Genomic DNA, 288358 nt, shown 5'->3' with positions numbered 1-288358 from the left:
CATTGCTGGAAGAGTGCATATATCAGTTTCATATCTGTAAAAGCGTTTATTTCATACGGAAGAAGTTTCAGATGGTTCAAATGGCTCTGAGCGCTATGGGACTTAACATCTGATGTCATCAGTCCCCTAGAACTTAGAACTACTTAAACCTAACTAACCTAAGGACATCACAACATCCATACCCGAGCCAGGATTCGACCGTAGCGGTCTCGCGGTTCCAGACTGAAGCGCCTAGAACCGCTAGGCCACAGCGGCCGGCACGGGAGAAGGAAAGGGCGACGTTATAGGTTGAAGGTGCACTTTTATTAAAAACATACCATTATATCAAAACTCATCGATGACGTTGACCAAGTGACTAACGTGAGAAGCCGAATGTTAGCCGCTTTCAAGCACGTCCGATTCTTCAGTGAATGTAGCAATCGATACTTAGCAGGTCGGTGCAAGCCCTTTGCGAAATTAATCTTGGGGAGGACGCGCTTGACGTGGCTGCGGGCCGCCAGGTCTTAACTTCAGTGACATGAAATCTTCTCACTTCCTTGACCAGACAAGCTCGCTCTTTCAGCCGTAGTCAAGGTGTCCGAATCACGTTCCAGCAAATTCACTTTTCATTTTGTTTCTTTAACTTCGTCCAGAGAACCCTCAGTCGGTTTCCTTAGACGTGATCACGCGCAATTCCGCTTCATTTTCTAGTTTAGTGCGACCCATTTCTAATAACCTTGTTAACAACAAGGAATAGCACAACTCACCCACACACCTATCTTTACTTCCTCCCCACCCGCACACACACTTAAACACACAAAAAAAGCAGTTTCTCTTTAATATTACCGCTACAGCTCTGCTACGAAAGATTAGTCATGATCTACCCACTATAGCACTACCACCTTTCTATTTGTAGAGTGGTAGTAACTGTATTCTGTATTTTCAAACCAAGCTTTATGTTTTCTTAATTGAGACTATATATATATATATATAGCCACGTCACGTAATTTCGGTGGGGAAATGGGTTTTTTAAAGCAAGTTAAATATCCACACAGGCAATGTGACGACGTATGGAGCACCAAAAACTGTCAGCACAGTGACTAATGTTTCTGCTTCCCATTACGCGGCAGCATAGAGAGGCACCACGTCAGTGGTGCACCCAATGAGAATACTGGGCAAAGAGTGGCACCATGTCATTTTTTCAAACGATTCATGTACTGGGTACAGCATCTCGATGGGATCATCCGTATGAAGGACGCCAAGGATAACTAAAGTTCTGAAACTGCATTCGTTATCGTTACACATGCCCAGTACCGGGCGTATCGTAGGTCGCTGGTGCAACGAAAGGTACCTAGCAAGTGCAAAAAGCGCACGTCATTCCCGTTTTCAGGAAGGGTCGTAGGACAGTTGTACACAATTATAGGTCTACATCGTTCACTTTAATCTGTTGTAAGATTACGGGACACGTTTTATGCTCAAGAATTATGAAGTTTCTGGAGAACAAAAATCTCCTCTATAAAAAGCAACCTGGATTCCTAAAATAGAGATCTTTACGAAACTCAGCTCATACAGTTCCTCCATGAGCTCCATGGCGCTATAGACAACGGTGCAGGTTGATGCCCTTTGCTTTGGGAAGGCATTTGACACCGTCCCGCATTAGAGATTAGCGAAAAAGATATGAACTAATCGAGTACTGGACAAGATCTGCTACTGGATTCAAGACTTTCTTCCAGATAGAACTCAATAAGTCGCTCTTAACGGATCAAAATAGACACATGTAAAAGTAATTTCCGGATTATTTGGAAATTTGTGGTAAGTTCCTATGGGACCAAACTACTGTGATCGTTGGTCCCTGTGCTTACACACTACATAATCTACCTTAAACTAACTTACGCTAGGGACAACACAAACACACACACACACACATGCTCAAGTGAAGACTCGAATCTCCGAAGGGGGGGGGGGGGGCCGCGCGAACCGTGGCAAGGCACCCTAAACCGCGCAGCTACCCCGTGCAACTCTCCGGATTACCCCAAGGAAGTGTGGCACCGCCGTTAGTGTTTAAAATGTACTAAAATGATGTAGTAGAAAGCGTCAGAATCTCTTTAAGAATGTTCGCCGATGATGCGGTTGTCTATAAGAAAGTAGCAAAGCGAGAAGAGAGAATGAATTCTCCAAATGACCTACAGAAAATTGATGAATGGTGCAGTCTCTGGCAACTGACCCTCAACTTAGTTGCATGTAACATACTGCGCATGCATAGGATAAGTAATCTACTGCTGTACAGCTACACTTTTGCGACAAACTGCTGGAAGCAGTATCTACAGTAAAATATCTAGAAGTAACTATCCAGAGAGACGTTAAGCGGAATGACCAAGTAAAACAAATAGTAGGGAAAACACATCCCAGACAAATTTGTATGAAGAATCATAAGAAAATGTAACTTATCCACGAAGGAAGTGGCTTACAGAACGCTTGTTCGACTGATTCATGAGCGATATTCATCAGTATGCGACCCTTATCAGGTAGGACTAGTAGAGGAGATAGGAAAGATCCAACGAAGAGCGGCGCGTTTCGTCACGGGATCGTTTAGTTGACAAGAGAGCATTACAGAAGTGCTCAACAAACTCCATTGGCAACGTTGCAAGAGAGGCGTTGTGCATCACACAGAGATTTACTATGGAAATTTCGATAGAGCAGTTTTTTTCGGGAAGAGTCGGATAGCATATTACTTCCTGTCACACACATCTTGCATAATGAACACAACGAGAAAATTCGAGAAATTAGAACTATAATATTGGCTTACCGACAATCATTCTTCTCATGCGCTATTCACGAGTGTAACAAGTTAGAGGGTAACAGTTAATGGTACCAGAAGAAATCTCCGCCACACACCATTAGGTGGCTTGTGGAGTATGAGACAGACAGATTTAGATGGCATACGATGCCGTGGGGTCCACTACGCGACCACCTATAGCTCGTATAGCCGGTAATACGGACAGCAACCGTTTCATTTACAATTTGATAAGGCCGGAGGCTGCGCTCTGTCTTCTAGATTTCAATAACTTTATCTTCAAACAAGACAACGTAAGATCGCATGTTTCCTGTGCCGTCCCAGCCTACCTCGATACAGACGGTCTTCGATTGTTGCCCTGGCCAGCACGTTCTCTAGATCTCTTACCCACTGAAACAAATCGAGTCATAGTTGGCCATGAGACTGGCGCACACCAATTTCCAGCCGATACAGTTGATGAACTTCGGCATAGAATTGAAGCAGCACGAAGTGATATTTCCGTATCTGTCATCCAAAATCAGTTCGCCTCGAAGCCCTGCTGTCAGAGGTGGCAGCCCTGTGTGCTAAATTTATCACTCTGTTTACTCCAAAATCATCTAAAATATTTATCATGCATTCTTTCTACTATATTTTATAAGCAAAGTAAGTAAGGTTTCATTACTGATTTTGTAATTTTAACGGCCAGCATGTACGTTCACGGGAACTGTATAACTGCCGCTACGTAGCATCGAAAATATGCATGATTAGCTAATATACAGTCAGTGTATTATTTCTTGCTGACATTACTGAAAATTGGTGAAACAATGTAATGCCTGAAGGGAAGCGATTTTGTTTTAGAGAGCGTATGGGTTATTGCGTTTCGAATCTGTAGTGCTGGTAGTGCTAGACATACTGGTGTTATTATGGTGACGCTATTGTGCCCTTACGAAGCTGCAATTTCTACATTTCACAGTCAAAGTCGACATTAGCTTCCTTCGTACTTTTCTATCAAGAAACTCCTTAGAGTGGCTAAGATGCTGGACTTGGATTCGATAGAACTACAATCAAATAATGCCCGAGCACCTTGATGTAGATTTTTTATAAGTTCCTTGAAACGCCTGAGGAAAATGTCACAATAGTTCTTTTGAAATGACCACAACGAATTGTGTCCCCCACTCTCCTTCAGACGAATTCTACGCCTCCAGTGAAATCGAAGAGATATTCAGTTGTAGTCCCACTTCCATTTATACTTTCAGATTTTGATTACCTGTGTATTAAGGTATTTGATGTTCTTTTTCGGTTGTGGTCATATGGTGGAATACAATTATCCACGTAAGCAAGTACGAATATAGCACTCGCACGATAATGATTTCCGTCCTTCAGAAAACATAAAATACGACAAAAAGACACACAAAACGATGTCCGTTAGCCTTAGTGTAAGAAGTGTTAAAAATATAGCTACATCTTTACTCCACAAGCCACCTTAAGGTGTCCGGTAAAGGGTACTTTTATGTACCACAGTCTCTGTCCCTATTTTCCTGTTCCAGCTGTGAAAGGTATGAGGGAACAACGTTTGTTGATAAAGCCTCTGTGTTAGCTCGAATCCCTCTAATTTTCCCTTCATGATCTTGTCGCGAAATATACGTATGAGAAAGCTACATATTGGTTGACCTAAGAACGTACACTCACGGAATTTTAACAGTAAACTACACCGTGTATCACATCGCCTCTCTTGTAGTGTATCACTGGAGTTGGATATGAAAGAACACGCTGCTCTTCATTGGATCTTCTCTATGTCCTCTGTTAATCCTACTTGATAATATTCCCCGACTGACGAACAATACTCAAGTATCAATCTAACGAGGACTTTTTATGCGGCCTCCTTCGTGAGTGGATTGAACTTCTTGAGAATTCTCCTAGTCTGGCATCTGTTTTTCCTGCTATTTGATTTGTGTGGTCACTCCACTTTAAATTCCTTCGTCAGGATACTCCCAAATATTTGATGAATGTGATCCCTTCCAGTGACTGATCGACAACTGTATATCATGCAATATCCACAGCACAACACAATGAGCGGATCACTTTTTTTAAGCCGCGTAATTTCTTCCATTGCGACGTAAGAGTTTGAAATTTGGCTCAAAGGTTCCTACAATCTTCCTCTATAATGTTAAAAGAGCATGGCGCCCTGCGAATTCACCCTCGGGCTAGGCGACACTTCAAACTGCAAGGTGTCGATAAACGCAAATAAAACGCCAGAGTACATAATTTCATGTGAGCTGTAAGGTGGGTTAATTATAGCACATTGACACCAAATTTCAACAGAATTCTGCCCAACGCCATTATGGGAGTGTCACATGATGGGAAGGTAATTACGCCCCCTCTTACCTACGCTTTGCCCTTTCGTTTGGCAACTCTGCGATGAAGGTCAGAATCTCAACTACCAGCGTTGAAATCACGTGGTTTTCTTATGGGTGGCCAAGGAAAACATTTAGAACACACCACAGTTCAGAATAGACACGAAAAGGCCTCAAGAGGTGGCATAATTGGCGTCAATAAAACTACCCCTTCCATACGGGAGTTCATTTTCACATATTTCGCTATCGAAAACGACAGTCTGCAGTGCGATATACAACAGGGCCACATTTTTGAGAAATTTTGTCACTGCTGACACGCATCGGACGATTTAACTCCTTTCTAAGGACATCAGAGGGCTGCAACTCAATTGAAAGTGATCTCAGTCCTTTGGAGTGTAGCGCGACCTCAAGATTTGCTTTGATATAGAATGTGGAACCACTAGGGACCGTTCAAAATCATTCGACGAAATTTGAACGTGATATGAAGCAGAAAAGGATGTTTATGCTTATTCATTCCATCTTTTTCGCGCCCCCCTGTGGCGTATGTATGGGGCTATGCGACATTTAAACAGAAGTCTCTCCAAGACCATCCCACTCCCCCTCCCCCCCCCCCCCCCCCCCAGCTCGGCAACACCATCGGTGTCAAATGCGCACCTTTGTTGAGCACTTTAAAAATCTCTTTGTACACAAACATGCGAATACTGATTTCTACCCGCTGACCCTTTCGACAATCCCCTGATTTCATACGCGGCTAGTGTGGATTGGGCTGCTTGACCCACCTGCGGACGCGGATCATTGAATGACTATCACTGTACAGTGTCATTTGTGAAGTGACACCAAGGGTACTGCTGAACTGGAAATCTTAAGCGGACCCTTCGCCATTCCACTCACATGCATTTCGGTGTCACACCTTCATGTACACGCCACAGGAGAGCGTGAAAAAGGAGAGAGGAAAAGGCATAGACGCCATTTTCGGCTTCTAATCACATTAAAATTCCGTCGAATAGTTTTGGACGACCCCTAGTGGTTCCACTCTGTATACCGCAACACATTTAGCGATCACACTACACTCCAAAGGGGTGAGAGCACGTTTCAGCCCTGTGATGTTCTTAGGAAAGGGTTGAGTCGTCCAGGAAGTGTCGACAGAGGCAGAAACTCGTCACGAGCGCCGTGCTGTTCTACATCACACTCCAAACTGTCATTTTCGAGGGCTAAATGTGTGAAAATGAAGCCCGTAGGGATTTTTGGCCTCATTAATGCCCTAAAGAGACCGTTTGACCCTTTTAATGTCGATTCTGAGTGGCATTGTTTTCGAAATGTTCCTTAGCAGTCCGTAAGAAACCCGCCTGATTTCAATGCTTGGCGTCGCCGTTCTGACCTCCATCGCAGAGTCGCCAAATGAAGGAAATGTGACGACCTTTCCGACGTCTGACACGTCGTCAACAGCGGCGTTAGGAAGAATTGTGGTGAAATTTGGTGCCAGTGTGACATCATTAACCCACTTTACAGCTCACATGAAATTCTGAGCTCTTGCCTTTACATCATATGTGTCGACACTATTTAAAGCGTCGCCGAGCCCGACGATGACGCAGCAGGACGCCATACTTTTACCCCATTGTAGATGAAGCTTGAAGGCACATCTGAGCCAAATTCCAAACTTTCGCGTCGTAAAGGGAGACAATTATGGGGTTTCGAAAAACGTAATCCTTTGTGTTGCGCAGTGTACCTCTTATTTCGCATATTGCACAAGAGTGTCTGGTGGGAACTAGTTCATCTTATCGTCGACGAATAGTCTCTTACTAATACAGTGCAAAATTGTACATTGAAAGATGATAATTCATCTTTGCTTGACTATTGTAGCAAACAGTTGTATGCTGATGATGGTTCAAATGGCTCTGAGCACTATGGGACTCAACTGCTGAGGTCATTAGTCCCCTAGAACTTAGAACTACTTAAACCTAACTAACCTAAGTACATCACAAACATCCATGCCCGAGGCAGGATTCGAACCTGCGACCGTAGCGGTCTTGCGGTTCCAGACTGCAGCGCCTTTAACCGCACGGCCACTTCGGCCGGCTGTATGCTGATGATGTCCAGTTGTACGTAAGTGCCAGCCAGAAGGCCACTGCTGATGCTGTGTCAGATATGAATTGCGATCTTTGTTCAGTATCACTATTGGCCTAAAACCTGGATCTTAAACTATATCCTGAGACGTCACAGTCCATCCTGATATCTTAAGAAAAGTTCGTCATCGGGGATTTTCGTGTACTACCCCCTCCAGTACTTCTCAGTGGCATCTAAATGACAATAAAAAGTACCACTTTAGCATAATCTCGGATGAGCATCTAAACTGGAGAGACCAAACTGTTGTAACTTACAGGAAATCTCTGTCGCGTCTACATGCAGTCAAAAATCTTAGAAAAATTTTTCCACTTCCAGTTAGACAAAAATTCGTCCATTCATTAGTCCTGTGAAATCTTTACTGCTGTGATGTAGTTCAATATGGCAAAAATAGTGAAAACTCCAGACGACTGAACCCTTACATAAGATAAGTGTGCAGCATTCGGTTGTTTGATCACATTAGCACTTCCTATATCCCTTACTCATTAGATTAGATGCCACCGATTTTCACAGGCTCTGTTTTCTTCACTGGTTTCTTAGTCGCTGCTGTCCTCAATAAGAACTGAATGTATAAAATAAATAAGTAAATAAATGAAAAGTGGCAGTTCCAGGGCTCGCTAGTTTGAAAAATAAATTAAGAGTAGAAAATACTCTCTCCCAGTTTCCCTAATATATATATATATACGTAAAACAACTAATTTAAGAATAACAGAAACCATTTCTCTGCTTCGGCAACTGTTCATGGAATACGTAGGGTAATACTTTGAGGAAGAAAACATTACAAATAACAGACTCGGAGTCACAATTTGAACACAAGTAATGAGTGCGAAGCAATTCGTTTCGGATAGCCGTGAAAATTAGCTGTCGCCCTCCATCTCGGCGTAACGGACAAGCAGTAACAGTGGAGTTAGTCGCCTCGCAGAGCTACACGGCCATTTAGGCGGGCGAAACCCGCGAAGTTTGTGGCCAAGGTCGGCAGGCTGTCCTCTGAGCGGAGTGGCGGGTCCTTAAGTGTTGGTAAACTGGCGACCGCTCGCCGCGCTTCCTCGTCCAGTCGTAATGCTGAGGACACGGGTTCGAGTCCCGTCTCGGGACTGGGTGTAGGCTTTAAATGTGCCACTGCTGCGGGTTCGTGTGTGGACCTGACGAGCTAGGATCAGCTGCACACAAATGAACAACTTCCCTCTGAATTTAAACTGGTTGCTTAACACTTTATGAGCTCGCTGAATGACTGCGTATTTGACAGAATAAGTAAAAAAGTAAAATAAAAACGCCCGTTGTGCAGTATCACGTCAGTAGATGCGGCTGGCAGATAGTTTTTCATATAAACTAGGGTACACTGCGTAACAGAGCAACTCACGTAACACGGCACTCAGGCTCATCATTCATTCTTAGGAACATAGCAGTAAATGAAAGCAAGAGGAAAACAGAGTGAAACATAATATTTAGAGAGCATCTTATTACCAAGAGAACGTTACTAGCGTCTCATAGATTAGAATGAAACAGGCTCCAATAATCACCTGAGACTATTAGATGAAATATAAGAAAGCTTACAAACAGTATCTTTCTACGCAAATCTTGTTTTCCGTTTTGTTATTGTCCGCTTATTTAAAACTGTTGTTATGGAATAACGAATACATGTAATTTATTCTTAAGCTTTTAACCACTGCTGTGGAAGCACTGCATAACGACGTCATGATTCTCCGTGTAGCTACGTCTTGCAGGTAAGTGAGTGACAGATTATTCATGCATGATGGTCATTCCAAAACTAAAGACAACTTTGTTGTAAGTAGGTAATAATCTGCAAATTTACACAAATGAAGTAAACAACATTTTGCCAAGTATTAGCAAACACCTCTACACGTAACTGTTTTGCTTTATCTTTACCGCTAACAGCTTGAGTGCCAAAGTTTGTGGATGGGGCGAGACAGTATTTCGGTGATTTTACAGGGATATGTTGATTGTATTTTAGTATAAAAGTCATGTGATTTCCGGTAGGTAGTTACACAGTAATTTTATTTCGATTGATATCTTATTCCTATTTATTTTTGTATCGGCGTTGCACTGAAAATATCTTCACAACATTGCAAATGTCGATGGTGTGCCGGTATGGCCGGCCGAAGTGGACGTGCGGTGTACTCTATGGAAAGAGATAAAGGACAGTGAAACTGCCACTGGGTGCTAAGTGGTTGAACGTCCGCAACTCTTCACAGGACGTGGGGTTCGGAGGAGTGTCTGCTCTGTCAAGTAGGAGAGATGGTGATCTATGGCGTCTCTGTTGAAAGAGCATAGTGCTGGTGCACGCACGAGTGTTTCGGGGCACACCTTTCATCGTACATTGTTAAACATGTACCTCCACAGCAGACTACGCCTACGTGTTCACATGTTGACCCAATGACATCGTCAATTACGATTTCAGTGGGCATGAGACCGTCGGGATTCGACCGTCGATAAACTGAAACGTCTCGGCTCTTCAGGGGAGTCACCTTTTGCTACAGTAGATCGATAGTCGTCTCCACAAACGCCGTCATCGAGGTGAACGGCTGCTCGAAAAGTGCAGCGTGCCACTCACGCAGGCCGATCGGGGTAGTATTATGCTATGAGAGACATTCTCCTGCGCTTTCACGGGGCCTGTACTAGTAATCCAATATACGCTGACAGCTGCGAACCATGTGCATCCCTTCATGCTTGATGGCTTCCTCGACGACGATGTCGTCTTTCAGCAATATAATTGTGCTTGTTTCAGAGCTAGAAACGTGCTACAGCGGTTTGAGGAACTCACATTGATGCCAGGTATCCAAATTCATCTGATGTAAATCCTATGGAACTCATCTGGGTCGCTATCGGGTGCCATCACCACGTAACGAAATCAGCGGCCAGTTATTTACGCAAATTACATGACCTATACTTACAAGGGGAGGCCGCCACTTGCGAAATTTTGATTCGATTCATACTGCGCATAATAAAAGCTCATGGCCAGAGGTGTAATGTGGCAAAGCACCAAGATGCACTTCTCAGCCGTTGTCGAGAAAATCGACAGTTAAAAGAAACCGTTGCAGTGAAATACTCTCAACAACTATCAATTCTCTACAGCGTCGTGGCGCAGCGGTAAGCTCTCTGGTTGGTAATCCGAAGGTCGCCGGATCGAATCTCGCGCTTTGCAACTTTTTTTTTAGTATTTGTTTTTTATAATTCATATATATATATATATATATATATATATATATATATATATATATATATAATTCCCGGCAATCAGTTGCAACAATTATGCATATAATAAGTTGTTGAAAGTCGTTTGTCGTGGAAAAACTGGCGACTTCGAACATCATTATGTTTTCCGCAAACAAAGTTGTATTTCACAAATGTTGTTAATTTGTCTTCATAATGTTAAGCACGCATAGTTAACGGAAGACGTAGAAACGATATTCCGAAACGAATACGTATAGCGTAAGTCAAACATTCGATTTAGAATAGAGACCCCACGAACACAAATTTGCTGTGGCCGGTATGAAATATAAACTCCGTTACTCGCTCGTTACACTTGAATGACAGATGTTGAATGGGCCGAAACGAGCCGCCGCATAACAGCGTAGTTGCCTGCTAACTTCGAAAGAAGGTAGATGCGGTCCCTAGCGCAACTTATAACATTGTCGAAAATCAGTGCGGACGGAAGAGCTTTGGTACACCCTGTTAAAAAAAAAACGGAAAAATGGAGGCGGTACAATTGGAGAGCGATCCGCCTTCATCAACATGCATACGCAACTCATTAATACTTTATATATATATATATTTTTTGTAATTCAAATATATATATATATATATATATATATATATATATATATATATATATTTGAATTACAAAAAACTAATAATAAAAAAAATTGCATGGCGCGAGATTCGATCCGGCGACTTTCGGATTACGAACCCGAGCGCTTACCGCTGCGCCACGACGTTGTAGAAAAGTCCTAATCGTCGAGAGTATTTCACCGCAACGGTTTCTTTTAACTGTTGGTTTTTTCGACAACGGCTGAGAAGTGAATATTGGCGCTTTGCCACATTACACCTCTGGCCATGGGCTTTTATTATGCGCAGTATGAATCGAATCTGAATTTCACAATTGGCGGCCTCCCCTTGTTAGATATCTAATGCCACGTACCACCACAAACCTAGCAAAAAAATGTCGGATCCCTGATACACAGAATCAGTGATGCAATAGGTTTCAAAGACGGACAACCAACGTAGTAAGTAGGTTGTAATAATGTTTTGGCTCATCAGTGTCAAGTAACTAGTGTAAATGACAAAGGCTTACGATAAAATTGTCCGCAGCTAGTGGTCTTGCGGTAGCGTTCTCGTTTCCCGCGCATGGGGTCTCGGGTTCGATTCCCGGAGGGTCACAGATTTTCTCTGCCCCATGATTATTGGGTGTTCTGTCTTCTTCATCCTCATTGACTCGCAAATCGTCGAAGTGGCGACAACTAAAAAGGACTTGCGATACGACGGCCGAACTTCCCCGCATGGGGCCTTCCGGCCAACAATGCCATACGATCATTTCATATTCTATTTCACAATAGAATTAGAAGACGTGGAAACTATTTAGAATAAACTTAACGTTAAAATTTTAAGATTGTATAGAACTGTAAGAAGTATTAAACGGTAACATTATAAAAGTGTAAATTATGAGAAGTAATTGAACTTCTAGAAAACAGCGTGTGTTTATTTTTCAGAAATAGTTGATATCCTAACTAAAAGGCTGTTCTCAAACTATGAATTACCAAACTCTGCGTATCGTACAACGAGCGTCGCTTCCAGGTCTGGTTGTTTTCGTGAAATATTCATTACGTAGTGAATCAAGTTTGCAATGAGCGTAACAAACCAAAAACTCTCATTACTTGTAATTATAAAACATAGTTAATGCAAGAGGCACCACATCTCGTATGTTATCCAACAGCTAGAATTAAACAGATGTGTTAATAATAGTGGTGTTTACAGAACCACTTGCATTGGCTGTAACAAATCGTTTTATGGTCAGCCAGACGCCTATACTGACCGAGCATGAACGTAGCTGGAGATGTCACAAGTCAGTCTCCGCCTTTTCTGAATATGTGCTGAAGAAAAATCAGAGATAAAAAGTCAACACAGAAGCGCTACAAATAGCCAACAAAGGGGAAATGTAATTTAACATCTTTGGTGCATAACACGAGTGATGAACGCTCAATGTGACATTTCTCAACTAATGTGATAGTCAAAAATTCTGTGTGTATTGCTAGTGTCTCTGTTTCTAATGTCTGATTTCCTGCACTCTTGTGTGTCTTGCGGAAGCTTGTCAGTTCTTTCCTGACGATGGCACAATAGGCCGAGGAACAGTTCGAAGTAAACAAATGTTGGCAGAACAGAAACGCATTTTGTTCATTTTACAACTGAAATATGAATTTTTTGTGCCAAAAAGTGAAGGAAAAATCCAGAAGTATAATGTAACAAGATATAAATTAAGTTCATGTGAATTAGTGTGATAGAAGAACGCCGGCCGCTGTGGGCGAGCGGTTCTAGGCACTTCAGTACGGAACCGCGCTGCTGCTGCGGTCGCAGGTTCGAATCCTGCATCGGGCATGGATGTGTGTGATGTCCTTAGGTTAGTTAGGTTTAAGTAGTTCTAAGTTCTAGGGGACTGATGACCACAGATGTTTAGTCCCATAGTGCTCAGAGCCATTTGAATCATTGTTACAGACTCATCTTACCGAAACCAGTGTTCACGTATATTTAATTCAAGATCAGTCATATGACTCATGTCCAAAATACTGAGAACTGCTGATTAATTTTTCTACAGTCACCATTTCCTAATCTGAATATTGTCATGCTTCTTCCTCACCTCCTTATCCATTTTAATTGTTCATATGGTTTTTATTTTATGCTTAAGTTGTAAAATAAACCAACGTTTACTGTTATGAATTTAAAGAAAATCATTGAACGTTCAGTATCATTGGGGTTAGTTCATAGGTGGTTAATCGTACAAAATGGATCTGTCTTTCCCCATATATCATCCGTCATACCGGTAACCAAAGCATTTTGCTACTCTTAACCCAATAAACACAACTCAGCTACAAATCGAGGCAATTAGCGGCTCCTTCAAATTGATTTATTGCTTTAAGAATGCATCAAAATTGCAAAACGAATTAAAAATTTAAAAAAAAAGGAATTCCCATGAAGAAACTAAATATGAATGGAGTCCCCACGTAACAATTACAGCTTTAGGTACTACCTTATTGGTTCAGAACTCCCCATGTCTAGGAGTAATAGTCTACTCATGTGGCAGCAAATAGAGCGATGGAAAAACGACTGTTTGAAAGCTTCACTGCGAACCCTGATTTCTTGCACCTTATCTTTTAGTCTTTACGCGGAATGAATCTTTCTGCAGTCGGTCTCAAATGCCTGTTCTCTAAATTTCTTCAGTGGAACCTTGCGAAAAAGAGAGCCATCTTCCTCCAGGGATTCCGATTTGAGTTCACGAAGCGTCTCCCTAATACACCCGTGCTGTTGCAGCATTGTAGAACATCACTAGAGAATTCGGATGTAAGGACGTGCAACAGATATCTGATGTACTTCCAACAGTCATAGGTTGCTCAGCTTTCCGTTCTTGTTTTATGTGTAGGATCTTAGTAACAAACTTCGAACTCGGGAACTTTCCTTCGTTTATCAGCAATCGCATAGTTATTACCTTCGTATTATCGTCGCACAGAGACGACCGAACTACGTCGGCGAAGTGTGTACTGCCTATGACAATCGACAGATATTAGTTTGATCCGTAGACATCAAATCTTGTTTCGTGGCTGTCTACCGATTGGTTAGTAGTATTACTTCAGCACAAGAGAAAAATGTTACAATACATTTATGGCTGAAAAAGGCTAGTTATATAACTAATTGCAGCGGGTTTTAGCCACTTGTTGGCGGCAGGAGCAACGAGACTCAGAAACGGATCGGATGCGCTCATTTGCTGAACAATTACATGCACATATTTTGATTCCAATTAACGTATAGTTACTGCCCTAACTCAACTGAAAATGTAAAGATTAGTAGCCGTGCGGAGTGGTCGCGCTGTTAGAGGCGCAGTGTCACGGATTGCGCGGCCCCTCCCGTCGGAGGTTCGAGTCCTCCCTCGGGCATGGGTGTGTGTGTTGTTCTTAGCATAAGCTAGTTTAAGTAGTGTGTAAGACTATGGACCGATGACCTCAGAAGTTTGGTCCCTTAGAAATTCACACACATTTGACCGTTTGACCAAAGATTAGTAATAGAAGACAGAATGAAATTAAAGAAATATTAAATAAATGAGGAAGAATGGGGTTCAACGTCCCATCGATGACTAGGTCGTTAGAGAAGGAGAAGAGGCTCGGGTTGAGAAGGATTCGAAGAGAAATTAGCCGTGAGTTACTGAAAGTAGCCATCCTGTACATTGCCTTAAAGGAATTTAGGAAAATCTCGGAAAACCTAAGTCTGGATGGGTAGAAGGGGATTTGAAGCGCCGCCCTCCAGAATGAGAGAGACGGCGCAGCGGTTAGCTAATTAGACTTGCATTCAGGAGGGTGATTGGTCAGATCTGCATCCGACCATCTCGAGGCAAATGACGGAATGGTTCCTTTGAAAGGGCACGGCCAGTTTCCAGCTGCATCCTTGAATCATCTCGTGCATGTGCTCCGTCTCCAATGACTCTGATGGTGACGGGACGTTAAAACCCTAATCTTCCTTCGAACACGTGTCCAGTGTTTCACCATTTCACCTCCTCGCTCTATAAAGAAAACTGAAGTTCACATGGGAGAAAGACTGTACGGTGTGATCATTAAAAATTCGAGGAAAGAGTCACTGTATTATTGCGTAACTACCTGGTAGTATTTCGTACATTTCAACAAACAAGAATATCACAAAACCTATTCTCCGAATTTCGGAATTAAATATATTGTAAGACGGGTATTTGGCAAAAGCTTCTACTAACAATGTTTAATTTGTTTGTTTATTCGATTTATAACAAACTCTTGATTTATTGGCCCAAGAAAATTAATTCAGAAGTGGGAAATTGAAGAGGAGAAGGAGGAGGAACCACTGAAAGATTGTGGTTCTTGTGACGCGAGGTGTGGCGCCAACTCTATAAACCTTCCCACAAGAAGTCTCATATTGTTATACATTGTGAATCATGTAAAACTTGCACCGAAAACTAGGCGGAAATGTAAAGTGCTATTGATGTGCGCTTTCCACAGAATGGATTGGTAGTCATGGTCTCTTTGGCGTTAACTAATAAACAGTAGCCGGCCGGAGTGGCCGAGCGGTTCTAGGCGCTACAGTCTGGAGCCGCGCGACCGCTACGGTCGCAGGTTCGAATCCTGCCTCGGGCATGGATGTGTGTGATGTCCTTAGGTTAGTTAGGTTTAAGTAGTTCCAAGTTCTAGGGGACTGATGACCTCAGAAGTTAAGTCCCATAGTGCTCAGAGCCATTTGAACTATTTTGAATAAACAGTAACAATACTTAGAAAGTGTACTGTTTTTCAAATATACGATTTTTTAGAATGAAACAATGTCTGTTGACATTAAAAGTAGGATAAAATAGAATGTCAGTGACGCTTGTTGCAGGATTGTAGTGGAAGTCATTTACGAGATATAGTATTTTGGAAAGTTTCCACACCGACACTTGTTTGTGCCATTCAACTTGCACAGTTGTTAGATAAGGTGTTGTTATGTTTGCTTAGAGTGTGCATGTTTATTCCTTGAGTACATTGCGAGTTGCTGGTCGGTTAGTGTGAGACAGACCAAGCACTAGGTCGTGAGTGGACGATGGGATTTACCAATGCAGGAAAAGTCGACATGATCGTGGTGTATGGATAGCGTAGGAAGAATGCAGTTCGTACTTGTCCTGTGTAAGCGGCAAGATATCCCAATGGACGTCAACCATCTCGGTAATTATTTATCAGCCTCCTCAACCAGTTACGTCAAAGTGGTAGCGTAACAACTAGACAACGTAGCATAAGGAAACAATGACGTCAGAAGGGGGGAACGTAATGTTGTTGCTGTTGTTGCAGTTGATCGGCACGTTAGTTCCCGCGCAGTCGCAAAGGAAATGACATGGGTCATGCAAGTGTCCTATGTGTTCTCCATCTACATACGTTCCATTCATCACATCTCTTCGTTCAAATGGTTCAAATGGCTCTGAGCACTATGGGACTTAACTTCTGAGGTCATCAGTCCCCTAGAACTTAGAACTACTTAAACCTAACTAACGTAAGGACATCACACACATTCACGCCCGAGGCAGGATTCAATCCTGCGACAGTAGCGGTCGCGCGGTTCCGGACTATAGCGCCTAGAACCGCTCGGTCACTCCGACCGGCCATCATATCTCTCTCCATCAATAAATACATGGAGACGGTTATGAGAATCGTATTGTCTTCTGTACTTGGGCATTAAGACAGGATCTTCCAGATGTATCATTTATGTTGTTTAGTGATGAAGCCACATTTACCAATCATGGTCAGGTAAACGGCCGAAACCGTGTACTATTGGTCTACTGACAATCCCCGTTGGCTTCGTCAGATGTAACGTGAGCATGTGGTGTGGAATAGTGAACCGCCAGCTCTTAGGCCCGATTTTGATAAACAGGAAACCTAACCGTATTGCAGCCTCCTAACAGAGACAGATCGTCTTCCACGGATGCTGGAAGACGTTCCTCTGCAAACTAGTAGAAACCTGTGGTATCAACATGATGGCTGTACAGCTCATAGTGCACGAAGTACTAAAGCATGTCTCCACGATTTGTTTGCAAATCATCGGATTGGACGCAGAGAGCCTATACCTTGGCCGGCCCGTTCCCCGGTTTTGGCGCCTGTAGATTTTCTTCTGTGGGTAAAGCTGAAAGAAACTGTCTACTAAGACATACCAACTACACCGGATGATATGCAACGACTTATTGCATGTGTTGTGTTGTATGTTAACTGAGAGCCTGGAAACAACGGAAAGGCCCAATAGTCAAAATGGCTTTACACTCTTCCAGGGTTATTGTGCGGTTCGGCCCCCAGTGGACCCCCCCCCCCCCCCCAGGGAACGTCTCACACCAGACGAGTGTAACCCCTATGTTTGCGTGGTAGAGTAATGGTGGTCTACGCGTACGTGGAGAACTTGTTTGCGCAGCAATCGCCGACATAGTGTAGCTGAGGCGGAATAAGGGGAACCAACCCGCATTCGCCGTGGCAGATGGAAAACCGCCTAAAAACCAACCACAGACTGGCCGGCTCACCAGACCTCGACACATGTCCGTCGGGCCGATTCGTGCCGGGGACCAGGCGCTCCTTCCCGCCCGGAAAGCTGTGCGTTGGACCGCACGGCTAACCGGGCGGCCACAACGACGTATTACTGTGGCCTGCTCGGACGTCTTCACTGAAATGCTAGCACGTGTGCAGCAGTCGTTCCATACCAAACTGAAAGTGTGTGTTGCTCCTGCTTGTGGTCATTTTGAACACAACCTGTGATGGTCAACTGTCTCGTTACTAGTCAGAACCCACATAACTGCTATATACTTCTGTTGTTGCTTAGTGTGTGCTACCACAGAAATTGTACAAGTGTCAGTGTGGGAACTTTTCAAAGTACGATAAACCGTAAATGACTCGCATTAGAATCTTGCAAAAAACACCACTGACATTCTAATTTACCGTACTTTTAGTTTCTTGAAGAATAGGTATTGTTCCATTTAAAAAAGTGTATGTTTTCAATCGAAATGCACTTTCTCAGTATTCTTACAATCTATTGATTGGCTAACAATACGAACCCCTAACTACTAGTCCATTCTGTTGACACCGTACATCAATAACACTTTCCATTTTCGCAATATTTGCGGTGATTCACCCTGAATAACTGGTCGAACTTAATGTTAGACATTTTTGACGTATTTATGGAGTACGTATGTGATTCCGTACACCTAGGCTCTAACACACGTTAGTGAATTGGTGCTCGACTTGCTGTAAAATTAATTGGAGTGAGGGGGAAGTGTTAGTGAACAGTTCCCGATGGCTAGATCGTGCACTCATTTCCAGACCACTGAAAAGACGGTCGAAACGTCGACATTATAGTCGTTTTCGTGTTTCATAAAGACGCTGCTTAGTACCCAAAAGGGTTTTATACAAATTGTCATTGGCCGTGGAAGATTCTGTACTTTATCAATTCCGTTGGATGCCCATATAACTACCCCGTTCAGTAATGAGCAGCAAGATTCATTCACACGTAGTAAATAAACATATATCAGATGCCTCTCCAAAGAGACGTCAGAAGTATTTTCAGATGTTCCTCAGATATTTGCAATTTAGATCTTGCAATGTGCAGCTGGTGTCAACCAAGAAAATGCTTTTCACCACATCTTTCTTGCAACGCCCAGTGTCAACGGGAAGTGTCGGGTTGTTTTCCTCTACAAACAAAATATTTTTTAAAAGCGGAATGAGACGTGCCCTCGATAGAGTTGTCCTAAATTTGTCTAGTGTGATATTCAGTCTAAAGATACGTATTAACAGGACTTACTCCATTTTCTTTGCAGCCCTGGCAGGCACCGACTACTACCGCCACGTACCAGGACTATTCAATGTTTGCTGTAGTATTTTAATTCCCTGTTAATATATATCAATGCACTGAATATCACAACAGTCTAATTTTGGTGCGCAAAATTCCTTTTTAGAATCATTTTGTTTGTGACTGATAGCAAACCGACGGTTTCCGATGGCACTAAGCGTCGCATGAAGTGATGAACAGTATTTGTCTGGGCCAACTTCAGCTACGCAAGGTAAAACCTAAATTAAAAAAAAAAAAAGAAAAACTACCGAAACACTAAGGAAAATGCACCTGATGACTCTTCGAAGAGACACGCTGCTTACTTTTTTCACGGAACCGTAATCCTGGATTTATCTATACACTATGTATCCGGACACCCCCAAAAACATACGTTGTTCATATTAGGTGCATTGTGCTGCCACCTACTGCCAAGTACTTCATATCAGCGACCGCAGTAGTCATTAGACATCATGAGAGAGCAGAATGGAAACCCCCCGCGGAACTCACAGACTTCGAACGTGGCCAGGTGATTGGGTGTCGCTTGTGTCATACGTCTGTACGCGAGATTTCCACACTCCTAAACATCCCTAGGTCCACTGTGTCCGATGTTATAGTGAAGTGAACAAATTAAGGGACACGTACAGCACAAAAGCGTACAGGCTGACCTCGTCTGTTGACTGGTAGAGACCGCCGACAATTAAAGAGGGTCGTAATGTGTAATAGGCAGACATCTATCCAGACCATCACACAGGAATTCCAGACTGCATCAGGATCCACTGCAAGTACTATGACAGTTAGGCGGGACGTGAGAACACTTGGATTTCATGGTCGAGCGGCTGCTCATAAGTCACACGTCACGCCGGTAAATGCCAAACGACGCCTCGCTTGGTGTAAGGAGCGTAAACACTGGACGATTAAACAGTGGGAAAACGTTGTGTGGCGTGACGATTGCGGGTACACCATGTGGCGATCCGATGGCAGGGTGAACGTCATCTGCCAGCATGTGTAGTGCCGACAGTAATATTCGGAGGAGGTGGTGTTACGGTGTGGTCGTGTTTTTTATGGAGGGGGCTTGCACCCCTTGTTGTTTTGCGTGGCACTATCACAGCACAGGCCTACATTGAGGTTTTAAGCACCTTATTGCTTCCAACTGTTGACGAGCAATTCGGGGATATCGATTGCATCTTTCAATACGATCGAGCACCTGTTCATAATACACGGCCTGTGGCGGAGTGGTTACACGACAATAACATCCCTGTAGTGGGCTGGCCTGCGCAGTGTCCTGACCTGAATCCTACAGAACAACTTTTGAATGTTTTGGGACGCCGACTTCGTGCCAGTCATTTTGAGCCAGGTGTCCGGATGCTTTTGATCACATAGTGTAGGTGATTCGTTCTAAAATCGTACTAACCATAACAGTTGGTCGCAGGAAGTCGCGTTTTAACTTCAAGCAGTAATTCGGTGTCACGTCTCGTCATGTTGCTGTAGATGCTTGTTTACCTGAGTAAGACATCTGTTGCGTGACAAGTAACAGGTCTGATAAGAAGAAACTTTAGCAGCTTTACTAAGAAAGAAGGCTATTCCCGCATAAAACCTGTTACACTTGCTTAGCACTAGTTTGCATTATCCGGTACTTACTAACAATGCAATGCAAGTAGATTCACTGGAGCTGATGTAAGTGGCGCTGAAATAAAGGGCGGTGTTGAGTCAGCGGCGCACAGCTTTTCCTCAGAACTGGGCCGAATATGCGATAACAGCGCCGACTTTGGGAGGCCCACACGTACTGTCGCTATCGCAACGGTCAGTCTCGCAAGAGCTGACCCCGGAGCACTGATGTAGACGCCGTTGTACGTCTCGTGCCACACTTAGTCATCTGCGCCTGTCCCCTGTCCCACTTGTGTAAGAATCTTGATGAATACCTGTGAAAGTATTCTGTATTTAAGAGTTTCCTTCGCTGCCGACCTCAGAATAATCTCTGTCTTCGTCCAAGAGGAGAACAGTCCTGATATGCTCACGTGACAACCCTGTTATATTATTTAGATGACAATGCACGTCCATCCAGACTTTCCACACACATCCGCATACACACACACACACACACACACACACACACACACACACACACACACACACACACAGCACCAACTTTGAAAGTCTGTTGTAATATGAATGTTTAACAACTGGCGCTCTTCAAGATTTCGTAGTCCTATGCAAATATGTAAAAGATCTCTCCCCGATAATAAGTTTCTGTCAGGTCTTGTCCAAAACTGAAAACAGCAGAAAATATTTTCCCATGGCGCAGGTACTAAGAACAAACTGTTGAACTTTCAGGTGTCCAAAACTGTTGAAAAAAACATCGGACTAATCTCCTAAGTTGAATGTTGAAGCTTTTTTACCATTTCGAGAATAGTGTAGTGGGTTAGTCGTAATGTCCAAGATATCTGTATCTTACGGGTTAAAATAATTGCCCGCCAGATAGGCGTGCGTATTAAATCGGCGCTTCCGGGTCAGGGAGATACACCGGCCCCGGATCGGATCCTCCCGGCAGTTTCACGATGACGGACATCCTGGAAGTGGCGTTTAGGCGGTTTCCCACATCACGCTAGGTGAATACCGGAATGTACCCAAGTCCCGACTCAGTAACACGATTCGTGAACATTTATAACGCTTTCTCTCATTTTCACATAAATAACAGTACACACAGATCGTTGAGGTAGACGTATTCCGTCCAGAGGGTATCGAGGTGACGAAAGGAAGGGCATCGCGCCACCTCATAAATTAACCGTGCCAAGTCCGTTAATGGCCACGCCGAGCGTGCGCCGATGCGGGATAAAGGCAAAAGAAGTAGATGAAGATTGATGCTTTATGGTTATGTTTTTCCTCGATAAAGTATTGATGCTGTCTGCATTTATTAAGAACTCGTCTGACGTCGAATAAAAGACATAAAATGTGACGATAATATTCACTTTTATGCCCAGCTACTAAACAAAACCGTTCGAAAAGTTTCGTCTCTTGTTTGCATTCACTGTATAGTTGTTAGAGACTTCTGCAAGAGAAAAATGCAAGAGAACAATCATTAGATATGTCCGGGTATAGACGGCCTCCAACATAGACGCCAAGAAGTATGGAAGCTACAGCTACATCTGCGATCTACGTCGCATATGAGACTATCATGCTGTGACATCCGATGTAATTGCCTCTTGCTCTGCCACCAGTGAATAACACGTAATTTTAACTCTTCTTACAGGTGTCTTAAATATATCAAAAATGATGAAAAAAATTAAAAATAAAAGTTGTCGAATGATTTCATTCTTGAATATCAGTGTCTATTACTACAGAGAACCATGATTTCCTCAGGAACGACGGAACTATTAACTGATTCGTTTCCATTGCATGACTCCAGACGAATGTTGTAAGTTTGTCATTGCTGTTTGTTGTGATTAATGACACATACGCTATGAAATCGTTCTATATTTCTAGCCTCTTTGCCTTTAGTATGCAAAAGCAAAGGAAAATAGCTTGCGGGCCGCTGTGGCCGAGCGGTTCTGGGCGCTTCAGTCCAGAACCGCGCTGCTGCTACGGCCTCAGTTTCGAATCCGGCCTCGCGTATGGCTGTCTGTGATGTCCTTAGCTTAGTTAGGTTCAAGTAGTTCTAAGTCTAGGGGACTGATGACTTCAGATGTTAAGTTCCATAGTGCTTAGAGACATTTGAACCATTTTTTGTAAATAGCTTTTCCTTCATCACGAATGGCTGTTGCTCTTAGTGCGAATGTGTTATATTTTTGGTGCCTTTAAGGCCGTAAATGCTTTAGAACTAATCATACAGTTTCAAAAGTATCATTATTGTTGACAATAATATTATAAATACTGTTTTTATTATTATTATTATTATTATTATTATTATATAGTACTATTGTTTCACAATGGCTCCCTTCAATAACTTACATACTGAGTGTGATTGGCCCAGCTAGTGTGATGGCTATATTCTTTTCGAGAGCGCACCAGCAACCAATTCGACTTACATTAAGTCGTGGTAATAATTAACATATCCGTATCATAGAGTGGTATTGAGTAGATACACGCTACTTAACTGACCTAAGAAACGTTTGCATTGATCATTGTGGTTTTATTTCATTAGAAACATATTTCTCAAATATCATTTGATCACAGGAAATCGCTTCGTGTGTAATAGAGGCAAAAGTTAACCTGCCATCTTAGTGCAGTTCAATAGAAGACACTTTGTCTTCTATCGTGAACCTGACTACATGGCCTATCTTCAGTGTTCAGTCAGCTAACATTCCTTGAATGGTTGTTTCAAACTTAGACCTTGTGCTCATTGTTGTCGCTTTACCCGAAGAATGTTTGTCAGTGTAGGAGGTTTCCAGCCAATATGGTGTACACGACGATAGCATTCCAACATTCATCCTCTTTCGATAAACACAAAGCATTGGAGATCTGCCCGCAGATGTCGTCTGTGGTCGACAAGATTATCTGACGACCGCTGCCGGCAAATTATGGTTGCAGGTCGTGCGCTACCTTTTTGGAGGCCACTATGATTATTGTGTGGACCCAGACCGTTGGCAACCATCTCTCCACGTTTTTCGTTCTTGTTGCATACGATGAATCCCCTAACAGGTCTATGTTGTTTTACTTATGATTCAAGAGTGCTTGGAAAGTACCATCCTCGAAGCTGTAATGGATTTTACTCGTCTGATCGATTACCTACACATACTTTCCTTTCTTGGTGGTAGTCTCTAAAATCTCAAGAAATTCTTTGGCTGAAGCATTATTTTCAGTGCGAACTTGTAAATAAGGTCGTAATTTAACATGCACATGTCTGCGGTGTGAAAAGAGAGTTTTTGCGCCATTTCAATGTTTTGCAAACACATTTTATTAGTTTAAGTAGCACGTACTATTTGTCTACTGCATCCATAGATTCGTGGTAATCCAACACAAATTTTGGTTCAAATTTTTCGATTTAGCGTACCAGTTCAGTTTCTCAGCTGATTTCAAGGAAGCTGTATGGCAAGTCGTCAGCATAAGTAGGTCTATTTCGTCACACCAAGACATCATAGTTTCTTTTGAAATAAATTCCGCCTCTTCTCTTTGTAGTCTGGCCCGAGATTTGGCCTACCTTTCCTATTAAGACGAACATTACCTATTGCCTTTGTTAGTTTTTCATGGAAATAGTGGAAGAGAGATGGGCTTGTGACTAATTGTCCACATTCAGTAAAAATTTTCGACACATAGCGAACGTTTTATAGTGTGCATTTACTAAGAAAATCTCGAAACGTATACACTATGTGATCAAAAGTATCCGGATACTTGGCTGAAAATGACTTACAAGTTCGTGGCGCCCTCCATCGGTAACGCTGTAATCCAATCCCTTAGCCTTGATGACAGCTTCCAGTCTCGGAGGCATACGTTCAATCAAGTGCTGGAAGGTTGTTTGGGGAATGGCAGCCCATTCTTCACGAAGTGGTGCACTGAGAAGAGGTATCGATGTCGGTCGGTGAGGCCTGGCACGAAGTCGGCATTCTAAAACATCCCAAAAGTGTTCTATAGCATTCAGGTCAGGACTCTGTACAGGCCGGTCCATTACAGGGATGTTATTGTCGTGTAACCACTCCACCACAGGCCGTGCATTATGAACAGGTGCACGATCGTGTTGAAAGATGCAATCGCCATCCCCGAATTCCTCTCCAGCAGTGAGAAGCAAGAACGCGCTTAAAATATGAATGAAGGGCTGTGCTGTGATAGTGTCACGGAAAACAACAAGGGGTACAAGCCCCTTAGGGCATTCGCCATAATCACACCCTGCTATCGGATCGCCACCTTGTGAACCGTGATTCTTCACTCCACACAACGTTTTTCCACTGTTCAATCGTACAGTGTTTACGTCCCTTACACCAAGCGAGACGTCGTTTGGCATTTACCGGCGTGATGTGTGGCTTATGAGCAGCCGCTCGACTACGAAATCCAAGTGTTCTCACCTCCCACCTAACTTTCATAGTAATTGCAGTGGAACAGGATGGAGTTTGGAATTCCTGTGTGATTACACGATCCTCTTTAACTGTCGGCGGTCTCTGTCAGTCAAAAACAAAAAATGGCTCTGAGCACGATGGGACTTAACATCTCATGTCATCAGTTCCCTAGAACTTAGAACTACTTAAACCTAACTAACCTAAGGACATCACACACATCCATGCCCGAGGCAGGATTCGAACCTGCGACCGTAGCGATCGAGCGGTTCCAGACTGAAGCGCCTAGAACCGCTCGGCCACCAACAGCCGGCTCTGTCAGTCAACAGATGAGGTTGGCCTGTACGCTTTTGTGCTGTACGTGTCCCTCCACGTTTTCACTTCACTATCACATGGGAAACAATGAACCTAGGGATGTTTAGGAGTGTGGGAATCTCGCTTACAGACATATGACACAAGTGACACCCAATCGCCTGACCACATTCTAAGTCCTTGAGCTCCGCGGAGCGCCCCATTCTGCTCTCTCACGATGTCTAATGACTACTGAGGTCGCGGATATGGAGTACCTGGCAGCAGATGGCAGCACAAAAATGGTTCAAATGGCTCTGAGCACTATGGGACTTAACTTCTGAGGTCATCAGACCCCTAGAACTTAGAATTACTTAAACCTAACTAACTTAAGGACATCACACTCATCCATGCCCGAGGCAGCATTCGAATCTGCGACCGTAGCGGTCACACGGTTCCAGACTGTAGCGCCTAGAACCGCTCGGCTACTCCGACCGGCCAGCACAATGCACCTAATATGAAAAACGTATGTTTTTGGGGGTGTCTGGATACTTTAGATCCGACGTTAGCACTGCTCGCGCGATTAACTTCTGTCGCTGTATACGCGATTATCATTGGAAGCATGACGACTGTGCACGATTAAATACGTAGCTAGAAATTAAAAAATTAACCTAAGACCCGCAACCTACGCAGATATGCAGACAGTCCTAAATTATTTCTAAACATTTTACAGCACCCTTGTCACTGCGACTACCATAAAAAAAATTATTGCCAGTTGGATGATGCGTGACTGAGATTAATTAAGTGATTGTCTATTGAGCACTAACGTCTTACCAACGGTCCTGACTCGTTGAATACACCGATTCCCGTCAGATCACCGAAGTTGAGCAACTCCAAAGGTGACTAGTACTTGGATGGGTAGCCGGCTGAGTACACCATGCGCTGTTGACAACTTTCCCTTCGCGTTTCCGGCAAGAGTAGAGGAAGGATGTTTGCATAGAGCCCCTGATTACTAGACTTTGCGCCTATGTCCTGGATTAAATTCCGAACCTCTCCGCAGTGTCCTATGAAGTGAGGGCAAGTGACAATGTTGATGGTGACCCGTCCGTCGGATGGGGACGTTAATCGCGTTGGCCCCCTTGGTGTTATCCGAAAGATGTAGGTTATGTGCTGGCAGCGGGTTTCACCCTCTACCTTCTTTCATCGTCATCCAACACTAGCATGCCATGACGCGACACTACACACACACACACACACACACACACACACACACACACACCCATTACAGTCTTCTACGAGCACCAGATACATTTCACATATAACACCCACATTTCACGAAGGAAAGATGCCAGGGTGCGCAAAGGATAGGACAAACCTGTCCAATTAGGTGTCTGAACTTGCTCTTCGAGGTGCGAGCCAACCATGCTATACGACTTTAATTTTTACTACCCACTTGATCAAAAAGAAATACAGAAATTCTCCGAAATCTACTTCAATAATTTTGAAGACTCTTTAGATATTATATATCATAGTACAAAATACGAATGAATGCCGTTTTTCACGATGCAACTAAAATTCGAAATCAGGAATTTAAAGAAAAACAGAACCACATACACACATGCATGTATCACACACTCGAAAAATTTGGACATTTATGGTAAGTTCCTATAGGACCAAACTGCTGAGGTCATCAATCCCTAGGCTTACGCACTACTTAATCTAACTTACGCGAAGGACAACACACACTCATGCCCGAGGGAGGACTCGAACCTCAGACGGGGGGAGCCGCGCGAACCGTGGCGAGGCGTCCCAGACCGCACGGCTACCCCGCGGGGCTCACAAACTCGCATACGTCATATATACATATAAATGATGACACTGTGTATTTACGGTAATGACGTACAGCCTGCCACACATATATAATTTAAATACAGTGCCGAAAAAAGTGAGGTGACAGGTAATTTATCATTGTAGGAGTGAATGACAACAAATTCAGACCAAGTGAAAAACACATCTCACAATAAAGGGTGCTCAAACAGTCGCAACAATACGCAGTGTACCCCCACCCCCCATCCTTCAGCGGCAATGTAGGCGCGTATTATTACACTCAAACTATCATAAAGGAGCCGAATGGCATCCTGCGAAATATTGTGCCAAGCGTCTTGTGCTTTTTGTTGCAGTCCGGCAATGGATCTTGCAGGCACTGGTGCACGAGTAAGTTCTCACTTCATTACGTCCCATGCGTGTTTAATTGGGGAGAGATCTAGTGATCTTGTTGGCCACAGCAGTTCTTGCACGCCACGAAGAGCACGTTGCGTCACAGCAGTTGTATGTGAATATGCGTTGTCCTGCTGAAAAATCACGTCATCTACCGTCTAACAAATGGCGACCTGTGCAATGTAGCGGGCACCGGTTACTTTAACCTGTAGAAACACTAAATGTGATCGCGAGCTCTATCTGATGGACCCACACACTATCAAGCCTGGGATGGGACCTTGTGTCGTAGGCGAATGCACTCACGAATAGTCAGCTCACCAACTGTATGCCATACACGTGTACGTTCATCACCGACCTACCGACAGATCCTGTCCCCATGACGGAGGACAACATAGCGGCAGTCCACTCTCCAGTCAACTGTTTCGCCACGCCAGAGTAGCCATACATGGCGGGTCGCGGTGTCAGTGGTCACGTGGCCAGAGGCATGCGTGATCTTTATCCTGCTGCAAGTCCCTTATCTCACAGTTGGTGCAACATGTGCCCGGATTTCGTCCCGGGATGAAGACGGGTTTGCCGCCACTGCTCGCACTGTGCGTCGATCTCGACGTGCGTCTGTACCACGTGGTCGTCCAGAACCTGGTTATAGTTATGGGAATGTTCCACAGGCCAGTGTTGAAAGCAGCGACATACCAGCGATACATTGTGCCCAACATGTGCAACAGTCAGTCTATAACTCCATCGAGTAACCCATATGCCTACAATGTGACTCGATTCAAATAGCTGAAGCTGTTCAACAGGAGAATGTACTCGGCGGTGGAGCATGGTTGAACCCTAGATGAATGCTAGAACACTTTTCACGTCTAAACTCTGAACACTTACTGCCAGCAGTGTCAAAACATAGGGTGCACAGTCAGGCCTCCTGAGCACCATCTGATTGCCGATGGCCTTGAAAAATGAATCGCTAACACTACAAGACGACAGTATGCACATATTATCCCCATGAACCACAGAACACAGTCCTTGACGGAGTTGCATTTTTTCCCCGCAGTGTATGTTAATATTTCTGTCAAACACGACTGCTGTTGACACCAACCAGTGAATGGTCCGAAATGGTGTTTCTTTACGGCCAAGCAGATGGAAACGGTCGAGAGGCAGCACGGCTATACCAAAACAACTACCCACACAGACGCCAACCACATCACTCAACGTTTCAAGCCCTTTTTGGGCGTTTGCATGATCATGGGTCCTTTCAGACAGACGAACGAACATGGAGTTGAAACGTTGTGTGGTATGGTTGGTGTCTGTGAGGGTACTTGTTTTGGTGCTGTCTCTCGACCGTTTCCATTTAATTGGCCGTTAACAAACACAATTTCGGCTTGTTCGTGACTTGAATACCAGACCATTTTGCTGCTTAGAGTACGCTGCATCAATCACACAACCTGCAACACACAAGGAACACATGGCACGTGGTCAGACGAACTTCCATTCGTCAGCGCCATATACCGTTAGCAACGAAGCATTTTCGGACACATTTTCCTCCATTTCCAGTCAGGAAACTGTCCCTGCAGTTTGTCGGTTTTAGAAATGTTCGACCTGTATAGTAATATCGTCATTACGTCGTCAAAAACACGACTCGCATTCGGGAGGACGACGGTTCATCCCGCGTCCGGCCATCCTAATTTAGGTTTTCCGTGATTTCCCTAAATCGCTTCAGGCAACTGCCAGGATGGTTCCTTTGAAAGGTCACGGCCGACCTCCTTCCTAATCCTTCCCTAATCCGATGGGACCGATGACCTCTCTGTTTGGTCCCCTCCCCCAAATCAACCAACCAACCAACCAACGTCGTCTAAATCTTGGAAGCACAACAGCCTACACAAAAATTTTCTGACGCTTGTGATGAGGCCCTACGTTCAGGAGAAAAAATCCAGTAATTCACTCGGGAGGACAAACAAATGCACAGTTACATTTTGTTACTGATTTGATGAAAAACTGCGTACAGGAAAACAGATGTAGCCTCTTAATTGACTCGTGTAGAGAACAAACATATAAATAGTTATGCGATAAAATTTTTCGAAATGAAGAAGGACTGACGTCGTGCAGTATTAAAGTGCATCCGCTAGTGCGACACTGCGATCTCTATTTTTATTTTTAGGTAAATAATTTGATCAAAAATTTTTGAAAACTCTTCTTATCTCATAGAGAGAGAAAAAAGGAATCGCATACCGAGAAGTCTTCATCGAAATACATTCTATTCTACATCACTAGCTATCCTCGCCAATATTTGGCCTAATGGTGCGTTATGCGTGGTTTGCTGCTACACTATGCGATGTGAGAAAGAACATTTTATGAATGTCAACCAAGTTCATTTTTGTATAGAAACTTGAAGGCGGTCATGTAATTTTAAACATGCGGCGTTTATAACATGTGCAATGTTGCGAGTAAATTACTGCTTCTCCACATTTTTGTGGTAAATGTTACCCCAGCATGTGTAAATCGTCAACTGTAAAATAGTAATTGAATCTGATTTTATACACCAAGTTCCTGTGTACGCCTTACAATCCTTGCCTGAAAATTTGCAATCCCAAATTTTCCTTTGCTTGTCCTTTTCATGACTTTTCTGAAAATATTAATAAATACAATACATTGAGCTTTATTTGGATTTATTTGTAGTGTAAGTAATGTAAAAACTGAAAATAAAAAAGGTTTCCGCAAAGGAACTCGAGTCAGCGACACGCAGCTTACTGTTATATGCTATTGCTGCTGTGCCAACCGCTACCTGAAAACTTTGCTAACATAAATGGTTCATGACTCCCCCGACACGCGCCAAAAATTCTATTTTTTCTAAACGCTTGGTCATATGGAGCTCCAACTATTGTCACTCTCATTTGTCGCCAAGCCATGCATACTTCGCATAACATAAATTTGTTCATCAGTGATGTCGAGTAGACGCGGTCCCCTTGCCAGACAGCTTTATAGCCTCTCATCGGGGAATAGATAACACACGTACCTAAATGCCTAAATAAGATAAATATGTGTTAATTCATACATCCCTGTGTCCCAGTGTGCATTTACCATCCTCTATTGCGTCAGCAGAAATGAATTGTATTAGCTGTGAAAGATGGTGGCACACCCAGCGGAGTGTCATAGGCACCATTCCCCATCGAAGCTCTTTAGATGGAAAAAATCTTAAACACTGGAAGTGCATCGAATTTTAGTTTCAGTTTAGTGGTATAACGTTAGTGCTTAAGAGCCACCGCCACAGTGTGGGATAAACTTTCTGAACTGCGGTTTAATGCAGCTGCTCTTAATAGAGAGCCGCCTTTGCTTCGACCCTCGTCGAGCGAGCTCATTTATCATTTCAGAAAGGCTTCCACGTCACAGACTTCAAGGCACTTCCGCGTATCTGCTCCATGAGCTAAGCTGAAAGCAAGCTGATAAGTTCGCACACGCTCCACCAGAGTTCGAAGTGAGAACCTTCCCAAAAGCTATATACCAATAATTTTAATGGATCTTCGTCACAGAGAATGCTGAGAAGGCACGACATAAAATCAGGGATCGATAAGGAATTTCCAACATTAATCCTCGTCAACATCTTAGATTAAGGACCCGCCAAGAAATGAAGACTCAATAGTATCGGACTTACAGACTAAGTACTACCGATGCATTATGATAATATGGAACTTCAACGATTAGACGCACCAGCACCACATCTGTTTCGTTATATGACGGTGACGATGCTTTCATTTCTCTTCGATGGAACGTGGGTTGACCATTATATGCCTCCCATTCTACTTCAGTTTCTTCAAGCATCCTTGCACCACAAGATCGTCGTCTACGCTGAGGAGGTTTTCCCAGCATTGTGCTTTAACGTGAACATGGCTTTCATCCAACATGGTCAGTCTATCAGCACTCAACGTTATTGGGCGATCCGCCGAAGATTACGAGGAGCAATCAAGAATAACAGCCGTGACGCCGTTTTTCGGAGAGTAATTTTGTTGTAGGCCAGTCCTAGATCCAATACGGAAAATGCACTGGTAGAAATCAGACGTAACTTTAGAACAGCTGTATATACAGGGAAGAACGTATATTTTTAATGTAACACATTTTGTGTAACTTTCGAACAGCCGCATATACAGGGACGAACCTATAGCATAAAAATATAGCACATTTTGTGTACACATACAAACGTTGTGTAGTAGACTGCTTAATTCTTATAAACTGGTCGTGTAAGCTGTCGCAGACACCCCGCAGCGAGTTTTTTTTTTATGAATCTGACAATGAAGAAATAAATGGAGCTTAGTGTTTAACATTCCGTCGACGAAAAAGTCATTAGAGAAGGATCAATTCTCCTTACGTGCTTTAAGCGAACCACAGAAAATCTAACTGTGGCTCTCTGGGGGGTGGGGGGTGGGGGGGTTCAAATGGTTCAAATGGTTCTGAGCACTATGGGACTTAACGCGCGGTTCCGGACTGAGCGCCGAGAACCGCTAGACCACCGCGGCCGGCAGGGGGGGGGGGGGGGGGTCTGTATCTCGGTCCTTCCGAATGCGAGTCAAGTGCCTTAACGAAGGAGATACCTCGCTGATTCTGAAATTCAAAGTGACACGTTACTGAGGACGGTTAAAGTGTAATGCCTCATCATCGACGGAAAACAGAAAATTAATCTTATTGTAAACGGCAGAATCGAAAGCTGCGAGCTCTCCATTCGCATGCTGACATTTAAGGTACAAAAAAGGTCCCGATATCTTCTAAATCTGTCACGTGAATGTTCAGTAGAATCGAAATAGTGCCAGAGACTACGTACTCCAAGTGCCTCTGCTACCGTCATACGATAAACTACACTCAGGTGACAAAAGTCATGGGATACGTCCTAATATCGTGTCGGACCTTTATTTATTTATTGCCAAGTTGTAGATTTGTTACCTAATGTTTTAAAATAGGTCGTACATTTTACATTTTTTTTTGTTTTTCATCTTTTTTGTAGTCTTTTTCTCTTTTGTTTTTATCCATAACATTTCACAAAGAACAATACTTTTTAAAATAACAATAATTCAAGGTTGAAATATAAATAAAATTTTGTTATTTTTTAAGAAGAATATAAAAAGATGATAGGACAGAGAAGAGATTTGTTGGTGCCACCATCGATTGTGACTGGCGGTGAATACCTCGGAATGGTTTCTTAGAGCTGTTGACCGCCCGTCACAGCAAAGTGGTTAGTAGTAGAGAAATAGTATTGCTAATCCTATGTATTAACCTTAGGTGCTCATCCGTGTATGGCATTTGATGCTTTCTTGGCTAGATCCTCAGCACCTTATGCTTATTTACTGTCACATCGCGTCTTTCTCCTTGTGTTTCTCTTCGGTGTCATCATTTTCGCTGTCACTGTGGGAGTCGTTGTCCACCCTCTGGAGATTGTTGTTACGTTGCATATGGGTATGTGTATTATGTCGTGTCCGCGGTACCCTTCATGTGTTGTTTTACAATAGTGTTTGTCAATACGTTTTGTTGTACCCATTGTTCTTCGTCTCTTATTGCTGTGTATACATGTATGTCTTTTTTGTGTAGTTTAAGTGTAGTGCATGTCTGTTGTTCGCGCATTGCCCGCAGAAAAAAACAGTGTGTTCTGGGGAACCTTCTTCCCCGCATGTGCATGTTGATGGCTATCTCAGACTCACCCAGTTTAAGTGCGTGGCATAAGGTCCATGGCCGATTAACAGTTGTACTATACAGCGGCTGGGCTCGATATGTTTCATTTTCAACCGTTCCCTAATGTCAGGGAGGAAGTCGTGTAATCTTCGTCCTTTGTCACTTACATCCCAATCACCTTGCCACATATCCAAACGCCACATTTAAAGGTGACGTGTCGTCTGTATAGATACACCAGTTATAGTGTGTACCCTATCTAGTCTCCCCATCTTTAACTAGTTCCTTGCAGCTCTGCATTTGACCGTGTTATGGCTCCAGATAGCCTAAGTAGGACACTTCTGTGCCCTCCTCTGACTGATGCTTTGTTGGTGACCAGGTTCAGTCTGTGTGCCCACGTGCTAGCTGCCAAGATGAGTACTGATTCGAAGAGCGCACAGTGGTATGTCCCTGTGACTGGTGGAGGTAGTCTGTACTCTTTTGAATATAGCTTCACCAGTTTGTGTAGCAAGTTGATGCTGTGTCCCTTGGTTTCAGTAAGGCATTTGACACCATCCCGCATTGCCGTTTAAAGAAAAAAACACGAGCTTACGGAGTCTCGGAGCAGACCTGCGATTGGATTCAAGACTTTCTTGCAGATAGAACTCAACACGTCGCTCTTAACTGAACAGATGTAACGGTAATATCCGGAGTACCACAGGGAAGTGTCATTGGAGTGTTGCTGTTCACAATATATATATAAATGATCTAGTAGAAAGCGTCAGATGCTCTTTAAGGCTATTCGCAGATGTCGCAGTTGTTTATACCAAAGCAGCAACGCTAGAAGATAGTAAGAATTTGCAGAACGACCTGCAGAGAATTGATGAATGATGCAGACTCTGGCAGTTGACCCTGAACGTAAACAAATTTAATATATTGCGCACACCTAGGGAACGAAATCCACTACTGTACAGCTACACTATTGATGACAAACAGCTGGAGACAGCGTCTGCCGAAAATATCTAGGCGTAACTATGCAGAGCAACCTTAAGTGGAAAGACCATATAAAACAAATAGTGGGAAAAGTAGACACAAGACTCAGATTCATCAGAAGAATCTTAAGGAAATGTAACTCACCCACGAAGGAAGTGGCGTATGAGACGCTTGTTCCCCCTATTCTTGAGTATTGTTCATCTATCTGGGATCCCTATCAGGTAGGACTGATAGAGGAGATAGAGAAGATCCAACGAAGAGCGACGCGTTTCGTCACGGGATCGTTTAGCTGGCGAGACAGCGTTACGGAGATGCTAAACAAACTCCACTGGCAGACGTTACGAGAGAGACGTTGTGCATCACGGAGAGATTTACTACTGAAATTTCGGGACAGCACTTTTCAGGAGGAGACAGACAACATATTACTTACCCCCACACACACCTCGCGTATTGACCACGAGGAGAAAATTCGAGAAATTAGAGCCAAAACAGAGGCTTACCGACCATCATTCTTCCCACTCACTATTCGCGAGTGGGACAGGGTTGGAGGGATCAGATAGTGGTACCGAAAGTACCCTCTGCCACACACCATTAGGTGGCTTCCGGAGTATGATGTAGATGTAGATATAGATGTAGATGTAGATGTAGATTTCAGTTGATCGTCCTGTTGACGGAGATGCCATTAGTAACGGAAATCCAGACGAGGTTCAACCAGTGCTTGTGAGTTTCACTAAAATGCATACTGCTATACTAAAACAGGCGAGCATTCATCAGCGTATTGCAGCTAAAAGACGAAAGACTAGAGTTCAACGTGCCGTCAGCGGCGTGGTCATTAGAGATGGAGAACAAACCCGGATTAGGAAAGGAAGGGCAAGGGAATCGGCCGTCTCTTTTCAAAGCAGCCACCCTGGCATTTGCCTCGAGTGATTTAGGCAAATCTCGAAAAACCTAAATCTGGATGGCCGGTCGGAGATTTGAATAGTCGTCCTCCAGAATGCGAGTCCAGTGTGTTAACCACTGAGCTACGTCGCTATATGTTTAATGCGGCTGTCCTACATACATTAGACAAAGTCTCACAAACCAAGTTGTAGTATACTATGATTTCTGAGCCCAGGGCAGAAAATAAGACATAAGCAGTCAAATAGCAGCAAGTGCCACTCGGAACAGTAGAAAATATTCTGTCGCCAATGTTCTAGTGCTCAGATAACGCCGCTTGCTCGTGAAGCGTGGGTTACGGATTCGAGCCCCTTCTCATCTCTGGGTGTGCGTTTTAAATGCGTTGTTGGTATGTGTCAAACCTCACATGACCATATGGTTATCTAAACACACGTCCAATGCCTCAGTTTAATTCATTGCTCTGATATGAAATGAATTAAAGAAGCTAACGTATTACGCAACTATTGAAAGAATTACGCCCTATAAGTAAGACGTATGGGACGTTAGTAGAAAAAAGAAAAGGGAGAGAATCACAAAGTCTGGAGATATATGTAGTGTGAAGAAGCTGGAACTTTAAACCATCGCGGTTGATCCATATGCGAAATACAAACTTAAATGAATGAATGACGGTGAAAGAAGTTCAATAAACTGTATAGATGTAAATAGGCAGCTGTGGTGTGAATATCTTGAAAGTATAGAGGAGGAAAGGTGTTCTGCAAAAATATGGAATTTATGAAAGAGGAAATCCAGTAAGACCGAGGAGAACATGGAGAAAGGAAGTACAGGTAGCCTTGGAAAGTAAACATCGGAGGGATGCCGATATACAAAATACATAATTCAGGCATACTGGATACAGATAAGTGGGAATGGTGCATGGTGCAGAAGTATCGGATATCCACATTCGAGGATTACAGCACGCCCAAACGAATTGTGCGCCTAGCGATTAAGGAGCATTGTGCCGTCTCGTGTGTCACTTTGTGCACCGCTAACTTTTCATGGCGAGAAGAAACCAAAATTCTTACAAATAAGTTTACGCTCGAGAGAGTTCTAACTCATTCTGCTGGAAGTAAATTCGTAATAACCTATTTGTGATCACTGTACTACATTAAAATTTTATCAGCGTGCTATTTGTTTCCCTGAGTCACAATTTTGTACCGATAACAGTACATTAACGTAGCAATTGTCTCTTTGTGTGTGGAGGAACAGCAACAAATAGTATTTAGGGGGAGGCGGGCATCGTTGATTTATATAAGTCTACAGTGCGCTTTCTCAGGCCACACAGCAATGCATCACCGCCAACTGCGCTAGAAGTTACAGACTGCCTGTAAGACCTCTACTGAAGGAAGTCCTGTTAATTTGTCTTGAAACGGAAATTAGTGAAACCATACGCGCTGTGGTTTATCGAACCGTGAACGGCGGTAGTCGTCGCTCTGCTGTTTATTAGCAGACTACGTCATGTCAAAGAGCCATGTAAACGAGCCATGTAAACGAAAAGATATGGAAGCCATCTGCTTTAGTCCTGTTAAATTTGTTCAGTAAGAGCGTCTAAGAGACGAACTTTCTACAGCGATATTTTTTCAGAATTGATTATTTGGTGTTGTTTGTAGGTTTAGGAAACCATTCTGAAAATACCAAGAAGTTTCAATATTTTCGCTCCTCATCACATGAGTTCTTACGGGAAGAGCTTAATAATTGAAAATTTCAAAAACTGAAAGTATATCGTTAATATGCCGCTACTGACACACTAGCGGAGAATATTTGTTGTTAAGTAGTTCACAAGAAGTGCAATCCAGAGCACGTATATGTAACGTATTTTTCACAAGGGATGGCGATGGTGGTGGTGGTAGAGAAAACACACTTTATATTTTTGTGAAATATTAAAATGTCAGGCTGGAAGTTTCTTAAAATTTTGTTGAAGAACTTTGCTGTCTTTCTTCAACTTTCTTTTTTTGAAGTTTTCTTTTTGTCAGATTTAAACTTCATTGAATAACCGTATTCATTTTACTGCCTGCCAATAAAGGTGAAGCAGTCAAATGGGGAGGAGGAAACAAAATGAAACGTCACTGGTTGCGAGGGTATGTGGTGTTATTTCGGTGATTACAAAATCGAGTCAGATATGGAAAGAACACGACAGCCCACTCATCGGTATGACGTTATACCCCCCTCTGTCTGGATGCATGCACTGATTGGGTTGGGAAAGGTGCCATAAAGCAGTTGTATGCTATCCTGAGACAAACTCAACTGTTCTAACTGGTGCTTGATATCCTGGGCAAAGGCACTGGAACGGAGTTGACGTTCGAGCTGATCTCACACACGTTCTATCTGGGACACATTGGGAATCTCGCTGGCCATGGGAGTGCCTCAGAACCATACAGACAGTTCATAGAGAAACGTGCCAAGTGTGGGCGTGCATTGTCCTGATGAAAGGTGGCACCACGATACTGTCGCGTGAGATGCAACATTTGAGGACACAAGATATCCGTAACGTACCTCTGTGCCAATAGAGTTCCGTCAAGCACTACCTGTCGTGACCTGAAATCATACTCGATGGCTCCCGACATCATGATGCGGGGAGTATCACCACTGCGCCTCTTCGAAACAATGGAGGAATGTGACGTGTGCCATACTCGCCGAAGATAGTCATCTGGGATAGTGTAGGGCCACGGTCGCTGAAACTATTCATCAGTATTCCATGCTTCCCAGTCACGGCACCACTTCAAACGCAGACGTTTGTGTTCTGATGTTAACGGCAGGCCACGCATGAGACGGAAATTCCCTAGTCGGGGTGCTCCTAGTCTCCGACCAATCGTACAGGATAACACGGAACTTTGCAGGGAGTCCATTACTTGTTCTCGGATAGCACGCGCAAATCTGATTGGGTTACGATGTGCTTTGAGCAGAATACGACGAAACTCCCTTGCGGCGGACAGACGTGATCGACAGGAGGCTTGACGAGAAGCCTTCACGTTATCGTGCAGTCCAACACTGTCACCTCCGACTGTCCCACAGACCTGGATATTGTAAAAATCCACTATCCGGCCAAATAGACCACCACAACGAGGCTCCTTTCAAGCTCTGTCAGGTGCTGCTAAAGCTGTCTCACACGTGTACGCGGCGTCTCCATTTCCTTCATAGTGATCACTCAACATCTGACGCTCTTCACGCCCCTTATTTATCCCACCAAGCCTGGTAAAAAATATAAGCACGAACAACACTAACATTCTGGGGCCCGTTCTACTTGTCACAGATAATAGAAACTTTGCTCATTTTCAAACCCGCCGATGATGTGTGCGCGTACGAAGTTACATTGACATTCGACCACGACTTCTGCGTGCTTCACTTGCTTTTTAAGGCAGTGTATAATAGGTCAGTATGTAACTTACTTTTTAGCATGGTAAATAATGGAAATTTTTCTTTCGATGTATTATTAGAGTTACACTTACGAGTACTTGTTATTCATTTTACTACGGAAATGAATGGACGTGCCTTTTGTTGTTACTGTTCTGAAATGACACTTTTAACTATCCAAATACCGTGGCGTCACTTCATTTAACCGAGCGACGTGGCGCAGTGGTCAGGAATCTGGAGTTGCATTCGGGAGGATGGCAGTTCAAACCCGCGTCCGGCCATCCTGATTTAGGTTTTCCATGATTTCCCTAAATCGCTTCAGGTGAAGCCGGGATGGTTCCTTTGAAAGGGCACGACCGATTTCCTTCCCCATCCTTCCCTAATCTGAGCTTGTGCTCCGTCTTCTAATGACCTCGATGTCGACGGGACGTTAAACACTAATCTCCTCCTCCGCTTCATTTAACAAGAAAACCTGCTGTTACGAAACTGCCGAAATGTGACAATTAGAAAGTTCCTAAGTCTATAAGAAGCACAAGCAGGTAAAATTCCAGAAACAGTTGTACCTGGACAGATGTAAGATTGCTGATGGCGTCTTTTTGACGATAAAAGAATGTAAACACATATGGATTACGAAGAAAATATTTTGCTTTACATTTTGACAGGCTCTGTAATATAGCACATAGGTAATTTTGATAAACTGTGTATCGATATCTACTTAACAAGCCACTTACGTCGACCACCAATTGACGTCAAGTGGAGATCTTTATGGCGTACAAAACCGGAGAACACTGCACCATACCCTCGTTACAATGGACATCAGGTACCCACACTGAGGTTACAAAAATCATAGGATATCGATATGGACATACATAGATGGTGGTAGTATCGCGTACACGAGGTGTAAAGGGCCAGTGCATTGGCGGAGATGTCATTTGTACTCAGGTGATTCGTGTGAAAAGGTTGCCGACGAGGTTATGGCTACACCCACGGCAATTAACAGACTCTGACCGTGGAATAAAGTTGGAGCTAGAAGCATGGGACATTTCATTTTGGAAGTAGCTAGGGAATTCAATATTCCAAGATCCACAGTTTCAAAATATGCCGAGAACACAAAATTTCAGGCGTTACCTCTCACCGTGGACAACGCAGTGGCCGACGGCCCTCTCTTATCGACCGAGAGCAACATCGTTTGGTGAAGTTGTCAGTGCTACCAGACAAGCAACACTACGTGAAATAGACACAGAAATCAATGTCGGAAGTACGACGAAATTTGGCGTCAATGTGCTATGGCAGCAATGCATCGCTGTTGCTAAAGAGTAGTACATAGCCTGCAGCGCCTCTTCTCGGCTTATGAACATACCGGTTGGACCTTAGACTACTGGAAAACCTTGGCTTGTCAGATGAGTCCAGATTTCAGTTGTTAAGAGCTGATGATAGCGTTCGAATGTGGCGCAGGCCCCACGAAGCCATGGACCCAAGTTGTCAACAAAGCACTGTGCAAGTTGGTGGTGGCTCTATAATGGTGTGGAGTGTGTTTACATGGGATGCACTGGGTCCTCTATATCTTGCTTACTTGTATACTATGTGCAGAGCCGTTCATGGACGTCATGTTCCCAAAGAACGATGGAATTTTTATGGATAACAATTCGACTTGTCACCAGGCCACAAGTGTTCGCGGTTGGTTTGAAGAACATTCAAGACAATTCGAGCTAACGATTTGACCACTGAGATCGCCCAACATGAATCCCATCGAATATTTATGGAACGTAATCGAGAGGTCAGTTCGTGCACAAAATCCGGCACCGGCAACACTTTCGCCAGTATTGACGGTTATAGAGCCAGCACGGCTCAGTATTTCTGCAGGGGACTTCCAACGTTTTGTTTAGTCCTTGCCACGTCGAGTTGCTGCACTACACCCGGCAGAAGGAGCGATAATCAATCTTTGAAGTTCTAGAGTAGGAAAATACTGAACATAATCACCCGTAGAATTGAAATGTTACAGCGAAAAGTAGCCCTGCTAAACCTAGAAACCTGGCCGAGCGGTTCTTGGCACTTCAGTCCGGGACCGCGCTGCTGCTACGGTCGCAGGTTCGAGTTCTGCCTCGGGCATGGATGTGTGTAATGTCCTTAGCTTAGTTAGGTTTAAATTGTTCTAAGTCTAGGTGACTGATGACCTCAGATGTTAAGTCCCATAGTGCTCAGAGCCATTTGAACCAAACCTAGAAACCGTCTGACACCTCACTAAAATGAATAAATAGGTGACAGATCTGCGTTGAGCCTGAGTCTATAGTTGCAAAGAATTTTTTAAATGAGTTCATTCAGTCTGCTGCAGTCAGTTTTTCATTCATTATTTGTACTATCGTACAGTTGCGGCTTTAAGTACCTAAATACATTTGTTAGCTGTACATTGATCAAAATACTTTTGATGTATGCGTCATAGCTTGTACATTGATTGTGATTATGCGATGTAGCAATGTATGCGACTTGAACTTCACGATATGTTGCTACACTAATGATGCTGGTTGTGCAGTAATAATTACCCACATGACATTTGCACTCAAAAGGTAGGGAAATAGCGGAAAGGTCGGGGAAGAAGGCCAGTGTTCACTCTGTCTGCTTTCCGGGGGGTCTCATCCGAGATGTGAAGGAGGCCCTGCCGGTGCCGATAGAGAGCACTGGGTGCAACCGACTGCAAATTGTTGCTCATGTCGGCGCCAATGACTCCTGCTGTCTGGGTTCAGAGGTTATCCTCAGTTCATAGTGCCGGCCGCGGTAGTCTCGCGGTTCTAGGCGCGCAGTCCGGAACCGCGCGACTGCTACGGTCGCAGGTTCGAATCCTGCCTCGGGCATGGATGTGTGTGATGTCCTTAGGTTAGTTAGGTTTAAGTAGTTCTAAGTTCTAGGGGACTGATGACCACAGCTGTTAAGACTCATAGTGCTCAGAGCCATTTTGTCTCAGTTCATACAGGTGGTTGGCGGAGATGGTGAAGGCGGCAAGCCTCGCTCGCGGGGTGGAATCTGAGCTAATTATTTGTAGTATCGTTCCCAGAACCGATCGCGGTCCTCTGGTTTGGAGCCGAGTGGAAGGCTTAAACCAGAGGCTCAGACGATTCTGCGGAGATCTGGGGTGCAAATTTCTCGATCTCCGCTATCGGGTGGAGAAATGTAGGGTCCCCCTGAATAGGTCAGGTGTGCACTAAACGCAGGAAGCGGCTACAACGGTAGCGGAGTACGTGTGGAGTGCACATGTGTGTTTTTTTATTTTAGAGAATTCCCTCCCTAGGCCCGACAAGACGCCTCCTGAGACGCGGCAAAGTAGGAGTAGGCAAAATGCAACGGGGAATAACAATATTAATCTGCAAATAGTAAATGCAGGAGCGTCTACAGAAAGGTCCCAGAACTGCTCTCATTAATAAACGGTCACAATGCCCACATGGTACTAGGGACAGAAAGTTGGCTGAAACCAGATGTAAACAGTAATGAAATTCTGAACTCAGATTGGAATGTATACCGCAGAGATAGGCTGGACAGTGAAGGGGGAGGCGTGTTTATAGCGATAAGAAGTGCAATAGTACCGAAGGAAATTGACGGAGATCCGAAATGTGAAACAATTTGAGTGAAGGTCACGGTTAAAGCAGGCTCAGACAAGGTAATTGGATGTCTCTATAGGCCCCCTGGCTCAGCATCTGTTGTGGCTGAGCACCTGAAGGATAGTTTGGAAAATATTTCGAGTAGATTTCCCCACCATGTTATAGTTCTGAGTGGAGATTTTAATTTGCCGGATATAGACTGGGAGACTCAAACGTTCATAACGGGTGGCAGGGACAAAGAATCCAGTGAAATTTTTTAACGTGCTTTATCTGGAAACTACCTTGAGCAGTTAAACAGAGAACCGACTCGTGGCGATGACACATTAGACCTTCTGGTGACAAACAGACCCGAACTATTTGAAACAGTTAACGCAGAACAGGGAATCTGCGATCATAAAGCGTTTACTGCATCGATGATTTCAGCCGTAAATAGAAATATTAAAAAAGGTAGGAAGATTTTTCTGTTTAGCAAAAGTGACAAAATGCAGATTTCAGATTACCTGATGGCTCAACACAAAAGTTTTATCACAAGTACAGATAGTGTTGAGGATCAGTGGACAAAGTTCAAAACCATCGCACAATATGTGTTAGATGAGTATGTGCCAAGCAAGATCGTAAGAGATGGAAAAGAGCCACCGTGGTACAACAACCGAGTTAGAAAACTGCTGCGGAAGCAAAGGGAACTTCACATCAAACATAAACATAGCCAAAGCCTTGCAGGCAAACAAAAATTACGCGAAGCGAAATGTAGTGTGGGGAGGGCTATGCGAGAGGCGTTCAATGAATTCGAAAGTAAAGTTCTATGTACTGACTTGACAGAAAATCCTAAGAAATTTTGGTCTTATGCCAAAGCGGTAGGTGGATCAAAACAAAATGTCCAGACACTCTGTGACCAAAATGGTACTGAAATAGAGGATGACAGAGCAAAGACCGAAATACTAAATGTCTTTTTCCAAAGCTGTTTCACAGAGGAAGACTGCACTGTAGTTCCTTCTCTCGATTGCCGCACAGATGGCAAAATAGTAGATATCGAAATAGACGACAGAGGGATAGAGAAACAATTAAAATCGCTCAAAAGAGGAAAGGCCGCTGGACCTGACTGGATTTCAGTTCAGTTTTACACAGAGTACGCGAAGGAACTTGCCCCCCTTCTTGCAGCGGTGTACCGTAGGTCTCTAGAAGAGCGTAGCGTTCCAAAGGATTGGAAAAGGGCACAGGTCATCCCCGTTTTCAAGAAGGGACGTCGAAAAGATGTGCAGAACTATAGACTTATATCTCTAACGTCTATCAGTTGTAGAATTTTGGAACACGTATTATGCTCGAGTATAATGACTTTTTATGGAGACTAGAAATCTACTGTGTAGGAATCAGCATGGGTTTCGAAAAAGACGATCGTGTGAAACCCAGCTCGCGCTGTTCGTCCACGAGACTCAGAGGGCCATAGACACAGGTTTCCAGGTAGATGCCGTGTTTCTTGACTTCCGAAAGGCATTCGATACAGTTCCCCACAGTCGTTTAATGAATAAAGTAAGAGCATATGGACTACCAGACCAATTATGTGATTGGATTGAAGAGTTCCTAGATAACAGAACGCAGCATGTCATTCTCAATGGAGAGAAGTCTTCCGAAGTAAGATTGATTTCAGGTGTGCCGCAGGGGAGTGTCGTAGGACCGTTGCTATTCACAATATACATAAATGACCTTGTGGATGACATCGGAAGTTCACTGAGGCTTTTTGCGGATGATGCTGTGGTATATCGAGAGGTTGTAACAATGGAAAATGCAGGAGGATCTGCAGCGAATTGACGCATGGTGCAGGGAATGGCAATTGAATCTCAATGTAGATAAGTCTAATGTGCTGCGAATACATAGAAAGAAAGATCCATTATCATTTAGCTACAATATAGCAGGTCAGCAACTGGAAGCAGTTAATTCCATAAATTACCTGGGAGTACGCATTAGGAGTGATTTAAAATGGAATGATCATATAAAGTTGAACGTCGGTAAAGCAGATGCCAGACTGAGATTCATTGGAAGAATCCTAAGGAAAATGCAATCCGAAAACAAAGGAAGTAGGTTATAGTACGCCTGTTCGCCCACTGCTTGAATACTGCTCAGTAGTGTGGGATCCGTACCAGATAGGGTTGATAGAAGAGATAGAGAAGATCCAACGGAGACCAGCGCGCTTCGTTACAGGATCATTTAGTAATCGCGAAAGCGTTACGGAGATGATAGATAAACTCCAGTGGAAGACTCTGCAGGAGAGAAGCTCAGTAGCTCGGTACGGGCTTTTGTTGAAGTTTCGGGAACATACCTTCACCGAGGAGTCAAGTAGTATATTGCCCCCTCCTACGTATATCTCGCGAAGAGACCATGAGGATAAAATCAGAGAGATTAGAGCCCATACAGAGGCATACCGACAATCCTTCTTCCCACGAACAATACGAGACTGGAATAGAAGGGAGAACCGATAGAGGTATTCAGGGTACCCTCCGTCTCACACCGTCAGGTGGCTTGCGGAGTATGGATGTAGATGTAGATGTAGAAGGTAACTTCACTAGCTTGCCTCATATTTTAAGGGGAAAAAAACACACTTACAAGATATCAGCCCAAGCAATGGAGCCCGTGCGAAAATTTGGGATATAATTCTGACAACTTGCAGTTATGACCTTCTGGAAGCACAGATTTTAAACTTCACGCGCGCCAGTTGTTTGTCACTCCCCCCGCCTGTGACCAACGCTCAGCCCCACTGCCGCCGCCTAATGCCCGAGATAGTATTCTACAGCGGAGTGACAACCAGAGACATGCTGTTCGTGAGATGTTGAAGGCGTGGCAAGAGGAGGGGGGACGGGGTCACGTCTGCCCGTCTTCTTTTGAACTCTTATTCAAAAACGTATCTTGTCTTATCCCCAAAAAAGGGTAAGTAATATTAGTACGTAATATCTCAGCTCCACGCAGACACACGTTCAGTATTATTTTAACAACCTGCTCGTACTGATATTCTGCAGCAGTTATATTCGATGAAATCTAAGCAACTAAGGAATTATTGTGCAATGACGTTAACGATTTTCGATATGCAGTTTTATCATGCCAATCAAGTTGACGTGTAGCTCAACTCCGACAAGTGTACTTGATTTAAACAATGTCGTCTATACAATCCAAAGGAAATAATGCACAGCGATGTTCATAATTAAATAACTCTTCACAGTCATTCATTTACACTGCGTTAGCGAGTCGCTTCATAAAAATGTTCCAAGCAAGAAGATCTCTGGTAGCGTCTACAGATTATGCTCAAATGGCGCTGAGCACTATGCGACTTAACTTCTGAGGTCATCAGTCGCCTAGAGCTTAGAACTAATTAAACCTAACTAACCTAAGGACATCACACACATCCATGACCGAGGCAGGATTCGATCCTGCGACCGGAGCGGTCGCTCGGCTCCAGACTGTAGCGCCTAGAACCGCACAGCCACTCCGGCCGGCTTACAGATTAGGAATGTGGCACTTTGATAGGGTGAACAAAGCACGATTCCGTTGTCAATGTAGTATGTCACTCGATGTTCAGAGTGATCTAGACGGTCTCTGGTGTAGTCACTTTGATAGCAAGTGTACTGGTAGACCGGCCGAAATACTGGTGCACGTGTAGGGGTTGGACAAAATATGGAAACATCGCGAGAAATGATGCTTGAACATAAATGCAGATGTTAGCCAAGCAGGTTGTGCAGTTCTATTTGACCACGAACGACCTGTGTTATGTCTTCAATATGTTGCATGTGAGACGCAGGGGGTAGCCGCGATGTCTCAGTAGTCTTGTCACGGTCCGCGCGGCTCTCCCCGTCAGAGGTTCGAGACCTCCCTTGGGGATGGGTGTGAGTGTTGTTCTGAGCGTAAGTTAGTTTAAGTTATATTAAGTACTGAGTAAGCTTAGGGACGGATGATCTCAGCAGTCTGGTCCCATAAGACCTTACCACAAATTTCCATTTTTTTTTTTTTTTTTTTGCATGTGTTAGTCATGGTCAGAACAGTGTTCTGTGTAGTTGTGAGTGCATTATGTCGGAGCTAAGTGAATTCGAACAGGGCAAATTGTTGGTGCTCGCGTGGTGACTGCTTCCGTAACCAACGTAGCCGATGTGTTTGGTGATTCAAGAGGCATCGTATCATACAGTGAAAGAGGAAGAAAATCATCCGCTAAGTCACAACGCGCACGGAGTGTGTGGTGAATGATTGTGACGGACAATCGCGGAAGAGGACTGTGACGGAAAATAAATGGACGACCGTTGCAAAAGTCACTGCAGAACTGAAAGTCGCACTCGATAACTTTGTCAGCTCCCTGGGAGCTCCGTAAGTTGGGCATTGCCGGATGAGCTAGAATTTTAAAACCTTTCGTCGGTGATGCAATTGGCCGTTAGAGGAAAACGTGGTGCCGAAGCCTTAGAAGTTGGACTGCGGAGCAATGGAAGAAAGTAATTTGGTCGGATGAGTCTTGTTTCCAACTTGGCGAATTTACGTCCCATGAGTGAAACATGGTGGGAGTTCGGTGATGAATTGGGCAGCCATAACGTGGCGTTCCATGGACCTCTTCAAGATCGCATTACTGCCAAGGATTAAGCGACCATTTTCGCTGATTAAATCTATCCGATCGTGCAGTGTTTTTTTTCCCAATAGTGTCGCAATGTTCCAAGATGACAGGGTCCATACGTGTAAGAAACCACATGAAAATATGGGTTAAAGCACATTTTGATGATCGTTCAGTAAACAAATATATTTAGGTACTTGAAAATGACGAAACGCGTAAAAAAATGGTTCAAATGGCTCTGAGCACTATGGGACTCAACTGCTGTGGTCATCAGTCCCCTAGAACTTAGAACTACTTAAACCTAACTAACCTAAGGACATCACACACATCCATGCCCGAGACAGGATTTGAACCTGCGACCGTAGCGGTCGCACGGGTCCGGACTGCACGCCTAGAACCGCGAGACCACCGCGGCCGGCAAACGCGTAAAATTTACGATGGTACTGAAAATGAACCAAAGACTGACAGTTGCTGGGGGATAGAAACTTTTAATAATTTAGATGAATTTTGGATTGTAATTAAAGGCATTCGTCGACACATCTGGTATTCTACACAGTTTGGATTTAAAAAAAGTACTTGAATCAAGTCAAAATATGATTAACTAGTTGAACGATTTTTTGGTGTGGTTAAGAGTTTTCCGTTATAATATAATGGCTACGGCTGCCTTCATCATGAATTTTGCTCTTAGTAAACAATTTGCTCAAATATTTTTGATCGTAGTCAGGCATAGTTGCGCACAAGATATTGGACCCCATATAAATTAAGATTTTATAGGATTAACGCTTCAGTAAACAGTGTATTTCATGTAATTGCCTTCAACGTTTCCTGGTTTGTACTTATCTTGACATTACCATTTACTGTATGGCGCACTAAAAACTTCCGTGTCTTAGGAGCACGACTACACCATTTCTAGTCTGCAGTAAGAATTTCTTGGGAAAATGTACTTATTATTAATGTGAGTACTCAGTTGCCGAAACTGTGGAGATATGACATTTTCCTCTCAGATTCAAAGAGTATTGTCTTCATTTACCCCTGCGTTATTTATCTTTGTAGCTCCACGTTTCATACAAAAGAGGTACGCTCTGTGTTCCACTGAAAATGATCGCTTCCTTATAATGAACCGTTTTGTTAAGCTTTAATGGATTTTGCATTTCGTAGCGCAATTTTTTTACATTATACTTCGTGAACATGCATTTTAAATTTTACTCGCGTTCCTCTGTGGCCACTCCCAGACGCCATCTACTACATCGGCAGAGAAGATTAGCTGTACAGCCCAAGCAAATTTTCGTCTTAGAATTATTTCCTGTCTTTTTGGAATCACTGCAGGGATATTCATATCCATATTGTTCTATCTACACTCAGAATCGTCCCCCCACCGAATGTAACGTCGAGTCAATCAATTTAGACACTAATACTTAATCCTTTTCTCATTAGAGATCCTACACACATGTTACAATCACGACACATAAGAGGCAGTAACATTTCCCAGCTTGTGAGTAGTCATTGGTTTTGTTGCCCAAGGCACATAGCGACGTTTCCTTATTTCTTAACTACGTCCGTTCTTAAGTAATGCTAGTTAATAATCTTTAGAAAATTGTTGCTCAGAATTTAAAGCGCACTGAAACAATCTTTTTCACCGCTCAGAAATTCACCTAAGCTGGTCAGTAATTCAGGCGGTAACCAGATGGCGACCGATTTAATGTTATGACGACTGCATTAAACTTAGCCTCCTTACGAACTAATTATGGACAGCTGTGTGGCCATCATTCGCTTTTCTGTCGTAGACCACCGATTACCGGTCCCAATTCGCCTGTAATTGCGACAGGTTTCTTCCACTTGCAGCCTGTCCTCCATAAACAGCAATTACTACGCGACTCCAGCGGTCCCGCCGTTTGTTAACATAACAGTCGCCGCCGAACACTGTTATGACTACTGAATAATCTTACAGGGCTAAGGAGAATAGTTCTTTTTCTTATCTCAATACCTTAAAAACTCGAAAGATGTGTATAAATCACGAAAGGAAAGACCAGCTAGATATACGAAAGGACTTAATGATACCAATTTGTAAGATGAGAAACGCATAAACATAAACAGATAGGAATAAAATGTGTGATCAGTGCTACGCAAGGCGTGATGTGCCGTAGTTTCAAATGTCAGGCTGACGGCGAGGGCGGAGGAAAATTTGTTTTCGAGCTGTGGGCCAGGTGAGTGCTCGTCCCTGAACAGCTTCGTCCAAAATTCAGCCGCACATGTTGCTCCAGCTTTCCTGCTGAACGTTCTCTTAATTCCTCTAAAGGAATTTAGTAGTCTAATGACGATAATTGGAATCTCTTCGGACAAAAATTTTCATTAATGTGTATATTAAATATACTCACGGTTAGCTTACACAGCTAAATATGACTAATAAAAGTTTTTGTTCTTTATAGTTGCAAATTTAGAGCCCAAAATAAGATGACTAAGTCGCTAGTTAATATGTACATTGAACTAAATAACAAGTACACTGATCTAAAAGTGATGTGACAGAATGTTTCAAGAGCGCCTTAATTTAGCCACCAGCTTACTTGTATGCCCCATGCCCTGCAGCTTCCAAATACTTATTGAATAACGCCATCCTTGCGCTTCCGCAGCAACTGTTTTGTTTACACTTCAAAGTCTCAGACACTGTACAATTTCAAATGCCTCGACCGCAAAAGAAAAAATCCAAATTACGCCCCTTCAAATACATCAGAAAACTAAAACAAATGGATAGACACCCCTCTAAATTTTACTCTTTACGTTACACATCCTCCTATCTGCAGTGGACAGGTTGATTGACTGACTGATTTGGGGTAGGGGACCAAACAGCGAGGTCATCGGTCCAATCGGATTGTAGAAGGATGGGGAACGAAGTCGGCCGTGCCCTTCCAAAGGAACCATCCCGATATTTGCGTGAAGCGATTTAGGGAAATCACGGAAAACCTAAATCAGGATGGCCGGACGCGGGTTTGAACCGTCGTCCTCCCGAATGAAGAGAACATGATCTAACAACATAAACGCTGATACACTCGCAGTACTGTGATAGTACCACTCATGGTGTTGTAGCATTTAGGTAACGTAAGGGAACATTACAAAGTATCAGAAGAGACACAAAAATGAAATTCTGTAAGGTGATGCCTACTCGTGCTCGACTGTGTGACGGTGAAACCTAGGTTATGAAAAGAAAAGTTTCTAGCCGTGTTCAGGCGTCTGAAATTGAATATTTACGAGCTGCCAAAGGGTGTAATAAGTTAGAAATGATTTATAATGAAACCATTAGAGAAAAACTGAATATTTTTGCAGTAAATGGCAAAATAGACGAACATAAACAGAACTGGAAGGTATTTCTGGAACGAATGAACGAAACAATAATTCCAAAGGAAAGAGGGACGTAGAAGGTCAACCAAAAGACGAAACTGAGGCCAGAATAGGTCAATAGCCATAATTAGTAAAGGGCAAAAAAAGAAAGTAACAATGCAACTAAAGCACACTCTCAATTTGAATGTCAATACATTCGCAACATGTCCACACGGAATGTTAAATTCTCGTCAAAGTGATACAGTGGTTAGGACACTGGAGTCAATTCAAGTGGAGAGGGGTTTAAATTCTACATCTGGTCATCTTCAATTCGGTTTTCTGTGGTTACTCTAAATCAAGTAAGATGACTGTTGGGACGGGCTCTTGACCAACACAACAAGTTTTTTCCCTCATCACTGTCCAGCTAAGCTAGGGATCGATTTGTAATGATTTGTAGTTAAGACGAGAAATTCTAACTCTCCTTACTTTTGGCGCAATCACGCATCTTACTTTTCTAGTGAAAGTTGTGTTTCTCATTATGCTATGAGATAAATACACTATGTGATCAAAATTGGCTGAAAATGACTGACAATTTCGTGGCGCCCAGCGTCGGTAACGCTGGATTCAATACGGTGTTGGCCCACCCTTAGCCTTGATGACAGCGTCCACTCTCACAGGCATACGTTCAATCAGGTGATGGAAGGTTTCTTGGGGAATGGCAGCCCATTCTTCACGGAGTACTGCACTAAGGAGAGGTATCGATGCCGGTTGCTGAGGCTTGGCACGAAGTCGGCGTTACAAAACATCACAAAGGTGTTTTGTAGGATTCAGGTCAGGACTCTGTGCACGCCGGTCCATTACAGGGATGTTATTGTCGTGTAACTACTCCGTCAAAGGCCGTACATTATGAACAGGTGCTCGATCGTGTTGAAAGATGTAATCGCCATCTCCGAATTGCTCTTCAACAGTGGGAAGCAAGAAGGTGCTTAAAACATCAATATAGGCCTGTGCTGTGATAGTACTACACAAAACAACAAGGGGTGCAAGCCCCCTCCATGAAAAAAACGACCACACCATAACACCACCGCCTCAGAATTTTACTGTCGGCACTACGCACGCTGGCAGATGACGTTCACCGGGCATTCGCCATACCCACACCCTGCCATCGGACCGCCACATTGTGTACCGTGATTCGTCACTCCGCACGACGTTTTTACACTGTTTAATCACCCAATGTTTACGTTCCTTACACCAAACGAGGCGTCGTTTGGCATTTACCGGGGTGCTGTGTGGCTTATGAGCAGCCGCTCGATCATGAAATCCAAGTTTCCTGACCCCACGCCTAATTGTTATAGTACTTGCATACTTGCAGTATGACATGGGCATACAAAAACTGCCACAGCGTCTACAAAAATGCATCGACAGAAATGGTGATTATGTCGAAAAATAATAGCTAAATGCTCAAGCTGTAAACTGATGTAAACCATTGTAGAAATAAACAGGTCTATGTACTTGTAAAAAAATAGGAGACCTTACTTTTGGGATTACCCTCGTAGCATATGTTGCAGCGCTCGTTTGCTGTTTGGCATTGCCATGCTGAAGAAGAGGCTCCTCCATGTGTAGACGAACTCTTCGAACTTGAAACTCGATTACAGCATTCTGTTTCTCACGTACCGACATAGTTATGCGCCAAATTACACGCTACAATTCGAGCCCTCAAGCAGCAGAGGGCTGCAAACTTGTAGACATGAAGAATAAAGATTTAGAATATTAATGACGTTTGTTTTATGTAAAAATCCTTAAGAATATTCTCATAAAAAATTCAGAGGAACTGCTTTTCAGCACGCTCTCGTATCTACGTCTCGTACAATTAGTGCAGAAATGCACTGTTTGCTTATAAATCCATATCATAATATGCCGGCCGAAGTGGCCGTGCGGTTAAAGGCGCTGCAGTCTGGAACTGCAAGACCGCTACGGTCGCAGGTTCGAATCCTGCCTCGGGCATGGATGTTTGTGATGTCCTTAGGTTATTTAGGTTTAACTAGTTCTAAGTTCTAGGGGACTAATGACCTCAGCAGTTGAGTCCCATAGTTCTCAGAGCCATTTGAACCATATCATAATATGTGTGAACAGCTGATACATTAGTGCACAGATGCAGATGTGCTCTGATCTGAACGTGCTTTGCTTCTGAATGTATTATGAGATATACAAATTGTTTTATAATGACAGCCGAAAATAGTAATACTGAATCAGTTAGCTGCTACACTGTCGGGAAAAAATTAGTACAACTGGAAAGAAGACGTGAATTTTGAGACGCGAAGACATATGCCACCTTGGGTATAGTAGATGTATTGATAATAGTTTCAACGTCGTCCGCCAACGGATAGCGTAGTGGTATAACTACCATTTAATAGGGAGTGCTTACAGCCAGAAGGCTCAGTGTGGTGCAGACGTGTGAAGCAAGCAGGAAATCATGCCACGTATACCCATTCGTGCTTCCTACAGCCAGCTGAACTGGTTTGAAAAGGATCAAAATGAGGCCTCCCAAGTGGCGGGATGATCCTTTGGTAGAAATGCGTCAGCTGTGCAAAGATGTTGGTATCAGTGGTCACGTGTACAGTCTCACAACCGCTGACAAGATTCTGAACGTCCACGCAGCACAAATTGTACAGCTACCACAGCACAGAACTGTTGCGAAACATTTATTAGCAGTGGGACTGAGGGCACGCACACCTCCAGCCCATCTCCCACTTACGCCACAGCTCCGACATGTACGGCTCGACTGGTGCCGTCAGAGGATCATTTGGAAGATGGAAAGCGCAGTGGTCTTCAGCTATGAAAGCAGATTCTGCCTGCACGTAAGTGATGGTCGTTTGCTCGTATGACGTAGACGTGGTGAGTACTGTCTCGTAGAGTGCATTCGTACAAGACATACCGGCATCACCCCAGGCCTTATGGTCTGGGTCGCTATAAACTACAACTCTCGTACACCTTTGGTGTTTAAGTGGAAGTCGATAATCATCACTCGGTATGTGCAGAATGTTGTTAGACACTTTACTTTCCCATTCTTGCAACAGGAATGCGATGTGTTGCTCCAACAGGATAATGCTCGCTCTCACACTGTCCGTGAAACTCAATGTGCTCTACAAGACGTGCAGCAACTTCCCTGCCAGCACGTTCTCCATACTTGTCTCCAACCGAGCACGTGTGGGATATGATGGGATGAGAAGCGACTCGTGCCACTCGTCAACCTACATCTCTTACAGAACTATGTGAACAGGTCGAGTAGGGGTGGCATAACGTTTCCCAGGGCAGTATTCGCCATCTGTACGACGGACTGAATGCCAGAGTCAGCGCCTGCGTTGCCGCCCGTGGAGGCTGTGCCACCTTGTAATATTGGTGTTTCAGCATGAGTTGACACCTGGTACCTCGGAAACGCTTCTGCTATTGATCTGTAAATGTGATCATTTCATGTATCCCGTATGCACTGCTACAGCAACAAATCTTGAGTAAACTGGGAACCTCTAAAGGAATGCTCTAATCTCTCGGCCCCTCCCGCCGGAGGTTTTAGTCCTCCCTCGGGCATGTGTGTGTGTGTGTGTGTTGTTCTTAGCATAAGTTAGTTTAAGTAGTATGTAAGTCTAGGGACCGATGACCTAAGCAGTTTGGTCCCTTAGAAATTCATACAGGCACTAATCTCTTTGTCCGGCAGTATATTAAGATTATGTCAGTTACTCCCACTGCTTCCAAAACACTACGTGATTCTTGTACCATATGCAACTTTTTTGTATCACTAAGAGTGGACAACGATATCTTGAGCATAAAAGATATCTGCTGAATTAATTTAAGCACACAAACATGGATGTGTATCCTCCGTATCTTTTGAAACTGAGTGTATATTCTTATTGTCGCGAGAGTACAGATTTTTAAAATACGGATATTTGAATTGGAAATGACTGTTTGAGCTGTAAGCAAATTTTCTGAGTGCTGTGTTCAGTCAAAAATGGTTCAAATGTCCCTGAGCACTATGCGACTTAACTTCTGAGGTCATCAGTCGCCTAGAATTTAGAACTAATTAAACCTAACTAACCTAAGGACATCACACACATCCGTGCCCGAGGCAGGATTCGAACCTGCGACGGTAGCGGTCACTCGGCTCCAGACTGTAGCGCCTAGAACCGCACGACCACTCCGGCCGGCTGTGTACAGTCACATCAGTACATGCTTGATGTGTCATAAGAAGCTAATGAACTCCATAGACAGAGAGCGGAGAGTGATCCCGTTCTTTAGCAATTTTAGGGTTCTATATTGACATACACTTCGGAGATTAGGTCATAATCCTTACCCCAGACTTCATAAATTATAATAGTGTTTTATAAAGGTGTACCTTCTGAAAAGCAAAAGTGGTAAAATTCCTTTAATTGCTTACAAAAATAAAATGAATAGAGCTGCCAAATTACGAATTGTAAAAATCGAGCAGATAAAAGCATATCTACAGTGTTATTCTGAAACCACAATTAATAACATTCCTTGCACATAAGTATGTCAATAAATTCCAGTAAGGTCAGTAACTTTATACATATACTCCCATGCACACCGAAACAAGTTGCTGTAGTTTCTGAGCCTTCTAGTAGTTCGGTAAATCTCAATCCGTACGCTCTGCTCTTGTTACCGGAGGCTGCAGTATGCTTCTGCTTCGGCAGTGTGCGAACAGCAAATCGCATCGAGCTGCCAGAAAGGCGTGACTCTCGTTATTGTAATAGCAGCGATTATCTGCTGACGCAATTCCATTGCTCCGCACGGCAAAAACCTCTCATTCTATTACCATTCCTGCACCTGCTGGCTTCTCTACTCGCATTGCGATTCCTCATTTTGTTTGCTCGTATAGAATGCTATAGACGGAATTGGTTAAAAAGTAATCCGCGCCGTGACTACACCCTTGTCAGTAGATTTGTTTTGTATGCCCGGATACATTATGTGAAAACTATCACTGGAGACCAAGTTCTAAAATCTTACTGAATGACTAAGACTGTGTCCCGGACCGGGACTCGATGCCAGAACCTTGCCTTTCGCGAGCAGTGATCTTAGGAATTAAGCTTCTAATAGCGCCACACGATACACGACCCGCCATGCGGGCGGTTTAGGGCGCCTTGCCACCGTTTGCTTGGTTCCCCTCGTCAGAGATTCGAGTCCTCCCTCGGGCATGGGTGTGTGTGTTGTCCATTGTGTAAGTTTGTTTAAGTTAAATAATGTAGTGTGTAAGCCTAGAGACCGATGACCTCAGCAGTTTGGTCCCATAAGAACTTACCACCACCATGGGAACTTACCACCACCACCACCACGACCAGCCTTCACACCTTCAGCTGAAGTTCATTCAACCCGATCTTGCTCTTTTTTTCTGGCGATATCATTATTGATGTGACGTCCGAGCATAACATTCATTCCTTCCTTCCTTCAAGCATTAAGGTTCGGGGTATCAGTGCTTCTAAACGGATTTGTGTGCTTCAGGAAAAATCCAAATAACAACTGTAAGGGGTTGCTGTTCTGTAGTACTCAAACTTAGTAACACTTCCCCTGTCCCCTTTACTCATTGTAATAAAAAAATACAAGCCTTGGTCACTCTATATGCTGTCTTATTAGATGTAGTGTAGTAGTAACTGTGAGCATATTTAGTTATGCGACAATTTATTTAAGAGTTTAAAGAATTTTGTTACAATTTTTAAATATCATCAGAACCTACGTCCAAAAGTGCATACAATGACCTCAATTTTTGAGTACTTTCGGTGAAAAAGTGAGTTTTCAAGCTTTGTGATAACCGTTTTTGCAGATATGTTCAAAAATTTCAGCTAGGAACGTTTGATGATTTGATTAATATTCTTGAATGCCTTCCAGTTGTTATCAACAACCATGCCACTTTTAGGTAATGACGTAATGGACGAACATTTCCTCATAAGTAAATTAATGAATGTAAATAGCCTCTCTCCGTCCAGTTACGTAAAATTGGAAAAGTTTTTGATCCCGTTTGTGTACTATTTAGGGGATTCAAAATGTGGGTGGTAGGTGTCTCATACCGCGGAGGGAAACACAGAAAACCGAGAAACATTTGAGTTCTCTGAATGGAAACCCTTCGGCTTTACTATGTGGAAGTTCTTATTCGCATACGAACAAATAACTGTAAAGATAGATTTCGATAGCGATCGCAACCTGAATAAATAATTTATCAGTTCTCCTTTCGAAACCACCAAAGTTTCAGCGTGTATTCTGTTCGCTTTCAGCGAATACAGGTTGTGCGAAATTTAGTCGATAGCCATTGGAAAAGGTGAGTTCATCAGGACAGACTGACATATCAGTGCGCATCAGTGCACATAATGGCATTCTAGAGAGCATGCCCACATTTTCGTTTAATTCCTTTCTTTATTTTTTCCCTAATTCGTTATAGTGTGTCTCCTCCCTAATCCCAGTCCATAATCACCGAGCGAGGTGGCGCAGTGGTTAGACACTGGACTCGCATTCGGGGGGACGACGGTTCAATCCCGCGTCCAGCCATCCTGATTTAGGTTTTCCGTGATTTCCCTCAATCACCCCAGGCAAATGCCGGGATGGTTCCTCTGAAAGGGCACCGCCGACCTCCTTCCCCATCCTTCCCTAATCCGATGAGACCGATGACCTCGCTGTCTGGTCTCCTTCCCCAAACAACCCAACCCAGTGCATAATCAATGCTCCAGCACCTGTTTGCAGAAATTCCTTAACTAATACAACCAAGTTGCCTTTGTATAAGTACCCACGAGTTTACGAGGTCTCCACACGAACTTGCACGTTTGCCTTTTTGATACTACTATTTTTACTGGAAACTAATGGCCCTAGTATTTCAGTAACAACTCCAATGGGGCTTAAAATGTTGTTGTCGTGATTCGCTTGTTTAACGTCTTAACAATGCGATCACAAGGAGTCTTCAGTTATGCAACGTTACGAAATTATTTGGCTAAAGTCTTCCATAAGATACCTCTAAACGAACCGGTATCCTAAAAATCTTATTGGTTCACTTCTCCTCTAATCATTGTCGGCTAATGGTTGCTCCCAAAATTGTTTTAAGTAACTGAAGCAGAAACTCACACGAAATGCAAATAGACCTCACAGCTGCAACAGTCTTGAGAAACTAGAGAGCGTCATGATTAATCCAGCAATTAGTGACTACAATGTCAGTGTTGTAAAACTGAAAACCGTAATGTCAAATTCTGCCAAAAATAGATGAAAAAATACATGTTTAAAAAGGCAAATAAAATTTTCAAAGTTCGTAGTCCTGTCGTCCTCGGTTACGCATAATATTACAGTATGTTGATAATTTTTGTTTTGGACCAGATAATTATAACTGAATGAAACACAATTTTCGTGCCTTTATTCTTTGCAAGGCATCTTCAGTGACAGGTTTCGTGGATGTTGTTCTACATAACGTGTTTTTGTTCCATTTTTGGGGGTGGTTTGCTTCATATAATTGCCATTTTAAATTTTGTTTTTCAGACTTTGCAGCACTAGGGACTCAGTTCGAACACTGTCGTCTAAAGATGCCAAATATTTTGTTCAATCGCACCTACACAGGTTTAAATAACCATCGTGATAATGTGAGGAAAATCAGAGCTCTCACGAAAGTTTTTAGATGTTCATTTTTTCCGCGTGTTTAACGATAGAGAAACAGTCTGAGAATAGTTCTGTGCGTCCTCTGCCATCACTGACGGGTGAACTGTAAAGTAATCATGTAGATGAACACTGATGTTATGATCACTTTCGTGAGCAGATGTCGCATGTCGCAGTAAAGAAAGTATATTGTATAAGCGGTGCAGAACGGAATGGGAAATCATTCAAGCGATGATAAGGGCCGCAAATGAAGAAATTCACAGAAATAAACGCTTTTGATGAGTGGCAAAGTGGAACAGGCGGCAAGGTGTTGGACTCTACCCCTCATCATAGAACGTGGAGATCAGAGGTTTGCCCGCTCTGTAAACCATGGTAGATCCGACGACAACGTGCAATGCTGGTGCAGATAAAAGTGTTTTGGAACAAGACGTTCAGCGCACATTGTTGATCATAGGGCTACTAGCAGTTGACCCTTTCGTGTTTCCATGTTGAGCCAACGACATCGTCAATTACAATATTGAAGAGGGCATAAGATCAAAGAGATTGGACCGTGCATCAATGGAAAGATTTTGTCTGATCGAAATAATCACCTTTCTAGTTATAACCCGTCGATGATCGTGTCATCGTATGACTTCATCGCGGCAAACAGCGGCTTGAAACATGCATCGCCCTACGAATGGAGGCCAGTGCGGGCAGTATTATGCCATTGGGAACGTTACCCTGGACTTCAGTGGGATCTGTGATAGTAATCGAAGGCACCGTGTCAAATATGAACTACGTGACCATTATTACAAGCCTCTTGCGTCCCTTGATACTGATATCTTCCCCGACGGTGACGTCATCTTCCGGCAGGATAGCTGTCCTTGTCTCAAGGCCAGACTCGTGCTACAGTGGTTTGGAGAGCACGATAGTGAACTCACGGTGATGTCTTGGCTACCAAATTTCCCTGATTTTAAATCAATAGAATACATCTGGGACACCATCGGGTGCCAGCTCCACGCTCAAAACCACCGGTCCTTAATTTACGAGGATAGCGTGCTGTGTGTGTGTGTAGATATGCGGTCCCACATACCTCCAAAAACTACTAAAGACGTGTCAAATCCGTGCGATTCAGAATCGCTGCTGTATTTGTGGTATCATAGATTTGTACCACCCCCACTGGCGACTCATGGTTGGCAACAGAAACGCACGTTTCTGACAGACGCCGATAGCGGTCGTGCGGGGACCCGGCGGATCCAGTGATGCGCGCCCGCTGTGCCATGTCTTCAGCGGCTCTGACTGCGAGCGCCTCTGCTGCCACTGTGTAGGATTACCGGCGGCAACCACACAGCTCAGTCTCAGTAGCAGTCTTCGACTGCCTTGTGTATGTCAGCCATCGACAGTTCGCTCGTGCATTAGTAGTGGGCGCCTCACATTGCACAACACTCTTTAGTTCAACTTTATTGCTGTTTGTCCTTTTGTAAAGTTTCTTCTCAATACTTGGAGAGAGCTACAAGTTAAGTAAAACTTTTGTTTATTGTATTTGCATGTTCAATAATCATTTCTGCTTCTGTCTAGCTTCCCTACGACGTCATCTGCTGCACCACTCTATAACCCACCTTGTCTGTGTGTTGTGTAGGAAGTAGGACACAACATTACTTCGTTCGAAAGGTGGGTATATGCCTTCATCAGTGTAGATGTAAGTGTCTCTCCCAAGTCCAGCTTCGCCATTATCACTCGCGATTCAGCACACTGCACACAAAGTATCCTTTTTACCGTGTTGCTCTACAAAAAGAAAGTCGACCTATCTGTACGGAAAGCAACACAGAACATTCATCAGATTTGTATGCCATGTGAAGATGGGTTTCAGCCAAGACTTACTGTGGACAAATAAATCATCCATTCTTCAAAATTATGACAGTCTGCAGCGTTTGTCTTCTGATCGGCCTGATCTTTATTCGTATTTAGCTTTCATTTGTCTGACCGTATTGCAAGATACTGCAGGCTTTCTAAATTCGTATGCTGATGGAATCTCTCCACGAGAATGTACGAAAAAGCTTGAGATATTTGAGATTCTGAAATGAAACATTCTTTATACTTGTGCTTTAAGAAGATCTGGTAACTTCTTCCACATATTATGAGTCAGGACACAGGTATCGGTGGCAAGCCTTCAGCCCGTGATGGTGGCTTAATAAAATTATGGAATATACACTAAGAGCGACACGATAAACCCTATTCATAGATACAATTTTCGGCAGCAATGCGGTCCTTCCTTCAATATCCCGCCAATTCTCATCATTTCATGTATCACAGCTTACTATGTCTGTCAATGAAGCTCTGTAAGCAAGGCGCTCTGGTTTAAAACTGCACACGGTGAGTGTGTGTGTGTGTGTGTGTGTGTGTGTGTGTGTGTGTGTTGACAGCTTTATTTCTTAATATAATAGTCGGTGTTTTACGAGAAGAAGAAAGAAAAACTGGGGCTAAACATCCGGTCGACAGTGGGGTCATTAGAGATGAAGAACCAGCTAGCACTGGGTAATGATTCGAGAAATTAATATATCGTGGTCGAAATTTTAACATAAAAAACATGATGCGCTGCCAGGCCATAAAACGGATAACAGTAGCCCACCCTACACATTCCATCATTTAAATTAATGGAACATGAGAAATAAAGACGAGAACCACAAATGCTTACACGGAGGTGTTGAAATGCAACGGATTTGAGTATTGTGCCGGCGGTTCCCTTCAGATATTGTCGTTTCACCTCGATTTCACCACTTTCATCAATGATTAGGTACACGTGGATGACTCCTTAAGGTGTAATAGTTCCAATGTACAGTAGTATTCATGGGAATATTTATCTGTTCCACCTCTGTTGTTGCATATTATGTTAAGTTGCAGATAAATCCAATGCTATTTTCTTCAAAGCTCGGACTGTAGTGTTATTATGTGCTAATATGATATGAAAAATGGCTTTTCGTTGAAATTGATGATTATATAAGATATAGGATTAATGTGTACCTTTTTTGTTGCATAAAATCTCTCATTCTGCATCCATTCATGAGCTTCCCGAGAAACAATTGTTTTCTTTGACCTATAGTAAAAATATTCTTCGAATATGTTACTGCTGATGTTAGTCATATATAACGATGACATACAACATGACACTATCTTTAAGACGTTGCATTCGCCTCAGAATTATTGCGAATGAATAGGTGGTCAGTAAATAGAATTTAACAGATTTTGATGAAGAGCTTTTGTTTTTATTTATTTCCAGAAAATGTCTGCGATGGACTGGAACAACAAAATTTAGATTCGACAAATATCTACTTTTAATCAGAATTCGATCTCAGTCCAGGATACAGTTGTTTTGGGACCTGGACAAACATAAATTCCTTCAAACTTTTGTTTGAGTTTTATAGTAAATTCAAAAGAAAGAATTAAAGAGATTTATCTCTCTCTTATTCTTATCTTTACTGTCGATGTTACAGTGGTAACACGAGAAAATATATTAATTGTATCTTCTTGTAACTTCTACTGTTAATTTCTTATACAAGGAAATTTACAACGTGTGGTCTATGGTGTAGCTGAAAACTGATAGAAATCGTCTGTGGATGGTTATTACTTTTCATTCTTCCTATGGTGAAATTAAGGACAATTTCAGCCGGCCATAGGCTAGTGTATACCTCTTCACAGTGTTACTCGAAATCTAGAAGACGAACGGGTTCGTTTAAGAAAAGGGTACTCTGGTTTACGGCTTTATGTTAACCAATAGGTAATATGAGGTTTGGCTCTTGGGAGTGGCAAATTGCTTAGTGCGTGCTGCTGAATAAGATTTTTCTTCTTTTATCTCCTCCGTAGGCGTGGGGCGACGGACAGGTTTGTGCATGAATGCTAATATTTGCTGTCTACTTACTTCGTCTTGGTCGTAATCACTGTTGTAAACAGGACGAAGGCGGTGTCAGTGTCATAATTCATTGGTGTAAGTTACTAACAGTGTTTTACGCTGTTGTTTTACTTTAATCTTGCATCTAGAGCCCCGTAACAGCACATGAATGTTTGGATGATCTTCTGGAATCACAGTCCGATTGGCTTTACTACAGAATTCTGAATACACTCACAATTTCTCTATTTATTTCTTTGGTTTAGAGAATCGCTTCATTGCTGTTGAGCTATAACCGCGAATCCGCATTCTCTTTTGTATTTTATAGCAGAAATAGACAACATCGAATCCTTCAGACCAAACAATCCGGTATCGAGTCTTGGTCCGCCAATGGATTGCCACCAATGTCTGTTCCTTCAGGCATGTAAAATAAAGCAGTTGATTGTCTTTGTAAAAGAAATGAAATTTTCTGGTCATTGACAGTCAAAATTAACCGAAGGGGTGAACGAACTCTTTGGAAAATAGGTTTACCATCATACCCAGATTTTGCGTTTCAGAACTATTTTACCAATAAGGTCTTTGTAATTCCTCACAACCAGTTAGGCAGAAAATTGGACGTCACATCATTTGATGTTATGTTCTTTGCTACTTCATGAGGACTACGATCATCTTCAAAACACAAAGTCATAAATGAAACACAAAATTAATATGTCAAACCTTAACCATTTTATGTAAATATGAAATTAATGAGTGGTGAAGTAATACTTGCCTCCTGTATAAATATGAATTATTTTCATCATAAAATACTGCTGTTGAGTAGGTCGTATCAATCCCATCACGTTAAAATTCTTACAGAATTTCATATGTTCGGTGTAATACCTTCAAAGTGTTAAGATCTATATATACATCTAAGACAGTTCATGCAGGTGCATGCCCATTGTCTCTGAATGTTGTACACTTCCAGAAACGTCTAAGCAGTGTACGCATATCTGTTCATTTAGTCACAACAGCCTCCTTGACATTACACATTTTGCCAATTCCATTCCTCTCGTGGCGTCGTTTACACTTTAACCTACCTCAAGGCGGATGACAGTCACTCTACTATTATAAATGACTTCACACTTTTCTAAAATTCCTCCAAATACTTTCGTCTCCGAAAAGTTCTTGCGATCGCTATCTTCAGACTGACTGCATCCGATTTTCAATGGTAAGTGAGCTGCGAACTATACTGATCGAAAAAAGTTGACATTAATATCGTGCGTGTCAACTTTCGCCAATACGATGATTTGGTCCATGATTGGGATACTGTCCGTGAGGTGTCTCAATGTCTGTGGAGAAATGGCAGTCTGTTCGTCCTCAGTAGTCGAAACCACAGAAAGTGGTCTAAAGATAAATCGACATTCTAACTCATTCCAAAGGTGTTCCGGAATATTATTATCCACAGTCCATCGATCACAGATGCTGCTTTATGATAGAATGTACTGTAATGGTAACACAAAAAATCATCGCGCCCGACCTGTTCCTCTACTGTATGCAGTACAGAATGTTGTAAGAGCGTTGAAACGCTTTCGTATTTAGCATTTTCGTAAGCGCAGTAAGGGGACCTGACCCTAACCACGAAAAACGCCCCTGTGTCGTAACACCATCTCTCCCGTACTTCACTGTTGGCATTCCATATGATGGCAGCTAAAGTTCTCCAGGCATTCGTCAAACGCAAACCCTTCTACCGGGTTGTCACAGGCTACGACGTGATTAATCACTCCAAATCAGGTGTTTCTAGTCATTCACAGTCCAATGACGTCTCAATTTACACCACCTCAAACGTCGATTGGCGTTGATTACAGAAATGTGTGGCTTATGAGGAGCTGCTCGACCATTGCAGCCCGTTCTTTTTAACTCCCTACGCACATTCATTGTACTAGCTTTACTGCTGATAGCGCTTTGGAATTTACGAGTGATTCCTTCCGCTGATTTGATGCGATGCTTGACTCTCTCTATCCTTCAGTACACGAGCTCTGTCTGGTCTTAGTTTCTCGGTTTAGCTGTGGTTGTCCCTTCGCACCTCCACTTCTCTATCACATCATTAACAGTCGACGTAGGCAGCCTTAAAAAGGCTGAAATGTAGTTAATGGATCTGCTACTCAGGTGACATCCAATGAATAGTCCACATTCGAAGTCAATGAGGTTTCCTTGCTCACACATTCTGCTGTTATTGTTTCTCTGCTGACAACACAATGCCACAGTCTAACATAACAGTCGTGACATTCACTGTTGTAAAAGTTGTTACGTTTTGACAGCGTGAGCGACACTAGCGCTCCAAGCGGCGAGAAAGGAGAACGTCAGATGCATCTTAAGCATGATGTTTGTTTCGAATCCCTTTCCTACGTGATTTAGGAAATATTTGAATTATTTTTTCGCCTCCAAGTGTTTGTGTAATATCAGAAGATACAGATGTTTCTAATAATAATTCTAAAATAAGTGCAAGTAGGAATAAAAATCATGAATCCAGTAGCAACCTACAACATATTCGTGAAGGAACACTTGTGAAGGTGAATACAACCGTCGCTTACCACGTTGATATCAAAAGGATATAAACACACAGATTCACACGTTAGAAGCACAGACATATACCCCAAGGTGCAAAAGGGATCGACACCCCATTTGTGGTTCCGTAGACCTACTGTGTTTTAGTCACTGTCGCCTGTTACCACAAGTACGACCTTCACCTTTATATTTCTCTAAGTGCGACAAGCAACTGTCAGATACTGGGAGAAATATGTTGTGCGTGTAAACTATAAGTCCTCAAAGCCAATAACACTGTCCGTAGTTCTGTCATATGTTAAATTTTCCAATAGAGATATTTCATCCAATGACACATTCACTAGTTTCTCAACATCGGAGTAATGCTGTACCCTTTGCTATAAAAGGCGGAATATATTGTCACTTATCCTACATTTTATCTGTATGTCTTCCACATACCTCTGTAATTCTGTAATGTACGCACTGTTGAAAACACAAAACATTCTGACAAAACCCGAATGCCTGAGTGCTGCCGAGGACTGCCAATCTGCTATGCGGTAAATTGTCGAATGTGCAAGATCCTCAGTACACCTATGAGTGGTCAGCATGACAGACTGTCAATCCTAAGGGCCCGGGTTCGATTCCCGGCTGGGTCGGAAATTTTCTCCGCTCAGGGACTGGGTGTTGTGTTGTTCTAATCATCATCATTTCATCCCCATCGACGCGCAGGTCGCCGAAGTGGCGTCAAATCGAAAGACCTGCACCAGGCGAACGGTCTACCCGACGGGAGGCCCTAGCCACACGACATTTCCATTTACCTATGTGAGTAACTCTGTGTATTAGAGAGATACTAATTTCATGCAGATGTTTCTCTGAATGTAACAGTGTCTAACATGTTTTTTAGTCATGAGCCACAAAATTCTGTTCATAGCACAGCCGAACTCCATGATCGATGGAGTGATGTTAACGGTTCTTTTCAAATCAAAAACCAAAGCAGTCTTAGGAAGCGATTGTGCGGCTTAGCAGCATCCATTGTAATAGCCAGTAATAACAAGGATAATAGGCGGTAACTATTTGGGACTAGAATCTTCTTACAGACGAGCTATTTTCGATACAGTCTCTTCGACTACTTGCAAGTGAAGTCAGTCGGTTGTAGTCTCTTCTTCCTCCTCGGAGGCACCATAAGTCTGTAGTCTCAGACTGTAAACTTTGTATCGGTATTCTATGACCAATAATGACGAACACAACACCATGGATTTCCTGATTCACTACTATTCAAATTTATTTTCTTCATAACACTATCGAGCAATGCCCAGTTTTTAACAATTAATACTAATTTCCTTGTTATTTCACCAATAGCTCTCTTAAAACCTATCTAGTCAATTTTCATCTAAAACAATATCACGGACCAACCAAATACACCCCCCTTATATCTTGAGGTCTTAAACAAAAGTCACGCTCATTGGTAGTTCATATACCCAGTTCCTTATTGTTGTCTTTACTATGTTCATTTGCGCATTATATTACTTCGTAATTCACTGAACTAACTCTCAGCACAGTCGAAGCAATCAGCCAGTAACAAGTACAATAACCAGCTACAGCAAGGATAATTGTCCTTTACAACTATCGTTCACCAAAACTGACACAACAAATACGTGTCTCGTTATTCACAATAAAAATACGGATTCCAACACCTAGTTGTAAACTCTTTACATGAAGAGGTAAAAGTGTTCAAAACTGACCGCGAGCTTTAACACATAAATGTATGGTGTATGGCTACAGAGCTCTGATAGCACATTGTTAAATAAGTGAGTCATGTGGAGGCGGTAGCAGGTTGGTAGCTATATATTGACTCAGGATTTTTGTGTGCGGCATAGTATTTATAGATTGGTGTACTGGTATTGTGTAAACTTGATAATTACTTTATAATTTATAAAACTGCGGGGTGAAAATTCAAGAGAGTAGATGAACTACAAGTACCAACAATGATTTGCTTTAACTAAAAGATAGCTGTTTAGAAAAGAATGGAAGTTCACAGCAATTTTTCATTAGCATACTGTATGTCTCCATAGTAGATTACCAAGCAACATGTGAAATCCCCATGTTTTGCTAATTTATGAAACTCCTTAATTATTAGCCTAATTGGTTAATGAAGAGTGTTATCTGGTAAACAAACATTATGTCTATATAAGTACATTATCAAGTTCTGGAATCTAGCAAGAGTAATGGCTCAAATGGCAAAAGTAATTTTTGGTGTGGTTAGTCTTTAATTACTAATATCTTTCAAGTTAATATTTTTTTGGAATAATGAAACAGGACACCAGGAATCATAAAATCAGGACTTTCTAACTAGTGGTGTCAATCTTCACAGAAGTACTGATCAGATCGCTCGAAATATACCGTTACACACTGTTGAAACTTTGCCAGTTACCAATTTCTTTTATTATGGTTCCAAACAAAACCAAATACTTCATTATAAGCAGCCAACAGTAAATTGTCGCATGGATAATAAAATTATGTGAAACATTGTATGAACAGTATTTTGGCCTCTTCAGGTAGGCACTACCAACATAAAAATGTGTGTAAATAGTTTCAAATAAAAGAAAAGGAAGAAAAAATAATTCTTTAAGAGGAGTAAAATAATGGCAGATGGTTTAACATTATCTTGCTATATTCAACTTTCCCCTGCGAAATGAACTATTATGTGGCTTGCCTTTCAGTGGACGGATACGATAATACAGTTCATTTCTCTGGTCTTCGAGTGTTTTTAGTTTTTTATAAATTATTTGTGGTTTTAATATTTTAACGACTTCCTTCAGATTCCAGTATTAAGTTATGAGTGTGAAAATGTTTTGTGCTGCCTTCTAGCGGGTAAAGACATTTGTTTCGTTGTTTCATCTTATCCTATGAGGTGGAACCGATGTTCATAAGTTTGTCTATAAATAAGCCTTCTTTCAGAAATTGGAAATGGTAGGCCAAGAAAGATTAGATCACTCTGTAAATCGGGGAATGTGGTCCCACCTAGATAGACGTTTTTTGCCAAAAGATGGCCATGCTTAACGTGAGAACGACGCTTCCCTGGTCTAAAATCTTCTCCTTCCTGACAAGAGAGATTTGGTGTCGCTGACTGGCTCCTCTTAGGATATGCAAAGTAGATGGTTGCTACCCCCCATCGTGGGAACCCCAGTTCTGTGTCTGGATTGGCTGCCAGGCTAAAACAACAGTCAAGAGGGAAGAGTCAAGAAGTAGAGGATAGTTTGATTGGTTTGTGCAATGCAGGGACAGTTTAGTTCTTCTAGACTCGGCTCCCGCACCGAGGCTTAGTGGAAAGTGGTGGTAAGTGGTGGTGATTCTTCAAGGATTTCGTCTTCCAGTCCTCCCGTGGTGGAGAACTTCTGGTCTTTCCCTGGAGGATGAGATTTGTGGTCTATTTCTTGTGGAGGACTAAGAGCCTGTGGCAGTTTCCAACTGCACCGAAAGTGGAACTGCATATCATTTAGGATATATCGTGTGCCGCGAGGGTGAACTTATTCGTTCTGAATCGGCCGTCTGACGTTTGACAATACCAGCACGAACCGTAGAACCTATGAGTGAAATTGATTTGGCCAGAGCAGCGAATGGGTGCACCTCACACTGAAATCTGCCGGGATTTCAGGGCTCTGTTAGAGAAGTTTCCTGCGATCTAATAATCAGAACGCCAGACCGCGTAGTTCGCATATTTTCGTGGACGCGTCAGAAAATTACAGTTGCTGAAGCGACCGCTCCACGCACACAGCGCTCCGTTTTCTGCTGCCGCCCGAATCAAGGTGAAAGGGTAAAGTGTTACTGAACCGGCATTGGAATGTTAAATGATATTCACAGCTCCCTGGTCTCAGGTAACCATAATTTGTGGCATAGCTTATCGTAGTTGATTCCATTTGAACAGAATTTGTATAGCTTCAACCTCAGTGTATGCTTTCGCTATCAAACACCATTCCTTACGTGGTTTGTGTTTGTGATTTTTGTGTATGATTTATCAGCTAGCTGTAGGTACTACGGGTTTAATAAAAGCTGTCATTGCCGGCCGGAGTGGCCGTGCGGTTCTAGGCGCTACAGTCTGGAGCCGAGCGACCGCTACGGTCGCAGGTTCGAATCCTTCCTCGGGCATGGATGTGTGTGATGTCCTTAGGTTAGTTAGATTTAATTAGTTCTAAGTTCTAGGCGACTGATGACCTCAGAAGTTAAATCGCATAGTGCTCAGAGCCATTTTCTGAACCAAAGCTGTCATTATTTTGTAAACTCAAATACACCACTATTCTCATTCATACTCCCTCTACTATTCACTGTTTTTGTTTTATTGTGGTGGTACATGAGTAGCTTCACTCAGACATATATTTATGATTAAAGCGAGCGACGGCTTGCGAGGTTACCCTCTCCCCAGTTATAGAGTAGCTAATGATTGGCTACTTGCTATTGTCTTTTGCTACCAGATGAAAGTAAGATAGACTCCCTCTGACACAGACAATCGGAAAACTTCACACGATTCACGAGTAGATTTAGGACACAAATTTTCGTTTTACTGTGACTAAAACTGAAGCGGCTGATGGAACTGTTCCTTCAAAAACATAGCGGCCGATTTCTTTCCCCTCAATACATGTATCTGTGCGTGGGCATCGTCTATAATGTCATCGTCATCGACCGGATGATAAATGTCAATATTTCTTTTTTGTTGCAATATTATACAACTTTAATATCCCTACCAACAGCTGGTATCGATTCAATGTTCTGCTCTCGACGAACTTGGCTTTATTAATGGATTACGTGTTTCTATTGTAAGCAGACAGAAAGCAACTTTAAAGTTGTTTCTTGCATCCCAGCTACCGAAGTATCCCATCTCTCCAATCTTCTGCCTGCAAATTACTCTGTGACATAGCTCCTCCGACTCTATTTTCCCATGTTGTTTTCGGATGTCCTTTTCTTCTTCTATTAATTCGCACCCATTCCATCATCTTCTGATGCCATCTGACTTGACCTGAACAGTGCATGAAACTGTATTCGCAGTTGCGAGTGTGGATAATCATTAGTTGTATACGGGAATGACGACAATGCATATTTGTGCCCTTACTATTTGGTTATCTGAGGACGACTCACGGCCAGACCCAAACTTCCGTATGTCATCAACCGTCTGTCTACAATCTGTGCTCGTACATCGGTTATGTATATTTCCTTACAGGCGAGACCTTTACTTGAAAGTCACTCGCCCAGTGTCGGCGGATAAAGAGGATATTGCAATTCCTGTGTTATTTCGAATTACTATGCAATGTTCCTTTGGACATGCATGTACACATTCGTGTCCAAAGGAACACTGCGTCGTAAATCGGAATAACACAGGCACTGCAATATCGTAATGACCCAAACAGCGTGTAAGCCTGTACCATCTCAATTTTTTGCTTCGATTTTATCCATTATTGTGGTGCCTAGGTTCATTCTCTTACGTATGTCGACGGCCTGTGTGACCGTGCGGTTCTAGGCGCTTCAGTCTTGAACCGCGTGACCGCTACGGTCGCAGGTTCGAATCCTGCCTTGGACATGGATGTGTGTGATGTCCTTAGGTTAGTTAGGTTTAAGTAGTTCTAAGTTCTAGGGGACTGATGACCACAGATGTTAAGACCCATAGTGCTCAGAGCCATTTGAAGCCTTACGTATGTCTTCATTTTTAATTTTTATCCCAAATTTCTTCTTTTCTGCAAAAATAATTGCTAAGTCGTTGATGCACGATGTTTTATCATTAGCGAAACTTACCCCAAGTGGAACAAACGCTGATGAGAAGCAAGTGGAGGATGAGTGAACCGTCACGTGTTACTGCGTCTTGATGCGTCTTCGCGAGTTTTTACGTGCTTTACGCCTACAAGTGTCGATTTTACTTGCCTGTGCACCGCTTTCGGCAGACGTTGTTTACGTAAAAAAGTTGTAACAGGAGAGCCCGAAGGCTCGATGTATTTATGAGTGACGCATCTTGCCGTGGGACGGCGGCAAAGCAGAAAGAGAAGCGCCAGCGCATGACGCGCAACGTTGCCCCGTGAATGGCTTTTTAATAGCGTCGCACAGTAAACGGCCGTGTCACTGGCCCCATTAATCAGGGGGGAAAGTTGTGATGCTGGCACTGCTCTTCATAATTCGCTGACGTTCATCACGTTCTGCTGAAATTTGTATGCATCATTTAAAATTTGCAATGGAGATCATTATGTTCAAATAATTATTTACGTCCACACAATGAGATGTTTAGAACGCCCTGTCAAAACACTGGAAGCACCCAGTGATATGTTTACACAGAAATTCCGCCCTCTTCTGCTCTATCACGAATGCTTTCAACAAGGATTTGTTGTAACTCTTTCTTTGATATAGATTGTGTTTTGTAGTCACTATGTATCACCACACGGGTATCAGCTCTTACTGAACGATAGCTACCGGAGGTACTTTCCACCGATGAAAGCTGAAGGAGGGTGACCTTATTTGTTTTGATCAACAATATCCAGTTCCGAACCTGTTAAAAACCTACGTAATACCGACTTTTAAATAATTTTCTTGACGAAGAAACACCTGACCTGAATACACTCTATTTTTTTCGTTTCCCTTAGAGTTGGGGGGGGGGGGGGGGGCACGACCCCCCACCCCTTTCCTCTGGGTATGGGCGCCCTGGTATGCACTTAGCTGAGGTAAAGTAAAAAATAGAGGCGTTAGGAAGATGCTGTAAGGAAAAATCGGCTGTTACCTCCCAAAGAGAGACACTCATGTTCTGTCTTCACTAAATGCGCTGTCATGCCTTAAGCGTATCTACACTATGGGACCAAAAGTATCCAGGCAACTCCCAAAACATTCGTTTTTCATATTATATGCATTGTGCTGCCACCTACTGCCAGGTACTCCATATCAGCGACCTCAGTAGCCATTAGAAATCATGAGAGAGCAGAATGGGGCGCTACGCGGAGCTCACGGACTTCGAACGTGGTCAGGCAATTGGATGTCACTTGTGTCATTCGTCTGTACGTGACATTTCAACACTCCTAAACTTCCCTAGGTCCACTGTTTCCGATGTTATAGTGAAATGGAAACGTGAAGGGGCATGTACAGCACAAAGGTGTACAGGCCGACCTCGTCTGATGACTGACAGAGACCGCCGACGGTTGAAGAGGGGTCGTAATGTGTAATAGGCAGACATCTATCCAGACCATCATACAGGAATTCCAAACTGCATCAGGATCCACTGTAAGTACTATGAGAGTTAGGTGGGGGGACTGCGTGTGCGTATGACGAATGCCCCCTGAACGTCATCTGCCCGCGTGTGTAGTGCCAAATTCGGAGGCGGTGGTGTTATGGGGTGGTCGTGTTTTTCATGGAGGGGGCTTGCACGATGTTGTGTACATAGTTCCGCGTAGTCAGCGCGTACACAGCTTTCCCACTAGAACGCGCCCCGCTAAGCACAACAGCGCAGGCGCAGTGCTCGTCCGTCTCCGCTCTACGAGATGGCGCTGCCATAAAGACGGACCAAATTCTGCTTCCGCCGATCCGCGTATTAATATGTAATGCAGCCAATGAGATTGCTGCTAACGTAGAACCTTTTCTCCTCGCGGATCACACTCGCGCAGTGATACCTGAACGCGCGAGTTATTATAACGAGTGTACAGACTTCCGAATAGTCAGTCTGCATCTGTCTGCATTAGTCTGTACCAGTCTATAGTCAAGTTTCAGTCTGCGCCTAATAAGATTACCATATTCCTGTACATAGCCATGAAGATAAATGTACAGACACTTTGTCAACTATCAGAGATATGTGAGAATAATATTAACGTAACAAGACCAAAGGAACTTCAGATTGTCAATTGTAAATAGCATTCCAGAATAAAGTGAAGTAATTTTATGCTTTTATTATTTTAATAAATGTGTGTGAAAATTAATCAACTCCTGTTTAAAGTTGGTCACCGTCAATCTGCTACTCTAAGCGTGCAAGTGGCATTTCTATCGTCTGACCTAACGGCAGAAGACAAACACGCCACGATAAGACCACGAGACATATTGCTGACACTCGCCTACTTCATTAGAGAGACAAGTCAAATAATCTGATGGTGTGTGTACCGAAGGTCTTACAGTACGCACACCACACACCCCTTGTTGTTTTGCGTCGCACTATTACAGCACAGGCCTACACTGATATTTTAAGCACCTTGTTGCTTCCCACTGTTGAAGAACAATTGGGGGATAGCGATTGCATCCTTCAACACGATCGAGCACCTGTTCATAACGCACGGCCTGTGGCTGAGTGGTTACACGACAGTAACATTCTTGTAATGGACTGGCCTGCACACAGTCCTGATCTGAATCCTATAGAACACCTTTGGTATGTTTTGAAACGCCGACTTCGTGCCAGGCCGCACCGACCGACATCGATACCCCTCCTCAGTGCAGCACTCCGTGAAGCATGGGCTGTCATTCCCCAAGAAACCTTCCAGCACATGACTGACCGTTTGCCTGCGAGAGTGGAAGCTGTCATCAGGGCTAAGAGTGGGCCAACACCATATTGAATTCCAGGCTTACCAATGGAGAACGCCACGAAATTGTCAGTCATTTTCTGCCAGGTATCCGGATACTTTTGATCACATAGTGTGTTTAGTGCAGACGAGTGTGAGAAATGCTTGTAGAGTGTAGATTTGTGTTGGTGTTGACAATGCAGTTGACAGAGAAGAAGGGGTGCACCACGAAGTTATTCCATAACTTTCTCCTGTGGAATGGCACCAATGGGGTAGCTAAGTTTAATGCCCACATCCAGTGGGCGTGTCACCATCAACAGCATCATATTCCCTCACTCCAAAACAGACTGGTGAGAAGTCTGGGATGTAACCAAAGATACTTGTGTACGGTAGTGTGGTCATGTTATAAGCTGAATTCCAGTGATTAGTTATTTTATTCTTCACTAGGGAACAATCGGCTGTCTATGGGACGAGCAGCACAATTGTTAGGTGTTTTATGCTCCTCAACTTCATAGGCGACAGAAGTAATTTCAAGTGCCCGTGAGCGTTGCGCGGAATGTCTTTGACCATTCCAGTGAAACTCATCAAAAAGCATCATGGAATAAATGTGTACATGAATGTTTGCATATTATTTCTTGGATCACCATTGCCTACTGTTACATCGTTTAAGAGGTGGCAACGTGATGAGGAAAAACCCTGTGACACTTTTTCCCATTGCTGTTTCATTACTACCAGTCATGTGGTACTTTTTTCTGTTGTTGTATCCGTTTTCAGGCATTTGAGATTGCTTTTCAGCATGATTTAGCTTTTTGAATTTGCTAGATTTGTTTAATAACTTCATAAATATCTCTTGTCCCTACAGCTCTCCATACTCGCAGTACTAGTCCTACATCTTTTACTTTAGCCTTCTCTCAAAAAGATTAAGTTTACACATTTCACTTTTAGTAATTGTCCTTGTGGTGTCACCGCCAGACACCACACTTGCTAGGTGGTAGCTTTAAATCGGCCGCGGTCCATTAGTACATGTCGGACCCGCGTGTCGCCACTATGTGATCGCAGACCGAGCGCCACCACAAGGCAGGTCTCGAGATACGGAATAGACTCGCCCCAGTTGTACGGACGACGTAGCTAGCGACTACACTGACGAAGCCTCGCTCATTTGCAGAGCAGATAGTTAGAATAGCCTTCAGCTAAGTCCATGGCTACGACCTAGCAAGGCGCCATTAGCCTTACATAGCAATTGATAATTATCGTCTAAAGCATGTCTCAACAAGAACGATGTATACAACAAGGATGGATTAAAGTTAAGTATTCCAAAAGCAACGTACTTTTCTTTATAGCATTCATTGAGCGTCCTGTTTCAGACGTCACGATATTCTGCGTGAGCTGATAGCGTGCATATCGGCCCCCTCAAAATAACACTGTGTCGGCACTTCTGTCGACACATCAGTCCTACTATCCCTGCCGAATAGTACCATCGAGTTTATGACAGAAATACATATTCTTACCTAGTAAAAACAGTCGGAACATTAGAAGTAGAAAATACCTCGACGAAGACGAATGCACGGACATATAAAGAAACAGTGGACAGACAGAGAAACATTAGAAGTAGAAAATACCTATATGAAGGTGAGATAACAGACATACAAAGAAATCAGGTGCACAGAGAGAGCGGAGAGAAATAAAAGATATGAAAATGTAAACGGTATAATTACATACAAGATCAATGACACTGTGAGAAAACTATTGTTGCTATCTAGACTGCGTGATACTTTTCACACATTAAAATAATGAAGGGGACGTGTGACCTGCTTAAAGTTAAGGAAAGGGATAAGCGACCTCGGATTGTAACGTGAGAACGTCGAGCAAAATTACAAGGCTCTCGGTGGATACTTGTCAGCTTCAAAACAATATCATCGAGGAAGCCAGCCCTGCGTATGTCGATTTCGTAGCCATGCAGGAACAGATTTATTGAAATAAGTTACTAACTTTGCAAGAAGCGAGATCCTTATTACGAAATGGGAACAATACATGGTTAAAACGTTTTTACATTGTTGCGAACATTACCTCCTCAGTGTCTTTTTACGGACATTCAGTGAAAAATATAATTTTTTTTCCATATCCTGTGTTACCTGGTCAAGTTCAGTTTTATTACGCGTTTATTTACCACAGATAAACACTCAACTTTTTATTATGAAGACCTTGCACACAAGTGGACTGTTCGCGTGAGAACTTGGTTGCTTGCCAGCATTCTTGGCGCCTGGAAGTCCTTTAACTCAAGGGCCATGAAAGCTGGCCACAGACAGTCCATAAATTGCGCACTTTCAAGCGTCACGTATTGCTCAAGTTCCTTGGCAATATATCACTAAAATAGTGTAATCCGTATCCCTGTGGCCTCTTTATGAAAAGCACTAATGCGGGAAATGAATGGTAGATAGCATGCGCGAGATAGCTAGAGCACGCACAAAAAGTGTGTCAGCATGCTGCGGGTTGACTGACAGCTTACGACGGCCGCTGTCTTTGATCCGGGGCGCCCTCGCAGCTGAGTAATTGCGGGCTCACCCCCTGTTGTATTAAAGTGCCCTCACAGAAATGAATTACACCTTTACAGCAGGGGTCACCTAGCACGAAAATCTCGCTGTAGACGAACTGTTACACTTGTGAAGAATATTCGTTGCCGAGGTACAGACTTTTCCTTACACCGTGATAGACGGAAATTTATCTTATGTTCCTCTCCATTAATTCTTCAGTCGAACATTAAGATTTTTCGTTACACCTGGGTACAGTTTATTCCTACCACAACTGCAAACAAAACTGAACAAAAATTATGTCGCTAGTACTCGTTCTCGTAAACTTAACAACAATCTGCCTTATTTCTTTGGTGTGTGGAAGCTAAACATGGCGGTTATTATTAACAACGATCTGCCTTACTTCTTTGGTGTGTGGAAGCTAAACATGGTAGTTATTACACGTCGTCAGTCACCTAAGATGGTTTCTGATGACCTCTAGCGTCATAGCAATAGGTGTTCTCTATGTGGTCTTTTCCTGGAATATTGCGGGAGTTACGTGTCACCGAACCCAGTCATTTTCTTGTAGTTATGATGTAAACATTTCACCAAAATTACTGATGATAATACCTCCGCTCTACGAAGATTTTACGCAAAATCGTAGGGTACCCTGTCGAAAGTATCGACGGACTCAGCAATCTAGGCGATCTAATGTAATTCGTTTGTTGGAACCCCAGTGACTGGGGTAGAACCAGTTTCTGCGATCTCATTCAGTTTGATGAGCTGTACAGCTGCGTTTCTCCACACAAACGCTATGTAAATCAGCACTGATAACACAAGCGTCAAAACGTAGGGATGAAGATTAGATGTGGGTTGAAGAGGGGTATTGTGATTAAAATCTCTCCTTTTTCTAACCCTTTCTTGACCTCTCATACATATTGGTACCACGCTAGATTCCTATCTATCGTACATTAAGTTATTTTCTCATGTTTCAACAGACATCCCTTCGTAGCAAGCTATGATTAGTACCTGTTCTTTCAGGTATTTTGAAAAGGAAAAGCCCTCTAAAGTCGGCATCTGACTATGAAAATGTTTATACGCCGCATGGTCAGCGTTGTATCGTCCGCATATTACGTTAGAAGAATCCGGGCCTGTTCCTTGACGTCGGCGCAAGCCATACGCAGGAGGGCATACAGAATCGAGTCCAGCGAAGTCCTTCGCTGTATTCTGTCTCTTAAACGTCGATCTGTTGGCATTTCATACATGCTGTTCTAATAAGGATAGAAACAGCGCGTATCTACGGATTTCGCTGTCAACAAGACCTAAAGCACCTCGCAAAAAATGTTCAGACCCTCGCAGGTACATTTATTTTGTGTCCATATTTTTGGCTAGATCTCACCGAGTTATATTTATATTAGCTGTAAAGACAGTGAAAATCATAAAGAGCTTTTATTTGGAATTTAAACAGAATACTTGTGAGTCAGACCATAATCTGTTTTGAACCGGCCATTAGCTGAATGCGCTGAGCGTAGTTCTTTATGAAAAGACTTAATTTTAACTTTAATATGAATCTACCGATAGAATTACGACTTGACACGGAAAACCTTTTTGTGATACCTGTAATTATGTGCATGGACAATCTCCGCTCGGTTTGTAGACTCATACAACGACAAAATTACCCGGTACGCTGAAAGAGAATACATTTATGTTTCTAGTCGCTGGTGCGCTTCGCGTTACCTTAACAAAAGTATGAAAGTACATGTTTGCAGAACTGTGAGAGGAAAGGTGCGGAAAATTATTGACTGTGACTGAAGAAACAGCTAAACGTGCATTATAATCACTTTTTTTGTAATTGTAGTTAGTAAAATCAGTTGTAATCCCAGTTACAGATAGCAGGTATTTACGCAGCCAAAAACTGAAGGTTCAAAATACGTGACCAATTGTTACTGAGACATAACTTAAACGAAATTACCCTTTAAACATAATCTTCATCATGTTCAACTCCACATCTGACATTAATCGTAATGATTAACGAAAACCACCTCAGCCGAGTTTTTAAGCATTTATTGTGTCGTATGTAATGTTAAACACGACAACCGGACGATCTGTGACTTGTCTTCATTACAACTCGGCAACCTAAATATGTTAAAGAAATGAAACCGGTCGTAACATCATAAATGTTTAAAAATACATTTGGGGTCTTTTTCATTAATCGTTAGCATTAAATGTAGCTACAAGAGCAACCGAAAACACATTGAGAAAGGCTGAGTAGTGTCATAAAGAAAGATCTCGAGGAGCGAGGATATCGGTAGGGCCGGAACACTCCTTGAATTACCAGTCGTCCCTTAAATCAGCTGTGATTCAAGAACAGGGCTCACGAATGCCAACTAATGGCAATTCTTTAATCATAACGCAAACAAAATCGTGGATTTAGTTTTAATCGATAGTTAATACGAGGATGTGCTGCAAAGTAATGCCTCCAATTTCTTTATGTGTAAACTCTTAAACGTTTTTCAATAAAACAGTCGTTATCAAAATTCTACATCTTTGTTCTCCATGTCTACGTATTTACTTCTCAACGTAGTCATCCTGGCGACCAACCCACTTCTCCAACGACAGACCAGTTCGTTGATATTTTCACTGTAGGACGTTTGACTTTATTGACGGTGCCACAGCCTCACATCTGCTTGCACTGCTTCATCACTATCAAAGTGATGTCTTCGAGGGTGTTTTTCAAGTCTTGAAAACGGATGAAAATCGGATGGGGACGATTCGGAACTGTATGGTGGAGTATCAAGGACGGTGAATCCAAGGTGATGACTCTTGCAGTTGTCGCAGCGCATTGTCATGCAGAAGGAGAGGCTACTCCTTGTGTGGAAAAATTCTTCGTACTCGGAATTCAACAACAGCATGCTGTTTCTCACGCACCGATATAGTTACGTTATACTACGCCATGTTACACGTTACAGTTCGAAGCCCTCTAGCAGAGGGCAGCAGATGCGTAAACATGAAGAACAAAAATGTACAATGATAACAACGTTTGTAAATTTAAAAAAGCTTTAGGAGTTTTCACGTAAATATCTCGGAGGTATTACTTTCAGTACGCTCTCGTATAAAGACCAGGCGTAAAGTTAAGAGATCCCCAATATATCCCCACGTGCTACCGTGAAGCGAATAGAATGAGACTTCCGAGACTGCGCGTTTGTTTCCCTAGGAAGTGTACTGTTTGTGAGAACATGCACCAGTTACATTTTATTATTAAACGGGAGGCTCGTTGAAGGATATTAGTAACGCACACAATGAACTGTGAGACAGGTCGGTCCGTCTAATGCGCTCATAATAGGTCTTCTCTCTTCTCCAGTTGTCATCCAAGTGGTGGAAATTTACACAAAGATATTTACCCGCCAGAGCAAGTTGACGTCATATTCCCTGACCAACCACACCGAAGAAACAAGGCAATGCATGCATAGCACCTGCAGCTCGTGGCTACCAGAGAATTACTTGCTGATTGGCTAACGTCCATGACGTCATAAAGCAGGAGAAAGTCTGTAACGATGTCGCCTTGTGACGTGGCCTGTAGGGAAGAAGCTCTGCTTACATTTAATCTTTTCTCTTAGGTTCCCACCTAACCACGCCTTTGCAAATCGCGACATACTCCGAAAAAGCTAACAAATATTTGTGACAAGCGAGTATGTAAAAGTCATTGCTGCTCTTTTCACTCACAGAAATTTTATCTTTCATTTCTTAATCAGACTGAGGTGATAAAATCGAAGAAACTCATTCCTGAGGAATCGCGCTCTTACATGTAAATAATATCGAATATTGCATGACATACTTGTACTACATTAATAAGAAAGTTCAGAATCTGTTACAAACGCAAAGATGAAAATAAAACAATAACATATTGCAGGATGCAAATCTTCTTCGACCGAATCCATCACTCCATGCTTCTATTCATTATGCTATGGTAAACTCATGCAACTTCAAAAATTATCATTCGTCTTACGATGTCCTGAAGTCATTTACCACCAAGATGTCGTTCAATGGCATTTAATTTTAACACAACGTAATAAGGCTTGTCTGTGATAAATCTTCAGTCTAGCGCTGCATTGAAATGGTATTCTATCATAACACACAACCTGTAACACGGAAACAATGAAATGCGACAAAATTCAATATGGAATCCAACTGCTATCGAGGTTCCTGGTCGCATCGAGTTGCAGTACGATGTCATGAAAGCTACCCAGTCAGAAAAAAATGTTCAAATGTGTGTGAAATCTTACGGGACTTAACTGCTAAGGTCATCAGTCCCTAAGCTTACACACTATTTAACCTAAATTATCCTAAGGACAAACACACACACCCATTCCCGAGGGAGGATTCGAACCTCCGCCGGGACCAGCTTCACAGTCCATGACTGCAGCGCCCAATCAGAAAACCCAATTCCTTGGCATCCTCGATATGTAGTGCGTATGGCCCGGGCCCAAAGGCTTTTCCTGCTTCAGGTGTGTGAGTAGTAGGAGGACATTACTGCCTCAACAGATATTATCGTCTACTGAAGCAGTAAGAAAGTTATGAAATTTTACTCTCGTTTATTCGATTACCTTTCAGCACAAGTGAGGTTAGATTTAACTGCCAAGATCACCAGCGTCGGAACGCGTACTCAAATGTACATAAATAAAGATACAAGTAGACTCAACGTGAGAAGGGATTCCCAAGAGAATCCAGATATTCCGTAAAAGATTTAATGAAGAATTTTAGTTTACTGTGGCACAGCATGGGGAAAATTAGCACAATGCAATACCAGATTACGAATAACCAGTGCCGGCTGGTTTATCAGCGTATATGCCGGCGCACCATTTAAATTCAGCCCAGGGGGTAGGTTTTTCTCGCTGCTGCATCACATGACCTTGTTATTTCGAAGCTGTGCCTGAGTACATATCAAGAGACGCGAGAACGAGTACTACCAAACCATTATGTTATTGCACTTGGCTTCCGTGGCCATTATCACAAACACGCGGTGACACTACAGTAAACAAAAACCACATCAATTTTTTCGACTGTCGTACGAACCGTGAATACCCTAATAACTTCACGACAAGTTGTCTGGGCGTTAAAACAGTAGAGCACATCCATGTCGGCTTCAAGTGCACAGGTAGACACACGAGCAGATAGAAACGTCCTCACTGCCAGGTGCAGTAATATTGTGGTCCACTAATACTGTTGATGTCGTAGTGTTTATTTCCGTGCAGTTAGCTGCAGTGTCTTCCACCGATTGGTATATGAAATAGACCTCTGTCTTTACGGAGAGACCCTCCCGTTATTACGCTGCAATAGTTAAGTGAAACCACAGAAACCATCTGTCAGACATCTGGGCCACAATTTAAGTAACATGCTCCAGGAATAAGAGTCCGATGTCGGCACCATTACGTCATATTACCCTCTGGAAACAATGGAGGAAGGAAGGAAGATTAGTGTTTAACGTCCCGTCGACAACGAGGTCATTCGACACGGAGCACAAGCTCGGATTAGTGAAGGATGGGGAAGGAAATCCACCGTGCCCTTTCAAAGGAAACATCCCGACAGTTGCCTGGAGCGATTTACGGGAATCACAGAAAAAAATGCCGGCCTGGGTGGCCGAGCGGTTCTAGGCGCTACAGTCTGGAACCGCGCGACCGCTACGGTCGCAGGTTCGAATCCTGCCTCGGCCATGGATGTGTGTGATGACCTTAGGTTAGTTAGGTTTAAGTAGTTCTAAGTTCTAGGAGATTGATGACCTCAGAATTTAAGTCCCATAGTGCTCAGAGCCTTTTGAACCATTTTTGAACAGAAAAAATAAATCTGGACGGCCGGACGAAGATGGGAACCATCATTCTCCCGAATGCAAGTCTACTGTACTAATCACTGCGCCACATTTCTGGTTGGAAATACTGAAAAATCCCTTCAGTTTTTGTTGCACCTTACCACAATTTGATTCAGAGTATTTAAACGTTCCTACTCATGGGAGCTAAATTACTGTTACGATATAATGAACGGTTTTTATGCACAATTTCATGGGAAAACTTTGCATTTAGCTTTGAGTTAGACGATATGTTGCGTTTCAAAAATCCCACCCCAAAAGTAATGCCACATTTCGCTGTGACATGTGAAACAGGTTGTTGTCGCTCTCCCAGCCAATGGCTCGAAGCATTCCCATGGCCGTAAGATCATACGTTGTGTCATTTCTGTTGAACATAAACAATGAGATTTGGCATACTAATGAATTATAATTCCATAGTTGTCGAACTAGTATATTATATGTAATGTTTACAAGTTTTGGTGGCAGTCTTCTGTCTTTAGCTTTTGCCTTGTAATATTTTTTCTTTATGTTTTATTGAGCTCATCGACGTGATATTGTCTGAACGTAAAGCATGTAGTAAACAGTAAAGATGAACAATTTTGAACGTACGGATCACAGAAGCAGAATCACCTTACAGCCAGAATTTGACGTCGTCCTACGTCTTGAATACAAGATTTCGCAGTTGGGCCAGTGTTTGCCCTGAGCAGCTGTGCTATGGGAGCAGATCAACACTGCCGATAAGATGGTGTATTCTCACTAAAGCATTCATGATAAAGAAAGATATAGAATTCCTGAATGTGGTCGTTCCGCTGCCTTCGCCAACTGCTTATGAAACGTTACTGCTTTCTTTTTCCTTTTTGTATTTTTTCCTTATTCGCATCTGAAGACAGACTCAGAAAGAAATCAGGGAGATATATATCTGAGATTTTCTGTTATGCCGAAGAGCAGACACAAATTCAACAAAATTGTTTCTCTCCATGAGAAGAGCGAGTCGTCTCTGTTTTTTCATCTTCTTACGTAGAATACGAGGCTCCCATCTAAAGAACATTCTTTACTTAACAAAATACTAGGCTTTTCCCGGTGCCTTCGTGATTATGCTGTAACTTTGTTAACAGAAGCCTAGAATGAGCCACGCAAAATATTCTGGCTGTTAAGTTATTACAGGAATCGCATTCTGGAGGACGACGGTTCAAACCAGCGTCCGGCCATACAGATTTAAGTTTCCCGTGATTTTCCTATATCTCTCCAGGCAAATGCCGGGATGTCTCCTTTGAAAGGCCTCGGCCGATTTCTTTCCCCATCCTTGACCCAGTCCTAGCTTGTGCTCGGTCTCTAATAACCTCAATGTTGACGGGACGTTCAATCCTAATCTTCCTTCCTTCAAACGCTACTGTGAACTGTGTAATGTGACATGGAGCTTCTTGATGTTTGTCTAACATATTTTGTTGATGGTATTAAGTCTCTACTTTCAGATTCGTTCTGACACGTGGTCTGTTTCAACACTGCAGTGAAGATTCCAGACACTTAGCACTGTCTTCATTTGCATAATAAAATGAGATGCTTCTACGGTGAATTAGAAAACCAATAAGACGAGTTCGGCTTCAGTTCGTGATCCGTCCTTTAGATTTAGATTCGCGAGTGCTACACGTTCTTTTTTCCTCAGTGTATTATCGAGAAAAAATGTTTTATCATTATCGGGATCTGTTGAGTGTATGATTTTATACTTTCTGCATAAAGGAGTGTGATTTATGTGAAATAGGTGTCGTATGTTATCAACTTTTATTTTCACTAACAACAGATGAGATTCAATTGCAGGCTTCTTGCTCGAAGTGTTCCCCAACGTTAAACTAGAAACTGCTGAGTATGGTTGTGGGGGCAATAAAAAATTCACCAGCTGAGATGGATAAACATTCCTCTCTCAGTTATGAAGCCTCAAGCATTATGAAAGACAGATATAGTATGTGGAAGTTTTGTTAGAATACGGAATGATGTCTGCAGTAGAGTCTGTTAACTGGACAAACAGATATAATAAATGAAAAGCACCAGTTTGCTTTTGCTCTACAATATTACTTTTATTGTTAACCGGTTTTCGGCTTACAAGCCGATAACCGGTTAACAACAAAAGTAATATAGTAGAACAAAAGCAAACTGGTGCTTTTAATTTATTATAATGTTGTTCTGCCAAGAATTGAAGGAAGATTCTGTTAATTTGGACAAACAGAAGTGCCATCTCGCCGCTGCGTATACACCGCGTCAGTGAGTAAGGAACGTTTATAGACATCACATCAAATGCTTCTTAAATTTTCCCCGTGTATCTGTTATTAGCTGCTGCACGCTATTTCTACTAATATCTCTTTATCAGACAATTTAATTTTTAAACTTAGATTCAAATTTCCAGTGTTCCGTGGATTATGCGCGATGCTTCCACAGAGGTTTAAATTATTAAACTATAAACCGGGAATAGAGCTTGAAGTTTTCATTAGTGTCGCTAAAAGTCTGTCGCATGAGTACACAAAAGAAGAAACATGTGATGGGAGATGTAAGTTTCAGATTTCTCCGTGACCAAACACGATTTGCACGGATGGTAGACCGTTGTCTACTACGAAAAAAAATTGTGTTCGGGTCCTGATCCACCATAAAATTTCAATTTTTTATTGAAAGAATCAATATGAAACTTATGGACAGTGTTCTATGCTTGCAACTCTAAGTAGCATCTGTTATCGATATAGAACTAATCACGCCGCCAAATACAGTTACGAGGCAGTAAAGTAAGCGACATGATAACTGGAAAATTTTTATTATTTCCGCTACATTTCGCGTTATCTGTACGAACCACGTTGAGCACATGCGTAAAGAGCGGCTCAAAAATGGTTCAAATGGCTCTGAGCACTATGGGACTCAACTTCTGAGGTCATTAGTCCCCTAGACCTTAGAACTAGTTAAACCTAACTAACCTAAGGACATCACACACATCCATGTCCGAGGCAGGATTCGAACCTGCAGCGCCTAGAACCGCACGGCCACTTCGGGCGGCTTGAGCGGCTTCTTTATAAATAGCAAGTGGGAGTGATAGTGTGTTGCATGTTATTGGAAATCGGTTTAGATATATGCTGAGAACTGTGGAAGCATCGCTCGTGCGAAACTCAGCTTGCCCTTTTCTCTCATGATGTACTGCAAATTGTGGATGAAGAGCAACTGGCAAGTTCCATATTTTCCAGATTTCCGAAAAGTGTTTGACACGGTACCCCACTGCAGACTGTTAACGAAGGTACGATGATACGCAATAGGTTCCCAGATATGTGAGTGACTCAAAGACTTCTTAGTAATAGAACGCAGTATGTTGTCCTCGACAGTGAGTGTTCATCAGAGACAAGAGCATCGTCAGGAGTGCCCCAGAAAGTGTGATAGGACCACTATTATTTTCTATATACGCATGTTATCTCGCGGACAGAGTGGCCAGCAGTCTGTGTTTATCCGCTGATGATGATGTGGTGTACGGGAAGGTGACACTGACGAGTAACTGTAGGATGGTACAAAATGACTAGGACAAGATTTCTCGTTAGTGTGATGAACGGCAGCTACCTCTATACGTAGAAAAATGTAAGTTAATGCGCATGAGTAGGAAAAGCAAACCCGTAATGTTCGGATACAGCGTTAGTAGTGCCCTACTTGACAGTCACATGGTTCATATATCTCGGCGTAACGCTGCAAAGTGATATGAAACCGAACGACAATATGGCGACTGTGGTAGGGAAGGCGAATGGTCGTTTTCGGGAGAATTTTCGGAAAGTGTGGTTCATCTGTAAAGGAGACCGCATACGTGGTCCTAATGTGACCTACTCTTGATTACTGATCTAGTGTTTGGAATCCGCACCAGATCAGATTCGCTACGGTCGCAGGTTCGAATCCTGCCTCGGCCATGGATGTGTGTGATGTCCTTAGGTTAGTTAGGTTTAATTAGTTCTAAGTTCTAGGCGACTGATGACATCAGAAGTTAAGTCGCATAGTGCTCAGAGCCATTTTAACCAGATCAGATTAAAGGAAGACATCGAAGTAATTCAGAGGCGGGCTGTTAGATTTGTTACCGGTAGGTTCAAACAACACGCAAGCGTTACGGAGATGCTTCGGGAAATCAAATGAGAATGGAGGGAATTCGATGATCTTTTAGAGGAACACTAATTTATAACATTTAAGGGATCATCATACGAATCTGACTGCAGAACGATTCTACTGCCACCAACATACATTTCTCGTAGAGACCGCGAAGATAAGATACGATAAATTATAGCTTTTATGGAGCAACAAAGACAGTCGCTTTTCCCTCTATTTGCGTCTGCCACGCACGATGTTCTCATAGTATTCGAGTCGAGGGGCTAAATGATAATATTAATTACTGGTCTTCGGTCCTCAAGCCATGAAAGGATGACGGCTGTATGTTTCGGGCCACCAGTACTGCCCAGTAATTCCTATTAAATCCAAAAGCATTCCTACAATCGTCTTCAATATCGTCAGCACATGTAGCAACATTTCGACAGCTTCCTTTCTAGTTATTAAGCCTTTCAAAATGAATTTTATCGGTGAAAGTGTTGGATTTCTAAATAGGTGAGGCGAGTGGGTGTCTAATGCCCTTCTGAGCCCACTTTTGGCGCCCACTGGTTTCATAAATTTTTTCCATGGCTCAAGCCCTTTGTGGAGATTACGTGCTCCCACCTTTCATTTTCACCTCGCATTGTTCGGGTCAGCTTCCAAGTCCTTCACCAAAATAAAACCGAGTGTTCTCTTTCTTTTTCCTTCCGGTCGTATGTCATGAGCCATGCTTGCGGGCCAAAAAACCGACCTGCATGACATTAGAAAGGTGATCAGGTTATTTGTCTACTTTATTTATCTGTTCACGGTAATTCAGAAGCTAACCAGGAAAGCAGCAGCACCTGTTTCCGATATTATACAGCGTACCGTCTTTCAGTGTGCTAATGACTTGAAATATAATACAGTTGAAGACAGTAAGTAGTAAACTGCGGATCTACGTGACTACCGGGTCACACGTACTATTTGTGCCGTCGTCAAATATGCGTAACCCTCTCGTGATTACTTATCGAGTAGCTGAAAACGGTGTACGTTTTAGTCCAGCTCACACAAGGGTGCAAAAATTATGGCATGGCAAAATGCAGTTTAACTGCATATTTCCGAGCAACCGGAAGGCAGTACTTCAACGGGGTCCTAAATTCCCTTCTAAGCTCCTATAAAGCGTAAGTGGCTCTTGGTAGTGCTACAGGAGCAAACATGTAAAACCATGAGTATCAAACTCTCGGAAAGCTAGGTGACAGAACACCAACAATTTAACGTGCTTCTGGTAATTGTTAAATTTGTGATCTCTTAACTAATGTGGGACCAGTACTCATTGATAACCACCGTTGTAATACTGGAATGAGATGCGAGCGACCGTTGTAAGAGAAGACACCAAGTGTTAAACTGACACTTATATACGTTATGTTTCGTACATATCTTGGTAGTAGGGGTAAGTACCGTAACAAATGGTTCAAATGGCCCTAAGCACTATGGGACTTAACATGAGGTCATCAGTCCCCTAGACTTAGAACTGCTTAAACTTAACTAACCTAAGGACATCACACACATCCATGCCCGAGGCAGGATTCGAACCTTCGACCCTAGCAGCAGTGCGGTTCCAGACTGAAGCGCCTAGAACCGCTCGGCCACAGTGGCCGGCTAAGTACCGTAACAGTTGATTTGTTGCGAACGTCGAAACGATCACATTCGCAGTAGATTACTATCACTATTTAACACAGCACACGTAGCAGGGGGGAAAACATTGTTCCACATAATGATTCTTGTAGTACAGAAAAGACTGGCCTCCAGAAACGTGTTCATGTTCGGATCATTATCTGCCAGGCGCCGTATAGCAATTTGAAAGGGGAATTTAGAAACAGACTACTTAAAAGTGAGGTGGATGATTGTGTCAATGCCTTTGACGAAGCTAATAACCGTCCGCTTAGCTTTGTACGAGGAGGTCCCTTCATCAGCATATTGTTGTGAAGCGTAAGATGGTTTACAGATAACCTGCGCTTAGCACGTACAATTACAGCTGAATCTCAACACAAAAATTCCATTGTAATTGAAATAAACTGAATCAAATATTATTTGGTTACAACAGAGTCAAGCTACACGTGCATCTACATCTACATGGAGTCCAAAATGAAAGCAACAAACCCCTACTTCTCCGTCCACTGTCTAATTCATGATATAATTATACAAACTGTCAACCAGATGTCCGTACGGTGGTGTTCTGCACGGAAGTTAGCATTCTGGTCAACAGAGAACCGTGCTAACGATGACGTCAGGGCACCTATGAAACGAGGCAGTGTGTACCGGGTAGCCCCACTTCCACATTCGCTGTGTACACAGTCACAGACGGTGCACTATGACACAGAGAAGATGCCTGCCAGACACTCTGCGGTGGAAGGCCATAGAAAGGAAGTCGCAAACTGATTTGGCCCGATGGCTTAATGTGAATCGTTTTGTTGTTTCTCGGATGTGGCGACAGTTTATAGAGGCCGAAACTGTATCCCGAAGACCAGAGCACGGCCGACCACATATGACTTCAGAAGAGAGGACCGTTATTTGGCTGTAAGGACACGATGATACCGCCTTTGTACTGCACGGCAACTGGCATGTGAGCTTGCAGCATCCTACGGACGTGTTGTATCGAGGCAACGGTGTGCAGAAGGCTTCGGTAGTGTGTCCTTTATTGTCGGAGACACGCTGTATGTCTACCTCTGACGCATCTTCACAGATGGGAAAGCCTAGAGTGGAGTCATCAACATGCCACGTGGACGTTCGAGCAGTGGGCCATTGTTATTTTCCACAGACTAGTCCCGATTAAGTCTGTAGAGTGATTCTCGATGGAATCACGTCTCGAAGGAACGTGGAACACGATTTCGGGACCAAAATACAGACCGATATCGAGGAGGATCCCTAACGGTGTGGACGGGGTTTATGTCGACCACTCGATCCCCTCTTCATCACATTGTACGGGTAAATGGGCAAGATTTAACTGTTGTCAAGTATCGTAACAAGATCTTGGGACATCATTTGCGGTTGTTGCGAGGTGCTGTGGGCCCAGACTTCGTACTGATGGACGATAATGCTCGAGCCGCGCGTGATTAACCGAGTGGTCTCAGGCGCTGCAGTCATGGACTGTGCGGCTGGTCCCGGCGGAGGTTCGAGTCCTCCCTCGGGCATGTGTGTGTGTGTTTGTCCTTAGGATAATTTAGGTTAAGTAGTGTGTAAGCTTAGGGACTGATGACCTTAGCAGTTAAGTCTCATAAGATTTCACACACATCTGAACATTTTTCGATAATGCTCGGCCTCATAGAGCACGGGTGATTGATGTTTTCTTGGAAACGGAAGATATTGCAAGGTTGTCATGGCCTGCTCGATTTTAATCCCATACAGCAAGTCTGGGATGCACTAGGAAGACGGCTTGCATCACGCCAGCATTCACCAACCACACCCCAAGACAGCGAGCAGCTCTGCAGGAAGGATGGGTGTTATTTGCATCACCATGAGGTTGATGACATTATTCACAGCATCCCCCGTTGTTGTCAGGGCTGTAATGCTGTCAGAGGTGGTCGCATCCCATACTGAGCACATTAAGCAGTTGTCGGAATGTGTGCGCGAATCCGTTAAGTTATGCACTTCGCAATTGTTTAGATTGTTTCTACCATACTGTAACTTGTTTATACTGTTTTGTGGCAAAATAAATGCAACCTTGCACAATTTCCGTTTGTTGCTTTAATTTTGGACACCATTGTAGTACAACTATACTCAGTAAGCCATCTTGCAGTAGGCTGGGGCCAGTCTATTTGCCACTATCAATTTTTTCACTTTCTGTCCGATTTTGAATACTATACATACAGAAGACTAAACGTAACCACTCCATAGCAAATACTGCTTATTCATTTTCTATTATTTTTATGTCCGAACACCTTTATTCTTTGTTTTCCACTGATTAAAATCGTTTTTAGTGCCACATAGTTTCCCCTTCGGGCACCTAGTGCGCGTTCAGTGTGTTACACATACACAGATACATTATGTGACCAAGAGGAAAAGTCGCTCCACCAATGGATATGCTGTCAGTCGAAATATAACCAAACGCGCTGATAAATAGTTGTTGCTTCATTGACAAATTATACAGGCAGACCGGAAAAAATGTTAGTTATCACCAAAAGACATCTCATCAACATGGCGCCACACTACCTCCAGTTTTGACAATGGCTTTACCTCGACCAGGAAGAAGGACAGAACGTTTTTTTCTTGTGTGCCACATCCAGTCTAAGTCAGTAACTGGTGATTATATTCCGTATAGATACTAAACAGCGGGAATATTGATTACCAAGTTTAACTTCCAGTTAGAGGATTTCGAAGACATTTATAAGTGTTTAAGACCTGGTAATTTAGCGGCGCAGTCGACGTGCGTTTGTGTACCTGAATGTTCGTCAAACGAGGAACGAATGCATGCAGCCCTGGGAACACGGCAGTTTTTATCTTGGAAAACTGTAGTATCCACACCATACTCGTCATGATTATGCGAAAGACAGGACAAAAGTTGGTCGATGAGAATGATGAACTAAATATCTTGGTTCATGTTCGCGTTAATCTGAATGAGAAGGCATATGTTTGAAAAATGCCTCGCAAAATATCACAGAACCGCATCATTTAAAAAGAGGCGAAGTCGTGACTTGTCGGACCACATTATACGCCTACAGTCTACTACGGTCCAAGTTCAGTGTTGTTTTTCTCATTTAAGTCCTGCAGTTTTATGTACTGCTGTAAAAAATAGCCAATTTCCAGGCACCAGACTCCAAATGTTCGTCACATATAACCACTGTTCTTACGTCGTGTTACATACGTGGGAATAGTATACCATTGCTTCCATGAGTACACACGCTGCGCCGTTCGCGTTAATACAACGACAAATCTGGCAACTTATTCACGATGTGATCATGAGTACATTTAAACGCCACAGCTTCTTTCTGCTATTCTTTCGCGTCTCCATGTTGGTTAATCTTACTGTGTTGACTCGGTACGACTCGGTGACACATACGTATCACTTCATTGCTATGACGTATGTTAGAGTTGGAGGGCCGTACGACAACCTGTTACTGGTTCTATACCATGTACACCACTCCAAAGCTACCAGCATCCTCTTCTAATGGGACTTACTAGTATTTCATTCTGTGAGATTACGTGTGGATTCCAGGCAGCACCGTGTGCCTGTGATGAAGCCATTCGGATATGAAATTTACTGTCGTTACTCAGAATTAACTAATACTGCTCGTTAGACATAATAGTAATAAAAATAAACAAATAGTATTTACTTCGTAGTTTAAGGGTTAGCAGCTGCTGCTGCTTCTATCGTGCTCACCATTACTCAGCGATGAATGAAGTTTAAGTAAGTTACATACACTAACACAAAAAAAATCCCAGTACCAAGAAGGAGTTGCACGAAATAAACGAAATTTGGTTGGCGTGTTCCTACATCTGAAAGATGGCGGGTATTCAAATTTCGCGCTAGTCACATAAGAGGATGCAAATCAGGTTTGCTTTTAGTACGCGCGTAATGGTTGTGAACTTTAGTAGCCTTTTAGATAGGGTGTAAAAAGAAATTGACATGTTCCACATCCACGAGGATCTCCTCAGCACGGATCTATGGAACGAAAAACTAATCTAATCTAATCTAATCTAAACGTAGTGAGCTGATGTTTCTCAAGAATGCCCTTAAGTCGACGACGACGCCTTTATCAGCACCTCACTGAGTTCCAACGAGGCCGTGTAATAAGGCTACGAGAAGCTGGGCGTTCCCTCCGCGATATTGCAGAAAGACTTGGTAAGAATGTAACCACTGTACATGACTGCTGGCAACGTTGGTCACGGGAAAGTACGGTCGCAAAACGACCAGCCTCCTGACGCCCACGTGGCGCTAATGGGAGGGATCACCGGCGTATTGCTGTGGCGCTTCATACTGCGTCTGCAGCAGCAATTCGAGCAGCAGTCGGCACTACGGTAAACCAACGAACTGTCACAAATCGGTTATTTCAAAGACGGCTCCGAACCAGATGCCATGTAGCCTGCATTCCACTGACCCCAGATTACCGCCGTTTGCGACTTCAGCTATTGTCGAGCGAGTGCTCAACAGAAGGTGAAGTGGAGATCTGTTTTGTTTCCCGATGAGAACCGTTTCTGCCTCGGTGCCAGTGATGGCCTTATGTTGTTTAGGAGGAGTCAAGCTGGGTGCCTACAACCAATCTGTCTGTCTAGACTCACAGGACCTGCTCCTGGAGTTGTGTTCTAGAGTGCAATTTCACATGTCAGCAGGAGCACTCTCGTGGTTATCCCACTCACCCTGACTGCAAATTTGTACGTCAGTCTCGTGACTCGACTTGTTGTGCTGCCATTCATGGGCAGCATTCCAGGGACTGTTTTCCAACAACATAACACTAGACCACATATCACTGTTGTAAACCAACATGCTCTATCGAGTGTCGACATGGTGCCTTGGCCTGCTTGATCAGCAGATCGGTCTCCAGTCGAGTACGATGGCACATCATCGAACGAGAAATCCAGCGTCATCCACAACAACCAGCGTTAACCGTCCCTTTATTGATCGAGCAATTTCAACAGGCTTGGAACTCCATCTCATTGACTGACTTCCAACAAACCCGTTTGCATTCAACATTCTGCCGGTTACAGCAGTTATTAATGTACCAACATTTCGCATGTGCAATGGCTTTTCTCGCGCTTACATTAATCTGTGATCTTGCAACGTTAATCAATTAAATATGTTACCTAGACAAATTAATTCCCGAAATTTGATTACTCTACATTAATTATTTCTTGGTACTGGTTTTTTTTCATCAGTGTATATTTTGGAGTGGCTGATGTATATTTAACTTTACAAAGTTTAAAATAATTTGGTTTCATTTTGACTGAGATTGAACCTAGCTCTCAGCTAATCTAAAGCTCTTACGAGGTATTATGCGAGTTATTACGTTTGCAGAGGCAATTCTGAACTATTTGCAGCATCATTGTCCTAACATCTAAGGTTAATGAATTTCCTAAACCCGATATCGGGAACTTTTTTTAAAAATTGATTTATAAGTTTCAGTCCTCAATGGAAATACAATTCGCTGGGAAAGTATTTCTGTAGTTTTATAACAGCCTATCACTGAGTTATCTACTGGTGGAAGAAAACGCAGTTCAGTGTGTTCTGAGCAGTAGTTACTGGAGTGACTGATGCCAGATAGAATGCACGTCGTTTGCACATATAGTTGTGGCTTTTTTTTTTTTTAATCGGAAACCACCAGCCCGTAAGCAAATGGCAACATCTTGACGTAGAGTGCGGCATTCGAGTTCTTAGATAGGATGGTAACTAGCAGATTTTCTCAGTACCAGAGAGGATCTTGGAACATATGTGTAAGTAGCACCTTAACACAATCACAGAATCTTAACAATAAAGGAAGTAAAGATAAAAAATCCGAAAATCACATCGCCTCATACCTGGATTTTATTTACAGGTGATAAGTAATGCCGTGAAGAAGGGCTCTTCGTTAGATTGTATCTGCACAGAAGGCCACGTAAATATACGTTACTGTCAAGCAAAGCGCTTATGCTGACGCACCTGCAATTTCTCACTCGAACCGTTTATCCATTAGTGTATTGCATTGTCAATAGAGAGGAGTACACGAAAGAACTTATTTTAAAACATTACCTCCCAGACCTAATATTTCGGTAGCTCTTATTTCAGTGCGTAATTATGAATGCACAACGAGTAAAGTGAGAACACAGCAGTCTAGGTGTCTTCTGCTTTGTATCTGATCCTGACGTCCCTATATTATCACGGCTTTATAATTCATTTCCCATTATTTTATCCGTTGGGATCCCTTCCCCTTACACCCGCGCTGTAGCGCCATAATAATCCGCTTAGTTCCCACGAGAGTAATGGTAATAGCGAAAACTGTGCGCATAATAAACTTGTCTTGAGCACGCTGCAGAAATTGAGTACTGCTGTCTGAAAGATAAATACACCAATTTATTCGCAATAGGGTTTGGTTCCACAAATAACCTCGGCTAAGCGACGCAGACTCTCAGCTAGCAGGGCTGTAGAGGTACGGAGTTCAATAAACGGCGAAGTATTTCAGCTTCGATGGCCTTCGTCGGACGCTGTAGTGGATACACTTGAGATGCAATAACAGTAAAGTACAAGAAAAAGAAAGGAAGATGAGATCGACTGTAGTTGTGGGTGGAACATTATTTGATCTTTGTTTCTTCACCGACGCGTTCGAACTCAGCAGAATAGCAGCTCCAGATGAATTTACAGTAACTGAGTGAAAATTGAATTAAATTAGAAACTATAAAATTAAAACTAGATACAACGTTTGTGCACAGATAGAACACGGTTTCTTGCTTGAAATTTCTCCTGGGCATATATACATACTAAAGTCGCCTAAACGACCTGAAAAAAGGAGTATTTCTAAATGTATAGGATATACCATTTATGGACTTCAAACAAGCGTGTGTATGAACTAAACATTTAAAAGGTAAAATTGTAACTGTTTGCTTTATTTCTTCATCAAATTTAGAGGTTCCCAACCTTTTATACCTGGTGCCCCCCTTCACAACCCTGGAACATCTCATGCCCCATAATTATGTTTATTTATTTTATTTATTATTATTATTATTTGGAGCTTTTCCTCATTACAGAGGCTTATCTCCAACATAATAATTTACTTGGAAATTACAATACAAACAATAAACGTTCTTAAACTATATTTTCAAAATATTCCTCCAGGTGTTTCGATCTTGTGTGTCCTCTTCCTCTGCGCCCATTCTCCACATTTTGTGCTGTACATTTTGGAGCCAGATGGTCATAGGTCGTCCTCTTCTTCTTCTCCCCTCCGGTTCCCACTCCAGTATCAATTTTGGTATTCTGGTTTTCTCCATTCGTCGTACATGCCCGTACCACTGTAATTTCTTCCTATCCATTACGTCATATATTCTTTCTTTTATTTCCATTCTCCTTATTATTTCGGTGTTCCTTATCTTTTCTTTCCTGGAGATTCTTGCCAATCTTCTCCAGAAGTCCATCTCTAGAGCTTGTAATTTTTTAATGTGCTTCATGTTAATTTTTGCTTCTTTCGGAAAAATATTTGCTCATAGTCTGCAATCCACAATTCAGTAAAAGAGGGTTATCAAACGTAGAGTAATACAAAACGATAGTTGATTCAAATGATTTGGTAGCCGAAATAGAAATGTACCTACGTCTTACTGAAATACCAAATGCTATTGTTTTCAATTGAAGAACGTTTTTGAAATCTAACATTTTTATTTTGCTTCCATAGAGTATAATAGGCGCAATACTGAGTTAGGAATGCAGGCAGTAGAGTGTGTTGGGTCATAAATAACACGGTGATGCGCGAGGCAAAGTCGATGGTGCCAGCTCTACAAAAAAAATACATTCACTAACTGTAATATGAATATAAAATTTTTGACTTGTGGGACCGCAAGCTTCCGCTTTCTTCTGAGTTGTCTAGGTCCCCTTACAAATCTCACATGCCTCACAGGTTGGGAACCACTGGTCTAATTGAATCTGCACTCACGTAACTCAATAATTGATACCCTTTGTTTCCTGCTAGAAAGATACGACTTGAAGAGTTTCTTGCAGACAATTATAAAACATTTTAATTTACCTAAAAAGATGTTCTGAGTCATACAAAAACCTTAGAAAAGTCACATAAAGTTCCGGTTGAATGTAATTTACTGTCTAAAGAGTTACGTAACTGACTTACGTACAAATAGCTTTCTCAATATCGGACACCTTTAGCAAGTCAAAGTATTTTTTGAGCAATATGTTACTTATGGCCAAATGTTCGACTCATCTGTTCTCTTATCCTGATTATAGATGCAGTCACTTCAAAAATCCGAATGAAACTCATCCGTTATGGAAGCATCAATGGGGAAACCTCCGGATTTTTATATTTACTGCAATGGTGCGGTAATTGGAAATTTATGAACACATTCCTTTGAATGTTTCTCAGTTAGCAAGGATTCTCTTCAATTAACTTTAAACATCCTACTTCAAGAAAATAGTCCTGTTAGGTTTCTGTGAACGTTTCTGTTAACACCTCACCTGACCACAGAACTGTATAGGATCACCAACTACGTATTTTCCAACAGTGTGTTTTATTTCCATCTGATATTTCCACAGTGGTCTTTTAAATCACAATCATTTCAATTTTATTGTCGTTATGTGTTTGGTTCTAGTAACGTGCTTCAGACGACGTAATGGCGTTACTTTGATATACGATTGTGTTTCTTCTTCGTAACGACTTTCCAATGTGCCCAAAGTGCACATTCAGCTCTTAACGGAGTTCCTCGTTAAACAATTTCTCCTTAGAAATGACAAAGAGTTGTTTTGTTCTTTCACGCCTTTCTGTAAGTTCCAGCGTTATCTTACTTTCTCACTAGCGAATTCCTTTGCCTCACCTAAAGCCGCAGTTGTAATGCTTTCCGTGTTACTACCGCATTGACATTCCCGTCTTTTGCGTTCCTGTACACCTTACATTCTTCAGCTATCTCCCTTTCTATCGATGACTGAGGCCGTAGATCTGCGTTTGTTTTCTCCCCACCCCTTCCCTCCCCACCGCCTTGTTAGTTATTTACAGGCTGCTGTCGGTGCCTAAACTAGTATTCAGAGAGAATTAGTGAGAGTGTATTTAACGAACCTCTGTTCTGTGATGTATTAATAATATCCCACTCTTGTCATCGCTCACTACCTACACGGGAAAACTGTTCCATTAGAGCTTGGATCTTATCACTTACTGGAACAGAGAACACAATTTGCACATTAAAGCTTCTTAACGTTTTAAATGGATAAAGTTAATCTATTATAGAAAGAACTGTTAAATTCTGAACACAGTTGAATGGAATAAATAGAGATACTTCGTTTCGACGTTTGTACGACAAAAGTGAACTTTCTAAGGTTTCGGTTGTGACATAGGCGATCATACAATTCGCTACATAATGTAAATTGTAATTATTCAACCTCCAATGAGGAATACCGGGTGTTTCACAATGTTTTGACGATTTCAGATTTAAGTAACACACAAACTAATCTCGAAACAAAGTTGAATATTTTACACAAGTTATATCATTTATTCAACTTTACTTATGAAATACTACATCGGACGAATGACGACCATTCGTAGCTACACAATTCTCGAGGCGTTGCACCCAGTTTTGAGTATATCTTTCGTAATCGCTGGACGAATTTTGGAAATTTCATCGTGCGTTCGGTCTTTTAACTGTTGCGAGCTTCTTGGCCGGTTGTTTGGGCCCGTTTCCGTAACGAATGATGAAGGTTTGCCTGTAAACTGCTGCATTCTAGGGAGCTCGGACGATTTTCCGAGGGCCGGTTGATGGTGACATGTATGATCGCCGAAACATTGTGCCCGTTGGACACTGTAGATCGGCAGTACGCCCGTGGATATTTTGATTATCAAATACGCCGGGAGAAACTCAAGAATCACAACATCAAAAAAAGTTTTTCATCTCCTCGATCCCGAGAGTTCCGGGACCTGCACAGAAAATTTGAATAGAGATCAACGCAAACATCATTTCCGCCCTTTTTATTGCTCATGAAAACCACACACTGCATGTTGTACCACCATACAGCGAGACCTTCAGAGGTGGTCGTCCAGATTGCTGTACACACCGGCAGCTCTATAACCCAGTAGCACGTGCTCTTGCATTGATGCGTGTCTGTATTCGTAGTGGCATACTATCTACAAGTTCGTCAAGGCACTGTTGGTCCAGATTGTCTCACTGCTTGACGACAATTCGGCGTAGATCCCTCAGAGTGGTTGGTGGGTCACGTCGTCCGTAAACAGCCCTTTTCATCCTATCCCAAACATGTTCGATAGGATTCATGCCTGGAGAACATGCTGGCCAGTGTAGTCGAGCCATGTCTTTATCCTGAAAGAAGTCATTCACAATACGTGCACGATGGGGGCGCGAATTGTCGTCCTTGAAGACCAGTGCCCCGCCAGTATGCTGCCGATATGGTTGTACTGCCGGTGTGAGGATGGCATTCACGTATCGTACAGCCGTTACGGCGCCTTCCATTACCACCAGCAGCGTACGTCGGCCCAACATAATGCCACCCCAAAAACATCAGGGAACCTCCACCTTGCTGCACTCGCTGGGCAGTGTGTCTAAGGCGTTCAGCCTGACCGGGTTGCCTCCAAACACGTCTCCGACGATTGTCCGGTTGAAGGCATATGCAACACTCATCGGTGAAGAGAACGTGATGCCAATCCTGAGCAGTCCATTCGGCATGTTTTTGGGCCCATCTGTGCCGCTCACATGATGTCGTGGTTGCAAAGATGGATCTCTCCATGGATGTCGGGAGTGAAGTTGCGCATCATGCAGCCTATTGCGCACAATTTGAGTCGTAACACGACGTCCTGCTGCTGCACGGAAAACATTATTCAACATGGTGGCGTTGCTGTCAGGGTTGCTCCGAGCCATAATCCGTAGGTAGCGGTCATCCACTGCAGCAGTAGCCCTTGGGTGGCCTCAACGAGGCATGTCATAGACAGTTACTGTCTCTCTGTATCTCCTCCATGTCCGAACAACATCGCTTTGGTTCAGTCGGAGACGCCTGGACACTTCCCCTGTTGAGAACCCTTCCTGGCACAATGTAACAATGCGAACGCGATCGAACCGCGGTATTGACCGTCTAGGCATGGTTGAACTACAAGCAACACGTGCCGTGTACCTCCTTCTTGGTGGAATAACTGGAACTGATCGGCTGTCGGACCCCCTCCGTCTAATAGGCGCTGCTCATGCATGGTTGTTTACATCTTTGGACGGATTTAGTGACATCTCTGAATAGTCAAAGGGGCTGTGTCTGTGGTACAACATCCACAGTCAACGTCTGTCTTCAGGAGTTCTTCGAACGGGGTGATGCAAAAATTTTTTTGATGTGTCTGTATGAGATAAAACGTGACACTCCGCGTGACTAATACATGGCTCCATCGTTGCTTTATCTTGTTTACAAGTTTAATATCGTCAATACGTTGCGAAAGACACTATATTTCCTCGTTGCAATAGTAAACAGATAGAAGACTATGCCACATGTTGACATGTACATTCAGTATTACTTTTCTATATCATTATTTTTTTTCGATCAAATTAATGACTGCTGACATCCCGACTCGCTTATATACGTAAGAACCCTGGTTTTTGAACGTTTAAAATAATGTAATACAGTTACTTTAAAGAAATTGAATAAACAGACGCTTTGTAAGTACTTCAGAACTCTGCTCCGCTCTATTTCAAGAAGAACACTGTGGAGCAGTAGATAACTGATGCTTATCAGGGAAGAATAATACGGAAAAAGGTATAATGTAAAAAGTGATAAGCGAAAGCATCGTAACCACCTGCTTGATAGAGCGCTTGTCCACCTTCATAACCCAAAACAGCATCAATTCTACATGACATGAATTCTAAAAGTCCTTCGTAGGTTTCCGGAGGTATGTAAGCCCACATTTACGCACGGGTCACATATGTCCCATAAATTACAGGCCGATGGTTTGTAGGCGTGGAGCTGGCGCCCGATAATATCCCAGATATGTTCCATCGCGTTCATATTAGGCAGGTTTGGCGGCCACGATGTCAGTGTGAGTTCACGATCATGCTACTCAAACCACTCAGCATATTTATGACCTTGTGACACAAACAGTCATCCTCCTGAATGGTACCATCGCTGGCCGAACGGTTCTAGGCGCTTCAGTCTGGAGCCGCGCGACCGCTACGGTCGCAGGTTCGAATCCTGCCTCGGGCATGGATGTGTGTGATGTCCTTAGGTTAGTTAGGTTCAAGTAGTTCTAAGTTATAGGGGAGTGATGACCTCAGATGTAAAGTCCCATAGTGCTCAGAGCCATTTGAACCATTTTTGGAACAATCGCTGTCAGGGAAGACGTCAAGCATGAGGAGATGCAGATGATCCGCTTCAGTGTTTACGTAGTCCACAACTGTTATGATGCCTTTGAGTACTAAAACAGGTCCCATGGAAGCCCACGTCAGTGTCCTCAATTGCAAAATACAGCAACTATTGGTCTGCTTTCGTGACGCAGTGCAAGTTCGAGAAGCCGTTCGCATGGATGACGGTGTGTCTGATCGACCAAATGTGACAAGAAACGTGACCCATTCAATCAGGCGACACATTTCCATTGATGCACTGTCCACTCTCTAAGATCCTGTTTCCACTACCTGCTCCACCACTGCCCTTCATCGTCAGGTCTCTGTGCTTTGCAGAGCGGCCAAACCTCCTACATCCACGTTCCCTAACGAGGGATAGATTTCCAACACCCTATCGCTTGCTAGAGGTTTCACCGGTCGTCTCATCATTTTCCATAGATGCTCACGAAAGTATCATCCAAACAGCCTACTAATGTAGGCGTTTTCGAGATGCCCGTCCCACGCGCCGCAAAGTGGGCCAACTCGCTTCAAAATCTGGATGTAATAGAAAAATGGATATTAAATCCTACAAAACCGTTTTCTTTTTAGACTTTTGGGGACGCTGATACGAGTTTGATGTCGAAATTACAAAACGTAAAATGACGGACGCAATGTGGTGGATCAAAATTTGTAAATTTTGCGGATTCGAGCAAAACTTGTGGTAAAAAATATTTTAAGATTGTTGATAACAAACTAGAAGGGGAAATTGTTGTAATGAAATGTTTTATTCGACATTTTACTTTTTTCAATCGAAATTGTAGTTACATTCGTCGCTTGCGTCATTATCGTCATCAAAAGGTTCTCCAGTGGGAGATATATAGAGAAGGAGACCTTTCACCTCACGTGGCGTTTGTTTATCTTCTTCAACCGTCGTTTTCTGGAATCTTGAGGTGAGTGGCTCGAAACATGCCAGAAGCCGAGGGAATACGTCATGTATCGTTTTATCACGGGAATATTTGCTCGTAAAACCTTGTCGGTAATGCCGAATACACTTATTCCAAGCTTCCTGAGAATATTCACGTAGCCGCCCGATCGGCCATGGAGAAGCTTCAATTACGGCATACCACTGCATCTTAAGCTATGTGTACTGATGACGGCATCGGGTATTATTGCAGATTATTTAGAATTATTGCACAGTAATTGTCTATCTTGTGGCAATGCCGCATGGTAGAAAAAGGGCCGCCCACTAAAAAATGGCAAATATGTGCGCGCAAATACATTTTATCTCGTTTAAAGCTGGTAGGGGAGCCATTTACAATAGTGGAGTCACGCAGAGAAATTTTTCTAGCCAACGATTTCGGCTAATATCGGTAACACTTTAGTTTTGAGTTGATATACGTCACTACGCCGGTTAAAAATATTATGTATCATTTGGAGTGATAATCATCTTATTTTATCCTGTCAACTTGGCTGGATCGCTGTCATATGAAACAGGCCACACAAACAGTATCTGAGAAATATATCGTTGTCCGATACATTGTTCACTGGCAAGTAAGTGGGTTAAAGATGGAAAAGACCCTCCGCCGTTTAATAATGAAATTTGGAAAATTCTGAGAAAACAGAGATTGTCACACTCTCGGTTCAAAAAAGAACACGCAAATGTCGACTGGCAAAAGTTAATAGAAATTAGTGCGTTCGTAAGATCAATGGGCGAATCATACAACTACCACAGTCATGCCTCAGAGAAAGATCTTGCCGAGAGCCCGAAAAAATTCTGGTGATACGTAAAACCACTAGTTGCGTCGAAGGCTTCTATCCAGTCACTCGTCAACTAGTCTGGGGTGGTGATAGGAGACAGCAAAAGGAAAGCCGAAGTTTTAAATTTTACGTTTAATAAATCAGTAACGCAGGAGGATCGTACAGACATAACGTCGATTTGTTGTCTTCCACACTCCCGCGTGGAGGACATAGAAATAAACATCCCTTGTGTAGAGAAACACATGAAAGATTTTATGTATACAGATTGAAGTGGCGAGCAAAACTTAGTACCAAGGCCAGGAATCGAACCCGAGTCTCCTGCTTACTAGCCAAGCCACTAAGCCACCTTGGCATAGCGGTTCACAGAACTACACGCCTCGCTCCTGAATCCAAATTCTCACTGTCGCCCCAGTCTATTTTAAACTCCCCCTAAACCAAGGTGGTTTACTGGGTAACTCACCTGCCTAGTAAACAGGAGACGCGGATTCGATTCCCGGCCTTCGTACAGGTTTTCACTCGCCGCTTCAGTCTATGTACATAAAATGATATGCGTATGAGACAAGTAAAGTCTCTGAAATTTTGTCATTTCATTTGTAAAACTGAAAGAATTGAAAAAAAAGTAGCTAGGTCCAGATGGAACCCCATTCGGTTTTACAAAGTGTACTCTACGTCAATGGGCCTTACTTGCTCGCATTTATCGCGAATCTTTCACTCAGCGCCAAGTCCCAAACAACAGCAAAAAAGACTCAGGTGACTCCTGTGTATAAGAAATACAGAACGTACCCGCATAATTACAGACCAGTATCCTTGACCTCGGGTTTTTGCAGATTTCTTGAACACATTCAGCATTCGAATATAATAAATTTCCTTGGGACACAAAAGTTTCTATCCACAAATCAGCATATATTTAGAAATCATCGCTCGGGCGAAATTCAGATTGCCTTTTTCTCACATGATATACTGCGAACTATGGATAAATGACAAGAGGTAGATTCCACATTTCTGGATTTCCAAAAAGCATTTGGTACGGTGCCCCACTGCTGGCTGTTGACGAAAGTCCGAGCATACCGATTAGGTTCTCAGATATGTGAGTGGCTCGAAGACTTTTTAAGTAATAGGATCCAGTACGTTGTCTTTGATGGTGAATGTTCTTCAGAGAAAGGGTATCGTCAGGAGTGACCCAAGGAAATGTGATAGGACCACTCTTATTATCTGTGTGCATAAGTGATATGACGGACGAGATGTGCAGCAATTTACTACAGCCTGCTGGTGACGCTGTTGTGTACGGGAAGGTATCAAAAAATGGTTCAAATGGCTCTGAGCACTATGGGACTTAAAATCTGAGGTCATCAGTCCCCTAGAACTTAGAACTACTTAAACCTTACTAACCTAAGGACATCACACACATCCATACCCGAGGGAGGATTCAAACCTGCGACCGTAGCGGTCGCGCGGTTCCAGACTGTAGCGCCTAGAACCGCTCGGACACACCGACTGGCCGGAGAAGGTATCGTCCTTGAGTGACTCTAGGAGGATAAAAGATGATTTGGTCAGAATTCCTAGTTGTGATGCATGGCAGTTTGCTCTAAATGTAGAAATATTTTAATTAATCCGGATGATTACGAAAAACAATCCTGTAACGTTATAATACAGCATTAGTAGTGTGGTGCTTAACACAGTCAAATCGATTGAATATCTAAGCGTAACCTTGCAAAGCGATATGATATGGAATGTGTACCTCAGGTTGGTAGTAGGGAAGGTGAATGCTCGACTTAGTGTCATTTGGTGAATTTTGGGAAAGTGTAGTTTATCTATGAAGGAGATGGCGTACAAAACGATAATGCGAACCATTCTTGAGTACTGCTTGAATGTTTGGGATCCCCACCAGACCGCATTAAAGGAAGCAGTTCAGAGGCATGCTGCTAGATTTATTAGCTGTAGGCTCGATCAGCACGCAAGTATTACGGAGAGGCTCCATGAAATCAAATGGGAATCCGTGGAGGAGAGTCGACGCTCTATTCGCAAGGCACTATTGCGTAAATTTAGCCAACATGCATTTGAGGTCGACTGCACCACGATTCTACTGCGGCCAACGTACATTTCGCATAAGGATCACGAAGATAAAATGAGAGAAATTATATGGAGGCTTATAGACAGTTGTCTTTCCCTCGATCTGTTTGCGAATGAAACGGGTGAGGAAATGACTAGTAGTGGTACGTGGTACTCCCCGCCACGCACCGTACAGGGGCTTCTGGAACATGTATGTAAATGTAAATGGGAAATAAACTGTCCTGGCGTTTGCCTTAGGTGATCTGAGGAAATTAGGATGACTAGACGGGAATCCGAATCAACTTTCTCCCGGATACGAGTCCAGTGTCTTGCCATTGCGTTAGCTTCCTCCGTTATTGTCAGCGCTAGGCAAAACATCAAATATATTGGTCAGACATATAGACAATCCTATCACCCATTTGCCACATACAAGTTTTTCCAATCTAGGCACGACTAGCCAGACAACTTCGGATGACTTAAGTTCCAAATCGACATACTCAGTTAATCAAATGGGCAACAGGAGAGGCTAGCGAGCTACGCGATGGCTTCGTGACTGCAGGACACAGCCTTGCCGCACCATCACCAGCGCACTTCGCAGGCAGCAGACAACTCGTCCATCAAGTTCTAGTACGGCCACAATCCCTAGCCACGTCTACTGGTGAAAGGGAAGAGATCTATTGTAGCTAGCTTTACGGGCTGACAAGCAAGGAACTACTTTCTTATAATCATATTACACAAATTACTGCGCTGGATAAGAATGGTAGCGATACGAAACTCAACTGAAAAGCTACTCCCGGTATTGGACTTTTGTGAGACAATACTATGATTTGAAACTTTAACTGTAGTAAACCGTTACACTATGAATAATCCGCTCTGAAGATGCATAGCAACATTTGATTTCAAAGGAAGTCCTGCAACAGAAAACTAGAGCTAAACTTCACGCAGTGAATAAATATAGAAATTTTACAAGAAATTACTCTATTGAACTCTGACTGATGGTAGCCCTAGATAACGTCTCAACACAATCTCACTAGAGCCACCATGCTTTCAGCTAGCCAACAGATGCAGCTACCGCAAGATATTTCTAAAGACTCTCACTCATTCAAGCGATGTTAATGTTGCCTTCTCAGACAACAGACTATTTCTAATATATTGTGCACACTGCCCTTCAGTATCATCCAGATACGTGTATTTCCGAATACATTATACCAGTCAGCACAGAATCATTTAAATAATAGATTCCGCTTATGTCGAGGTATTTACACACACCTGAATTTCAATGACTAAATTTTAGTTCTAAATAGGGACAAATAACAAATTGAGCCAATTGCAATAAACGTGCAGAAGTGGACAGTCACGTTTAAAGGTTGAAATCAAAGGTGAGTTATACAATGATGTGATGCGTAGGATGTAATATTGGGTAGAATACAGGTTCAGACCCCCGTAAAATTTACATTTTCTGATGTTTCGCTAGATCAGTTCACGAGACTGTCGAAATTGTGTCAGTTGTAAAGCCACGACCGATTGCTTTAAGTTCCCTTGTGTAAAAAAAATGGTATTGTCGAGATGTTCAAACAGAAGACAAGCACTAAATTATGCTAATGGAGACACCGAGTTAGTTGACTTTTTGGTAAGACACTGAACTGGGATTAAGGGAGACGTCGGTTCAGACCCCTGTAGGACCATCAAGATGTAGGTTTTCTACGGTTACCGTAAATCGCATAAGGCAAATGCTGGAATTCTTCCTTTTAAAAGGACACACCAGATATCCTTAGTGATCAATCCCCAATCCGAGCTTGTGCCCCTTCTCCGATGACTTCGTTGTCGACAGAACAGGAAACCCTAATTTTCCCTTTTTTCTTCTGGTGACACCGCCTTATTGCTTGATTATTTCACAGTCAGTGATTAGTACAGCTTTAAAATGGCCAGACACATGCAAGAATTGAGGCAGTATTAACGATATTGGTCTTTATAGATCCACGTCTGCTACCGCAATCCTTCTTGGCTAAGTTCGTCCGCCTGACGTAAAACAAGATAAGCTATGAAGCTAACTACAGTAGCCTGAAATGCTGGTTATGACTACTGCAATGTCGTAGTTTCTTGCTCAACATTGCTGATCAAGCTCATGTTGTAGTGACGACGTTAACTGTGAAGCTCTCAGCAGGGATGAAAACTTTAACAGCTGCGTATTTCTAGTTTACTTCTATTAAAGAAACAGGTAGCGTCGTTAACACAATATAAAAGAAAGCGGAGTGTATTGTATTGTCAGTAGAGAAGCAGTAAAAGCAGAACTGGTCGGTGAGAAGAGCTCATTGATTTCGAACATGGACTAGTTTCTGGATGTCACCAGAGTAAGAAATCAGAGACATATCTTCTAAAGCTGCTCACGCCGACTGTTGGTGATATGATTGAGGCGCGGAAATGCGAGGAAACAACCACCGCTAAAGCAAGACCTGGCAGACCTAATGTACGGGAACCGTCGAGCGTTGCGGAGGGTATTCGCAAAATTCGCATGAAATCAAGGAAAGGAATAACTCGTGAATTCCGAAGTTCTACCAGGAGTCCAGCTAGCACAAAGACTGTACGTAGAGAGATGAAAAGAATGAGACACACTGGTCGAGTAGCTCATCATAAGCAATAAATTTCTGTACTCGACGCTAAGCTACCCTGTAGACGCCGCAAAGAGCGACGCCACTGCATAGTGGATGACAGTAAGCGATTGATTTGGAGTGATGGCCCACGTTATACACTGTAGCTATCCGATAGAAGGGTTTGGGTTCGGCAAATTCCTGGAGAACGTTAACTACGTCATGTGAGAGCCAACAGGAACTGCAGAGGACGTAGTGTTACGCTGTGGGGGTACTTCTTTGCCGTTAGGATGCGGCTCTACTATTGCACTGTGTACAATATAGGAACAGTTCGAAGAAGATGCTTGTATCAGCATTACATTGCATCGTGTCATAAAGCAGCATTTGTGAGACAACGGCTTGTGGACAGTATCATTTCTGAAAGGAAATGGCCTGCCCTGATTCCCCATATCAACCCAACGGGAAAACCTTTGGGATGAGGTGGAATGTTGACTTCGGTCTCATACACAAACAGCCTCCAACAACACCACCCTGTCGGTTCGGCTCTTGAGGACGAATGGCCAGATATTCCTCCACAGACAGATTCCTCACTTAAAGTGTCTCCATCAGAACTTAAACCGTCATAAAGGTGAAAAGTGGACACACAGCATATTAACGTCCACTAATGTGGGCCCGGATAGCTTTGATCAAATAGGATATACACAGCCCAGTATTGAGACCCTCGTACACTACTGGCCATTAAAATTGCTACACCTCGAAGATGACGTGCTACAGATGCGAAATTTAACCGACAGGAAGAAGATGCTGTGATATGCAAATGATTAGCTTTTCAGAGCATTCACACTAGGTTGGCGCCGGTGGTGACACCTACAACGTGCTGACATGAGGAAAGTTTCCAACCGATTTCTCATACACAAACAGCAGTTGACCGGCGATGTCTGGTGAAACGTTAGCAGAATATGGAATCGGTTCGTTCAGGAGAGTAATATGGAACGCCGTGCTGAATCCCAACGGCCTCGTATCACTAGCAGTCGAGATGACAGGCATCTTATCCGCATGGCTGTAACGGACCGTGCAGCCACGTCTGGATTACTGAGTCAACAGATGGGCAAGTTTGCAAAACAATAACCATCTGCACGAACAGTTCGACGACGTTTGCAGCAGCATGGACTATCAGCTCGGAGACCATGGGTGCGGTTACCCTTGACGCTGCATCACAGACAGGAGTGCCTGCGATGGTCGCATCCGTTTTTGGCGACATCGTGGTGAGCGGACGTTGGAAGCGTGTATTCGTCATTGCCATACTGGCGTATCACCCGGCGTGATGGTATGGGGTGCCATTGGTTACACGTCTCGGTCACCTCTTGTTCGCATTGACGGCACTTTGAACAGTGGACGTTACATTTCAGATGTGTTAAGACCCTTGGCTCTACCCTTCATTCGATCCCTGCGAGACCCTACATTTCAGCAGGACAATGCACGACCGCATGTTGCAGGTCCTGTGCGGGCCTTTTTGTTTACAGAAAATGTTCGACTGCTGCCCTGGCCAGCACATTCTCCAGATCTCTCACCAACTGAAAACTTCTGGTCAATGGGTGGTGGGGGGGGGGGGGGGGAGGGGGGGGGCGAGCAACTGGCTCGTCACAATACGCCAGTCACTACTCTTGATGAACTGTGGTATTGTGTTGGAGCTGCATGGGGAGCTGTTCCTGTACACGCAATTCAAGCGCTGCTTGACTCAATGCCCAGGCGTATCAAGGCCGTTATTACGGCCAGGGGTGGTTGTTCTGGGTACTGATTTCTCAGGATGTATGCACCCAAATTGCGTGAGCGTGTAATCACCTGTCAGTTCTAGTATAATATATTTGTCCAACGGATACCCGTTTATCATTTGCATTTCTTCTTGGTGTAGCAATTTCAATGGCCAGTAGTGTAATATTCATTCTCAAATCGATAACGAATTGCACCTATGGTTTTCACATGAATTAAGTCAGACGTCACCCCAACCATGTGAAATGGTGCTTGGCATTCAGTAGTTTCTAGTTTTTACGTTCAAACTATTCAGGCACCTCCGAACTGCACTTTCGCTGTGTAGCATGAAATCGCGCCACTTTGATGCATTAATAATATAGCATAATCTGAAAAATATGACAGATACAAAGGTTTCGCAATTAGAAGGAAAGTATGAGCAGGAACCGTTCCTAGTAGTGGGGTGTGGTGCGGAATAGGGAGTGCCATTGTGCACAAGCGCTCAAGTAAACGCAGATGCAACAGCGGACCAGATTAATTTGTTAGGGTCTGCCGCCGTTCTTGACTCGACCGGTGCATATATGAGAAGTCGTACTTAACAGAGCTGGTGTGCGGTTTATTTCTCATTCCTCCCAAACCTGTAACAGCTTACATGTCGGCGATGCACTGCACGCGGCATAAATCGTGGCCTTTATTCTTCTCAGGCGAGTGTAATGTGATAACTGATTTGCATTCAGCCGTTTGTCAGGGTTAGCTGAATACTCCTCCAGTGCTAAACTAAACATATTAGAGCTGTCTCACCAGCACGCAGAAAAGTTTTCTATTTAAAATAGCATATCTCGTTAATCGTAGTCTAACACATAGCTGATACAGCTTAAATATGGGTGTTGCGCGTACCTAACAATGTCTGTGCATGATTTCAGTCAAAAGAGCTAGTTTCGTTTTCTGTATCTGACAAAGAGAGAAGTTTAAATCACGTTCCTCTGCATTCTGTTTTTAATTCTTGTTCTAAAGTGGTACTGGATATTATTCTGTTTGATAGATAACGGATTACTGTAAGCAGCCGATATGAATGTGTGTTATAAATTAAAATAATAAAGATTACTTGTTAGTGTTAGAGAAATTTTTGTAAAGGTTATCATTAATAGACTACAAAATTAATTTCTAAATTACATAACTTTCTTTCCAGTGAACTTCTCACAGAACTTCTTCGATATCACTTGTATGGCATCCACAGAAACTTTCTAGCAATTCGGGACCTTGGTATTAAGGTGATCTCGCTGAACTTATTGCGAAAACAAGGAATAAAAATTAGTTTTGCACAAAAAACAAGTATGTATGTGGAAATGTACGTGTACTTTTGTAAGCGTCAACAAATCTTTTCTTAACCGAATGAGTTTGTGGAATGGTTAACACTTTGAAATGCTATTCAGGAGGGGAGTGCCTCACATCCCAATCCAGCCATCTTCACTTATGTTTTTCATGATTTCTCTAAACCAGTGCCAGAGTAAAACGGCTGTAGTTCCTTATTAAGGCTAACGCTGCCTACTTCGCACATCCTTGTCCAATTGAGATGCTGTTGCGTTTATTACGAGCTAGACTCTGAAGGCAAACCTTGCTTCCTGTTTCACTCCTGCTGTACGAAGAAGCTTTCATCCAGAATCTGCGCGTAATCTGCCAGCTGCGTAGCTACAGCTGGATGAGGTGGCGCGGTGGCTGAAATTAAAAATCGTTTTCACTAACAGCCAGGTTCAAACATGACTCCAGCCGCAGTGACATGTGTGTCCTAGGTACTCCGAAATCACTTATGCGAATTCCTGTATGATTCCATACAAACCCACCGTCTATTTGACCATATTTCCTTGTTAGACCCGTCTAGTTTCCATTCGTCAATGACCTCAAAATCGACCAACCAGTGGAGTCTCAAAAGAAGAGTTTGTAACAAGATTTTAAAGACCGGTAAACACTCCGGACTTCCTACGGAATTAGAGGAATGAGAAGGGCGAAATTCCACGCAAGCCTTGCAATTGGAAAAAGTTAGAAAATATCTGCCACACTTAGCTCCTTTTATTTGTTCATAATGATTCATTTTCACTTTTCGTTCTTCTGCGCTAGGAACCAATTTAGTAGGTTATTAGAACATTCTGGAATAGTTCGGAAGAGTTCACAGCTTAAACATCCATTCTAGCAATTTCTATCTGTTACGGGAATATTTTATATTGATATTTGTTTGAGTTTATATCAACCAGTGGCTCCTGTCTAATTTTCCCAACATCGAAAACACTTCTAGCAATTGGTGAAAATTTTCCTGTACTTTATGTCCAAACAAGAAGCAAAAACCAAAAACCAAACAACAATAAAAACGAGAATTTTTTACTGTTGGAAGACAAACTAGCGTCAGTGCTGCCTTGTTAACTTTGAGCTATTTGTTGGCACAGCCTTTTCGAGGTAAGTATGCTCACTGCTTTACCACGTTAATTAGATACGAAAAGTAATATGAAAATACATGTACCGAGAATGGGAGTCACTAGTACAATGTGTAGTACAGTATAAATAAATATACCCGAAAAGTTGAAGTAGTCTCCCCGGAAGGACTGTTGGGAATTAAAAGGACGAGCGTAGCTTAAGTCAAATAGTTCAAATGGCTCTGAGCACTATGGGACTTAACTTCAGAGGTCATCAGTCCCCTAGAACTTAGAACTACTTAAACTTAACTAACCCAAGGACATCACACACATCCACGCCCGAGGCAGGATTCGAACCTGTGACCGTAGCGGTAGCGCGGTTCCAGACTGTAGCGCCTAGAACCGCTCGGCCACCACGGCCGGTGTAGCTTAAGTCGTTCGTTGGGTTGGGTTGTTTGGGGAAGGAGACCAGACAGCGAGGTCATCGGTTCCATTGGATTATGGAAGGGCGGGGATGGAAGCCGGCCGTGCCCTTTCAATGGAACCATCCCGGCATTTGCCTGGCGAAATTTAGGGAAATCACGGAAAACCTAAATCAGGATGGCCGGACGCGGGATTTATCCGCCGTCCTACCGAATGCGTGGAAAATCGGATGGAGCCAAGTCGGAACCATATGGAGGATGATCGATGTCAGTGAACCCGAGGCGTCGGACTGTAGCAGATGTCGCAGCACTCTGGTCTTGGATCGTCATGCGAAGAGGGGGGTGTTCCATGTGTGTACGACCTCTTCATATTCGAAACTTAAGTGCAGTACGCAGTTTCTCAGGCACAGAGATAGTTACGTTGACCACCGACATGTTACATGCTAAATTCGGAGTCCTCTAGCACACAGGCTGCCTCTAAATGAATAGACATGAAGGCAATTGATTTAGACTCTTAATAACATCTGTTTTATTTAAAAAATCTTTGAGAGTTTACACGCAAAAAATTCGGAGTCTATTACTTTTCAGCACACCCTCGTGGTATACATTTTTGCATGGCATTAAAAAGTGAATGTTTCCAAAGTATAAAAGACAAGTGGTCAGCTGCATAAATGAAAAGATAAAAGCTGATCTGTAGAATGATTGAAATATATACACAGATGACTGAAATGATGAGTGTATGTGGATTGGCAGTGACAGAGGTATCATGGGAATGTAGCATTTGACTTAGCGTGTAGGAAGGCGTTTGCGTGGGCGGATGTTTGGTGGAAGGATCTGGTAGAGTGAAAAATGATGCGACTCCGAAACCAACCCTTAAGATGTGGGTGGAGGGGAGTAGTGAGGAAGAAAGCCCTTACAAAGAAAGGAGGGGCGTTTCCTCCTAGACCTGACAGGGCGAGTACATATCAGGGCGTGTTTCATGGTCGAGTAAAGAGAGGCTATTAAAGCTTCGTTGGGAGAGGACATGGAGATTGTAGAAACTTAGTGTTGGAAGAATGTGGTGGTAGAGGAACGGCAGAGTACTTAGATCCTACAGCAGGAAAGGGGAAGGGGTGCAGAGGGGGAAACTAGCGGGTGGTAAGTGTCTAGTTTGCAGATGGCATAGGACATTCGGAGGTCTTCGAGATTAAAGAGTAGGATGGGGAATTTTATAAGTTGGTGGAGGATTCAAAAGGCTAGTCGGAGTGTGTGGCGTTCAAGGATGTGTGGAACGTGATAGAAAGCGGAAGAACAGAAATCTATGCCACATCTGCATAGCAGACCATAGATCATATCAGGGATTTACATATAAGGTGGATAGTGGAAGGACTGAATCTCTATGTCCGGCGGATTTGTAGTTGTAGTAATTTTAATCTATTGCGGACTTTCTGTTGAATGGTTAGTAGATTGTGCTTCCTTGTTAATTGGCCATGAACTGTCAGTCTGAGGTATTTTAATCTGTTAGTTTATTGGATAGGACGTCGTTAGTGGTAAGGCAAAGTTTTGGGGGCCGAAGTCGTAGGTTTCTCGTTCTATAATTATTGCCTGGATTTTGGTAGGTTTAATTTTGAGGAGTCACTGGTCGCGCTAGGAGCTGCACTGATTAGCATAGAGCTGGAGGGATCGTGGGATTTCTGGAGGTTAGGGTAGAGGGCTAGAGAGGCGGCGTCGTCTGTATATTGGAGAAGATGAAGAGCAGGAGGTGGCTTTGCTATATCAGCGATATATAGGACATACGGGAGAGGAGAGAGAACAAATGCTTGGGGCACGCCTGCATTGGGATACAGTTGTTCGTGTTATTGAATGTGACGAAAGACGGGCGGTTGGAGATAAAGGGTGCGATAAGCTGGACATAATTGATAGAGAGTGCATAGTCTGGAGCCGAAAGAGCATGCGGGAATCCATACACGGCCATATGCCTTGTCGAGATGAAGGGAGAAAAAAATGACGGATTTGCAGTTGTCGATATGGTGGGATAGGATATGAGTGAGATACAGGAATTGGTCATCGGGAGAGTCATCGGGACTGAACCCCTCGTTGATGGACAGGAATGGGTAGGTGTTACTACAGATGTTTAGCGGTGGCTGAGCACGGCCTGTCGAACAAACACAATATTGTGTTTGAACATACGAGAACTGCAGCCTATTCTTCGAACTATTGGGATTCTGTGATTAGAGAAACAGTGGAAATTCGGCTTTTTGGTAAAAACTTCAACAGAGACACCAGGTTGGGTTGTTTGGGGAAGGAGACCAGACAGCGAGGTCATCGGTCTCGTCGGATTAGGGAAGGACGTGGAAGGAAGTCGGCCGTGCCCTTTGAAAGGAACCATCCCGGCATTTGCCTGGAGCGATTTGGGGAAATCACGGAAAACCTAAATCAAGATGGCCGGACGCGGGATTGAACCGTCGTCCTCCTGAATGCGAGTCCAGTGTCTAACCACAGAGACACTGGCTATGCACTTTGTAACATACGGATGACGGGGAAGACTTCTCGTAGTTTATTACCCGGTCCAAGTGGTGGCGTTCCGAGCAACACTGGAAAGAGAGAGCCCCCACAGTAAGCGCCATTTTATTCAAGTCATCATGATGTAATTTATCTTAGTAGTTGCTGTTGTTTGCGTATAAATGTGGGGTATCGCCAGTTTCACGATAGACATGGCCACTGACGACGATGATGGAGGTAGAGATCGAAAGCTTGGATTTTATCCGAATTTGACGCGGCAAGTTCACCGAGAAACTTTTATTCAAGGACTTCGTCTGAAAGATTTCCAGCTGCACCAGTATAGACGTTGTTTTATGATCGATTTTTGGTGAATTTTTGGCTTATCAGAGGAAAAGACATGACGAACAGAACCTGATTGACGAACAAATATTAATTATACAGGTTGGTCAGAAAGAATCTGAAAAACTTGTGAGGATGTTGTAGGGATTGGTGTTATGAGAAATAGTTCTTAAGAACACAGTTCGATGCCTTTCCCCGTTTTCCAGGTTTTTAGCATTGACGTTAGCCAAACAGGTCGTCACGCGCGCAAATTCAAGCAGCCTGCCAAAGACAGTGTAGCCAAACTTCTGCTTCGTTTGCTTTATTCAAACCGAACAAAGTAGTTTTTACTCATCTGGCTTAAATTTATCACTTCCTAAAAGGCAGATTTTAGCTGGTAATAAGCATCTCAACTAGTGGTAACCCACGGACCCACTGATATCTATGTATTGCCGCATTTTAGCGCGTTCAAGTGCTTGAATTTGCGAGCGTAACGACCTGACTGGGTAACTTCGGTTGTAAATAACTCGGAAACGGCTCAACGTATCGAATGTTTCTTTATTAACAGTTATTTCTCAGCATCATCTAACCTGCAACACCTTTACAAGATTTCCAGACTATTCCTGACCACCCTGTATAAATACGTAGATAATGCTATTTCAAGACCAATAAAAATCTATGAAATTTGATCTCGGTTGACTTGTAAAATGTTAGAAATACTACATATGGAGCAATCCATTTTCCATCTAAACGCCTTTGCCCTGAGGGTGACTGCTACAATATGACCGAAACGTGCTGTTTTAGTATTTCAGCATTTTAAGTATTTAGTAAGAAGATGTGGCAGTACACCCACAAGGATTTTAACGGAATATTCAATTGTTTTAATTAAAATTCCAAAAATCTCCGAAGTTTTTCTTAGTGCGGGGGTGGTGATACTTTTGATGGTGGAGTGGCCATCTGATGATGTTATATTTTCATTACTCTGTTAAAGAGGATTTCCCGCCTTTCCCAGAACCTTCAAACATTATTTGGTTGTCTATCACTAATTCATTTGTATCTCAAGTATACAATAGTAGCAAAGCAAGTAATAAAACAAGATCATTGTATTTATTTCGTTCTCAGTAGATTGTCTCAACGTTGCGTCAGACGAGCATGAGAATGATGTAGCTGATTCGGCTGAGAATAGATTGAATCTGCAGGAGAGTAAATTGCTCGAAGGAGTGAAGTTATGTAACGAGATTCCTAGCGTGAAAAACATAAACAAGTGGGATGAAAAACATCTCATGTTTGCACAGGTAAGCACGGTGGATGAAGCAAAGTTGTCTCTTTGGACTTGAGTGCCGACCAAATTATGCATTCACACTGCGCTCAGCTGTCACTGTGAAATGTGGTTCCTTAGGGAGTGTTCTTTAGCAGGATGGCTTTGTACACACGCCGCACAGCCTGTCACGTAGCAGCTTCGCTGTAAGCATACACCACTACGAAACGCTGTGTATACGAGTTCTCCTAGAAGATATTTAGCTATCGCCTTAAAACTTGATGATGCACGCCGTTCCATGTGCGATAATCTACACTGTGTAGGAAGCACTTAGTTGGGATTTCACGTCGTTGTGTATCGAGTCTTTGGAACGGCATATAGCGGGAGTGTTGAAATAGCTCAGTTCTCGTAAAGCCGAAATGGACTCCGGAATAACATCTCAGTTATCCGAAAACTTTCCTAACGGCTGTTCTCTGGGCGTATATTGCGAAAGTTACAGCTTCGTAAAGCGTTTCAAAGGTCACTTCTCTGCTCAGTGCTACACTTCTCGCGCAAGAATTTGCATTTAGCCGCATCAAGTTACCTCAGGAATATACATTCCTGTATCAAGTGGAGCTCTCTCGATAGTCAAGCTCAAGACTGCGTGTCATCATTCAGTGTTAAAGTTTCGTTTCTGTAGTTATATGACTGGTACATGCTGGAAACGGAATACGTTTTGACTTTTGACAAGTTAGGTTGCCTTCATTTTGTAAATAAAACATTGGTAATGGATGTGTAATTAAATTTAGCATGAAATATTGAGTTGAATATTTTGGCTATTCGCGTTTTACAAGTAATAGTAGATGGAAAGAAGATTAGAATTTAAAGTCCGGTCAACAGCGCTGTAATTAGAGCTGGTCATTGGAGACGAAGGAAATCGGCTGTGCAATTTTCAAAGGAACCATCCTGGCATTTGCCTGGAGTGATATAGAAAAATCATGGAAAATCTAAAAGTTGATGTCCGGACGTGGATTTGAATCATCCCTCCTCCCAAATGCGAGTCCATTGTGCTAACCACTGCGTCACCTCCCTCGGTAGTAACAATGGAATGCATGAGCTGCTTCATTGTTCTCAGCATCTCTCTCTAAAGTAGTTCTAACCATACAAAAAGAAGTAAAGTGGATACCACTACTAAATTCAATATAAGTAGGGAACAGAAGGAATATGCTGATTTTGGGGGTCCATTTTAGTAAGTACCTTTCTATAAATGATTGTAACAGTGCAAGTTGTTGTTTCAGGAGACTGTTATTTTCCTGTTTCTTACATTTTTTAATTAGTGATTGCTGTTAGATAAACTAATCGTAGTTGAAGCTTTATCATGTGGCAATAAATGTCTTTGATTACACGCAGAATGTCTAAATACATAATGTGAGACAAATTTTTCGCCTACAAAGACGAAACTTACGATTACTAGTTCTTTTTAGCATTTGTAAATTTCTGCTGTAGTTGCTTTTCGCCAATTGCAGTTTCTCAAATAATTGAAGGAAACAAGACTGTGTTTTAACATCCATTCGACAACATGGTCATCAGAAAGCAGCATTAGATCAGTTCGTTCAGAATATGGAAAGAAATAGACCTGAGTCTGGTAGAAAAACCGTCCGGGATATTCGTCTGCTGCGGTAGCGTTCTCGCTTCCCGCGCCCGGGTTCCACGGTTCGATTCCCGGCGGGGTCAGGGATTTTCTCTGCCTCGTGATGACTGGGTGTTGTGTGATGTCCTTAGATTAGTTAGGTTTAAGTAGTTCTAAGTTCTAGGGGACTGATGACCATAGATGTTAAGTCCCATAGTGCTCAGAGCCATTTTTTTATTCATCTGCAGTCGTTTACAGCAACCACGGAAAACCTAAATCATAATGAGTAGGTTGAGATTCGTACGCCTCTCGCGTACCTTTATCAACAGTTCCACCTAACTCGTTACGAACGCGTAACAGAGAAAACATTCACATTGCACTATTAGCGTTCCACACTTACAAAGGTATTGGATGGAGTACTTCGACGGAAATTCCTAGATGTTTATAATATATAAGTGTTCACATAACCCAAAATAAGTCATATTAGACTGTTGAAATAAATAACTGAACATGTTAAATTATTTAGTTATAGAACTAGAAAATTAAATAACAGAAAATATGTCGTCGTCGTCGGCTGATACTCGTATCCGAGTTTTCATTTCTCTCCTGAGATTTCCTTTGTCACGGTTCAGGCGTGGAAGTGTCGTTGATGGCTTAGCAATCCAATCCTAGCGTGGAACAGGCGGCCACAGACATTACAGCTGATGGAAGGTGGAGGACGAGGCTGAGCCTGGAGGAGTTTACGTCTCTGGCGTTTGTCATTCTCCATTCTTCGACGTTCCAGCTCAAAGTTTTGAAGAGCATTTGAGGTAACTGAGCGCCAGCGACTTCGGTCTTCTGCTATTGTGGACCAGTTACTCGGATCGATGTTCAAGTTTTTCAGATTTTTCTTGTACTGATCCTTATAACGTTTGAGAGGGGCACCTCGTGGCCTTTTACCTGTGCTCACTTCGCTGTACAGCATTTGGCGTGGAAGTCTGTCATTTTTCATCCGCTGGACATGTCCGACCCATCTGAGTTGATGCACAATGATAAGAGCTTCCATGCAATGCATTTTTGCTTTCTCTAGAACAGCCGTGTTGGATATGAAGTCATCCCATTTCAGGTTCATGATATATCTTAGCTTCTGTTGGTTGAAGCGTTCTAGTTTCTTCAGATCGCAGCGATATAACGTCCAGGTTTCGCAACCATATAGCAGGGTGGAAATGACTACAGCTTTGTACACCATCAGTTTGGTGTATAGTGTTAGGTCTTTATTCAGGAAGACACGCTTTGTAAGACGACCAAATGCTACATGTGCAGCACGTAATCTATTCTCCACATCTTTTCCAGATGAGCAGTTGGATGACAGTATGCTTCCCAGGTAGAGGAAATGGTCCACTTGTTCCAAAAGTGTATCGTAGATGGATATGCTGAAGTCAGGAACGGAGGAGCCAGGAGTTGGCTGCGCCATCACCTTTGTCTTTGGAATATTGATGGAGAGACCAAATCGTTCGTACGCCCTGCTGAAGGAATCAACTGACAGCTGCAACTCTGCAGGTGAATGAGCTGGAGAGGCATTGTCATCAGCATACTGCAGCTCTGTCACACGAGTGGTACTGGTGAACCTTTTTGAATGGAGTCTGGACTGGTTGAATAATCCTCCATCAAACCTGTACTTTAGTTCTATTCCTGCATTGTTTACGGTTGTCTCGTAAAGCATAGCTGCCAGATACAATGCAAACAATGTAGGTGCAAGAACGCATCCTTGTTTAAGCCCACTTGTTATTGGGAATTCACCAGTCATTTCATTCTGGCAGAGGACCTGTCCAGTCATATCAACGTGGAGAGCTTCAATCAGGTCAACAAAATGTTCAGGGCAGCCGAAGCGTTTTAAGACCATCCACATGGCTTCTCTGGGAACTGTATCAAAGGCCTTTTCTAGATCGTAGAAAACAAGTAGTAAAGGCTTTTGCTGTTCTCTGCACTTCTCCTGTAGTTGTCGTGCACAGAAGATCATGTCAATTGTCCCTCTTGAAGGTCGAAACCCGTATTGAGACTCAGGTAGTACAGTCTCTGAAAGTGTCTGGAGGCGATTTAAAAGGATTCTTGCAAAAATTTTTCCAGTGACAGAGAGTAGAGATATTCCCCGGTAGTTACCACAGACGCTTCTGTCGCCGTTTTTGAAGATGGTGACAAATGTGGAGTTCTTCAAGTCAGCTGGTACCTTGCGGGTTTCCCACATTAATATAATAAGTGAGAAGAGTCTAGTTTTTAGAGGCAAGCCGCCACCCTCAATAAGCTCCATCGGGATGCTGTCAGGTCCAGGAGCCTTCCCAGGTTTCACACTCTTGAGTGCCTTGCAAAATTCTTGAAAAGTTGGAGGATCAGCCAGCCAGGGTTTTGGAGGGTGCTGTGGGACATTTTTGAGAAAATCTCCAGCGGCAGTAGAAGGGCTGTTTAACAGTGAGCTGAAGTGCTCTTTCCAACGATTTAAGATGTCCTGACTTTCAGTAAGAATGGTGGAGTTGTCGGCAGCTTTCAGTGCTCCTGATGAGGAGCGGATAGGTCCATACAGCTCTTTAATACCAGCGTAAAAGCCACGCAGGTTCCTTGCATCAGAAAGATTTTGGAGTTCTGTGGCTTTCTGTTGCCACCATTTGTTCTTGATTACTCGTATTTCACTTTGACATTTCTGCTTGAGTTCTTGAAAGTGTGCTTTCTTTTCTGCGCAGGATGGATCTTGAGCAAGGGATAGGTAAGCATCCCGCTTTGCATTGATGATGGCTTGGATTCCTCCGTGGTTGTCGTCAAACCAGTGACTTCTTTTCCGTGCACTACAACCAACAACATTCTCAGCAGTTTCTTTGATGATGTTCTTTAATGTGGTCCATTCTTGTTCGACGTCATCTGTGGTTGCTGGAGCTTTGTTAAGTTGTTCAGACAGTATGTCTTGGAAGTGTGAGCGAACGTTTTTGTTGTTCAGGTTGCTTATGTTGAATTTTCTGCGTGGTGGGTTTGAAAAGTGGGATCGTGGCTTGCGATACTTTGGTACTCTCAAACTGCTGACTAAAAGTCTATGGTCCGTCCAGCACTCATCGATGTTTAGTGCTGCTTTTGTGATGAGTATGTCTTTCTTGTCACGCTGTCGCGTAATAACGTAGTCTATAAGATGCCAATGTTTGGAGCGTGGGTGCATCCATGTGGTCTTATAGCGGTTACGCAAACGGAATTGGGTATTGGAGATGAAAAGCTCGTGCTCAGCACATAGACCAAGAAGTAGCAACCCATTTGCATTGCAGTTTCCCACCCCTTGTTTACCCATGACATCTCTCCAAAAACGGTTGTCCCTTCCCACTCTGGCATTGAAATCACCAAGTAAAATTAATTTATCTTGAATGGGTATTTTAGAGAGAGTACTGTTCAGTTGGTGGTAGAACTGATTCTTTGTGTCTTCATCACTGTCTAAAGTAGGAGCATATGCAGAGACGAAGGTGATGAATCTGTCTGAACCAATGGGTACTCTAAGAGTCATCAGTCTTTCATTCAGAAAATATACATCAACTGTAACTCAACTGAGATAAAAAAGATCGTAAGTGGTAGAACAAAGTAATTAAAAGTAGTGATTTCTTGCAATGATTACTGTCAGATAATAATGAACATGTCGAGTATGAAACAATACTGCAAATTAAAATTTTTGCACAACATTGATAACTGATAATAACTCTGATAGTATTCCGTGCGAAGTGAATATATTTTGGTAGAACCGTAGCGTTTAATAAACTGTACGTTACTGACGGTTACAGATGTTTATTTATGATCACACAGTCTCATTTTATCTATAAATAAACATAAGTAAATGTGTGATACAGAGTGTTTGTCCTTGACTGCTAGGCACTGAACTGACATGACTGAACCATAGCAGTGTAACAGACTCCTCTCAGTTGCGTGATAAAAGCACGAGGGCGTGTTGAAAAGCGAAGCTTCTGAATTTTTTATGTAAAAACTTTTCAAGATTATGAATAAAACGAACGTTAGTAACATCCTACATCTTTACTCTACGTGTTTGCAGCCGTCTGCCGCTGGGGGGCTCTGGGTTGAAGCGTGTAACGTGGCGGTGTGTAACGTAACAATGTCGGTGCGTGAGCATAACAACGTCAGCTCACACACGAGCGCTGCGGCATGTGCAACCACCTGACACTTTGCGTTCACCGTCAGCTGTCATCCTCCATACAGTTCTCATTTGGCCTCACACAGTTTTCATGTGAACATTCTTCAATAATCGTATCACAAATTGGTTTCTCGTTGGGAGAAATGTGTTCGCTGCCAAGGTCACTACGTCGAGAAATAAATATTTAGACATGAAGAATAAAGATATAGAGTATTAATAACATTTGTTTTATTTAAAAATCTTTAAGTATTTCCACATAAAGATTCCGAGGTAATACTTTTCAGCACGCCCTTGTATTTCTTCTTTCTAATTCATATATTGCATCATCCTAAAACCTAATTCGCCTTCTGTCACGAACAAATAAATATGGTTGAAGGAAAGATTTAATATTGTCCTCCAGTGGGCTGTGTTGAAAGACAGAGTATATATCTGCCGAGGTTTTCGATTGCCTATTTCTCAAAGTTGAATGCCATTTCGTCTGATATTCGTCTCCTCTCTGTTGCTGTTTGACCTTAAGTGAGCTGTCCACCGTATTTCTTTTTTAACTACTACTTTTGTGTATCCCTCCAAAGAAGAGAACTGTAACTTAAAGCGGAGCTGTAAATGTCGGTGAAAGCTCGGTTCTACTGGTTGGGACAGTCGGGCCAGCGAACGCGGCAGCCGGCGCGTCGGTGCAGGCCAGCGAGCACGGGACGCTGCTCCTGGAGCCGGGAAAGGAACTATGACATGCTTGCGAGGCTGGAGTTCTGGAGCCGCGCTGACCTTGGCGGCAGCAAGCGGCAAGCTGCGACGCGGCCGGCCGAATCTCCTGGCTGGAGAAAGTGCTGACGTCACGTGACAGTGAAACCACGGCAGTGGCCGCGGCCAGCTAACGGGAGCTCCAGCTGCTGCAGCTAGCCTTCTAGGCCTGCCTGGAGCTGGAGCATGACGCGCTGGACACTCCGGACCTGTGCGGAAATCGCACGCTTCCAATATACACCAACCCTTATCCCGATTCCAAGACTGTCATCCTTCCTGGTTCATTTATGTGAGTGTTTCCCCTGAACCGTTTGTGTTCATGATGTAGATGGTAATTTTCTGCAGTTAGTGCAACTGGTGACAATTTTTTATTACAGTCTATATTGCTTTAATTTCATTCTACTATTATGGGGCCTACTCAGTGGTTTAGTATAAAAATAGTGCCCGCTGACGAAGAACTGAGGTACACATTTCATTTTGATAAGCATTGCTTCCCACATGTTTATATCTTTCACTGACTCACTCTTATCTGCGAATCTTGCACGTGACTGATCCACGTGTTACAGCACTGCATCACTCTTCCGGTCGGAAATATCTAATTTTGATGTAATGAGAGAAAATGTCTATTATGGAAATGTACAATGAAAAATTTTTATTTCTTTACAGATTTGTAAATAAACTTAATGAACAAAAGACTTACATGTCATTGGTAGCTATAAAAATGGTCACTTCCTACAGAATTTCTCGCAGAACACATTCAGGGAAAAACACATCTCAAATAAATCTCAAAATTACGTTCATGCCGTCGAAACGAAATAGCAGTACTAAAGTCAATACATTTCAATAAATGACTCGCTTATCGATCAGATTCTGATCATCCAAATAACAGGTGACTCGAAATTTGCTGCTGTAGCCACTATTTGTCTTCGGAGCGAAAAGAGGGACTACATACGGCCTGCAACAGCTGCGTAGTACGTAATTGCTCTGTTGTGATACTGTAATGCATTGGTACCATTTCAGGGACACTTTAATGGCACTTAATTTCATCTGTTTGTAAGAGACAATAAATTTTATAGGTAGGGGTGTGTGGAGCTATTAATAGCACGTAACAGTAAATCTAGTGACTTTGTAGAAAATGCAAATAAAGAATTACTCCATCTTTCTATACACAAAATAAACTACCCGTTCGCAAGTAACGACCCGTCATCCTATGTAAAGATATAATCATATGCTAAAATCCAAACAAGATAACATGTCATACGGCCGGAGACCACCTACAGCTGGATACCAAGCAAATATTTCTCTCCGCCAGGTAATTAGCGATGTTGTTTAGACTTACATACGTTATCCACAAGCCAATGACAGGCCCGGCTAAGCATTACGTTATGCAGGAGCCACCGTATCGAAGGTCAGTGAACCAGGAAGCGATCTGCACCCTAGCGTAACTGCGGCACGTTCACTCGGCTTGCTTCCGTCATTTTGTTTGCGAGGGCAGTTGAAAGCTCGTAATTGCGGGCAGATGACATGTGAATGTCGCACGTCCGAGCAAAACAGCACTTTAACAACGCGATAAAGTGAAAAACACTTTGTGTTTGCCAGTGAACAACACATACAAGCTACAGCTGCAGAGCCTCACAAGGATGGAACGCTCAATAGTAGTAGGATCGTAGAGACATTCTCGTCAGATATCACTGCTAAGATTTCCTCACGAATGGCTGTAATAGCGAAACGGAGACTTGTCCACTAGTTGACAACAGGTTGAGCTTGGAACTTGATAATATATGGCGAAATATAAACTTCTGTATATGCGCTTCATATGTTATAATTGAGACTCTTCCAGATAATATAGCACTTACTGCTAGCTACTTTTGTAATATTCAGCAGGATGCTTATATCAACATACACGTCGACGTAGGTTAACGTACAAAACTGTTCTGATATCTAATCCACCTGGCAGAGAAAATTGATCTTAGATATATTAGAAACCTAAAATGAAGTGTCTAGGCTATATTTCCACCATCGTATACGAGAGATGATAAATACCTCCAATATGTGTGAAACACACATCAAAGAAATTAACGTGAGAATGAAAATAATGAATTAATAAGAAACCATCTCTTAAGAGAAGACATAAAATATTCTAAGCAGTTGCGTTTTATGGATGAGACACCGTATACACTTTCATACTTTTCTCAATTCGTATCACGTAAAAATACAGAATTTGTGGAGCAAAACTGATTGGTTAAACTGGGTGCTACACGAATAAAACGAATATTTCATGGGATTCAATTCGTTCGCACACTGTTCTCATTATCATTCATGAGATAGTCGGCTTACATTAGAACTGTAAGCATCCTAATTATGACCGCTTTGAAAATTTAAATCGACATTGTAAATAAGTCTGAAATGCAGCTAACAACTAACGTTCTCGTAAACATGGCACTAAAGATTTTACGCACCCATTCTACATCCTACAGGATGGATACCGATTTGTTCCACCCAAACTTATATATTCATGAAACAGTCTGTAATAAGCAGTCATGTCTTCCAATTGAACCAGTGGACCTGGAACAGCTGTGGCACATTGCCTTCTTCGCAGTCACAGATGCGGCATCTGCGACAAGCTTACGAAATTTCTTGCAGAATGCTGGTTAATTAATGTAGCATAAAGCAACACTTCAAAAAAGACTATTTCCTACAAGCAGAATGGATGAAGAATTATACCCAAAGACCGAAAAGGGGCTTTCACAACGTTGACACTGTTTCATTGTACGCTGTTAAACTCAAGAATTTTTGTGAATATAGACTTTTCCGGTGTGTACTACTGATGTAAAGAGCTCCGTGTTTATGGTCCGGTGGTAGTTTGAGATACCACGACGTCTCGACGAATGTCGTACTCATCATATTTTACATCTACACACACGCGCAGTGCAGTGCATACTAGGCGGTACTTAGCGTGATATCACACGTTATCGTTTCTTCTGGTTCCAATCTATCTGTGATGTAGTCTCCTCACGAATATCTCCATATTTCCTCAGTGCGATCATTGTCAAAACATTGTGGCTTCTCAGCATTGCGACAGGCTGGAAACTCGAGAGAGCTTTTAATCAAGAAAGTTTGGCAAAAGGAATTAAATGATTTCTTGTCCTGATCATGGTATCTTATCTTTTTCTGCAATAATTTCTCAGTTCACTTGTCTTTGACAGTTGCACTGTTAAGATCAACAAATGTTTATTGGAAGTACAGGGAAAACTGCGTTAGAAATTAGGCTACTACATTCTACTATAGAATGACCACGTTCTAACTGTTGACCAAATTAGTTGAAACAGTTTACAAGTGAACATAAATACAGTTCCTTCAACTGAATGTTCAGCCTAGCCGCCAGAACCCATAGTTTCGCGTATTAAATCAGAAAATTTGGTATTAAGAAATTATTGTAATTTACCGAAAGGAATTAATGTCCATCCTGAGAATCCTGACAATGGGAAATTGATAAAACTGTAAAAGTTACGCAGATAACTGTGAAGTAGCAATAAGTCATTGCTGTTCTTGTATGGATGTTTTGTACATCTCATGCTCTATGCATGTTTGGAGAATAATCAAACACTTCCCCTCGCTTAAGTTCTGGAGGCTTCTGATCATTAGTTTGTAAGGTCTTTTTGATATTTATTGCCTATCCTTGACATTCGTAAGCCACAGGTAGCAAAAAAATAATAATTTTAAGTACAACGTATCGTATTATTTTGTACACTGCAGTCTGAAGCAAAAGTTATCAAAGACATAGTGCGAGACATAACATACATTCATATCGAGAAAGACACTTATGCTAGAATTACAATGACTTATTGTTCTTGCACCGTATTTTACGTTGATACCACTATGGGCACAAAATTACTAAACTAGGGCAGTTTAATGGTCTTATGGTCTAGACTTTGTGATTTTTAGTCAAAGAAATTAATAATAGTGCTGATCGCTATTGAGAACTAGAAAAAAGACAGTCATATCTCCAAAAGTAGATGTTGCTGTCGTGGATTTGTCAGCGAAGCATAAATGCGAATTTTAGTGAAGTTATTGCAACGTAGGAAAATGGAACTGTTCGTGGCAAAGACTCGGATAATGTGATCATTGTGCCTGTTGATGTTGGACTACTGCAGTGAGAATATATCGAGAATTTTGTAGCTCTATGTACCATTCCATAGTGTTCCCATTTCATCGAAACTCTACATTTACAATTCGAGGATGAATAACGAAACAGCATGCGGCAATACAGGAACTTCTATTTTGGGAAGTGTGACTGTGTAAGTACTGTATATGTTTACACACATTGTTTCAAACAAATGTTTAGCTTTTCGGTTAATAATATATCATTTATGACTCTTCAGTAAACCAGTTGGTCACAACTGTCCGATAGACTGTTTTTTGCTTCAGCGACTTATGCTTCTATTGTCTGTAGATCCGTTAACCTTCGAACATCGATTGTTCACAAAGAAGAGTTGCACAAATGACCGAGATGCGTACTAGACAAGACGTATTTCTTTAGTGAGGGCATTTGACTATGGTAGTCCGTGCAGTTCTGGCAGCCACAATGCTACGGTGTTGCAGCAGTTAGTACATCTGCCTAGTACGAAGGAGACCGGGGTTCAAATCCCGGTTGTGGCACAAATTGTAATTCATTCCTTCAGCTTCTATCCTTATCGAACATATCTATGTATTTTGAAATGATTTTTATTCGCCTTTATCCGTTCAAAATGAGGTACATCCCCATTAAACTCATTTATTTTAATCAATGTTGTTGTTGTAGTCTTCAGTCCAGAGACTGGTTTGCTGCGGCTCTCCATGCTACTCTATCCTGTGCAAGCTTCTTCATCTCCCAGTACCTATTGCAACCTACACCCTTCTGAATCGGCTTAGTGTATTCATCTCTTGGTCTCCCTCTACGATTTTTACCATCCACGTTGCCCTCGAGTACTAAATTGGTGATCCCTTGATGCCGCAGAACATGTCCTACCGACCGATCTCTTCTTCTAGTCAAGTTGTGCCACATATTTCTCTTCTCCCCAGTTCTATTCAGTACCTCCTCATTAGCTATGTGATCTACCCACCTAATCTTCAGCATTCTCCTGAAGCACCACATTTCGAAAGCTTCTAATCTTTTCTTGTCGAAACTATTTATCGTCCATGTTTCACTTCCACACATGGCTACACTCCATAGAAATACTTTCAGAAACGACTTCCTGACATTTAAATCTATACTCGATATTAACAAATTTCTCTTCTTCAGAAACGCTTTTCTTGCCATTGCATTCTGCATTTTATATCCTCTCTACTTCGATCATCATCAGTTTGTTTTCTCCCCAAATAGCAGAACTCATCTACTACTTTAAGTGTCTCATTTCCTAATCTAATTCCCTCAGCATCACCCGATTTAATTCCACTACATTACATTATGTTCATCTTATGTCCTACTTTCAAGACACTGTACATTCCGTTCAACTGCTCTTCCAGGTCCTTTGCTGTCTTTGGACGAATTACAATGTCATCAGCAAACCTCAAAATTTTTATTTGTTCTCCATGGGTTTTAATTCCTACTCTAAATTTTTCTTTTGTTTCCTTTACTGCTTGCTCAATATACAGATTGAATAACATCGGGGATAGGCTACAAGCCTGTCTCACTCCCTTCCTAACCACTGCTTCCCTTTCATGCCCCTCGACTCTTATAATTGCCATCTGGTTTCCGTATAAATTGTAAATAGTCTTTTGCTCCCTGTACTTGACCCCTGTCACCTTCAGAATCTGAAAGAGAGTATTCCAGTTAACATTGTCAAAAGCTTTCTATAAGTCTACAAATGCTAGAAACGTAGGTTTGCCTTTCCTTAATCTATCTTCTAAGATAAGTCGTAGGGTCAGTATTGCCTCACGTGTTCCAACATTTCTACAGAATCCAAACTGATCTTCCCTGAGGCCGGCTTCTACCAGTTTTTCCATTCGTCTGTAAGGAATTCGTGCTAGTATTTTGCAGCCGTGACTTATTAAACTGATAGTTCGTAATTTTCACAACTGTCAACACCCGCTTTCTTTGGGACTGGAATTATTATATTCTTCTTGATATCTGAGGGTATTTCGCCTGTCTCATACATCTTGCTCACCAGATGGTAGAGTTTGGTCAAGGCTGGCTCTCTCAAGGCTGTCAATAGTTCTAATGGAATGTTGTCTACTCCCGGGGCCTTGTTTCGAAATAGATCTTCCAGTGTTCTGTCAAACTCTTCACGCAGTATCATATCTCTCATTTCATCTTCATCTACGTCCTTCCAGTTTCCATAATACTGTCTTCAAGTAAGTCGCCTCTATATATTCCTTCCACCTTTCTGCTTTCCCTTCTTTGCTAAGAACTGGGTTTCCATCTGAGCTCTTGATATTCATACAAGTCGTTCTCTTTTCTCCAAAGGTCTCTTTAATTTTTCTATAGGCAGTATCTATCTTACCCCTAGTGATATATACCTCTTCATCTTTACATTTGTCCTCTAGCCATCCCTGCTTAGCCATTTTGCACTTCCTATCGATCTTATTTTTGACATGTTTGTATTCCTTTTTGTCTGCTTCATTTACTGCATTTTTACATTTTCTGCTCTCATCAGTTCAGTTCAGTATTTCTTCTGTTACCCAAGGATTTCTAGTAGCCCTCGTCTTTTTACCTACTTTATCCACTGCTGCCTCCAGTATTTCATCTCTCAAAGCTACCCGTTCTTCTTCTACTGTATTTGTTTCCCCCGTTCTTGTCAATCGTTCCCTAATGCTCTCTCTGAAACTCTCTACAATCTCTCGTTCTTTCAGTTTATCCGGGCCCCATCTCCTTAAATTCCCACCTTTTTGCAGTTTCTTCAGTTTTAATCTACAGCTCATAACCAATAGATGTGGTCAGAGTCCACATCTGCCACTGGAAATGTCTTACAATTTAAAACCTGTTTCCTAAATCTCTGTCCTATCATTATATAGTCTATCTGAAACCTTCCAGAGTCTCCAGGCACCTTCCATGTATAGAATCTTCTTTCATGGTTCAAATGGCTCTGAGCACTATGGGACTTAGCAACTGTGGTCATCAGTCCCCTAGAACTTAGAACTACTTAAACCTAACTAACCTAAGGACATCACACACATCCATGCCCGAGGCAGGATGCGAACCTGCGACCGTAGCAGTAGCGCGGTTCCGGCCTGAGCGCCTAGAACCGCTCGGCCACCACGGCCGGCTTCTTTCATGATTCTTGAACCAAGTGTTAGCTATGATTATGTTATGCTCTGTGTAAAATACTACCAAGCGGCTTCCTCTTTCATTCCTTACCCCCATTCCATATTCACCCACTACTTTTCCTTATGTTCCTTTCCCAACTATCGAATTCCAGTAGCCCAAGACTATTAAATTTTCGTCTCCCTTCTCAATCTGAATAATTTATTTTATCTCATCATACAATTCATCAATCTCTTCGTTATCTGCGGAGTTAGTTGGCATATAAACTTGTACTGCTGTGGTAGGCGTAGGCTTAGCGTCTATCTTGGCTACAATAATGCGTTCACTATGCTGTTCGTAGTAGCTTACCCGCACTCCTATTTTTTTATTCATTTTTATACCTACTCATGCATTACCCCTATTTGATTTTGTATTTGTAGCCCTGTATTCACCTGACCAGAAGTCTTGTTCCTTCTGCCACCGAACTTCACTAATTCCCACTATATCCAACTTTAACCTATCCATTTCCGTTTTTAAATTTTCCAACCTACTTGCCCCATTAAGGGATCTGACATTCCACGCTCCGATACATAGAACGCCAGTTTTCTTTCTCCTGATAACTACGTCCTCCTGAGTAGTTACCGCCCGGAGATCCGAATGGGGAACTATTTTACCTCCGGAATATTTTACCCAAGAGGACGCCATTATCATTTAACCATACAGTAAATCTGGATGCCTTCGGAAAAAATTACGGCTGTAGTTTCCACTTGCTTTCAGACTCGCGCAGTACCAGCACGGGAAGGCCGTTTTGGTTAATGTTATAAGGCCAGATCAGTCAATCATCCAGACTGTTGCCCCTGCAACTACTGAAAAGGCTGCTGCCCCTCTTCAGGAACCACACGTTTGTCTAGCCCCTCAACAGATACCCCTCCGCTGTGGTTGCACCTACGGTACGGCTATTTGTATCGCTGATGCACATAAGCCTCTCCACCAACGGGAAGGTCCATGATTCATGGGGGGATCTTAATCAATACAGTCCGCTAAACGCGAAAGCTTTGATGCAGCACAATCGGGGTGCAATCTACTTGTTAGATTAAAGAATTAACAACGGGCTGAATAGAGAACAGCCGCTGACAGCTACCTCGTATTTGTGATAGATTTTGATATTTGTCAGATGTGCAGATACACAATGTTTCTTTTCTAAGTTCTATGTCTCGTAGTATATTATTACCCTGTTCAAATTAGGAACATTTCTTTTCGAATAGACCAGATAAAGGCACACTTACAGATACACGTCAGAAATTGTTTACTGGGATCATAAATAGTAACCTTTCCATAATCATAACTTTTTGAGGTCCTCAAAAATCGCAGTCAACCATACTGATGTACTGTAACGTCCCAAAAGTGAGTGTTCCTTGAAATTCGGCGACAGGGTTTGGGAAGGATGGAAATAGTCTGTTGGCCAAAGTGGGAGGGAGTCTTGTCCTGACTATGTTGTTAAAATTTCTTGTCACAGAAGGTAAGACTATGAATAAGTACTAAAATGACAAACACTATGAATGTTTTATAACTTCTGACTGTACTCAGAAAACAGTATCAACCCGTGATATACTCATTCGAAAGGAACTGTACCCACGAAAAGACCAAGTCTTTACACAGAGACGGTGACTAACTTGCACCCTTCCGTCAACTTAAAAATGAAACTGTCAATACTAACTGAGCCGGCGTCCACGACACGGCAAGCAGAAGTCCCTAGGTAAAAGAGTAGAAGTCCATCTGCTGCACTATAACTACAGCAGATAACTCTGGTTAGCCTTGCCTGGCTACTCTCTTCGACTGCCTGTGCTGATGTTACTACCAACTTCCTACTCCGGCTGTAATAGACCCCTCGGAACATCCCTCTTCCGAGTTTTATCCAGTTTTCGCCTTCGCCGCCGCCAGTCTCTGACATCGCGTGTTGTCGGAGGGCACTCAGCATCTCATTATCTCTAACTGTGCACCATTCTTCGGAGGCTGACTGGAGAGAGGGAGGGAGGTGTTTGTCATTGCCGAGAATCGAACGGAGACCCTCTGTATAGCAGGCAGGTGTGCTGACCACTGATCTATGGAGGCAGAAATCATGTCTTAGGCCTGCTGTATAGTCATCATGACGTATAGGTGCCCCTTCCAGTGACTCTCTCCCTTTATCCCTTTCTCACCATCGCTCCTTCCATGCAATTATATCACTCCTGTTTTTACAGTCTATAGTGTGATCACTATTACCCGACCGTCGCCACCCTGGCGTCTCTAGTCAGCATTTTCCCGATGAGTTTAGGAGCCTCTGCCATTTTATGTAACCCCCCTCCAATTTCTGGCTCTTGTCGCGTATAGGCAACTAGTAACTCTTGCCTCATAACTTTCTCTTTGTTATGTTCCCAATTCAAAAGACTTGGCGATTTCATGAGGATCCTTTTATGATCTTTCTCTTTGCATTAAGGAATGGTTACGGAAAAAGGTCGAAACTGTGTTGATGTAAAGTAACTTTTAATTTAGGGCAAATATTTCCATGACTACTTTTTAATTGTTGTTGTTGTTGTGGTCTTCAGTCCTGAGACTGGTTTGATGCAGCTCTCCATGCTACTCTATCCTGTGCAAGTTTTTTCATCTCCCAGTACCTACTGCAACCTACATCCTTCTGAATCTGCTTAGTGTATTCATCTCTTGGTCTCCCTCTACGATTTTTACCCTCCACGCTGCCCTCCAATACTAAATTGGTGATCCCTTGATGCCTCAGAACATGTCCTACCAACCGATCCCTTCTTCTGGTCAAGTTGTGCCACAAACTTCTCTTCTCCCCAATCCTATTCAATACTTCCTCATTAGTTATGTGATCTACCCATCTAATCTTCAGCATTCTTCTGTAGCACCACATTTCGAAAGCTTCTATTCTCTTCTTGTCCAAACTATTTATCGTCCATGTTTCACTTCCATACATGGCTACACTCCATACGAATACTTTCAGAAATGACTTCCTGACACTTAAATCAATACTGGATGTTAACAAATTTCTCTTCTTCAGAAACGCTTTCCTTGCCATTGCCAGTCTACATTTTATATCCTCTCTACTTCGACCATCATCAGTTATTTTGCTCCCCAAATAGCAAAACTCCTTTACTACTTTAAGTGCCTCATTTCCTAATCTAATTCCCTCAGCATCACCCGACTTAATTAGACTACATTCCATTATCCTTGTTTTGCTTTTGTTGATGTTCATCTTATATCCTCCTTTCAAGACACTGTCCATTCCATTCAACTGCTCTTGCAAGTCCTTTGCTGTCTCTGACAGAATTACAATGTCATCGGCGAACCTCAAAGTTTTTATTTCTTCTCCATGAATTTTAATACCTACTCCGAATTTTTCTTTTGTTTCCTTTACTGCTTGCTCAATATACAGATTGAACAACATCGGGGAGAGGCTACAACCCTGTCTTACTCCCTTCCCAACCACTGCTTCCCTTTCATGTCTCTCGACTCTTATAACTGCCATCTGGTTTCTGTACAAATTGTAAATAGCCTTTCGCTCCCTGTATTTTACCCCTGCCACCTTTAGAATTTGAAAGAGAGTATTCCAGTCAACATTGTCAAAAGCTTTCTCTAAGTCTACAAATGCTAGAAACGTAGGTTTGCCTCTCCTTAATCTTTCTTCTAAGATAAGTCGTAAGGTCAGTATTGCCTCACGTGTTCCAGTGTTTCTACGGAATCCAAAATGATCTTTTTAATTACAGTTTATTATTATACCCTCCCGCATAGCAAAGGTCGCTGGCATAATAACACTTGGAAATAACCAATACATATCCCGATAGTAGAAGAAAGTTTCATCGTCAGTCTTTTTCCGGAAATAAAAAGTGAGCGTGTAGCTATTCAGGATGAGCAGACTACGTGCCAGTACTGCATTCGTCCTCTTCTCTCTTCTCTTGTGTAACATCACTAACGTATCACGTTGGTCGAACCAAGCAAAATGCTTGTCCAAGATGAGGGTAGTATTGCTTAAGGAAAGTATAACTGTCGACATGCTGAAGACCAATTAATAACAAACCATCAAGAACCACGTTAACCACTTCTTGTTATTCTCCTCTCCAAAGAAGTAGCTCAAGAAACTAATAAATTATGATGTCTTGAGTACACCGGTACTTCAGTAATTCGAGAATGCACGGCTGTCTTCCCTGGAACGCATTTCTTTTTGTTTGACTCTACAGTGAGGTGACAAAAGTGGTGGGAGAGAAATACACACGTATACAAATGTCCGCAGTATCGCGTATGCAAGGTATAAATGGGCAGTCCGTTGCCAGAGTTGTCATTTGTACTCAGGTGGTTCATGTGAAAAGGTTCCCGACGTCATTCTGGCCGCACGACGGGAATTAAATGACTTTTAAGCGGAATGATAGTTGGAGCTAGACACATCAGTTATTCCATCTCGGAAATTGTTAGGGAATTCAATACACCGAGATCCACAGCGTCAAGAATGTGCCGAGAATACCAAATTTCAGGCATTACCTCTCACCACGGACAAAGCAGTGACCGATGGCCATCACTTAACGACTGAGAGCATTGGGGTTTGCGTATAGTTACCACTGCTGACAGATAAGCAACACTATGTGAAATATTTGCAGAAATCAATGTGGGACGAACGATGAACGTATCCGTTAGAACAATGCGGCGAAATTTGGCGTTAGTGCGTTATGTCAGCAAGCGTCCGACGCCAGTGCCTTTGCTAACATCGCCTGTAGCACCTCTTCTGGACTCGTCACCATATCGGTTGGATCCTAGACAATTGGAAAACCGTGGCCTGGTGGGAGAGTTCCAGTTTCAGTTGGTAACATCTGATGGTAGGGTTGGAGTATGGTGCAGACCCCACGAAGCCACGGGCCCAAGTTCTCAACAAGGCAATGTGCTATAAGGAGATGGCTCCTGAATGGTATGGGCTGTGTTTACATGGAATGGACTGGGTCCTCAGGTCCAACTGAACCCATCATTGCCTAGAAATAGTTGACTTGGGGACCATTTGCAGCCATTCGTGGATTTCATGTTCCCAAACAATGATGGATTTTTTGTGGATGGCAATACGCCATGTCATGGTACCACAGTTGTTCACGATTGGTTTGAAGAACATTCTGGAGAATTCGAGAGAATGAGTTGGCCACCCAGATCGCCCAACATGAATGCCATTTATGGGACATAATCGAGAGGTCAGTTCGTGCATAAAAACCTGCAACGGTAACACTTATTATGGACGGCTATAGAGGTAGCATGGCTCAAAATTTCTGCAGGGGACATCCAGCGAATTGTTGAGTGCATCCCAAGTCGAGTTGTTGCACTAGACGGGCAAAAGGAGATCCGAAACTGTATAAAGAGGTATACCCATGACTTTTGTCACCTCAGCGTATGCGATCTGGGGTAGCAGTCAGTGCGGGCCGCGTTGGTGCTGTCGCTGCAGCGGTACTGGTTATTCTTTGTGTTTTTCTGTCCGTTTTAATACATATCGACAACCCGACTGCACATTTTAACAGTGTCTGCAGAACTTTGCTCGCGAGGAAGCACTCATAACCTAGCGTAAATAAATTCGCTCAAGCACGTGGCACTGACATGCGTCGGATTTACACAAATAACAGTAATTCAAAAGTATCTGGTCACAGTCGCGCTGGGTAGCGTGTGTGTTGTCCTTATCGTAAGTTGGTTTAAGTTAGATGAAGTAGTGCGTAGGCCAAGGGACCGACGACCTCAGCAGTTTGGTCCTATAGGTACGTACCATCAACAATATCTGGTCACAAGTACGAGTTTTCTAAATGATGATTATCTTTCCGATAATGTACAAGCCGCTCATTCTTCTTGTCGAAGCATTTTGGTGCTGTTTCTGTCATTCTCAGTTGTGTCTCTTTCCTAAAAGAAAATCTCGCGCAGTTCTTCATTTGTATTACGGTCTGGCACAATGGGACCCTCTAACAACGTTTCTGAACTAATTCATCCAGAAATCCGATATTTCACAGGCAATGACGAAAAAACACTATCCACAACACTTAATCAGCTACAGAAAGACAGTTACTAAAATACAACTTAGTATTTTGAGTCATCTGTATCTCAATTTCTCGTAAACGCCCCCGCCCTCTCTCTCTCTCTCTCTCTCTCTCTCACCCACCCACCCACCCACACACACACACACACACACACACACACACACACACACACACACACACACACACACAGCAGGCAGCGGTGGCCGAGCGGTTCTAGGCGCTTCAGTCCGGAACCGTGCGACTGCTACGGTCGCAGGTTCAAATCCTGTCTCGGGCATGGATGTGTGTGATGTCCTTACGTTAGTTAGGTTTAAGTAGTTCTAAGTTCTAGGGGACTGATGACCTCTGATGTTAAGTCGCAAAGTGCTCAGACCCATTTGAACCATTTGACCACACACACACACACACACACACACACACACACACACACACACACACAGACCACACACACACAAACGCGCGTGCACGTACGAACGCGCGTGCACAAGCGCACGTGCGCCAGCACCAAAGAATCTCTCACCATATACTTAAATTTAGCATCGTATTGGACAATAAAAGCCGATGAACAAGTGAGCAGCGACTGTAACGTATGTCTTGTTGGGTGTGGCGACGTAAGTTTTACTCAATACTATTTTTGTGTGTGGAAACTTGCATCATAAAATGGCGTGGGACGTGACGGGGAAAGGGGGAGGGGGTTGGGAACGTGATGTGTGGGGGAAATGAGAAAGAGGCGAAAAACAGTATTGCAACGCACGGCGAGAGGACATACATTTCAACAAAAACATAAGTACAGAACATCCAATATTGTTACTCTAAACAAAAATAATTACTCTATGAACTAACAAATATATTCTTCCAATTACTCTACAGATGAAATGTTGTCAAGCTAGAAAGCTTGGAAAAGTAAGCCAGGCTGTACAGCCCTATCAGTAAACCTAACGCATTTTATGTGAATAATCACAAAAAAATAAAAATACGTATGTTATAGAGTTTAGGCTTAAAACAGAAAACCAACGAAAATTTTTCTGTGCTGCTTTCCATAAATAAAGCGAAATCCTCTGAACTTGGACATACTTGTCGAAACAAGTTTGGATACAGAATAAAAAGTAAACCATTGTTTTGAAATTTCACACAACATGGTGCAAAGCAGAAGTGTTATTTTTTTCATGTGTTGACTGCAGCATAGTGCGATGTGTGCTGAAGAAGCAGCCATTGCGAGGAAAGCGCAGAGATGGGGAAGAGCGTGCTGCGTGCGCCACAGAACAGGCTAGCTGCGGCCGTGGCTCCGGAAGCGCAGCGCGCACGTGACGCCACGTGGAGCTGCACTACGCAAAAACCTGTCGCCACACACGTGCGTGGCAACGCACTTCACGCACACTTCAAATGGCTGTGCTTACCAACACTACCGCTGCCGCTCCTGCACCGTCACCTCCACAACGACACGGGTTCATTCCGAAGCAGCTTCGTATCTTTTTTTTTGATACCTCCTTATCAAATATGTTTGAATACCACCAGAATCGCTTCGTCTGAAATGACTGTTCATACGTTCACTCGAATAAGCACTACATAAGAGTGTTAAACCTCCCATGAACCATGGACCTTGCCGTTGGTGGGGAGGCTTGCGTGCCTCAGCGATACAGATAGCCGTACCGTAGGTGCAACCACAACGGAGGGGTATCTGTTGAGAGGCCAGACAAACGTATGGTTCCTGAAGAGGGGCAGCAGCCTTTTCAGTAGTTGCAAGGGCAACAGTCTGGATGATTGACTGATCTGGCCTTGTAACAATAACCAAAACGGCCTTGCTGTGCTGGTACTGCGAACGGCTGAAAGCAAGGGGAAACTACAGCCGTAATTTTTCCCGAGGGCATGCAGCTTTACTGTATGATTAAATGATGATGGCGTCCTCTTGGGTAAAATATTCCGGAGGTAAAATAGTCCCCCATTCGGATCTCCGGGCGGGGACTACTCAAGAGGATGTCGTTATCAGGAGAAAGAAAACTGGCGTTCTACGGATCGGAGCGTGGAATGTCAGATCCCTTAATCGGGCAGGTAGGTTAGAAAATTTAAAAAGGGAAATGGATAGGTTGAAGTTAGATATAGTGGGAATTAGTGAAGTTCGGTGGCAGGAGGAACAAGACTTCTGGTCAGGTGACTACAGGGTTATAAACACAAAATCAAATAGGGGTAATGCAGGAGTAGGTTTAATAATGAATAGGAAAATAGGAATGCGGGTAAGCTACTACAAACAACATAGTGAACGCATTATTGTGGCCAAGATAGATACGAAGCCCACACCTACTACAGTAGTACAAGTTTATATGCCAACTAGCTCTGCAGATGACGAAGAAATTGAAGGAATGTATGATGAAATAAAAGAAATTATTCAGATTGTGAAGGGAGACGAAAATTTAATAGTCATGGGTGACTGGAATTCGAGTGTAGGAAAAGGGAGAGAAGGAAACATAGTAGGTGAATATGGATTGGGGGACAGAAATGAAAGAGGAAGCCGCCTGGTAGAATTTTGCACAGAGCATAACTTAATCATAACTAACACTTGGTTTAAGAATCATGAAAGAAGGTTGTATACATGGAAGAACCCTGGAGATACTAAAAGGTATCAGATAGATTATATAATGGTAAGACAGAGATTTAGGAACCAGGTTTTAAATTGTAAGACATTTCCAGGGGCAGATGTGGACTCTGACCACAATCTATTGGTTATGACCTGTAGATTAAAACTGAAGAAACTGCAAAAAGGTGGGAATTTAAGGAGATGGGACCTGGATAAACTGAAAGAACCAGAGGTTGTACAGAGATTCAGGGAGAGCATAAGGGAGCAATTGACAGGAATGGGGGAAATAAATACAGTAGAAGAAGAATGGGTAGCTTTGAGGGATGAAGTAGTGAAGGTAGCAGAGGATCAAGTAGGTAAAAAGACGAGGGCTAGTAGAAATCCTTGGGTAACAGAAGAAATATTGAATTTAATTGATGAAAGGAGAAAATATAAAAATGCAGTAAGTGAAACAGGCAAAAAGGAATACAAACGTCTCGAAAATGAGATCGACAGGAAGTGCAAAATGGCTAAGCAGGGATGGCTAGAGGACAAATGTAAGGATGTAGAGGCCTATCTCACTAGGGGTAAGATAGATACCGCCTACAGGAAAATTAAAGAGACCTTTGGAGATCAGAGAACGACTTGTATGAATATCAAGAGCTCAGATGGAAACCCAGTTCTAAGCAAAGAAGGGAAAGCAGAAAGGTGGAAGGAGTATATAGAGGGTCTATACAAGGGCGATGTACTTGAGGACAATATTATGGAAATGGAAGAGGATGTAGATGAAGATGAAAGGGGAGATACGATACTGCGTGAAGAGTTTGACAGAGCACTGAAAGACCTGAGTCGAAACAAGGCCCCCGGAGTAGACAATATTCCATTGGAACTACTGACGGCTGTGGGAGAGCCAGTCCTGACAAAACTCTACCATCTGGTGAGCAAGATGTATGAAACAGGCGAAATACCCTCAGACTTCAAGAAGAATATAATAATTCCAATCCCGAAGAAAGCAGGTGTTGACAGATGTGAAAATTACCGAACTATCAGCTTAATATGTCACAGCTGCAAAATACTAACACGAATTCTTTACAGACGAATGGAAAAACTAGTAGAAGCCAACCTCGGGGAAGATCAGTTTGGATTCCGTAGAAACACCGGAACACGTGAGGCAATACTGACCTTACGACTTATCTTAGAAGAAAGATTAAGGAAAGGCAAACCTACGTTTCTAGCATTTGTAGACTTAGAGAAAGCTTTTGACAATGTTGACTGGAATACTCTCTTTCAAATTCTAAAGGTGGCAGGGGTAAAATACAGGGAGCGAAAGGCTATTTACAATTTGTACAGAAACCAGATGGCAGTTATAAGAGTCGAGGGACATGAAAGGGAAGCAGTGGTTGGGAAGGGAGTAAGACAGGGTTGTAGCCTCTCCCCGATGTTGTTCAATCTGTATATTGAGCAAGCAGTAAAGGAAACAAAAGAAAAATTCGGGGTAGGTATTAAAATTCATGGAGAAGAAATAAAAACTTTGAGGTTCGCCGATGACATTGTAATTCTGTCAGAGACAGCAAAGGACTTGGAAGAGCAGTTGAATGGAATGGACAGTGTCTTGAAAGGAGGATATAAGATGAACATCAACAAAAGCAAAACAAGGATAATGGAATGTAGTCTAATTAAGTCGGGTGATGCTGAGGGAATTAGATTAGGAAATGAGGCACTTAAAGTAGTAAAGGAGTTTTGCTATTTGGGGAGCAAAATAACTGATGATGGTCGAAGTAGAGAGGATATAAAATGTAGGCTGGCAATGGCAAGGAAAGCGTTTCTGAAGAAGAGAAATTTGTTAACATCCAGTATTGATTTAAGTGTCAGGAAGTCATTTCTGAAAGTATTCGTATGGAGTGTAGCCATGTATGGAAGTGAAACATGGACGATAAATAGTTTGGACAAGAAGAGATTAGAAGCTTTCGAAATGTGGTGCTACAGAAGAATGCTGAAGATTAGATGGGTAGATCACATAACTAATGAGGAAGTATTGAATAGGATTGGGGAGAAGAGAAGTTTGTGGCACAACTTGACCAGAAGAAGGGATCGGTTGGTAGGACATGTTCTGAGGCATCAAGGGATCACCAATTTAGTATTGGAGGGCAGCGTGGAGGGTAAAAATCGTAGAGGGAGACCAAGAGATGAATACACTAAGCAGATTCAGAAGGATGTAGGTTGCAGTAGGTACTGGGAGATGAAAAAGCTTGCACAGGATAGAGTACCATGGAGAGCTGCATCAAACCAGTCTCAGGACTGAAGACCACAACAACAACAACAACAAGAGTGTTAAAAAAGGGTAAATCAGAAAACTGACACGTGTCCACTGTAATTGTTATTACTTAGCTACAAATTACTGAATCTGTCACCACATTCAGTACATGTAGTTATTTTTTAATGTTTAGATCTTAATCACGCGGTGCCGGCCGGGGTGGCCGAGCGGTTCTAGGCGCTACAATCTGGATCTGCGTGACCGCTACGGTCGCAGGTTCGAATCCTGCCTCGGGCATGGATGTGTGTGATGTCCTTAGGTTAGTTAGGTTTAAGTAGTTCTACGTTCTAGGGGACTGATGACCTCAAAAGTTAAGTCCCATAGTGCTCAGAGCCATTTGAACCATTATCACGCGGCTAGTGAAGTAACATTTGTACAGAGTGGTCAGAAAACGGTAGTGTGTTGCAGGTTGATTGTGATGGGAAACAATTGTTAAGAAAAACTCGATACGTTGCGTCATTTTCGAATTAATTAGCATTTAAGCTAGCCAGTGAGGTCGTTGCGCTCGCAGAAAAATCGTTCAAATAGCTCTGAACACTATGGGACTCAACATTTGAGGTCATCACTCCCCTAGAACTTAGAACTACTTAAACCTAACTAATCTAAGGACATCACACATATCCATGCCCGAGGCAGGATTCGAACCTGCGACCGTAGCAGTCGCACGGTTCCGGACTGCGCGCCTAGAACCGCGAGACCACCGCGGCCGGCAAACAACGTACAGTCTCTGACAAAAAAAAAATAGACATACCTCCCAGCCAGTTACTTCAGTGACATCCACAACTGCGACAATAAACTTGTCTTCTGTTTAAATTGTAGTGCCTGTTGGTCTAGCAGTAAAGTGTGTGCTTGGAAAACGAGAGGTCGCAGGATCAAATCCCGGTGGGACCAGGGATATTTTAAGTCGGCCTTTAATCAAGCCTTCGCCTGTCAACGTTGTAGGGATTCGCCAAGAACGACACGTGACTCGGATCCCACGTCAAACTGTTGGTCCCCTTACACCCGTTTGGATAACTGGGATTGATTAGGGACACGCAAGTCGCCGAAGTGACGTACAATTGAAATACTTGCAACCAGTCATTCAGCCACACGAAATTCTTGTTACCACCATCTGAATTCTCTCTGTCTAAGAGTCTGTAAAAGTTGATAAACTATAAGTATAAACACGTAACATCTACGTTCGAGTCCTCTAACACACTTATCTTTTGTAACATATTTCGTAGAATTTGTTTAATAGTTGTGCATTCATGCATTCATAATTTATTTCAGGTAGGGATCGTCACTAGTGGCAGTTCCATACAAAATTATTGTGCCAGGGAAGTCTTCAGCTGGTCACTTCTCTGAATACTTGCCTGCGCTAGTTGCTCGCTTCACTCCACATGGACCACTTTAATCCCTAGAGCCAGCAACTGCTCATAGCTCTGAGAAGTATAAAGTGCGTTATTGCTGTTGTGTGAGTGTACACGGAAGCTATCCTTGATAGACCGAGTGAATATCTGAACTGCAAGTCAGAGAGAAATGCTGAGAGATCTGTGAAAGGATTCATGGATAACGTTAAGCAGACGTAAGAAATACTGTATAATAGATATTCAGGTAAGTTTTATGCAGAATTACTTATTTTAAAGATACCTAGTACGGAAGGGTGAGAGAACGAAGTGATTACTTTCGCCATTGTTATGAAATAAAACTAATTTTAGCAAGTGTGTACGGCTGCGCGTTATCTTTTCTACGTCCAGAACTACCCCATAACAATTGTACTAATCTGTACGTTGATTGCTTCCACAAATTTAACTGATACTTTTTTCCTAAATAATTAGTAAATGCAAATGCATGCCCATAATGGTCCCTTAAAATAATTTAGATTTACTTTATTCTGCCAAGTAGCGTGTTATACTTAAAGCGGACAGCTATGACACTTCTTCGGGACTCCGTCAACGTTGCCAGAATACTTATGATTTATACTCGAAATTTTACGTCACAAAATGAACCAGCCTTTTATAATTTTAGGATATTTATGTTAGTTTAGAAGTGTAAACAAATTCGTTAGAATCAAATAAGCATCCCAGTAGCATCAACTGTAGTCTTTTCTATTGCAACAAAGAAGGAAGCAGCCAGGAAGTAGTAAACCATTGTAAGCAGCTCAAAGCAGCCCATTAGAAGTTGTTTGGTAACATTGGAATAGCATATAGTACTCATTTTATTCTTGGGTGACAAATAACAATTTGAATTTATTTATTGTCACAGTAGTACACAAACATAAGCTGGTGGATGTTAACATCTGTTCAACTAAAGTGGTTTAATAATCTTTTTTAATAGGGATTCTCCTGTTGTTCTAATAATACCACGAGTGGCTGCACTAAATGAGGATGTTCAGCTCTCCAAATTATCCCATCATTCAACATTTTTAATTCATCATTAATGCGAATCAGTGAAAATTAGGGACGGACAATGTGTTACGAAGAAACTACGGGGCCATACTGAAGAATAATGCCTCCGAACTTTTTATATGAAAACTCTTAAAGCTTCTTAAATAAAACAAACGTTATTGATATTATACTCATTTATTCGTCATGTCTGAATATTTATTTTTCAACGTAGTCATCTTGGCAACAAATACATTTCTCCCAACGAGAGACCAGTTTTTTGACACTGTCAATGCAGAATGTTAGACTTTGTTGACGAAGCCACAACTCTGCTTGCACCGCTTCATCACTATCAAAGTGAAGTCGCCGAAGGTATTATTTAAGTTTTGAAATACACCAATCTCTAGAATGAAATTGTCACTCTACAGCGGAGTGTGCGCTGATATGAAACTTCCTGGCAGATTAAAACTGTGTGCCGGACTGAAACTCGAACTCGGGACCTTTGCCTTTCGCGGGCAAGTGCTCTAGCGGTTGAGCTACCCAAGCACGACTCACGCCCCGTCCTCACAGCTTTACTTCTGCCAGTACCTCGTCTCCTACCTTCCAAACTTTACAGAAGCTCTCCTGCGAACCTTGCAGGACTAGCACTCCTGAAAGAAAGGATATCGCGGAGACATGGCTTAGCCACAGCCTGGGGGATGTTTCTAGAATGAAATTTTCACTCTACAGCGGAGTGTGCGCTGATATGAAACTTCCTGGCAGATTAAAACTGAGCCATGTCTCCGCATTATCCTTTCTTTCAGGAGTGCTAGTTCTGCAAGGTTCGCAGGAGAGCTTCTGTAAAGTTTGGAAGGTAGGAGACGAGGTACTGGCAGAAGTAAAGCTGTGAGGACGGGGCGTGAGTCGTGCTTGGGTAGCTCATTCGGCAGAGCACTTGCCCGCGAAAGGCAAAGGGCCCGAGTTCGAGTCTCGGTCCGGCACACAGTTTTAATTTGCCAGAAAGTTTCACACCAATCTCTGTTACACCTGTTGATGTTGGCACCACTGTTTCCTAGATTACGAGTACGAACAACCCAACGTCGCACATTACTGATGTTGATACAATCAGCACCGTACACAGCTTTCATTCTTCTCAGGATTTTAATTGGAGACACATTTTCTGTGGTTATAAACTCGACTACAGCACTCTGTCGAAGTGCTGAAGACAAATTAATATCAAAACTACAAATACCATCTGAAGCAGTTCTTGTTATTATTCTCTCCGAAGAAGTAAGACAAGAAACTGAGGAATTGTGATGACCGAAGTATACCGGTACCTCAGTAAATCGAAAATGCACGTCTGTCCTTCCAGGAAGACATTTCGTTTTGTCTGGTCATACTATGCACAAGCACTCAACACGATACAAATTCACCTTTGACACTTCTTAAGAGACAAGAATAAACTAAATCCACCAGCACTTTACATAAGCAGCAGGAATGCATGTCTGAAGGACACCGAAAAGTACATCGAAACAACACAGGCACTGCAATATGGTATTTCATGCCTAAAAACGAGGCCGCGACTTTAATCATGCGTCTCTCCCTCTATATGACTCGCGGTATCTGTGCGAGTATAGGATGAAGTGTGATAGGGCTGCTGCTGTTCTCTATACAGATAAATGATTTGTCGGACGGGGTGGGCAGAAATCTGTGATTATATGCTGATGACGCCGTGGTGTACGGTAAGGTGTCGAAGTTGAGTGACTCTAGGAAGATACAAGACGACTTACACAAAATTTTCAGTTGGTGGGATGAACGTCAGCTATCCCCAAATGTGTAAAAATGTAAGTTAATGCGGATGAATAGGAAGATCAAACCTGTAATGTTTGGATACAGTATACCAGTGTCCTGCTTGACGCAATCAAGCCGATTAAATATCTGGGCGTAACGTTGCAAAACGATATGAAATGGAACGAGCGTGTGGAACTGTGGTAGGAAAGGCGAATGGTCGACTTCGGTTTACTAGGAGAATTTTAGGAAAGAGTGATTCACCTGTAAAGGGGACCGCATATAGGACGCTAGTGCAACCTATTCTTGAGTACTGCTCTAGTGTTTGGGATCCGCACCAGGTCGAATTGTAGGAAGAGGCGGGCTGCCAAATTTGTTACCGGTAGGTTCGAACAACACATAACTGTTACGGAGATGTTTCGGGAACTCAGATGGGAGTCTCTGAACGGAAGGCGACGTTCTTTTCGAGAAACGCTGTTGAGAAAATTTATAGAACCGGCATTTAATGCTGACTGCCGAACTATTCTACTGCCGCCAACATACATTGCGCTTAAGGACCACGGAGATAACGTACCAGAATTTAGGGCTCATACGAAGGCATATAGATAGTGGTTTTCCCCGCTCTATTTGGTAGTGGATCAAGAGAGTAAATGACTAGTAGCAGTCCAGGGTACCATTCGCCACGCACCGTACGGTGGCTTGCGGAGTATCGATGTAGATGTAGAAGACAAGATGGTGACATATGAACGTTTGAAATGATAATTAAATCAAGGCCGTACGCTGTCGACAGGCGTTGATATACACCAACGGGGACGGTTGAAAAGATGTGCCCTGACCGGGACTCGAACCCAGGATCTCCTGCTTACATGGCAGACGCTCTATCCATCTAAGTCACCGAGGACACAGAGGACAGTGCGACTGCAGGGGCTTATCGCTTGCACGCTCCCCGTGAGATCCACATTCCCAACTTAATGTCCCCACAAAAATGGTTCAAAGGGCTCTGAGCACTATGGGACTTAACATCTGAGGTCATCAGTCCCCTAGAACTTACAACTACCTAAGCCTAACTAACCTAAGGACATCACACACATCCATGCCCGAGGCAGGATTCGAACCTGCGACCGTAGCAGTCACGCGGTTGCGGACTGAAGCGCCTAGAACCGCTCGGTCACCGCGGCCGGCAAGAAGAAGGTCAATGGTCGGTTAGCCTTAACTATATGAAGATGGTATCTGTTCTTTCGGACATGTCCGAAAGAACAGATACCATCTTCATATGGAAGTTTGGGTCTGTCCGGGGAGCGTATTCTGATATCTGAAGCGGGTAAGGTGACCCCTCGCTCATAGAGGGAAATCCGGTTTCGAGTCCCGGTCCGCCACTAAATTTATTTGTCACCAATACATTGTGCGGCTGAAGTTTCACCATATTCGCAAATTCGAAAATGGCTCTTGTATTTCATACAGCTGACGATCGCAACAGTGCCTGTTCCTTCAGACATGCACGTATGTAACAAAGGCCTTAGCAGAGTATATCGAAACGACACAGGCACTGAAATACGATACATGAAGTCCCTTAATCAATTACTCAGTTACTAAAACTACTGTTGACATTAAATATTCTATAAGCAAAATCGGTACACTTCTGTTTATGTTCATTTACTACGCCACATCTGATGTTGTTGCTCTATGTTTCCATTACACGATCCGCCTTCAAAAGACGCGGTCAGCAGCTTCTTTCTGCTTGATTCCTTCAGCACTGGCCAACACATCAGCAGCATTTTCACGGTGACAATAGATAGTGTTGTCTTGCCGTGACGGCAGAACGCTGACGTGTGGCTGAATGTCCGTGAAGTTCCTGCATACTGCGGCTATTCTGGTAGATAATTTAATTTAGCGTTGCCCACAGAAAAAAAGTCTGGGGTAGTTAAATTACTGTTACACGTCGATTAACATACGTGTGTTCCTCAGCCGCCGGCTGCTGTGGCCCAGCGGTTCTAGGCGCTTCAGTCACCGCGCTGCTGCTACAGTCGCAGGTTCGAATCCTGCCTCGGGCATGGGTGTGTGTGATGTCCTTAGGTTAGTTAGGTTTAAGTAGTTCTAAGTCTAGGGGACTGATTACCTCATATGTTAAGTCCCATAGTTCTTACAGCCATTTTTTTCCCTCGGCCGAGCCATTTGTGTATAAACTTTTTGTTCAGAAAGCTAAGAGCTGACCGTAAGAAATGTGACGGACAGCCATCGTGCTGATACTACATTTTTGTCGATCTTACAGAGGGATTTCATCTAGCAATTTTCATAATGTACAGTAGAGAAAGTTTATGTATTTGGCCTAATAATTCTTTTTCAAATACCATACCAAACATGTACATTCCATGGTGAGCGACCTGTTGCAACCATCTTGGATTTTATGCTGCCAAGTAATTAACGTGATTTGTAAATGTAGACTCAACACTGAGCAAAACATTGTAGGAAAAGGTTATATTGTTTCGTATCTATCTTTGTGGCCACTCACAAAGTAATTGAGATTTTATAAATCATCAAATTCAAGAAACATATGCAACGAAATCGGAGACATCGCTAGACACAACATTTTGAAATGCTGTGTCGAGCTGCAATTTGTGAACATTCTCTTGATGAATCACTTCTCCAGCAACCATAATATTAATTTCATTATCTTCTGAGGTGCATGGATTAGCCCGCTCTATTTCACCACATTCACTTTCTCTGTTTCACGAAATTGCTTCACAGCATTACTGAAAGAGGCATTATTTGAAGAAACCGGCATATATAGAAATTATTGAGTGTACAACAAATCGCCATTTTGAGAATTTTGCCTAGCTTCACTATAACATAGTATTATGTCAATGCTTTCAGTCTGTACATATACCTTCCCTTCCCCGTACTGAGTTTTGTATAGCCGAATAGAGACCGCCAATAGGGAACTTTAGCGGACATGGTAACCGCGAAAACAGAACACTCATCATTCGGCCACTGTCCGATGTGTGAACGGGAAGTCGTGTCGGAGAAACAGTCTAGAAAGTACATGTAAGAATTCAACTCGTCAACCACCTCACGCACAGTCCAGAGAGAGAGAGAGAGCCAAAAATCGTTACAGGGTCATAAGCAGCGAACTGAGGCACACGGACGTAGCATGCGTGATGTTGATAACAGCGCAGTCACGAGGCGAAGTGCCTCAGGTAGACGGGCTTAAGTCAGAAGCACGATCCAAATTTTGTACCGCCGGCGGTACTACTGCGACACTTCGAAGCATCTGTTGTTCAAGTTCAGTCTCATTTAAAGACCATCGTATAATACACGTTGCACATTCTTTACGTGATCGGAAGTGCCATTTTAGACTATGTTATGATGATCTGAAAATGTGTCTTGGCCACAAACTAGTAATAGAATAAATAAAATAGTAAAAAAAACCGTGGACTGGTTTTTCATTCTACTGTTTAACAGAAGTCTCTGATCCAAGCTACTCTACCATGCTGGATGCGTTTGGAAAACATCTGTCTGATGATAACATAAAAGTATATAAATTAAATTATACTCCGTCCGAACAGGCCTCGGCATGCCCAGCGGTACTGACCGACCGCCGTGTCATCCTCAGCTTATAGGCATCACTGAATGCGGATTGAGCGACATGTGGTCAGAACACCGCTCTCCCGGCCGTTGTCAGTTTACGAGACAGGAGTCACTACTTCTCAATCAAGTAGATCCTCAATTTGCCTCACAAGCGTTGAGTGCATCCCGCTTGCCAACAGAACTCGGCAGACCAGACGGTTACCCATCCAAGTATTAGCCAAGCCCGACAGCGCTTAACTTCGGAGATCTGACGGGAACCGATGTTACCACTGCGGCAAGGCCATTGGCATGAAAGTACGTAGTCCAATTAAAAAAAAAATGTTGTCTCCGTTTTGTGTTCTACAATATGTCATTCAAGCGATTTCCGGTAGGAAAAGTAGACAGGACTTTCAGAATCAAATACCCTTTATTGCCAACATTTACTTGTCACATCAAAATTAGTTCAGTCAGCGCACGTTCCTCACAGTATGAAGCCGATCTCCAGCGATAAAATTTCTGAAGCTGTTTGAGGATATTTTCTGATGTTCGTATATGAGACTCTTGGTGTCCGGTGCGTCGTTACAGAGCAATTGCATTTTTTTTTCTGACTTCCATTGCCGGCCTAAGTGGCCGAGCTGTTCTAGGCGCTACAGTCTGGAGCCGCGCGACCGCTACGGTGGCAGATTCGAATCCTGCCTCGGGCACTGATGTGTGTGATATCCTTAGGTTAGTTAAGTTTAAGTAGTTCTATATTCTAGGGGACTGATGACCTCAGAAGTTAAGTCCCATAGTGCTCGGAGCCATTTGAACCATTTTTTACTTCCATTTGTCTTTGTATCTCTACTGCACTCAAAATGTCGGCGGTACGCGGTTTGTGTCTTCTTTGGAAAGAAACTTGTTCCAGTCACTCACGCTGTTTGCTCTTGACAATAGTAATGCCCACTCTACTTTTCACCTTCAAATTTTCATTCGCTCAGAATTTTTTTGTCTGGAAGTGCTACCTATTCGTTCACGGCGATATGCAATAGAATGGATATGTTTGTAATGACGGGGTGGTAGATAAGCATCTAGTCTATGAGTTTACTTAATGTAATGCAAGAGCAGCACAACAATACCATGCTGAATTGATCCAGTAGCGACACCAACCACATTACAATGGGCCTACTTTTTCACCTGTACATAGGCACCTACGAGAAACCGCATCCTACAGTGTATGAAGATTGGATGTTACAGGCTTGTCCACTATTGTAAGGGAATTAGCACACAAATAAAGGTATATGAGGGTGACAAACCGAATAAATCATAATTATATTGTTATTTTGTTAGGAGACATAGGATTCCATTGATCCCTTACACCCTCAACAACCACCCACACTTTTTCTGGTGGGATTCGGGCTCACCCTGCGCATCGGATTCATTACATAATATGCACCTCACAAACACTTCGTAAACAGTTTCAGGTATCGACAAGTTCTCGACGAACGAGGGTACCCAAAGGTAATTTAATTTACTGTATTGGTAATACTTGGGTGTTCTTTACCCATCAACATTTTGAAAGAACTATGTTCCTTTAAAAAAATGTTCAAATGTGTGTGAAATCTCATGAGACTTAACTGCTAAGGTCATCAGTCCCTAAGCTTACACACTACTTAACCTAAATTATCCTAAGGACAAAAACACACACCCATGCCCGAGGGAGGACTCGAACCTCCGCCGGGACCAGCCATTTTTAAAAAAAAAAAACGGCACTGGAATCAGGAGTTCAGTGATAGAGAATTTGTTAATGTTTTCAGTTAAATTTTCAGAAAAGTAATAATGTGATTCATTAAATAAGCTGATGTGCAAAACTTTAGGTCGAAAGTAACTTTTGTATGCTGTGTCAGAGCCAGATAACATAGCTCCATGAAACTTGGATCATTGATAGAGAAAGAGTTCTCCATGTTCAAATCGTATTGAAACTAGATCCTCTTTTAATGTATTAATTTCCTTCTCCTGCAATGTTAGGGAGTAATTTAAGTTGTTTTCTGTTGAACGTTCGATACATGTACATGCATTGTCACTGACCTCCATCATGTATGAATCTGAGATTCATTTTCATGCACTTATCGTGATACTAACACTTCCATTCCATGCATAAAATGGCTCTTACTACCTGTTTGGAGTACGTATTACACAAGGAACGATTACATAATAACGAAACCAAGAAATAAACTTTTCCACTGCCTTTACTTGGTGCCATCTAAACTTAACAGTGTTGTGTACGCCAGTCAGCCAAAATATGACCACTGCCCACCGCAACGTTGAATGCCGCCTGGTGGCGTTTCGGGGACGTGACGCGGTAAAAAAAGTATGTAAGCGGAGAAGCCACGCTCGGGGAATCGCCCTAGCAAAAGTATGGGCTGCAATTGGAGAATCCATTGAGATAAGCGACTTTGACAAAGAGCACATTGTTATCGCACACATATCCTGTAAAAGAATGTCTCTAAAATGGCGAAGCTGGTTCAATGTTCACGTGCTAGTGCCGTGAGCACCTACTGAAAGAGGTAGGAGGACAGTGAAATTACCACTAGGCGCTACATCGTTGGACGTCCACGAATCTTCAAAGAACGTAGGGTTCGGTGGCTTGTCTGCTCTGTAAAGTACATTATGGAACATGGAGCTCCACAGGAGACCGCCCCTATGTGTCCACATGTTGGCCCAGTGACATCGTCAGTTACGATTGCAGGGGGCACGGGACCATCGCGACTCGACCGTCCATCAATGGAAACACGTCGGCTCTTTCGGTGAATCACAAACGCCGCCATCGAGGTGAACATCGGCTCGAAACGAGCAGTGCGCCACGGACGCAGGCTGGTGGAAGCAGCATTATGCTATGCACTTGCACTGGACCTGTGGTATTAGTCGAAGCCATGCTGACAGCTAAGAACCACGGGTGCATCCCTTCATGCTTGATGTCTACCCGACGGCGATGTCATCTTTCAGCAGTATAACTCCCCTTGTCTCGGAGCCAGAACCGTGCTACAGTGGTCTGAGCAGCGTTATAGTGAATTCACGTTGATGTCAGGTGACCATGGGGTCGCTATAGGGCGCCATCACCACATACACAAATCAGCGGCCCGTTTACATGAACCTGTGCGTAGACATCTAATACCACATACCTCCACAAACGTCCCAAAAAACTGTCGGATCCCTTATATGCATAATCGCTGATTTATTTCGTTCCAAAGACGGAAAACCAAGCTATTAATCAGGTGGTCATTATGTTTTGGCTCATCAGTGTATGGACATTGCTATTCTCCTCAGCTTGTGATGGTTTATTATTTATGTAGTAACACTCATCTACAAATTGTTGATAAGCAAATCATTTCCCATTACAGATATTTATATTTCTTTCCAATGTTTTCAAAAGTGTTTGAAAAAGTGTTGTATGATAGAAAACCAGATACGAAGATTTTATGTAGTGAGGATGAAAATTTGAATACTGAATTGGTGGATAGTGATTATCTTTATGCTTACATTTTGGCTAGGTTGACTTGCACGCACCGAAGGCTACTCAAGAAGATGAAATTATGAATGCGGAGCAGAAGGAAATGTGCAGGCCGTCGGGTTGGATGAGGCGTAATGACAACGGATTCCAAGGTATATAGAGTGTGTGGATGAAAGGGAGTCACCTCAAGATACACGGAATACAGAGGAGGTACAAAAACAGGAATATGACGAAGCACGGATGCACTGAGGAGACAGAAAGAGGTTTGCGTTTGATGACACGTCTGCCTGCTGAATGTCTTTTTACAGCCCATCACGCATGGTAAACACCATGCTTGCTGCACAGTTTAGACAAGTTGTCAGCTGCAGTGACGGAACAACTGAAATATTTCCAAACTTGCAACAACCTTCCAACATACAATTAGAATACCACACCGACATTTATTGAAGTATATTCTTTCTTTTTATGTGTCTAGAAGGATTATTGACTCGACTCAAAAATTAAAGAAAGTCAGAAAGTTTATCATTGTATATTCATCAATATGACGCTGATATAAAAACAGAAGTTCTTAATCATTGCTTATTAAGGCCATAATTTTTGTGACGTACAAGTAGGCCTATGACTCGAGTGCACGTGTAACCACCGACTTTCCGCAGACTGTCTGTTTATCTAGAAGGAAGTATTACCTGAAGAAAACACAACAATACTTCCGAAATGTATCCACAATATTTCAAAGTTATGAACTCCTGGCAAATGTTTACGCTTTTCAGCAAGCGTAAAATTGGTGTCGTCTTTGACAGTCGGTTTATAGAGTTCCATCTCGAATCGATAACGCTGTAAGAGTAATTGTATATAATAATAAAACGTCAAGATAATATCGGTTCACTGGTAAGATACCAGGAAACTACAGTCGTCTACGAGAAAGAGTGACAATAAGAGGTTTGGACCACCTCTATAGGGTATTTCTTGAGATCCGTAACACGTTGAAGTAATCAGAGATATCGGAATATAAAAAATATAAACAGCACTGATAGTGACATATTCGTTCGGCCCACTAGAGTGTGTACCACACGATTTCAAACATTTGAGTTGTGACATACTTTGAAGCAAGATATCTTTTACAAATGGATAATGAAATTACAAAATTCATAACCTCTCTCCAGTAGGTATGTCACACGTATTCCGACAAAACACTCTAACAGGAAGTGTAAAAGTAATATTAGCTCAACTATTGCTAATAGAGACCCATTTAAACAGTCGTTCATTCCATCTGCCTTATGTGAATGGTGAGAAATTAATAATAAATAATATGATAAAAAATACTCACTGCCTTGAATCTAACTATGGCTTTCAGAGTGCATATATAGATACACATTTCTGGTAAAAAAGAAATTGAAGTAGTTGTGCTTTCCCGCTCTCATTCAGTGAACATCGAAAGGTAGTGGCCACAGCGTCTGTTGCTGCTCCCTGCGACTATTTTTAAAGCTCTGAAGGCGGGTGGTTAGTCTCAAGGGCTGCTGCAATTAGTGTAATCTCGAGTGCTTCCTAACCTTCTGATTAGTGCAGCCTGAGTTTTCAACCGTTGTCAAACTTCAGTCACTTAGAAGTGAGCCTGAGGAAGAGTTTCTCCTGGCAGTAAGAGCTTCCTTTGAACATAGCGTATGGTAGTATCATTTGGACGTCTGTCAGATCTTCCGTTGACAAACGCCGAGTGTGTGATCGACTATAGGTAGACAAGAATAACTACTTTTCCCTGTAACTCAACTCTCTGAGTTATTAATACTTGTGATAAAAGTAACCTATATCGGTATAAGTTATGTCCGTACTAAAATTATTTCTGAAATGCTAAAATTAGCTTTTTGTTTACCAAAAGGTAAAGCAGGCAGCAAAATAATCATCAATTGTTGGTCACCATCTTTTTCCAACGAAAGATTTCATGGTCAGGTAAACACAAAGTTTTCGTCAAACCCTCACCAGCCCACAAGAATGTCACATATAACAATTCCGACCTAACTGACAATGACATGCGGTCATGTTTCTTTATGGATTTATTTTACCTGACAGTATTAAAGCCTTCAGTCCCTCTCTTACGTCGAACTGGGCAGCCTGAGAGATTATATTTAGAGAAAACGTCGGAGTGTACCTACTTTATGAGCTACACATAATAATAGCAATGATACAGCTGTAATAATGAAGTCTATTCATTAATTATTAATGTCATTCATTTCAGTCCTATTAACATTGCTTTCAGTACATTTCTCATAAAATTAGGTTTCTGCCGAATAGTAACAATGATGTACTAACAGGAATACTTGCAAATAATACAGATGGAATCAAATCTGCAGAATAAGTTAACTTGTCTGCAGGAGAACGAGAAATAATAGGGTTCAGATGGAAGTCTAGATGGGAAATAAAAATAAAAATAAAGATAACGGAAAGAGGAAAGCGGAGAGTATGTTAGTGATATGATTGAAATTCTAGTTCGCTGTTGAAAAGGGAAAAGACAGCTGAGATACGCCGAGACAGAAACTACGCCGATGGTAACAGATAAAGCTTTAATCTCCTCTTGAATGCAGCGTAGTTTTGCATCAGACGCAGGTTACTGGATACTTTGCTCCACAGACGTATTGCTGAAATGGAGAAGGAGATGGAGAAATATTTAGAGTTCCACGTAGTTGCATATAAGATGCTGCACGTAGGAGATCTTGCATTGCAGTTAAGAATCGACGATAGGAATTTGAGGAGAGATATTGAGACGTTTTGAGGACCCTAGTGACTAGGAAACGGATGAAGAAAATAGTGTACGTGAAAATAATTTTGTTCATTCGGTGATAATCATAATAAAAGCGCATAAGAAGGACTGACGTGAACAAACAAACGATTGTCATATATATGTCACGTAATAATTCATGACTAACTCGAGTCATCTACAGTTTCCGCTATTTGTGCAGTGTCAAATCACGTCACAGTGGTGTAGACTAGTGAAGACTGAGTAGAAATTTTTGTTTCAGAAATGTTAATTGCATATCGGACAGAGAGAGATTTACAGCATGTTGCAGCAGTTTTTTCTTCCCAGCTTAGAGGGTCACCCGTCATCATGCCGAAACGTTTATTGCTTTTTGATTCGTTAACTGTGTACCGCCAAGGAGTATGACAGGAACTGCTTCGGAAAACTGTTCACCTATCAACATGCGGCATGATTTAAGACTCACCTGCACTTACTAAAGTTTTGTTTTGCGTCGAAAGTCTTGTGCCCATCGTCATACTAAACAGATAGCTTCATTCACGTTTCGTACAACGAAATCAGTATTCGTATTGACACCACTTAAAAATTGCTGGATGTCGTCATTATATAAGACGTGGTTACAGTAATGTAACGGAGGTGGAATGTCATTGATATACATCTACATCTACAAAGGTAGTCCGCAATCCACCCAACGGTGTGTGGCGGAGGGCACTTTACGTGCCACTGTCATTACCTCCCTTTCCTGTTCCAGTCGCGTATGTTTCGCGGGAACAACGACTGTCTGAAAGCCTCTGTGCGCGCTCTAATCTCTCTAATTTTACATTCGTGATCTCCTCGGGAGATCCACTCGCAAGTAGAGCGAGTATCTTCAAAATGGTTCAAATGGCTCTCACCACTATGGGACTTAGCATCTGAGGTCATCAGTCCCCTAGACTTAGAACGACTTAAACCTAAGTAACCTAAGTACAGGATTCGAACCTGCGACCGTAGCAGCAGCGTGGTTCCAGACGGCAAACGAGTATCTGCATGCCTCCGTATGAGCCCTAATTTCTCGTATCTTATTTTCGCGGTCCTTACGCGCAATGTATGCTGGATCCAGTAGAATCGTTCTGCAGTCAGGTTCAAATGCTGGTTCTCTAAATTTTCTCAGTAGTGTTTCTTGAAATGAATGTCGCCTTCCGTCCAGGGACTCCCACTTTAAGTTTCTGAATAATGTCATACATGCGTGTTGTCCGAACCTACCAGTAACAAATCTAACAGCCCGCCTCTGAATTGCTTCGATGTCTTCCTTTAATCTGACCTGGTACGGATCCGAAACGCTTGAGCAGTACTCAAGAATAGGTCGCAGTACCGTCCTATATGCGGCCTCCTTTACAGAAAACCACACTCTCCTAGAATTCCCCCAGTAACCGAAGTCGACCATTCGCCTTGCCTACCACAATTCTCCCATACTCGTTACATTTCATATTGCTTTTTCAACGTTATGCCCTGATATTTAAACAAAGTGACTGTGTCAGACAGGATGCTGTAGCCGAACATTATGGGTTAGTTTTTCCTACATTTTTCTACATTTGGAGCTAGTTGCCATTCATCACACCAACTAGAAATTTTGTCTAAGTCATCTTGTATCCTCCTACAGTCACTCAAATGGAACACCTCACCGTACACCACAGCAAATCAGCAAACAACCACAAAGTACTGCCCATCCCGTCTGCCAAACCATTTTCACTACTGGCCATTAAAATTGCTACACAACGATGATGACTTGCTACAGACGCGAAATTTAACCGACAGGAAGAAGATGCAGTGATATGCAGATGATTAGCTTTTCAGAGCATTCATACAAGGTTGGCGCCGGTGGTGACAACTACAACGTGCTGACATGAGAAAAGTTTCCAACCGATTTCTCATACATAAACAGCAGTTGACCGGCGTTGCCTGGTGAAACGTTGTTGTGATGCCTCGTGTAAGGAGGAGAAATGCGTACCATCACGTTTCCAACTTTGATAAAGGTCGGATTATAGCCTATCGCGATTGCGGTTTATCGTATCGCGACATTGCTGCTCGTGTTGGTCGAGATCCAATGACTGTTAGCAGAATATGGAATCGGTGGGTTCAGGAGGGTAATACGGAACGCCATGCTGGATCCCAACGGCCTCGTATCACTAGCAGTCGAGATGACAGGCATCTTATCTGCACGGCTGTAACGGATCGTGCAGCCACGTCTCGATCCCTGAGTCAACAGATGGGGACGTTTGTAAGACAACAACCATCTGCACGAATAGTTCGACGACGTTTGCAGCAGCATGGACTCAGAGACCATGGCTGCGGTTACCCTTGACGCTGCATCACAGACAGGAGCGCCTGCGATGGTGTCCGCAATGACGAACCTGAGTGCACGAATGGCAAAACGTCAGTTTTTCGGATGAATCCAGGTTCTGTTTACAGCATCGTGATGATCAGATCCGTGTTTGGCGACATCGCGGTGAACGCACATTGGAAGCGCTTATTCGTCATCGCCATACTGGCGTACCACCCGACGTGATGTAATGGAGTGCCATTGGTTACACGTCTCTGTCACCTCTTGTTGCAATGACGGCACTTTGAATAGTGGGCGTTACATTTCAGATGTGTTACGACCCTTGGCTCTACCCTTCATTCGATCTCTGCGAAACCCTACATATCAGCAGGATAATGCACGACTGCATGGTGCAGGTCCTGTACGGGCCTTTCTGGATACAGAAAATGTTCGACTGCTGCCCTGGCCAGCATATTCTCGAGATCTCTCACCAATTGAAAACGTCTGGTCAATGGTGGGCGAGTAACTGCCTCGTCACAATACGCCAGTCACTACTCTCGATGAACTGTGGTATTGTGTTGAAGCTGCGTGGGCAGCTGTACCTGTACACGCCATTCAAGCTCTGTTTGAGTCAATGCCCAGGCGTATCTAGGCCGTTATTACGGCGAGAGATGGCTGTTCTGAGTACTGTTTTCTCAGGATCTATGCACCCAAATTTAGTGAAATGTAGTCACATGTCAGTTCTAGTATAATATATTTGTCTAATGAATACCCGTTTATCATCTGCATTTCTTTTTGGTGTAGCAATTTTAACGGCCAGTAGTGTATATAGAGAATAATAGCGGTCCTATGACACTTCCCTGGGGCACTCCTGACGATACCCATGTCTCTGATGAGCACTCGCCGTCAAGGAAAACATACTGGGTTCAGTACCTTAAGAAATCTTCGAGCCACTTACGTATCTGGGAACCTATTCCATATGCTCGTACTTTCTTAACAACCGGCAATGGGACACCGTGTCAGAGGCTTTCCGGGAATCTATAAATTAGAAATCTGCCTGTTGCCCTTCATCCACAGTTCGCAGTTTATCATGTGAGAAAAGGGCAAGTTGAGATCGACAAGAGAGATATTTTCTAAAACCATGCTGATTCGTGGACATAAGATTCTCGGTCTCTAGAAAATTTCTTATTTTCGAAGTGAGAGTGTGTTCAAGTATTCTGCAGAAAACCGATGTTAGAGATATTAATCTGTAATTTTGCGGGTCAGTTATTTTGCCGTTCTTATACACAGGAGTCACCTGCGCTTTTCTCCAGTGGCTTGAGAGTTTGTGCTTGGCAAGAGATTGGTGATAAATGCAAGCTAGATAAGGGGACAGTGCTGTAAACTACTCTTTGAAAAACCGAACAGGGATTTCATCCAGACCTGGTGACTTATGTGGTTTCAACTCTTTCAGTTGTTGCTCTACATTACTATGTCGTCCATAAGGTAGTGTAATCGATGGTCTAACGATGGTATGTTTGAATGACTTTACTGCGTGCGTGATTACATACACATACATATACAGGTTAATTTGGCTAAATGGGGGTACACTGCAGGAAATAATCCCTGCGAGGAAGAGGAACGGGATATGTACTATTGAAAACTGAACGGAAATTGAGGTGGAGCCTCAGTGTGTGGTCGGGGTAGATGTTGTCGAGATTCCTCCGTACGGGACTGCGGAGTTGAGCTGGAACCCGGTCAAGTTGCAGCGACATTACTCTTCGTGACACCAAAGGCACATATTGCGGCAAGGGACGCAGGGTCACTTTCTGGAAGTGTGGATATGCTCACTTGTCAGGCGTTGTGTAAGATGGTTCGTGCCAGGAGGCGGCCGTCAATAATGCACGTCCACTCATTGAGGCTGAACCAGTGTTCATGATTCCATGCCACCACACCACTAAAATACTGATACAGACAGAACATTCTCACTTTCGTTGTGTGTTCTCATGTGTGATTTCAAAAATATAACCTGCACTGTCAGAGATCTTTTATCTCCGCCGTCAAGTAGGAGTTAGAACGCATTTCCGGTCATACGATATTTTTTATTCCCTAGCCTCTCAGGGATCGTTTCCTGCATTTCGTCTCCGTTTAATGAAATAACCCTGTGTAAGGGGAAAGGGAACGGTACATGGACTGAACCCTGGAGTACTCTTGAGATCACTCTTTTCCAAGATGATTCCTCTGATTCTTCGCTGACACATTAACATCTCTGTTTCTCAAGTACGTGTTGAACAACACCAGTGTGATGTAAGAAAAATTCAGCTGTTTCTTTTCCAAATGTAACCTATGACAAACAAGAATACACTATGTGATCAAAAGTATCCGGACACCTGCCTCAAAATGACTTGCAAGTTCGTGGCACCCTCCATCGGTAATGCTGGAGTTCAACATGGTGTTGGCCCACCCTTAGCCTTGATGACAGCTTCCGCTCTCGCAGGCATACGTTCAATCAGGTGCTAGAAGATTTCTTGGGGAATGGCAGCCCATTCTTCACGGAGTGCTGCACTGAGGAGAGGTATCGATGTTGGTTGGTGAGTCCTGACACAAAGTCGGCGTTCCAAAACATACCAAAGGTGTTCTGTAGGATTCAGGTTAGGACTCTGTGCAAGCCGGTCCTCACAGAGATGTTATTGTCGTGTAACCACTCCGCCGTACGCCGTGCATTATGAACAGATGCTCAATCGTGTTGAAAGATGCAATCACCATGTAGGCCTCTGTTCTGATAGTGCCACGCAAAACAACAAGGGGTGGAAGCCCCCTCCATGAAAAACACTACCACACCATAACATCACCACCTCCGAATTTTACTGTTGGCACTACACACGCTGGCAGATGACGTTCACCAGGCATTCGCCATACCATCACCCTGCCATCGGATCGCCACATTGTGTGCCGTAATTCGTCACTCCACACAACGTTTTTCTACTGTTCAATCGTCCAGTGTTTACGCTCCTTACACCAAGCGAGACGTCGTTTGCCATTTACCGGCGTGATGTGTGGCTTATGAGCAGCCGCTCGACCGAGAAATCAAATTTTCTCACGTCCCGCCTAACTATCATAGTACTTACAGTGGATCCTGACGCAGTTTGGAATACCTGTGTGATGGTCTGAATAGATGTCTGCCCATTACCCTCTTCAACTGTCGGTGGTCTCTGTCAGTTAACAGACGAGGTCGGCCTGTACGCTTTTGTGCTGTACGTGTCCCTTCACGTTTCCACTTCACTATCACATCGGAAGCAGTGGACCTAGGGATGTTTAGGAGTTTGGATATCTCGCGTACAGACGTATGACACAAGTGACACCCAATTATCTGAGCACGTTCGAAGTCCGTGAGTTACGCGGAGCGCTCCATTCTGCTCTCTCACGCCGTCTAATGACTGCTGAGGTCGCTGATATGAGTACCTGGCAGTAGGTGGCGGTACAATGCACCTAATATGAAAAACGTATGTTTTTAGGGGTGTCCGGCTATTTTTGATCACATAGTGTATCAAACGCCTAGCTGAAATCTAGTAATTTCGATCGCGTATGTCCATGGCTTGGTTCATTTCATCAGTCATTTTGATTGTTTCAGCTGCTATACTATTGTGGTATGGAGAACGTGATGGATACTTACCGAGGGCATTATTAGATTTCAGGTTGTCCTTCAGTTGCTCATCTCCGGATCGGCGAGAAATTCAAGACGTCTATAAGAACCTGGTCAGTAATTTCGGCAATGGTTTTCGTCATGCCTATGTTCACAACAGTTCCTTCTTACTTAGAAAATCCATGACGTCTTTCTGTGGTTGTCTGTGTATACACATTTTTCTAAAAAAACTAATCTGGCGGGGAATCAAACACCTAAGTCAGAGGTGTCTGTCTGTAGCAAGTAGAGAGTTCAGTTTTTCTGAAGAGGCGCGTAAAACAACTTCAGGCTTTGCTTTTTTCTATACCGAAGCTCCGCAGTTTGTTTTTCTTATTTTTTCTCCACAAGAGTACATACAAAAGACCGGACAGGCTTGACTGTCGAGTTGCGCGTTCTGTTTTACTTTGTTCCAGGTTTTTTTTCTGTAGTTCATATAGTTAAGTGTTGAATTTCTCTCCAATCTTCTATGTTAGAGTCTTCACTTATTAATAATCTCTCGTAATTTCGTTGTTAGCCATTGTGCTGGAATTCTTTTTGGGCCCTGCGGCAACTACAGCCGTTATGATATACATGAAATGTATTCGCAGTTGCGAATACGAACAGTCGTTACCTGTATAACGGTACGACGACAGTGAAAATATGTGCCTGACAGGGACTCAAACCCTGATTTCCCGCGTTACGCGAGCGGTCGCCTTAACCGCTTCGGCTGTCCGTGTACGACTGAAGGTCATACCCGAACTTCCATATGCAGTCGTTCATGAGTCACAACCTGTAAGCGTACAAATATTATGTAATTCTCGTATTGTGGAGGACATTTTAACTGAAAATCGCTGCCTTATATCGAAGGATAAATACGATGTTGTAGTACCATCTTCAACATTTGTAGTCCTGTCGTCATCAGATACGTGTAATATTACGGTATGTCGATAATTTTTACTTTTGCCCGTATAATTACAACAAAATGAAACACAGTCTTTGCGCCATATTCGTTTTGCCTTTATTCTTAGAAAGGCATCTTCAGTGGCCTGCAATATCTACCTATTTCTGTTTATACTATTTAGTTTACATATGGGATGATGTAAATATAAGTTATAAACAGTTCTGGCAGTTTGCTTTTTATGATGTAGTAGTAATTTAAAGTTCAGCTTACAGGTTTCGTGGATGTTTTTCTACCTGTTGTATTTTTGTTCCATTTTTGGCACTGTCCTTTTTCTTATCATAGCCATTTGAAATTTTGTTTCTCAGACTTCAAATCAGTGGGCAGTGAACAGTTGTTTGGATGTTATGTTTTGGTATTTTTGTGCTATCTGTGATCTGTTTGCACACAGTGTGTGTGTGTGTGTGTGTGTGTGTGTGTGTGTGTGTGAGAGAGAGAGAGAGAGAGAGAGAGAGAGAGAGCTGTAATTTACTTTGGTATGACTAGGTGATGGTATATATATACATTTTTTTAAGTGTGTGATCATCGCACACACGTGCACGCACGTATGCGTACACACCAAGATCACAGATGTCATAAAAATAGTTGTTAATAACGTTATATCTTCGGCAATAACAAGCGACAGTTGGCAACACCAACCAAAACATAACATCAAATGAAGTGTTGAGTTCCCAATGCTGTGTAGTCTGAAAAACAAAATTTCCATTGGCAATGATAAGAAGAAGAACAGCGCCAAAAATGGGACAAAAATACAATATGTAGAACAACGTCCACGAAACCTGTAAGTAGAACTTTAAATTATTACTACGTAACAAAACACAAACTGCCAGATCTCTTTATAGCCGATACGTACATCATTCCATATGTAAACTAAATAGTATAACCAAAAATATTTACATATTCCAGGCCACTGAAGATGGGTCGTTAAGAACAAAGGCAAAACGCTTATGCCACAAAAATTTTGTTTCATTCAGTTACAAAAATTATCAACATACCGTAATACGATATTGCAGTACCTGTGCTGCTAAGAAGCACGATGCTACTTTCTTTCGGACATGCATACATGTCCGAACGAACAGTGTATCGTTCTTCTTAACAACACAGACAGTACAATATCGTCTTTTAAAAGTATCTAGAGAGAGAGAGAGAGACAGATTAGTTGCAGGTCCACATTCGTGTCTCGCATAACGATAAAATGCTCTTCTTATGAGACGAATGAGGACAAGGCAACGAATTCAGATAGTTAATAATTGACTCCTATTAAATATTTCTGATTCCGTCCTTCTGTTTCGAGAACCAACAGCTCATCTTCAATTTTCCCATAGCACAGAATGTACGCAGTATCTTCGGTATTAAATCAGATCGAACATACGTTCCTACAACGCCCTCAGGATGGGCGGCGCTTGTGATAGTTGCGTAAATGTATAGCAAAAATAAACCTACATCACACAAGCACCACTTGAAATCACATGTAGCCTCACTGCAGCCTCGTTTTCGGCTGACGTGGCTAAATATGTTATTGCAGGTTACAGCTCTTCAATTAGTGTATCCTCATGGTACAGTATTCGATAGTGGCATGTAACAGATCAATATGATATCCTCTCTCATTTTTTACCTGTAGTGTCATGGAAAAATACACAGTAATATTTCCTCACAATAACAATTTTTCATAAATCAATTCACTAGTTATAGGTTGACTCTTACAGAGAAGACAACAGCAACCAGTCACTTTTTACAACGCTGTTTATTTATTTAAATAGCGCCGTTACCGTTTTAGAAATGAAAGGTTCATCTTCAGACGGCTACTTCACGTTAAGGTACATTTTACATTAGCTTCCACTTTTTTTTTCCCAAACGATGAAATTTCGTTGGGGTGGTTGTGTCGTTGAAAAAACCGAACCATTACGTTCCAATGCTAACTGCATGTGATCATGCAGCAACGATGAAGCATGATCACAAGTAGCCAACAACGGCTAATTTTGTAAACTGTTCACGTACCGCCGTGGTTAAATTTTACTGTGTGTGGCAAAATGGCGCTATCCAAAATCGGGGCTGAGGCAACTATGTTTCACCACGGGCCATACATAGCAAGGGCGAACGGCAAGTGCATAGATGTGTACGGGCGAGTAGACGTGCAACTGTTGAGCAAGTGACCGTCCAAATGTACCAACGACTATTCTGTGAACGTTGCTTCGTTATAGGCCTCCTTAGCCAGCACCCCTTCTGACTGCTCCTCATCGGTGATGAAATTTGGAATTTCCACGCCACTACAGACGTATACATAGTGGCGACGGACGGGTGGCCTTTCCAGACGAATCACGTTTTATGTTCCATCAGTCAGATGGCTGTTTGTGCACACAGCGTCAGATCTCTGAAACATCAGTTAAATCTTCGGTTGCCTATTTTCATGTAAAGCTAAAGTAATTACGGACTCTGTGCATGTGAAGTAAGCTCCCGTTATAACTGACCAAATGAAATTATCATTACAAGCTGTGTGCAAGTGGTTTCTGTCATTCAGAATACCCTAAACACACACTCTTTTATCAGTATACCATATGGCATGTCTTTATTTATAAATGAAAAGAAAACAGACTGTATCACTATTATGCGTCCAGTGGTGTCACTGCCTTCGCAACTAGCGTAGAGCGTCTGCCAGGTTAATATCGGCACTTAGTAACAACATTTACTGAAAGAGTGTGAAGTCTTATGAGGGAGACAAAGATAGATTCTCTATCTGATACACTCTCTGATCAGATGCTGGACGGCATCTGCATTTAAAAATGGGTTGTCGGTCTGCTTACGACATACTGATATGTTTCCACGCCACTAACTTAATAATTTGAAATGCATACGTTTAGTAAGGCTGAAAACTTCTGAATCGACAAGGTACATCCGTGGCACCCAACCCACTGCACAGATCGTATTTGAAGTCTGTGAGCTACTTAGAAGGTCCATTCTAGGATCGATTACATTTACGTAACTATTCACTCCGAAACGCAGTATGTAGTACTGCCGGAGGGTGCTACGATCATATATTAGCCACTCCTTGTATTTCACTCACTTATGAACCGAGGAAAACATACGTGCTCATGTCCCCCATACGTGCATGGATATTTCTTATCATATTTAAATGGATGCTGGGCGAGATATACCGTCTAACTAATTTAGACATGACTTCACGGGAACAATGTCACCTTTCTTTCAACCATTCCTGATAATCTTTGATATTTGTTCGTAAAAGATGCCTGACATATTCGTTCCTAGTCAATTGTCCCGGAGCTTCTTCGACATCTGTTCTCGGATAAATTTTTAATGGTTCTAAACACTGCAACGACACTCTACAGGAACCTATTATGTTATTTTCATAAAAGATACACTGTAGTTTACCAGGATTCTTCCAACAAATGTAAGTCTTATACGTTTTCCTGATTCACGTGTTCGCTTCATTTCAAATCACTTCGCAGGAAATTAAACGAAGTGACAAGCATCGTGCGTGGCGACAGTCCCCGTCATGTTGCGATATTTTCCACGTCGTTGGTAACGTCACAACTTTGCAACACTGTTGCCGAGAGCTGCCTGTCTGCCTCTCGTCACATAGCCTCTATGTGACGTATTACATTTCATGCGAGACTTATTGCAAATACGTCCTCGAAGGAAGAAATCACTGTCCCTTACGGGACATACAACTGCAACGTAGAGGAGCGGTTCTTCACAATCCGAAACGTACTCACTCGCCAGCAAGTTGATTAGTGTTCCAAGCGCATACGTGGCCCTGGTCTGCTGTGCCAAAGCACGTAGCGGCCGACTTCTGTCGAGGACGCCGTACGAAAACCTCTACGCTGAAGTTTCGCTTGCTCTGAAGGTTTTGTATTATTCCATAAATATCCAACGTTCGCTAAACTACACGTTTTTCCACTTATTCAAAATAGCACATATCTTTCTAACTGTTTCAGCGACTGACGTGTTTTCTCGCTGCAGAGTAAGATGACGAAACATTATCGGTGCATTGCACGCATTTTGACAAATGTCTGCCAGATTTTGTTTAGTAATCCACAATAATTTAGTGCCACGAAATCACATAAAGGTATATTCCAATACTTGCAGAAATATCAGACAAACTTCTGAATTTATTAACCCGAGTATTGCATATGGTGCTGTTCTCGTCTCCCGTTACTAGTCCTTAGAGCGATATATGTATTTTTTATTTCATTTTAAGATAAAGTCCTTGTGAAAACAGTCTCTTACTTACATTACTTCACTTCACTTTACGTGTGGCAATGCCCCTATCAACCATACGCCCGCTTTAAGAGCCTCTTCCATTTCTTTCTGTCGGATGCACTGTTTGTCCATTTGGTGTTGATGTTCATCCTAGATGTATCATCCCGGATGTTATATCGAAATCTAATTCTGTGTCTTCTTCTCGTTCCATCTGTTGTTTTGCACAATGCTATTATAGGTAATCTCTTCTCCATCAGTCGTGATATATGGCCTACCAAGTTCAACCTTCTCTCTTCTCTAGTACTTCGGCGACGTTATGGTGTTTTCGCAGTTCTCTTAACTCTTCATTTTCTCTTATTTTCCATTCCGTGTTATTTTCATAACGTAACCTGTCCAAAAATTTTCCTACGTATTTTTTCTTCGAATCATAGCAGTTTATCTTCACCTTTGCACCTAAAAATTACCGCTTAACATCAGTATAATGTTACCGATATAATAGTAGAGTGATACAAGCGAATTTTGAAGTTGGTACCTAGCGAACTTTTCTGTAGAATTTTGATGAAACTAAAAAGGGTTTTGTTCGCTATTGCTAGACGGACATCTATTGCTATATCCGTTCTACTGTTGTTACTGAAAGGAGTCCCTAAATACCGGAAACTGTCAACAGTTTTGAAAGTGACTCTACATGCAGCCAAAGGTGCATCACTCCTGATTTTCTTACTTATGACTAGGTATTCTTTCTTTTCTTCATTAACATGTAATCCCGTTTTCTCGTTGATTTTCTAATAATTTTGCATTATCCTGATTAATTCTATGTTGTAACCACTTTAGATTTAGTAAATTCTCTATAGATCTTCTCTTAGACGAGGTAAAATAAAACATGTGAAATGACATCCCCTTGTTTCAGCGCAGTGCACACCTTAAGGTTTTGAGTTTCTCCTTACGGTTTCTTTATACGACATAAAGTTTCAACTATACATATTTTAACTAACCTGATTAACTTTGAGTGTATTTAAAATTCCCTCATTGTACTCAGGAGAGTTTGTAGGTGTACGGTATCATAGGCCTTTTTGTTATCTATAAATAATATGCGGACATCTACACTGAATTCCCGCGCTTCCTCATTTATTTCTCTTAGAATGGATAACTGACCTAATGTGAATCTATTTCTGCAGCAACCGCACTGGTAGTCCCCTGTTAATTCCCCAGTTGACCCCAATCAGCCTATTTATTAGGTAGTAAACAGGAAATTATTTTAGACCTTGTTGCCCAGTTGGTATCTTTCAAACAATTTTGAACAAGGTAGATGAGCTGAAATTGTCTTTTAGTCTAAAATCACAATAAGGGCTGATTCGAAGATGGGTAACGTTTCAGTTCCTTGATAGTCACGAAACATAACATTATAAAGAGATTCATTAGCATCTCATTTCAAGAATAAGAGTATTAAGAAGAAAAAAGAGGTAACTTTAGGGCGCGTCATGGTTTTATGGATGGTGCACCATAATTAAGCATTCGTCTGAACTTCCACGAACGATCTGATCAGACACTTATCGCAGTAATTAATGTGGCAGTTTCTGTTTGCGTTCTCAGTATTTTACTGTTATGTTGATGGTCAACATTAAATCAGTTCTAAGGTACGTTGCCGAAGCCAAAATAATGTCATAACATGGTCTGCATACCAATATAGAGGAAAAGATAAACTGACCTTTATTTTCAAAAGTCACAAATTAATTGTGGCTATGGTCATTTGACACTGAAATACACGAGAAAACGATGAAGAGAAAGACTCGGAGTTTCAGGCACAGTCTGTGGGTAGTACTTCAATGTGTCGATGGGCAACGAATCCATCACCTCCAGTGCAGATGTACAATTACGTCCCACCTCCTGCGGGAACCTCCAATTAGAGAACATGGACGATATGGACGAGGACTGCGGATATGTGCACTATGTGGGAGTGTGGGTCGGTCGGAGGGCGTGCCTAGACAGTCCGTGAAAGTGCGATAAGCACTGTGTCCAGGTGGTGCAGTGGTTAACGCAATTCCGTAGTAAGCAGGAGATCCCGAGTTCGATTCCTGGTCCGGCACAAATTTTCACTCGTCGCCTCTGATTCCGTATGAAGTCCTGATGCGGCTGATGTTAATATTTCCTTCCTTTTCCTTTCCTTTCTCCCCCCTTCACCTTCAATTTACGTAACGTACCTCACTTCGACTCCGGTTCTAGGAAGGGGTCTCTCATTGCCCAGACACTTAACCATGGCGGGAACTGGCGCACACACGTTATTCTTCTTCTCTAGAACAGTCTTGGGTGACGAAGACTATCTCTAAATACTGATAATCTAATCAATAACTATACATTTGGCCTTCCTTGGCCACACTAAATGTAAATGTCGTAGTGTATTGTTGGCTGGGATATCCTACAGGGTGGATTAAACAGTCTGTCAGAAAGGGTTTTCTTCTTCCGCACACATTGTCCACATGTTGTGTTGTGTTGTATGTGTGCCTATAGAGTGTAGGTGGGTATATAGGCGTGTATAGAGTGTTATGTTTCCGTTGTATGATGATGATGTTGATTGTGATGGTTATGATAATGACAATGATAGAAAGAAGACTATGAAACTTACACATATCCTACTCTTCTCAAGAAGCACTAACGAGACAGTGTCTGCCGTAAAATATCTGGCGTAATTATCCAGAGCGACCTTAGGTGGAATGACCATATAATACAGATAGTGTGAAAAGCAGACATCAGACTCAGATTCATCGGTAGAATCTTAAGGAAATGTAACTCATCCACGAAAGAAGTAACTTATAAGGAGCTCGTTCGCCCGATTCTTGAGTATTGTTCAGCTACTGGGAACCCTATCAGGTAAGATTGATAGAACAGATAGGGAAGTTTAAACGAAGAGCGGCGCATTTCGTCATGGGATCGTTTAGCTGGAGAAAGAGCGTTACAGAGATGCTAAACAAACTCCACTGGCGGACAAGAGAGACGTTGTGCACCACGGAGAGATTTACTATAGAAATTTCGGACTGCACTTTTCAGGAGGAGTCAGACAACTTATTACTTCCCCCCACATACATCTCGCGTATTGACCACGAGGAGAAAACTCTAGAAATTAGAGCCAATACAGAGGCTTACCGACAATCATTCTTCCCACGCACTATTCACGAGTGGAACAGGGTTGGAGGGATCAGACAGTGGTACCGAAAGTACCCTCCACCACACACCATTAGATGACTTGCGGATTATGATGTAGATGAAGATGAAGGAGGCCGCCGAGCTTAACGCCCATTTGACTGACGAATCACCACGCCCTCACTTCCTGCGACACTGCGGAGACCTTTGGAATTTTATCCAGGACATTGACACAATGACTGGTGATCAGGAACTTTATGCCACCATCTTCCCTCCTACTGCCGGCTAAAAACTAATAGTTAAATTTTCGTCGAACACCAGGATTCAAACCAGCTTACCTCCGAGTTGAACGCCAACACACAGGCGTGCATTAGTGACCTCGGCTATGGAGTGGGTTCCTGATCACACTGATCGTCTCACTGCCTTTTTTTTTTTAAATTCTACTAGGCCATGTGGGAATAGAGGCTGCGTCAATTTTGCTAACATATCCGGCTGAGAATTGCTCTCCGTCTATATCATTACATAAAAGGAGTAAAAAAAGAATAAGATGAAGATTACACTTTAATGTCCCTTCCGCGACACTGCGGAGGCGTTTGGAATTTTATCCAGGACATTGGCACAATGACCGGTGATCAGGAACTTTATGCCACCATCTTCCCTCCTACTGCCGGCGAAGCACTAGTTGTGAAAATTTCATAGAACACCAGGATTCAAACCTACTTACCCAGACTGATCATTATAGAAAGAGCACAAGCTCGGATTACGAAATGATGGGGAACGAAATCGGCAGTGCCCTTTTCAAAGAAAACATGCCGGCCTTTACCTAGAGCGATTTAGGTAAAACACGAGAACCCTAAAACTGCGTGGCTGGTTACGGATTTTAAGGTAATTACACACGAAACATAAGCGCGGACAGGGCATGGAAATTGGCTGTATCCTTATTTAAGGGACCAATCCGGCATTAGGGTCAAGTAATTTAGGGAAATCACGAGAAATATTCGCGGCGCCCATAGGCCCTCTCCTTTTAAATAATAGCCTGGTGGTTTAGGCAGTGCGACACCACGATCTATAATTGTAAAGTATTTGTTCCTTGTCACAGTTTGGCACCTCACATCCACGGTGTGTGTGTATAATATCTTAAGTGAAGATACCTGTGATTAGAGCTGCACAGCGTGTTGTTTATAACGAAGAAATACTTCGAAATTTCTTGCCCCTCAGATAGCATAAACCGAGCCGTCGTGACTAACATCTCAATTCGATCGCCTTATTACCATCTACGGTCTCATTCTCTCATTCCATGAGAGTCAGTATGGTGAGCAGAGACAGACATCGTCTCCCATAGCCTTGGTGGTTAAATAACGACGATGGAAGTTTCTTTCTTTGCCAGGATTTGAGCAAGCCTTCTCCAGATAGAATGCCACCTTACTATTGTACGTTAAGGATTATGTTTACCTAAGTGGTTGAGGAAGTGATCTACGTGCATTGAACATTACTCACATTCTCAGATCCATAATTTGAGTCCGTATGGAACACGAAGCCTTTCGGCACTGCTGCGTTATATCTTACTGAGTGGCAGAAGTGTACATGTTGTGAATGGCTATACTCTAACACTTAATTCATCATCTACGTATACAGCCATATGTCTACTCTGCTAGTCACACTTAAGTGCTTGGCAGAGGGTTCATCGAACCATTTTCAAACTATTTCTCTACTGTTCCATTCTTGAATAGCGAGCAGGATAAACGAACGCATCGGTTACTCCATGTCAACTCACCTTGGCCTCTCTGTTCGACAATTTCGATGAAATTCTATGTGCACATTCGCTTGTGTACCCAATGAACGCTGGTAAAGTTAAACGTTCGCCGAAGAAATACTGGCCAAGCTATTGTCACTTGTTTGAACCCATGCGCGACTTTCCGTAGAGCGAGCTTGAATTTCTGGCATCTTACAGCAGTTATACAGGGTGATTCAAAAAGAATACCACAACTTTAAAAATGTGTATTTAATGAAAGAAACATAATATAACCTTCTGTTATACATCATTACAAAGAGTATTTAAAAAGGTTTTTTTCACTCAAAAACAAGTTCAGAGATGTTCAATATGGCCCCCTCCAGACACACGAGCAATATCAACCCGATACTCCAACTCGTTCCACACTCTCTGTAGCATATCAGGCGTAACAGTTTGGATAGCTGCTGTTATTTCTCGTTTCAAATCATCAATGGTGGCTGGGAGAGGTGGCCGAAACACCATATCCTTAACATACCCCCATAAGAAAAAATCGCAGGGGGTAAGATCAGGGCTTCTTGGAGGCCAGTGATGAAGTGCTCTATCACTGCCTAGCGGCCGATCCATCGCCTCGGGTAGTTGACGTTCAGGTAGTTACGGACAGATAAGTGCCAATGTGGTGGCGCTCCGTCCTGCTGAAATATGAATTGTTGTGCTTCTTGTTTGAGCTGAGGGAACAGCCAATTCCCTAACATCTCCAGATACTGTAGTCCAGTTACAGTAGCACCTTCGAAGAAAAAGGGACCAAAAACTTTATTGGCTGAAATGGCGAACAAATGTACAACTAAATGAAACTTTATAGCTCCCTTAATTCGCCGACAGATAGTGCTTAGCTCTGCCTTTTGTCGTTGCAGAGTTTTAAATTCCTAAAGTTGTGGTATTCTTTTTGAATCACCCTGTATATTGAGCAATATTTCTTGAAAGAAATGAAATTTGGACAGCTTGTACAACTTTATGCGTTGTCCTAGCAATTTGCGAGCCATATTCAACCAGAACATTTTAGACCAAGTCGCACGAAAAAATCGGAGCCCGAAAATATTTCGAAGTTTGGCTTCTTATATCTAGGGGACTAAATACATCACGATCATCGAAGTCGGCATTTAGTAACCCAACAACACAAAATTCTCAGATACGAAGTTTTATTTACCTACCACTCTCTAATACTGAATGAAAGAAGTTCAAAATTGAAGATTTTATAAAAAGATTACAAAAATACGTTACCTTCGACCTGCTTTTTGCAAAAAAGCTATCTCCTAAAAATTTTACAACTTTCCAGACGGGGCTCAGTAGAAAGTCCATGGTTTTAACCACTAAAAAAGTGCATTTGATTATCCAACTCGGGCTAACAGTGCGAGATAATTTGAGTCAAAGCTGGGCGCAAGAATCATTGTACGAAGAAAATCCTTATATCTACAACAACAAACGCTTGCTGAACACGAAATGTAATACACAAAAGTCGGTAGCACAAGGATCTGGAATACAAAATTTCATTCATTTCATTTTATTTCAGTTTTATAGAACCTAGTTTCTGCAAAATCAGATCCAATATACCGCATTATTGATCTTTTTATAAAATCTTCAAATTTGTACTTCATTTATTCAGTATCAGAAGTTGGTACATAGATGAAAATTTGTATCTGAGAACTTTGCGTTGTTAGATTACTACATGCCAACTTTGGCGTTCGTCATGCGTTTAGTCCCCGAGATACAAAACGCAAAACTTCGAAATTTTTCATGTGATTTGGTCTAAAATTTTACATCTGAATAGAGCTCATAATTCTTTTCGTTATTGTTCTTATGAGAACGCATAAAGTTGTACTAGACGTCCAAATTTCATTTCTTTCAACAAAATATTTTGCCCGACACATAACAGCTATAAGTTGCCAGAAATTCAAGCTCGCTGTGCTCAAAGTCGAGCATGGAGTCAAACAAATGACATCTCGGCCAGCATTTCTTCGACGAACGTCAAACTTTACCAATGTTCGTTGTTATCGTGGGAGAATGTTCACACCAAATGTCATCGAAATCCGTCATAGTGGAGCAGGAAAATAATCCTATATTAGGCGATTTAACATGGAATGACCCACATAAAGCTTCCCCTGTGAGCTCTAATTCTCTTAGTTTATTACGACGATCATTTCTCTCTGTGCATGTGAACGTCAACAAAATATTTTCGCGTTCAGCGGGGCAAACTGTGGATTGAAATTTCGTGAAAATACCTCACCGAAACGAAAAACGCCTTTCTTTTAACGACTGTATAAAACTACCGTCTGTTACTGTTATACTCTAACCTCAAAGCTGGCGGCAGTTCGTATAATGAAATTAATTTTATTCAAGCAATTATAGTATAAAGAAGCATAGCAGTGTTACCGTCTGAGAGGAATTTTGTTATGTTGACCGTGTTGTACCTGGCGGAGTTGGCTTATCGGAAGTGAAAGTCAGAATTACGTAAATATGTAAACAGTAACAAACAATATTTTACCTATCTACACTGTTCAAAGAATAATGAAAACGGTCGCCAGCCTAATTAGGCAAGATAATGATTAACATTCTTGTTCAAGTAAATAAGTATGAGTAACTTTAACGGACAAACACAACCTATACTTTGCCACACGCGAGTGCAATGAACTCTGGCACCTGAATACAGTATGTTCAAGTTAAGGGTAGAGCTAACAGATCATAACAAACTATTTGCATAAATACAACCTTATAATACTACACACTATTACTTTCAGGGCTTATTCAAACTGAATGGTCTTTATAACATTACTATTAATATTCACTGTAGAATCATAAATTGGACATAGGTTCAGTATTACTTTTACAACATTTTCCTAGATGACATAAAATTGTAAATGTAGTTCACTGCAAAATTATGAACTGGTCACAGGTTAAGTCTCTCTCAGCTAAATACTTGTCTATTTAGAATGAAAGTTAAATGGAATTCACTAACAGGTTACTTCTCACTGTCTTTTGAGTAGAGGAATTATTGCTTTCATAGATAGTGGTCTTTCTATTAACTTTTATTTATAACGACCATAAAGGATAACCTGTGGATCCTATCACACTTGTAATATGCACTTTCAATACACAGAAGACACAAGTGCTTAGCAAGCATGAGTATATAATTTTCCATAATTGCAGTTTTAAACTTTTACTACAGTGAGACACAAAAATGACATATTTTTAAGATACTGACTCTCCTTGTGCGATTTACAACAGACAGCAATGTGATCATTTACTAAGCAAAACTTTATAAGCCTCAGTTTTAAGAACTTTTAATTTTGAAGTTGGCAACAACATAAGCAGTTTTAATAGAAAAATTATTTTCAGCAACCATCATTTACTTTAGTTCACTCTCTTGCCACATTAACTTTAATTTTCTTTTTACTCTGTTCAAGAGGCATTAATCAGTTAAAACACTTGGCTTCAATGTTCTTTCAATAAGGACACTCGGTAATCACTTTAGTTCAAACGGAGAGGAACCTGAGTGGTGTTCTGATAAGGAAAAAAATTGAGGTAGGTACATAAATTCAGTTATAAATTACCTTATAATTGAGCACACTAACACATCCAATACGCTGATCCTTCACTGTACATTATTATAGTGTTCTATTACAGTGATTGCACAATGTGGTTGTGATTGCATGTTGATAGGTGGATTCGCAGGTAGAACTGCTGGACTTTGTCATTTCTTGGTGGCGATGATAGATACCAATTTCAGAATAGTTCCAGCTCTTCATCCAGCCAACCGAGGCATTGGAAAGCATCAGGAAAAGCCTCTCTCGGAACCAGCACAATACACAATTTTTACATGAGCAGTTGATAGTTTGATGGCTCGTCCCCGACTGATTCTCAGTTCCACCTTTCTACCTAGGCCAACCACAATTTGCGCGCGCTACGCAGTTCCGTTCCCGAGGGGAACCACAACACCTTTTACATACAAAATAACTAAGAACCCTAAGTGAAGGTCAGCAGTTTACACAACAGAGAACAAACATTTTAAATAAAACAGAACCTTTGCACATATTGACATTTCTAAAAAAAATTATTTAAACAAAATTATTCAATCTCAAAGATAACCAAAGACATTAAGTGAGAAAGACAAACATATCATTTGCTCATATCGTACATATTACGTAGGTCAAAATTCCCACATTCTAAAAGACATCAAGTTTATAACAGAGAAAAGAATAAACACTCTCATGGTATCTATTCAATCAAACACATTTACAGAAGCTCAACGATGTAACATTAAATAAAACAAAAGGCAAAATAAATCAGTAGAGTATTAGAGCTATAGTGTTACAACTGCCGCAGCAACTTGCGTATCATATCCGTGATCCTTTCTCACCTATTTCTCGATAGTACAAAACAAGCTACATTTCTTTGAACTTTTTCGATGTGCTTCGTCAATCTTATCTGGTAAGAATCCCAGACGCAGTAGTAAGCCACATCACGACGGACAATTTCAGTGCAGGCAGTCTCTTTAGCAGACCTGTTGCTTTTTCTAAGTTTTCTGGCGACAAAACGCAGCCTTTGGTTCCCCTTCCCCACAACATTTTCTATGTGACTGTTCCAAATTAAATTGTTCATAGTTGTAATACCTAGGTCTTTAGGTGAATTGAGAGCCTTTAGGTCTGTACCATTTATCATTGCTTTTAGTACTCATGCGAATGACTTCAAACTTTTCATCGTTTACAGTCAATTGCCACTTTTCGCACCATACAGACATCGTATCTAAATCATTGTGCAACTGATTTTCATCTTCTGATGATTGTACTAGACGGTAAATGACATCATCCTCTGCAGAGGGCCTATAACACTTCCTTGGGAACTTTACGTCAGTTACTACGTATTGTGACCTTTCTGACAGGAAATCGGGAACCCAGTCGCACAACTCCGACAATACTTCATAGTCACGCCATCTGTTTACAAGCCGCTTATGAGAACGGTGTCAAAAGCCATTTGGAAACCCAGAAATATGGAATCAGTTTGAAATCCCATGCCAACAGCACTCATAACTTCATGAGAATAAAGGACTATGTTCTTCACAAGAACCACAATTTATGAATCCGTGCTGACTATGTGACAATAGATCGTCTTGTTTGAAGTATTTCATAATGTTCGAACACAGTATATATTCCAAAATCCTACTGTAAATCGACGTTAGTGATATGAGTCTGTAGTTCGTCGCGTTACTCCTGTTTCCTTTCTTAAGTCCTGGTGTGACCTGTTCAACTTTCCAGTCTTTAGGTAGGGATCTTTCGTTGAGCGAGCAGTTCGTATGATTGCTCAGTACGGGAATATTTTATCAGCATACACCGAAAGGAACTTTATTGGTATACAGTCAGGATTTGCCTTTATTAAGTGATTTAAGCTGGTTGCCTACACGTGCAATACCTATTTATAAGCTGCTCATGTTGGCAGCTGTTCTTAATTCGAATTCTGGAATATTTACTTCGTCTGGTTTGGTGAAGTTATTTCGGGAAACCATATTTAGTAACTCTGCTTTAGTGGCACTGACATCGGTAACGTTACGCTGTCCAGGTGTTGACCGTGTCTGCAGCTGGCATACTTTACATACGACCAGAATGTCTTTGGTTTTTCTACCACAGTTTGTCGTGGAAACTATTAAAACCATCTCACATTTAACGCCGCGCTAGGTTTCGAGATCCAGTGAAAAATTGTCAGCCTTTGGGATCTTTGGTTCTTTTAAATTTCCCATGCAGTTTTCGTTCCTTCTGCGGCAGGGTTCTGACTTGCTTTGTGTAGCATGGAGGATCAGTTCTGTCTCTTATTTGGTGTAGATACCATTTCTCTGAATTTAAGCCACATCTGGTCCACGCTAATATAATTGGCTTGGAAGAAGTGGAGACTGTCACCTAAGAACGTGTCAAGCGAATTTTTATCTCCTTCTTAAAATAGATATATTTTGCGTTTATTTTTGATTGATTTTAATTTCACGGTATTTAGTCTCGCTGGAACGACGTTGTCGTTACTGGGCCCCGTATCCGACGTGATACTCCCTATTTGCTCAGGATTATTTGTTGCTGAATGTTCAAGTATGTTTTCGTTAGCATTTACACTTCGAGAGGGCTTCTGAACTAATTGTATAAAATAAATTTCTGAGGAAGTATTTAGTTCAGTTTCGGACAATGTTTTATTGCCTACCACTGACTTCAAACGTATGTGTTCGCCAACATATTGGGGGGTACATTGAAGTCACCACTAAACATAGCTGTATGAGTTGGGTACGCATTCGGAATAAGACTCAAGTTTTCTTTTAACTGTTCATCAACTGAACCATGTGAGTCAGAGAGAGGGAAGGGTCATAAAAGGAACCATTTGTAATTTATTATTGTTGTTAAACATAAGGTTCACCAGAATTAACTCACAGGAACTATCTACTTCAATTTCGCTACACCGTAAGCCACTACTAACAACAACTACAAGCTATCGTCGGTTACATTCATCCTTCCTGAACGCCGTTAGGTACTTCGTAAGAATTTGGGCTGAGCCTGCCTCCGACTTTAGCCAGCTTTCAGTGCCTTGGAGTTCTAGTTCTGTCCCAACATAGCTATGAAAGTTTATAACTACAATACCGATTGTTGCTGGATCTACAGATGTCCTGTGTTTGCCCTGCACCCTTTCAAACTGAAGCTCTTTCTGTACTTTCCGGAGACTTTCTGATCCAAAAAAAAGAAAAAGGGAAAAAAACAACGCTCATTCCACTCCCCACAGCCCGTGCTACCCTGTAGCCGCCCTCTGTGTGTATGGCTGGACCTCTGATCTGTTAAGCGGACCCCGAAACCCTACCACCATATGTCGTAAGTCGGAGAACTTGCAGCCTAAACGATCACAGAACCGTCCGAACCTCTGATTCTGACTCTCCACTTGGCTCTGTGCCAAAGATCCGCAATCGGCGCTGTCGGCAATGCTACAGATGGTAAGCTCTGACTTCATTTCACATGCAAGACTGGCAGTCTTCACCACTCCAGATAGCACAGGTCGTAACACCCGCTAACTCTGTTATTTCTTAGTGTCTCCAAATGAGTAGGAATGTAATTTGCTTGGACAGATTAAATCAAATCACACTGAGAGTTAGTGGTTGGTTTGAGTATCTTTATAATCTTCTCATTGATATAGTTGCATGCTTCAGTATCGCATAGAAGTGAGTGATTTAGAACTAAATGCGATGTGCTGCTAATAGAATGATCTCCAACCTTACATACAAATATGGCCAAAGAGAGCTATTATTTAGTAAAAATCTAGAAAGGTGTTTGCCATCTTCATCTAGAAACAAACATTTAGAGTAAATTTCTTCTTTGATTTCCATTATTTTCGAAATGCAATTCTGCTTTCAAAGCTGTAAATATATGAATATAATAATGCAGGCATTGGAAACATATCATGGAGTAAATACTCGTAAGAAGTTGCAGTCTATGGCACTGTAGGCGACTTGTTCAAGAACTCACGTATATGTGTACCAGTTATTTTCTCTGTTTCCACATAAATTTAGGAGCTGACAGGCCTACGATGGGTATACAAAATACGTAGTGGTTCATATATGGAAGCAATCGGCGGACTGGTAGAATGAAGTTTATTATATTCCTTATTCAGACAATGATTGCGTAGTTCCATATATGTGGACGTCGAGCAAATAATAAAAAAAATGAACTGGTATAGCTGTACCTCGCCACCATTTTTGGAGAGAGTCCACGAGGATTAAGTTAACGCTAGGAACCGGTATGTCATTGCGATGACAAATGTTTATGATCATACTGAAATACTGCCGCTCAGTAGATGCTTGCTATGCACCAGAATTGGTTAGAGTTAGATCAAACGTCGTGTTCAGACGTTTTCCATACGGCACCTGCTTGTGAAATCTTTTTTCTTATATATATATCTGCGGATTGCTAAATGTAATGTTCTACTTAAGAATTAACATCGTTCGTGAAATAATAATATTTTTTGTGCAGGATGTGAGTAGATTATAAGGGTGGAAAGACATATAAATAAAAACACATTTTATCATTTTAACCAGACGTGCTAGTGTGAAATTAGACTACAATAACAAAATGAGTGAAAGAGTAAACCCTACTATTCTCAGGATATTTCAATTTACAAACTTTTCTCCTCAATTTGTAAAACGGTAGGTATCCTTTCTCAGACATCACTTGTGTTAGCAGACTGCAAGCTCATACTATGACAGACGTGAACATATTATGGAGAAAGATAAGAGTGAATCATGAACATGCTGGCAGAAAATGTGCCAGTGGAGATGTAACATCTTAACGTTGCTCCGATAATGAAGCTCACACGTCCAATAGGGGATGGAACTAAATACTGTGGTACCAATTTAATAAATACATTAATATTACCACCAACGTTGGTCTATAAAGGAGAACGTTTATCAAATGTATTAGGTGTCCGAGGAAGAATGGTCAATAATCAGGGGTAAGACGGGAACGATCATTCGAAGCAAGTTAGTCTAGGAAACATGGACTCTAAAATGTGTACCTTAAGAGCTATTAGCACTTCATCTTCGATACTGTGAAACAAATCTCTTCTGTTGCAAGCTCTTTGCTTTCTATATTTTGAGAGATGGTAATATGAACCAAAAACATGAAAAAATGTCCAGTAAACGTGGATTCAAAAGTGTATAACTTAAGAGCAATGAGTACTCGTTCCTCTTGGCTAATGTGAAGCACATTAATTTATTCTGCCGAACAAGTGCTCATAGCTCTTAAGGTATGCACTTTAGAGCCCATATTTACAAGAAGTTTTGTTTCGAATGACCGTCCCTGTCATATCCCTAAACACTGACCGATCCTCCAGGGACACCTTGTATATTTCACAACAACGATGAAGCAGTTTCATGTCTGCACATAAGTAATAGCTTTTCGATCTACTTGAGAACTTATCGTTATAACTGGGGCAACATCTATCTATATTAAAGCTATCGAATAACTGTGCTCGATTAAAGAACTAGTTAAAATATAATTATGTGTGTTTGATGTATGGTAATCAGACTGATGATATGAATAGCTTCGGTTTGTGTAACAGTTTTATTTTGGCGTTCCAATACAAACAACTTCTTTGAATAAAACACAGGGATCTTATTAGAAAGAAAGTAAAACCGACAATGAGGATGCCATTTTTCATGCCGTTCGAAAAATCATGAAGAAGAAAAAGACAAAATAAAAGTTATTAAATAAGTTACGCTACCTAAACGACGCGTTAGTCGGATCTATGATTTCAGACAATTACTTATGTGTTTATAGATATTTTAGCGAAAGTATCTTAAAATTCCGTTCATATAGGCTCATTTTCTAACGTATTTACTTGTTATATAATCTTTAACGTTCATTGTATTATGAAACTTCCGTACCTCAGTGAAATATTTAAGTTTACAGAACATAAACATTAGCCAACTTGTCTTGTTACTGTCCAACAGCTTCTTTTTGCTAAGTTTTTTGAGGACACTGTAACATTTCACCTACAGCACAGAGAAATTGTTCAGTTAGGCAGGGGTAGGAATCGTCTCTGCCTGGCTAGAAAAAATAATGGGAAATTATCGTAGAGTGATTTAAGGAAGTCGTGACGAACTAATGTAGAATAAATACTTTTGGATATAAGTCCACTAGGCTGTCATGATTTAGGTTTGCCGTGCATACTAGATAAATTCACACAACTGCTGGTACCATTCCTTCAGCAAGAACACGACTGATTTCATTCGTCGTACTTATTTAACAAGCTAGTTCTTCATTCCCAATGATTTTACTGCCTAAGGGATATTACAATTATTAGATACACATTTTTCTGCTGTTTTACGACATTAAAATTTTGTCTTTAGTTAGAGACTCAAGTTGTCAAAAGTAACGACAGAGTAAAATACTCTTCCGTGTAAACTAACTTTCCGAAAGTCAAGAATATTTGGTATAGAATTGTGCGTCTCCTGTAAATGATTGTATGAAACCAGATATTAACGGGATGATCTGTGAATTACATTTAAGATGACGATGCTCGTTTTCACTTAGGCTCCAAATAATTATTGCGAAATAACTTTTTTGTAGATACCCTGATCTCTAGTTTTTAGTGAACGTCACGCGAGATATCGTTAATTCGTATTAAAAATGTCGCCATAATTTTGTACTGCTTTATTTGTTAACTTATCAAGTGAAACATCACGAACGATTAGCCCTGTATTTGATAAATGGCCCTCACACCAACACATTCTGGTTCCGTACGTTTAAAGTGTCAATGAAACGCGATTATCTTGAAGCATATGGTAATGTCGACCTGTAAATGGTTGGAAAAAATAAATTGTAATGTCACTTCCGAGCTACTCTGTCAGTATCTTGTGACAATAAATAATTCTTTCGGACATTCTCTGCGCCACATTCTCCAGGACCTCTGTCAGGAGTTAGGTAGCTCAACGATTACTTGCTATGAAAATAGGTGGATGTGATTTGTATCCTTTAAGTTACAGCATCTGGTGTACTGCATGAGCCAAATGTTACTTTATTACAGAAAAATCGCGTGTTGTGCAATGTGAATCGTATCGCATAAAATAATACTAAAGTTGGGAATTTTATTAAGACTCATTTCATTACAGCCTCGTATATTCTCAAGTGTTGCCTCGAATGAATTGGAGGTAAAATGTAAGCCCACAGTGAGAGACATTATATACGTCGAGGACCTTTCCAGTTCACAGATTTCTTTTCGTTTGGAAACATGTGCTACAAACTACTGGGAAACCTGTTAGGACGAACGATACTGACAGCTGCGTTCACTAATGTATCCGATACACTACACGCTCATCGTTGGGAAGGATAACGAAATACTTTGGAAGATCCATATGTACTTAGTAAGTAAAATGTGAGATTTTAGAAGCGTCAAGTTCGATGCCATGAGCACACATGGTGTGACTTTCATGATGATTGGCCTACGGACTGTTTTCAGTTGCCTGTCGGTAGATGTCTGTTACTGTTTGCGCCGGCGAGACACACGCCGCAACCGGATTATGCTAATGATGATTGCATTCTGCTCTCCACAACTATTTTGGTTCCGTGTCCACAAACATGTTCAGAAACTGCATTTCCGGCTCGAAACTGTTTCGGTCACGGAAGGGGCGACTTCACGTTAACTAAATTTCCAGCAGCGAGATCTCTGTAAATGGTGTCCATCCGATTACATTACACATTGACGTATGCCAAACTCTCGTATTTTAGCAAATTCAACTGTTCTGACTGAATGCGCCTCGTACATTCCGTCTGCTAGCGCTAACTCCATCGTTACGATTCTCCTTGGAATTATGATATCATTAACTCGTCGACTACAATACTATCTTTCTTTGAGGCCATCGCGAGAACAAATTTTAGTACCGCAAGTTGTGAGGGCAGTTTCTCCACATATAGGAGCACATAAGTTCACAAATTGAGAATTTAAATTATAACTGAATTAGAAAATTTGTACCAGTGCGGGTATTTTATAATTCTTTTGATGGTAATTCAGGACAAGTGTAATGAATCCCACGTAACTGAGGTAATTTTTCATATTTTAATCTTCCTGCAGGAACCAGAATGTTTCTCTTCCATGTACCGCGTCGTGAAACCAGGAAGAAAACTACTTTAGTAAAAAATAAATAAAACGATCTTTCTTAACCTACACTTAATGCCGCATTCCGTGTATGTGTTTGATACTAATAATTTACACGCTTCGTGTGAGATTATGCTTCTGTCATCTTCTGCATCTTGTTTCTTGGAGGCCTCAAATCTTCCTTTTCCCACATAGAAAGACAGGGAGAACATATGCTCAACTTACACAATGTTATAATGTACACTGTCTAATCAAGAGTATCCGGGTAAACCTGTGTAGTGGGGAATTGACCCCTACGTGTCGCGAGCCAGTATAAAAGCAGACGAGGAGTAGTGCGTTGTCAGTAGGGAAGCAGTAACAGCGGAACTGCAGGCTGTTAACGAAGGTACAAACATATGGAATAAGTTCACAAATATGTGAGTGACTCGAAGAATTCTTAAATAATAGAACCCTGTACGTTTTCCTCGACAACGCATGTTCATCAGCGACAATAGTATCGTCGGGAGAGCCCCAGGGGCCGGCCGCGGTGGTCTCGCGGTTCTAGGCGCGCAGTCCGGAACCGCGCGACTGCTACGGTCGCAGGTTCGAATCCTGCCTCGGGCATGGATGTGTGTGATGTCCTTAGGTTAGTTAGGTTTAAGTAGTTCTAAGTTCTAGGGGACTGATGACAACAACTGTTAAGTCCCATAGTGCTCACAGCCATTTGAACCATTTAGAGCCCCAGGGAAGTATAGTAGCACCGTTGTTGTTCTCTGTATACATAAATTATTTAGTGGACAGGATGGGCAGCAATCTGTGGTTGTTTGCTGATGACGCCCTGGTGCATGGTAGGGTGTCGAAGTCGAGTGACTGTAGGAAGATACAAGACGACTGAGGTAAAATTTCCAGTTGGTGTGATGAATGGGAGCTAGCACTAAATGTGGAAAAATGTAAGTTAATGAGGATGAGTGGAAAGAACAAACCTGTAATGTTCGGATATAGCATTACTAGTGTCCTGTTTGACACAGTCAATTCGTTTAAGTATATCGGCGTCAAGTTGAAAAGCGATATGAGATGGAACGAGAATGTGACTGTGGTAGGGAGGGCAACTAGTCGACTTGGGTTTATTGGAAGAATTTTAGGAAAGAGTGGTTCACCCGTAAAGGAGACCGAATATAGGACGCTGCTGCGATCTATTCTTGATACTGCTCGAGTGTTTTGGATCCGTACCAGGTCGGATTGAAGGAAGACGTCAAAGCAATTCGTAGACGGGCTGCTAGATTTGTTTCCAGTAGGTTCGAACAACACGTAAGAGTTACGGAGATGCTTCGGGAACTCAAATGGGAATCCGTGGAGGGAAGGCAACGGTTTTTTCGTGAAACACTATTGAGAAAATTTAGAGAACCGGCATTCGATGCTGACTGCCGAACAGTTCTTCTGCCGCCATCATATATCGCGCATAAGGACCACGAAGATAAGATACGAGAAATTACGGCTCATACGGCGGCAGACAGACGGTTGTTTTTTCAAAAAAACTTAAGGGAATTCCTCCAGTTAATATTTACAGCAACCACCGATATTTCCGCGGGAGTACACCCCGCCATTTTCAAGGCACAAACTGATACGGACAGGCGATGTACAACAAAATTTAAATCCTCGGTTCTTGGAGTAATTCAGGAAAGATAACACTCAGACACTGAACACCGTTGTCTCCTGTGGTTGCAAATTTGTTTATGGAAGACTTCGAGGAACGTGCTTTGTAGTTGGTGCCTTTGAAATCCACCTGTTTCTTCAGATATGTTGATGATACTTTTGTTTTTTGGCCTTATGGTAGGGAGAATTTGAATGCCTTTTTAGAACATCTGAACTAAATCCACCCGAACATTCGTTTCACAATGGAGGTGGAAGAGGATGGTTGCCATCCCTTTCTTGACGTTTTGGTTAGGAGGAAGGTTGATGGATCATTGGGACATGCAGTTTACTGAAAACATACTCACACTGACTTATATTTATAGGCGGATAGTTGTCACAGCCGGTTCAACGTGAAAGGGCATTTCGTACCTCGGTACACATGTCATTTCCGATACTGAGACTTTGCCAGCTGAGCTGACCCATCTCGAAGCTACATTTCGTCAGAATGGCTACAGTGAAAGACAGATTGATCGTGGGCTGCGCTATCGACCAACTTTGCATCGGATGAACGATGATAATACTGAGGCGATACCTAAGTCTACTGCCTTTTTGCCTTACGCAGGAAGCACTTCCAACATGGTCGGTCATATTCTACGGAAATACTACGTGAAATGTGTTTTCCGACCTCCATCTAAAAATAGAGTGCTTTTGGGCTCTGTTAAGGATGATCTTGGTTTGCGTGAGGCAGGTGTATATCGCAGTCCTTGTAGCTGTGGCATGGCATACATTGGTCAGACTATCAAGACCGTGAAGGATAGATGTACTGAGCATAAATGGCACACTCGATTACAGCAGCCTAGTAGATGTGCTACTGCCGAGTATTGTTTGGATACTGGTCACCCTGAGTTATGTAAATACCGAGATATTGGCATGCACGTCCAGCTATTGGGACAGTGTTATTAAGAAAGCTGTTGAGATTAAATTAGTGTGCAACCTTGTAAACAGGGACAGAGGTTTTTGTTTAAACGCTGGTTGGAATCCTGCTATCTCCCTTGCAAAAAACAGAGGGATGGAGTCAATGTTACCTTACCTGCTAGTTCGTAGTCTGTCACTATCGATACTTCTGACTTTGATCATCTTTGGTGACACTAGTGCTCAGTGTGTATGTTATCTTTCCTGAATTACTCCAAGAACCGAGGTATTAAATTTGTTTGTACATTGTCTGTCCGTTGCAGTTCGTGCCTTGAATATTGCGGTGTGTACTTCCGCCGAAATATCGGTAGTCTCTGTAAATATTACCTGGCTGTATTCCAGTAAGTTGTTTGAAAATTGCATACGCCAGGAGAAACTCACGTCAGACAGTCGTTCTTTCCTCGCTCTGTTTGCGAGTGGAACAGGAGGGGAAATGACAAGTAGTGGTACAGGGTACCCTCCGACATGAACCGTACGGTGTCTTTCAGAGTATCTATGCTGATATAGCTGTAGATGTAGAATGGGTCGGTCAGGAAACCTCAGCGACTTCGAACGTGGACTAATCCATCTAGCACAGCGACGGTCCGTGCGGAGTTAAAAGGAATGGGGTACAACAGCAGAGTAGCTCTTCATAAGACACACAATGCTGTAGCCAACACAAAGCGACGCTTGAGGTGGTGCAAAGAGCGGCACCACTGAGCAGTGGATGACCGAAAACGATTGATTTGGGTTGGAGAATCAATGTGAAGATCTGGTAGAAAGGTTTGGGTTTCGTGAATGTCTGGAGAACGTCGCCGGCATCATGTGTAACGCCAACAGTGAAGTACAGAGAAGGTGGTGTTACGGAATGGAGGTCTTTTCCTTGGTTAGGGTGTGGTCACCTTATTTTACTTACGAAAACGCTAAATGTTGAAGGACTTGAATATATTTTACGGCACTGTGTATTGGATGCAGTGGAGAAACAGTTCGGAGAAGATGATTGTGTCAGCATGACAGTGCACCCTGTCATAAAGCAGCATCTTTAAGGCTATAGTTTAGCCGGCCGGTGTGGCCGAGCGGTTCTAGGCGCTTCAGTCTGGAACCCCGCGACCGCTACTGTCGCAGGTTCGAATCCTGCCTCGGGCATGGATGTGTGTGATGTCCTTAGGTTAGTTAGGTTTAAGTAGTTCTAGGGGACTGATGACCTCAGACGTTAAGTCCCATAGTGCTCAGAGCCATTTTTTTAAGGCTATAGTTTGTGGACAACAACAAATCTAAAATGAACTAGCCTGCTTTGAGTCCCGACTTGAACCCAATGGAACACCTTTAGGATGAGTCAGAGCGCCAAATTCGCTCCAGACTCCAGCACCTAAAATCACTACATTTCAGCTTTCGGCTCTTGAAGAAGAATGAGTTGCCATTACTCTACAGCCATTTATACACCTCAGTGAAAGTTTCCTCAGCAGAGTTCAAGCCGTCGTAAAGGTGACCCCACATTAATGTTCTCTAATAGGTGTCCGGATAATTTTGATCTGATAGTGTGTGTCTTAAGGTCTAATTACGGCAAGAAAGAGTTTGCTTCGTCGCGTGTGTACATACCTACGGCTTTCAAAAGCATGATCTGCTCCTCATCATTCCTTTGTTTTCTGGTTATTCACCATGATCATCATCATCATCATCATCATCATCATCATCATCTAGTAAATGGACCATCTGCAGGCTAGTTTGAAGTTCTCCATTCTGTCCTTCAGTTCCTTGTCGTCTCAAATACTTCTACCACCTTCCTCGACATACTTTTTTACCCTCCGTTCTCAAGAGCGTTGCGTTTGCTAATTTGCTTGTCGATCACCGTGGGACTTACTACAACAAAATGTTGGAAGTGCCTTTAACCTTATTTTCTAGGTTCTCCCACTGTTCGAGTTTGATTACTTCCTGTATGAATGACCCTGTTTACGAAGGATTTTTTGATTGAACGTTCCTTCTTACTCTTCGAATTTGTATGACACCAGCAACTGCTTTTCGGTGAACGGTACACTTGTTAAAATACTTATTTGAATTTCAGAGAAAAAAGGTTTGAAGTTTCCATCTCGCTCTCGTGATTTTTCCATAGCTTGCGTGAGTGAATGCCGGGACCTTCCACGACTCTTCGTTTCTCCATTCCTCTGAATGTATGCTGCTGTTCCATTTCTAATAATCCAGAAGTGGATAGTAAACTACAGCAAACTCGTTTCCGTTTTTTCATTGTACCCATCCCATTTTTTTTCTTTTTAACATACTGTTATTATCATACCAATTACTTCTTGTAATATTTGTATTTTCTTTGTGTATACATGCACTGAATTTTTAATTTAGTAATTTGTCCTTCATTTTAAACTTCTTCCACATATTAATCTTCTTAAACAGCAGCTGGGAAATGTAATCAGCTGTCTATTATATTACAAATAAGTAAGAGACTTTTAGAAGAAATACAGAAAATCTTAAGGCTAAAGTAGAACAAGTTAAAGTAGTTTGATAGAGGCTGGCTATATATTTCTCTTGCGAATAGATTAAATACTTTGATACCATCGTGTAGCATCTACAGCTGTTAATAACAGTGTAACATATATCGTGATGAGTGGGGGTGAGACAGTCTGTGACAGCAGAGGCTGACTAATGTACAACAAGTAAGAAACTATTTCATTTCAAGAGGTGGCTGACACAAACTGATATTGCGAATAGAGCTGCATGAATACAGAAGCTCTTGAATATAGAGCAGTATTTCCCTGGCATGCTATATACGCAAGTGACGGACGTGTAAGGGAATGAGATGCACTATGAGCTCGTCTCCGCAGCCGTCGCTTCGCATATTTGTTTGCTTCAAAACGTAGCGTAAAGGAGAAGAGTTTGTCGCGAACAAACTATGGTATACAATAAAGAGCAGAATACTGTGATACAGTGATTTTGCCAACATATAGTCATAGTATTGTGACATAACAAATCTTTTCGAATCCTACCTGAAGAATTTTTAATTTTTTTCGAATATTCACTAGTTGTAAAAACTGAAATTCTATTCTATAAGAAAACTCGAACCTCAAGATTAAGATTAAGTGAATGAGTCAATACTGTTTGCAAATTGCTTTTATCATTTTTCATTTTCGTGTACTTTACATATTTACACAAAATATTTCCCTTGAACCATTCAGGCCTAGCAACTCAAGGGCACAAAATATAAGTACTAACCGAAGCAGAGAACCTATTCATAATTTCTAAATCGAATGGAGCGAGTAGGCGTGGTAATCAAGTGAGTTGATTCGCAATGGTGATGAAAGCAGCTGAAATCCCCAACCTACCATCTACTTTTTAAACAGTTTCTTGAAAATTTCTTCAGAAGAGGCCAGGATTGGTCCTTCAATATGGCCACGACCCTTTTCGTTCCACATGTTACTGTCCCGTCTCTACTCAAATGTGGTGCAAATGGCTCTGATCTCTATGGGACTTAATATCTGAGGTCATTAGTCCCCTAGGACTCAAAACTACTTAAACCTAACTAACCTAAGGACATCACACACATCCATGCCCGAGGCAGGATTCGAAACTGCGACCGTAGCGGTCGTGCGGTTCCAAACTGAAGCGCCTAGAACCGCTCGGCCACAGCGACCGCCTCTCGTCTCTACTGACTGACGTCAACGAAACGTTAGGCTCCAAAATTTTTTCACTGGAAGTGAAATATTTTAAGTTGTGCGGAATGTACCCTACGACGCATCAACCGGGTCTTTCGATTTGCAGAATCTCTTCCCTGAGATTCCGACATCTAAGCGTATCTTGTACACGGATTCACATTGTACGCCTCCCTTTTCTTCTCGATTTTTATGACTCCACAGACAATCTGTTTCGAATCTTTTTCGAAAAAGTTACTTGACTTTTATATAAATTTCTAATTCAGTTACGACATGATGACTTAGTGCGCTACTGCTAAATACTGAGATTTGTACGAAAAGGTATGCATAAACCTTCTTGCGTAGCTCTAATGCTGCAGTGCTTGATGTTATAGTTGAGAAACTGTGGAGTAAAAGGGAGGTATTTTTCTTTTTTTTTTCTTTTTTGGTAACTTGACAAATACCTTTTCATCCACAGCTATACATTACGCTAAGAACTTAATCACGAAAATACCAGAAACAGAAGTGTCATAATGAAGCACAGATAATTTGCATTGTCCCCTTAGGACTAACGCACCCATATAACGGTAAGGACACATACATATACATGGTGGCCAGAAACAGCCTGAAAAGCTTGTAAGGGTGTTGCAGGGTAGGTTTTGGTGACAAATAATTGGTAAGGAAAAAAATCGATACTTTGCGCTGTCTGCGATTTAATTAAAATTGAAGTTAGCCAGTCAGATCGTTGCGCGCGCAGATACAAACTGACTGCCAAAAACTGTGTCGCCAAACGTGTTCTTCATTTGGTTTCTTCAATCCGAATAAACGTAACTTTTGCTCGGGTAGCTTAAATTTATCATTTCCGAAAAAGGCGCATTTTAGCTGGCAATAAGCATTTCAACAAGTGGTAACTCACGGACCCACAGATGTCTCTGCATTATCGCATTTTAGCGCTTGCAAGTGTTTGAATTTCCGCACCTAACGACTTGACTGTCTAACGCCAATGCTTCTGCAATTTGTTACATGATACATGATATCACGACAAAGAGGTACTGAATCGCTGGCTGAAAACTCTTAGTTCAGGCGTGAATGCATAAAGGAGATCGAGTGAGGCACTTCCTTCCGTAACAAACAGCCCGCAGACATGTAGTTGCCGAGCTAAGAATTGGTGATTAGTTTTCTGAGTTAAAATTTGCATTCTGTTTTATAAATGCTATTGAACTGCCGTGAGTATTCAAGAAGGCCTTCGCAGTTGGTTTTGGTGGGCTGGTAGTTCTTGTTTCATTTTAGTATCGTATTACAATAGAATTAATAGTGCTTAGCTACTTTTGCTGGACGTTATTAAGATCAGAGAAAATAACTCATACGGACGTGTCACCTCGCAGGTCTTCGTAGTTGTTCTTTCGCCGAGGTAATGAGATTTTGTGTCACCTGTGCTATTCTCATCACGCGTTGATGCGGTGTAAAGGAAGGAAGGTTATTGTTTTAGCTTCTTTCGTCATTGGTGGCATGAGAGGCAAAGCTCTAGATTGTCGCTGAAGGAATTAGCCTTAGCCTAGTAGAAGGAACCATCCTGACATTCGCCTGAAATGATTTTAACGAAACAACTGGATGGCCGGAAGGAGTTCAGAATTAAATGGCAGTGCACTACTGAGCGGTGAATCTTGTGCCTCAGTGTAGTCCTTCAAAGCTGATGAATTTGATGAGAGCGTATTGAGAACAGTTTTGTTTACCTGAAGTTGATGACTGAAGTAGAAGGGGGAAAATTTGAAACGTAGAGCTGACACACAGTCTTGGGTTTTAGAAGTGTGTTGCAGGCTTACCGTCGTCATCTATTGGATAATTAGCTATCAGTATTGTTTTTGGTCTCATTCCGTAACACATTGTGCATTTGTTTTTGATTAACTTTTGATAATGAGACACGACCTGCCAACTAGTTATTGTACGCCACTAATTTTCCTCCCCCACATGGGCTAAATTGTGGACAAACAAATTTGTTAAGTTTCTTAAATCATCACCTTTCGAATTGTCTACCTCTGTGTGAAGATCGACCGCGTGACAACAATTCAACAACTCCATCTGCGGAGAAGGGCGTTAAATTAAGGAACAAATAAAGTAATCCGCCGAAGAATGTCCTAATGTTTGTATGGAGACGACATGGCAAGGCCAATGTCGACTGTTTATTTCGGCTATTGCTTTAATAACGCAGTTATCTTCTTCATTGTATTCAGAAAAGACAAGCATTGGGCAACTCATTCTTTTTCTTAGTGTCATAGCTGGGTGTTCAGTGTTATTTTACATATTATCCGATATGATAGTGTAAAAGGCAAAACCTTAGATCTGTATAAGACTGTTGTACTCACTTACATCTAGCAGAATCCAACATCGCTGTCAAAATGCAGCATAAGGATACAGTATATTGGTTAGTTAACTCTGTACATTACGCTCTAATCTAAGAAGCAAACTGTACTGCACTCGCAGAAATATATTTTTTTGTAGTACTGGTTTTGATGTTCATTAACGTTATTATTATTATTATTGATAATGCTTTTGTTACATCATTTAAGAATGTTTTTGTTCTGTTCTCCATTTGTTCAGTTTCCTTTTGTGACAAGTCCGTTTCAATCGACTAGTGCTCGTGTTGTTTGAACCGGAATAACATATCTTTTCCATTAATTCTTCATCTGCTCTCTTTGTCTTCCACTTTGAAAATAATTTCAGAGAAAGTGTTTTTAACAGAGTCGCGTCTCCACCGTACCAGCATTGGAAGTGCAGCTGTATCAATACATGCCCACAATTTGGTCTCCTCAATTTTGTCTGTAGGCCCCTTTAATGTCTACAAATATTCATTGTACGGCTAAAGTGTGCACTTTGTGCGAATCTCTTATTGCCCTGAAAAGCACTGATATGCCATGAGTCCATTTCACGTATTATGTGGAGAGGGGCAACCTCGGTAATGAGTAGATGACCACGCCCTGTCTGCTCAGCGAAATCGATTAAAGTGGCGATTTGCTAATAGGGCGGAGTTTTTCGGACAAACGGCACTAGACCTTCAAACGATTATGAGATCTGTCTGGAAGACTAATGTCAAACATGCTGTCGCCGTATTAAATAGCATAATATGTTGGATATTTTTGTTGTCGTGCAAACACATTTGCAGCGGTTGCGTTTGAGAAGCTCCATGTTCTTCAACAAATTATATGACATAAAGATAACGCCCTGAATCTTTATAATTTTCAATAAAACATTTAATCTTATAAAATTTTCTTATTGTGAATCCTCCCCCCCTAAAAATTAAAACATTTGTTGCTTTTGGTAGCCAGCGCTAGAATAATGTTGCTTATTTGTAACAAGAACAAATTAATTTTAATGATTAACTCATTATTCCACAGTCGAGCTACCGAAATTATGAATAACTCAGCCTAAGATATGTATTAGCCAAGAACAACACTCAGTTATTGGGAATATGCTTAAGAGATGAAAGAAAGGATTTCCAAAAATGGTTCAAATGGCTCTGAGCACTATGGGACTTAACATCTGAGGTCATCAGTCCCCTAGAACTTAGAACTACTTAAACCTAACTAACCTAAGGACGTCACACACATCCATGCTCGAGGCAGGATTTGAACCTGCTACCGTATCGGTCGCGTGGTTCCAGACTGAAGCGCCTAGAACTGCTCGGTCACACTGGTCGGCAAAGGATTTCCATTCAAATGTTAAAAACACGTTAAATGTCAGCGATTGATACATATTTATGGGACCGACGAGAGACAGGAAAATCTACTACGTGGGTAAGTGAAAGTTTATAACCACAAACAAACCCGACAGGCAATATTTGTGAAGTTACAATGCCGAAAAAGTAGTAACTCAATACTGCTCCAGAGTTCCTTGAGCTATAAGGGGCAATAGACAATTAACAGACGTTCTCTGATGTTAACTGTTTACTACTTCTGAACTGAGAGCGATTGTCTTTGATGTTTAGTCTGGCAATTAACTGCCGGAACTTTATGGAAATATGTTGTAGACAGTCACTTCTCGAGTAATTGTGCAGTGTCTAATACGTTCAACAGTTTTTACGAGCACAATGATGACCGTTGCCTGTTCTAGCCTGAGTAATCTTTCCTTTACCCGGCTAGGGAACATTTAACTTGGTCTGTTACTCAAGATAATTACTAGTTTCTTGTCGGACTTCTCAAGCTCTCAGACATTATAGCGTACGCCTAGTTTCGAAATAATTTCTCTGTTACAGTCCGTTCAGCCGAACTACACAAAAGACCTGCATATAACTTTATGTGCGGCCAACTTCTGTTAAAAGGAACTTGACGGTACAAAGGAGTAATGAAGACATGTTAAAGGGAAGTATAGTAGAAGCTAAAAGCTTCACTTTATGCTGAGAAAGAGGACAGTTTAACTTCTGCGACGAAAAATTTGTGGAAACGGAGATGCGAGAATGTTTTCTTGACGTATCAACACTAAAGCTGACACGCGGTTGTTTAGAGACCGTTTTATGTATTTGTGTCTTTTTCGCTATCGTTTATTTCTGGCACTGATTTGTGTCTCTTAGATACAAACGAAATCGGAAACGTTTGTAAATTTTGTTTCTGCTTAAAAATAGCAACGTGTCAACAGCAAACTACGTGAATGTATCAACTATATCCATTATATATCTCTAGTAATGGACAATACGAGTAATCTGCTGAACTGACATATCGCACCGCGGAAAGAATAGTGACACAACTCGGAAATGCAATACTTGAGAAAACTCTACATCTACATCTACATGGGTACTCTGCAAATCACATTTAACTGCCTGGCAGAGGGTTCACCGAACCACCTTCGCAATAATTCTCTATCATTCCAATCTCGTACAGCGCACGGAGAAAGAACGAACATCCATATATTTACGCGCGAGCTCTGAGTTCCTTTATTTTATTATTACGATCGTTTCTTCCTGTGTAAGGCGATGTCAACTAAATATTTTCGCATTTTAAGGAGAAAACTGGTGATTGAAATTTCGGGAGAAGATTCTGCCGAAACGAAAAACGCCGTTGTTTTAATGATCTGCACCCCAAATCCTGTATCATTTCAGTGGCACACTCTCCCCCCTATTTCGCGATAATACAAAGCGTGCTGCCGTTATTTGAACTTTCTCGATGTACTCCGTCAATCCTATCTGGTAAGGAGCCCACACCGCGCAGCGCTATTCTAAAAGAGAACGGACAATAGTAGTGCAGGCAGTCTCTTTAGTAGATCTGTTACATTTTCTAAGTGTCCTTCCAATAAAACGCAATCTTTGGTTAGACTTCCCCAAAACATTTTCTATGCGTTCCTTCCAGTTTGAGTTGTTCGTAATTGTAATTCCTAGGTATTTAGTTGGATTTACGACCTTTAGATTTGACTGATTTATTGCGTAACCGAAGTTTACTTAGCACTTATGTGGAGGACCTCACACTTTTGATTATTTAGGGTCAATTGCCAATTTTGGCACCATGCAGATAACTTTCCTAAATTGTTCTGCAAATTACATTGATCTTCTGATGACTTTACAAGTCGATAAACGATAGCATCATCTGCAAACAACCTAAGACGGCTGCTCAGATTGTCTCCTGGACAGATTATATAGATAAGGAATAGCAAAGGGCCAATAACACTACCTTGGGGAACGTCAGAAATCACATCTGGTTTATTCGATGTATTTCCGTCAGTTACTACGAACTGTGACCTCTCTGACAGGAAATCACGAATCCAGTCACATAACTGAGACGGTATTCCATAAGCACGCAATTTCACTGCAAGCCGCCTGTGTGGTACAGTGTCAAAAGCCTTCTGGAGATCTAGAAATACGTAATCAATTTGAAATCCCTGTCAATAGCACTCAACACTTCATGTGTGTGAAGAGCTAGTTGTGTTTCGCAAGAACGATGTTTTCTAAATCCGTATTCACTCTGTGTCAATAGACAGTTCTCTTCAAGGTAATTCATAGTGTTCGAACATGATATATATTCCAAAATCCTGCTGCGTATCGACGTTAATGATATGGGCCTGTAATTTAGTGGATTACTCCTACTACCTTTCTTGAATATTGGTGTGACCTGTACAGCTTTCCAGTCTTTGGGTACGGATCTTTCGTCGAGCGAACGGTTGTATATGATTGTTAAGTATGGAGCTATTGTATCGACTTAAAGAACTAATTCTATAAAACGTACATTGAAGTAGTGTATGCTTACCTTAAATTTCAATTCTATAAAACACACGTTGAAGTAGTATATGCTTACCTTAAATTTCAAGTAAGTATTGTTGGCAGTAAATTTCATTATATTTTTCGTGCACGGTGGGCGCTTCATACATATTTTTAGTGACAAAAACTAAAAACTGTCGTTTTTCGACTTACATCACTTTTCTTGCCAGGGTGTAGTATAATTTGAGAGCAAAGCATGAATGATAGGGCACTAAACAACTGGACTAAATTAATCAGTTCATTTCTCCATTTGAAGCAACGGTTACAAGCATGGATACTATGAAGTCATGTCCTGGTGAGGAACCGAATTAAGGATTGCTGTCGTGTGGAGAAGATAGCGGCTCTGTTGCCTCGATGACTGGCGTTGTGCTTCACCGAGACGTTGTCGTACGGACCGTCTGAAGAGACGATCGCGGGAAGGACGAGCAACAGACGCGATATCAACCCTTTCATTCATAGGTAGATCATCGACGCCAGGTGCATGAAGTTCTATATTACTCGGTTTTCAACAGCTCCACGTACTAAAGATTTTCTCCGATTAGAGTAAGACTTCCACCTACAAATTCGGCTGTCGCAGGCAACAAAAATTGGATGGCAGGAATCGTCACCGCATAGATCTTATCCCCTATTACAGGTGTCATAATACAGCAAGTTGCTTGCCAATTCAGTGCTGGACAACGAAAACGTATGAACAATAATTCTATCCTGAGCCGTCACCAGTCGACGAATCCGCCTCCTTGTCCGAGGTCGCACTCGACTCGAAGATAAGTTGGTTAGAATCCTGTTGATGGATGAAATTTTCACTGCTAGTGTTTGGCCGGCAATGGTGGAGAGGTGTTGGCATAAAGTTCCTGAACAACAGTCTTTGCGCCAAGATGTTGGCAGTTCCACATCTCGCCGCAGTGTCTCATGAACTGAGGACACGTGACAGTGTCGATGGTAATTCGTCCGTGAGATGCGGACGTCACGCTCGAGGGCTCCCTTCCTGCTATTCAAGAGAAGTAAACAATGTGCTGGTACCGAGCTTCAGCCCCTCCCTTCTATTATCATCCTTATCATACAACACAAATGTAACCCTGCACGATACATGCATTCATTACACTCACCTACATAACACTCGTACAACTGTCACTTGTTCGCAAGGAAAGGGACCAAGGTGTACGGAGGAAGAACACGTTTTCAACTAGGCGGCTGAGCCCATCCCGTGGGACATCCCAGTCAACAATGCCATACCATATTTACAACTTTATCAGTCTTTGGGAGCAGAAGCTCTCATCCATTATGAGAACTCTGCTAAAGCACAAAGATTAGCCGAAACATACACTACTGGCCAAATGCAGATGATAAATGGGCATTCAATGGACAAATATATTACACTAGAACTGACATGTAATTACATTTTCACGCAATTTGGGTGCATAGATCCTGAGAAATCAGTACCCAGAACAACCACCTCTGGCCGTAATAACGGCCTTGATACGCCTGGGCATTGAGTCCAACAGAGATTGGATGGCGAGTACAGGTACAGCTGCCCATGCAGCTTCAACACGATACCACAGTTCATCAACAGTAGGGACTGGCGTATTGTGACGAGCCAGTTGCTCGGCCATCATTGACCAGACGTTTTCAATTGATGAGAGATCTGGAGAATGTGCTGGCCAGGGCAGCAGTCGAACATTGTCTGTATCTAGAAAGGCCCGTACAGGACCTGCAACATGCGATCGTGCATTATCCTGCTGAAATGTAGGGTTTCGCAGGGACTGAATGATGGGTAGAGCCACGGGTCGTAAGACATCTGAAATGTAACGTCCACTGTTCAAAGTGTCGTCAATGCGAACAAGAGGTGCTGAGACGAGTAACCAATGGCACCCCATACCATCACGCCGGGTGATACGCCAGTATGCCGATGACGAATACACGCTTCCAATGTGCGATCACCGCGATGTCGATAAACAGGGATGGGACCATCATGATACTGTAAACAGAACCTGGATTCATTCGAAAAAATGACGTTTTGCCATTTGTGCACCCAGGTTCGTCGTTGAGTATACCATCGCAGGCACTCCTGTCTGCGATGCAACGTCAAGGGTAACCGCAGACATGGTCTCTGAGCTGATAGTCCATGCTGCTGCAAACGTCGTCGAACAGTTCGTGGAGATGGTTGTTTTCTTGAAACCGTCCCCATCCGTTGACTCAGGGATCGAGACGTGGCTGCACGATCCGTTACAGCCACGCGGATAAGATGCCTGTCATCTCGTCTGCTAGTGATACGAGGCCGTTGGGATCCAGCACGGCGTTCCGTATTATCCTCCTGAACCCACCGATTCCATATTCTGCTAACAGACGTTGGATCTCGACCAACGCGAGCAGCAATGTCGCGATTTGATAAACCGCAATCGCGATAGCCTACAATCCGACCGCCGGCCAGAGTGGCCGAGCGGTTAAAGGCGCTACAGTCCGGAACCGCACGACCGCTACGGTCGCAGGTTCGAATCCTGCCTCGGGCATGGATGTGTGTGATGTCCTTAGGTTAGTTAGGTTTAAGTAGTTCTAAGTTCTAGGGGCCTTATGACCACAGCAGTTGAGTCCCATAGTGCTCAGAGCCATTTGATACAATCCGACCTTTATCAAAGTCGGAAACGTGATGGTACGCATTTCTACTCCTTACACGAGGCATCACAACAACGTTCACCAGGCAACGCTGGTCAACTGCTGTTTGTGTATGAGAAATCGGTTGGAAACTTTCCTCATGTCAGCACGTTGTAGGTGTCGCCACCGCCGCCTGAATGCTCTGAAAAGCTAATCATTTGCATATCACAGCACCTTCTTCCTGTCCGTTAAATTTCGCGTGCGTAGCACGTCATCTTCGAGGTGTAGCAATTTTAATGGCCAGTAGTGTACTATTTCTATTAACGGAAGACTAAGAAAAAGTGGGTGGTATACGGCATGTTAATACAAGTGGACTAAGAAGTATTTGTTGGAATTGAACCCACCTTCTTTCTGGTTCAGTCCAGTGGTGTCATCCTTGTTTTAGTTCAGTTATTGGCATGTTTGCCGCAGTATTTCACAGGCGAACGATACATCCACCCGTTGCTGTACACTGCCTCTGGTGTGTTAGCCTGTAGCCTATCACTGAACACAGCACTTCAGAAAGAAAATGCCACGTCTTATTATCACAGTATTGATCCACAATACAGGTGAGGGTACTCATTTGACCTCTTACACTAGCTCACAGCATACTTACTAAGAACCGCGTTGAGAAGACTGGATACGTCTTAGGTGCTGATATAATAATTCTCTTTGAGTTGCGGAAAAACTTTGTGCCGATGAATCAGCATGGCCCCTTTCATTCATTTTCCCGAAAATGGTCCTACTGCCTTTTGGAGCCTTCTGCACAAGTCCTCCTTACCACTGAAGTGATACCTACTGCGAGAGCGGTTTCTGTACCTCAGGTGAACGCAGCACAAGGAAGCAAAATCGATCTTATTCAGTAGGGAGATCACCATTAAACAAAGCGCGCTTACTGCTTTCAGTTTCATATTAAATTATACGGTTATACCTCAAGAGCAAGAAGAAATATTCTCGACCTGACTCGGAGACGGTATTGACACAAACGGTTTTTTTTTCAAGCCCAAGCTTACATTGAACATTAAAGTAAATTGTCTACTTGGTCTGGCGAATGCTTCCGTTTCTACTGATTTAGGAACCTAGTCTTCTTGCTAATGGTCAAACTGTACTACTGTGAAGCCATGAAATTATATACACTCCTGGAAATGGAAAAAAGAACACATTGACACCGGTGTGTCAGACCCACCATACTTGCTCCGGACACTGCGAGAGGGCTGTACAAGCAATGATCACAAGCACGGCACAGCGGACACACCAGGAACCGCGGTGTTGGCCGTCGAATGGCGCTAGCTGCGCAGCATTTGTGCACCGCCGCCGTCAGTGTCAGCCAGTTTGCCGTGGCATACGGAGCTCCATCGCAGTCTTTAACACTGGTAGCGTGCCGCGACAGCGTGGACGTGAACCGTATGTGCAGTTGACGGACTTTGAGCGAGGGCGTGTAGTGGGCATGCGGGAGGCCGGGTGGACGTACCGCCGAATTGCTCAACACGTGGGGCGTGAGGTCTCCACAGTACATCGATGTTGTCGCCAGTGGTCGGCGGAAGGTGCACGTGCCCGTCGACCTGGGACCGGACCGCAGCGACGCACGGATGCACGCCAAGACCGTAGGATCCTAAGCAGTGCCGTAGGGGACCGCACCGCCACTTCCCAGCAAATTAGGGACACTGTTGCTCCTGGGGTATCGGCGAGGACCATTCGCAACCGTCTCCATGAAGCTGGGCTACGGTCCCGCACACCGTTAGGCCGTCTTCCGCTCACGCCCCAACATCGTGCAGCCCGCCTCCAGTGGTGTCGCGACAGGCGTGAATGGAGGGACGAATGGAGACGTGTCGTCTTCAGCGATGAGAGTCGCTTCTGCCTTCGTGCCAATGATGGTCGTATGCGTGTTTGGCGCCGTGCAGGTGAGCGCCACAATCAGGACTGCATACGACCGAGGCACACAGGGCCAACACCCGGCATCATGGTGTGGGGAGCGATCTCCTACACCGGCCGTACACCACTGGTGATCGTCGAGGGGACACTGAATAGTGCACGGTACATCCAAACCGTCATCGAACCCATCGTTCTACCATTCCTAGACCTGCAAGGGAACTTGCTGTTCCAACAGGACAATGCACGTTCGCATGTATCCCGTGCCACCCAACGTGCTCTAGAAGGTGTAAGTCAACTACCCTGGCCAGCAAGATCTCCGGATCTGTCCCCCATTGAGCATGTTTGGGACTGGATGAAGCGTCGTCTCACGCGTTCTGCACGTCCAGCACGAACGCTGGTCCAACTGAGGCGCCAGGTGGAAATGGCATGGCAAGCCGTTCCACAGGACTACATCCAGCATCTCTACGATCGTCTCCATGGGAGAATAGCAGCCTGCATTGCTGCGAAAGGTGGATATACACTGTACTAGTGCCGACATTGTGCATGCTCTGTTGCCTGTGTCTATGTGCCTGTGGTTCTGTCAGTGTGATCATGTGATGTATCTGACCCCAGGAATGTGTCAATAAAGTTTCCCCTTCCTGGGACAATGAATTCACGGTGTTCTTATTTCAATTTCCAGGAGTGTATATTGGATCAGTTATCGCCAAACGAAGTTCATGCAAAGTTGGTGAACATTAGAAAGAGGTTTACTCCTCCATTTTCAAATATTGGTATACGGTTCACTGAATACGAGCTTACTTTGTTCCTCGTAATTTTATCTTCGTGTTGCATGCCCCAAAACAGCCTCCGCGTATCAGAACATCGTGAAAGTGCAAAATAAGTTATTGGATAATCAGCGGTTAAAAGTGTGTGAAACACCTGATGTCATGAACATATTAGAAGAAATAGTGTACTGCGTTTTACGTGAAGAATTAACTATGAGAGAGCTTTGTGAGATGGGAGAGATCAGACGAAAACAAAGTGCGAATATTAATTTATTGACAACGACTGGACCCTTTTGGAAATAATGCAACTGATTTCTTGCTATTAATTACTTTGAACTCGGTACCGGATACCACTTTACGCCAGAAACAATGAATAAAGTCAGATAGCTGAAAGATTGCAAAGGGTAAAATAATTAGTGGCAGAGAATACTGAAATCTCCTGGAACAACTGGATAAGAAAAAACCAAGTGAAGGGTCCTGAACTTCAAAGTGAAACCAGTGCATATATCCAGTCAATTTGCTTTGGTATGGGCATATGGATGAATTGAATGTATGTTTGTACTTACTGTCGAATATCCAGTCTGTTCACACAATCTACAACTCTCTAACCTAAACGTACCTCTGTATCCAAAGAACATCACATTTTCGGTTGGGCATCATGCCTTCTAAAGCAAGCCGAAAGAAACATAATGATGAATGACACGTTGTGGGCAGAAGTATTAACCACTTGGTTTAAAATTTAATGATAAAATGAATAAATAAAAATATTCTTATCTGGAATTTGAAATGCATCAAAAATTAAGCAGCTTACACCTGTCAATAGAATAGAAGCCGAACTGCTAATTTTTCACAAATACTCGCAAAGTATCTAAACTGCGCGATTTTGTTCAAGTCTTTTCTTCAGATATAAAACAGCTGCACAAATGCGACTTCAGAGGATATATAGGCGGGAACATCGAACTTCCACAAAAGAGGAACTGACTATTCATTTCCTCCCTGGAAAAAAAACTGAAAATACCGAAACGTTCTGTTTTGCTCATTCAAGCTTCATTTCCATTAAGCTACTCTTGGTATAAGAACATCATAAAATCAAGATTTCAGATGTAACATCATGATGTTATCCAAAAACTCTGCAGCAAGGACTGAGCGAAGGCGAAGGGAACAGACGATTCCAACGATTTCGTAGATGTTGGCGGTTATTGATGCGGCAAGGGCCTGGCTTCGCCTGTCACTCTTTGGCAGCGCGCGATCTATATTCAGTGTCTGCCGCTGTCATTATTTAGTCATGCAATGCTCTGCGTCCCAGAGTCTTTATACTTGCCGCCCCAATATTCGCTATCGGCATGCAGGAAACCTGTCACCATTTCATGATTTACCACGGTAGTCATGTCACGTTCACCAAATCACGGCATTTATTCACCTTTTTAGTTTTTTATACACAAAACGGGAAGTCCTTAAGATTCATGGCTTCATCATCATCATCGCCCCGGCCGACGCGTTAACTGTAAACACATCTCCATACATCTTTCTGTCTTGGTTTTATTTTTAGTTTCTCAGTTTATTTTTCTGTTTTTTGAATTTAGTATTTAGCAGCTCTTCATCGACGAGGGGATTATGCACGCATTATCTCGTTCTTTCCTAACGCGAAAGGCACCGCCTTGTGGATGCTGTTAATGATATGAATCGAATCCTAAACAGAAAATTGAGGACACTGAAAACAGGTCTCCATGAAACGACATAAACTGTTTGAACCCTTGACATATCAGTCAGAAATCCCAAGGATGGTTTGACACTAAAGATCAATACTAAATAGGAAAGAGGTTCTCAAAAACGGAAATGCTGCGTCCCAAGAAAACAACAGTGTAAACTTGCAGTGAAGGAGAGCACCTAGCACGAAGTATTAAACGATGTGAAAGGGACTCTTCTAGAATGCAGAGGTGTGTACAACGATTCAGTTGATAATACTTGTATAACTTACCATGTATGAATACAGTTTCACGTGAGAAGATAATTACACACACAACTTGCTCGGAACGGTTCACATGTAAAAAAAAAATAAAAATAAAAAAAACCTTCAGAACTATGCGTCCAAACTACAAAGTTTTTGACAGATAGTGTCCCTGTCTGTTGTACATCTGTGCGCTACTAATAACAGTAAGATGCGAAGCTGACGACGCCTTTTTAGCGTTTCGTACCTCAGTCGGCTGAAACGGAACCGTTATAGCATCACTTTGTTGTCAATCTGCCTGCCTGTCTGTCCGTTCGTCTCTTAAGATCCCTTTTTCTCAGGAACGTGTAGAGGTCTCAAGCTGAAACTTATGTCAGATACTAAGGACTACGTTACCTTGGCCGTGTAAAACATTTAAACTACTAAGTCAGTACAATCAAAAGTTAAACCATTTATGTCACACATTTTGATACTTGCAAATTCATTCTTCAAAACCTAATAAAGAGAGCGAGTCCTTCTCGCTGTTGTCCGTTTTTTCTGTTAACATTGCATACCTACTTTGAAGATTTGTTGTCCCCAATTAAAAACTACTATTAATAAGCAGTCTTTTAATTTTCGTATTTCCTAGAGTGAACAAGTTAATTATCACTGTGAGTACAACACTGACTAGTTATTAGTAGAAGCAGGCTCAAAACCTCTCCATGTTTCCCGGTACAGATAAACAAAGTTGTCTTTCACTTGCCTCAGGCGATTGCCGTTGCAGTTAGTTCAACAAGGCTTCAGACCGTTACCTTTTAGCACTACTGGCCATTAAAATTGCTACACACGCGAAATTTAACCGACAGAAAGAGGATGCTGTGATATGCAAATTATTAGCTTTTCAGAGCATTCACACAAGGTTGGCGCCGGTGGTTACACCCACAACGTGCTAACATGAGGAAAGTTTCCAACCGATTTCTCATACACAAACAGTAATTGACCGGCGTTGCTTGGTGAAACGTTGTTGTGATGTCTCGTGTAAGGAGGAGAAATGCGTACCATCACGTTTCCGACTTTGATAAAGGTCGGATTGTAGCCTATCGCGATTGCGGTTTATCAAATCGCGACATTGCTGCTCGCGTTGGTCGAGATCCAATACTGTTAGCAGAATATGGAATCGGTGGGTTCAGGAGGGTAATACGGAACGCCGTGCTGGATCCCAACGGCCTCGTATCACTAGCAGCCGAGATGACAGACATCTTATCCGCATGGCTGTAACGGATCGTGCAGCCACGTCTCGATCCCTGAGCCGACAGATGGGGACGTTTACAAGACTACAACCATCTGCACGAACATTTCGACGACGTTTGCAGCAGCATGGACTATCAGCTCGGAGACCATGGCTGCAGTTACCCTTGACGCTGCATCACAGACAGGAGCGCCTGCGATGGTGTATTCAAAGACGAACCTGGGTGCACGAATGGCAAAACGTCATTTTTTCAGATGAATCCAGGTTCTGTTTACAGTATCATGATGGTCGCATCCGTGTTTGGCGACATAGCGGTGAACTCACATTGGAAGCGTGTATTCGTCATCGCCATACTGGCGTATCACCCGCCGTGATGGTATGGGGTGCCATTGGTTACACGTCTCGGTCACCTCTTGTTCGCATTGACGGCACTTTGAACAGTGGACGTTACATTTCAGATGTGTTACGACCCATGGCTCTACCCTTCATTCGATCCCTGCGAAACCCTACATTTCAGCAGGATAATGCACGACCGCATGTTGCAGGTCCTGTATGGGCCTTCCTGGATACAGAAAATGTTCTTCAGATCCCTTACCAACTGTAAACGTTTGGTCAATGGTGGCCGAGCAACTGGCTCGTCGCAATACGCCAGTCACTACTCTTGACGAACTGTGGTATCGTGTTGAAGCTGCATGGGCAGTTGCACCTGTACACGCCATCCGAGCTCTGTTGGACTCAATGCCCAGGCGTATGAAGGCCGTTATTACGGCCAAAGGTGGTTGTTCTGGGTACTGATATCTCAGGATCTATGCACCCAAATTGCCTGAAAATGTAATCACATGTCAGTTCTAGTACAATATATTTGTCAAATGAATACCCGTTTATGATCTGCATTTATTCTTGGTGTAGCAATTTTAATGGCCAGTAGTGTATCAGCTGAACAAATTCTCCGTTTCTAATTATATCAAAGGTGCTGGAAAATTTATGACAACTTGCTTCCATTAGTTGTGTTAACACTAAATTTTCCCCCACTCCCACTCTACCACTCGCACTCCCGCACACCGATACCGAAGTTTCAACTTCTAGGCCTTGAAAGAACGCATTACCTCCCCAGACAGTAGAAAGTAAATTAGCTTACCTTAAACACGCACTGCGATTTAAGCGGTATTAATCCTAAACTACTATAAATATACTGCTACCACTGATTTCTCTGAGCTTATCTATGTGTTCGTGACTAATTCTGTTCTTCAGTCGGATCTACGATAGTAATCACGTAGCTACAGATTGTAATTACATACTCGAAGCTTCAATGACGTCGTCGTACTCTTACCCCGTCTGTCACACGAGTGGCGCTCAGTTGATCAAAGACTAGTCCGAGTCACTGCACCGTGGTGTTGTTTAGAAAGCAGACGGTACAGAATGCTTTCCGGCCTTCAGCTTGCTTCTGCGCCGGGCTCTGAGATTCGTAAGAAACAAACCTTGTACATTGCGTTGTTTATCACTTATTTTATCCTTATAGTGAGTGCAGTACGAATAGCGAACTTATTGCTTGTGTGAGATCACTTGTAGAGCACTACCTGCACCCACTGAGAATGAGAAAGAAAAGAACAAGGAGATGAGAGAATTCGAGATTAACGACAAAGTTAAAGTCGAATATACCGGAATCGACTGTGGTCTTGTTAAAGGAACTTTCTTCGCTCTTACAAAACAATAGAAAATTACAATGAAGAAAAGATAGGGTGTCGTAAATGCTGTTTCACACCACTTGAGAAAGCGACTATTATCAGCACACTGCTGCCTTTATGTTTCTTCGACTTTCGTTTTCTCGCACTTTATGTTCTCAGCCGCACGTCTATTCATCGTTCACCTGGCAATTACACTGCTCATAACTGTGTTTGTTTTGCACAGTTTCATTATTTCTCCATTTTCAAATAGTAAAGTATTCTGCACTCTACTGTGGGGACGGGCTTCCGGTCTTCCTATCGAAGTACTTGTCATCAAAGAACATTGAAATCAGCTTCCGACGCAAAATAAACGCCACACACAAATTATGAATTAAACTTATAACAAATCTCTATATTCCGAGCTGAACTGTTATTTCAATCGACATCAAAACCGCAAACGTTTAACATTGAACTATTTTAGTAAAAATTAGGGAATACTATCAGCGAAAAATAACCAACAGTTTTAGCAATACAAAGTTAAAAAGGAATACTGAGACTGCCGAATGAAAGGGATTTATTATTGGAAAATTAAGGTGCAAACTGAATTACATCTCTGTAGTTGCTTCGACACCTCTCTCTATCTGTCTCTCTCTCTCTCTCTCTCTCTCTCTCTCTCTCTCTCTCTCTGTCTCTCTCTCTCTCTCCATCTCTACCTCCCTCCCTCTCTCCCCCTTTCTCGGGTCTACACCAGTATTTTGTGGCTAACGGCAAGTGAGATTTAGATAAGAGATACGGAATGCATGCCCACACATTTCAGAACTCGTTCTTTGTGGACGATAACTTGACGAAATGCAGCAAGAGAAAAAAAATGGTCCTAAGTGATACAATACTTAGTTACGCAGATGTCGGCAGCGATCGAAGTACTCAATGCAGTCTTGGCTCACTTGCACAAGGTACCACGGTTCCGTGCTGGCACAGAAAAATCTTATCTAAAATGGCAACCGCCGCATTTACATAAGTCTATAACACTCGTTGTAAGGTAATTGATACATTATACAAGAAAATTAAAAAAAGGCGTTCACGTGAAAAACTATGTGAATTCAGCGAATAAATCTGCTTGTAATAATATTAACGAGAAGAGAGCATGATATACGGTAATGACTTAGAACGGACACATAGCAGATAAAATAGCACAATGGCTGCGTAAATATATAATTAAAATAAGCCTCCAAGTCACGAACACACTAGGGACGAAACTAAAGCATAATGTAACATGTGACGAAAATGGCAAATTGTTGTGCTCGGTCGGCCGCAGTGGCCGAGCGGTTCTAAGCGCTTCAGTCCCGAACCACGTTTCTGCTACGGTCGCAGGTTCGAATCCTGCCTGGGGCATGGATGTGTGTGGTGTTCTTAGGTTAGTTAGGTTTAAGTAGTTCCAAGTCTAGGAGACCGATGACCTCAAATGTTAAGTCCCATAGTGCTTAGAGCCATTTGAACCATATTGTTGTGCTCGGGAGTGTATAAACCCAATTGCGAAAGCTGAGAGGAATAATACATCAGCCAAACGGCCATAAATATTTTCGCGCGTTGTAAAACACACTAAAAATATTTCCAGAATGAGGTTTTCACTCTGCAGCGGAGTGTGCGCTGATATGAAACTTCCTGGCAGATTAAAACTGTGTGCCCGACCGAGACTCGAACTCGCGACCTTTGCCTTTCGCGGACAAGTGCTCTACCAACTGAGCTACCGAAGCACGACTCACTTCCGGTACTCACACCTTTACTTCTGCCAGTACCTCGTCTCCTACATTCCAAACTTTACAGAAGCTCTCCTGCGAGCTTCTGTAAAGCTTGGAAGGTAGGAGACGAGGTACTGGCAGAAGTAAAGCTGTGAGTACCGGAAGTGAGTCGTGCTTCGGTAGATCAGTTGGTAGAGCACTTTCCCGCGAAAGGCAAAGGTCGCGAGTTCGAGTCTCGGTCGGGCACACAGTTTTAATCTGCCAGGAAGTTTCACACTTAAAATAGATTAATAAAACTGCTTATGGCGAGAAGATGCTCACCACCGGCCATACTATGGATGACATACAATCCGATGTAAGAATTCAACGTCGAGAAAAAAAAGACGCTCCACTTAATATATTAAAAGAAAACCAAATCAATACTAACCGAAAAAATAACCACATGAAGTCCCGAAATGAACAATGGGAATTACAACGTACCACCTGTTTTCACATCATTAGAGATTTACCATGACACACCATTTCTGGATGATTTCTAAACGCATGACAGTCCACCGTAATTGCCTTCATATTATATACACTGCTGGCCACCGTAAATGCAACACCAAGAAAGACAAGAGGTAGCACAACAAAATTTATTTTGTAGATAACATGTTGACCAAGTATCAAATGATTACGTTTACAGACGTCTGTGACATGTGGTTCCTGCCAGAATCAGTAGCCAGAGTAGCCGCCATTGTTGGAGATCACCGCTGCCACACGTCTCGGCATTGAGTCAAAGAGACGTTGGATGTGTTCCTGGGGTACAGCAGCCCAAGCAGCTTCCACACGTTTCCAAAGATCATCTTGCGTGGCAGCTGGGGATGTAATCTGGGTCACTCGTTGAGCAACCATGGACCACATGTTTTCTATCGGCGAAAGATCCGGAGAGCGAGCCGGCCAGGGAAGCACTTCAATCTGGTTATTGACGAAGAACCTTTGGACAATGCGTGCCACGTGTGTTCGCGCATTATCCTGTTGAAATATGGCTGTGGCCGAGCCCTGAAGGTAAGGAAGGACAACTGGCTCCAGCACCTCGGATATGTAGCGCCGGCTATTTAAAGTACCGGCAATGCGTACTAGAGGCGTGCGATAGTAATATCCAATACCGCCCCAAACCATAATACCCGGTGCAAGACCAGTGTGGCGGTGCATAATGCAGCTGTCCAGCATCCTCTCTCCACGGTGTCTCCACACTAGAATCCGACCATTGTGGTGCTGCAGACAGAAGCGTGCCTCGTCAGTAAAGACAACGTCATTCCATTCTGCCGTCCACATCCGTCTGTCATCACACCATTGGCGACGGAGACGTCTGTGGTTCTGCGTCAATGGTAGACGAAGCAATGGACGTCTTGCGGACAGACCACTCTGCTGTAAACGGCGTCGAATGGTACGCGCAGACACTGGATGATGCGTTACAGACGCAATGTGCTGTGCTATGGTTCGGGATGTCACTGAGCGATCCGTCACTGCCATGCGCACAATTTGCCTATCAGCACGTGCAGTGATGCACCGAGGTGAATGCGATCGACCACGTCGGTCCGTCGTACCCTCCTGCATCCAACGGTCACATATCCGCATTACAGTTGTTTGGTTTCGTCCAACACGACTAGCGATTTTCTGTATGATAATCCACAATCTCGGTAAGCCACTATCCTTCCTCTGTCGAACTCGGATACTTGATCAAACGATGTTCGCTGTTGTCTACGAGGCATAACTGATCGTCTTGTGAAACAACCACAAGGTAAACACACGTGCCGAACGTACACTCGTCGAAATCGCCAAGCCTTAAATGGCGCTATGAGGTGGCGCCACAGGCGCGCGTGATGTGCGTCTGCGCTGAAATTCTAATCAGTTGCATATCTCATCGCTGCAAACCCATGGTGTAAATTTCACTTGATTCGGATGCTTCCTTCAGGGTGTTGCATTTACGGTGGCCAGCAGTGTATTATGGAAACTATTCATGACGACAACATCATCGTATCCCTCTGATGTCATCACAAACCGACAAAGCACCTGCGCCGCTGTCAGGTCAGCTGCTGCTGCTGTTGTAGGTCAAACTGGACTAATTCGCCTACTTCTGCATTCAGAGTCATCGAACTTTAATCCCATTTTTATACCACTATCCACTTTCTTACATTTTTATCCAAGATACGAAGGTCACTCCAAAAGAAATGCACACTATTTTTTTAAATCCATCTTTTATTCTACATGTTTGAAAGTTTTACAGTGCGTAGATACATCCTCTAGGAACAAGATTATCATTTCTCAACATAATTTCCATCCCTCTCAACTGCCTTACGCCATCGTGGAACCAGCGCCTGTATACCCGCACGGTAAAATTATGGACCATCCTATTGGAGCCACTGTTTGGCAGTATGCACAAGGGAGTCATCATCTTCAAACCTTGTTCCACGAAGAGAATCTTTTAATTTCCCAAAGAGATGATAGTCACATGGAGCCAGGTCAGGACTGTAAGGCGGGTGTTTCAGTGTTGCCCATCCGAGTTTTGTGATCGCTTCCATGGTTTTTTGACTGACATGTGGCCGTGCATTGTCGTGCAACAGCAAAAATCCTACTTTTGCCGATGTGGTCGAACACGATTCAGTCGAGCTTGAAGTTTCTTCAGTGTCGTCACATATGCATCAGAATTTATGGTGGTTCCACTTGGCATGGTGTCCACAAGCAAGAGTCCTTCGGAATCGAAAAACACCATACGAGGCCTGCCACTGCGAGGACAATCCTCAATATTGCCGTGCCCGCTTCCATCACGTAACCTGCTTACCCACCGACTAACTGTACTGCGATCGACAGCAGCATCTCCATAAACCTTTTTCAATCTCTTGTGCATGGTTCTGAATCTCTCGTTTTCACAGCACAGGAATTCTATGACAGCACGTTGCTTCTGACGAACGTCAAGTGTAGCAGCCATCTTGAAGACATGCTGTGACGGCGACACTCACGGCAACAGGTTGAACTAAGTTTGAAAACAAGCGGGAAGGATGTATCTACATACTGTAAAACTTTCACATGTGCAGAATGAAAACTGTATTTTTACAAAAATAGTGTGCATTTCTTTTGTAGTGACCCTCGTATATCACATATTTATTTTTATGCTTTCAAGCGAAATTTAAATCGTCTGTACTTGGACATAATGTCTTGTATTATACAGGGTGTTACAAAAAGGTACGGCCAAACTTTCAGGAAACATTCCTCACACACAAATAAAGAAAAGATGTTATGTGGACATGTATCCGGAAACGCTTAATTTCCATGTTAGAGCTCATTTTAGTTTCGTCAGTATGGTTCATTCCAACGTGATCAAATTGTAAATTTTCGCAATCAACATGCGTGGGCTGACGAGAGTCCGCACGCAATTGTGCAACCACGTCATCAGCACAGTTTTTCTGTGAACGTTTGGGCAGGCATTGTTGGTGATGTCTTGATTGGGCCCCATGTTCTTCCACCTACGCTGAATGGAGCACGTTATCATGATTTCATACGGGATACTCTACCTGTGCTGCTAGAACATGTGCCTTTACAAGTACGACACAACATGTGGTTCATGCACGATGGAGCTCCTGCACATTTCAGTCGAAGTTTTCGTACGCTTCTCAACAACAGATTCGGTGACCGATGTATTGGTAGAGGCGGACGAATTCCATGGCCTCCACGCTCTCCTAACCTCAACCCTCTTGACTTTCATTTATGGGGGCATTTGAAAGCTCTTGTCTACGCAACCTCAAAAAATGGTTCAAATGGCTCTGAGCACTATGGGACTTAACAGCTACGGTCATCAGTCCTCTAGAACTTAGAACTACTTAAACCTAACTAACCTAAGAACAGCACACAACACCCAGTCATCACGAGGCAGAGAAAATCCCTGACCCCGCCGGGAATCGAACCCGGGAACCCGGGCGTGGGAATCGAGAACGCTACCGCACGACCACGAGCTGCGGACTACGCAACCTCATTCTCCAGGGCTGCATCAGCGCATCGGGGATTCCATGCGACGGAGGGTGGATGCATGTATCCTCGCTAACGGAGGACATTTTGAACATTTCCTGTAACAAAGTGGTTGAAGTCACGCTGGTACGTTCTGTTGCTGTGTGTTTCCATTCCATGATTAATGTGATTTGAAGAGAGCTCTAAAATGGAAATTAAGCGTTTCCGGACACATGTCCACATAACATATTTTCTTTCTTTGTGTGTGAGGAACGTTTCCTAAAAGTTTGGCCGTACCTTTTTGTAACACCCTGTATGTCATCACACTACGCTCTCCATTTGCGAAAATACAGCCTTCAAGTACATTTTAAACTGTATTTGCGCTCTTAACTTTTGTCTTGCATTATACAGGTTGGGCAGAAACAGTATGAAAAGTTTGTAGAGGTGTTGCAGAATAGGTTGTGCTGAGAAATAATTGTTAAGAAGAAAATTTGATACGTTGCGCCGTTTCGGAGTTAATGAGCAGTGGAATTAATCAATCATATCGTTGAGCGTGCAAACTTAAGTGGTGGTCACGGGAATGTACAGTCGCACGAGGACCGGGCTCCGAACAGTTACGTGGCATTACCGAGAGGAAACACCATCGTGCTCGGCGTATGGCTTTGGCGCGTCGTTCTGCATCTTGCAATTTGGCAGCAGTTGGCACCATATTGACAACACGAAATGTTACGAATCAGTTACTTCAAGGACAGCTGCGAACTAGACACCCTGTAGCGATTCCAAAACCCTGTAGTGACTCCAAAACAACCATCATTTGCGACTTTAGCGGTGTCAAGCAAGAGCTCACTGGAGGGCAGGGTGGAGGTCTGCTGTTTTTTGCTGAAAGCTGGTTCTGTGTCGGTGCCAGTGACGGCCGTGTGTTGGTTAGGAGAAGGCCTGTTGAGGGCCTGCATCAAACCTGTCTGCGAGCTGCACACACTGAAGCTACACCTGAAGTTATGGTCTGGGATGCGATTTCGTACGACAGCCGGAACACTCTCGTGGCTATCCCACGCACCCTGGCTGCAAATTTGTAAGTCAGTCTGGTGATTCGACCGGTTTTGCTTACATTCATGAACAGTATTCCACGGGGCGTTTTCCAACAGGATAATGCTCGCCCGCATACCGCAACAGATTGTCGTCGTACTGCCTTCACCTTTTCGATCAACAGACGGGTCTCCAATCAAATAGATATCGGACATCATCGTCACCCGCAATCAGCAGTAACCGTCCCTGTATTGACCGACCAACGGGCAACAGGCACGGAACTCCATAGTACCAACTGATATCTGGAACCTGTACAAAACAATGCTTGCTCGTTTGCATGCTTGCATTCATCAGTCTGGCGGCTATACCGGTTATTAACGTACCAGCATTTTACATTTTCAGTAACTTATCTCACGCTTACATTAACCTGCGATCTTTCAATATTATTCACTTTAACATGTTACCTATACCAATGTATTCCCTAAATTTAATTGCTCTCAATCAGTTTTTCTTTTGTTGCGATTTTTCCGTCAGTGTACTTTCAACTGTCTGTAACTAATATTTCACAAGTGCCACAAGCGCCAGGCATGACAACTTTTACTGTACCATTAAGTGCATACACCTTGTACTTTTTCTATGTATTGACTATGTGTATATATGTGCCTGCTGTACTTGTTGAGTAATTTGTTTACGTTTTCGCAAATTTATTAGGTCAACTTTCTTATTTTATAGATCTGTTGATATCTTTCGGTTTACATCTTCTTAATTTTATATCCTGCGATGGCTTCAAATCCGAAACCGATCATTAATATTAATAATCTGTGATTAAGACATTGGTTTCTATAATTTAAACCGTTACAAAGGGTATTAGTACCATCCGGAAGTCCAAGTGGCCTCTTTTCGAGTAAATAATTTATTTTTAATTTGGCCCAAAATTTCCTGACAAGATTTGATGTAACGTCGTCGCAGTTCCATCTGGAATACCAGAGTAATCAGGTAATAATGATTTGCTTTTCTGTGGTGATAAACAATAGAGGGGATTCTACTGTAACCTTGTGGTCGGCACTATGTTGAAGTTCATGGAAGAGTGTGCTATTTGTTTTAAGGTCTGAAAATATTCTTCTTTGTAAACTAGTTTCTGGTGGAAATTCTTATATTTCTGATCTCTCTCTCTCTCTCTCTCTCTCTCTCTCTCTCTCTCTCTCTCTCTCTCTCTCTCACACACACACACACACACACACACACAGAGAGAGAGAGAGAGAGAGAGAGACGCGCACACACTATATAAAGTGTGAGCCATCTGTCACATTTAATCTAGTCTTTTGTGACCTGCAGATCATAGGACTATAGATATATTATAAGCATCACATCTTCCTCACAAACCAAGGTAGTACAATAACATGAGAGGGTTTAGTCACAGGAGGACAGCATAAATACACTGCTTGGCTGATTGATAGAAAGTATGCTCAACTTCATATGTGATTTGAGGGTATCGGTCCACGTTCTGGCCTCAGACGGGCCAATCGTGACCGTCCGACCGCCGTGTCATCCTCTACCCGAGGTGTCATTTAGATCCGGTATGGATGGGCGATGGGTCAGCACACCGCTCTGCCGGTCGTTATCGGTTTGGCGAATCTTGGAGCCGCTATTTTTCTACTAAGTAGCTCCTCACTTAGCATCACGAGGCTGAGTCACCCCTTTCCACTCCTCTCATTAAAAAAAAATTCCCAGTATTACCGAAAGTGGAATCCGAATCCTCGCATGGCAGTCAGCACACGTATCACTCAGCTACGAAGGCGAAACGTTGCAAATTTAATACATAGAGCTGCTACCTCTGGCAGCAAGAATGGCTCTAATCCCGTTGGGCATTGACTCGAACTGAGCTTGTATGACAGATATGGGTATGTCATTGTGTACTGCTTCAATTCTGTGCTAGATCTCGTCAATCCTAGTGGGTGGCACGTTGTAGCGTGCCCGTTTCTCTGGAATCCATGGCCAGATGTTTACAGTGGGTAACAAATCTGGAGGACACGTAGGCAAGGGTTACAGTCGAACACCCTATGTAACGAGATAGTACAGACCAGTATGAGTGACTTGCGGTATTGAGTTACCTTGATGAAAGATAACGTGACGGATACTTCGACGATAGGCTGTAACAGCTGTCCTTAACACGTTAGAAACGTAATGGCTTTTGTCCAAATTACCGGCTAGTGAAAAGAGAGATCATCCCATTGTGCACCTAATCGTACTCCATATTATCACGTCAGGTGCAGCGCTATTATGACAATAATGAATAGAATATGGCAACATTTATCCTCCTCGGAGGCTCCACACACGAGTACGTCCATCGTGACACTGTGTATACCGCCTGGAGTCCTCTGAAAACACGACATGTTCTCGTTAGACACACTACTGTCGGAGCGCCTCTCTGCTGTCGCACCAAGAGAAGCCGTAATAATTGTCGTTGTTTTTAGAGTATTCTCAGTGAGAACGCTTGTTTTGCAACAGGCCCATCTCCTTACTCAAGGTACGTGGCGTGGTTGTGCGGAACTGCATACCCTTTCTGGCGGTAGTCCGGTGGGACTGTTGAGATCTTGCATGACGTTAAATACGACCTTTCTGATTCCATCGATTCCATATTCGCATGACAGTCGTTGGATCCTAACCAATGCGAGCAACAGTGTCACGGAACGATAAACTCTTGTTTCGACAGACCACGAGCCAGTCGTTCTCGTATTCCGATACTTACTGTAGACGTTCCTACTTACAGGAGGCATAACACGATGTTCTCACAATCAAATGCGATTTCAGAATGAGAAATCCATTGCGTAATCTTTCCTTATAAACAATGAACCAAAATTCCACCAAAAATTTTCAGAGTCAGTTGTTGGATTGTTTGGCCGGCCAGTGTAGCCACGCGGTTAAAGGCGCTTCAGTCTGGAACCGCGCGACCGCTACGGTCGCAGGTTCGAATCCTGCCTCGGGCATGGATGTGTGTGATGTCCTTAGGTTAGTTAGGTTTAAGTAGTTCTAAGTTCTAGGGGACTCATGACCTCAGATGTTAAGTCCCAGAGTGCTCAGAGCCATTTGAACCATTTTTTTTGTTGGATTGTTTATGAGAGTTTTTGTGTTAGGGACCCGTGATCTCTGGTGCCTTGTTACAGAGAAATTGTATTTCGTTTGGTTTCTTATCTCCATTCATCTTTGTATCTGTTTTCATTGAAAGTAACAACAATACAGTGTAAATGTGGACAGATTCGGTATGTATCTTATTTGGAAAGAAACTAGTTCTGTTCGCCCACAGTACTTGCTGCTGACAACAGTAATTTTCACTTTACTCTTGGCCGTCACACTTCGAGAACTCGTAAACGATGATCTGGAAGTCCAACTCTTAGTTGGGACAGTAAATGTCGGCAGTTGAGGAAAATCGTGCTCCGCATATCACATGCGAATTCGAGTCCTAAGAACCGGATAGCAGCAGCTACATGCAGTGGAGCAGGGCTGTCTGCAGGAAGTCCCGCATCTATAGCCGTTTGCAGACGTTAAGGCAGCTACCAGAAGCTTCGCCGTAGGTGGTAACACATGCGAATGACTCCCTGACCTCAGAACCGCTACGAAGAACGATTACGAGTTCGTTCGCATAAGCAGTGCAGCTATATACATGGCCGCAGAGAGATATAACAGGCAGGCGTCGACGGAGACCGCATAGCAGTGGTTCCATGGCAAAAGCATACAACAATGCAGAGAGTTGGCAGCCTTGACGCACCGAACGCCGGATCAATCTAGGAGGAGTGAGACAGCCATTGTAGACAACACGGGACGTAGTTCCAAGAAGCAGATGCATTACGACATCGATGGTAGTATCAGGGACTGCACTGTAGTTCCTTCTGTAGATTGTCATACAGATTAAAAAATGGTAGATATCGAAACAGATGACAGAGGGATAGAAAAACCATTAAAATCGCTCAAAAGAGGAAAGGCCGCTGGACCTGATGGGATACCAGTTCGATTTTACACAGAGTACGCGAAGGAACTTGTCCCTCTTCTTGCAGCGGTGTACCGTAGGTCTCTAGAAGACCGTAGCGTTCCAAAAGATTGCAAAAGGGCACAGATCATCCCCGTTTTCAAGAAGGGTCGTCGAACAGATATGCAGAGGTATAGCCCTATATCTCTAACGTCGATCAGTTGTAGAATTTTGGCACACGCATTATGTTCGAGTATGACTTTTCTGGAGACTAGAAATCTACTCTGTAGGAATCAGCATGGGTTTCGAAAACGACGATCGTGTGAAACCCAGCTCGCGCTATTCGTCCACGAGACTGAGAGGGCCATAGACACGGGTTCTCAGATAGATGCCGTGTTTCTTGACTTCCACAAGGCGTTTGATACAGTTCCCCACAGTCGTTTAATGAACAAAGTAAGAGCAATTGTGTGATTGGATTGAAGAGTTCCTAGATAACAGAACGCAGCATGTCATTCTCAATGGAGAGAAGTCTTCCGAAGTAAGAGTGATATCAGGTGTGCTGCAGGGGAGTGTAGTAGGACCGTTGCTATTCACAGTATATATAAATGACCTTGTGGATAACATCGGAAGTTCACTGAGGCTTTTTGCGGATGATGTTATAGTATATCGAGAGGTTGCAACAATGGAATATTGTACTGAAATGCAGGAGCATCTGCAACGAATTGACGCATGGTGCAGGGAATGGCAATTGAATGTCAATATAGACAAGTGTAATGTGCTGCGAATACATAGAAAGAAAGATCCTTTATCATTTAGCTACAATACAGCAGGTCAGCAACTGGAAGCAGTTGATTCCATAAATTATCTGGGAGTAAGCATTAGGAGTGATTTAAAATGAAATGGCCATATAAAATTAATCGTCGGTAAAGCAGATGCCAGACTGAGATTCATTGGAAGAATCCTAAGGAAATGCAATCCGAAAACAAAGGAAGTAGATTACAGTACACTTGTTCGCCCACTGCTTGAATACTGCTCACCGGTGTGGGATCCGTACCAGATAGGGTTGATAGAAGAGATAGAGAAGATCCAACGGAGAGCAGCGCGCTTCGTTACAGGATCATTTAGTAATCGCGAAAGCGTTAGGGAGGTGATAGATAAACTCCAGTGGAAGACTCTGCAAGAGAGACGCTCAGTAGCTCGGTACGGACTTTTGTTGAAGTTTCGAGAACATTCCTTCACCGAGGAGTCAAGCAGTATATTGCTTCCTCCTACTTATATCTCGCGAAGAGACCATGAGGATAAAATCAGAGAGATTAGAGTTCACACAGAGGCATACCGACAATCTTTCTTTCCACGAACAATACGAGGACTGGAATAGAAGGGAGAACCGATAGGGGTACTCAAGGCACCCTCCGCCACAAACCGTCAGGTGACTTGTTGAATGTGGATGTAGATGTAGATGTAGGGTATCCCATATTGCGGAGCTTCCTTTCCAAGTAGTCGTGATCGACCCGATCGAATGCCTGGCTGAAGTCAAGAGCAGGAAAAGTCCAGACACACGACGAGCGTGAGCAAGAACGATTATGTTCAGATAGCGACAGAGGGCAGTGCGGATGTTATTGCCACATCCCAAAGAAGTTTTATCAGGGAAAACCACGCATCGGGCCGTCCGTTTTAGCCGTGCAGCCAACAGTCGGGTGAAAATCTTTGTGTCGCTGTTGAGCAACGTCAAAGCTCGATAATTGCATACCCGTGAGGTAGACCGAGGCTTACGGATAGGAATGATGAGGACCTCGAAGAAACTGTCTGAAATATGCACAGGAGGCGATATAAGGTTCCGACTTCAAATTGCTGTGCACACCAGCGCCATTAGGGGACGAAATGTCATATAAAGCCGGCCGGTGTGGCCGAGCGGTTCTAGGCGCTTCAGTCTGGAACCGCGCGACCGCAACGGTCGCAGGTTCGAATCCGGCCTCGGGCATGGATGTGTCTGATGTCCTTAGGTTAAGTAGGTTTAAGTAGTTCTAAGTTCTAGGGGACTGATGACCCCAGATGTTAAGTCCCATAGTGCTCAGAGCCATTTTTTGTCCTATAAAACTCCAGTGGGAGGCCATCATGGTCTGGCAACTTGTTCGTAGAACCCGCCTGGACAGCATCAGGGGCTTCGTCCTCCGTGACGTCGGCGAGCAGATCCGTCATTGCATCTCTAGGAACCGAGACGAAGCAGAGTCGGGGACCGCCGTAATGTTGGCAGAATGGTGACTTTGTGGAGAGTACAGCTAACATAACGTGCCGGGTGGGCAGACCGTATATCGCGCTGGCTATCTAAGCGCAGTCGTAAGAATATTAATCAGAGTCTTCCGATGGTGGCGCCGTTCCGCTATCACATTATACATAGATGGACGCTCCTGCCCTAACCCGTCGTGTGTGCGCGCCCTGATCATAGCTCCTCCAAGATGACGGCGAGAGAGGGATGTGAGTTATGCCTTCGCACGATTCACCATCGTCTTGCGCTCAAGCGAATACGGCATGCTAGTACATTCCCGGAGAATGGTGAAGTAGAAATTCTGTGTTCATCGCCGCCACAGCGTGACATCCGTTCCATAACCAATCAAGGTCTTGAGGGGGGCAGGCTTTGCGCAGAGCATCCACCATGACAGGGTAGATTGACATGCACGAGAAGCACGTGGTCTCGATGAGCTGCCGACAGTCGGGTGAAGTGAAATGTACCGTGTTCATTTTCAATGGCCACCGGCCGCGGCACACCCTATGGCGGCAGAGATTGATGGCACAGATATATGCATCATGGTCAGAGAACGCAATGAGCCAGACTTCAGCGGCCTGTACCCCACAGACAGTATCGCGGGAGATATAAACCCGATCAAAGCGGCTGGAAGAATGGCTAGGGAAATACGAAGCCCTGGACGATCGCCACTTACATGTTCCCAAGTATCCACAAGGCTGAAGTGCTTTAGAGTTACCGCTAGCGCCTCGCACGGATAGTGACGCGGCAGTTGGTCATTGGGAGTCTGGGTGGAGTTGAAATCGCCTCCCATGATCAGTGCATCCTGCCGACCTAGGAAGACAGGAGTGACTGCATCGAGGAAGAAAGTGTAACGTTCGTGGCGGCGACCAAAACCAGATGCCACATAGACGTTGATGATCCTAACTCCACTAAACGTGACAGCCATACCACTGGCATCAGGGAGATGGGCAACTATATCAGCGAGGACACCGTCATTTAGGAGTATCACCACCCCACTACCAGTAAGGAAGCATGGGGACATGTGCTGTAAAACGATGGGGAGCGCAAAAGGTTGCAACATGCACCTCCTGAAGGAAGGCAACGTCAATGTCTGTAGCATACAGCACTTCATGGAGTAAAGCCATTTGTGATGTACGCGAATGGTATTGACATTGAGTATGGCTATACGATAAGTCTGAGAAACTGCCATCACCAGGGAGACAGACGATTCACACTGGGGGGGAAGCACAGGGAACTCCATGTTAGGGCCCCATGGAGGGGTACATCACTGTGACAAAGAGGTAGCCGACCCCACCAAGGAGGGTCCATCGGTCTGTACACCTCCAGAACGCCCATCCTCAACATCGACGTCGTCCGCCCAGGAGACAGAAGTCTCACCGGACCGGTTCAGAGGAACACTATCAGAGATGCTCCCACAGGTAGTGTCAGACACAGAAAGAGAGGCAACCGCATCAGACGCAGGCGGGGGAAGGTCGGTGTCCGTAGGTGGATGCTGACTGGAAACGGAGGCAGGGAAAGACGTCGCGTCGTCAGGGCGTCAGGGGACGACAGCTCTGTAACCTGCAACTAACAAGTAGGAAGGCACGTGTTTCCTCAGTTATATTTTTATCTAACGGACATCATTGGGGAAACGGTATGTTTCGAACGTCTTCCACGTCACAGCAATGTGACTGACGACGTTGCCGTAAGGCTTAAAGACGGCCACCACAACGCCCGACGGCACCTCAAACGGGAATACGAAAACCAGCAACGTTCGGAGACCAAAACCAGCATCGTCAACCACGACAGTCTCTATACGGCCGTCTGAGTATTGTAACTTGAGGTCGTTATCACGGCGCCGCAAAACGTCGGCGCACAGCTCTTTGTTCGCCAGCTTTATATACACAGTGGTACTAAGGATTGAAAAATGAATTCCGAGGACATCTTGCGGCGGGAGCCGTATAAACCGTTCAACTTCTTAAGTTTTCGGTCGCTAATGGTCCAAAGGAAACGTTAATTTAATTGTGGCTTGGCAATAGGGAAACGCGATGATGGTCGGTGAATTCGGATGCAAGCAGCACAACAAGTGAGATGCAGACAATGCGTGCTCGCTTCACCACTGGCAAAAGCAGGCTGAACTGAACCATCGGGGCTGGCCGGTGTGGCCTAGCGGTTCCAGGCGCTACAGTCTGGCACCGCGCGACCGCTACGGTCGCAGGTTCGAATCCTGCCTCGGGCATGGATGTGTGTGATGTCCTTAGGTTAGTTAGGTTTAATTAGTTCTAAGTTCTAGGGGACTTATGATCTCAGCAGTTGAGTCCCATAGTGCTCAGAGCCATTTGAACCAATAACATCCAGATGCTAAAATTGTAAGTCAGGTGGATTCAAAATTTTACGAACGCTGACCGGGTACATGACAACTACGAGCTATTACATTCAGCAGGTTGGAACGAAATCTTTGGGAAGGTGAGCCACAGCCTACCACAGACGTTCCATCACTTACGATCACAATCAGTTGGTTCTGTAGGCAGCTGTTTGACGTAATCTTCACACTACCACACGTAGGAACCAAGGTTTTCGGTATATACAAACAAATATTTCTAAAGTCGCGTCCACATCGGACGCGCCGCGCAGCGTACAGCGAAAACGCTCGACGCAGAGCAGAGCAGAACGGCGCAGAACTGCGCAGCATGGAGGAGATGTTCGTACGTGCATTTCAGTGTTCCGGTGAGTGCGTGTGCCTGTCTGCAAAAATTGAAAACGAGAAACGCCGTCCAAACAACGCCGCGCACGAACGAACCATTTCCTTTGATGTAACGACAAAACGCGAAATTTGTTCGTTGTTGCCGCGCCTCCCTGTGGCGAACCTCTTTTCTTGGTATTTCGTGACGCGGCGTGATCGTTGTAGACGCTGATTAACCCTCCTATGCAGTTATCTGATTAATAAAATCATCTTCACTTCCACCATTAAATTTTTACTCTTGGCAGGCCGGGGTGGCCAAGCGGTTCTAGACGCTACTGTCTGGAACCGCGCGACCGCTGTGGTCGCATGTTCGAATCCTGCCTCGGGCATGGATGTGTGTGATGTCCTTAGGTTAGCTAGGTTTAAGTAGTTCTAAGTTCTAGCGGACTTATGAGCTCAGCAGTTGAGTCCCATAGTGCTCAGAGCGATTTTTTTTTCTTTACTCTTGTCTGATAAACTACAACAGAATATGTATATTTACCTACCATAATGTCTTAGATGTATTACAAGAATATTTACTTCTAGAGTAATTCTTTTTGCGGAAGTGATACTTTTATACTCCAGCACTGACAAATTAAAGAGAATCCGTGAGTAATAGCAGGAAACTTTCTATAAATCCAGAAAACGAAGCTTCCTAAATTGTTCATTAGTTTCACTTCTAACATCCTTGGTTTACTACTTCCTGCTGCCGCGTTTGTATCATTTTATCCGCGCAGTGTTAACTAGCGTGCGACTGACGTTTTCTATCTTATGTATGGGGGTAGACAGCTCGAGCATTGGTCAATTTATAGAAGAGTTACTCGCATGTCTGCGCATCTAGAGGATGTGTTACATTTAGAAAAACAAATAATTAATTTTTTGTAGCCATATTTTAACTGTGCAAATAACTCATAATTTGTTTCCAAGGGATATATCGTAACGCTATACATTGCTATACTCTATCGTTAATTCAGGAATCCCCCTGACAAAGTTTTGATTCATAATGTAGAGATTATCTCTGAACTTCTAAGGTCTATGAAAAACTCTTTTTTTATTGCAGGTTACGCGAGACTCAGTTTCTTGGTAAGCTAGAAATTTCATAAGGATTCATAGAAAATCACGTAAGCACTTTTTTCCGTCTCGATGGAAAGGTGTAAACCTATCTCCACTAAGCTCCTGAACCGAGTTGTATTCTTCTTATAAAGAACTTAACTTTTTAAATTGCGTTCATAAATATAATTCATGATGCATATGTAACTTCATTCAGACAATATCTACGGGGTCACTGAGCTCCGCTACCACATCAGCCGAAAAATATTATGTTCTGATTACCGACAAAAAATTTTATTGCTATAGTCACAAAAGACGGGACTACGGCGACAGGAAAGATATAAACAGAGTATCAAGATTAATATCGTCCGCGAACACTAGGGGAATGAAATATTGTATCACCTCCACTGTGCTGGATGCTACGACCGCTTTCCGCGTCGCCTCTAGAAGCGGAGCAATTTAGTTCACGAGCTAATAAATTTCAAGACGTGCTATAAGCTTTTCGGAAACAAGATAACAATACTTAAGCCCTTCAGAATTCTTTTGTTACTTTCATGATGGCATTAAAAAAGCTAAATAACGTAAGTTTCAGAGTTGTTTTAATTACTTTGCTCTTGTGAAATACAGTTGACCATACTCGGCCTAGAAATTATTATGGCATCGTGATTTCAGTGATGCCTTCTAGATACAAACTTTGCAATCACATTTGCCTTACATCAGACCTGACGTACATTTCTTAAAGTTTCAAGTATACGTTACCATTGTTCATGCGAGTTTTAATGTTGTATATTTTCCTACATACGTTGTAAGTAGGCTGTTTAGCTTTTTATGTTGGTAACGTCACGTAGCGCTCTGTATGAAAATCACTGGCTGTGCTGTGTGCAGTCTGTGGATGGTTGGCATTGTTGGAATATTCGCTATTTTAGTGTTGGGCGTTGGATGTGAACAGCGCTTAGCGTTGCGCAGTTGGAGGTGAGCCGCCAGCAGTGGTGGGTGTGGGGAGAGAGATGGCAGAATTTTGAGAGCCGACGATCTGGACGTGTGTCCAACAGAAAGAGTAAATTTGTAATACTGGATATATATATATATATATATATATATATATATATGATTTTTGAACATTGTTAACTTAAATACATTGTTTGTTCTCTATCAAAATCTTTCATTTGCTAACTATGCCCATCAGTAGTTAGTGCCTTCAGTAGTAGAATCTTTTATTTAGCTGGCAGTACTAGCGCTCGCTGTATTGCAGTAGTTCCAGTAACGAAGATTTTTGTGGGGTATGTGATTCATGAAAGGTATAGGTTATTGTTAGTCAGGGCCATTCTTTTGTAGGGATTATTGAAAGTCAGACTGCGTTGATCTAAAAATATTGTGTGTCAGTTTAGTGTTGATCAGAATAAGTAAAGAGAGAAATGTCTGAGTACGTTCAGTTCTGCTCAGCTGTTTGAAAATCAAATAACGTAAGGGGTTTACCAGCACAGTAATTCATAAATTTTTCTAAGGGGAGGTTTCAACATCATATTTACAAGTAAGATCAGAACACGCTGGCGTGCAACACATAAGGACTAAAGTAACTTTCGCATGATGTGCCACTTCCAGGTAACACAGCTTGACGAAACTTCGACCACACATACAAAGAACTGTTACAGTATAATTCAGCAGTTAACTGAACGAAATACGCAATGAGACGGACAGAAATGACACTTTTATTCGGTGATAATAATTACACTGAAGACACCACGATTTATAATTGTCCCCTTGCCATTACAAAAGGCGGGACATGGTTCTTAATAGGGTGTGTGGTCACCACGGACGGTAATGAATACTCTGCAACCTGCTCCCGTACGGGCCACACAGTTGATGAGGAATTCTTGTGGAAGGGCGTTCCATTCCTCCACTTCGTTTGACAACTGGTGGATGGTCGTTGCCGCATGTGGACGTGTTGCGATACGTCTCCCAAACGTACAACACACGCGCTCGATGGGTTTAAATCGGAGGAAAACCCGCAGGACAGCCCATTCCCCCAATATCCTACTGTTCCAGAGTTCCTCCACCTACGCTGTTCGCCGTCCGAGTGGCCGAGCGGTTCTAGGCGCTACTGTCTGGTACCGCGCGACCGCTACGGTCGCAGGTTCGAATCCTGCTTCGGGCATGGATGTGTGTGATGTCCTTAGGTTGGTTAGGTTTAAGTAGTTCTAAGTTCCAGTTCCAGGGAACTGATGACCTTTGCAGTTAAGTCCCATATTGGTCAGAGCCATTTGAACCTTTTTTTTTTTTTTTTTTTTTTTTTTTTTTTTTTTTTTTTTTGAAGCTACGCTGTTCGATGCGGTCGCATATCAGGGCCGAGTGGACCCCTAAAAAGACGCGCCTGGGGAAGGAGTACAGTGTCACAATAACACTGACAGGTGAGTGTATAGTATTCAATAATTTGGAGGTCTGCACATCGAGAAAATATTATGAATGTATAAAAATCGTGCTTGAACATGTTAAGTTTCTTGCTGAATGAAGGGAACTAGACTATCCTTGGTGAACACCCTTGGATCCGTTTCACACATGTAAACAGAAAACCGAAGTTACTATCCCCAAACGTAGAATAACATCGACCTTGCAATATAAGGTAGAAATCATTATAAAACCCCAATGTTAAACAGTCTGGCATGCAACAGAACTAATTTAAGAAAATAGCGGAAAATCAAAATCCACAAGGTCTGACGAGTGTTTCAGTCGTGCTCTTCCTTCGAGCCCGACCGAGGTGGCACAGTTGTTGGAACTGTGGATTCATATTCGAGGGGATGACGGTTGAAATACGCGTCTGGATTTTCATATTCAGGTTTTCCGCTCCAGGCAACATGGGGATGGTTCCTTTGAAAGAGCACGGCCTTTCCATTCCCCATCCTTGAAACGAGCTTGTGCTCCCTATGTAATTATCTCGATGTCGACGGGATATAAAACCCTAACCTTATATACGTGGCATAAAATCTATAGAACGATATAGCTGAAAAATCAAGTATCCGACACCTAATTCCGATCCTAAGGACCATCCAATGCCGACCGGACGGTAGTCGTCCTCTGCCAGCGGCGTCATATGGATGTTTGAATAGAGGGGCATGGGGTCAGCATACAGCTCTCCTGTGTTTGACATCGTTCCAGACCATGGAGCCCAGACTTCTCTTTCAGGTAACTGCTAAATTTTCATCGAGAGGACTTGCCGGTGTGGCCGAGCGGTTCTAGGCGCTTCAGTCTGGAACCGCGCGACCGCTACGGTCGCTGGTTCGAATCCTGCCTCGGGCATGGATGTGTATGATGTCCTTAGGTTAGTTAGGTTTAAGTAGTTCTAAGTTCTAGGGGACTGATGACCTCAGATGTTAAGTCCCATAGTGCTCAGAGCCATTTGAACCATTTTTTTCATCGAGAAGCTGAGTGCTGTCTCTCTCTCCCTCTCTCTCTAGTCTTTTCGTCGATTCTGACACCCCTTGAGCCCATGAACTGAAGCACGCTAATTTCTCCTGTCCTGCACTATTTCCCACAGACTTTCCAGATTGTAATCCATTACCTCTATTATGCCACCGATCCATCTCATCCGCTGCCGCCCTCTCCTTTTTGTGCCTTCGATCTTCCCCAGCGTTAAGGTCTTTTCCAGCGAATCGTGTCATCTCATGATGTGTCCAATGTGGGTCAGTTTGTGTTTAAGTATCAGACCTTCCAAGGAGAAATATGGTTTTATTTGCCGTAATATTGACCTATTCGTTCTCTTTGCGGTCCATGGAACTCTAAGGAGTTTCCAACACCACATTTCAAAGGATTCTGTTCTACGCCGTTCAGCCTTTCCTATACTCCAGTTCTCACACCCGTACATCACAACTGGAAAGACCACTGCCCATACAACAGGGAGCTTTATTGCTACAGCTGTGTCTCTACTTCTTAAAACACTGTCAAGGCTGGCATTGACTTTCTACCAAGTAACAAAGGTCTGTTGATTTCGTGGATGAAGTCACCATTAGCAGACATTTGGGAGCCGAAATAGCTGAAAATAGAAAAAAAAATCCATTGTTTCTCCTTCTGTATGCCATGAAGTGATGGATATAGTTGCCATAATTATCCTTTCCCTTAAATTCAGCTTTAGACCAACCTTTGCATGTTCTTCTTTCACCTTCAGTAATAGGATCTGTAACTCTTGTTCACTTTCTGCCATCAGAACGATATATGCATATCGAAGATAGCTAAGACCTCATATTGAATAAAGGAGGTGACAATATGCAACCTTGCCGTACAACCCTGTTCCAATCCTCCCACCAAGGAAAACCCCGGAATTAAACCCGGATCTTCCGCACTGAAGCTAGACACGCTGACGGCTCAGTCGTGGCGGCGGGGGTTCTGACGGTATAGTACCGTGATATAAAAAAAAAAAATGCGTAGGTGGCACTACAACGAAATTTTTGTCAACGTACTATTTTTCGAGTTTGATCTATGCCCTTACTGGTCCTTACACTGTGGCAAGATTCTTAAGCATCGATCAGAACACTGGCAGTGGACGAAAAATTTACTACAGATGTGTTCTTGCGGGCCACCAGGAAATATCCTCTACTAGCTATGCCACAGAAGAACAAGACAGACTCTGTAAGTTTGTATAACTGAGAAAGATACAGTTGTTTGTGGTCTCTTTCAAAACAGGACACACATCTGCAATCGTTATTTCAACATTTATGCATCTCATACTGTGCGAGGCTTCGTACTGAGCTCCACAGCGTTTGCTCTCTGGCACATTTCAAGAATGATACTTTTTGATATATATGAGTCCAAAGGCATTGTAAATTTCGCGAGTAATGTCATTTTCCTGGTTCTTTTATTTATAAATAACCACTTTGTTTCATTATTTAGGGTAATGGTATAAAGTGGTTATATCAAAATAAAGGAGCCTATGCAGGAAAGTTACTTCCTTCAAGAAATCCCAAGAATGGGTCTGTAGTAAACTACTCGTCCATTGTCACTAAGTTGATCGATTGTGATCGAAGTTTTCACAGTGTAAGGACACAGTTTCATTCTTATAAACAGTCATACATTAATATGCCTCTAAAAATAGTTCCCAAGCAATGCGAACAGTCTCGAGCCTTTCGTTTCGTGATAATCTCTCTCTCTCTCTCTTTGTGTGTGTGTGTGTGTGTGTGTGTGTGTGTGTGTGTGTGTGAGAGAGAGAGAGAGAGAGAGAGAGAGAGAGAGAGAATGTTTCTGTGTGTGTGTGTTTGTGTGTGTGTGTGTTTGTGTGTGTGTGTGTGTGTGTGTTTCACTCACAACCTGCTGATGTGCTGTGGACAGTGGACACACTTAAGTATCTCTTTGTATTTTATACTTTATCGGTATGTAGTTGATGCTTAAATTTTCTGCCCTTTTCCAAAAGCATGTACGCAGTGCTATGTAATATAGGAAATACCAAAGAAATCATTGGCTAAATTCACAATATGGTTCAAATGGCTCTGAGCACTATGGGACTTAACTTCTAAGGTCATCAGTCCCCTAGAACTTAGAACTACTTAAACCTAACTAACCTAAGGACATCACACACATCGAAGCCCGAGGCAGGATTCGAACCTGCGACCTAAATTCACAATAGGCTGATATGATTTTGATTTAAAGTAGATAAATATTTCAAGATGTTACCAAACATATGATGATGTCCTAAACAGACAATGAAACCATTAATCTTTCAAGTCTGTTCCTGGCGCAAGACCACATGATGAGGATATTCCAGGCTTCGCAAACCACAGAACACATAGTAAGTGAGATTGTTACAAGTGACGACTAATATTGTTTACGAGCACAGTTTAAGCACTAGTTTGTCCAATTAAGTAATGTACTCGCTTTCTAGAAGGAGAAAGTACGCCTTGTATGATCTGATACCAGTAACTGAAATACGGACCAAAATCTATGTACACTACCAAGCGGAGAATGTAACTCTAAGACAAAAAAAAGCTACATACCACAAAGGAATTACACGAATACGAAGGAATTCGATAAATGTGATGTATATGTACAGACGAACAAATGATTACAATTTCAGAAAAATTGGATGATTTATTAAAGAGAAAGAGCTTCACAAACTAAGCAAGTCAATAACACGTTGGTCCACTTCCGGTCCTTATGCAAGCAGTGTTTTGACTTAGTACTGACTGATAGTGTCTGGATGCCCTCCTGAGGGATATTGTGTCAAACTCTGTCCAGTTCTTACGTTAGATCATCAAAATCCTGAGTTGGTTGGAGGACCCTGTCCATAATGCTCCACACGTTCTCGACTGCGGAGAGATTTGGCGACTTTGGTGGTCAAGGTAGGATTTGACAAGCACGAAGACAAGCAGCAGAAAGTCTCGCCGTGTGCAGACGGGAATTATCTTGCTGAAATGTAAGCCTAGAATGGCTTTCTATGATGGGAAACGAATCGGGGCGTAGACTATCTTCGAAGTACCGCTGTGCTGTAAGGATGCGACGGATGACAACTAAAGGGTACTGCTGTTTACATCTACATCTACACTCATAATCCGCAAGCCACCGAACGGTGTGTGGCGGAGGGCACTTTACGTACCACTGTCATTACCTCCTTTCCTGTTCCAGTCGCGTATGGTTCGCGGGAAGAACGACTGCCAGAAAGCCTCCGTGCGCGCTCGAATCTCTCTAATTTTACATTCGTGATCTCCTCGGGAGGTATAAGTAGGAGGAAGCAATATATTCGATACCTCATCCAGAAACGCACGCTCTCGAAACCTGGACAGCCAGCTACACAGCGATGCAGAGCGCCTATCTTGCAGAGTCTGCCACTTGAGTTTGCTAAACATCTCCGTAACGCTATCACGCTTACCAAATAACCCTGTGACGAAACGCGCCACTCTTCTTTAGATCTTCTCTATCTCCTCCGTCACCCCAACCTGGTACGGATCCCACACAGATGAGCAATACTCAATTATTTGTCGAACGAATGTTTTGTAAGCCACCTCCTTTGTTGATGGACTACATTTTCTAAGGACTCTCCCAATGAATCTCATCCTGCTACCCGCCTCACCAAAATTAATTTTATATGATTATTCCACTTCAAATCATTCCGTACGCATACTCCCAGATATTTTGCAGAATTAACTGCTACCAGTGTTTGTTCTGCTATCATATAATCATATAATAAAGGACCCTTCTTTCTACGTATTCGCAATACATTACATTTGTCTATGTTAAGGGTCAGTTGCCACTCTCTGCACCAAATGCCTATCTACTGCAGATCTTCGTGCATTTCGCTGCAATTTTCTAATGCAGCAACTTCTCTGTATACTACAGCGTCATCCGCGAAAAGCCGCGTGGAACTTCCGACACTATCTACTAGGTCATTTATATATATATTGTGAAAAGCAATGGTCCCATAACACTCCCATGTGGCACGGCAGAGGTTACTTTAACGTCTGTAGACGTCTCTCCATTGAGAACCACATGCTGTGTTCTGTTTGCTAAAAACTCTTCAATCCAGCCTCACAGCTGGTCTGATATTCCGTAGGCTCTTACGGTCTGTAAAATGAAATGGCACCCCAAACTACTCAGGCTGGTATCCCGCCATTGTCTGGGTCCTCACCAGAAACGTCGTAGGCCTGGAAACTCATAGACTGGAGTAGAACTGTCTTCAGTGATGAGTCTCACTTCGATCAGCGAAGACATGTCTGCAGACATCCCCGAACAGAGGTGAGATACCAACCGAAATGCCAACCGCCATACAGCCTGATGTCAAGAAGTGATGGTCTGGGGTGCCATTTATTTTCATAGAAAGACACCTCTGGTTGTCATCCGCGGCACCCTTACGGCACAGCGGATCGTCGACGATACTGTACGCCCCGTTTGGTTGCCCTTAATGTCAAGGCATCTTGGGCTTACGTTTCAGCAGAATAATGCCCAACTGCAAGGGCTGATAGTTTATACTGCTTGTCTGTAAATATGTATCATATCTACCGATTTCTATCTCCTTCTGGTAATTCCTTCGTGGTGTGTCTTTTTTTCCTTAGGTGTGTTTTAGCCAATTACCAGCTGCCGAAGTCTGGGGTCGTACTTCCAACCTACTGAAAGTAAATGTTTCTCTAGCACCATATTTTCTTAATTAAGTACAGGCTCCGTAGAGTATGATTATATAAACGTGTCTGCCATGAAGTTCCGTCCTCTACTTTCGTTAAACGTACAGATGGGGTCGTTCGTATTGATACAGCAGCACACACGTATCTGAAGTAGTAAGAAAGAGTGGCATCTAGTCAAACATAACAAGTTTGCGAATTATTCAGGTTGTCAGGGATATAGGTACAGATATTGTGACAATTGGTATCTTAATATGCACCCACTTCTGTGTTAGTTGGTTTTTCTCTATTTTTAATAGTCTTTCCACAAACATATCACATAGTTTACTACCTAATGTTTCCTGCATGGTCGTAACTGCGCTGGCAAATACTCTATGTCTGTCGTTGTAAACTATCCGTTTTGCTTTCACCTGTCCACTCTTTAATACCTCACCCGCTGCCCAGGGCAAAGTTACATTAATGGCTTGCTTGTGCCACTGGTACTTTGAGGTACTAACCAACGTAAAATCATACTACTCGTAATAGCTATAATTATCAGTCTGCAAATGAAATAAATATTGATGTAATGTTGTTCAGTTCACTGTCCTCAGGCATCGGTATAAATATCTGGACTTACACCACTAACACATTCTATATGATGCACACATCTTCATACTTATAAAGAGAAGATAGCTTTATGGATCCTTAGGGTGTAGTGGAGATCAGCAAAATGTTAGGGATGGAGCGCCATCTGTACTTTGTCTCAGCTGGCAAATTGGCACAGGAAGCCGTCCGTTATCCTACTCTAAACCCATAATGCCAGCTTATTCAACAATGACATAACTTCGTGGGATACGGAATTGTCTTCTAATTTGAACCATATAACTGTAACAGAATTACAGAGATATCTACATCAACATCGCATCGACGTCGCTGATTACTTCTTTATGGGCAATGAAACCGTGTTTTATGAGAAACAAGAAACGAAACCTATAATTTAGCTGTTTGCTATGGTACCGAGTATTAATGTAAGCGAATGTTTGCTTAGTGTCACATAAGTTACGTATACGTTTTAAGCAAATGAAGGAGTGTAACCAGCTAGCATTACGGAGTTTTATGGCCTCCAGGACGAACGAAATGGCGATCGCCGCTATTAAAAGCAGAACATACACACCTTTTTTTAATCTTGAATAACTTTGTCAGACTAAGTTTGCCGGATATACAAACACGTAAATCATTGTAATCCGAGGTTGTACCATCTGTTAATGAACACATGTGACGTGTACTGAAATGTATAGAGGAGGAACTGAATGAGTCACACACCTGCAGTACTGCATATATCGCTATTAATAACGAGCTGTCGATCTGTAGCTTCCATCACAGCCTTCAACAGCCTCGATAGTATCTGCATGAACATTCCAGACCTCAAGAGAAATTTATGTCATTCTTTATTGTGTATACCGCTTAACTGCTATAGAAAAGAGAAACGAAGATATTTACTTTTTAGTGACAGCCATGACATGGCGGTTTCGGCTGTGTTTATGAATACGTCGTTATTCTGAAGCGCTGCATTTTGTTGCCAAAAAAAGGACATAATAAGAGGCGCAAATCCACAAAATGTTTATTTTTATTTTATCACTAAGAAAATCGATGTTTATAAAGTCTCTGACTTCGTTCTATACCTATAGTAAGAAAATCAACAGAGCGCCTTGATGTGTTGGTCCAAGTTGTCACAGATTCGCGCTATGGTTTATAGTGACAGTTAAGAAACCTGGTCTCTAAGAGATTCTAGAGGACCTACAAAACAACACTGTTCTCGGAAACTGTGAGATCAGTAAGTGACTGGAAAGCAGTACCGTTCCTCCGGGGAGATTGATCCATGTTTTATTGTCTTCGCTTCAGATTTTGTGATCATAAAACGCTTTGTGCAGTGAGTTAGATCCAAACATTTCAGATTTACTTTAAAATTTAAGCGTAGTAAGATGTCATCTCTCTCATTTTGAACATACCATTCAGTAGGGTCGTTTTACGGGTATCTATACTATCATTTGTAATTAGAAGGTCGTTTACGTTAATATTTATCCAGCGTTTTTTGAATGATTTACAAGCATTATTTCTCTTGGCTAGGATAGTTTGAATTGTATAGACGCTGGGTTGTATTCATGAGAAATGCGAATGAATTTCCCTTTCAGTCATTCTGACAGAACATTTTTCCGTGATTTCCTTGAAATTCCTGAGGTGACTGCCAGATGCATCCATGAAGATTACCGCAGCTGCCTTCCTTCCTTATCCAACTGTATTGTTCCAAGGTTTTTGGACACTGAGATGAATCAGTAGTAACAGATGAAAACTCGTGCCAGACCGGGACTTGAACCCAGATCTCCCGCTTAACGCAAGCAGCCATCCGAGCACGCTTCCCATCCGACCCAAATCCCAGTGTGTTGCACACTAATAACGTAGCGTCACATATCCACGAACTCTTCACACGCGGATTCCAGAAAAATACAGGCTTCGTGTGCGTCTGCACGGGAAGATTCATTCTTTGGGCGTCGCACCTAACTGATGTATATTAACTGTATTAGCTGTCTGTCCTAGATTATTTCAATTTTAAGCGAACATAAACTGGAGCCTTTCTTCTTTTAGTGTAGTTCTGCTCTAAATTACTCAATTATGAAGCTTGGAACAGCTAGACAATCTTTTAAATACATGGTGCATTCAGACTTGCACCCCGTTTTATGTGAAGTTTATGGTATGTGAAGTTCAAGGGACAAAAAATTACACACACCCGTAACAGGAAACACTGATCGCATTGGAGTGCTGAAGATGGAGCAGAACTCTTACCAAGCTCCACTGCTGACGTAAGTCGTGGCAGTGAAGTGACATTTCGAATCTGGATTAATGAAAAGTAGAGAAACCTTAAGATGGTTATTTTAATTATTCTGGAGTTCTACATGGTCTCTCTCCACTTTGAGTAAACCCCGCAGAAAGTTCATACGAGCTCGTTAAATTGTCAGGAAATGCCTTCTTTACCGAGTGAGGTGGCGCAGTGGTTAGCACACTAGACTCAAATTCGGGAGGACGGTGGTTCAAACCCGCGTCCGGCCATCCTCATTTAGGTTTTCTGTGATTTCCCTGAATCATTTCAGGCAAATGCTGGGATGGTTCTTTGAAAGGGCACGGCTGCCTTCCTTCCCCATCCTTCCCTAATCGGATGGCACTCATGATCTCGCTGTTTGGTCCCCTTCCCCGAATCAACCAACCAAACAAAGTCCTTCTTTGGCATATTGTGCAACTCGCGCGTCAAATTGGCTTTTATTGTAGGTTTTGTCGTCAAAGCACTGACCCTTAATGCGAATTTCCTCACTTTGTCGTGGATTCGTATTAAAAACACCAAGTCTTGCCTCCCCTGGAGATTTTGCATTTCAATCACGTTGCGGCAGGCGTCCATGCGTCGCTTGAATAAACCACCATCTAGATTTGTGTAGTCATTTCGATCGGGAGTAGGATAGGCATTTATCACGGTCGCGGTGGTTAGCTGTCAGCATCACACACCTACTGCACATATAGGAAGTCATGTGGGATTAGTGTTTAATTTCGCTGACGAATACCATCATTTTATCAAACGGTACCCAAAGAGCAGGATTAATTTGAAAGCAAATAACTATGTTTTTTAAATACTTGTTTTCTTCGCGTGTTGAAACCATTCAGCGAAAGCTTTATATGAGTCTTGAATGTAAAACATCTGTTGACGAAGATTTATTCTATGTAGCTGGAACATTAAAATGAAATACGGAAAGTTAGTAATATTTAGATTAGGCGTAAATATGTGAACGAAGTAGCAGTTCTAGGTTTACGTGTATTTTTAACACTGTAGAGGGTGCTGCGACCCCAAAAATTTCACAGGAACGAAACTAAAAGAACTCTCTGGCGATTCATGCCGACATTCTCGCAGTTCGTAGAACGAAATAATTGCCGGTGCCAGGGTCGCAGCCGTATCAGTTGGGCCGATAGCGTGATTAGCGTGATGGCCGTACGTGCGGCGCAGGGCAGGGCGTCAATAAAATCCCCCCCTCCCCCGCCATCTCTCTCTCTCTCTCTTTGTGTGTGTGTGTGTGTGTGTGTGTGTGTGTGTGTGTGTGTGTGTGTCTGTGTGCGTGCGTGCGTGCGCGTGTGCGTGTGCGTGTGCTCGTTCACGTGAATCTTTCATTGAGTTTACAAGAAACTCGTCTTCCAAAAGACCACATTACTTACGTTCTAATCAATCCCAACGAAACATCGAAAATTCTTAAATAATAATCTTGCGGCCATGGGTCAATAGATAACCAAGCAGGGTTAGCTCTTAAATCCACTGTAATATATATATTGGTCCTGACAAATATGAGACTGCTAGTTTTGATACCCTGTTGGCATGAGAGTGTCTGTCTCCGTAGCTGAGTGGTCAGAGTGTCTGTCTGTCTTCAGGAGGACTCGGGTTCAATTCTCGGTGCTGCCAAGGATTTTTACTTTGCGCTAGGACAGGAGCGGAGTCCACACAGCCTCATAATGCTCACTGAGGAGGAACTTCAGTTACAAGCAGCGGCTCCAAGGTCAGAAAAACCGACAATGTCCAGGATAAAGGTGGAGTGACCCCAAGCCCCTCCATACCGCATCAGAATGGCACCATATTGCAGAGGATGGCAAAGCGGGCGGTCGGCATCGGGGGTTTCTCTAGGTCGTGGAGTTTACTGTTTAGTCAGCATGAGAAAACCGCTATGTTTCGACGGATAAATTTGCAAGAATATCGTAATGAGGAAACAACCACTCATATTTTCGATTAAAATGCTTCTTCTGTGGTTCTTAACAATCGCTGATTCGTATTATTGTTTTGAGATCCTCTGTGGTATTTTTTAAGGAAAACAGTTTCATCTTTCGGAAATGTAAGTTTCTTCAATGCGTGATGTGTTATCGAATCGTCTTAAATTAATCTACTTAATATAGGTGACTCGCCTCGTTGCGTTGAAGTATCTCGATAATGATAGCAGAGGGTAGAATTCCGCATCGGAAAACAGCGTTTTCTGCTGGAAAGCACCGTGAGGTTCATCAAGCTTAATGTTTCCATCTGATACATAAATTTCGCTTTGTATTGTCACATGCCGTCAGCGATGAGACGGTGAGTAGAAACATCCCATGTGCCCTAAGACATAGGTGCACAATCTCGTGATAGGAAAAGACATACTATTTTACTTCTCCTTTAACTTCTGGTTCAGTCCAGAGGACAAAAATCTTTTCCGCATCTGAGGGCTCTAAACAGCTACCAGAAGGACGAGGACTCTGATATCGCTGTTGTTTGTCTATGGACTGTTCTGAGATTCTGTAAATTTCTCCTCACATACTTCGCAAGTCAGAGGAAATCGCTATTCCACAGTCACTTTCCAAAAAAAAGAAAAAACTGATGAATCGTTAGAACACTTAGATGGAATCCTTAAATGTTTCAGAAACACGCAAGCAGGCACTAAACTAGAACGTGTGTTTGACATTAATAGACAAATGAAAGCTGAAAGCGTTTGAGCTCCGCTGTTGGTTCAACTGGCCTCACTCAGATTTTTCCATAGTTCTTCTAAGTCATTTTGTTTATATAATGAGACAGTTCTTAATATTATCCTAGCTAAATGATTTCTGGCGCATAGTCGTAGGAGATGACAGTCACTTCCAGAAGTCTAACAATTTGTTAAACTGTTCAATTCTTGGTGACATAAACGTTAAATGAATATTACCTCCTGCTCTTCCTTGTTTATACTTTGGGGTATGAAACCTCAATCGAACAGGATCCATTTTTTTCTTTCTTTCGGTTGCCACATACGCGCAAATAGACAAATGCACGAAAATTGTTGGAGAACATAAACAGCAGTTGTCAAGAACTGGTCAAAATTTCCCACAGAATTCTGTGAAAGAAATGCACTCGAGGTTAGATGTTCCCTGAAGGACTTATATAAAAAATTACTTAAGTACATAGTGGCGCTGAGGTACTTCTTCAATATTAAAAGTTTGAAATTATTTGCTAAACACGAGGGGTATCCAATAAGAAATGCAACACTATTTTCCGCCAATTTCGACTGAAAAAATGCGGAATTTGTCGTGGTGTGGAATATTCTCGCTTCAGCCAGTGTAGTTTCATGAAGTTCCGTTAGGTGGCGGCGCTATACGTAGTCTTCAAAATGGCATCCTAACGGAGATGGGTCCGAAACGGAGAGCTGTCATTGAGTTTCTTTTGGCTGAAAACCAGAGCATCGCAGATATTCATAGGTGCTAGCAGAATGTCTACGGGAGACTAAGCAGTGGACAAACGCACGATAAGTCATAGGGAGAGGCGTCTGTCATAATCGCAACAGGGTCGCACAAATCTGTCCGATCTCCCACGTGCCTGCCAGCCGCACACAACTGTGACTCCTGCAGTGTTGGAACGTGCGGACCCTCCCATTCGAGGTGATCGACGGATTACACTTACACACCTTTCTGCACAACTGGATGTCCCTGTTGGTAGCGATGACACTCTCGTCCACCAGTTGGGGCAGTCAAAAGTTTGTGCCCGTTGGGTTCGTCACCGCCTACAACGAGACCATAATGAGCAACGAGTTTAGCCCAATAAAAGTTGCCCTCCGCCGGAAACAGTATGTGGATGATGCGGAGGTTACTGATGCAGCAAGACTGGCTCCGACGTCGAGCAGTAGAGTGGCACCACGCAGGCATACAGACCCTACCAGTAAGGAGGCGCACGGCCGTCACATTGAACGGAGATAACGTTGAAAGACAGGGTTTTGTAGCCAAAAGAGTGGAGAATCGTGTGGCGTCTTGGAATCCTGAATAAAACAAACCTGCTTTCAGAAAAAAATGTGTTGCATTACTTATTACACTCCCCATGTTAGTAAATTTAGAGAACGGACATTCAAAAAAGAGTAAAAAACACAGGCCTTCAAGCCACACAATGGCCGCTAAGGTGCTACGAGCGAAATTCTTATACGGGAGTTACCAACAGACGTTCTTCCAATTACTATTAGCATATTGGTTCAAATGGCTCTGAGCACTATGAGACTTAACATCTGAGGTCATCAGTCCCCAAGACTTAGAACTACTTAAACTTAACTAACGTAAGGACATCACACATATCCATGCCCGAGGCAGGATTCGAACCTGCAACCGTAGCAGCAGCGCGTTTCCGGACTGAAGCGCCTAGAACCGCTCGGCCACACCGGCCGGCTTATTAGCATATTATATAGAAAAACGGGAGAAGGGGTGTTTTGATTCTGGTTCAATAACTACCGCCTCGCAACAGTCATACTGTATCTTGCACCATCTGCTTGAGGTGGTGTTGATCCACTTTAGGAAAGAAATGCAGCAGCGATTCCAGACGTCACGAACTCGATAAGTTGTTGGTTGGTTTCTGGATGTGTGTAGTGCCAGATGTAAAGGCACGGGTCGCGTAATTCCCGAATTCCCGTAAATTACTGTCCTGTGGTTTCTAGGCGCGGAGCTGGCGTCCGATTACGTCCCAGATGTGGCCCATTGAGTTCATATCAGGAAACTTTGGTGCGAAAGACATCAATATGTATCACTAGCATGCTCTTCAAACCACTGTAGTACCATTCCGGTCTTGTGGCATGAACACTTATCCTGATGAAAGTTTCCGTCGTCATCGTGGAAGACATAAAGCTTGAAGAGATGCAGATAGACCGTAAAAACGTTCACGTGCTCCATAGCTGTCACGGTGCCTTCTGCCGCTTCTACAAGTCCAAAGAAAGCCTAAGTGAATATCCCCCCCTAGCATAATACTGCGCCTATCGGCCTGCGTTCGTGGTGTGTCGTATATGTTACGAATAGTCGTTTACCCAGATGTCGGCGTTTGGAGATACGACCATTGACCTAGTGTAACAAGAAATGTGATTCATTCTGCCAGACGATACGTTTTCTTTGTTCTTCGGTCCAATCTCGATGATCCTGTGTTTACTGAAATCGTAATTAACGATGACGTGGGTTCGACAGCTTTCCGTAGATCCTCGCGACTGTATTACGCGAACATCCGAAGAGCTTCCATCACTAATGACCTCAATGTCGACACGACGCTAAACCCTAATGTTTCTTGTTTCCTTCATTCCTTCCGAAGAGTTTCGCCGTACCCGGGATGCTCTTTGCCAGTAGTCGGTGCATAATTATCTTTCTCTGTCAGAGTCGTTTATGTCAGTGGATTTCCGCGTTTTTGTTCCGTATCCTGGCTAGACTGAATCAGACTCGTCTCTTCGCCTCTTATCTAGTTTATTTACCGCTTCTAGTGCCCGCAACACCATCAGGCAAGATTCAGTCTTGCTGTGGACAGTGGTCACAATGTCTTGATTTCCTTCATCGCATTCGATGTTTTTGGAAGACCTGCAACTGTTCACTGATGATTTAAATAATGAAAAACTGCACCAGTTACTTATTTTTTGATGCTTAGCACAACGCGTTCCGGAATTGATTCCCATTTTCAGGTGCATTTGCTTACATCAGGTGTGGGCAATAGTGTTGGCTCGGTAGCCTATTTGTGGAGGCAGAGGTAAGCGGATGGCCGCACCTTTTAAAATGATTGCATGCGTTAATTAACTTTGCATTTCAGGAAAGTTATAAATTATTACATAAAATTCTCACTGTTTTGGCAGGCCGCACAAAAACCATTAGAGAGCTGCATGCGGCTCGCGGGACCCTACTTGCTCATACCTGGTTTACATAAACTCTTTTTCTGATGTTTCCATGTATGATTTTCTGCCTCTCTTGCACTGTAGTTGTCTTTTTGATGTTACGAAGTATAGTGCTCCTCCATTACATAGAGTATCACACATACCAAATCATCACTTACGGAGTTTGTTTCTGTAATCAAAATATGTTAAACTGGAAATGAGAATAAATTCTCGAAATGCTTTGTGCTAAGTATGAAAAAATAAGTAACTTGGCGCAGTCTTTCATAATTTAAATCGTAATGCTTTGATTCATCAGTGTATTTCTTCCGTGAAATACAAGTATAACGAATTTTGATGCTAAAGTTTATATTTACGGGTATTGATAACGTCACTGACAGTTTCTTCACGTTAATAGGACAGAGAGCGAAATGTCGCTTTTGATGGTGTCCTGTGCAGCCGCACTATTTCCTTTCTGTGTTCCTTCCTATATATGTTTGTAAATTACACGCTTTTGCAGCACCTGCTTTGTTCATCGACCTTTAAAAGATGGAAGACATTGTACACAGTTTACGAGTCTGACCCAAAGATGCATCATTAGTGGCACTTAGAAAGCTTTGAGGAACTGTGCTGCCTTCAACTCATCTTCATTGTTTGCTTACTATCTTGTTAATAGCCTACTTTCGCCGTAAATAAATTACTCTTGTGTTTGATTAATAAATGGAACTACAATCTTAACACAGCGACAGTAACGGTGATGCCATTCGTTTGCTGTTTTTGAAGCGAGAGATCGTGTGTAAAATGATTTACAAATTACACTCCATATGTGACAGCCTGAATAAGATGGCCCTATACGATGAATGACGCAAAAATATTTTTTTTATCGGGTTACACTGAGTTTATGGTAACATTTTACAATATTTCCGCTCGTAAAAATCTGATCCAGAGCTTTGTAGGCTACATTCACGAGTACTAGCAGTAGGAATGACGTAAAGGCTATTACAACACGACTGTTATTGAAATCACGATATTCATTAAACTATTAGCATTGTAATGGAAAAGCACAATACATGAAACACTCACACTAAAATTACAACTCTAGATACACTGTACGGGCAAATAATATCCAGGCACCTATTTTCAATCACTCCTAGCAGTTACATTGTATCAGAAGAGTACTTTATAGCCTCTGCTATGTTGATGCACTGAAATGAAAGAAGGTACCGATAAACTACTTTCTCGCAACGTTATCGAATTCACTAAAACGTACATGTTCATTAAACGTGTCAGTATTGACTAGACGTTGAACACAACCAAAGAATAGGTTGACACTTTTCACCATACGAGGAAAATACATTACGTACCTTTCTCCTACGACATCTCTTACACATAAAATTTGGAGTTTTAGTATGTTATGTTTTAAAAATACTCTTACAGTATCACTTTAGTTTTATGTAGTTCTGTCGGGAGAGGCTGAAGCTGGCTAATTACTCTCTGGGACAAATTTCAGCTATCTAACTTAGAACAAGTGAAAACTCAAAAGCTATGAATATTACTCCAAGAAGTTCAGCGCTCAGTATCGATTTAGGTTAGCTCACACGTCCTTAGATTTACCTCATGTGGTCAGTCCGTTTGTCTTAGGCAAAGGTGAGTGTACCCGTTCTCACGATAGTCTTATCTCGTTGGCGAGTCGAGTGATCGTAAAATTCCCTGACTCGTGCGGTAAGTACTCAAGCGGAAGAGCGAAGAAGCATTGCCTGCGCAAGCACACTCTATTCTTAAAGGAACGATGTTGTTATTTCTAGATATCCACAGTTTGTCACGAATACACAGAGCACTATCGTACGTATTAACTATTTGTATTCAGACAATTCCTCCGAGAAGCGAAAAGAGAACAGCGAACTGTGTCGTGGTGTTTCTTATATGCTAACGCGACGTGAACAGATTTCTTGGCACAAGTAAATACATGTATGTGCAGTGTAGGGTGCAAACTGATTGAGATAGATAGGTGCCCTGAAGTTTTGTTACTTGAAATGAGTTGTCGAACGATAAATTTCTTTGTAGAAATAAACAGGGAAATAAATGTATATGCTAAATATGGTGAAAAGTAATTTGAAGAATTTAGGTACCCAAAAATGTTACTTGAAATGAGTAGTTGAATGATAAAATGGAAATCAGCTGCGATAAAGCAATGGAAATAGGCATACAGGCAAAGTTTCGCAACATACGTTATCGCAGCAAACCAGATGATGCAGTGACAAGACACTGGACTCGTATACGGGAGGACTGCGGTAAAATCCCCGTTCGGCTAGCCATATTATGGATTTCCTTCATTTTCCTAACTCACATAAGGTGAATGTTGCTTTTGAAGGGCACTGTCAACTTTCTTTCCCATTCACATATATTCCGAGCGTGTGCTCCATCTCTCATAACATCGTCGTCGACAGGACTTCAACCAGTAGTCTTTCTTCGTACGTTTTCACGCAATACGACGCTACGAATACTGTACCCCTTCATCCATTAAACTAGGAGTTAAACAGCAAGTCTCAATCTGAATTTTTGGAAACATCGAGCAAAAGCCATAAAAAAGGTCGTATTTGTAACAGCCGCTAATCATCACTGTCAGCACAGAGATCCCGCGTCTTTAGTTGCAAAATGAATGAATTGCTGCCTGGAAGTTAGGCAGCCCAAAATGCTGTCGTGTTGGTCGTGTGATCTGTTATCCAGGCAGTCTCTGCCATATTGTGAGCTTGAAATGCAACCGACATGTTTTGGTTCATGTACAGTAACTAATATCAGTCATTAATGGTTTTCTGTCTTAAGCTTATCACAGTTTAATTAAAGAGAGTTTTACGCCAGACGCGTTTCGCTTTTATTTACAAGGCATCTTCTGTGGTTATTCTGCAAGAAAGCCAAAACAGCCAAATGATTATGTGAAACGAAGTCTTTCGACATTAACTTCTGCTAACAAAGAGGGAAGAAGCAGTGTTTAGGAGAATATGTAGACAAGAGGCGGAAACACCTAAACTAAAGGGCACACTAACTTTATAAACAAAAATGCTGTTTTTAATCTAAAACAACCAAAAATGTACAAATATATATGTATCCAGTTTGCAGAATAACCACAGAAGACGCTTTATAAATAAAAGCTAAGTGCGTCTGGTATCAAATTCTCTGTAATTAAATTACAGTAAGCGTAAGACGGAGAAAACAATAACAACTGATTTTAACAGCTGCTGCGGAAGATGATCATTCAAAAGAACGTATTATGAACATTTTTTTTTATGAAATGATGGCGTGGGGAGCTAAGATATGTTTCGAGTATTAACGCTTTATTCTATTTCTTATACAACTTATTACATCACATGCTCCAAGCGTGAGTGACACATTTCTATACATCTTCGAATATAATGCTAGTTTGACTGGCACACTCAACAGCTTGAATTATATGCGTCCATCCTACTTGCTTTGCCGGATTCCTTATAGATTTGGTTTGTAAAATTCATTTGAGTGCACCTGTGCTTTATAGTGAAGCAAACTTCGGCTGGATTTCAGATGTGATACGGGTCATAACCAGTGCTACAAATAGTAGAGGATCCTAAGCCGAGTATTCTGAGATCGAATGAGGAACGAATGATCGGAATTGAATATTTCAGTTCGTCTCATATTTTTAGTGGGCTATGAGTGTGAGGCACGTGTTTGAAAACTGCTAATATTTCATGACAGTTGCCTGCCGCAATATTGTTGGTGGCACTACCTCGAAAAAAAATTCATAACTGTCTGTGCTCTGTCCGCGATGGTGTTGACAATGGTTACTTTCAAGCACACATTCAATGTACGGCGCAACGAAACGTTAAGAGGCCCATGATTTACATAGAGTTTCAAATTTGTGTAACGATATTAAGTACTCTTCAAACGTCAGAGACTCAAATCTATCAACCAAGTTCCCCTAGTGTTCTGCGTAATTAGTCTTGTTTATTAATATTATTTTAGTAATTTAACCTACGAACAGCTAGCAAATACTAGTCGCCAATGTAATTTATTTGTACATTACGTATATTAAGCAGGGTACATTCGTTTTCCGAAGCATTATGACCACCTACTTCGTAACGTGTTGGTTTGCCATACAGAAGCGATTCTGTGTGTCGTGGCTTCGACAAGTCCTTGGTAGGTTTCCGGAGGTATGTGGCGCCTGGTGTCACGCTCAGACAATTCGGTGGTTTGTGGGTGCGGAACTGGCACTCAATAGCGTCTCAGATGTGTTCCATTTGGTTCAGACAGTGCCCAAGATATAAACATCAATTCACTATCATGCTCCTCAAACCACTGCAGCATGATGATAGATTTGTGACACGGACAGTTATCCTTTTGGAAGATGACATCACTTTTGGGGAGTCGGGCAAGATATCAAGTTTCATGGGATACAGATGGCCCGCAATAACGTTTACATAGTTCACGGCTGTCATGGTGCCTTCGATTATCCATCCTATGGAAGCCGAGGCAAATTTTCTCCATAGCATAATGCTGCCGTCATCGACCTGAGTCCGTGGAGCGGTGCATATTTCGAGTAGCGGGAGGGAAATATAAAGTGTTAGAAAAATCATAAACCTTAAATAAAACCAACATCAAAGACAATCTAGCAATTCGAGTGTGGGTTTGATCCAAAAAGATCGGCACGAAAACCGTTCTCCCTTCGATTCATCCTAATCGCAGTAATTTTTTTAATCTTTGATGTAAAAATCGCACTAATTCTACCAATTGTAATTATTTTCAAAACATCAGATTTTATAATCTGAACAATACCAACAATATTTTTTATTCTAGTCCTATTAGGTGGGCTACATCACGAATGAAATCAAGGAGGTTTACAATGAGCAGAATAAAGGGTTGTAGTTAACTATAACATTTGGGTTGCATTCGAAAAGTATTGATATAATCAATCAACCTTAAATAGACTAACAAGCGAAATATTGCAGTCAGTTTCGACCTGAAAGATTGGTAAATAATATACCCTTATTCTTATTAATTGAAGCCAAACAAAGGGGTGTTACTGTTAATAATATAATTGAACTATAAAGTTCCAATTTAGGAAATGTAAAGCCAATATGAAAGCTCCTAACTTTTTATATTAGTGGTTAAACTCCATTAACATTTCTAAAATTTATATAGTTTAAATAAAACATTACATTTTCACTGTAAAAATAATATATTCATATTTATAAATACCTAAAAGTAAAAATACTTCCTTAACGTCTTCAGTGTCACGCTCTAATTAGAAGCTATTTAGGTGTAAGAAAAATAACATCACTAAAATAAATATTCAAAAAAGAAAAGTTAAAAGATAAACCTTAAAGTTAGATTCATATCAACCTTGAATATAACCAATTAAATAAATAAATAATCTATATCAACCCTGGCCAAAATAACTCACCTCAACCATAATCAAATGATTTTGATGAATAATAACCCAACTTTAAAGGAACATATCTAACAAACTTAGTTGAAAGAAAAGATATAAATCATATAGAACCAGCAAATCTAACAAAAGCAAGCATGCTTCAAGAAAATAAATTACGAGAAAAATCAAACTTAGAAATAAGATAACCCAAACAACCACCTAAAACAACAACTGTAATAGTCAAAATCTTTAAATAATAAGGCAAAGAAATCACATGAGGAATAGGGAAAATCAACCAAGATAAATGACTGCCACCAAAAACAGCAACAAATAATAAACCAATCATACCAAATGAAATATAATAACCCTTATCATCAAAAGAAAATCTAGAATAAAAATTATTATCCCCAGATATTGAATAGTAAAATAAACGAAAAGAATAAGAAGCAGTTAAACCAGTAGAAAAAAAATAAATAAAAAAGAAATTAAACAGTTAATTCATCTTAAACAAACCATTTCAAGAATCACGTCCTTTGAATAAAATAAAATCACGTCGATGACGGCGTATCCGGAAACGACCATACACCTACTGTAACAAGAAACAAACGTGATTCATACTACTAGGCGACACGTTTCCATTTGGACTAATCTCGAAACAAGTGCCCACTGAAATCTTAATGCTGTCTTTGGAACGATATGGGAACAAGTAAACCGTCGACTGCTGCGTAGCCCTATGTTCAGAAATATACACTGAACTGTGAGCTCCGAAACACTTGTGCTTGCACTTACATTGTAATGTTTCGTCATATCGGCCACAGATCACTACCTGCCGTGCTTTATGAAGCGGGAAAGCCTCTGATCTCCACGTTCTGTGATGACGCGTGACGACCAACATCTTTTCAGTTACTCGTGGCTTCACTGTCCTACCACTTTCCATAGATGCGCATCACAGTACCACGCGAACAGATGACCAACTTGGCCGGTTCAGTTATGATCGTATGCAGTCGCCGGGCCATAGCAACGTGCCTTTTGTCACAATCGCTTATATCAGTACATTTTATTTGCTGTCCGTTTCGTCGCTGATACGATTCCCTATTCATTTATTCATTAGTGACGGAAAGCCATTGAAGTAAAACATAAATGATTTCTGGCGTTCTACAAGATAGTGTTATAGATCCTCTGCTGTTCCTTATCTATATAAACGATTCAGGAGACAATCTGAGCAGCCGTCTTGGGTTGTTTGCAGATGATGCTGTCGTTAATCGTCTAGTAAAGTCATCAGAAGATCAAAACAAATTGCAAAACGATTTAGAAAAGATATCTGTATAGTGCGAAAATTGGCAATTGACCCTAAATACTGAAACGTGTGAGATCATCCACATGAGTGTTAAAAGGAATCCTTTAAACTTCGGTTACACGATAAATCAGTTAAATCTAAAGGCCTTAAATTCAACTAAATACGTAAGAGTTAGAATTACGAACAACTTAAATTGGAAAGAACACATAGAAAATGTTATGGGGAAGGCGAACCAAAGACTCCGTTTTATTGGCAGAACACTTAGAAAATGCAACAGATTTACTAAACAGACTGGCTACACTACGCTTTTGGAGTGCTGCTGCGCGATGTGGGAACCTTACCATACAGGACTAATGGTGGACATCGAGAAAGTTGAAAGAAGAGCAGTTAGTTTTGTATGATCGAGAAATAGGGGTGAGAGTGTCACGGACATGAGACAGGATTTGCGGTGGACATAATTAAAACAAAGTCATTTTTCGTTGCTGCGAATTCTTCTCAAAAAATTTCAGTCACAAACTTTCTGTTCCGAATACGAAAATAATTTGTTGACGCCGACCAACATAGGGAGAAACGATCAGAGCTCGCACGGAAAGATATAGGTGTTCGTTTTCTCCACCTGCTCTTCGACATTGGATTAAGAGAGAATTATTGTGAAGGTGGTTCGATGAACCCTCTGCCAGGCACTCAGTTGTGATTTGCAGAGTATCCATGTAGGTGTAGATGTGGACGTAGATGTAGATTTAGATGTCTGCTCCGCATTCCTTATCGCGTCATGTGCCTACAAATCCACGAGGCGGTATTCAGTGTCACGGTGGATAGTGGTCACAATATTTGGCTCATCTGTGCGCAGACAATCCATAAACATTTTCGTTCGACGATACCGAAAGTGAAAAATCAATACCACCTGTGGTTTTCGGGATGTTCGGAAATTCCCGTTGCATTCTTCTAGGTCTAGTAGAGGGGAGTGAGTACATAATATGTCCGTGAACGTACCGTTTCCGTACTACAGCTGCTTGAGAACATGTTTGCTAGGTAGGTATGCAACAGCTGGGGAGTGGTCACGTCGGGTCGGCTGATGCCATTTGACCTACCTCTCTCCCGGTTCGAGCGTCATTCATGTGTCTCTGGGTGTTACAGCAACATGGTTGAGTACACATTTGCAGAATACGCCCATATCCTTCTGAATGGCAAAGCTCACGGTAATGGAGGAGCTGCTCGTCGCCTTTATCGAGATCGTTTTCCACAACGTCCGGCTCCGTCGTATACCCTTTTCGCTACAATTACGCAACAGCTTCGAGAAAGGGTACCTCTGCAGTCAGCAGGCGTGACTGTGGTGTTCCAAGAAGACGCCGGACACCCGAACTGGCAGAGGCCGTACTGCATCACGTAGAAGAGAACCTGTCAACGAGTACACGAGCAATTTCTGTGACTATTAATAAGTGGAAACGTAAAACAAGTAACGTAGTGGGTCACGCCTACGCAATTACTTGTAAAATTGGTAGCGTTAACATGTTTTCAAATAGTTGTAGCATAGAACCGGTACATTTCCAGACATGGATTCCAATTCAAAATATTATCTACTCACTCCCTTCTACAAGTCCTAGAAGTCTGTAACGGAAATTTCCGAACACACTGTATGTTACACTTTGTAGGTTGGTATTATCCTAGCAGAGACGTGAATTGAACGTCATATGCAACAGCTCTAAGTTACTATTATTCAGAATTAACACAATGGTTATCATTTACTTTAATGAGTGATTTATTCATTCTAGATACGGAAGTAATAATTTCATCTTACATCTTAGCAAAGGGTAATATCAAATGGGGCGATATATTCACAATGTCTTTAGCTGCGTTTGTTTCATATTTTTCTTTATATAACTTTAAAAATAACTCACAGAACCGGTGATAGTTCCAAATGACTGAGAAAACAATTACCTGAATACTGTATATACAATCTTGCCCTATGAAAATATCACCTAGTCCAGTTGTTGATAAGCTACACATAATCATAGACCAAAAACTGGAGACTGACTACCAAGAAATTTAATTGTATTTACTATGGTGAGAACTATGAGAAATAGATATTCGCACAGCGAGCTTAATATAGCAGAACGGACACCAGGAAATACGTTATGTCATTAGAGCGTAAAGCAGGAAGAAACACAATTTTGGTTGGCTGGCTGATTTGTGGGAGGGGACCGAACAGGGAGGTTATCGGTCCCGAAATACAGTTTGAAGTATGCTGCTAGACAGTACGACGATAAATTTATGAAATGGATAATATCGATAACACTACTGTCACGGTGTTTTTATATGTATGCGTATCATTTAATATTAGGATTATTTCTGGTGGTCACATGAAATAATTGTAAATAATGTGCCATGTTTTTTCGTTTCTTGGTGAAAATCCAACGTATCCAGTACATTATACTTTTCATTGAAAAGTAATAGAACCAAAGTATTAGACTTCTATTTCGAACTTCAAAAGCTTCGTTTGATAAAATGAGGGAAGCTTTACGTACGTCGTACTTCAAGACTCTCCACCTCTACGGGTCTCTGTATTACACTACTGGCCATTAAAATTGCTATACTACGAAGATGACGTGCTACAGACGCGAAATTTTACCGACAGGAAGAAAATGCTGTGATATGCAAATGATTAGCTTTTCAGAGAATTCACACAAGGTTGGCGCCGGTGGCGACAACTACAACGTGCTAACATGAGGAAAGTTTCCAGCCGATTTCTCATACACAAACAGCAGTTGACCGGCGTTGCCTGGTGAAACGCTGTTGTGATGCCTCGTGTAAGGAGGAGAAATGCGTACCATCACGTTTCCGACTTTGATAAAGGTCGGATTGTAGCCTATCGCGATTGCGGTTTATCAAATCGCGACATTGCTGCTCGCGTTGGTCGAGATCCAATACTGTTAGCAGAATATGGAATCGGTGGGTTCAGGAGGGTAATAAGGAACGCCGTGCTGGATCCCAACGGCCTCGTATCACTAGTCGAGATGACAGGCATCTTATCCGCATGGCTGTAACGGATCGTGCTGCTCTACCCTGAGTCAACAGATGGGGACGTTTGCAATACAACAACCATCTGCACGAACTGTTCGACGACATTTGCAGCAGCATGGACTATAAGCTCGGAGACCATGGCTGCGGTTACCCTTGACGCTGCATCACAGACAGGAGCGCCTGCGATGGTGTACCCAACGACGAACCTGGGTGCATGAATGCCAACACATCATGATGGTCGCATCCGTGTTTGGCGACATCGCCGTGAACGCACATTGGAAGCGTGTATTCGTCATCGCCATACTGGCGAACCACCCGGCGTGATGATATGAGGTGCCATTGGTTACATGTATCGGTCACCTCTTGTTCGCATTGACGGCACTTTGAACAGTGGACGTTACATTTCAGATGTGTTACGACCCGTGGCTCTACCCTTCATTCGATCTCTGCGAAACCCTACATTTCAGCAGGATAATGCACGACCGCATGTTGCAGGTCCTGTACGGGCCTTTCTGGATACAGAAAATGTTCGACTGCTGCCCTGGCCAGCACATTCTCCAGATCAGTTCTAGTACAATATATTTGTCCAGTGAATATCCTTTTATCATCTGCATTTCTTCTTGGTGTAGCAATTTTAATGGCCAGTAGTGTAGTACATTTCGTAGTAAATAGGAAGATTTCCCTTTTATTTTGCGTACACTCGCTGAATGTCTTTTGTACCGATGTAACAGAAATCTTATGTTAACTAGGATGAGACCAATGTGTGTAGAACGTAATTTTTCCAGACCCCTAATAATGAATGATGTTAAATATAACTAGCAAGGACACCACATGTTACAAAAGAAGGTCGGAACTAAATTAATACTGAAACTAACGCATCGTAAAATTCATTGGTAATTCTCCTTTATAGACCAGATAAACTATTTCATCCGCCATCTGAAGCTCCACCGCAACCAAGTCCCACAGCATGCGATACCGAGACCACAGCTGACGGATGGTGTGCGCTAATTATTTCTGTCTAGCTGATAACGCAATTCTTAAGGATGCCTCTGTCCTGTGTAGACATAGTGTAACAGTGTTGTCAGTAGTTCAGTTCCAAAGAGGAAGAGACAGTAGATGAACACATCACAGTCGCTCTGGTCACCGCTGTGTGGAACAGACAAGTTATTTCGATGTACATCACTCTCAAGATTTCTTTTCCCATTACTTTCTTCTCCACTTCGCACTTACTGAAACAGTACCATTGCTTTTTGTTATTCCTTGCTTCTTGTCCTCTTTGTTCTCGATTCTGCTTTTCCTTCAAAGCCCTGAACAAGGTGTACACATGCTTAGCTTCATGTGGCTTCAAAATTCCTAACTGTTCTAATTTTACCGCATCTTTTAAAACTGAAATATTGTTTTTCTCAACCGTGGCAGTGTATTCAGTTTTATGGAAGCAAGGATGGAAATCTCATTTTTATTAACTGCTTCATGTAGAGATTTCATCAAGTATAAAAATCCTTCTGTATGGGAGATTTAAGAAGTTCGTCCTTGCAACCTCTTTATGTCATTTGTACTGTTCGTTTCATAAGTTATTTTGTCATTCAGTAGTAAGGCCGCGCTGCTTCTATCCTGCAGAAGAGATTTCCTCTCTAAAAGCGTATCGCTAGTGGCGATTTCTTTGATGATATCGTCTTCCTACTTATCCAAGAGAAGAATGTGGTAGACGTTGAACAGCTGCGGTACAGGCAACAGCAGCTGCGCAGCTGACCGCTTTACCTCGGAGGATGTCTCCCGCAGTCGGAGACGAAACGTCAGGGGAGAGTATTATACTTCGTCCACGACCTATCAGCACGGAAGTTTTAAGTGAAGATAATGTCAAAATGCCATAAAATTTGCTATTTTAGGAATTCTTACACCATTCTTTTGCTTGTCCTTGTCCTCCTCCTGTCTTCCCCCCTGGTCTGTATGGCAACGTCCGTCAACTCCGATAAATCGGTTTCTTTATTTACGAGTGCAGTGAGCGATATGCACAGATGGAATATCTCACCATTTTGTACCTATCTTGCATCATGTGACATTCGCCAGTAGATAAGCGGCTTTAAAGAGGGTGATTCAAAAAGTAACAGCAGACTATTTTTTGTGAAGCACATATTTCACTTACAGATACAAACAAGATGTCATTTTTCATATAACTACCTTCCCTTTCGACACACTTCTCATAACTTTGCGCGAGCTTTCCTACTCCATTCGAATACAACATTTTCGGTAAGCCCAAACCAAGAGAGCACCGTTTCTTTAATCTCATCACCACTTTCAAATCTTCGTCGTCTGAGAGCGTCCTTCAGCGGTCCAAATACATGATAATCCGAAGGTTCGAGATCAGGGCTCTAAGGGGTACGCAGTACGACCTGAAACCTCAATCTCCGAATGACGGCGAGGACTGCAGCGGCGGTTTGGTGCCGCACGTTGTCGTGAATGATAAGATCGCCTCTAGACAGAAGTCGTCTGCGACGGCTCCGTATTTCTGGCTTCAGCTCAATCTCGAACGTAGCGCTGTACTAGGCACTGTTCACTGTTTCACCCCTTTGCTGACAGTGCTCCCAAGTCGGCCCATTCATATTCCAGAAGATGGTGTAAAGGACCTTTGCGATAGAGGGCTGAGACTTGAATTCCTTCTTGGCTGGAGAAGATGTGTGTCACCATTCTGAAGACTGCCTTTTGCTTCCTGATTCGTAGTAATGCATCCAGGTTTCGTCTCGTGTGGAGATACGTGTCAGAAAGTCGCGTCCTTCAGCGTTATATCGCGCCAGAAATGATGAGGCAGCCTGAACACGCATCATCTTGTGTTCACCAGTGGGCATCCTAGACACCCATCGCGTACACATGAAATGGCGCTTGAGAACCTCACTAATAATGGTAGGAGCGGATCGGACACTGATACTCAGGTCCCTGGCTAAAGCCTCAAAATAAATACGACGGTTATCACGAATCATGGCGTCAGTGCGTCCCACATTCTCTTCAGCAACGGCTGTGCTGGGACGACCGGAGCGTGGCTATATTGGACTGCGTAAAAAATTGGGACTCTGTACGGGCGCTGAAGACTGCGCAGTCGAGCGCTCCACAAACCAAACCTCATCATCATTCAGGATGGGCAAAATGAAACTGGCCCGGTATGTATTTACTGGCCTGGGATTGACATTCGCTTTTGAACATCGTAGAATATGCTGGAAATGGCGACAGCTGACGTTGACTGACATACGTCCACTTTTAAAGGCATCTATGCATTTGTGCTCTCTCCTCTCACTGATACAGTCATCTCCAGATCTTTCCATCAACTCTGTATGGAACTGTCAAGGCTTTACATCCTTCGACCACAAAAACCGTGTTACTGTTCGCTGTTCTTCCATGGTGCACACAGGAAGAGACGCGGCCATTTGGTCTCAACTGTTCGGACGGTGTTTGTTTGCTTTCCTTCCATATTTAGCTTATCATGCTATCTGTCGACGTCAAAGCATGCCTCTTCACTAGCCGGAAGTTTCAAATGCCTGACTGTTAATTGCATTTAATACTGGTATTTTCTGTGACTTTTTGATTTGCTCTCTTAGGAGGTGGCCATAATACAGTGAGTCAGGCAAGCTCGGCTCCGTGATCTGTCCAAGTTGGGCCGATAGGGACCGATCATATCATCCTCTGCCAGTGTCGTCATTTGGATACGGCATGGAGGGGTATGGGATTAGTAAACCACTCTCTCGGCTGTTATCGGCTTTCTTAATCTTGGAACCGCCACTACTCAATCAAGTTCCACGCAGCTTTTCACGGATGATGCTGTAGTATACAGAGAAGTTGCAGCATTAGAAAATTGCAGCGAAATGCAGGAAGATCTGCAGCGGATAGGCACTTGGTGCAGGGAGTGGCAACTGACCTTTAACATAGACAAATGTAATGTATTGCGAATACATAGGAAGAAGGATCCTTTATTGTATGATTATATGATAGCAGAACAAACACTGGTAGCAGTTAATTCTGTAAAATATCTGGGAGTATGCGTACGGGACGATTTGAAGTGGAATGATGGTATAAAATTAATTCTTGGTAAGGCGGGTGCCAGGTTGAGATTCATTGGGAGAGTCTTTAGAAAATGTAGTCCACCAACAAAGGAGATGGCTTACAAAACACTCGTTCGACCTATACTTGAGTATTGCTCATCAGTTTTGGATCCGTACCGGGTCGGGTTGACGGAGGAGATAGATAAGATCCAAAGAAGAGCGGCTCGTTTCGTCACAGGGTTATTTGGTAAGCGTGATAGCGTTACGGAGATGTTTAGCAAACTCAAGTGGCAGACTCTGCAAGAGAGGCGCTCTGCATCGCTGTGTAGCTTGCTGTCCAGGTTTCGAGAGCGTGCGTTTCTGGATGAGGTATCGAATATATTGCTTCCCCCTACTTATACCTCCCGAGGAGATCACGAATGTAAAATTAGAGAGATTCGAGTGCGCACGGAGGCTTTCCGGCAGTCGTTCTTCCCGCGAACCATACGCGACCGGAACAGGAAAGGGAGGTAATGACAGTGGCTTATAAAGTGCCCTCCGCCACACACCGTTGGGTGGCTTGCGGAGTATAAATGTAGATGTAGAAGTAGCTCCTCCGTTGACATGTCGAGAATTTGTGTACTCCGTTACAGTCCTCCTACGAATGACAAATCCCTGACAGTACCAGGAATCAAACCCGGGCCGTCGATTTGGCCGAGCGGTTCTAGGCGCTACAGTCTGGAACCGCGCGACCGCTACGGTCGCAGGTTCGAATCCTGCCTCAGGCATCGATATGTGTGATGTCCTTAGGTTAGTTAGGTTTAAGTAGTTCTAAGTTCTAGGAGACTGATGTCCTCAGAAGTTAAGTCCCATAGTGCTCAGAGCCAATCAAACCCGGGTCCTTCGCATAGCAGTCAGACATGCTGAGAACCGAGCTTCGGACGCAGACAATATAGTGACTCGGCACTATAAAAGTCTCTTTGAAAGAAACTGGTTTTAGCTAATAGTCCTCACAGCGTATAATGTAAGTTCCCTTCGGTCTTATGGCAACTCCGTATAGACACAGTGAAGAATGTGACATTTCGTGTAAGAAAATCTTAAAAAACATTCAACAAAAATCACACATTGGATGCTGTAGTCCCCAGTGAAGTGAACTGTGATCACTATCCCATTACGTCCGTCTGGGAGAATATCACGTTGCCGAACTACCTGGCTGTACGAGAGAATACAACAACTTACTAAACAGAAGAATGTCAAACTGAGGATCTCCGTCGCGTGAAATTTTATCATCATGAGGTTCCTCTGATCGTCTTTCTTCGATAGTTGGTCACGAACGTAAAGCAGGGCTATGGGTAAGTGGACAGGGGGTAGCGGCGCGGACTGCGGTGCGGTCTCGCAGCGCCGGAAACGGCGGCACACGGCGCGCCTTGTTCCCAGATACGCAAGGTTCGCTGACGAGAAGCAAGACCCGCGTCGTATTTTGGGAGCAGAGAGCGGTTCACGGTTGCTACGCCGCCAGACCAAACTTCCGGAAACGAAAACAAGCGCCTACGGCAACAGCGGCTCCTGTCATCTGCTCCACTCGCTCTGATCGGCTACCGACAGTAGCGCAGAAGTGAGGAAGAACAACACGTGCTGTACACCTCGTGAGTATGGTTCATTCTAGTGGGGAATTAATGTATTAACCCCAACAGAATCCTACTATTTTTGTAATAGTCTAGAATAAAATGCCAGCATTTGAATTATATAATTTATATACTTAGAGGACCGAATGAGGGTTAAATTAAAACATCGGGGGGTAATTATTGTCGGAGAAATAAATCATTTGAAGAGTGAAATAATTATGGAATCAGCAGCGACCTGCTGAAGAACTATCACTGTCTTTAAAGAAAACCTAAGTAGCTGCATGTGCGGATGCCTGCTCCATCATTTATTGTACTCTAACTACTTACACACTATCATTTTAAGTTCCTACATAATAAATATTGTTAAAATAAATGCCTTATTTCCCTTAAGACATAACTAGTAGGAGCGATTGTACAAAAGCGCCGGCCGCTGTGGCCATCCGGTTCTAGGTGCTTCAGTCCGAAACCGCGGGACTGCTACGGTCGCATGTTCGATTCCTGCCTCTTGTATGGATGTGTGTGGTGTCCTCAGGTTAGTTAGGTTTAAGTAGTTCTAAGTTCTAGGGGACTGACGACCTCAGATGTTAAGCCCTATAGTGATCAGAGACATTTGAACCATTTGTACAAAAGCGCTAACAGAGTACTCTCACACTCACATCCAGATAAGTACGCATTCGGTCGGGCAAGAGTTCTCACGTGAAATTTCTCATCAGTGGTCAAAGACATAACATCTTACGGGTTCATAATCCGCACAGCCCTTGCGCCACCTTACTCTACATTCCGGATGGGTCCACAGCTTGTGGTCTAGTGGCCAGCGTTGCTCCCTCTGGATCAGAGGGTCCCGGGTTCGATTCCCAGTGGCTAGATTGTACTGCGTAAAAAATTGGGACTTTGTACTGGCGCTGAAGACAGCGCAGTCGAGCGCCCCACAAACCAAACCTCAACCTCATTCACGATGGGCAAAATGAAACTGGCCCGGTATGTATTTACTGGCTTGGGATTGACATTCGTTTATGAACATCGTAGACTATGCTGAAATGGCGACAGCTGACGTCGATGAAGCGCCGTGCTCGATTTGTCAGACTGTGAGCCGGCCGCTGTGGTCGAGAGGTTCTAGGCGCTTCAGTCCGAAACCACGCAGCTGCTACGGTCGCAGGTTCGAATCCTGCCTCGGGCATGGATGTGTGTGATGTCCTTAGGTTAGTTAAGTTTAATTAGTTCTAAGTTCTAGGCGACTGATGACCTCAGAAGTTAAGTCGCATAGTGCTCAGAGCCATCTGAACCATTTTTTTGAGTGCACGTGACCTTCCAAATTTCCCCACAGGTAAAAATCACAGGAGATTATGCTGCCTCTGTTGATTACCCTCTACTAAGTGAACACCTCATGCACTCGTGACAACGTTATCAAGGAGGTGTGTGCTGTTGCTCCATCTTAGTGAAAATATCCATACAGTCGTTCATCTTATGTGATTTGATTCACAATGTGTATTAAACAGTTCCTGGACATACCGGTTAGCATTATCAGTTTGGTGAAAGAATTGTGTTGCGAGGAACCTCGCCTCCGTGTCATAGCTGCTGTTTCTCTGATTGAACAATGTATGAAACGTTGCATCTGTGATGAAGTGGAGTTTCCCATATACATTGATAAGCCAAATCCTTATGACCACTTGCTTAATAACCTGTTGGTGCACATCGGAACGCTACCAAGGAGTGATTTTGCGTGCCATGGATTCAACAAGACATTGGCTGGTTTCCGAAGATATGTGGCACCAGAAGTTTACACAAATGTCACGCAGTTCCCGTAAATTACGGGCCAATGGTTTGTGGGTGTGGCGCTGTCACCCGATAGCGTCCAAATTTGTCCCATCGGGTTCAGTTCAGGTGACTTTGGTGTCGAACATAGCAACATGACCAGAATTAGATTTTTCGCTCCGCAGCGGAGTGTGCGCTGATATGAAACTTCCTGGCAGACTAAAACTGTGTGCTTGGGTAGCTCAGTTGGCAGAGCACTTCCCCACGAAAGGCAAATGTCCCGAGTTCGAGTCTCGGTCCGGCACACAGTTTTAATCTGCCAGGCAGTTTCATAGCAACGTGAGTTCACTGTCATGCTCCTCAAACTACTGTAGCACGAATCTGACCTTGTGACAGGGACAGTTATCGTGTTGGAAGCTGCCGCCACCATCATAGAAGAAATCAAACATGAAGGGATGCAGCTGGTCTGCAGTAATGTTCAAGTAGTCCACAGCTGTCATTATCATAAAGGGTGTCGGCCACGGAGCCCCATTTTCAGCAAAGTGCGGTAAACGGTGTGCTCCAAAACACTTGTACTTGCACCAGTATTATAGTCTGTAGTCAAATCGTAGCCAGTCGCGCTAAACAGAGCAGGCAAGCCTCCGTCCTCCATGTTCTATGATGATGCATGGACGTCCAATGTATTTTCGGCTACTCGTGATATCATTCTCCCTCTACCACTTTACATCAATGCTCATGGCAGCACCACGGGAGCAGCCAACCAGATTCGCAGCTTCTGAGATGCTCGTCTGCTTCCGCCGAGGCATAACCATCTGCCGTTTGTCGAAGTCGCTATGTCAGAGGATTTCTCAATTTGCGGCCCCTATAGCCACTAGAATCATTCTCCATTCTTGTCTACTCCTCGTATGTACACTACTGGCCATGAAAATTGCTACAACAAGAAGAAATGCAGATGATAAACGGGTATTCATTGGACAAATATATTATACTAGAGCCGACGTATGATTACATTTTCACACAATTTGGGTGCATACATCCTGAGAAATCAGTACCCAGAACAACCATTTCTGGTCGTAATAACGACCTTGATACGCCTGGGCATTGAGTCAAACAGAGCGTCGATGGTGCGTACAGGTACAGCTGCCCATGCAGCTTCAACACGATACCACAATTCATCAAGAGTAGTGACTGGCGTATTGTGACGAGCCAGTTGCTCGGCCACCATTGACCAGACGTTTTCAATTGGTGAGAGATCTGGAGAATGTGCTGGTCAGGGCAGCAGTCGAACATTTTCTGCATCCACAAAGGCCCGTACAGGACCTGCAACGTGCGGTCGTGTATTATCCTGCTGAAATGTAGGGTTTCGCAGGGATCGAATGAAGGGTAGAGCCTCGGGTCGTAACACATCTGAAATGTAACGTCCACATTTCAAAGTGCCGTCAATGCGAACAAGAAGTGACCGAGACGTGTAACCAATGGCACCCCATACCATCACGCCGGGTGATACGCCAGTATGGCGATAACGAATACACGCTTCCAATGTGCGTTCACCGCAATGTCGCCAAATACGGATGCGACCATCATGATGCTGTAAACAGAACCTGGATTCATCCGAAAAAATGACGTTTCGCCATTCGTGCACCCAGGTTCTTCGTTGAGTACACCATCGCAGGCGCTCCTGTCTGTGATGCAGCGTCAAGGGTAACCGCAGCCATGGTCTCCGAGCTGATAGTCCATGCTGCTGCAAACGTCGTCGAACTGTTCGTGCAGATGGTTGTTGTCTTGCAAACGTCCCCATCTGTTGACTCAGGGATCGAGACGTTGCTGCACGATCCGTTACAGCCATGCGGATAAGATGCCTGTCATCTCGACTGCTAGTGATACGAGGCCGTTGGGATCCAGTACGGCGTTCTGTATTACCCTCCTGAACCCACTGGTTCCATATTCTGCTAGCAGTCGTTTGATCTCGACCAACGCGAGCAGCAATGTCACGATACGATATACCGCAATCGCGGTACTCTACAATCCGACCTTTATCAAAGTCGGAAATGTTATGGTACGCATTTCTCCTCCTTACACGAGGCATCACCAGGCAACGCCGGTCTACTGCTGTTTGTGTATGAGAAATTGGTTGGAAACTTTCCTCATGTCAGCACGTTGTAGGCGTCGCCACCGGCGCCAACCTTGTATGAATGCTCTGAAAAGCTAATCTTTTGCAAATCACAGCATCTTCTTCTTGTCGGTTAAATTTCGCGTCTGTAGCACGTCATCTTCGTGGTGTAGCAGTTTTAATGGCCAGTAGTGTACTTTCCTTACCGCGTCAAGTGCCCGTAATTGCACCAGGGGGCATTAAGTCTCGCAGTCGATGCTGGTCGTAACGCTTTATCTCATCGGTTATTTCCACCGGACAACCAAAGAACGACAAACTGAACATTTGTTACAAATCTACATTTCATTGGAACTAGATTTCGATGCGTTATGTAGCTTTTCTCCTTTATAATTTTTTACATACTTCACAGATATGTGATTAACTCCGTATTTTCCTCAACCCTATTTAGGGTTCGTAGAGCAATGAGAATAAAAATTGAATAGCCTGAGAAAAATCGTAGATGCTATCACAAGTTCTCACGTGCAAGGAACTACGCCTACTCTCCTCAGGCTCCATTCAATTCATGAACTAGAGTTTTCTAATGAGAAAATTTTTTTCGATATTTCTGTTTAATATCATGATTCAGCTTCGAACTGCTCAACCAATAAATACTTTTAAAGAGAAGAAATTTATTTAATAATTTTGCTGTGAAAGTCTGTCGGAGTGCCCGCCACCGATGTGTCAGTCGCTAGTCACGTACCTGTTAAGCTATTCGAAGATGGAACCAAAATCTGTGCTATTCAAATAGCTGATCTATAAGTCGTAATCTGACACAGACTGTGCTTTGCCTGCCTCAAGAAGTAGTCACCCGGTGATCACAAAAGGCGCTCTGTTTGTTAATGTGGGCAGCTGTCGATCTCTCTTGAGGCCTGAACGGTAGCTGATCAGTAGCAGTTTTTTAACGCGCAGTTTCTAGCAGCAGTGAATAAGAGGTCTCTTTGGAGTGTTGATGTCCTTCTCACTTACTCTCGATATCTACGCAGTTAATCTTGTGTTTCGGTATCAACGTTCCCAAAGACTGCGTACCATCTTCCTCTTATCGATGTCTGCTTTGCGCCTTGTTCATTGCATTTCCTGATTTTGCACTCCTCTTATTTTATACTTTTTTTTCACTCCATTTCGAGACTAATGATAAATTCATTCACCTCTTTCTCTCCAGAACTCAATTTTGTACAAAACAGTGTATATGTAAAATTCTCTCTAAACTAAGTCCCCAAAGTTTTTCTGATTATTCTAGAGAAACATGGGTTATACGATCATGAGTTTTGTAATTTCTATAATTCCTAGGACGTTTCGAATTCTGCTCTAGTTGTTCATCGTGGGACGGTAGGTCTTCAAAGGAATGTACATGCGACGTGAAGGCGGAAAAGAAAATGGGAAAGAGAAGAATTCTCATGATTATGTGAGACCGAAGGACCAAAGGAAATATACAACAATCTTGAATCAACAAGTTAAAGTCTCTATCACATATTCGTAATCAACATAAACCTCAACATTTTTGTATTAACAGTAGAAAGTAATAACACACTGAACATAAATATAACACTAGCACATCTTCACTGAAACCTTATATTGCTACAACGTAACAGAATATTCAAAAGGAAAAAACCTGCAAATTTATGAGGTCTGGTAAAGTGTAGTAGTGCGTTTATTTTATACACAATATTGTAAGATACTAAGAAAATTTATTAATAAATCTAAAAGAAGGCAAGAAATATATTAAATTGACAAATAATCCAGCTATATAACGCCAATATTTAACGCTACTCAAAGAGAAACCGAAAAATCTGCCTTACAAGACGGTAATATATTCAAAATAGTAATATACGAGGGCCGTTCAGAAAGTAACCTCCGGTTGATTTAAAAAAATACACCAAGTTAAATAAAAATATTTTAATATATAAATCTTACAACTACATCTTTGCACTATTTTTCTACATAGTCTCCATAGCGATTGAGGCACTTATCGTATCTCTTCACAAGCTTTGAAATTCCTTCTGCATAAAAATCACCCGCTTGTGCCTGGAGCCAGCCTGTGACCGCATCTTTGAGCTCTTCGTCGTCATCAAACCGCTGTGACCCGAGCCATTTCTTCAAATGCATGAAGAGGTGATAATCACTTGGCGCCAGGTCTGGGCTGTAAGGTGGATGGTTGATAACGTCCCACTTGAAGGACTCAAGAAGGGCCGTTGTTCTGCGAGCAGAGTGAGGACGGGCGTTATCGTGCAAAAAAACGATACCGGAAGTCAGCATACCACGGCGTTTGTTCTGTATAGACCGTCGTAACTTTTTTATTGTTTCACAGTACACGTCTTGATTAATGGTCGTACCACGTTCCATGAATTCAACCAACAACACCCCTTTGGCATCCCAAAACACCGTTGCCATCAGTTTTCTGGCAGAAAAATCTTGCGAGGCTTTTCTTGGTTTGGTAGGCGAATTTGAATGTGCCCACATCTTTGATTGTTCTTTTGTCTCAGGGTTCACGTACGAGTACTTAATACAGGTTTCGTCACCGGTCACGATTCTGTTTAACAATGGTTCTCCTTCGTCCTCATAACGTGACAGAAAGTCTAATGCAGAGGCCATTCTTTGAGTTTTGTGGTGGTCGGTAAGAATTTTGGGCACCCATCGTGCACAGAACTTACGGTAACCCAATCTTGCTGTCACTGTCTCGTACAAGAGAGTCTTAGAAATCTGTGGAAAACCAGTAGACAACTCCGACATTGAGAAACGTCGATTTTCACGAAATTTTGCATCAACTGTCTGAACGAGTTCGTCAGTCACCAATGATGGTCTACCACTCCTCTCTTCATCATGAACGTTTTCTCGTCCACTTTTAAATCAACGTACCCATTCACGGACAACTCCTTCACTCATAACTCTTGGTCCGTACACGGCACAAAGCTCACGATGAATAGCTGCTGCAGAATATCCTTTGGCTGTAAAAAACCTTATGACAGCACGCACTTCACATTTGGCGGGGTTTTCTACTGCAGCACACATTTCAAACTGCCACAAAAACTAAACTAGCGCAGGTACGACGTTCACTCGACCACGGCTTGATACCGACTGACCTGTTGAGTGCGTGAACGCACAGATGGCGTCGCTACTCCCCCCACAACCCGCACTGTGACCAATCGGAGGTTACTTTCTGAACCTCCCGTATTTACTACGGAGAATAACGTCGCCGCAAATGACAACACAGGTGTGTGAGATATTTTTAATTTCTAAATTTTTAAATAATACTCTGGTGATCGATTCAAGAAGTTCATAAAAAACTGAACTGAACTGTGAATAAATGATACATATAAATGGCGTGAAGTTAGGCTTTCTGAAACGGGCTCTCGTTATATAAATAACCATATCATTTCGGAATTCAAAGTTCATACTGGATTAATAATGGTTCAAACAAGATCCTATAATCTGTAATGCTCTGCCAGTAACATAGTACTGGTACAAAACCAATAGCGCGTAATTTCGGAGGCATACTTAAATATGCTGTTATTAAACATCTCTATAAATCTACTCGTTTCACAATCCGTGTTCCGTTACAGTAATTACCAAAACCTTTCGTGAAATTAATTAGTTAAATTAACTCCACTTACCTCTGGAACAATGGGGTGCACAGCCAGTCGAAGGTGGAATTCCTGAATAGCAGTTACATTGAGACAGCAATGCAGACGACTAAGTAAAGTGCATATGTGACATAACACCAAATAGGATTTATTTGTTGAATAGCATTTAAGATATTTCCTGGTTTTAATTGTGACAGCTGTTACAGAGCTTGAATTTCGTTAACTCACATTTGCTCAATAAGTATTGTAAACCAAGTTGGGTCAGTTTACAAGAAACAATTATCAAAACATCTCGGGAGTGCTGTAAATTACACAGTTTCATTTTCTTCCACCATTAAAATAATTCGCAAGTTGGCAACATACAATTCGGTAAGAAAACATATTTGGAACATTTTAATTCTTTGATGCCCTGGAATTTAATATTCTGTTTCACTTGTCAGTTCGAGAGCAGGTGTTCACTAGTCAAAAGAAGGTAGTTGTAATGCACAGTCCTCATGTTCACATTACAGGCGCATGCTAAAAACTCTAGATTACCATCAGTAGCTGCACAGTACATAAACTCGAAAATAAATGTTCAAAAATACCTTCCAACTAGAGAGAAATTACAAAAGAAACAGTGTATCCAGGGAATAGGCACAAGCGATAAATTCGCTCGTATTCTAAAAGCGTAGGTTTGACAACCTCGTAGAGACAACTTGATTTATGTTTTCCTAATCATGTGAGACATTTACATCAGTTACGTAGTAGGATTTGTAAACGAGAAACAGCTTCAATCTTCTTGGAAACATATATCCGCTGGAATCAAGACATGTTCATTTCCTTTGTGGATTATCAAAAATGGTTCAAATGGTTCTGAGCACTATGGGACTCAACTGCTGTGGTCATAAGTCCCCTAGAACTTAGAACTACTTAAACCTAACTAACCTAAGGACAGCACACAACACCCAGCCATCACGAGGCAGAGAAAATCCATGACCCCGCCGGGAATCGAACCCGGGAACCCGGGCGTGGGAAGCTAGAACGCTACCGCACGACCACGAGATGCGGGCTGCGGATTATCAAACATCTCTTTACCTGTTTACTTTATTACTTCTACGCACAAAATCTTTAGTATTCTGAAGTCACGTTTCTACAATAAAATCGTCTTCGTTTTGAATAAACTTCAAATCAAACACAGTCTTCAAGTATTCGACAGGTAGCACTGCCCGTAACATCAGGAATGGAACCATTGACTGCCAGGTTTAGAACGATGTCCGTTTTACATAGTAGAAGCAGAAAAGTTGATCATTTTCTTAGGTGAGTCGAAATTACGCATGTGCAAGACAGTTGAGTCAAGCAATACTGAATAGCTCCGATCTGCACGAAATCCTGTGACATCACAGAATGATAACGCCACACTCGAAGTTGCCCTTCCTCCCAACCTATACCCATAAAGTCTACCTTTCGGTTTTTTTAATTTTTGTATGATGCCCAAAGCTGTCCTCCGTGCTTCTGAAGTGTGTACTCCTGATACCTTTTGACATAACTGCACCGTAATAGAAACTTAGCCGTTTATTTTATAAAAAAATTCGGTAAATTGTGGTATAGACAAAATTCTCGTGTTCTAGAATTTACTGTATGCTGATTCTCCATGCAATGACGTTCTATCTTTCTCTGACTCGGATGTTCTGTACAGCTTTCTGCGACAGTACGATTTGTTTGTTCATTTCACAGTGAATGCAGCGAACAACTGCTACCCTAAGACCTAGTTTGTCTCTAACGGGAAGTTACATTGCTCGTGGTCAACATGTGATCAGAAGGAGTCACGTTATTTGGCCGCGACAGAGAAAAAGCCAAAACAGAATTTTAAAAAGACAAACTTCTTCGTAGTTATACATGTTATTGCAATTTTGCTATAAATGAAACCGTAATGATTCGATGTGAGGGCAACATATATTGCTGTCCATTACAACTGCAGCACCAGGAAGGACAGAAGATAGCGAAATTTTACTGACTAAAAGTATACAGTGTATTAGGGAGAAAACATGATTAAATTTCTTGGTAATTAAGGTGTGTATAGGAAGTAACATTTAACACACAGAGCTGCCATCTCTGGCAGCGACGATGGATCGAACCCGGCTTAGTATCGAGTCGAACAGAACTTGAATGACAGATGTGTTTACGTCATTCCATGTTGCTATATCTCTATGCCAGAGTCCATCAATCGTAGGTGCTGGCGAGTAGTTGCGTCGTGCTGTTTTCAGTGAGTGTGATATCTGGAGAGCGTGCCGGCCTAGGTAATAAACTAACACCTTCCGTATCATGGCAGGGCAGGACGGCACGACAACATGTGGTTTTGAGTTGTCACGGAGACTTGGAAGATATGACACAGGCACCAACCTTAATATGTCAGAAGCATAGCGCGTTACGTGAGATCAAGTGTGGGCTCTAATCACCGTATGACAGCGCAATTGGTAGCATTTACGCTGGAAACAAAATTTGTTCCAGTTTCGGCGAATAGAAGCGATCCTGGCGCTCTGAAGTAAAGAAGACTTATCGAAATGTTTCCATATAGAATAGTTTAGGAACGGAATGTGAGAAGAAGAGGTCAAACAAGTGAGAAAGACATACTGTTGATTTTATCATTAACGACCACTTAAACAGTTTGTTTAATATGAGCACTGGAGACGTCGACGAGATGCTGTAGCCAGATTTGCACCTGGTGACGAAAATTGAAATTTTTTTCCAGGGTAAATCAGTTCCCCACACCATCATGCCATGTCTAACGATCACAAATGCCATCTGGCAGCTTTCCATATCCTCGGATCCTCCATAAACGGGTACGTCCATCGTGATGTTCGACGCAGACGACGTGGAGATCTCTTGTGGCTCTCTCTACCGCCCCGTCAAGGGAAGCTGCAACAATGATAGCCACGCTGACAGTCCTTAGATGTCCAGACGTCATCGCACTGTCCTTGTGGAGACTTGTCTTGTTGCAGACAAGTCCATTTCCTGACTCAAGGTACGTGACATGGCTGTACGACGCTGAACAGCTGAGCGAACTGTATGTTTATCCTTTCGTACTCTAGTTGCTTAGCGCCTCTGCGATACTGAATGGAGCTGAGCGTGTTTCTCCTGAACACATCAATTCCATACTCACCTGACTATCGCAGGATTGTGACTAATGCGAGCAGAAACATAGTGGAACGAAACACCACCGTCTCGGTAGGCCGCGGTCCTGCCGCTGTCGAATTCCATCACGTGTTGACAGATGTTTCTCCTTCATACTCAGGCACACTACTATCTTCTCAAATCAACCAAAATTCAAATTCTATTTGCGCCGTGTAATCTTTCCTTGTATATACACTACTGGCCATTAAAATTGCTACACCAAGAAGAAATGCAGATGATAACGGGTATTCATTGGACAAACATATTATACTAGAAATGACATGTGATTACATTTTCACGCAATTTGGGTGCATAGATCCTGAGAAATCAGTACCTAGAACAACCATCTCTGCCCGTAATAACGGCCTTGATACGCCTTGGCATTGAGTCAAACAGAGCTTCGATGGCGTGTACAGGTACAGCTGCCCATGCAGCTTCAACACGATACCACAGTTCATCAAGAATAGTGACTGGCGTTTTGTGACGAGCCAGTTGCTCGGCCACCATTGACCAGACGTTTTCAATTGGTGAGAGATCTGGAGAATGTGCTGGCCAGGGCAGCAGTCGAACATTTTCTGTATCCAGAAAGGCCCGTACAGGACCTGCAACATGCGGTCGTGCATTATCCGCCTGAAATGTAGGATTTCGAAGGGATCGAATGAAGGGTAGAGCCTCGGGTCGTAACACATCTGAAGTGTTATGTCCACTGCTCAAAGTGCCGTCAATGCGAGCAAGAGGTGACCGAGACGTGTAACCAACTGGACTCATCCGAAAAAATGAAGTTTTGCCATTCGTGCACCCAGGTTCGTCGTTGGTCGAGACGTGGTTGCACGATCGGTTACAGCCATGCGGATAAGATGCCTGTCATCTCGACTGCTAGTGATACGAGGCCGTTGGGATCCAGCACGGCGTTCCGTATTACCCTCCTGAACCCACCGATTCCATATTCTGCTAACAGTATTGGATCTCGACCAACGCGAGCAGCAATGTCGCGATTTGATAAACCGCAATCGCGATAGGCTACAATCCGACCTTTATCAAAGTCGGAAACGTGATGGTACGCATTTCTCCTCCTTACTAGAGGCATCACAACAACGTTTCACCAGGCAACGCCGGTAAACTGCTGTTTGTGTATGAGAAATCGGCTGGAAACTTTCCTCATGTTAGCACGTTGTAGTTGTCGCCACCGGCGCCAACCTTGTGTGAATTCTCTGAAAAGCTAATCATTTGCATATCACAGCATCTTCTGCCTGTCTGTTAAATTTCGCGTCTGTAGCACGTCATCTTCGTGGTGTAGCAATTTTAATGGCCAGTAGTGTACTAATCGTTTGCTTTTACAAGCATGTCGTAAACCGTTAAACGTGTCCACAGGACCTAACAGGCACATCGGTATCGACCGACCACAGTGTCATCCTCCGTCAGTGGCGTCACTGAATGCAGTGTGGATCAACTTGGGATCAGCACGCTTTTCTCCCCGCCGTTGTCAATTCTAATCATCTGGAGCCGCTACTAACCGGTCAACTAGCTCCTCAATTGTCATTATGAGGCTGAGCGAACCCTGTTCTAGCCATCTCACCAGAGAGAAACCCCTGGCAGTAAAGGAAATTGACCCCGGGTCCTCCGCATGGCAATCAGCCGCGCAGGAACCACTTAGCTGCAGACCTGGACAATGCCAATTTGACGTTTGCTGCATCTTCGTGGTTTTATAACTTTACTGGCCAGCTCAGTGTATCAGGAAGGAATGGGGAGCAGCCCTGTTACAACAAGAAAAAACGTTGAAATTCATTAGTAGTTACGGATAATTCTCAGGCTTCGCGACGGAATTGATCTGCTGCGCGCTCCCTGACTCACGTCTCTCGAGCATTAACATGGCGGGCGAAATAAAAGTGGCCTGCAATATATACGCAAAACTGACACAGAATCGATTCTTTTTAATGAGCAGAAAAATTGCCCAACAGAGAAAATGCTGGTAACCGGAATTTCCATGTGTCAGTTGCTTGCTGTCACATGTCTGCGCATGCGCAGCTCTCGCGTTCTCTGTACCGAGGAGTTTCGCTGTGTCATTACGTTTGAGTGAGTGAGAGGAGATTACGTGTTTAGAGAACAGCTGAACGCAACACAAAAAGCTTCTCTCTATACATGAGCGCTTATTCATTGTCGAGTATTATGCGAAGCTCAATTAGCACAAAACGTGAGCGGAACAGTTTGCGGAATAGTTTAAGACTGCAAATGTTTTGGAAAACCTCCACCTAAGTCTGCAGTACAAAACTCAGAGGAAAAATGACTCGAGACGGGCCCTGCAGGGAATAAAAATCGTAACTATGCGAAAAGAGTATCTGCAGTTTGAGAACTAGAGCACAGTTCTGTATCGACGTCAACGATTGCCATTTCCAACATATTCTGTGAAGTTCATCAAAAAGGGTCAGTTCTGCGTCAGTTAATCGGAAATATTTTCCGGTCCAGTTTTATTTTGCCTACCCTGTATAATTTCTGCCCACCATGGAAAGTTATCTACTCGGTTGCTTCGCCTGTATCAGGAGGACACTGCGTCGATTCCGGCAGTCCATTGTTTTACTTTTCTATGCTACGAGTTTTTCCGTGATTGTTTCCATTTTCATTTCCCAGATTTCTTGCGTAAGACGTACAGTAAAATATTTTTTTCTGTTCTTGGCTACGTTCATCATCAATAACTGAACAGATTTCCGAAGTTGCTGACTGCTTATTTACGTTAAAGAGATTATCAGATTGCAAGGAGAACGCGACACTGCAGTTTATAGCCATTTTAATTCATTTCGGAACATCTGATTTCTGTGCCGTCAGTAGCAGTTACTCCGCTTTTCAAAGCTACCACCCTGGCATTCGCCATAATCTGTCTGAGGAGACCGCCGAAAACCTAAATCTTGAACCCTGGTCAGCAGGAGGGAATTTGAATATGATTACGTTCCGTTACTGCTTTTACAGAATTAAAACTATGTAAATTAAAAATGTAATTAAATAACACATTTAATTAACCCTTGTTATTTTCTGTAGTAGTTGGAAAAACATATAGTAATTCCATTTTTTTAACTTTGTAACCGTGGATTACTTAATACTTTTTATCGCAAGCAAGTAATGTGTGTGTGTGAAATCTTATGGGACTTAACTACTAAGGTCCTCAGTCCCTAAACTTACACACTACTTAACCTAAATCATCCGAAGGACAAACACACAGACCCATGGCCGAGGGAGGACTCGAACCTCCACCGGGACCAGCCGCACAGTCTATGACTGCAGCGCCCTAGACCGCTCGGCTAATCCCGCGCGGCAAGTAATGCAAGATTAAGATTTAATATCCCACCGACGACCACATCATTTGAGATGGAGAATAAGTTCCAACGGGACAAGGCTGGCTGGGTAAGAAACCAAGCGCATCCTTTTCAAAACTACCACCCTGGTATTCCACCTTAATCTGTCTGAGGTAACCGCCGAAAACCTAAACTTGAACCCTGGTGAGCAGGAGGGAATTTGAAATTCGCTCTTCCCGAATGCTAATTCAGTGCTTTCATCAATGCAACATATCGCTGAGCTCATTACTACGTAGTCTTATTCCGTTTAGCAATAGACTTTGTTCCTTTTTGCTACGGTACTCTATTTCATCATGTAAGTGGCAGTCAAATGAAAACCGAACACCTACCACCATTCAAAAGTAATCACCACATGCATTACGACGTTCGTCCCACCGGGAGACGAGATGATCAATTCTTGTTTCGTAGAACACGGTCGGCCACTGACGGATCAACAACCGACCCACTCTTGCACTTACTCGTCCGGTTGAAACCGACGTCCGCGCTTGTCTTCCTTCAGATCGTCAAAGATGAGAAAATCACACGGCGAAAGCTCCGGGCTGCACTGAGGATGTTGCAGTGTTTCCCAATCAAACCTCTGAAGCGTAGCCTTCGCCTGATTGCCAGTGTGGGGGCGGGTGTTATCGTGCAACAGAATGATGCGGTGCGATGGAATTTCTGAGAGTTTTGGTTTTATGACGCATCGAAGTTTCTGCAAAGTGTCTTCAAAGCGCTGCGCATTTATTATAGTTCCACGCTCGGGGAAATCGACGAGCAGAGAGCCCTTACAGTCGCAGACAGTTGGCGGGGATGATTTGGAATATTTACACTACGGGCTTTGCGATTTGCCCTAGGGCTGTCGGAATGCCATCGGACAGAATCATCTTGTTGCCTCTATAACGCCCATCCCCACACTGCTAGTCAGACGAAGGCTACATTTCAGCCATTTGGTTGAGAAAGACTACAGCAACCTCCGTACAGCCTGGGTCTTTCACCGTGTGATTTTCGCATGAAGTGCAAGAGCAGGTGCGGTTGTGGTTCATCAGCGGCCGACCGCTTTCTATGAAACAGGAATTGATTGTCTCATCTCTCAGTGGGATGAATACCTTACCATGTGTGGTGATTACTTTTCAATGGAACCGTTTCATGGTCCCGTTCTGATGGGCGTTGGGTTTTCGTTTGACTGCCCCTCATACTTTGTATAGATACATCTTTTATCCCATCTTCCAGATTTTGCATGCCATCGTCGAAAATCTACAATAACATTCGATAGATAATACTGGTTCACATCTTACAAGGGAACCTCCCCATCGCACCCCCCTCAGATTTAGTTATAAGTTGGCACAGTGGATAGGCCTTGATAAACTGAACACAGATCAATTGAGAAAACAGGAAGAAATTGTGTGGAACTGTGAAAAAATAAGCAAAATATACAAACTGAGTAGTCCATGGGCCACATAGGCACAATGTGAGCTCAGGAGCGCCGTGGTCCCGTGGTAGCGTGAGCAGCTGTAGAACGAGAGGTCCTTGGTTCAAGTCTTCCCTGGAGTGAAAATTTTACTTTATTTATTTTTGCATAGTTATTATCTGTCCGTTCGTTCATTGACGTCTCTGTTCACTGTAATAAGTTTAGTGTCTGTGTTTTGCGATCGCATCGCAAAACCGTGCGATTAGTAGACGAGAGGACGTGCCTCTCCAATGGTAACCGAAAACATTTGATCGCAAGATCATAGGTCAACCGATTCCTCCACAGGAAAACACATCTGATATATTCTATACGACACTGGTGACGGCATGTGCACCACATGACAGGAATATGTTGTCGACCCACCTAACTTGTACACTTGGCGATTCTTCTACCTTGCCCTATTTAGGTTTTCTTGTGGATGTGATAATCACTCCCAAAAAAGTGATGAAAACATAAGAGTTTGTCACATAAACTGAAAATAAAAAATAAAAATTTTCACGCAATGGAAGATTGGAACCAAGGACCTTTCGTTCCGCAGCTGCTCACGTTACCACGAGACCATGGCGCTCCTGCGATCCTATTGTCCTTGATGTTGCATATGTTCCGATGAACTACTCAGTTTGTATATTTTGCTTATTTTTTCACAGTTCCACACAACTTCTTCCTGTTTTCTCAATTGATCTGTGTTCAGTTTTTCAAGGCCTATCCACTGTGCCAACTTATAACTAAATCTGAGGGGGGTGCGATGGGGAGGTTCCCTTGTTAGCCATTTAAGTCGGGCGACCGCCGTTATCAAAGAGCGCCTGCGTTGTTATGCAACCTAGCTGTACTCCAAAGCGTTGCACGTAGTCTGCAGATCGTGTAGAAGGGGTACTTGCAGGCGTCAATCTATGGGCGCAGCTCGCACAGTTGCATAGTAGGAATGGACAATATTTGACGGAGCTATTAAAACTGTTACTGAGTAGTACCTATTAAGAAAATAACACATTCCACGCTGGACCCTGATAAATTTTAACAGCGTAGGATTCACCATGAGAAAAGCGAGTTTTCAGTACTCATCTCGTTTTCTCGGTAACAATGAAAAAACTATTCAGTTATTCATATAATATTTTTTTCTTGGTCTTAAAGTTTCAGTAAATTGAACAAGTGAAGACCATTTGTGCCTTGTCACAGAAATTGGTAGCCTTAGATTTCCGTCTCGCAACCTGTTACACACATCTAGCCCTATACTGTCAATGTGTTATTCGCGGGCCTGAACGTATTCGCTCCTCCGGAACGTTCCATCGCAGCCGTTCTGCGCTGAACCTGTGAATCATTAATAGATCCACCCGAGCTGGGTACTACGTGCCTACAAAGTCTTCAAGAGGCGTACTACCGAGTGAAAGTTGTTCCACTAAAAAGGAAACACCGTTCCAAAGCGAGAGCGTTCCACCTTTATAGCTCCAAGTGTGTTGTACGGACTTGACAGCAGTACTGTACTTGTGTATCATGCGTATAAGATATAATACAGGGAAATTGTTCATCGAAATTTTCCACAGAAACTTAGAAAACATTGCTACAGTAATGCAAACTATTTCGCTGGTTTTTGAGTACTTCACAGACTAATCGAACCTATTAAATTATTAATAGGTTTATAGGACCTATTACCTGATTGAACGTATTACTCATAATTAATTGTTTAGTTCATACCCAGAAGATAACTCAGATGATAAGTGAACTGCCCGTGAAAATTAAGTTTCCGCGTTCGAGTCCTGGTCCTTGTAAACACTTTAAATTTGGCAGTAAGTTTCGAAAGAACACACACTCCGCAGAAGAGTGGAGCATTCACTCTGGAAACGATCCCCTAGGCTTTCGCTAATCTGTTTCTCTGCTATATCATTTTCTCCTGGAGCGCTATTCCAGAAAGGTAAACAAGTGATTTTCCGTGACGTTTGGAAGGTAGGAGAGAGGTACTGGTTGAAGCGAAGCTGTGAGGCTGGGTCGTGAGTCATGCTTGCATTGTCCAGTCGATATGAAAACTGCCCAAGGAAGGGAAGTTTCTCAATTTGTATAACGAGATAGCATCCAATTTAAGCCTACCAGTAAGTTTCAACAACTTTCTCTTCTAAATAAAAAATATTTTGTTGCTCTCTTCGTAGTTTGGGAAGAATGCCTATTGTTATGAAGCAACATAAATCAAAGCTCGCGTGGAATGAGTGTTTCTTTTTCTGCCGAATGTGAACTGATGGGATGTAGTTTGCACAAGATGTTTCGCACTCTCTGTCAGTCACTCACATGTAAACTGAGGCGTAATAATGTAGATGTACAGAGTTGGCCCTATCTTTTAGATAATTGACAAATATTTGGAGAAGAGGGACTCAATTCACCATGACATTAACGCTTTTGATTTTCCATGGTCTCCATGATTCACTTTAGGCTGAATTAGTTCATGCCTGATTTCATCGTCTATCCTCTATCCTAGTTTATCTGATATGGTCGTTTATCTAAAAATCACCACGGTTTTGACGAGATTATGAAGCTTTAACGCCTTCCCTCCTTTCAAGGGCATAAACATCTCAAACATACTGTCACAACAAGTTAGTCTAAGCATGTACTATTTGGTCATTATTTTTTCTTTCGGAACAAATTTGTGACACAAATTTGAAGGTTTTTGGTATATGATTAGTATCAACTACAGTTATCAGTTATAGAATTTGTAAAGGATAGATGGTTCGAGTGCATTAACTCTTGAACGTCGTGATTCCAGAACTTGGCTAGGTAAGGAAATCGTCAATGGCCTCGTCGAACGAACTGTTTCGACATTCACATCGGGTAGTTTATGGGAACTACATATGACCAGAAGAGAATGTGCACCTCATTGTTTTCAAATACCCGTCCACTGGATAAATAACCGTATCAAATCGCTTGATGACACATAGGTACAATCCTTCTGCTTCAATCATTATCGTGGGTACAATTCCATTTTGAATTACCTTTTCATCCCACGTTGATGGGAGCAACTTAATGTTAGAGGACAGATTCACAAAGGTAATAAATACAGTGTATTTCGAAAGGACTTACCTATTAGCACGAGGCTACATTTTATACACGAATGAAGATAGAAATTTGGAGGCTACAAAGTTTTTACTTTCAAAAGAACCTTCCGAATTTATTTATTTATTTATTTATTTATGGATTTATTTTACCTGGCAAGATTAGGGCCTTCAGGCCCTCTCTTACACCTAACCAGGCATACTCAGATTCAACAAATTTCAGTTTCTACAGAACATTAAGGACATATAACATGTTATACAGTATTAATGTTAAAGAAAAAAAATAGAGATTATAAAAGTAGTACAATGATAATTATAACAATCAAAAAATAATTATAACAATAAAGAATAATAATAATAATAATAATAATAATAATAATGACTATGTATATGAAAGTAAACATATTTTTCTTTTATGATTGTCAGTCCTATTGCTAGTTGGGAATTTTCTCGTTATATTCTTGCAGCTTGTGAGTTATTCTCATCAAGCACAGACATAAGAAGATAGAATGGGGTAAAAGAGATATAGAAGAGGTAGATCGGTTAGAGGAAGAGAAATAGAATGGTAAAATTCGAAGCTATGATGGAGAGGAGAAAGAAAAAGATGAGCAGAGCACAACAATGGTGGCTATACCGTCCCTAATATGTAAGTCTTGAGTTCCCTCTTGAATGTTGAGTGGTTCTGGATAAGACGCAGATCACAGGGGAGCGCGTTCCATAGTCGTATGGCTGAGATGGAGAATGACACGGAGAAAGATTTTGTGTTATGTAAAGGTACAGCCAATATGCTAGACGTATCCGATCTGGTATTGCGGTTGTGGAATGATGATAGGTGTTTAATGTGAGAAGATAAGTATTGGGGGCACCAGTGGCTAAGAAATCGATGAAGTAAGCACATCGTGTGGAGATCGCGTGCCGTATGTGGGCGTATCCAACCTAGCAGGGAGTATGAAGGACTGATATGATCATACAACCGTATATTGCATACGTATCTAACGCAAGCATTCATGACTAGCTCGAGGCATCTCGAATTTTCGCTATTTGTGCCGTGTTGAACTACATCACAGTAGTAAAGATTAGGCAAGACTAGTGTTTGGACTAATTTTTGTTTAACATGGGTTGGAAATATTTTTCTAAATTTTTGAATTGCATGTAGGGAGGAGAGCGATTTCCGGCAAGCTGTGACTGTTTGTTCTTCCCAGTTTAGGTGTTCATCCAAGATTATTCCAAGGTCTTTTACTGTTTTTTGGTATGGTAGTTGGGTACCATTGAGGAGTATTTGAGGGACTGTTCCGCGAAAGTACCGACTGATTAACTTTGGATGAGATATAAGTATGACCTGGGATTTCTTGGGGTTTAGTTTCAGACCTAGGTTCTGTGCCCATCGAGAAACAGAGCAAAGATCTGCGTTCATACTCGCTACTGCGTCAGCAATGTTCTTGGGGCTTGCACTTATGTACAGTTGGATGTCGTCGGCATATAGATGGTAGTTGCAGGAGTGAATCACTGAAGAAATATCATTAACGTATAGTGAGAAGAGTAATGGACCAAGGACGGAGCCTTGGGGAACTCCAGAGCGCACGTTTTTCCATGATGACTTTTCCGACCCACAAATGACTTGTTGACTTCTGTTTTTGAGGTAGCTGTCGAACCAGTGTATTGCGCTGTTTGAGAAATTGAGCTGCTTCATTTTAATTAGTAATACATCAAAGTCAGCTGTATCAAAAGCCTTGCTAAAGTCAAGCAGTGTTAGGATGGTAGCTTCACGTCTGTCCATAGCATGTTTAATGTCATCAGTTACTTTGATTAATGCAGTTGCTGTACTATGGTGCTTTCGAAAGCCTGACTGATATTTGTCGTGGATGTTATGAGTTTTGAGGTAATCCGTCAGGTGTTCATGGACGATGTATTCTAGGGCTTTAGATATTGCAGGAAGTATGCTGATCGGCCTGTAGTCACCTGGCGACTTAGGGTTGTCAGTCTTGGGTATGGGTTGAATTAAACTTTGCTTCCACTCAGTAGGATATGTACTACTGACAAGAGACAGGTTGATGATGTCTGTGATAACTGGAGTAATAGTGTTTACGACGTTCTTAATCATGCCAATGCTCACTCCATCATTTCCTACTGCCTCGGAAGAGATGCCCATAATTGCCTTGTGTACTGTGCCGGTAGTGACATGTTTTAGGAAAAACTTGTCTCTCGAGAGATTGATATCTTGGGGCTGGTAATTTGTCGCTGCATGGCAGTTTACAGCTGTTGAGAAGAAATCGTTTAATTCTTCTGCAGACGCTTGATAAACAGCGTCAGATCTTCGCTTCCCTATACCGAAACTGCGCAGCTTTTTCCACAGTGCAGCAGGTTTTGATATGTCGCATACGACAGAGCGGGCATTCCTCACGCTTTGCTTGGTTCTATTTTGGAGTTTCCTATAAGCTTCGTACGCCTCGGGAGTTGGGTTACGCTTGAAGGCCCTATGTGCAGCATCACGTTTATTCATTAACTGGCGTAATGCAGTGGTGAGCCACGGAGCGGGAGCTCTCTTTACCTTGACAGTGCGTTGAGGAGCATGTTTATCATACAGTGCAATAATTTTGCGACATAATTCCCGAATTTTTCCGTCTAAAGTCGGTTCATTGCTTATATCATGCCAAGGGATGTCTGAGCAATCCTTTTGAAGAGCGTCATGGTTAACATTTTTTAGGTTTCTGTAGGTTACCATGTGAGATTTTTCTTTGGTAGTATGTACTGAGTAATTTAAGAATATCACGTCATGAGCAGAGAGTCCTGGAGGGGATGTCTGATTGGCGCGAATTATTTTATCTGGTCGCTTTGTTGCTATTATATCTATGAGTGTATGGCTGTGTGGCGTGTGATGAGTTGGGTCCAGTGGTGTTAAACTCATATCATTGGAGTGGAACAGTCTCCTTAGTTTTTCTGCAGAGGGAGATTTTAACTGTAAGTCGATGTTTGTGTCGCCCATAATGATTATGTGTTCATACAGTGTCACGAGCGAGGCCAGGGCAGACTGAAAGGAGGACATAGCACCGACGTTTGAAACGGATATACCTTCCTTTTACATAATCTTTTTTTCTGTTTCGTTTAGGATTGAAGTTTTCATTTACCTACCTGTCACCAATATTCAATGTGCTCTTCACCGGACGCACCATAAACACAAACCATAATTAAACTCGCCCCATACTTTTGTAATTATGTGTGGAGTTACTGTATTCGCCGCTGTTGTGGTGTGACGGCACAGTTCACCTGAAGTTGATGAAAGTGGAGGTACATAAATGGAATATTCGACGAACACTCACAAAACAGGTCTCCATGAGAACAGTTGCTTGGAGAACAATAGTGCAATGCGAGATCAGTACGCCTCATAACTCCGATCCATTGTTGGAGCACCTCGTTGTAAGCAATGCTATTAAATGCAGATTCCAGCACGGTAGTGCCTCATCCTTTTGGGAAATGAAATTTTTGGCATGCTCTGGAAATTATGTGCAAAATCAGAACTCGATCGTAACCACTACGTGACTCCTAAAACCGAGTGAGCGAGCTGGCTGCATCAGGAATACCCCTACCATCAACCACATGAATTGGAAAATTACATCTAAAAACAAAACTCCTCCCGAACAGGCCATTAAGGCCCAACGGTACCGACCTGCCACCGTGTCATCCTCAGCCCATAGGCGACACCGGATGCGGATATGGAGGGGCATGTGCTCAGCACACCGCTCTCCCGGCCGTATGTCAGTTTCCGAGACCGGAGCCGCTACTTCTCCATCAAGTTGCTCCTCAGTTTGCCTCATAAGGGCTGAGTGCACCCCGCTTGCCAACAGCGCTCCGCAGACCGGATGGTCACCCATCCAAGTGCTAGCCCAGCCCGACAGCGCTTAACTTCGGTGACCTAACGGGTACCGGCGTTAGCACTGCTGCAAGGCCGCTGGCGGAAATTTATATCTGGTTCCAACGTAATCTTTGAGCTTCGTAGCGTAAGTTAAAATTCACCTTAAACTTCCATCTTCATTCATGTACAGTGTATAATCTTTAAAAATCGGATGAATCTGTTTGAGACGCCCTGTAATCCTTGGAACTCGGTCCGGACACGTCCCAGTCAAAATCTATAAACCAAAATCTCTTCCAACTGCCAGTGACAAGCAACGTCCCGCCTCACCTACAAGAGCGAATCAAGTAGTCTTGATGACACAAAGGAGTATTTCAGGGAGGATTGTTGATTATTAAATTATTCTACGAATACTGTTCACCACATAACAGCTACATCAGTCGGGTTAATTAATTCATGCTTAAATTTAATAAAAACCTTTGCCATTTGCTTAAATATGTAGGTATTTGCACTGGTGCTGCTGCAGCAGCATCATAAAAGCTACCTTCCGCTGGAGTAAAATATTTAGCTCTCGTACTATATTGGTGTTCAATAAGTAATACAACGCATTTTTACTCGGCCAGTTTCGATTGAAAAACTGCGGAATTTGCTGTGTGGTATCGTGTAATATTCCCACATCAGCCCCTATAGTTTCGTGAGGCTATGGTAGACGGCGGCGCTATACGTAGCCTTCGAAATGGAAATGATACGAAGCTGAGTTCCTTGCAGAGAGATGTCTTTTTTTCCAGAGCACCTCATATATTCATAGGCACTTGCAGATGGTCGACGGATCTTGACAGTGAACAAAAGCACGGTGAGTTGTTAGGCGACGCGCCTTTCATAATCGCAAGAAGGTCGCGCAAACGTAACCGATATCCCGAGTGCCAGCCGGCCGCACACAGCTGTGAGTCCTGCAATGTTGGAACGTGCGGACACTCTCATTCTAGGTAATCGACGGGGCATAACAAAACACTGCGCTGTTCAACTGGACATCCTTGTTGGTAGTGCTGAGACACTCGTCCACCAGATGGGCTACTCAGAGGTGTTTAACCCTCAGGAAATTGAAAAAACGACTTCAGTGTGTTTGTCGCCACAAAAATGCAAACAAACCTCTCCTTCTTCATGACGAAGCAAAGCCTCAGACAAGTCTGCGCTGAGAGAGGCGCTCACAAACCTTCATTGGGCTATTCTTCCTCATCCACCCTACAAACAGGATCTCGCACGTTCCGACTTCCATCTTTCTGTCCCAACGAAGGATGCATTCCGCGGGAAGCAGTACGTGGATGATGGGTAGATTACGGATGGAGCACCGGCCGCGGTGGCCGAGCGGTTCTAGGCGCGCAGTCCGGAACCGCGCTACTGCTACGGTCGCAGGTTCGAATCTTGCCTCGGGCATGGATGTGTGTGATGTCCTTAGGTTAGTTAGGTTTAAGTAGTTCTAAGTTCTAGGGGACTGATGACCACAGATGTTAAGTCCCATAGTGCTCAGAACCATTTGAACCATTTTTGAACGGATGGAGCAAGACGTTGACCGGTAGAGTGGTACCACATGGGCATACAGGCATTCCCAGTAAGATGGTGCGAGGCCATCACATTGAACGGAGGTCATGTTGAAAAATAGGGTTTTGTAATCAAACAACTGGAAAATAATACGGAGTATTGGAATCCTGAATAAAATCAACTTGCTTTCAGAAAAAAATTTATTGCGTTACTTACTGAACACCCCTAGTAAATGACGCGTATCGGCATGGCGCTCGGATTTTACATAATATGTTTCTTTGAACATCTTCGCATATACTTCCACAGAACTCCCCAAATCAGTCAGTAAAAGTTACAACTTGCAGGCTGTGTAAATCATTCTAGGTAAAAACTTCTCATCATGAATTTCTGGACAGCGGCTCCTTGAAGGCAAGCGCCGTAAGAATTATCGCTAGATGGAATCGTTTATTCATTCAAAGTTGCGTTCGTAATATCACGCAATACATGTGTCCACAAACTCTTAGCTGTTTTGAATATTTCTCTTCATGTGGTAACTGGGCACCTGTAGATTTATTTCGTGAAAAATTTTGAGCTAAATCTTTGTTTTAGTACATTTCCCGGTGCATCTGTTGCTAGATGGAAAGAAACGAAGGAGAATGAAACACGTCGAGTGTGGCGTAAGCTTTGCGGCTGAAGCAGAAGTGAGAGTGGCAGGCGCGCAGGCTATAAACGCCAGACAGGAGACTGGAGGGAGAAAGGATTAGGGACTGCGATCAGCAGCCAGATTGCAACGATATGTGGCAGATACTATCTTCATTGCGCGAGCTAAGAGGTCACAAAATTAGTGCTGCTTCAGGTGCAAAGGCTTGTTCTTCGGAGGTACACACATCAAAAAAAGTTTTGCATCACCTCGGTTCCGAGGGTTCCGGAACCTGTACAGAAAATTGGAATAGAGATCAACATAAAAATCATTTCCGCCCTTCTTATTGCTCACACATTCCAAGTTGTACCACCATACAGCCAGACCTTCAGAAGTAGTGGTCCAGATTGTTGAACATACCAGTACCTCTAATACCCTAGTAGCACGTCCTCTTGCATTGATGCATGCCTGTATTCGTCGTGGCATACTATCCACAAGTTCATCAAGGCACTGTTGGTCCAGGTTGTCCCACGACTCAACGGCGATTCGGTGTACATCCCTCAGAGTGGTTTCTGGGTCACGTCGTCCATAAACAGCCTTTTCAATCTATCCCAGGGATGTTCTATAGGGTCCATGTCTGGAGAACATGCTGGCCACTCTAGTCGAGCGATGTCGTTATCCTGAAGGAAGTCATTCACAAGATGTGCACGACAGGGGCGCGAATTGTAGTCCACGAAAACGAATGCCTCGGAAATATGCTGCCGATATGGTTGCACTATCGGTCGGAGGATGGCATTCACGTATCGTTCAGCCGTTACGGCGCCTTCCATGACCACCAGCGGCGTACGTCGGCCCGCACATAATGCCACAGGGAACCTCCACTTTGCTGCATTCGCAGGACAGTGTGTCTAAGGGGTTCAGCCTGACCGGGTCGCCTCAAAACACGTATCCGATGATTGTCTGGTTAAAGGCATACGCAACACTCATCGATGAGGAGAACATGATGCCAATCGTGAGCGGTCCGTTCGGCATATTGTTGGGCCGAACCGTATCGCGCTGCATGGTGTCATGGTTGCAAAGATGGACCTCGCCATGGACGTCGGGAGTGAAGTTGCGCGTCATGCAACCTATTGCACACAGTTTGAGTCGTATCACGACATCCTGTGGCTGCACCAAAAGCACTAGTCAACATGGTGGCTTTGTTGCCAGGGTTCCTCCGAGCCATAATTCGTAGGTAGAGGTCATCCGCTGCAGTATTAGCCCTTGGGCGGCCTGAGCCAGGCATGTCAGCGACTGTTCCTGTCTCTCTGTATCTCCTCCATGTCCAGACAACTTCTCTCTGGTTCACTCCGAGACGCCTGGACTCTTTCCTTGTTGAGAGCCCTTCGTGGCACAAAGTAACAATGTGCACACGATGGAACCGCAGTATTGACCGTCTAGGCATATTTAAACTACAGACAACACGAGCCGTGAACCTCCGTCCTCATGGAATGACTGGAATTGATCGGCTGTCGGATCCCTCCGTCTAATAGGGGCTGCTCATGCATGGTTGTTTACATCTTTGGACGGGTTTAGTGACATCTCTCAACAGTCAAAGGGACTGTGTCTGTGATACAATATCCACAGTCAACGTCCATCTTCTGGTGTTCTGGGAACCGGGCTGGTGCAAAACTTTTTTTGATGTGTGTACGTTGGACCACAAAAAACAATAAATAATAACGACGAAATAACTAACTTGATTGAAAAACAGAAAATTTAAATTCATTGAGATTTTAAAATCGTGCTTGTGTTCCATTTTAAAAACAGTACACTGTCAGTACTACACTCCTGGAAATTGAAATAAGAACACCGTGAATTCATTGTCCCAGGAAGGGGAAACTTTATTGACACATTCCTGGGGTCAGATACATCACATGATTACACTGACAGACCCACAGGCACATAGACACAGGCAACAGAGCATGCACAATGTCGGCACTAGTACAGTGTATATCCACCTTTCGCAGCAATGCAGGCTGCTATTCTCCCATGGAGACGATCGTAGAGATGCTGGATGTAGTCCTGTGGAACGGCTTGCCATGCCATTTCCACCTGGCGCCTCAGTTGGACCAGCGTTCGTGCTGGACGTGCAGACCGCGTGAGACGACGCTTCATCCAGTCCCAAACATGCTCAATGGGGGACAGATCCGGAGATCTTGCTGGCCAGGGTAGTTGACTTACACCTTCTAGAGCACGTTGGGTGGCACGGGATACAAGCGGACGTGCATTGTCCTGTTGGAACAGCAAGTTCCCTTGCCGGTCTAGGAATGGTAGAACGATGGGTTCGATGACGGTTTGGATGTACCGTGCACTATTCAGTGTCCCCTCGACGATCACCAGTGGTGTACGGCCAGTGTAGGAGATCGCTCCCCACACCATGATGCCGGGTGTTGGCCCTGTGTGCCTCGGTCGTATGCAGTCGTGATTGTGGCGCTCACCTGCACGGCGCCAAACACGCATACGACCATCATTGGCACCAAGGCAGAAGCGACTCTCATCGCTGAAGACGACACGTCTCCATTCGTCCCTCCATTCACGCCTGTCGCGACACCACTGGAGGCGGGCTGCACGATGTTGGGGCGTGAGCGGAAGACGGCCTAACGGTGTGCGGGACCGTAGCCCAGCTTCATGGAGACGGTTGCGAATGGTCCTCGCCGATACCCCAGGAGCAACAGTGTCCCTAATTTGCTGGGAAGTGGCGGTGCGGTCCCCTACGGCACTGCGTAGGATCCTACGGTCTTGGCGTGCATCCGTGCGTCGCTGCGGTCCGGTCCCAGGTCGACGGGCACGTGCACCTTCCGCCGACCACTGGCGACAACATCGATGTACTGTGGAGACCTCACGCCCCACATGTTGAGCAATTCGGCGGTACGTCCACCCGGCCTCCCGCATGCCCACTATACGCCCTCGCTCAAAGTCCGTCAACTGCACATATGGTTCACGTCCACGCTGTCGCGGCATGCTACCAGTGTTAAAGACTGCGATGGAGCTCCGTATGCCACGGCAAACTGGCTGACACTGACGGCGGCGGTGCACAAATGCTGCGCAGCTAGCGCCATTCGACGGCCAACACCGCGGTTCCTGGTGTGTCCGCTGTGCCGTGCGTGTGATCATTGCTTGTACAGCCCTCTCGCAGTGTCCGGAGCAAGTATGGTGGGTCTGACACACCGGTGTCAATGTGTTCTTTTTTCCATTTCAAGGAGTGTATTTCTGCTGTACCACTCGATCTTCTGCCGAAGAAGCACTCACAGACGGCAATGGACTTGGCTGACGCTGTCAGCGCTTAACCTCTACTGAATATTATCTCTCTCGATATCTGTAGATACCTCTCCGTTAAGAGTGTGGCATTATGCTAGTTTGTTCTAAACCTTGGATTTCTTCTGTTAAATCAATACAGTAATCACTCATCGCTTACGATGCTCAGAGTAGCCCATATCCTACTGCAATCAAGAGATTCAATATGGTACAACAACAGAAACCATTGCTATTGACTTACTAATATTTTTCCCCATAGTCGACCGTATGTTTACTATTCAAATTTATGAAAATCAGCATAGTTTGTCTCACACGCATTTATCAAAATTATGTAATTTTTTGATAGGAATTCTTTATAAATGTATCAATAATATTTTTGAAGTAATAAGGAGTGAAGTTTCTGTTGGTGTGGCATACCCGAAAAAATACATTCATGTGCAACGCCACTTGACATTTCTCACACTCATACCGTGTATCACTTTTCTTCTTCCTTACATTGCACAGTACACAATTTCTGGAGGGTGTTTTCTTGTGGGGACTGGGGACTGGGGTGGATAAACTTAACAAAACCTGAAAACAGTTGCTTTTAACTCGCAAAATATCGAAAGAAATCGAGTGTCTTCTACACCACTAAATAGGTCGATTTCTCAGCTTTCCCATGATATCTACTAACGGAGAAGAAGAAACACTAAGAAGAAGCTATAACTGTTCGGCCCGTCTCACAGCCGGCAATGTAATGACGGACTTGAAACCTGCGACCGACTGTGAGCTGGCTGTATAAGCCAATGGGCTCTTTGGCATAGAAACCTGGACTGAATACAAGGTAATGCTGTATTTTCGTAAGAAACGTCTGGTAACTTAAGGTAACGTCATCAGTGATACACGTATCTATTAGTATAAGGATGATGCGTTGTCAAAATTTATGGAATCAAACTGACGCGTAATATTCGTCCTACGGACTTCAAATAGATAACATAGATATACTGAACTGATTGTGAGAAAGTATAAAACGCTATTGCGCAAAACTCTTTAAATACTACTTATCAGATATTGCTTAAGTGCTGAGGATCCTGATGAGATCAATTAAAAGCGCGGAGGAATTCAGACAGCTGGTCTATGTAATCAGTTCGAACTTATTGTGAGACTCTACAAAAGAAATACCTATTATATTACTTTGAACGAATATTTGTAAAATGCCTGCTTCGTACATCTTACACGACCACACAAACAAGTTTAGGCACTTTTTATTACCTATGGAGGCATAGAACCAGTCAATGCAAACTATTTACATATGGAATATGAGATGTAAACACAGACAGATGTATAAATTATCCTCTAGCCTCAACTATATAAAGACTTAAATGGTATTCATTCATTCACGTGTAGAGGTAGTGTTTGTTCTGGTTGTAGAGTAAATATGCTGAGGAGAAGGAAGACCTTCTCGTATAGCGTAAAGGAGGAGAGATAATACGGGAATATTTCAGTGCTAAAAGACCATACATTAAATACCCGGTTCGAAATAACCGATTTTGGAATCGTTAGCTCCTTGTCGGTTTTGATTTTTTTCAGTAAAATGCTTCCATTAGGCAGTATCGATACGCAAAGTATGTGAAACAATTGCAATTTAGTATGTTTTGTTATAAGATCAGAAAACAGTTCTCACACCACGCTGCGCCAAGATTTGTGTGTCTTCACGACATCTCAGTGCGCACGAATTTTAAATCTTTCACTCTGTACGATCGTATCTCAGTGTTCTTCTTTAGCGATGAATGTCAGGATATAACAAAATACATCAATCACAAGAATAGAATCACCTTCATCGTTATTGTCGGTATCACTTGAAAACACTGCTGCCGCCTTACGCTTCTCTACAGGTCTAATGATGTCACTGTCACTGGGGTCGTTCTCCGAGCCATAAACTCACACTGTCATCCGGATTTTCTTTCTCAATGGGAACATCTGAATAATCGTCGTCATAAACTTCCGAGTGTCTTCCAGATTCGTTCACTTCCTTCCGTTTTCTTAATAGGAGAAATCACAAGATGAAAATAGTAACAATTTGAAATAACAAAATACAATAAAAATGCTAAATAAGCAAAAAGTACATGAAGGCAATCAAGTTTGATACACTCACTACTGGTGCAAACACATAAAGAGACGAAGCAGTTGAAATATATCGCAGCAGATGGTATCGGCAGAGAGAGCGTAGAAAACACGAGTTATCTCGAGATCCGTCCGTAACGGATGGCTCGCGAAACGCTGGTAAACTCAGGAACCGCCCGCAATGTGCTAACGAAAAAATACGAAGCCTTCATATAAATTACATATACTGTTGCGTGGAGATTTATCTACCCCAGGGCGATTAGAGACGGAGCCAGAAGGGGAAGTAAGTCGTTATTACTCCTATTGAGGGAAACATCACAGCAGTCACCTCAGGTGATTCAGGTAACAACATGAAATCTAAGTCAAAGTGGCGGACGGGTATTTTAAAGGTGACTGCGTTAGCCATGATTCACTTCAGCTACTATTGTTTAAATTTTAACACGAGAATAACATGGATTCTGAATGTTGCTTTCAGAGATGGTCATCTTCAAATGCGGCACTTATTTGTAGCAAGGGACAAAAAATTTACTAAGACTCTTTTAATATAAAGCAGCGAGTAGAAGGAAACTGTCTTTTAATTCATTTATCAAACTTCTGTGCAGATATTTCATATTCTATAGCGCATTTCAATATAAGTACAAATACTATGATTAATCAAAGACTTTTACATGCGTGGTAAGACCGACACTTCACCACTCAACTACAGCATTACAACAATTGGCAGAAATTTGAAACAGACCACCGTCGACACGAAGTGTTCCGAATGGTGCCGACTTTTAACGATAAGTACTTGAATGGATGACTATCGCTAGTCTATTGAGGGCTCATAATTTATGTAGGTTACCAATTAGTCCTAATGATAAAATCGGTATATATGCGGCCCTAGGTGCCACACACAATGTCAGTATTGGCTCTTCAGCAAAAACGTTTGACGACCACTGCTCCGGAGTCTCTAAATGTAAAAACTGGTTTCAGATACAAACATGCTACAAAACACCTTACAGCAGCACGTGAAACCTACACACAAAATTAGGGAAACATGCAACACCATAGTTTCGTCATACATTTCCACACATGACAGAATTACACATAAACAGAGGTATGCGAGTATTTTGGAGATGTAGTAAAGGAGTTGAAGCAGGGACGTCCCTTAGAGCGAAGAAGCTGAGGGCGACTCGCTGCCAGAGCAGACACCGAGCCGTCGCCGACGCAGTATGGCTGCTGCATACGTAATGCACCTATCGCTGTCGCCTCTTTGGGGTCATCGGCTACCTTCCCATACCACTCTTTGCTTTAGGGAAACTTCCCTGATTCCAGATATCACACATTAATTAGGTATTAATCAACTGTATATTCAATATAATCTTTGGAACACAAACTAAAAGTAACAGCAGTTCTAAAAAAGAAAGGCCTGGTATTGATTAAACACCATTTAGTAGTATATACCTCTCACAACGATTTCTTTATATAGCAATTCAGCTATCACATCCGTTCGTCCATAAAAATTAACGATACCCCTTCTACATTTCGATACCCCTTCGATACACTTCTAGCAATCGTACCTTAATTTACATTTCCTCAAAAAAATCGCGGGCCGGAGTGGCCGAGCGGTTCTAGGCGCTACAGTCCGCAACCGTGAGACCGCTACGGTCGCAGGTTCAAAGCCTGCCTCGGGCATTAATGTGTGTGATGTCCTCAGGTTAGTTAGGTTTAAGTAGTTCTAAGTTCTAGGGAATTGATGACCTCAGCAGTTAAGTCCTATAGTGCTCAGAGCCATTTGAACCAAAAAAATCAGCCGTTGGAAGATTTACATTATTCTTAGTTTTTAGAGTCTGACTGCGACGTTTTCGCACTATTTTGAGAGATCACTGTTGACGCTGATTGCCTTGAACAAATGAAGTACTCCTGGTAGGCATTTTGTCGCCAGTTCTCTATAGTGGAAGGTGAATCTTACAGCCAACGCATAGCCAGTCGCCACTGCCTTTCATGGATGGAGTCGGTCTCGAGTCCAGGTAGAGTGCAACTCGGCAGTGATTTTCGTGTGATATTCGTATTCGACTAAGATCACTACTTGGAGTATAACAGAATATTACATTCTGAAAGTGAGTGGAATGGCGGTGATGGTGGTGATTATGATAATGATGATGACGACTGACGAATTTTTGAATTAACCCACTGTCATACCCTAGTATCTGAAATAACTATTCACGTACTACTGCAATCATACGGACGCAGCTGATGGTGGCGAAATAGATTTTCGTGTCAAGTACTAATGTTTCACGGGAAGAGTAATTAACTTTCCTGAAATGTCTCAGTGGCGTTCCTTGTATTAGATATGGCCTTGAAGGTAGAATAGTTTCCTAATGGTATTCGAGAGGAATAGGTTAAGTGTCGTCATTGAATGTTTGCTTCTCCCTGGAATATTAAAGGTAACAACGTAAATACAATACCACACTAGAAACACAGCAACGCTATACATATGCACTCTTAAGTTACTGAAAATGCTTTGTCCAGACAGACGTGTGGGATTCTTGGTTATTTCCGATCGCGCGTTTTCTGAGAATATAACCGACTGATTCTGATTCATCGACAAGAATATACTGACAAGATGTATCGGAGCTAATCTGGCACTCTACATCGAGTTACTGGACATCTGAAAGGTCATGAAAGATGGAAAAAACACTAACAGGTGTTGTCACTATTCAAATTTGTTGTAGTTACGTGTCCATTAGGAAACGACCACTCGGGGGTTCATTTATAGAGTCTACAACGCAAATTTGAAATTCTTAAAGCATGTCTAATTGGCTCATTTACACCTTGTGTCAGATGCAATTGCTCGAGATCGTAAATGCCTGTTTCTCTTCGCAGTAGTGTGAACTCTATTGTACGTGTGTACGTGCTAAATAAAAGTCAGATATGTAGATTAATATAAGCATTTATCAACCGGCCCGTTCGGATAGCCGAGCGCACTGAAATTCACACTTATGAGCTGCAGCTGAGGTGCCAAATTCCTTGCTCAGTTTTTTTCAGTGTAATCTATAGAAGTTAAATTTTCAAATGTCAAGGTAGACCTATAACGCTGTTCAGTCTCGCTTTTAGCACCTGGTAGAGGCAACTAGGCCAGTCATCGAAATATTGAGCAGTGCACCGAAATCGACTATTCGGTTAAATATAATAAATTGTGTCTAGTTTTCGTGAAAGCAGGAGAACGACGAATTTAGAGAACAGTCCGCAGCTCGTGGTCGTGCGGTAGCGTTCTCGCTTCCCGCACCCGGGTTACCGGGTTCGATTCCCGACGGGGTCAGGGATTTTTTCTGCCTCGTGATGACTGGGTGTTGTGTGATTTTCTTAGGTTAGTTGGGTTTAAGTAGTTCTAAGTTATAGGGGACTGATGACCATAGATGTTAAGTCCCATAGTGCTCAGAGCCATTTGAACCATTAGAGAACACTATTTCCAGCTAAATGAAATATGTGAAACATTACTAGTAGATCGAACGACAGAAATTTCGTGTTCATTATTCATGCCAAAGCGACGACTCGTGCGTCAAGAACAGCTGTGCAGAAACCGCAAACAATAAGGTTGTTGTGCAAATCAGACGTCTCGCCATAATAGTCCCACATATGCAACAATCGTAAAATATGCCTCACCCTAGAGTCTTGAGTCTCTAACTGCCTAAACGTAGATTAAATGCACTACTGTCGTTCTAAAAGAAGTTTACACCAAAGGACTATTCCTGCACAGATTAACAAAACTTTGTTTAGTTAGTTCTTGTTCTTTCATTAATAATTACAGCATCCCATGTATTGTAAATGAATGCTGAATTTCGGATGGAAATGCTATCGAGCAATGGCAGAGAAATACTATGAGTCAATCTTATTATAAATATATGACGTGACACCTACCCAGTAGGCAAGCGCGTAGTTAGCAATATCAAGGAAACGCAAACGGCGACTGATATCTCACCGATATACCTTGACTCCCACTGAGATACGCGGAACCCGCCTCATTTCAATGCAGAAGCAAATAAAAAGCTGAATGCATCCAAATAACGCAACAAACAGCTAACACGAACAGTATGTGGGCAGCATAACCAAAACATCCAGATACGAGTACGAGTACACAAGACCGAGCGAGAAATATGAACGTGAAAAGGCAAATACACAGCATCGTCTGTTGTGCGGTGCGTAATATTGACATAAGTTAGATGTAGCTGAATAGAGAAGCAGATAGAACTGGAAGAAACGAGGCTTCATGATATGCATACAAAGGTACAGGAGGTACCAGCAACGGTCAAAGCGTATTCAAACCAGTGAGCAAGTACAGAAAGGCTGCAGGCTATAAACTGATCAGGTACTCGGCTCTTAGTAGTAAGCCACGTGGCAGACCGAACAGTTTTCGTAGTCAAAGTAGCTAAAACGTGGTGAATTTTTTGTTTGGCACGCCAGTGATGTAAATCTTTTTATCATCAATTTTTTTAGTGATGAGTTTCAATTTCTGGCAAAGAGGTCATGTGCGAATGTCTATACTCAAGTTTGAAACGTCTCAGGAATGTTATATGCACAGGATATTTAAACAAACAAGGGAATTTACAGTCGTTGTCCTATTTTGGTTTACTCGAATAAAAACCGGTTTCAACTTTACTGTCTTCATCAGATCTTAAAAACAACGACACAAAAGATGCGTAGTAGTAAAATAAAACGTGACAGAGCGTGATATCTACAGTTTAGTTACATATCAGGTCACCAGTTTACTCCAGAGGTCAAACGACCCGTAAACGACATAAGTTAATGTGTTTGGGATCCTTCCGTCAGATAGGGACCGTGTGCATGACTGTCTATAAGGTTACTGCAGAGTAGCCGGGTATTCAGTCTCTGAAGGTCATAGCAACGCAGCCTGATGCACTGACCGTGAAGAAAGGAAGACTGAGAAGGAAGAATAACATAAGTGCTTGCAGCGATTAGATTTATCCGAAAAAACATTATGCAGATGTCGCAGGTGATCAAAAAAACGAGATTAACAATAATGCTGAAATGACGATTATAATTTAACTATTTCAGTTTGCTTGTTTAGTCGCGGCTATGACGTTCAGTCTTAGAGAAAAATGCCTAATCTAGCTTGCTAACTCTTTTCCGATAGTTCCACTGACGCTGGTTCAGCCGTGTATGTTGGACGCTCACAACATATCTTGCGACAGGCAAAATATTAACTGACGTTCGGAATGAACTGATAGAGTGTAACATACCGATATAACACTGGTAACGTTCTAACTTGAGGTGGTTCACACTACAAGATGAGGCTATTTCTACGTAGAAGTTACAAGTTTGTATTTTGAGACCCGTGCGTTATTTTCTAAGCATTACGTGAGAAACTTGCTAAAGCCAAGATCGCATAAATATTTCTTTATTTACAACAACCGATTTTGACGGACTTTGCAGTCATCTTCAGATCTTCTAAGTTTTTATTGTAAAACGTGTTCATTTTGAGTTGGAACCTCGCGCCAAGTTGTCATGTTAGCGAATAAAATGTAGGGCTTTACAGAAAGGTTTGTCGTTAATGACAAATTCGGGTGACGGTCCAACGCAAAAATTATAACAAAATTTTTGATCACCTGAAGATGACAGCGAAGTCTGTCGAAATCGGTTGTTATAAATAAAGAAATATTTATGCGATCTTGGCTTTAGAAGGTTTTTACCAAGTAAAACAGATCGCTCCTTCTGGTTTCTCAACATGAGAAAATGAGATATAGGCCTAGCAAGGAAGTTGATCAATTACAGTATTGGGAAACTTTCCGTATTAATATTTTACTTAGATATTATTCACGTCAATTTTTCCTTCGCAAAAATTTACCTATGTTCCACTCTCTTTGGTAAGTTAATGAATGGAGAGAAACTGAGTAAGACTCATAATTACTATTTCAGATAAACTATAACGGCTGAACGCAGTTGAACGGTATAGCTTATAATATGGTGCACAGAGTACCCAAGATGTAACCTCCTGCAATGTTTTGTGCCACTAATCTAACCAGCCATTTTTTTTCGTACTTCATTCTGAGTTAGTCATTAGTTGTTCTAGGCGCTACAGTCTGGAACCGCGCGACCGCTACGGTCGCAGGTTCGAATCCTGCCTCGAGCATGGATGTGTGTGATGTCCTTAGGTTAGTTAGGTTTAAGTAGTTCTAAGTTCTAGGGAACTGATGACCTCAGAAGTTAATTCCCATAGTGCACAGAGCCATTTTCAAATTTTTAAAAGTTGCTATAAATTGTACCGCGTAGCAACGTGAGATCTCCAATGAGACTATCACTTGCAGCTTTTCAATAATGTAACACTGAGACTTTCACATTTATAAACTACTTTCCTGAATTTTCCCAGTAGCATTTGCATCACGTGCACGGAACACACAGTCGAACTCTAGTGATATTCTGTTTGTAGTAGTTTAAACTTTTTCTGCGAATATTAATGATTTTTTCCGTGGCTTTAGTATCACACACAGAAACTGACACCAATCAGACTATTATTAAGCGCCATCCTTCACTCACCACACAAATATCCCGTCGACGTTTTCCTAATTAGAGACGATGCACTTGCTCAGCTAGACAAAAACAGAGCAGATCTTGTTAAAGGAATCATTCCAGAATTTTCCTAACAGTATTTCGGGAGAAAGGCGTGTGTTTGGCGTTGGGGGCGGGGATTGGGATGGTGTAGTGGGAGATAAGATTCAACGTTTCCAAATATATCTTCCTGAATTATCGTAATCATAGAATACTGTACCGTAATTATATTCCCATAGTGAAGGATTTTTTTACAGAAATCTATTCGAATATATGTAAAAACCTAAATTCATGCGATAAAAGTCTATCTGATGATAGACACTAAAAGAAATTTACCAGGCCAGCATCTTTTATCATCTTCAAAGTTTGTAATTGAGATTTGTGTTGCATAATAAATGAATATGGTCACAAAAACGTTGATATATACATTCTCTCTGTTAGACTGCAGATGATATCAATATACTGGGGTCCTCCAATTGTTTAGAGAAAAATTTGTTTCTGAGAATTTATTTGCAAGCACACTTTTTTTCTCGTTTCGTTCTTACATCTTACACTACAGACGGAATTTAATTTCGAGCGCGTCAGATCCAGGCCAACGTCTGCCGTTAAACAAGCAGACAATTATTTACCGTAAGTCATGAGTTGTTGCAGAAATTCCTTTGCTTTAATGGACTCGTTGTGGCTGCATAAAAGGAACAAATTAAAGTTTTACTGTATGGCTTTCACAGTAAACTGGAACGACGGGCTTAGAGGAACGCAATAAACGTCAGGAAGCATGCAGCCAGTAGGAAC

Source organism: Schistocerca serialis, chromosome 3 (assembly GCF_023864345.2).
Source record: "Schistocerca serialis cubense isolate TAMUIC-IGC-003099 chromosome 3, iqSchSeri2.2, whole genome shotgun sequence".
Lineage (NCBI taxonomy): Eukaryota > Metazoa > Arthropoda > Insecta > Orthoptera > Acrididae > Schistocerca > Schistocerca serialis.
Note: the sequence above shows the minus strand (reverse complement) of the source record.